This window comes from Sceloporus occidentalis, unplaced genomic scaffold (genome assembly GCF_023333645.1).
Source record: "Sceloporus occidentalis isolate IW3139 unplaced genomic scaffold, rSceOcc1.0.p SCAF_5, whole genome shotgun sequence".
In the NCBI taxonomy this organism is placed as follows: Eukaryota; Metazoa; Chordata; class Lepidosauria; order Squamata; family Phrynosomatidae; genus Sceloporus; species Sceloporus occidentalis.
The window spans coordinates 48,161,118-48,398,483 of NW_028316985.1; the positions used below are offsets into that span (position 1 = coordinate 48,161,118).

Sequence of the window (237,366 nt, forward strand, 5' to 3'; positions counted from 1 at the left end):
TCCAAAGATGCTTTAGTACTGTGCTGTAGGCCAAGGTCAAACACCAAATGGTCTTTCTCTCAGATCCAGGAAGCTTTGGACAGCACACTATTAAATAAATAGGTTCTGAAAAGGTTAAAATTCCAGAAACTCCCATCATATCTGTTGGGACAAAATGTTAAGAACAGAGTATTAGCAAATCATTACACGCATGGCCTTTTGGGAAAACCTCCCGGCCCATCTGATGCCAGGTCTTCCAGCATCTCCCATTTATTAACTGGTGGAATGCTGTATTTCATTCACCGCACAGAGCTTACTAAAAGGTTTCCCTTTACAGCACTGACATAATAACAAATGCATTTTCCTCTGCAGACTTCCTGTTTTATAGAGAATAAGGAATTTTTCTTGTACCCCACACTGACATCAAGCAATATATAGCAGATGTACTACTTTTACAGGTTTATTCTTTTTGCAGGTTTTACAATCATATTTCATCAACCAATACAATAAAACATAATTTGGCTATTTGTTTAAGAGGGCTTCTGGAACTTGGCGCATGGTGGCTGTATTTAATCCTCAAACATGCTTATGCTTAAATGTTATTGTTAAATAGCATATTAGGTATTTGCTTAAGCAGGCTCCACTGTACATCTTGATCACTCGCAAGTCTTCACACAGCAGCTTATTGTTGGGTCCTTTAAGTATGGGAAATAAAAATTGGGAGACAGAGGCATCTGGGTTGCCTGACATTGAAAAAGAAAGAGATTCTGTTACATTACATGGCCCAGGAGATATTAGCAGTATGTTCTTTGGCTTTCATTCGTAGAACCGCAATGCTGGAAGACCTCCGTTCAAATTCTGGTTTGGTTTCAAATGCGTGTCCATTGGTCGTTCCAGAAAGTAGAGAGTCAGTGAAAAAATTATTCAGTGGAACATGGCTGAATTGGCTCTGATGGTTTGAAAAGCCTGAGTACCCAGAATCTGTCCGAGGCGAATGGGAATAAGGGGTCATACAAGAAGAACTGTCACGTGGAAGCATGCACGAAGTCACCACAGAACTGCTACCTGCATTTCCTGCCCATAAGTTATTCTGGATCTGGAACACAGAAAACAAAGAGAGTTAAATTCACACTTAGTAAAATGTCCCACTGTGGTCTTAAGCAGAGCAGTGGAGGACAGAGGGTCTTGGAGATGTCTCATCCAGAGGGTCGCCATAAGTTGAGATTGACTCGAAAGCAGTTAACAACAACAAATGCTTCCATTTGCATTTGTGTTTGCCATTCATAGACATGCCTTCTATGCTTCCAAGAAATTGATATCACTACTGTGTGAAGGGCAAGCTTTATGTAAGCAAAAAACCTCAGTGTCTGCCTCATTAAGAACATCATGTTCTATCATCACAAAATGTTGAGACTCAAAACTGGGCAGTTTTCCAGTGAAAGCGTTGGGCAGTTTTCAGCATGTCAGCAGTAACACAGCTTCAGTTAGTGAGAGTCTGAATTCATGTAAGTTGGATTGCCATCTCTTTCATAATGAACCCTTTTTACTTAAAGGGGGGCTGAACTGGGTCCCTTACTACTACTACTGCTAATAATAATAATAATAACAACAATAATTTTTATTTCTATCTTCTCGCCTCTCCCAATGGATCGAAGCGGGATCACAGCAAGGTTAAAATTACAATTACAGTACTGCAGCATTAGTTACTGCACCATTAAAACCACAGTTAAAAAATAAAAACATAAAAGCATAAAAGCATAAAAATCTAAAAACATTAACATCAATCAATCACAGGGTCAGCTGGTCTTGTTCCATACTAGTGATCTTGATAGGAGGTCAGGAAGATAAGCGTGGTGGAAGAGCTCTGCCTTTACCACCTTCTTAAAGATTTCTAAGGATGTAACAAGGCAGGTCTCCTCTGGGAGTCCATTCCAAAGTCTAGGGGCAGCTATGCTGAATGCCTTTAGGGAAGTAGAAACATGTTTGGATGCTGGTATCTCCAAGAAGTTCTTCCCACTTGTTCTAAGAGTGTGGGGCAGATTGTATAGGGAGATGCGTTCCCGTAAGTAACCTGGACCCAAGCCATGTAGGGCTTTAAAGGTAATGACCAACACCTTGTATTGTGCCCGGAAGCTAATTGGGAGCCCATGTAGATCTTTCAAAATAGGTGTTATATGGTCAAGTCTCGAAGAACTAGTGACCAACCTGGCTGCCGCATTTTGCACTAATTGAAGCTTCCAAACTTGATACAAGGGTAGTCCCATGTAGAGCTCATTGCAGAAGTCGAGATGAGAGATTACCAGAGCATGCACTACAGCTTCAAGTTCCTTTCAGTCGAGGTAGGGTCGCAGTTGGCATATCAACCGAAGTTGGTAACAAACACTTCTGACCATCGCATCCACTTGAGATGACAAACGTAGAGACGGATCCAGAAGTACTCCCAAACTGCGAACTTCATCCTTCAGGGGAAGTGTGACCCCATCAAGGAGAGGTGGACAAATTTCCCTCTCCAGACCTAGATACCAATAACCCAGGCTGGATCCAATAACTCAAATTGTGGGGATTATTGCATGGCCTCCGGTGCATGATATACCTCTTCCAAATTTGGCTCAAATTCAGAAGTTAGGCTGATTTTATCACATGGCCTTTGCTGTCAAAACAGCTTCCCATTGCCTCCAGGACTGGATTTGGGCCCCGTAAGTCACTTTGACAGCCATTTTTTCCAAATTGGAAGCTTCCGAATTGGAAAAAAATGGCATCAAAGCAATTTATGGGGCCCAGATTCAGTCCTGAAGGCAACAGGAAGCTGTTTTGACAGAAAAGGCCATATGATAAAATCAGCCTAACTTCCGAATTTGAGCCAAATTTGGAGGAGGTAAATCGGGCAGTGGAGGAGGTGCGATCATCTCCTGTATTTTTCATTACTCCTCCATTTCTAAATGTATGGTGAGTTAGGAGTTCACACATCACTCACTATGCAGGAAAGAGGAGTCTCACTTTTGAACCTCCTTTTGTTTCCAGTAGTGATTGAACAGATAGATTCACAAGCATGTAGGTAAGTCCCTCTTCACTATAATTTGTCCCACCATCTGGGATTCAGAAATATATGGGGTGAGATTTTAGATGAGCTACCTGGTTAGTACATAGCTATGCTAGTCTGGAATACCAGTATGCAAACATATCTTGTAGCACCTTTGAGACACACTGTCCAAAACACACTGTAGAAATAATCCTGTTTTGTTTGAGACCACTTTAACTGCCCTGGCTCAATGCTAGGGAATTCTGGGTGCTGTAGTTTTGTGAGACATTTAGCCTTTTGTGTCCAAGAGCTCTGGTGGCACAATAAACTACAATTCCCAAGATTTCTTAGCATTCAGCCAGGGAAGTTAAAGCTTGTCTCAAACGTGATTATTTCTACAGTGTGTTATGGAATTGAGTGAATTAAGTTGTAGTTTAGGAGATTCTTTCACTACACTTTTAAAGTGTTGCTATACCACTTTAATTGCTCTGGCTACTTCTTGTTGCATTCTGGAGTTTATAGTTGAGACCTAAAACCAATCTGGCTGAATATTCTAATTGCCTCTCTGTAAAGTGCAAATCCCAGAATGCAACATAAGGCAGCCAGAGCAGTTAAAGTGGAATAGCAATGCTTTAAGAGTGTAGTGCGATAATTTCCTAGATTTACTTACCTGAGGAAGCAAACCTAAATCTATGAAAGCTTACACTACAGTGTTTTTCACAGAGTTAGGCCCTATACAGACTGGCAGAAAGAGCCGGCCTGTGGGTGGAGTCAGGGCACAGCATCCTCATGCTGGATGCCCTAACTCCACTCCCATGGTGCCATTTTGATGCGCGCCAGTCCAGACGGTGCGCACCATCATGATGCACTTCCTTGGAGCATGCAAAAAGGAGCCACCTCTCAAAGGTGCTATGAGATCCTTTTGCATATTGATAGACCTAAGCACATAACTACTTAGTTAAGTATACTTAACTAAGTAGGATCTCCTTGGCTAGTCTCCCCACCACATCCTGCTTTACCAGGCAGCAGAAAGCAATGGAGGTGTGTTCTTATCTTCTCTTATCTCCTGTCAACTAAGACACAGAAAAATTAACATCCCCACCCCCTTCCTACCAGCAATCTCTGGTGCAACAATTAGAAGCAAGGTTCCTGCTGCAATTCCTCCTCACACCAGACAGCACAGAGGGGAGGATAAAAACATTCTGTTCATTGCTGTATCCCAGTGAAGAACAGACTTCTGTAACTTGCAGCATTGTGGAACTTTTATGACCTCTACATCTTGTCACAATCATGAATAGGTAGGGATCATAAGTAAGAATCTGTTATGGATGCATAATTCTATGTTATATATTTGTTACTGCAAATGTGAATTCCAGTCATGGCTTGCATTCATGAAAATACTATTTACTAAAGGTAAAGGTAGTCCCTTGACATGAACGTCTAGTTGTGACCGACTGTAGGGGATGGTGCTTAGAATCTCCGTTTCTAAGCCGAAGAGCCAGGGTTTCTGAGGACTACTCTAGTGGTCATGTGGCCAGCATGACTGCACCGAACACTGTTACCTTCCCACTGGGAAGTGGTATCTATCTACTTGCATTTGCATGCTTTCAAACTGCTAGGCAGAAGCTGGGACTAGTGACAGGAGCTCACCCCATCATCACTATTTATTAGTGACCAACAATACTAGACATCCACCATTAATTTATCTTTTTTGTTCTTGATATTATTGACAGGTCATCTGAGCTAGAGACCATCAGTACATCTTGTGGTAATGAGTTCCACAAGTTTCTTATGCATGCTGTGAAGAAATACCTCCTTCTGTCTGTCCTGAACCTGCTGCCAGTCAACTTCTTTGGGTAACTCCATGTTCTATAATTATGAAAGAAAGAAAAAGTTCTGTCTGTACTCTTCTCTCTATTTGTCATTTTGTAAACCAGTATCACAGGATCAAGTTAGTTGGGTGTTGTAGAATAAAACGCTTCTATTTCCAGCCCTGTACCTTTCACCACACAGCTTTATTTACTGAGCCCAAGTTGCCTGTTAGACAAACTGCTTCTGGTAAAGATGAAAACTCTTAAATTTAGATGATTGATTGATTGATTGATTGATTGATTGATTGATTGATTGATCGATCAACACAGCTGCCAAGAATCTTGAATCTATTTAGGTTGTTGTTATAAGCACAGCTATAATGAGTGCCTACACTTGCAGGTTTATTACAAAACCACTGTCCTTTAATGTATCCTGTTTTTAACATGCAAAGCCACACTTACATTGTGATAGCCTTGTATGTCCCCCCCTGACTTCAAACAAGAGCTTGAAATTGCTTGGTCAGATGGCCTTCCTCACCTAAATGAACTAGTTCTGCAGTTTGTCAAGCACTTTATGGAACACCAGTCACTTTGATGGCTACATCTTCTGGGAATTCTCAGCTCATCATCTCCACCACACCCTACCTCTCTGACAGCTCCACACATCCATCATGTCTCACACCTGGCCATGTGTCAGTGTTATTGCTACAAGACATGCAAATCTTTGTAAATTTCATTGTTCTGTGTAAGAACAAATAATTTTACCATTTTTCTCCTCACTATGAGAAGGTCATTAAAAACTGCACAGTTTTTAAACACTGTTCACAGTTCAGAACTTATTCTATGACAAAAAAAGTGCATGCTTCCTGTGCATAAAACATTTTCAGCATAAAATGCTTTTTTCTATGCAGGAGATTTGTTATTTGTGCAAAGAAAAATGTACATATTAAACAAAGAATAAGTTAGGATAAAATTTGGATGCTTATCCATCCATCATTCTCCTCATCAGGGTTTCCTTCCTGACACTCAAGGAATCGTTTTAACCAGTTTAATATTTTTGAATATTCTTCCCAATTCTGTTCCCTGCTTTGCTGTTACTGTGTTCCTTCAAAAAAAAGTGAACTTTTGTGAGGATTAAAAGGTGTTTGTGAGGAACATGGATATTTCCTTATTCACACAGGAGTTTCTTGGCAAGAAAAGAGGGTTTGCCATTACCTTCCTCCAAGACTGAGAGAGTATGACCTTTCTATGGTTGCCCAGTGGGTTTACATGGCAAAGCAGAGATTTGAACCCTATAGTCCTTGTCTAAGAATCCCTGTCCAACACTCAAAACACTACACCACATTGGCACTCTATTTACCACTGCTCATTCCATTTAGATCCAACATTTTCTTCAAAGATCTAAAGGAAATATCCATGTTCCCCACAAACAAATCTTCACAAACCAGGGTGAGAAAATGAAACTGTCTCATCCCTTTCTGTCACCTGATTCTGTCTTTTCCCCATTTGATCTTCACATGAACTCACACATGCTCTGCTTTGTTGTTCCATGGCAATAGAATATAGTAAGCAGTAAGGAGAGCTGGTTGCTAGCAGTTTCAAATACAGTGGAGCCTTGCCTTACGTAGGGATCCATTCCGGACCCACCCACCCCCCACGTAAGGCAAATACTGCGTAAGCTCATTCAATAGAATGGGGCCTGTGCTTATGGTGGTGTGGCACATGCGTGCCACGGGCACATGCACCATTCAATGAATATCAGTGTGGCTTCCACGTAAAGTGGAAGCTGCGTATGGGGAGCCCGTGCACTGTAAAGAGTTTCTTTTAATAACCTTTTTTTCACTAATTAAGGTACAGCAACATTACATTACTAAGATAATTTTACTCTTTTTGCAGTTATCTATAACATTTTCCTTACTTTTACGTGGCTGTTTCTCCTCTTCCCCCACCCTCCTGGGCCTGCAGCTGTCTCTGGGGAAGTCCTGCTCTTGGACTTCCTGCCCCCAGAAGGCAGCTGTACCAACCCCCAGAAGTCCCGTTACTCCCTGGAAGTCCTCCCCCCCCCCCCCCGGCACTGAGTAACACTCGGTGCAGGAACACCTTTGAATTTGGGTACTCGGTTTCCAAAAGGGCCTGCAGCTGTTTCTGGGGATGTCCTGCCCCAGGAAGTCCTACCCCAGAAGGCAGAAGTCCCGATCCGGAAGTCCAATTCCCCTGGAAATCCTGCTCCCTGGCATCAGGCAACACCCAGTGTGGAAACACCTTTGAATTTGAGCACTCAGGGCCTGCAGCTGTCTCTGAGGAAGTTCCACCCCCAGAAGTCCCACCCCAGAAGCAGAAATCCCACCCCCAGAAGTCCCATTCCCCTGGAAGTCCCACCCCCTGGCACCAGGTAATACCTGGTGCAGGAATACCTTTGAGTTTGGGTACTTGGTCTCTTAAACGTTTGCCATCACTGTTGTATGCCCTGAAGTAATTAACAATTTATGGCAACCCTAGGGCAAACCTATCAAAGGTTTTTCTTGGTAAGAATTATTCAGACAAGATTTGCCACTGTCTTCCATTGAGACTGAGAGAGTAAGCCTTGCCCAGGGCCACCCAGTGTGCTTCCGTAACCAAGTGGTGATTAAGACCCTGGTTTCCCAGAGTCCTAGTCCAGCTATCAACCCACTATATCATGCTGGCTCTTTGCAACTTTTTTAAGAAGATCTCCATACCTGGCTCAAATATGGCTCAAATGTCCCTGAAATGTCCTTAAAAGGTGGAGGAAGCTCATGTGTCTGGAAGCCAGGCACACTTCCTACATCATCAGGGAAACATCACTCCCTCTAGCGTCCCTGAATCATCTCAAGGGGAGAGGATTTCCTATGATCACAAACTTTGTGTTCAGGGACACTAAGGAGGGAGCGACGTTTTCCTGACAATTGAGGAACCACACTTGGCTTCCAGACACACATGCTTCCTCCACCTTTTAAGGATGTTTCAGGGACATTTGAGCCACATTTGAGCCAGGTATGGAAATCTTCAATAACAGAGCTAAACAAAATGTTGATACCTGGGACAGCGCAGCAGATACCATTACACCCGTACACAGAGACAGGCACACGGATTACAATCCCTAGAGCCCAAATCTGGTCATGGCCAGTAACACCTAACATAATGAATTATAAGCATGTCACCACATTTACTGCAAATAAAATAAGTAATATTAAATTCAATCACTATTTGCTATTTTTTGAATATGTGTACTTCCAAAGTGATAATCTCACATACATAATTCCTTTTTGTGAGATTATAGACAAATGAAGTGTGACTCATTTTTCCACCATGTTTCCTGTAGTACATGAAAAAAAATTAAATATGAAATGAAATTTCATGAGATCGGGGTCCACAGTAATCTCTTGAATTTGTCTGATTTGGCTTTTTCATAGTGTCAGTAAGATAAAATTTTAGGCATCTCAATTTAAAAAAAAAAGGCTGAAAAAATTGGTAAATTCTACTTTTGAGTCAAATGTTCACCAGGTTGATTTTTGCCTTTAAAAGACTGCTTTTTGAGGATCTAGGGGTGGGGAGAGAGATGAACAATTATCTTCTTTTCTTTTCTTTTCTTTTTTCTTTTCTTTTTTGCCTTTTTTGTCTTGTTCCAAGTTGTTTTTGTCATTCTTTTCTGAGTGTGCATGAAGTGAGGAACTGAGCCTCAAATTTTCCTTAGCTCCAAGTGAGGTATATGTGCAACTGCAAACTTATGTTCTGGTCCAAGTAGGTCACGGCATAGATATGCCATCTGTAGAACTCCAAGAACCAGCATGAAGGGACAGTTTATGCCTTCATTTTGGTCTTGGACCAAATAGCAAATCTGAACAAATGTCAACTAATGGTCTCTGAAAGCCAACAGAGCAAACCAACAAAGATTAATTTCACTTGTGGCAGGACAAACAGTGCTATGCCCTAAACTCTTTGCAAATTTTGCTTCCAAGTCAACGTAATCTAAGGAAAGCCAAATTCTGTCATGCTCAGGCCCTTTCACAGTACATGTTGATAGCACTGTGGCTCCACTTTAAGTGTCATGGCTGTATTTTGTAGAATCCTTGGATTTGCAGTTTCGAAAGGGGAAGAATTCTGAACCAGAGAACCCTAGTGCTTCACAAAATTACAAACCCCATGATTCCATTGTATGCAGCCATGGCAGTTAAAGTGAAATCACAGCACTATATTTGTATAGTATAGAATTATTCCTGGTCTCCACTTCAGTAGTTAAAGGGAACTGAATGGACAAAGGTGGGTAAGAACCCAGGATGGCACTCTGTGTTCCACATGTTTTATTTCTATCTCCCCTTTTCTCCAAAGAGCTCAGTTTGACATATATTTGGCTATACTCTTCATTCCTACTTTATCCTTACAGTATGAGGCTAAGAGTGGCCCAGTGGAGCCATGAACCTGGATGTCCTATGTCAGTCCAGCAATCTAACTCGTATACTACACAGACTGTTACTAAAGCTGATCAGTCAAATAGCATAATGGCTTCTGCACATACACAACTGTTTGTGTATTGGGTCCGAAGACAAGTCAGGAAACATGGCATGGTGAGTAGGAATGGAAAGAATATTCAAAAATATTTGCAAAATGAACCCCAATAAAACCCATGGTTTTTTGTTGTTATTTTTTTCATGTGTTGAGAAGCCCTGATGAGAAGAATCCTAGACTGATAAGAATCTTCACAGTTTGGACTTATTCTGAACAAACACATGTGGTTATTTTGATCAGAAAGCATTTTCTGCACAGGAGGGTTTTTGTTGTTGTTGTTGTTGTTGCAACCTTTCTAGTAGAGTGGGATCCAGATGGCTTCCAGAAAGAGTCAGTTTTCAAAACTGAACAATAATTTTTTAAATCAATTAAAATTATCACATAAAACAATGCAAATTTATTTTAAAATATACAAAAGTTTTAAAACAAAAGTTTTTAAAAACATCCCAATAAAAAGTGAGGTGGCCAAGCAAGACAGAAGGCATGGCAGATCTGGGATCAGGCTCTCACAGCTGCATAAGCCAGACAATTTAACTGAGGGCCAAGTGATGTGGGGTAAAGGAGGCAGGTGCTTAACCTTTCTCTCCCATGCTTTCTTTTTTTTCCCAAAGCTGCTATTAGCACCTTGTTAGGAGGTGGAAACCGATGCAAGATCTACACTCTGCTTTGCCTTATTGAGCTAATAGAATTTGGGGGAAGATGTGAGAGGAAAGCCATTTTTGTGTTCAAATTAGCCACCAAGTAGATGCTGCAAAGAAAAAATGTTTGAAGAAAGCCATTTTTGTGTTCATATTAGCCACTTCTGGTAGATGCTGCAAAGAAAAAAAACATATTGGCAGATCTCCCCAATGATGAAATTCCCCGGGTTGTGTCTAGTTTGGCCCTAAGTGCAACAACCTCACTGGTTTCACATCCATTCAGTATATTTCTTATCTCTCATTCCATATGGTTGTTCCTGACACAGTCCACATCCTATCACCACTCCAGCCTAGATAGATTAAATAAGAAAGATGAGAAATTCCATGGAATTTTGCCTACATTTCTCAGTTTATGATTCAGATGTCATCATACATAGAGCTGACCCATTGAAATTAATGAGACTTGAGTTAGTTGTGATTAACTTAAACATCACACATTTCAATGAGTCTGATCTAAGTGTGACTGGATGATAAATATGATTAGAGATGGGAAATATGTGGGATCCCTTCTCATTTTGTTGGTCTGCAGCTTCCAGCACCCCTAGTCAGCATAACCAATGGTGAGTAATGCTGGGAGTTGCAGTCTAATAGGATGTGGAGGGCCACATGATTCCTCCCTTTGGTCTAGATCCAATTGTCTGTAAAGAAAGTACACTGACATTTATGTAGTTTTATTGTTTTTTCTTCATCGTCATCATTGTCATTATCACCACCACAACAACACTACCACTGAAATCTAAACTTAATTTACTGCTTTATATCTGGCCATGTTGGATCCTGAAAATTACTTCAGGCCAAATGCTTCATGCTTCATGGATCTAACAGTATATCTTCATCATCTCTCCTATTTAATAATCAGCCAGCAAGCAACTTAAATTAATTATCCCTTCATGGTCATTCCTCCATCTCTTTTCTTATTGCAATGGAGCTATTCTAGAGTGACAGCCAAGTCATGATAGTATTCTTGATATCTAGCATAGGACAGGTTGTTCTGAAATCATCATAGACTCTCATGGAAACAACTTACTGTCACACTGTGTGCAGGCATGCACAGTTGTGTCAGTGTAGCTGCAGGTTGTTGGCCTATGTGCCTTAAGGATGCCCACAGACAGGGCTAACCCAAGACGCATTTCTGCCTGAACAACATGATGCCCTCATCTGTTCCATGTACAGAAGTGAGCTGAACTGGCAGTTGAATCTATCTTCCACACTAACAATGAGATAAGATTCTTCACCATACCTGAATGCAACAAACTAGTTTAAGAGGCATAAAACAGACAGTGTAGCACATTCAGTTCTATCTTCCAAGAGAGGAAAATGACCAGGGAGCTCAGGGTGATCAGCTGAGGAGATGCTGCAACCATTACATCCCCCAGCATTTGCTATCTGAAGCTGTCACTTCACTTTGCCTAACGTTTGGTCCTGGTAGATCAAACATGTCCAGACAAAGTCCATTTTACAAGCCTTGCATGCCTCTGCACACACACCTCTATAGCTAAAATGATACCAGGTACATATATTACTGTTTTTTGGCTGAACATTTTTATTCAGCAGCTCAAAATTTTCTCTCCTTTATATACTGTATATGAACAAATAAACAAAAACAGGTAATCAGTTTTTATCTGGAGTTATTTGTAACATTTGCTGGCAATCAACTGCATAATGAGGTGGTTCTATCAAAGACCAGAGGTCTCAAGAACATTTATACAATTTTTTCCTTCTATTACCATCATCAGGTTTCACTCAATGTCGTCCATGTAGGTTGCCTCTTCTAAACAATGGACAATATATTGTTAATCAGCCCTTTACTAAACAAGTCAGTGTGTGTGTGTGTGTGTGTGTGTGTGTGTATATATTAACCCAAAGTATGCAAAGTTTATGTGTATTCTAGACAGTGGAAACCCTATGGTAATACAGTAAATCCCAACTCTTTTTAAAAAATTATTTATATTTTTCCGCATCTCCCAGGTGGATCGAGGCAGGATTACAACCTAGTATAAGTATACAATTACAGATTTCGACAATAAAATATAAAAACATATAACAATTAAACAGTTTAACAATTTAAAACATATTATCCAAAGCGACAGTGGGAGTTTGGTATACCGAGCCTAATCAAAAAGATGGATCCATGTATCTCATACAGAGTCAGGTGGGTATGCTCGTTGGAAGGGATCCATCTTAACTGCCCTCTTGAAAGTCTCCAAGGAGGTAATAAGACGGATCTCTTCTGAGAGATTGTTCCATAATCTGGGGGCGGCTACAGTGAAGGTTCTTAGGGAAGTTGAAGCTAATCTGGTTGTTTTTAATTCCAACAAATTCTTCACTGATATTCTGAGATTGTGGGGCGGATTATGTAGGGAGAGGCATTCTGGTAAGTAACTCAGGCCAAGCCATGTAGGGCTTTAAAGGTAATAACCAACACCTTGTATTGTGCCCGGAAGCAAATCGGCAGCCAGTGAAGATCCTTTAAGATTGGTGTTATATGGTCAAACCTTGAAGAACTGGTGACCAATCTGGCTGCCATATTTTGAACTAATTGAAGCTTCTGAACTTGGTACAAGGGTAGCCCCATTTGGAGTGCATTACAGAAATCAACTCTTCATTTCTGAGCTGATATTCTACCTCAGGATTTGGTCAAGGCAAATAGTCCAACTATCAAGAGGTATTAGAAGCATATGAGGGATAAGTAAAAAGTGAATTAGTAGGTCCAAATGGCAAGTAACATGGGGCAGGTGTGAATTTTTAAAGAGCATGTAATTCCTGTCACAATGCATGCTTGAAATGCAGACAGACAAATGTTTCTGAGGTTTTATTCTAAAATTATCCTTCCAATTTGTCCTGAAACTCTAGAATTTAACCACAAATTTGAATTGTCTAAATTGTTTTGGTTTGTGCCAACTAAAAGAACGAGTGTGCATGTAGGAAAATCTCATTTGTTCTATAAGTCTACTCTAGGATTTAGAGTTAAGGCCAATGTCATACAAAGAAAATCAGTCTAAACTTTATAACCCATAAAGCTCAGAAGCAGTGTACAAAACTTACATTGTGGGGGGGGGGGGGGAATCTAAAACATAAAATTGGTAATGAAAAGACACAATGTCCAGCAGAACAAGCACTGCTTGGCTCACAAACCAAATTGAACAGTTAAGATATTTTGTGTTTCACAATTCTCCCTAAAGGCTATCTTCTCTGTTACTTCAAATAACAACCGTCTTTTTAAGTGGATGAATGTTTGCTACAGGACCGCTACTTAACAAAATGTATACTGTAAATGTCTCTGAAAGAGAAAAAGAAAGGAAAACACTAAATATAAAAGCTATCTTGGAATTTAAAATAAATGTAGCCCTATTTTACAATAAGTAGAAACCATCAGTGCCACTTCTGGAATATGGGAGGAAAGGGAGACAGTATCTGAATGTAAAGAAAATATTTTTACCTGTTTAAATCTTCTGTGATCTGTGCAGTGTATAAAAGGCAATTCAGGGAGATTCTGAATAAGCCTATACATATATCCCATCTCTGGTTTCTGTTAACATCACAGACATCTTGAGTTCTGCTCTTGTGGTTACCACAAAAATCACCAAAGAACCCTTCAATATATTGCCTTACTATAGTGTATGTGTGTATAAAGGCTGTGATTGGTTGAAATGGTTCATTAATCAAGTATAATTTTAGTTGATTAATAGGCTGAGGTAACTTAATCTACAAGGGCAATTTTTTTATCCATGCAGCATTTGATGCCCAGATACATATTTTGGACACTACTATTCTAGGTGAAAGGGAATGAAACAGAAAAAAAGATTAAAGACAGCCTGTTCTGATATGGTTGCTTTGCTTCTTAAATATATTATCACTTCCTTTCTTGAAAAAGAAAAATCATGGGGCAGCATGAATTACTTGGGTAACATGCACTTTTATTTAAATAATTTGTACATTTACTCAGCGAAAAGTTAGATTATTAGTAAACCCAAAAGTTCCCATTTGGGTTTGTAAAATAGGGGGATATTTTAAAATATTAAACAGCACAATGAGGGGAGGGCCGTGACCAATTTAAAAGATAAATTGCTGCTCCTGAAGGTTTCCAGGAGAGAAAAATTGCCCCCAAAAAGGGACAGCCCAGACATGTTTGGAAGTCTGATAGCTAAAAGTATACCTATTAATTTACCATTCTAATAAAACAGCAATGGTTAGAGTTTCTTGATACATTCCTCTTGTTGTTTTTTTTTTCCTGTGGGTTTCACTGGATAATTTTAAAGATTAACCATTTATTTGGCCAGGCTGGATTGGTGAAAAATCTTGCCACATCCCTGTAGCCAGAAGCAGAACAATTACAACAATGCTGAGATCCAGTGGGGCCCTCCAGATGTCACAGTGTTGCTGTAATAATTTTTTTGTCTGGCTACAGGGACACAAAGAAGAAAGTGCAAAGGCAGGCTTAATGCTGAACATAAAGGGGAAAAAAATAATGACTACAGATGAACTACATAAATTCAACCTAGACAATGAGGAAATTTAAACAGTTATCAAATTCAAAATAAAGTGACTTACCCCTGCTGGGATACAGTCACATTACAGCTTGCAATTGGAAATTATTTCATTCAAAAGCTTTCCATCTTTGAAAAGCAATGGGCTAAGGGCAGTTGGGACCTGGGATGCAGTTGCCCGGTAGCAGAGGCAGTGTTTTTGAATGCAATAATTCACGATTACAACTGTATCCTGGCAGGAGTGCTTTGAATGTGACAATCTCCAAAGAATTCCCATACCTTAGATCAAACCTTGATCAGATTGCAGATTGTGGTCAAGAAATCAGAAGAAGACTAGGTATGGGAAGGGCAGCTATGTTAGAGCTACACAAGATCCTGAAGAGTAAAGATAGACACCTGAACATTAAAGTTAGAATCATCCAATCCATTGTATTCCCCATCACCATGCACTGATATGAGAGTTGACCAGTGAAGAAACTGGATAGGAAGAAAATCAACTCATTTGAGATGTGGTGCTGGAGAACAGTGCTGAGAATACATAGCATGGACAGCCAAAAAGACAAATAAATGGGTCCTTGAACAAATCATGCCTGAACTCTCCATGGAAGCCAAGATGATAAAATTGAAGCTCTTGTGCATTGGTCATAAAAAGGAAAAAGTCACTAGAAAAGACAATAATGCTAGGGAAGGAAGTAGAAAGGAAGGAAGAATACATGCCAGATGGATAAACTCTGTCAGAGAGGTCATGGACCTAAATTTACAAGACCTAAGCAGAGCAGTGGAAGATGGGGGGGGGGGGGGTCTTGGAAATATCTCATCTACAGAGTTGCCATGAGTTGGGCTTGACTCAAGAGCAGTTAATAATAACAACACAAGGACATAGCCAGATAATCTTCTGATCCTGCCCACCTCCCCCCCCCCCCAAAGTAGTTTTCAGAGGCTGTAAGATAAGTTGGAAGGCTTGGGCACTGCAAGAAAAGGAATACCAATCTCCACAACACCCAAAAAAGAACCTACGCATATGAGAAACCTACAAAGGATTTTGCCACTAAGAAAATGCCAGAACTCCCTTCCACCCTTCCTTCTTTCATACACAGGAACATCTCTTCCATATACTTGACTCACAATGCTAGAAAAATTGACAAACCAAGCAGAAAATTCCATACTGGAGAGGGAAGAACTATGCTGTGTATCTCTAAATGCTAGTGATCCATATGTGATACAAGACAGAGCTCCTGTACCTTTAAGGGCACATCCAGACTGATTTAAATGGCCAGAAAGTCCTAGTTTTTCTTCCTTCTCTTTCTGATTTTATTCTGAAAATCCATACACCTTTTGTTTATCTCACAATATTTTCTGTTTGCTTCCTGTACAATCAGAGACTTGTATACCAGCTCCCCAGGTCAGTTTATTTTTAGCTAATATAAAATATCAAAGAATAGGGACAAAATTTGGGACGTTTCAGTCAGTCTGGATGTGCCCTAAAGGTTGTACTGAAAGAGGAATTATACCTGAAATTTCCTCTCCGATATAACTATTAACAGAAGCCATGTTGTGGCTTTCACCTGGCCAATTTACTAAAACCCATCCACTTCCCCCTTTACTTTTACAGGAATTTTAAAGGAGGAGAACTATGAAAGATCTTTTCCCCTGAGACCTTTTTCTACCAGTATACCCTTTTTATTTTATTTTATTTTTTTAAATCAATATAAAAGTAATTTCTCAGTAACAACTAATGCAATACTTTGCTAAATAATGAGTCACTAAAACAGGGAGTGCAAAATAATAAAGAACAACAACAACAACAACAATAAAAAACAAGCTTTAGAAAGTAAGGTTCCAACATTCTATTGCCATAGGTAAAGATGCTTATCACCGATTGCTGTCTTTTTCAGCCAAAATAGTCCCACAGTCCCCTGACCCAGAAATGTATGATGTGGACCTATATAGGGGTGCCTTAGATTTTTTGAGAGAAGGAACTCCCATGAAATTAGGGCTGTCATGAAATTTCAGATCTCACAGGAACTCCCAAACCCATGCAATGAGAACAGACCAGCTATTACAAGATAATGATTTTACTCTGCTGCTCATCATCAACACTGACAAGGAGGACGAGGAGTGGTGCCATGCCAGCTGCAGTCCCTGCAAACAGACCCTTGACATTTGGGATGTAAGGCCAGATTGCTATATACTAAACACTTGGAGAGGTCAGTCTGCTAAAAGCTGGTGCTCACTTTCAAAAATGGGATTTGAGGTGTCCCATATCACCCTGATATGAATGATACTTTAGGATCCCCGATATATGACTTCCCATGGACAACAAGACACTTGTGAACCTTATGCTGTATATAGTTGTAGGTCTGAGCATTGGACTAGAATTCCGGGAGACCTGTTTAGCCATTGAAATGCACTGAGTGATTCACACTCTCTCTGCCTCAAAGGATAGCAATGGCAAATTCCCGCTGAACAAATCTTGCCAAGAAAATCCCTTTATAAGTTTGACTTAAGGTAATCCTATGTCAGAAACAACTGGAAGAAACACAGCAATAACAACAGCTATGTCAAAAACAGCAAAACTGTTTTTAAGTTACACTCGTGTTCAGATTTTCCCCAGACTGGTTTCCTCAAGACTACAACTTCCATCATTCTCAGTCATACAACTATTCTTTTGACTGACATCAGAACCAACCCAAGTGTATTAGAAGTGCCAGACTAATCATTCTCACTGCCTGTGTGCCTTTCTCAGTCAAGGATTATGCTACATAAGTAGTCCAAGAGGGAAACATTATAAATAGTGCAATCTAACAAAGACTACAGAGCCATGGTCTATGAAACAGAATTAATGGCTCTAAGAAGAACTGGGAGCCTCCTTGGTTATTTGTCAGCTTCATGCAGAACAAAAACATATTTTAGTCAAATGCCATGTGGTGCATAATATATACCATATGGAGTATTTAATTTGAGCATGTAACTCTGATTATTGCTAATGGAAGTTCCCCCCACATGTGCTATGGTCATAAAGGACTCTAGTGAGAAATTAAGATGAGTGGTTTAACAAAGATCATGTGTATATTTGTATATGTCTTTGCACCTTTAGCTTACAAAATTGAATCAGGCACTCTCAAGGTTTCCCACTGTTGGAAAAAGCTGCGACAGGTTCCCTCACAAGTACATTGCCTACTTTGCTGTGCTTGCTAATCCTGATGATGCAAAGCTAGTGGTTCTCTTTTGTTCAAAAATAGAATGTCACACTCTTGCTATGTTCTTTTTCACTTGCTTTCATGCTTCTGTTCAGCCATTTGGAAAGGAGATGAGATGTAAGGAAAGCTGCCCAACTTCTGACTCCCTGAAGTGACTCATTATCCAGTCTTTATCCTGTCTTTTAGGCAGGGTGAAGCACCTTTTCAAAATGACAGAGTACAGGGTGGCAAATCATGAACACACACACCTCACTGAGAAGACCACCACCTTGTTGTTTGCCACAATTGGAAACAGCCAGATGGTATCTCCAACATGGATCATTGGTAAGCACTGGAGAACCATACCAGTTACTTTGAGATGTGGCAATGATGCAGCAGAGAAATGATCAATGCACAGCTGTTCCAGATCCTACCAAGCCCCAAATATCTTGTTCTGGGGGATCCACTCCACCCACAATATCTCATTCAGACTCATACCATGTGTTTTTGGATGAAATGGAGATGGAAGGAAATATGGCTGGAGCAGAGGCAGGGGAGCAGAAGGAAGTAATGTTTTCCTTCTTGACATGGTGGGTGGGACACCTTACACTCATCCTTGAATACACATTAAGGGTTTTTTAAAGTAGTAATTGTGTATCCAAACAGACACCCAGTCCTGGCTTTTGGACACAGTGGAGAGAAATGAACACATACAATTTAATCTGTGGACCTCATGATTCCCAGTCCTATTTTAATGACCTCTTGAAGTTACTGCAAACCAGAAATAATCCCCAAATATATATCTTTTGCTGTTCTGCTTTTTCAGGATGAGTGGGGGAATGGTATTTTTTTAAACAAAACCACATGCTACAGAATAATTTTTCCCATTAAAAGGGTTTTCAGTTTTAAAAAATGAGAGTATTGGCAGGGGTTGAAGCCCCAAAGCCCACACAGGACTCCCAGGATTGCATGAAGACTGTGGGCCTTGCAATTGCCAGTCTTGGTTTTAGCACTGCAGCCTAGAAATTTGCTAAATATTGGTGCAGTTGAAGAATTCAAAAGCAATACAGCACCATCAGAAACTCAATACTCAGCTCCAAAGGCACTTTGGTCAGAACAGACCTACACCAACTTCTGGTGTATTCTGCCGGACCTCTGTGTTGGACCTGAGCTCAACCTTATAAACTGAGAAGCCCTAAACATTCAATATATAATGTGTGCAGGTCCAATTCATGTGGACACCTAATGAGTAGACACTAGAATGGTTGAGACCAAGGGGGATTGACTCATTCCTCCATTGTACACTTAGTATACTACCTTCCCCCAAGCTGGAGTTCTCCAAATGCTTTGGACCACAATCCCCATTAGAAAAAACCAGCATGGCCAGTGGCTCTGCCTGATAGGAACTGTACTCCAAAACATTTGGAAGAGCAAGGCTGGAGGGATGCACTCAGAGATACCAACAGATTATCTGACATTTTCAGGCGGCAGATGCCTGTGATTACACAGTTAATCAAACAGCAGCAATCAATCATGGGCAATTAATCAATCCCATACAGTTAATCAATCATGGGCAACTTTGTCACCCTTTTTTAACTGGAATCCTCCAGTCTACCATGTTTTACTTGGAAGCACACATCATTTATTTATTACTTCCAGAAATTTAACTATCCCAGATAATACATATTAGTTTTTCAACAGCAGAATAATGGCAAACCGAAGCTCTGCTTCAGCATTAGGGTAGCTAGCTTTCCCTTAATTTTATGGTGTGTGAGAGGAACCTAAATCTCCCAGAAGTATCTGCCAAATTGTGCAAACAGGAAAATGGTGAATCTGCCAGAAAGAAAGTTAGCGCCTGCCATTTTACTAGGAAGCCAACTTTGTGATACTGGAAAGAGTTGAAAGAACTTCCCTCAAACTCTCTTTTCAGTTTTCACATAGCATTCCAACAGCTAATTATTTATCTTTGTAAACACTTCAGCTGCTCTGATTACAATGCATTCTGACATTTGTGAATGGCAAAATACTTTAAAAAAAACAACCTCCAAAATGTGTTTCAGGAGAAATAAAATTATACAATTAATGGCTGTGTGCAGAATGGACTAGAAAGAAAACAGATGGTTGGCTCTAATTACTGTTTTTATAGAATTCTTATTCAAGCAGGGGACAGATTGCCATAAAAGAACTCTCAAAATACTGCCATATCATGCTACACAAGGTTAGCTTTCTTCTAATCATTAACAAATGCACAGAATCCAAAGATAAAAACTAGAATAGTCTGACCAAAAAAAAAAGCAAGACATTTACTTGCTTGTTGGCAACTCACAAGGGTGTTCAGTCATTCAGAAATTATGTGTTAAATGCCTCATATGTATTCTAATTATAATCTATATCTAGAAACTAGGAAGCAATCATTCCTGTTCCAAAACTTCTGACAGAAGGAGAAGATCCCATAGATAGAAGTTTTACCACTATGCTGCTCCCCCATTCATTCCAGTCTGATTCTCTGCCTCAGATGAACATGGATTAAAAAATTTTCTAGCGCTGATATCATGACTGTACTGACTTTATACTCTTTATGCCTCTTCAGGTGTAATGAAAATATACTGAATAAACACACGAGGAAGGATAAGCTTTCTGTCTCTGCTTCATGTGGTCCTGGTTCTGTCACCCACCAAAAATGGAGAGCAACTTACCAAAGTGGATATCCAGCATCTGTTTGAAAACCCCCAAAGAATGAGACACCAACACTCTCCAAGGGAGTGTATTCCACTGTTGGGCAGCTCTTACTGTCAAAAAGTTCTTCCTCATGTTGAGGTGAAATCTCTTTTCCTGAAGTTTGAATTAATTCCTCTATGTCCTGTTCTCTGGAGCAGCAGAAAACAAGCTTGCTCCATCCTCAATATGACACCCCTTCAAATATTTAAACAACGTCATCATATCAACTCTTAATCTTCTCTTTCCCAGCTAAACATACCCAGCTCCCTAAGTCTCTCCTCATAAGGCATGGTTTCAAGATCTTCAGCATTTTGGTCACTCTCCTCTAGACACTCCAGTTTGTCAACATTTTTTTTGTATTCTGATGACCAGAACTGGACACAGTTTTCCAGGTGAGGACTGAGCAAAGCAGAATAGAGTGGTATTATTACTTCTCTCGATCTAGACACTATACTTCTATTGATTTAATTTAGTTTAATTCAGCATAAGCTTTTGTTAAGCTTGATTCTTCAGATACATCTGATGAAAGTTTATACTGAAATAAATTAACTAGTCTTAACTCTTTCCCACCCTATCACTTTTTTCTCTCTCTTTTTTAGACTTTCCACAGAAATGTCCTCCTTCAACCACAGCTCCTAGTATCCTCTGTCAAGAGGGTGGGCATACTGTAGGGCCATAAAGATTTATTTGCAGTTCCTGTTGTCTAAGTACATCATCATGAGCATCATTTTAATGCTCTTTTTCAGGGGCAGAGGACAACATTCCACAGCTCCACAAAGGAGTTGTCAAGCAGTTATATGCAGCTATATATAGACTGAAATAGTGACTTTTCACCACCACCACCACCCAAAAAAATATGGGAGAGGACCAAGACATGAGGGACCATCAGTAAAGATCCTAAAAGTTATACTGAACCCACCCCCAGTTGCATCCTACCTGCAGGCTACACAATTCTCACTTGTGATTCTCAAGCTATCTGATTTGGGGGTTACAATTTTCCCCCTCCTCCAAATGTCAAGGACCAGTATCATATTTGTGCCATAGGCTACAAAGGTGGTTAGTTTTTTCTCTTTCCAGTAAACTTACCAGGGACCAGCAGCCAGTGGCTTGTAGACCAGGAGCATTCCATGGACCACCACTCTGAGTAGCCAAACTCTAAGCAGAACTCTTTATAAACATACCCTGCATGCACAGATGAGCAATAGAGCTGTGATGGAGGGAGAAAGAATCTGCATCTGCACTGCACTGCACTGCAGAAATAATGCAGTTTGGTACTGCTTTAATTGCATGGGTCAATGGAATGGAATCCTGTGTTTTGTAATTTACTGTAATAGAGGAGGTTAAATATCTCATTAAACTACAGATCCCAAAAATTAATAGCATTAAACCATGGCAGTTAAAGTGGTGTCCATCTGCATTATTTCTGCAGTGCAGATGCAGCCTGAGCTAGCATGTTCATCCCCCACATGTGTTTCTTCAACACATTTTCATAACTCCTCAGCTGAACTATTCTGAATTTGATAACTCTGCTGAAAAGCAGACAAAATGCCTCTGTGGCTTTAGTAATGGATGAAATTACAATTAAAAAATGATGTCATGGTTTCAGAAGCATGAACACAGGCAGCCCATACTGCATTTGGGCATTTTGTATGCAGGGTAAGAACCGTTTCACTATATGACATACCTGTGGATAGCTGTCGGTCCTTGGTAGAACAGATATATCATAGGTAGCAGCAAAGTGACTTTTTGCTTGTTGGATTTGCCCATATCGTTCTCTCTTTCTCCACTTTGCTCTTCGGTTTTGGAACCAGACCTATATCAGAGAAGTCAACAGTTAGAATATCCAGGGGACTCATTTCTCTCAGATTTTTCACATTTTCCTAAATTGACAAAGGATCCCTCTTTGAAATGTGCCACAATAGGACAGATAGCTAACCAAATTTGCCGAAAAGCTTAATCATAGCTACAGAATTCCTTCCTCTGGTTATCCCACAAACCCCAAATTTGAGGATTTTTAAAAAAAGATCTTTCCACCTTCAAAGGGGTTGGTGAGAACCAAGCAGAGTTAAATTTTAAGCATAATTTAGAGCAAGAGTGGGGATTACTGCCATCATTCCTCACTATTGGTTATGCCGACTGCTCATTGACTGCTGGGAGCTGCAGTCCAACAAGATCTAAAGCAGTGGTTCTCAACATTTGGGTCCTCCAGATAGTTTGGACTTCAGCTTCCAGAATTCTTGACCATTAGCCAATCTAACTGGGGCTTCTGGGAGCTGAAGTCCAAAATACCAGGAGGATGAAAGACTGAGAACCTCAGAGGTAGAGAGCTATGTGATTCCCATCCCTGCTTTAGACTTGAACTGTTATAATTAAATAGTAATAGAGCTGAATGTTTAGTGATATTTTAATCCATGATGAACACTCCTGAGCCTCTGCCTCTATAAATTCAACAAGAAACAGGTAATCAAGATTGTAAATGATCCCTAGCTTCATGGCTGGTTCACACATTGACCAAATGAAAACAATGATTGCAGCATTGTTGTTGCAGAGTGCTCCAAACAGGCATGTTAGTGCTGACAATGATACATTAAAGAGTTAGCCAATTCAAGGAGTGACCACAGCAAAAGGAACAGAACTACAGGAATGCTATAAGACAGAGCCAAAGCCCATCCACATATGCTAGATCTGTACAGCTGGTCAGTATTACATCGAAGAATGTCTACTTGTCATGCAGACAAGGAGAATGTCACTGTTTCTGCTTTTCTTCATTTCTTTTGAAATCCAAACTTTAAAAGTAAATAAATCCCAGCCCCTGTATTCTTAATCCTAAATATGTGAAGGTACATTAGCAGAAACCAACACAGCCAATTTCCATTGATCAGGTAAGAGTCAAACTGATTGGAAGCAGATCTGCTGAACATCTCCACATATTCAACGAGACATCAATGTCTGCCAAAGAAACTTCAATTTGCCAGTTTTCAGGAAGGTAATTTGAATCCAGTTACTCTTAAAAAAGAAATACACATTTAACAGCTGTTGGTTTAATAGAAAGATGTGTGTGTGTGTGTGTGTGTGTGTGTGTGTGTGTGTGTGTGTCATAGCTTTCAACATTTCACGGATGACAACTGGGATGCATGTGGCCAAGCAATATCTAAATGTACTTAAGATGGCAAAAGTTATTACTGAGGAGGAACAAACCAGCTGGAGATGCTGTAGCAGTTTGTATTTGCCTGAGTCTACAGGGAAAGGCAAGTTTTCATTCCTCTAGTTCTTTCTCCCAGATGAGTTAATTGAGTATAAACTATGTTTGCACTTTAAACTCAGTTTATCCCAACAGAAATAAGCATGGAGAAGGAGGAGAGAGAAGCTGGGACATTTTAAAAGCAGCTGAAAAAGTGGGACAACAGAACATTAATTGGTACTGCCCCTGCCAAATCAGAAGGTATGCCATATCTTTCTTTATGTATATTGCATTAATTCATATATCCAGTAACTCTACTTATTAGTCTGTCTGCTCTTATTTTGGTTTCTCAACATAAGCCAATGTAGTACAATAAGAGCACCTAGAAAACATATGATTAAACATCAGATATGAAGGAAATGCACTGGATAGCTAGCATCCCATGTGTGTGTGTGATGTGTATCTTCCAGGCATTTCTGACTTATGGTAACCCTAAAGCTAAAAGGTTTTCTTGGCAAGGTTTGTTCAGGGGGTTGCCATTGTCGTCTTCTGAGGCTGAGAGAGTGTGACATGCCCAAGGCCACCTAGTGGGCTTTCATGGCCAAATGGGAATCTGCCTTTACCTTGTAGAACACTGTAAGAGGAAGAGGTACAGAAAGAGAAAGAAGGGGCAGAAAGGGGTGGATAGAGGGAGAGAGCCCTTCTCATTCCCCAATGGAATGGGACAGTATTCTCTACTGGACTCAAAGGCAGCAGGCTAGTTTACAGTATGCAGAAAGTGTTATGTGGCACATACAGTCCTGTCCTCCAACAGAATGATCAAGAGCTCAGGAGATAGAGTAGGGGAGTGCTACTGTTGCCCCACAGCATCTGCCACTATGGTGGTTGCCTCACTCTGTCTAATAGAAGGGTTGGTCCTGCACAGCAGAACTCCTAAAAGCAAAGGTGCATTTATTGCACTACATCATGAACATGGGGTTAGTAAGAGAGCCCTGGTTATTTCAGTGGGCCTTATAGGGGAATTCTGATGTTAGGTTATTGGGTGTGGGGGAAGCAACAGATGTCCACCAGATGTGCTTAGTGGATTGCATCCTTCTACGTATTACTTATGTGTTTGTTTATTAAATTTATCTTCTTCTGGGATAGGAAGCAGCTTCCAATATATTTTTAAAACCACCACCTATAACAATACATATTAAAATACAAATCGAATGGGTTGCAGTATTAAAACACAACTTTCAAATGGTTTCAAACTTCTCACTGAAAACAAATACAATTAAAATATTAATAAGACCATCCCATCATTGAAAACCTCTGCCTGTTTCAATGTCAGAGAGAATTACCAAGAGCCTGAAAGCATATAATGGTCTTTGTATACCAGGAGAAGGAAAAGAGAAAGAGTCCAGCCTACCTTTCCCTGGAAGGGAGCTGTTGAACTTCCTTCCAGATGAAGTTAGGCTGGACTGTTTTCCTACTAGTGGTATACAAAGACCATTTTATGCTTTCAGGCTTTTGGTAATTCTCTGACAGTCTCAGAGGAGCCACCAAGAAGGTCTTTGCTCATGGTTGGAAGGCCTGGAGTTGGGGAGAAGAGCCTCTCCAATAGGTCTCAAATTCCAAATAGGTATGTATGCTGGAATATGTTTTTTCAGATGGTCTGTATGTACCCCAAGTGGTATCTCGGCATCTTGTAACTTTTTATTTTTAATTCCAGTGTTTTTAGATATTGTTTGACTACAACACCCATCATCATCAAACAATGTAGTCCACTTCAAAACATGGATTTTTAAATTAAAGACTGCCTTGTTTAATTCCCATAACATGGTCTCTGTGGACAGAGTAGGAGCAAAAGAGATGGGGGATTGCATGGTTGAGGCTAAATAAAGTACATACACTAGGCAGGATTTTCCTCTCTTCAGTCTCATTTGTGATAATCTCTGTGCAGATTTTTTTAAAAAAAATCATTTGTATGTCACCTTTCTCCCAGAGTGATGGCTTGCATATCCTTGCATTTCATGGGTTACATGGAGAAGGGTGTCAACTGCATTTGATTTATAAGATACCCTAATCCTAAACAGTAGAAATCTTTAAAAGTCAAAACCACCATTTTGAACTAGAACTGAATTAAACCATTTAGTAATGGACATAGTATAAGTACAGGAGACACCTCCACTTTACACCATACTGGGAGACAAAACAGAGCTGCTATGAAACTAGAGAGAGCTTACATACATACTTTGGACAATCCAAATTCCAAAGAGATTTGTTTTGTTTTTAACTTCCAGGAGGGGTTTTAAAAATAGCCCAGTGAGGACTGAGGATACTTAGCAGTTGTAGAAGTAAAGAAACTATTGGAAAAAAATAAAATATGTACTGGGATGAAATATCCTACTTGTATGGAATGGCTGGTGGAGATATGATCTAGCACACCATTTTGTTACAGAGCCCACTTATATGGTGTAGTACGTAGAGCCTAATTAATAATTAATTAGCCAATATATCATTGAATCAATCCAAGTGACTTCAAAGGGTGGGTCTATACTGACCAAAATATTCCAGACTACTACAGAGTATTCTGGACCCAAAGGTGCTCAACTTTCCCTGCTACCTGCACATTCTGGAGCAACAATGGTTGGCTGTGCTGCCCACCACTGCCAGTATGAATTGGTCCTTCTGAGGCCAGAAATGAGGTATCCAGCATCATGTGCTAGTGGTAGAAGTCAACACAGTGGGGTGCTATGTAAACAGCATCACTGTAGAGTGCTCTGGACTTTCTGGGACAAAGGGTAGGATTGTTTATTCCAGGTTAAGACAGGGATGGCCCAGATTCACTACAAGGCTGCCCTTCACAACTATAGACAATTCACAGTCACGTCAGGCCATTATTATTATTATTATTATTATTATTATTATTATTTTCTAAAGTGCTGTAAATGTACACAGTGCTGTACATACAAATGAACAAATCAATAAAAATAAAAATAAAACCTGCCAATGGCATACAATCTACAAAATACGTAAAAAACAATCGGTAATAATATAAAATAGAATTGGTTAAAATAAGGAAGCAACAATTAAAAACATCAACATAAACTATCCAATCAAAAATCAGATAGATAATCACATAGTGCCTGGGAACACCTTTGGCTCTGCATTGACTGGACAAGGTGACAAGTGGGAGGAGGGAAATCACTCCATATGGCCCATGTAGACATGTCCAAAGGCAACCCTCTGCAGAATATGTTACAGCAGTCTAGAGTAATCATCTCACACTCCTGATCTTATAATATGACCTTTTTCACTTCAGTGGAAAGGAAGTTCCACACAGAGAGGACATACATGGGTCTGGACCCTACACTGCACTGAATGAGGCAGCAGTTGGTGTCAGTGAAGCCTGAGATCTTGCAGTCATATCACTACAATGTGACAGATGTGTTTGGGAATGGGTACTCAGCCAAAGCAATCACCACATTGTTCTGTAAACTGTTTTTCAGGAGTTTATTCAGGATGGTTATATATTGTCACCTACTTCAGTTGCTCAAGCTAGTCTTTCACTTAATTATCTTATGAATATGTGGCTCCTGATTTTTTAAAAAATAATAAATAAATAAATAAATAAATAAATAAATAAATAAATAAATAGGTTAGTTCAAGTCATTTTGGGGTACATATTGGGAGAAAGGTGGGATATAAATCAAATAAGTTATATTCATAGTGTACATACAGATATGTATAAAACAAATGTCAAACTATACCACAATGACGACTAACGACTAGAGATTAGTTCTAACTGCCACATCATTAAAAATGAATTTATACAGCATTAAATCCAATGCAAAAATAATGTTCTCCACAAGCTGAGATTTAAAGGCTAACAAATGAGGAAATAGCTAAAGTCTCTAAAGCTTTTCAAATCTAATATCAGAGCAGGAACTTAATAAAAAAAAAAGTGTCTGAAACCGATTTGGGTGTTAATCATTTGTGGAGGTTATTACTTTCATCCTTTCTTACTCAACCACATGCGTATTCTAAAATTGCCTGAAGCAGTGGGGATAGACTTTAATTTCCAAAGAACTGCTGCACATTTAGTATGACAGTTTTGAAAAATGTGCCCTAAACTATCAAAGCACTGTCACATAGTTGTCCAGCATATTTTTAAACACTTGCCCCTCCCTAATCATGCCTAGATCCCACTGAAGTCAATGAGACTTAACCAAACCATAATGGATTGCAATACTGCACTCTTCATTGGCAAATTCATATTATCTGTTGTGCCAAAAGCTAAAAGAAACCATTTTCCCCTCCTGCAGTCTCCACAGGAGGTGCAGAGAACACAGTTATGGGAATTTAGTAATGAGGTCCTTTCATTGAAAAAGGTCCTTGACAACCTCCATAAGCTGGGTGCCAATTACTCCACTGACATGAGGCAGGAAAAGAGAACAACTCCGATAAATTAGGTTCAGGCCAGTTCTCTCTCGGCATGTATGAAGGACGAAAAATTGGATCTTGATGAAATGTGGGGAAGGATGTGTGGGGCGTATCCAGCCAATCACTGCACTAAACTAAGTCAAACAAATTGCTTGAATTTAAAAGAACTGATGAGGAAGAAAACCCACTTTTTTTTTAATACTGACACTTCACCCCTTCCCTTAAAAAAATGATGTTTACATCAATTTACTTAAAACCAACTCTTGGCAAAGATAAAGTAACCATTTGCCTATACAAAAAGAGGGAGGTAGAGGCAACAATCTGTGGCTTGTTATCCTTGCCTAGCCAGATGCCGGTCTCTAATGATGTCAGGCCTTTGAAAATTGCTTAATATAGTGATGGAATCCTGTTGCCACTCAGCAGAAGAATGAGCCCCATTTTTTTCATGCCTTGGCTTTTCTCAGTGAACTGATCAGAAATTTTAAAATCCAAGACATTTTGTTCAACGAGCGCGGAAATCGCTGTGTACATAAAATGCATAAAATAAACATGCTCAAGGGAGAGAGGGAAAATGAAACCAGCAATTTGGTTCCAAGGAGCGCACATAACATACACAAACTGAATGCTTCTCCCCCCCCCCCACCTTATTGTGCCTCCCACAAATTGGATAGGATTGATTATGCCACCTTTACCTATCCTGAGCCATAATGCCACTCCAAGTAGTATAGAAGAGGCCCCAAAGCAACATCAATCTGGAAGATCCAGTGGCAGCAGCCTCTATTATGGTTGGGCTTTGTTCTTCTTTGCAGGCAGTGCAAAATGGAGTTTGCATGGGTGGATGGATCATTAATATCAGTATCAAAGAACAAATGCAAAGACAAAAAAAAAACCCTAACCATGAAAATTTGAAATTCATACTCAGTGAACTAGATGACATATTTATAAGTAACACCTTGTTCAGAGCTTACTTTTTGGGGGGGAGGGGGGGATGGTGGTTCCCAGAATAGCCCAGTCAGTGTGAGACCCACAGTCCAAAAATTAACTTTTCTGAGCTCTGGTTTTAATGTTTAGACTGTTGCTTTTCCAAGAGATAATCTAAGTATTAAAAAGTTAACAGATATTCTACATTTGATAAACTGGATTTAGCTTTCTTAGAGTAGTCAAACTTGATTTTTATTTTTATTTTTTTTGCTATGTACAAATCAGTGCAAGAAAGATCCTATCATGTAAATTTAAATTTAGAGAAGAGTCATTACTGATGCCTGAGTTCAATGCCTGGTGTCCGGATATCTGTTTCCAGTTACAGTTTTATTTTTTAAAAGACCATTGCTTTACTGGACTTCAAAAACCTACCTGTCAGTAATGAAGGGGCATTTAATTGTAATTTATGATTTGCAAATGAAAATCATCACCATTATAATCTGTGACATTTCTCATTGTACTTTATCACTTTTAACTTCTCTGATTCAGAAAACTATTTCAGCTCAGCAACCTGGATCCACACACACACACACACACACACACAAAACATGGCATTTGTCCAGTTTAGTCCCAGAAAGCTTCACTGTGTTATACATGTACATTTAGAAGTAAACCCACTAAGTTCAATAAGATTTACTTACAGGTAAGTAGATATAAGAGGGCAGCCTCAGATTTGGTTAAAGCTTGGAAAAGTTTGGATGGCAACTCCCAGTATCTCCCAATGTCTGCTAACTCTGATGCTGATGCTTAAGATGGAAACTTGGAAATGAATCATGTATATATTTATTTAAGTTTCACTGCAATTTGGTTTGTAAGGAAAACCATTTTAGCCTTGGCATATAAAGTCTAGTCCATTTGTTTATTCATTTCAAAAACAGTGTTCCATGGAGTCTCTTCTCTTTCACTAATGCATCCCACACTTGTTGCAAAGGTTTATTGTGCATAGGTATTAAAGAAAACTTCTGCCTTGAATAGCTATTTAATACACTAGCAATGCCCATTGGTGGCTTTCATGTCATTAGGGCACTAAATCCTCTCTGGGCTTTAATCTGAACTTTAAAGGAAATATGAAAGGTGTTGAATACCTGGTCTTCAAAATGGGTTCAGTATGCTGAACAGCTCCTTTAACATTTGGACTACAACCCAGCTTCCATTGTGTGATAGTATCGAAACTGTATTCTGTTTTTTGTTGTAGATGTGTCCCGTTTAAGTAATACCATCAAGACATTTGAAATTTTCAAGTGGCATAAACATAAGCATGCCTCCTTTGATTTCAGTGGCACTTCTTTCCAAGAAAAAGTGCTGAGGACAGTTGGCAGCCCAGGGCCTGTTAAACGCAATATGCCACATTTTACCATTTGTATACACTGTGCAGTTGCAAACCTAGGAAGGTATACTTGGCAGGCCTCAGACTGCCAATGTATGATTCATGGTCCCTCAGCAAAAGCTTGTCCCATCTACTGCTCATAATTTACACATCTGTATATTTAAAATTTCATGGAACAGTACACTTTTTTAAAAGGATATGGTGTAAAATAGCTCGAAATGGTCACTGATGCTTGCAGTCAAAGAAGTGCAAATATATGGAACCCAATTGTTTACATGGCTTTGTTCACTAGCCGTTTAGGATCAATAATTACCCAAAACAAAATGCAAATTTACTCCTTTATATCACTGGGGAGGACTTTCCAAATATGGTTAATCTACAGTGCCCACCACTCCTGACCATTGTCCTTGAAGCCAGACAGTGATAGGTGTCCACTGAGTCCTAAGCCATGGTTTTGATGCTGTTCTACAGAGAATTTTTGCTTGCCAGTTCTTAATCATAACCACATTCTTTCACATCCTTGATATCTGCATCAGTCTTGTCATTTCAAGAATCCATGTTCTGAATATATTACATAGCAACCCAATTAGCAACTCCTTTTAAAAAAAATTATTCCATTCTGCTCTTTGTCCCTCATGAACAATATTCATATTAGAAATGCAAATAAAAGCCATGTTTGCTGACAAATGTAAAACACAGAGGCTGTGAAACAGAAATAGTCCCGATTCATATTTGGTTAGTCCAACAATCCTTACCTCAGAATCCATGAAGTGATCTTAAACGTCCTTCGCCAAGCCACTTTTCCTCATGTAGGGATAATAAATTTATCAGACCTACCGTAAGAACCTAGGAAAACCCATGCAATACCAGACCTACTGAGTTTAACATTATTTTCCTACAGTGGCCAATCAGAAGCCTACCAGCAGGACATGAACATGACTGTCCTTTCCAGATTGCTGTTCCCAACAAATGACATACACAAGCAAACCCTATCAGAGATGACACATAGCTATCCTGACTAGCAGCACTGGCAGCCCTCTCTTCCATGAAGTTGTCTAATCTCCTTTTAAAGCCTTCATTGACAGCCTTCACTAGCTAAGAGTATAGTACTTCCTTTTGTCCATCCTGAATCAGCTATCTCACACCATCCAGCTTCAGTGGATCATCCTCTGTTCTAGTTTTATGAGAAATCATTTATACTTTACAGGACTACAGTGAAAATCACTGAACCCCTAGATGTGAAATCTTTGAAAATGATCACAATGTCTGCTCAGTACTAGAAGACCTGACACGCCTTGACTGCTGGCCCACTAGCATAGCTACCAAAATAAATAATATGAGAGCTGGCCAAGTTGCAAGCATAAACATGACATTGACCTCTCTCTTCTTGGACAGATAATTCATGGATACTTCTGCAGCACCCCTCTGCTCATGAGTTTTCTAGAAAACAAGTAACTTTGTTTGGCAATGAAACCGAGTCTCCTACCTGAACCCTGGCTTCTGTGAGTTCTGTTCTCAGAGCCAGCTGCTCCCTTACATAAACATCAGGGTAATGGGTTTTCTGGAACACTTTCTCCAATTCTTCCAGCTGCAAACTGGTAAAAGTGGTCCTGTGTCTCCTCTTCTTGCTGCTGGAAACATTGCTGTCGCATTTATCTCCAAGTTCATCCAGCTCTCCTTTCTCCTGCATCCCTTTCACAGGAGATAGGCGAAGGCTGCTGCAGTTGTCCAAGGGCCTGCCCAGCTCCGTGTGAAGTGCCTGACCTTCGACTTTCGTAATCCCGTAAGTCACTGTGCAGCACAGGAAAAAAAGATTGGTTTGGTTTGTTACAGCTTACATTTGGAAACAAAGTGTGTGTGTGTGTGTGTGTCTGTGCATGTGTGCGCATGTGTATGCATTCACAGAGCTTAGAAAAATTACTTTTATGGACCACAACTCCCAGAATGCCCTGTCAAAATACTATTGTTGTTGCTGATGATGATGTTGCCAGAAGGAGAAGAAGAAGAAGGAAAAGGAAAATTGCATATCATTGGAGCTTTGTTGTTGCAATATCCCTTCAAGTCATTCCAGACTTACAGCAATCCTAAGGTGAGCTTGAGAGCAGCGGCATCACTAGGGTTAGTGTCACCCCCATTGACTTCCTCTCATACCACACCATACAGAATCCTTAGTAATGTTTTTTTATACTAATGTTATTCATAAATCACTGAGTAATCCAATTTTATCACTGAAGGTAACGGTTGTGATACAACTAGCAAATAGTTGTGACATTAACAACTAGCAAAATTAAAATTATACCGCTAAATTACAATATTACATGCACAACCTAAATGCATTTACTTGCACATAGTTTCATGTGGTTAAATTTGGTAAGATGTGATGTTTTTAAAGAAAATTTTAAAAGAGATTTTTTTTTTTAAATCACTAGGTGACCATGGACAAGTCACCTTCTCTCAGCCTCAAAGGATGGAAATGGCAACTGTTCCCTGAAGAGACTTGCCAACAGAACCCCCTGAATGGTTTGCCCTAGGGTTGTCATAAGTCAAAAATAACTTGAAGGCACACAGCAGCAGCAGCAACAAACAACAACAACAAAAGTGAACCTATCATGATGTTTTCATGGCAAGAATAGCTCAGAGGGGGCTGCCTTTGCCTCTCTCTGAAGCTCAGAAAGAATGACTTGCCCAAGGTCCCCTTATAGATTCCCATGGCCAATCAGGCATTCTGACTCTGGTTTCCTGAACTGTAGTCCAAACCACTAACATACAATTAAATCAGTAAATTACTTAAATTTTTAAACAAGAAAGACAATCAACAAAGACAAGAAAGGACTGTGGCCTAAGAAATGTTATTTGCATATATTTTACAGATTCACTTTTACTTGAAAGGAAATCTGGCTTGAACATAAATCTAATTATGATCCCTGTTATACATTTTGTTTCTGCAAGCCAAATGGAGAACAGTATTGACAATCAGGTCAAAATAATATTGTAAAATATATAGTGCAATGCTATACCTCTATATTCAGAAGAAATTCCAACATATTCAAATAGCTAGTCCCCAGAAAGTCTATTTAGCATTGCAGACTCAATGCAATCCCACTTAAGTTTACCCAGAAACAAGTGCAAATGTGTTTTCTTCCAGGTAAAAGTAATTACCTGGAAACTATTAAAAAGTAATTCCTAGTGAGTTCAGTGAGGCACATTTCCAAGTGTGTGTGTTTAGTATTGGAGATGTATTCCTTTCAGCTACAACTCTATTCACATTTCTGGGTTTTTATGATGGGGGGAGGGTTGGGATATACAGTACTATTCCTTTTTAATCATGATTGTAATTTTAACTGTTTGATGTTTTAATACCTGTTGTAATCCGCCTTGATTCCCCATTGGGAAAAGGCAGAATAGAAATTATTATTATTATTATTATTATTATTATTATTATTATCCCACCCTTCTCCCAAGACTGGGACTCAAGGCAGCTTACAACATTAAAAAAAACCACTATACAGTTAAAAACATACAAAAACAATATGTTAAAATAGGATTAAATTACTACAATAATTAAAACAAATTCAATGCCAAAATATCAAATACTTTAAAAAGATAAAAAAGTTTAAAACACATTTAAACAAAATTGTACCCCAGGCCATTCTTTAAAAGCATTCTGTTTTGAAGCCTGTCTGAAGAGGAAGGTTTTCATCTGTCGGTGGAAGACCATCAAAGAAAAGGCCTTTCTGGTCTCCCTGGGAAGAGAGTTCCAGAGTCTAGGGGCAGCCACCGAGAAGGCCTTCTCTCATGTCCCCACCAACTGTGTTTGTGATGGTGTTGGGATAGAAAGAAGGGCTTCTCCAGAGGATCTCAGAGCCCGGGCTGGCTCATATAGGGAGATACAATCTGCCAAATAGCCTGGACCTAAGCCATATAGGGCTTTATAGGTCATCACCAGCATTTTGAATTGACCTGGAAACAAACTGGCAGCCAGTGGCGCTGTTTCAACAGGGGTGTTTTGTGCTCTCTATAACCCACTCCTGTTAGTAGCCTGGTTGCAGCTCTTTGCACCAGGGAGCAGGCGTCATTGGGCACACTACTGGCCTAAATTCAGTTGTTAATTTCAAGCAGAGTAAGCCTATGAATTACTAGGAACTTGGTAAATCAGTATTTATGTGAGGTCAATCTACTTAGTGGGTCTATGCTTGCCAGTAGCTGAGATCAGCTGAAGTACATGCTATTGAAATGGAGCATTAAGACTGCAGTACCATAAACACTTTCCTAGGAGTGAGTTTCATCTAATTAAATGGTAAATGATCTGAATGGACATGCATATCACTGTGCTGTTCGAAACTCCAAATTATTCCAAATTACTTCATTTTGATATTCTTAAGGTACCCCAATTAAAATAATTAGACAGAAGCATGTTACAAAGTTACATTTAAAAGCATATAATTGTCTTAAATTAAAAAGAATACCATGAAAGAACAGCAAAATGGACCAAAACCCTCCCCCCCCCCAAAAAAAAAGTATTGGTTTTGTAAAGTGGCTTCCTTTCCAGTTGGATTTCTTGTTATTCTAAACTACAGAAGTTTGCTTCAAAATGTCAGACAATCAGATTATTTTCTATATTTGGTTACAAAGAATAATTTGTCCTTGAGAAAATATATGGTATCCAAGATAAGGATTAAAGCGTGTTCATCCTTTGACAGGGCCGTAGCTGGGGATAGGTGAGCAAAATAAGGGCATTGCCCCTCCATATAAAATTTCATCCCTCAAGTGAAATTTTCTTTCAGTCCTCAAAATTCTAAAGTTGCAATAGGTTAAAACCTCAGTTGTGCATTTACCCACCTTGGGTGCCTTTTTGGGAGAAAGGCGGGGCATAGAAATAAAATAAAATAAAATGACAAATAAACAAATAATAAAATGAAAATATAATCTAGGTATCAAAAAAAAAACTAGCCTAAGGGATGCAAACGCAACAAATATAAGTCTGAGATGTGAACAATTTTCAGGATCTCATTCTCTGCAATGCTAGAAATTTGGGGAAATTTTCGTGGGTGGACAGAATTCATTTGAAAGGTTCTGTCCTTTCAGCTTCTTGCTTTTCTTAAAACATTTCACATCTCTGGGAAGACCTGCGCAACACCTTACAAGCCTGGAAAGCCTCTTCACCTTCAGGTCTTTTTCTCCTTTTGGACAGATGTGGGCAGGGAGAGATCCCAGCCTTCCAGGGGTTGTAAAACTTTACAAAGGATGGCACCCAAGCTGCCCTTTCCAGCTTGTTTTAACAACTCTCTATCAATCCCGGTAATTTCATCACACTGCTCTCTTCATTTGGTATAATTTTAACCAGACCCAGACTGCAGGCCAGAGGAGCACACACTTTTCTGGAGGCAAATGCCTTACTGAAAGGCATTGAGGTTGGCTTCCAAATAGGCTTTGCAAGCCCACTGCTACTGGAAAGCAAGTCCTATTGACTTCAGTAAATATCTTTTGGTTGGGGGCTGTAAATTAGGATAGGAGTTGGTTAACTTTTCTCAGCAGGATGGTTAAAGAAAACAGATGGGAGGTGCATAATGTAAGCCAGCTAATTGGCAAGTTTTAAGCTCCGGAGAACAATGTTATTTTCATTTAACTGGGGGTTTACTGTTACTAAACAACCTCTAGTGTCCTATAGTATTTTCCTACCTAAAGTGAATAGAATACCAAGCATAGAAACCTTACAACAAACCATTACACTTACTGTACATAATGTTGGATATATTACATTCTGGGATGTAGCAATAAAGCATTGCCCCCTGAAATAAAAGTTCTATTCCCTAAATTACTTTATTCCCTTCAAATCTCTAACACTGCAGTGACTTAAAACTTCACTTGCGTATTCAGAAATGTAGTTTCTCCTACAAGGGGCAGATGAAGTTCCCAAATTAATGTAAACTAAGCAAATATCCAAATTCTAGGTACGAACTATTTTTTAATGTTTCACTCTTTGTGATGCTAGAAATTTAGGGGGTGAAGGAAAAATTCATCTGATAGGGCGGGTTTCTTTATGGAGGAAGGATACCCCAATTTTGCATATTTGGTAGATACCTATTAGATTCCTAGCTCTTCTTTCACTTTTTCTGGACTTGAATCTTCCTGGAGATTTGTTCACTTCCAATCTACTCCCTTGGAAAAGGAATACCTTTTGGGTCCATGAAAAACTTTACCACCAAGCTATAAGTAAGACTACTTTTTGAGTGATTCTACTGTTTAAGAATCAGATAGCTGAACTGTGCGATGCCATAACTGATCTACTCAAAATAAAAACCAATTAAATCTAATGAGACTTATTTCCCATCGAATCTACATGACATTTCTGCCTAAGGCTGCCATCTTAAGAAGGCTTATGTTGAAGATAAAACCCACTGAACATACTGAGACTCATTTCTGATGCTTAGAATTGGAGTACATGAGCATCACACATAATTTACGCATTACCGTTTCTGAAGGATTATTATTCTAGACCTTTTCTTAAGAGTCTTTGAAAAATTTAGAATCAATGTAGTCATAAACCTTTGAGGGGAAACACACACATTTCTAAGACATTTCTGCTTATGCATGAAATAAGAGGAAGTCCATTTAGTATATATGCTGAAATTGTAGGCAAAAATTGAACTACAGAATTTGATTTTTAAAATTAGATTTTAAATTAAAATTTACTATCGTTGTAAACAACCAGCAGCTGTTGAATCCAGAGTTAAATATGGACAAGAATCCATTTATGCTAAGAGATCTGATTCTAAATAAATAAATAAAAATCTCTAGCATTGAAACAGTTGGAAGTAAAAAATAGAAATCCAACTTTCAAAGACATAAGCATCAAAAGATTCCAGGGTTGTTGTTGTTGTTGTTTTGGGGGGGGCATTTTAGTAGATTTTTAGGTCCACTTTTTTGGAGAGGAGAAAAAAAATCTGCATGCTTTAGTATTCGCTGAACAACAATCCGAAAGATCTGCAACCTCGTTAAACTAAACGACGTCGCCATAAACATTTCACATTTCATTGCTTTGTCGGCTTTAAAAGGTAGCCCAGCCTAAAGGGTTTGCGGTGGAAGGAGATGGAGAATATACCCTGCTGTTTTTACATGGATGTTTTGCTAGGTTAAAAAAAGGGTTTGTCAAAGGATTTGAAAGAGAGATGGTTTTTTGAAAGAGAGTTTTGTTGCTGGTCTATATTTTAGGTCATTTGTACCTGTCACAGATTCTAGGTACAACCAGAACAGACCTTTTCCAGCCCAATTTCAATCTTGGCTCGACTGGAGGTAAACTGGGCTGGGAATGAATGGTTTTATTTGGAGATCGTTTTATTTGGAGATAGATAGGTCAGGAAGGTGCAAGGACACAAATATTGTTCAAAGAGAAAAAGAATAAGCGGCCATAAATAGAAATAGCACCTATTATATAATATGCTCTGGTGCCCCACCAAACTGCCATTCCCAGAATCCCATAGCATTGAGCCGTGGCAGTTAAAGCGGTCTCAAACCGGATTATTTCTCCAGTGCGGATGCCGCCAAAGTCCATGCAACCTAGTAAGACGTTATTTCCTATTTCCGAATAAACGCGCGAGATTGCGCTAAAGTGGATGTTTCCTCCTGGAATTATAATTTTAATGTAAGAGAGTAGAAAGAGACTTGCATCTTGCAAGTCCATAAAAAAGAGAATAACTTTAACAACGTGAAAAACTGGCAGGGTTTTTAAAAAGCCATTGGCTCTTATCGCTGGGCATAGGATTGTGCATTTTCTAGTGTATTTCACATCTGGGTTAAGAGAGGATGTCTTCCATCACGATGGAAGTAGGCTCAGGTCTAGGAAAGCTCATGCTACCAGTTTCTTTCTTTCCAGTCTCAAAGGTCCCTTTGCAAACTTGATTTTCTCAGACTAACACAGTCTTTGATTTCTGCTTCTGGTTAGTGTATAAAGTTAAGCCTAAAAGTGGGCAATTCCAGATATGATTGTAGCCCTTCTCTTGTTTTTTAGTTTATCTCAAGGTAAAGGAAACAACAATGGAAAAATACGACTAGACAGTTTGGAATCAGATTGTATTTAAAGCGATTGACATTATACTGAGATGCATCGGTTTCGCTGGGCTCTGTGCTTTTGACAGGAAGATGGTTTTCTAGGATGCTTAAGCAAAAAGAATCCGAAAAACAGAATCAGATAAACAGCTCAGTAAATAAAGCGTAATAATAATAATAATAACAACAACAACGATCGATCAGGAAAAAGAAATTGCCTTAAGGATTGGCTAACGAGTCCGGCTTCCGACTCCTTCAGAAATAATATTAAAGGTATAAAATGCCCATTGCGTGGAAGAATAGACCTTCTGGGCACATAAATTTGCTCTTTCCTATACATTTTAGTTGATCCTAATTGAAGGTATCACTGTTGTTCCTGAGCTTATTTTTAATGGACTAAAAGGATGAAGCGATCGTTTCCTCTTGTTTCTTTCAGTTCCGTAAATAGCATCGCCTGTTCTCCTGCCCTTTAAAAACATCACACACGCGTTTTATTTCTCCAGGAATGTTATATATTTTATATTCAACCAACTCAGTCTCATATGATACAGACATCCTTTTGGTCCATTAAAAAATAAACTCAGAAACAACTGTAAATAAATAAATAAATAATAAACAGGAATGCCTCCGATTAGGGCCAACTAAAATGTATAGGACAGAGCAAACATCCTCGGGGGATACCAAAAGATACATAGTATTGGTATAATATTGAATTTAGCTACCATTCAAAGCAATGGGACAGATTCAGGATGATTTAAAAAATCCTATTTGGACTTTGAAGGGACTCTTTGGATTTTTAAAGGAGGGGGATTCATCCAGCCCTGGATCTAAGCCATGATGCACTCTCTCCAGTGGATTTTTCGACGTCTTTGTTATTATTATTATTATTATTACTGGACAGATGAACTCAGAAGATGACATTGTTACCTAGCTATAGGTGGGAATGCAGGCTCCCCTACACGTGTCAGCTAGTCTCTTGTGAATGATCTCTGCTTCGTGTCCTGTTGCCTCCCCTCCCTTAAGCATTCCTAAAATAGTTTCCCCAGACTCTTGGCTATAAATCCCCCCAATGAGTCCCTCTCCCTATAAATCCTTGTATTCTCTTTCCTTCAGGAGTTGACTTTCTCGCTCTTCTGGGCTTTCTTTCTTCGGCCGCCTTTCAGGTCCGAGATACTCCGCTGTGAGACCGCTTGAACTGCCCTGGCTGGAGGCGAGGGACTCTCGTTTTGTCAGCCATTTAGCCTCCTCTGTCAGAGGGAGCTCTGGTGCCACAACAAACTACACTTCCCAAGATTCCCTAGCACTGAGCCAGGGCATTTAAAGCGGTCTCAAACTGGATTCTTTCTGCAGTGTGTTTTGGACCTTTCTCCCCTTTGAAAAGGCCAGAGCTTGGAGCAAAACAACTCCTGGACTGCATCCGAACTGCGGGAAGAAGGCGCTGGAACAGAGCCGCGGCGGTTCAAGCAGGGAATTCAACCCGGATTCTTTCCGTGAGTGCGGATGCAGTCTGCGAGAGAGATCTTGCAGCACCTTTGAGACTCACGGAAAGAAATCAATGGGCAGCGTGAGCTTTCCTAAGTTTCAGTCTGCTTCCTCAGATGCTTTTGGTGTTGTTGTTGTTGTTGTTGTTGTTGTTAATTATTATCTAGAGAGAGCTTGTAGCACTTTTGAGACTCACCGACAGAAAGAAACAAGCAGCATGAGCTTCTTTAGCCTTCAGTCTCTTTCCTCAGATGCATTTGGTGGAATGGAAACCAGGCACAGACATATCTATATCTATATCGTGGAGGACGGGCCCCGAGCAAGAAAGAAGGGAAACCCTCCCATGGAAATACCAAGGCTGGCTTGGAGCGCTGGGCTCTGGGTTCGAATCCCTGCTTAGAGTGACACTCTCTCAGCCTGCAAGCCATCTTGCAGAGAAAATACCCCCGGAATAGGGGTTTGTTTTTTTTTGGGGGGGGGGATGGGAAACAAGTGAAGGCACACAACAAGTAAACAAACAAAAGAAGGCCTCTCAAGGCATGCCTCTTTTGGGAAGGGCCTGGGGCCGGGACTCACCGGCGCCCTCTCTGCCCGGGGAGGCCCTCTCGAGCCGGGGGTGAGGCGGGTATCCCCCGGGCCCCACGCATTTGCCGCCTGCTTTGCCTCCTCCATAGAAGGCCTCTCCGCCTCCGCCTCCGCCTCCGCCGCCGTCCAGGGCCTCCATGACGTGCTCCAAAGGGCCCCCGGAGCCCAGGTAGAAGTCCCCCGCTTTGCCCGCCGTCCCCGTCGGGGGGCTCTTCAAGGCGAACTTGTCCCCGAGGAACTCCATCCTCCTCCGGCGGCTGCGGCGGATCAGGAGCCCCGACGGCGGAAAGGGAGCGAGGAGGCCCTCTTTATAGCGGGTGGGCCTCCCTTTGGCTCCTCCCAGGAGCCCCCCTTCTCCGATCCCCCTCCCTTGCCTTCCCAGCCCCAGAGAAAGGCAGCCTCCCCCGGCTCCCTCCGACAAGGACCCCGAAGGACGGCCCCGGCTGCCTCCCTGCCCTCCTCCTCCTCCTCCTCCTTCCCCCCAGAGACAGTCGGGGGGGGGGGGCTTGTTTGGAGGGAGGCTTTGGGCTGGAAAGGGACTTTTTCCCCCTCCCCCTCCCCCAAGCTGCCCCCCAGTCCTGAAATCTGGCCCCTTCCAAGCCCACGCCGTTTGTGGATGGCAGGTGTGGTCTGGTTTGTTTTTCACGCAGCCCGAGTGGCTGGAGCGAAGTGGAAGACGTTTCCTTCCGAGGAAGTGGCTGGAGAGAAAGGGAAGGCTGCCTGAGGAAAGGATGCCCAGAAAGAGCCTGCTGCCACGAGCTGGACTTGGAAGGAAAGAAGTGGCATGGATGGGGTGGCCCAACTTGTCGGGGGGCATGCTTTCCCTCTCACCCAGAAGGCTTCCCTTGCGTCCTCTGCCATCCGAGGTGTCTTCTTCGGAAGGCTAAGGAACTCCTGGAAAGACCCTTTTTAAAATCGGGTAAGTCTGGAAGAGCCTGGCTCGGCCATGGAAACCCACCCACCCTCTCAGAGGATGCCAGGGCAAACCCTCTCTTGAACAAACCTCGCCCCAGGATAGGTTTCCCTGAGGGCCGCCGTCAGTCAGAAATGACTTCAAGGCACACAACAACAACAACAACAACAACAAGAACATCTGGCTGAGAGATCTTGTAGCAGCTTTCAGACTCACTGAAAGAAAGAAGCTGGAAGCATGAACTTTCCTAGGCTTCAGTCTCCTTCCTCAGATGCTTTTGGTATTAATATTATTATTGTTGTTGTTATTATTATTATTATTATTATATAGAGAGATCTTGTAGCAGCTTTCAGACTTACTGAAAGAAAGAAATTGGCAGCATGAGCTTTCCTAGACTTCGGTCTCCTTCCTCAGATGCAAAGTCTGGCTGAGGAATCCTCGGGTTTTGCTTCCGAGAAAAGGTGCTTAGGCTGCGATCCCTCAACCTGTTTTCCCATCAGTCGGATCCCATTGAGCTTCCTTCTGAAGAGACTGCTGCAAAGTCTCGAACCGTTTCTTTCAGGTCGCGATGTGTCAAAGTAAACAAGAATTTATTTACTTATTTATTGTATTAAAGTTTGCCTGGGGTCGTTGGGAGACCAAAGAGGAGCGGGGCCCTTAAAGGCTTTATTGCTAACCTGGCAACGTTTTCTTCTTCAGTAACCTCTCACAGATGTGACTAAAGCGCCTCTGTCTATCACAGGGTTTTCTGGGGCTGAGAGTGTGTCACTCAGTGGGTTTCCATGGCCAGAGTTCCATGCGGTTAAAAGCGGTCTCAAAGTGGATCATTTCTGCAGTGTGTTTTGGACCTACTGGGTTGGATTTCTACTTTGGCCATGAAACTTTCTGGATGACCTTGGGCGAGTCACACTCTCTCAGCCTCAGGGGAAGGCCATGGCAAGCCTCCTCGGGACAAATCGTGCCAAGGAAAGCCCAGGATAGGATCTGCTTTATAGGGCCGCCCTAAGTCGGAAACAACTTGAAGTCACACAGCAACAACATGTAAGAAAACCCGACCTCTTGGCTGTCTTCACCCGCATCCCAAATGCCCCCAAACTGGGCATTGCCTTGGTACCGTATGGACATTTAACTATAAATTCTTTCTAAGAATTAGGGATCCCTTAAAACGTCTTCTCTGCTATTAAAGCTGTGGGTTTTGTTTGTTTTTTCCAGAAGGGGATCGTTGGAGACCTTTCGCCCCTTCCATCCAGTCTTGGTTGGGATGAGAGGTCGGTTGGAGAGATTCCGTTGTCAGTAATCCTTCCCCGCCATCTGGTCAAGACTGAGGAAAGAGAGTCATCTCTCCTGGCCTCCTTCATCGCCTCTATCCAACCATCTTGTGGTTTCTCCTCTCTTTCTCCTCCCTTCCTTTCCTGGCATCGTTGTCTTTTCTAAGGACCCATGCTTTCTCAGGATGAAGCCAAAGGACCACAGACAAACTCGGTTTGATCATCCTGGTTCCAGAGAGGGCTCAGGCTTGACTGTTCAAGGACCCATTTCCTTGGCCTTTTTGACTGCCCCTGGCATCCCCAGCCCTCTTCTCCAGAGCAGCACCGCAGCTCCATGGAGCTGGTCTCCTTTCTGTCGGCTTTCTTCCCTCTCCAGCCATTTTAGCATCCCTCCCTGGCGATGGGAAAGACGACGGCTTGGACCAGGCTCCTTTGGGGCTGGCTGGCTTCGGAGGCAGAGAACGCCTGCCTCCTCCCTCCTGGTCTCTTGCTGGCTGCCCTTTCGGAGGGGAAAGAATGCGCGGGAGAGACGCGGGGCAACAGCTGCCGTGCGGATGCCTCCAGGGGACAGCGAGGAAATACGGGGCCCAGGCCCAGATATAGATGTGTGTGTGTGTGTATGCACAGCCCTCTATATCTAGCTAGCTAGCTAGCTAGCTAGCTATATCCTATATATGTATATGTGTGTGTATGTATAGTATGTATATAAGTATGTGTGTGTATCTGTATATGTATGTATGTATAGTATATATGTGCCTGTGTGTCTATATATATATATAATTATAGTATTATGTGTATATGTGTGTGTGTGTGTGTGTATCTATAATATGGATATGTGTATATGTGTGTGTGATTATAGTATGGATATGTGTATGTATGCATGCATATATAATTTTAGTATGATATATTTGTGTGTGGATGTGTGTGTGTGTGTGTAATTATAGTATGGATATGTATGTGGATGTGTACATATATATGCATGTATATATGTATATCTATAATTATAGTATGCATATATATGTGTGTGTCTGTGTATGCATATATATATATATGTGTGTGTGTATATATGTGTGTGTATATGTGTGTAAGTGCATATATATATATAGAGAGAGAGAGAGAGAGAGCATGGATATATATGTGTATGCATATATGATTATAATACGGATATATATGTGGGTGTGTACATATATGTGTATGTATATATTATATGTATATATAATTATCGTATGGATATATGTGTGTATATATATGTGTGTATGTGTGTGTGTGTGTGTGTGTGTGTGTGTATATATAGTATGGATATGTGTGTGTATGCACATATTATATATAATATGGATATATATGTGTGTGTGCATATATATAGAGAGAGTATAGATATATATGTATGTCTGTGTATGTATGCATATATCATTATAGTGTAGATATATATGTGTGTGTGTGTGTGTGTGTGTGTGTGTGTGTTGCCTCCAACGCCCTTCTTCCTGGTTCTACTCAGAAGTAAGTGCCATAGCGGTCAAAAGGGGACCCTCGCCTTGGCTGCAGTCCTTTGTCCTCCAGAGGGTCCAGCTCCTGAATGGGAGGCCTCCAGAGTGGTCCAATGTCTTGTAAATCCGGGATCCTAGCTTCGCATCCTTCTGCCTCTCGGTCTTTTCCTCCTGCCTTCCGCCAGTCCGAGCCTTAGCCTCTTTCCTCCCAGATCAGACTCCGGTGCAGAGAGGAAGGCAGCGAGCCTCCTATTGCAAGCGTTGGCAACCCGTGTGACCCACCATTTCCAAAGTTGCCAGCTTCCTAGGACTTTCCTTTAGGAGTTGACCTCAGAAATGGATGGAGTCTTGGACAAAAGAAAAGGGGTTCTTGTTGTGATGGTTCCTTGGAGTGAGATATATCCCTAAGCTACAAGGTGAGACTCAATACACGTTTGGCAGAAATCTCTATTGGGAGAAATCCTACATTCTATGCACTTTTCAATGAAGTTGAGTGCTGTTTTTAGAAAGGAAAGATCAATAAAAGTTAAAGAGGAGAGATATTGGACTGCAGCTCCCCTAATCCCTTACCATTGACTAGGACTGATGGGAGTTACAGTTCAAAGCCTTCTGGAGGGGTCGATCCAGGGCTCAAGGTTGTGGGATTCTTGGAATGGTAGTCTGTTGTGGCAGCAGCCCCTTTAAGGGTGGTATGTTTTAGTGCCAGCCGAGAGTCTGGATAAATAGGTTGGGAATCCGCGAAAGCCTCTGCTAACAGAAATCTGTGTGACCCGCCTTGGGTCCCTTTCTGGGAGAAAGGCGGCATAGAAATTAAATTGTTATTATTATTATTATTATTATTATTATTATTATTATTAGAGATTTAAGGGGCTGCTATATTATTGTTGTTGTTAGAGATATAGGGGATGCTATATTATTATCATTATTGTTATTGTTGTTAGAGATTTAGAGGGATGCTATAGTATTATTATTGTTATTGTTAGAGATTTAGGGGATGCTATATTATTATCACTGTTGTGACTGTTAGAGATTTAGGGGGATGCTATTTTATTATCATTATTGTTGTTGTTAGAGATTTAGGGGGGTGCTAAATTATTATCATAATTGTTATTGTTAGAGATTTAGGGGTTGCTATAGTATTGTTATTGTTAGAGATTTAGGGGGTGCTATATTATTACAATTGTTTTTGTTAGATTTAGGGGTCCGATATAATATTACAATTGTTGTTTGAGATTTAGGGGGATGATACATTAGTATCATGATTGTTGTTATTGTTGTTGTTAGATTTAGAGGTCTGCTATAATATTGCAATTGTTATTGTTGTTGTTGTTGTTGTCTGAGATTTAGGGGGCTACTAGATTCCTTCTCCCCACCACAGCCTTTCTTTTTTCCTTTTGACGCTGCTGCGACAGACTAACAGGGCTACCTCTTCGAAAACTTGGAGGAAAAGGTGGAGGAAACCTCTTGTAAGAAAGGGAAAGGAGTGGGAAGGCCAGACCCCCATACAAGTGACCCAGGAATTGGGACTGAGGGGGGAAAGGCCCCCAGAGTGGCATGGAGGGGGGGGGAACTGAACTGCGGTTGGACCAGCTTTCCAAACCTTTTCCCACCTTGGGGTGCATCCGCATTGCAGAAATATCCCGGTTTGACACCACTTCAAACTGCCATGGTTCAGTGCTGTGGAATCCTGGGGATCGTAGTTCGTCGTGGCACCCAATTTTCCTTCATCATCCCAATTTCTGGTACTGCAGAGAGCGGGCCACTGAAAATCCTCCAAACCTAGCCCTCTTCCATTTGCTCCGCTCAGGGCCCCACAACAAACTCCAACTCCCAGAATTCCACAGCCTTCAGCCAGGGCAGTTAAAGCGGTGCCAAACCGGGTTATTTCTCCAGTGTGGGTGCAGCCTGACATCCTTGCCCCCCTCCCCGTCCTTTCCCCGATGAAGAAGCCAGTGCTTGGTGGCTTTTGGGTGTTATTGTACTTTCCTAGAGCCAGCAGCGTGGATCCCATTTATGGGAGAAAGGCGGGATCTAACTCCTTGAAATCATCATCATCATCATCATCATCATCATCATCATCACCACCACCATCTATTCATAGAGAGCTGAACAGTTTGCACAGCGCTTTACATCGTAGGAAATGAAATGCAATGAACCAAGTGACTATGATTCTATAGTGTGGTTTGAGCTACGTGTCTCTGGAGATCGGGATTAGAGTCCTGGTTCGGCCAGGAAACCCATCGGGTGACTTTGGTCGAGTCACACTCTCTCAGCCTCGGGGGAAAGCAAAGGCCAAACCTCCTCCGAACAGATCCTGCCAAGAAAAGCAGCCCAGGACAGCGTTGCCACAAACTGGCAACGACACACACACACACACACACACCCCTCAATGCTCAGGTTTGCAGCTATTCCAATGCTAGAAATTTTCCCCCAGCAACTCCAGCGCTAGAAACTTTTCAGTTACTCCTATCCTACAAAGTTTCGAGCTACTCCAATGCTAGACAGTATGTAACTACGCCAGTCCTCGAAAGTGTTCAGCTACTCCAATGTTAGAAATTTTTGAGCTACTCCAGTGCTACTTTGCAACTACGCCAGTCCTCCAAGTTTTCAGCTACTCCGTTGCTAGCAAGTTTTCAGGTACTCCGGTGCTAGAAAGTGTCCAGCCAGTCCAATGCTAGCAATGCTATAGAAATTCGGAAAGTGGAGGAAAATTACACTGGGAAGCAAAAGTCTCACTAGTCTGTGTTGGTGTGTAGAGGGGGGCTTTCCTCCATCTGTCCCACTGCTGACCCCTTCCTGCCTCCGAATTGCTTTGGCCATGGGGATCCAAACCCCTTCCCTCGCATCTCTTCCAGGTTTGTGAGGTCCTCAAAGTCCAAAGGAGAAAGATCTGGTCAAGAAGCCCTGCTTTCCCTACCTGAAGCCTTCCATGCAGAGACCCAAGCGAGAAGACTCTCCGACGGCTTTGCTTTCGTTTCTGGAAGGGAACCTTGGAAGGGGAAGGAAGGATCGGCTCTGGAAAAGCAGGGCCCTGCCTCCCTTCCTCCAAGAGCTGAAGGCTTTAGCAGCCAGGGAGGCGCAGATGTGTGGCTGTGTTGCCAGAGAAGGAGCTCCTTTCCCACCGGCTGCCGGAGAGTGTTGCTGCGATTGCAAAGACGGGTCTCAGCCCGGGGGGGAGATGGAGGGGGACCGAGGGTGGAGGAGAGCGATGGGAGAGATTAGGGCTGAAAAGGAACCCTGGCTCTCTCTTTGCCATCTCCTAGGTTGCGTCCGCACCGTCGAAATAATGCGGTTTGGGCCCGCTTTAGCTGCCAGGGCTCAATGTTGTGGAATTCTGGGAATGGTCGTTATGTCAGGCTGCTAAGGCTGATGGGAATTGCAAACCAGCAGCATCTGGAGAGGGCCACAGGATTGCAGATATTCTCACAGAAACCAGCCTAGCAGTAAGTCTCATTGCATTCAATTGGACTTCCTTCTGATCGCATGCTTCCGGCGTGGCTTACCTGTGAAGCAGGGGAGCCCCAAGAAAGAAAAGGAGAACCGGGTCCCGGATTTAATCTCTCTCTCTGTCCAAAGGAGCTGAGTTGGAAAGGGACTGGCCTCGGGAAGGAAGGAAAGAGCACCGCTTGGGGAGGTTGGACTACAACTCCCAGCGTCCCCCTCCTCCTCTTCCAGAGTGCGGGATTCTGGGATCAGTACCATTCCCAGGTCCTAGGAAGAAGGGATGATGCCCATTAAAAAGGTAAAAATCCTATATTTGGGCCTCTTTGGCCAAATTGAGATTTCTTCCCAGGATGGGGTTGGGAATTTGTCCTCTAAAGGCTTCTCTTCTGGAACCACAAATGCATGTAGTTGTTGTTGTTGGTGATAATGATGATGGTGATTTTGCACGATCCGCGTTCTCACTTGCGACCTAAATAAAAAGTCCTGCAACACCTGTATGTATTTTTTTCCTTCTTTTCTTTCAGATAGTATCCAAAAGCTGCTTTGAGTCCCTATACTGGGAGGAAGGCGGGATATAAATAAACATCATCATAATAATAAATCCAATAACACCCAAATGATACCTTTATTGGACCAACCACAAGGCACAATAACATGTTGCAAGCTTTTGAAGTCGCACTGGCTTCTTCATCAGGGAAACGGCAGAAAGAAATTGAAGATGTTAGTCGTAGGCCTGCATTATCTGTTTCTGGTCTTAGTTCAGATGGTATAATAATACAGTAATAATAATAATAATAATAATAATAATAAGAAGAAGAAGAAGAAGAAGAAGAAGAATTGTAGTATTATTCTACGGGGGTCTAAAGACATCAGATCTCATCTAATCTTGGTTTTTAAAAAAGAGTACATCTGCACTGTAGAAATAATGCAGCTTGACGCCAATTCAACTGCCGTGCCTCCATCCCACGGAATCCTGGGATCTGTAGTTTTGTACAGGATTTGGCAGAGAAGGCTAAAGCCCTTGTGAAACTACAGGTCCCAGGATTCCTTAGGCTGGAGCTACAGAGCTTAAAATGGTGTCAAGGTGTATTATTCCTACAACCCTAAGTAGGGTCAGCCCTAGTTAGGACTTGGATGGGAGATCACTGAGGAATCCCAAGGGCTGTAGGCGATATTTCAGAAGAAGGAACTGGCAAAACTACTTTCCTTGCGTAAGACAACCCCATGAGATTCATAAGGGTCGCCGTAAGTCAACTGGCGACTTGGAGGCGCATACAAACGGAAGTTTAATTTTTTAAAATTAATTTTAATTATTCTGCTCTCTCCAGGGCTTTCTCTCCTTAAACGGCGCCAGGTTTAGACAAATTTGGTTGTTTCCAAGCACTTGGCGAAATCTCCATTGGGCGGTTTTTAAAAGCATCAAGATGAGGAAAGTGATCAGTTCTATAATTTGGGGAGAGTTGTGTCCTTCTCTTATTATTATATATATATATATATATATATATATATATATATATATAAAGAGAGAGAGAGGGAGGGAGGGAGGGAGGGGGAGAGAGAGAGAGAGAGAGAGAGAGAGAGAGAGAGAGAGCCTTTGGGAGGGGACCCAAACCGGATTATATCTGAAAAGCCCTGTGAGATAGATAGATAGATAGATAGATAGATAGATAGATAGATAGATATGTCCCATTGATTCAGTGTATCTACTCTGGTTGGCCTAGCACCTGGATTTAAAACAAACACCATTTTTAACTCTTGTATATTTTTGGCAAGAGAAACCTACAGCTCTTTTCTAGGAAAAGGGCTCCAATAAACAGACCAATAAATATGATAACTATTCCCAAAAGTTTATTTTGTTTTACTAGAGCAAGATCAGAGTGACGCGACGCTATTTGGGGATCAGCCCCCTTTCCAAGGTGACCCGATGTCCTCACCGCAAAGGAGGACGAGAAATGTAGGACATTCATGAAAATGGAGGACGTTTCCAAAGGGAAGCTAGAAACACTCCCATAAATATCAACCCGTGTTTCTTAGTCCTGCGCCAAATGGAGGGCACTGTGGAATGCCTCCTGGACAGGAAGCTGAGATGGAGGAGGGCATGTCCTGGAGAAGGAGGACGCCTGGTCACTCTGCCCAATAAGACTCCACCTCCTCGATTGCCTGCCTCTTTCCTTTCTCTTTCTCTCTCTCCTCTTCCATGGAATATTAAATTCCAACTTAATATTTCTTAATTTACACACTTTGAGAGAGTTGGGTGGGAAATTCCTTCAGGGTTTGCAGATGCCCCACCGCCTTTCCTGGTCCTTTGCATGGACTTTTCTCTCCCTGTTGTTGTTGTTGTTGTTGTTGTTGTTGTTGTTTTTGTTGTTACTGTGTGTCTTCAAGTCATTTCTGACTTAAGGCCGTCTTATCATGGGCTTTTCTTGACAAGATTTGTTCAGAGGAGGATGTCTGAGAGGCTGAGAGAGTGTGACTTCCCCCAAAGTCACTCAGTGGGTTTCATGACCAACCCTGCCTTTGACCCACTAGCTAAGGACTGAGGAGAACCAGGGCATGCATATATATATATATATATATATATATATATATATATGGGCTGTTTTAAACATGTTTGTTTTTCGACGGAGGCGGGCGAAAAAAGATGCTGAGCAAAACAGATCCCATTTGTTATCGACCTGGAGGGAATGGTCTAAAATCCAAGGCAAAGTGTCAGCAGAGCCTGATGTTTTGTGTGCGGGGAGCTGTCTCCAAATCCAGGTGGTTTCTGAGGTCCAAAACCGCAGAAATAATCCAGTTTGGGACCGTTTTAAACTGCCCTGCCTCAATGCGAGGAAATTTTCGGAACTGTCCTTTTGTGAGACATTTAGCCTTGTCTGTCAGAGAGTGCTCTGGTGCCAAAATAAACTACAATTCCTGGCATTCCCTAACACTGAGCAGTTAAAGCGGTCTCAAACTGGATTATTTCTGCAGTGTGTTTTGGACCTCTACCCTTCAAAATGCCTTCTTCAAATCCCGATGGATTTATTTTCATTTTCATTTTCATTTTTTCAAAGAAACCCTCTTTGAATGTTAAACGAGGGAGGTGGGCATAAAGGAATGAAGGCGCATCCTTGAGACATAAGGGCGATTATTATTATTATTATTATTATTATTATTATTATTATTATTATTATTATTATTATTATGTGTATGTATGGGATCTCCTGCGGTGAATGTGTAAAAGCCGCAAGAAGAGAAGGAAACATCGGAGATTATACAGACAAGAGAATTTTAAGGAAACAGACCGATAAAGATTTTCATAGGAGCTGGGTGCCATTGAACTCAATGGGATGCAGCTCTGAGGAAAGGTGTTGCATTATGAGAAAGGGACCCTTCCTAAGACTCTCAGGTTTAGGATATTACATTTTATAGTCGGCATTAAATATGCCTATATTTTGGGAAAGCGGTGAAAACAGGTAGCAAGTCCAAGTCGGATCCATCTCCTTTATAGCCAGCTGTCCGATTGCGACAATATTCGCCTCCTAAACTACTCCGGGGGGAAAATAAGATGTTTGACACTTGGGTGGAGAAGGCGAAAAGGAGATGGATCACACACAAACACACACACTCGTCCAGAAAGCAGTCGAGCCCATCTATAAGAAGACTTTTTTTTTAAAGCAAATTCCTGGGACGATCTGCTCCTAAATAGTTTTATTTGAGAGCTTGCTTCCAAGTCCTTGAATTTGGCATCCCTTCACATTTTTTTAGTGTTTCAGAGTGACACCCGAAAAAAGCCGAAGTGGAAATGAAGGGGAAAGGAGTGCCAGCGAAAATAATTCCTTGGAAGGCGCCTTAGTTGTGCGGTTGGCTTTGCTTTAAAAATTATTATCTGGGATCCCACTCACAGAGCTAAATCCTAAATTAAATAAAATTAAAATAAAACACACACACACACAATATAACACCGGTTCCAAAGTCAGGGTTTTATTTTGCATTAATCTGTAAGGATCGGTATCCTTCGGAAATTAAAAAAAACCACCGACTTGCGCCGCGCCCGCACCACAGAAATAATCCGGTTTGACACCAGTTTAATTGCTCTGACTCAATGCTATGGGATTCTGGGAATTGTAGTTTGTTGTGGCCCCAGAGCGGAGCTGAAAAGAGGGGCCCCTTCCACTCTCCTTCTATTTCCTACTTAAGGTTAAGGGAGCTCTGGGGCCACAACGAACTACAATTCCATACCATTGAGCCAGGGCAGTTAAAGCGGTTTTAAACTGGATTGTTTCTGCAGTGTGGCTGTAGCCTCTGAAAAGAAAGGCTCTGGAAATCCACCTGGGGGCTCCTTCAGTTGTGTAGAAACAACTTGTGTAGTTGTGATGAAAAAAAGGAAGGCTATGGAAATTTACCTGGGGGCCAGTTGTGCAAAGTGGTATCAACCTGGATTATTTCTGCAGTGTGGATGCAGCCTAAGAAACTGATATGATGATGATGATTATGATGATGATGATGATGATGATGATGGTTTATAGTTCGCTATAGCTGGCCTACCTATATCTCTTAGAAAACGAATGGGCAGACATATATATATATATCTGAGCTTCTGGTAAACAAAGAGGAGATGTTAGTAAAGTAAAAATAACATTAATTTCATTGTTAGAGAGAATTCATCTAGGATCTAGGAAGGTAAGCAATCAGCGGAGAAAACTATACTATGGCAGAGGGATCCCTATAGCTTGACCCGTATAGATGCAAATAATAAGAAGAAACATCCTTAGAGAGACAGCCATATTGGAAGGAAGATCAAGGCAGGAAGGAGGAGGAGGAGGAGGAGGAGACCCAGAGCAAAGATTGTGAAAGTCTTAACCTGCAGCAGAGAAAGGGAGGAGATAGGAAGCGACCTCTTCACAGCCCCACTGACCAAGTGACCATTGAGATAATAAATTCAGCTATGAGGAAAGCACCCCTAACTCCCAGTTCTATAGACACAAACATCGATGCTCTGCTCCAACAAACACCTCCTTGAATCAGCCCCACAGGTCCATCTACTCAGGACTATTTATTCAGAATGAGCCCAACCAGTTTATATGGGACTTACTTCCAGGAAAGGGTGCCTCTGACTGGAGCTCTCAGTCCACATTCTGCTCCCAAGAACAGCCTTCTCCACCAGATTCCCCCATAAAGTCATGGGCAAAAAGGCATGATGAACTGTCCTCCCCATTCCTCCATTCCTAAGTTTCTAGGATCTGATCTACAAGACACTGAGATTCAATGGGACATGTTTGTGTGTATGTGCTTCCAAGTTACCTGTTGACTTAGAATGACCCCCATGAATTTCCATCCCATGAGTTTTGTAGGGCCTTCATAGGCAAGGAATCCTCAGAGGCGATTTGCTATTGCAATTATCTGAAATATAGCCTATATTGTCTAGTATTTCTCCTCTTCCTCTTCCTCCTCTTCCTCCTCCTTCTGTATTAATCGCATGCATGTGTGACTATCTTTCCAACAAATACATCAAACTGTACATTGCCTCCTACTGAGCATGACCACAATGCTAAACTTTCATTATTTACTAATGAGATATGCCAACTAATACTATACAGGTTGTTTGTTGCATAGAATACACGTTTCAATGAAAATATATAGGGTCTTTTTCTAATATATACCTCTGATACCTATTCTATTTCTTCTTAGTTCTTTTATCTTATGTGCCTTGTCACATCTTTGTGTTCTCAGGCTTATCCTTCCTTTTCTCCCCACCTCCCAGTCTTTTATCCTTCTCTTACCTTCCCTATCCCTCTTCTCATCCATCCTTTAACCTTCTACTCTACATCTCCTTCTCCCTCCCCCACCTCTTAGTATCTAGTATTCCTTGATGGAATCCCATCCGTGTATTAACCAGACCTGACCGTGCTTAACTTCTTGGATCAGAAAAGATCTGGTTCCTTCAAGGCATTTAGGCTGTTTGCTTAGCCACCTTTTAAAAAAGGCATTGCTGAAGTGAAATCTTGGGATAGGCCAAGGATTTGTTGTTGTCATCTTCAGGTCAGAGCAACAAATCTACTCCATATTCAGTGGCACTTACCTTCTGCCAAGTGAGCACAAAATGGCAGCAGAAATTTTATCCAGTAAGTAAATTGACAGAGAAGTACTGTAAATTGATTTTAGTCAATGAGGCCTACTCCCAGGTAAACCTTACGCTGCGGCAGGGAGGCATTTCCAAGTTCCTTCTCTCCAGTCCATATGCTCTCCATAGGACAAGCTTTATCTTTATGGAAGTTCCCCAACATTGTTCAAATGGGTTTCCAGATGTTGCTGGACTGCACCTCCCAGCACTCTTCAACATTGACTTTGGTAGCTAGGATTGTTGGTGGGCTTCACTAACCTGGTCTAAATCCAAATGGTCCTCCTTACTGGAATAGACCCCCTGAATAAATGGTTGAATGGTTGCATAGGTAAAATTCCATTGATTCTAGATGGGACTAACAGTAGAAACCCAGAGCGATATCTCCAAAGATTTAGGGCATGTTGCATAGCCCAAATTATGCAATACGTAGCCTGACTGAGTCCCCTGGACTGGAATTCAAACCTCTTGCATATTGCATCATATATGGCCCCAAACACACTGCATTAATAATCCAATTTGAGACTGCTTTAACTGCCCTGGCTCAGGGTTAGGGAATCCTGGGAATTGTAGTTTATTGTGGCACCAGAGCTCTCTGACAGAGGAGGCTAAATGTCTAACAAAAACGACAGTTCCCAGAATTCTCTAGCATCGAGATAGGGCAGTTAAAGCGGTCTCAAACTGGATTATTTCTGTGGTGTGTTTTGGAAGGTAGATGTTTTCCCCACCATGGATTTACAAGGGACAGCAGAGGTAATCTTTTCATTAGAATCACTGTTTTTACGGCACTTTGTTTTAACCTGCGCTGTGAGGGAAAGGTCGGATAAAAATAAAATCGATCAAATCGATCAATAAATTTTAATTTTTTATTTTTTAAAAATTGATCCGTAAAGTTAAAAACGATCAATCAAGAATTATCCTATACTCTATCTCCCCGTGTCCCATCCCTTCTCCAAGGAGGAAAAATCCAGCTCATACTCAGGACTGGGGTGTAGCTGCGGGAGCATTTTAGTTCGTGTAGTTGTCGCAGTAGTAGTAGTAGTAGTAGTAGTAGTGTGTCTTCAGGTCCTTTCCGACTAATGTCGGCCCTTGTTGTTGTTGTGTGAGCCTTCAAGTCTTTTCCGACCTCTGGTAACCCTATGGCTAGGTTTTCTTGGCAAGTTTCTTCAGAGCAGCCATCCACTGAGGCTGAGAGAGTGTGACTTCTTCAAAGTCACTCCATGGGTTTCAATGACCGAACCAGGATTTTCTTGGCAAACTTTATTCCGAAGAAGGGATTTTTTTTGCCTTTGCTTGGCCGGCTGGGTAATTTTGGGAGTTGTAGTCCCCAAAAAGAAACTTCCCCAAGTTCTCTTTTTTTTGTTAGGGCTCAAGGCGAGCTTCTCAGCAATAGGGCCAGACTTGTGTTAAAGACTTGTGTTAAAAAACACAAAATCGGAGCGGCTCCTGACATCCCGAAGTGGCTTATTCCGAAGCGATTCCTTTTTCCACGGAAAAAATAAAATAAATAAATGTAAAAAGTCCTCTTTATTTATTATTTATTTATTTTAATTTATTTTTTATCCCGCCTTTCTCCCAAAGTGGGACCCAAGGCGGCTAACGATAGATTTAAAACACAACAATTAAAAATGTGCAATTAAAACTCCAAAGGGAGTTTCTTCCAAAACCTTCTGCAGTCTCTTATGTAGAAGAGAGAGGCCCGTTTTCCTTAGAGTTTCTCTCCCTACTTTTCCTTGCTGTGCTATTTTCCTTCCATCCTTCCCCAGAAAAAAGAAGGAAAGAAAAAAAAGGGCACAAAAGAGAGACGAAAGAGATTTCAAAGGCTTTTGCGGTTTCTTTTTCTGTAAGGATCTGAGAGGTCGCTTTGACCAAACAACCTGGGGAAAAGAAGGAAAGAGAGATTTGAAACAATATTTTGTCTTCTTATAGGAAACCTCTGCATCTTCTCTTGATACAACCGTCAAGAAAGAACAGAGGGAAATGCCTTTAGAGCAAAGGCTCCAAGGAAGAGAGGTTGCTTTTTTGCAGGGAGGACTACAATACCCAGCTCGCTGGCGGTGAATGATGAGAATTGTCGTCCCAAAACCTAAGGGGTGCCCAAGGTTTGCTTCCAAGGAATAGCAAAGAAAGACCCATTCCTCCTCTCCAGATTTGTGCCCTCCAAGAGATTCTCACACCGTTAAATACTATAGCTCCATTATTCCACTTTTACTGCCATCCTGGGATTTGCCCTTTAGGGAAAGGGACTTAGAATCCTCAGCCAAGAGAGTCCTGAGGGCTCGCTAAACTACAAATCCCAGAATTCCACAGCCACATAGTAGTTAAAGTAGAATAAGAGCATTTTAACTGTGCAGTGTGATATTGGCTGAAAAGCCATTCTGGCAGCCTTTTTAGTTTTGGGCTTCAGACTCCATGATCTAAAACACCCTGCTAAAAAAATCATCCAGTTGGAGACTGCTTGAACTGCCCTGGATCATTGCTAGAGGACCCTGGGAGTTGTAGTTTGTTGTGGCACCCAAAGACAGAGAAGGCTAGATGCCTGACAAAACTACTGTTGCCAGACTCCCCTCGCATTGAGCCAGGGCAGTTCAAGCGGTCTCATGTCTGCAGTGTGTTAGGCCAGGCTGGTCCCTTGACAAAAACCTTGGCACAAGACACCCCGAAAAGAGAGAAGACAGGCTCCCCAGTTGACCCTGGGGTAGCCGAGGGTAAAACCCAAAGTTTGGGGAGTGCCACCACAAACTACACTTCCCGGGATTCCAGAGCATTGAGCTAGGGCGGTTCAAGCGGAGCCAAACCGGATTAGTTCTCCAGTGTGGATGCAGCCCAAGTGAAGGCCGTTACATCGGGATTTCCAAACTAGTCACTTCATTATCATCGTGATTATTCACTTGATTTGTTGTTGCTGTGTTGTGTGTCTTCAAGCCGTTTCCGAATTATGGGGACCCTATTCCAGGGTTTTCAGAGGAGGTTTGCCATTGCCTTTTCCCCCTGAGGCTGAGAGAGTGTGACTTGCCCAAAGCCACCCAGTTACATGGCTTCCATGGCCACTTTATTTACGGTCGCCTTCTCTCCCCCCCCCCCCCCAATTTTTTTTTAATCAAGGCGGCTTACAATCTAAAACAAGTGCAATCTACCTAAGGGCATACAAAGATCAACATTAAAAAAATAGAAGTCAGCTGTTCACAATATGAAACCAGTTTAAAACCTACACTAAAAAAAGGATTAAGAGCAGTTTAAACAGAATTCAGCGAAAAATAGTACAACTTTTTCTTAAAATCCCATTTCTTTAGCTCTTAAAAGCTTATCAGAATAAAGTCTTTGCTTCCTCAGTCCTAAGGAAGGAGATATATGGGCCTTCCAGGGATGGGAATTCCAGTTTTTAGGGGCAGGGACAATCCACACTGCATTAATAATCCAGTTTGAGACAGCTTTAACTGCCCTGGCTCAATGCTAGGGAATCATGAGTATTATAGTTAATTGTGGCCCTGGAGCTCTCTCTGACAGAGAAGGCTAAATCTCTCAGAAAACTACAGCTCCCAGAATTCCCTAGCACTGAGCCAGGGCAGTTAAAGTGGTATCAAACTGGATTATTTTGGAGCACTAAGAGAAGATAGGAGTGTTTTTTAGCTTTTTTCTTTATTCCTCTTTATTCAAGAGAAGATGGACTTTTGAGGCAGTCAAGAGGCTTCTTCCAAATATTTCAACAGGCCTCCTGCCCTTGGCTTCCGACCTCAAACTCCTGGGAAAACAAGATTTCCACTTAAAGCCTGGTGTCTTTAAGTCTTTAGATCCTTACTCCCGACTATCTTCTTTCTCATATATCAGGCAATGCTACCCCACTTACTGGCTACTACTGTTTCTTCCTGGAAAGCTTCTGAGAACCTCCAGTTGGTGGACCACCACTTTGAGTAGCAAAGGGTTTCCCCTCTTACTTGAGAGAAAGGACCATCAGATTCAATAGGACTTTATGTAAAGATTGCCTTTTTATGCCATTTCTGAACAAGGAGGTTTTTGGGTCAAGGCAAATGAATGTGACCCACCCTGGAAATCTCTTATGGCTAGATCCTGAACCCTTTGAGATCAATGGTGGGACTTCTCACTCCATACATGTGGGTCAGATCTGTCTTCACGAGTGTGTGCAACTAGCAGTCCCACCAATATTTGTATTTTGATCCAATACAGAGAGAGGTAGGATACAAATAATAATAATAATAATTATTGTTATTATTTATGAATAGAAGCGGGCACACATTGACACACACGTAGACGCTGGTCTTTTGAATAAAATCAGTTGCTGCCAACGTTGAAATTTGTTGTTGTATACCTTCAAGTCATTTGGACATAGGGCAACCCTAAGGCATAACAACAGCCGGTGTTAACTGGGTTCTTGATGGTGAAAAGGTCAGCTAATTATTATTATTATTATTATTATTATTATTATTATTATTATTATTATTATTATGTCATCTGCTTCTATTCATTTCTTTCATTGTGGTTGGCCTTCCAGTAGCTTCATAGTATCTTATGCTGGTTGCCTAGGGGAGAAAAAATAACGAGGTCTACAGCCTATATTTCTTCTGCTGTTCAGTAACCCCTGCATCTGGCGTGGTCCTTGTTGACCTGTGTGATGATCAGTTCTGTTTGGGATTTGTTTTGGTTTCTGCCTCCTATTTATTGGGCACATTTAGCCTGGCAAAAATGTAGCAAAAATTCTGCCTGACTTGGGAAGTAGCAATACCATCAACACAACCTCTTGCCTCACAGGAGTGCAGGATCTCACTGCCACAGAAAGGTGGTGCCAATGGAGGTCATTGGCTGATGTTATGATGAGAGGCTGATGATATCTCATGGATTCCTAGGTTCTTGGATAGAATCCAAACCACTGATGGTCAGAGTGTGTGTTGTAGTGGTTATGGTGTTGGACTGAGACTCAAGAGATATCTTGGTCATGTTCCCTACTCAGCCACAAAGCTCACTAGGCGACTTCAAGCTCACTGACACCTTGGGTGCTGTTTGGTTGGGCCAATAAAGGTGTCCCTGTTTTATGGATTTGGGATGATATTGTAGGTAGCCTCAACTAAAGTAGACCCATTGAACTGGTGGGATTTGCCCAAGCATTTGCTTTCCATTTGGTCTGTTTTCTGCCTGTTCCAAGGTAGCAGGCCATCCTTCATTCAGAAGTGTAGTTGTGAGATGAAATAGAAGACAGGGCTCCTTTTTATTGAAATTACTATGTGAAAAGGGATGAAGAAGCAACACCTACTAAATTTTCTCTCTTTCTCTCTCTCTCACACTCACACACACACACATATTTGTCCCTCCATAGTTGCTAGGGTTAGGGGCACAAGACCCCTGTGAATATGGAAAAACCACAAATAACAAAAACACCATATTTTAACCTGAGAGAACACCACTCTCGTAACCTCTAGGTCCTCCAGTGCAACTTTGTGCTCAGCGCCCGACAGACACTGACCATAGAACTCCACTGGAGGAGCTACAAATACCTAGTAGAATATTCTCTCTAGGGATCTTTAGGTCTTTCAGTGCAACTTTTAGTTAAAGTTCATCACAGAGTCGCACTGGAGGACCTAGATATTACTAGAGAGAACATATTAATCAAATTAGTGAATAATCAAATCCACAAATATCAAAGCTGCAAATACGGAGGAGGGTGTGTGTGTGTGCGCGCGTGTGTGTGTGTTGGCAACCATTAAAGGAAGAATAGCCTTGCCAGATAAAGCGGTATGTACCCGCTGTAAATAAGACCCATAGGGGACTTCTACATGTAATTTTAAAGAATCTGCACTTAATCTGCTTACAGCAGGTGGATATCGCTTTAGCTGTCAGGGCTCCATGAGTGGCTTAGGAGACCAGGAAAATAAAATGAGCTTGTCAGCTGGGCAGAAGACTTAGAAAGTGCCAAGAGTCACATCAGAAAATGAAGATACCTCCCACCCAATAAGAAGACCATTGACTGTTTTATTTGCAAGTGGCTGCCCAACCATTGGGTTGGTGAAAGTTGTCACACAATGGCCCCAGATTTTTATTAGAATTCAAAGATATAGCTGTGTTAGTCTTTAGAAGAAGTTGGCAGCATGAGCTCATGCTGCCAACTTCTTTCTTTCAGTTAGTCTCAAAGGTGCTGTGAGATCTCTATACCCAGACTTTTATGTATTTAACATATGGATCCAAAATTGTATATAACTTTCCTGAAGCCTGGTGCTGACTTGAGATGAGAAAAAGGCAGTGGATCCTCATCCAAAAAGAGCAACTTCTGAGTTGTTGTATATTTGCTGATCTTGTGTTTTAAGCCCCAGGGATGGGGAAGGGTACTGGAGGGATTTTCTGCCTCAGGTGTTAATACCCTGGTCAGCTTGGAGTACTATGATTTGGATCCCTGAGAGCACCCTTGGGTGCCCTGCTCCAGGTGATGAAGTGTCTTGGGGCACCTATGGATCTTGCCCTTCCTTTACAATGCTGAGGGGGGGGGGGCTTACCTCCGCCATACAAAGGAGGCAATTGCTCACTTTTCCATCTCCTTCCTGCAACAGTCAGGCAACCTACAGCAGCTGGTCAGTATGATGTTTCAGCCCCCAGGGGAATTTCCCCTCTCCCCAAAACAGTGTTGTTGTTTTTAGGAGAGGTCCAAATGCATGGGTTAAGATTCTTCCAACTTCATGCTCAACTTGCAGAGGGTGCAGTTTGGACTAGAGCAGCAGTGCATCTATAGACAGATGCTGCTGCTACATTGCAGAAATAAACTGCAGTTTAACACCACTTTAACTTTCCCTGGCTCCATGCAATGGAATTGTGAGATTTGTAGTTTGGCGAAGCACCAGATCTCTGACAGGAAAGGCTAAATAGCTCACAAAACTACAGATCGAGGAATTCCATCACACTGAGCCATGGCAGTTAAAAGGGTGACAAACTACATTACTTCTGCAGTGTGGTAGTAACCTACGATACAGGCGATAATTACCTTTTCTTCTTCTTGATGAATCATTTCCTTATTACTCAATTAACTGCATCAAGATTGATGCCTCTTCCCCAATAGCTTAGTGCAGTATTTGCTCTTCATGCACATGGATCCAGATTTGCTCCCTGGCTTCACCAGTCTGAAAGGCAGGAGAACACCTGCCAGCCAGTGGGGACAATGCTGAGCTAAAATGGTCTTACTTGGTAAAGCAGCTTTTCTGTCCAAATGGTTATGATTGAAGGGCCATCTTTTCTCTTGTCAGTCTCCACCTCAGTAGTACCTTTTGAACACCAACAGCCTGGTAACACACATCTGTAAATCTCAACTTCTCCTCATATTCCAGGGGAGTTTTTGTTCTCATGGATTAAAAATTGATCTGCAGCATTAATCAGTGAAGGATTCAGCATGCGGATCTTCTGATATGGCCTAACAAAGCTCATAGTTCTACCTAGTATAGATATATTGGAACAGGTTGCTTATACTTTTAAGATATTTAACAGAGAAGAAGCCTGGTTTGGCATCCTTGGTGCAACCTGCTTAAAGCCTTTGACACCGTGGGGCCATTCACACTGCACCATTATAGTGCTATTATTCCACTTTAACTGCCATGGATCCATCCTATAGGAATCCTGGGGTTTCTAATTTGAAGAGGTACTGGAGTGCCCTGGCAGAGAATTCTAAATGCTTCTCCCTAATCTGTAAATCCCTGGATCTCATAGGATGCAGCCATGGCAGTTAAGGCGGAATCATAGCACTATAATGGTGCAGTGTGAAAGGGAAGGGGTTGATTTTGAGATTCCACTGTTCACTTCCAATTTCTTTGTGGGGGAAGGATGACATGCAAATGACTATATCCTTCATTAAAATCCACCATCTTGGAAAGTTACTTTCTAGAAGAATGTCTGAAAGCACATGCTGAAGCCACCCTTAAATTGGGACTCAAAGTATCATCTGACCAAAATACCCCAAATAATGGAAGACTGGATTCACCATGAGATCTGCAAGCAAATGGTCACCTGGATCTAAGGCCCATGACATCCCACTGATTTCAGGGGGCTGGAGAGAAACCAGAGAGATTCTCATCAGCTAACGAATCCCAAGGCTTCCAACACTTTACTTTCTGTATTATTAGGCAGTGCCTTCTGCCTCACAGTACCAACAGTAGAGCTGATGTACTAAATGTAATCTTGCAAGCAAGGTGTCAGTTCGATGACAAGGGTGGGAAGAGCCTTTTGTGTCCCGTGGGCATTAAATGATTTGTGGATTTTTGTGTTTTACATATAGGTTGCTGAAATCAATGTCGTCTTTCCTATGCTGTGATTTTCAGGACCCACTTCTTCATCATTATAGCAAACCACTGGTATGCACCAGTCAACTTGGTTGAGCGATTGCATGAGAGTAACAGGCAACTTCCTTGGAACCTCATTTCTTTACTCCCCAATTTAAATGATAGTTTAATGGTGTTCTGTCATCAGCCTAACTGCTTAAGGACCAAATACATAAATAAATGTTTAAAGTCAAGATTATTGATGAGTCATCTCATTTACCAATAGCAAAAGCATTACAAAACAGGATAAATGGGTGACAACTTATTTTCCTAAATACATATAGCAAGGATGGCAGCCATGGCATTTTCTTATTAATTCCTGCACATGCAATCTGGGTTGTTTAAAAAAAATGGCAGTGAAACAGCATGATTCAGTTGTTTACTTTAGGTCAGTTCTGCAAAGTCCTTCCTAATAGGACATTACCATTAGTTTATTAGGAGTTATTTACTTTTTATAATGCTTCCTTATAATTTTCAGTTACAAGCTACCAAATAAGGATTATCTCCTTTTGGAGACAAGGTCTAGTGAAGGTGGAGGGGTGTGTGTGAAGTAACTATTTCTCCACTTTCATCAGCAAACCTACTTTCTGGTTTGGTTCTCATTTCTGTAATACACAGTTTCAATATGCATTAAGGATTTTGCTTATGAAGACTAGAAACTTAAATAGGGGCTGAAATTCTTGATTCTTAACCATGATATTCAACATACATTCCTATTGTAGCCACTGACAAGAAAGAGACATTTACATATGGATACAGAAGTGATTCAAACTGTGATTCCTGACTCCTCACCCCCTTTACAATTTTAATTAAATATCTGGTTTGGACTGCACTCAATTAAATCTGGAGATCAATGCCATTCCATATATATATAATGCACAGGCACTACATTAACTAATCAGATTTAAAACATGTATACTGAGTCACACTTAACATTCAAAAGCCAGCTTCCATAGTTGACAAATACCTTTACTTTCAAGCAAAACCCCAGGCATAGATAGATAAGACTCAGTTTTAAAATAAAAATGATTAAGCTTCTAGCTTAAATTTAACAGAGAGATTTGATAGCCAACCTCTCCTTCATGCACCCACCATTTCTACTATTTCTTCTTGCTCGATTATGCTGAATATAGAAGCCTATGAATTTTTTTAATCCAAGGAGTTCAAGGCAGCAAAGGCAGTTCTTACTTTTATCCTCACATGAACCTTGTGAAACAGATTGGACTAGATAGCTCAGTGTCATCCAGCAAGATTAGTGGCTGAGTGGAAATCTAAACCTAGCCTTTACAATTAAAGTCTAACATAGTAACTCCAGGTTAAGTATCCCTTATCTGGAATTGCAAAATGTTCCAAGTACTGTATTTGTGAGGCTGGAGGGAGACACGAGAATTTATGAAATGGCAGATGTGGATTCGTGCCAATTGCTATGATTGGATTCTTGTCATTGCACAGACCTTGTCTCTCTCCAGCATCAGTTTGTGCAAATACAAGTATTCCAAAGTAGGAAAAATACTGGTGCCAAGCCCTTCAGATAAGGGATACTCAATCTGTACTATATTACATTGGAAGTTGGAAGTTTCTTGGAGCAGAACTGGTGCTCATCCAGCAGATACTGTACATAGTTCATATATCAGAATGTATCCTAGAAAGTCTAGTTCTGGAACTTATCAAAACAGGAGTACTTGACTATCAACTCAGGTCTTTTCCAAGAATGATTATCAATTGAAATTATTTCTAGGGGAACATGGAAAGATATTGATGTTCAGCTTCTTAAATTTAAGGATTATCTAAATAGATGTCAAAGCTGAGACCATCTGTTTAACTGCATTTTCATTTTTAAAAAATGAATCATGGCATGAGACATTAAAATGCCAATTACAATACAACATCTGCATCTCTATGCATCGTGATTAGATAACAGGACAATGATGTAGTTTTCTATACATCACAAATTCAGTCATAAAATTCCTCAGTATCTGTACTGTTATGACCTTCTCTACAGTTTGCTTGGAGGAAGGAAAACATTTTCAATCTATATTAATATGACATTAATGAATGTAGACAACATGATGGGTACTTTACTCTGTTAGGAAATGTATAACATGCTCCAAGCACAACCACAACATATAAATAGATAAAAACTTTATTTACCAACGTTTTTGGGTTCTCTTAGGTTTTACATCTCAAGTTCAATAGTAGGTTGAGATTACAGTGGTTTATTATTTTAAACCAAATAACTGTTTCCCCAGATCCCATCAGCAATTTGTACCATGCTTAACAAAACACTACTTCAAAGATGGTGGCATGTATGCACTGATGTATTTCAAATAACCATTAATGCCAGTGGCACAGATGTGGTAAGCCTAACACGCGGCAGCAAATAGTAGGTTCTTATTGACACAGAGAAGCAACAGGTGAGAACAAAATTACTCCATAATGTTTAACATTCATCCTTTAATTCTGAAAAAGAGGGGAGCAGACTGTAAGGAGACTGTAACAGGATTACAAAGTGATAAACATAATTTACCATTATGAAACACATCTTAATATCACATTACAGAATTTGATGTGCTATGGACATGCACTCATTGAAGCCCATCTGGCTATGCAACTAATTCAGTAGAATTCCAAGCATTTTTATACAAAACCTATTTACATCATCAATACATTTGGAGAAAGATGAGCATTCCACATTGTATTTTTTAAACAGATATACATTCCAATCTATGCTAACCAAAATATCCAGGAGAATTTAATTTTGATCCTTCCCCCTCTTGTGATCAGGATTTGTACTGAGCAGTAACTGAGTTTAGTGAAAGTATCTTAGGTCAGCTATGGATTAGGCCGTCTCAACCACAGACCAGTATGAAATTAAAAATGATTATTGTATGTACACATCCAGATTTGTTCTTTTGGTTAATAATCACAGACGTACTATTGAATCTTAAATCATATTGCACAAATAAATTACAGGTACAAATAATGTTATTACTCTGACATTTATAAAACTTCTTTGCCAAGAAATGAAAAGGCAGGAAAAAAAATAGGCAGAGTAAAATACATCATATATAACTGCTTAGGAACTTTGCATTTGTGGTATGCAAAAATGAGGGCAACTCACAGGCCTCCTGAAAAGAAACAGATCTCCATATTTTTTTAAATGCTGAAAGTCCAACTACTATTTCAAAGGTTTTCCTTTCTTTTTGCCACTTCCCCATCCACCGCTGAGCTGAACCGGATGATCTCGAAATGATATCCGCTCCTTATGTGAGGGTCCCAAAAGTGATCTCTCAGGTGCAGGTGCATCCTTTTCTACACAAGCAGAAATTAATACCAATTTCAAAATCAAAGTGCCATTCCTCAAGACTAGTCAATTGATTTTGCATTTAACAGGAATGCAGTAGCATCTCAGCATGGTCTACTTTCATTACTTAAATCTTCATTGATAAGGTTTTAGAAGAATATCAAAAATACATGGAAGCCATTAACTGATTAAGATGCTTTCATCTCTGTGATAATTTATGGAAATCTCTCTCTCATACACATTCTTTTGTCTAAATGCAAAGAATGTTGACTTAAAAAGTCATTGGCTGGAAAATCATATTGAACACATTTTTTTGAAAGAAGAAATCTCAAGGCTGATAAAAATTGCATGATGAGAATTGAAAGCTCTTTGACTACTCTTATTTACCAGAATATCTCCAATTAAAATATACACTTTTAACACATCATTAAGGATTTCCATAAATTGCACCTATTATTTGTTAACATTTACATGCTATTATCCAAGGAGAAAAGAGAAAAGGAATTTCAATGGAACCTAATTCCAAGAAAGAGTGCTCAGCATCAGTGATTGTGAGAAAGCTGGGAAAAGTATGTGTCTGTACATATGGGCATGGACACATATACAACACACTTAAGTTATCACTGTTTCCTGATGTATCCAATTATTTCTTTGCAATCTGCAGAACAATACATTTCATGCATGTACATTTAAAATAATTTTAAACAAATGACACAGAAAGACCTTTTCATTGGTTCTGACATCTTTTAACCACATGAAGAAAATCACAGATGAGTTATAGATCCAACTGGTTACTATTTTAACTGCTCAGTCCAACATGCGCTAGTCAGACATCCACCCAGTGAAATGCCTCTCTTTAGCTGCCATTTAATTCAATGAATAAGAAATAGGAAAAGTAAACCTAGATACAGAAATCTGTAATTTTATTCAAATGTTCAGTCTTCAAAGGTAACTATAAATATTTAGTTGTCAACAGTAGTTTATAGAAGTACCTGAGTACTGCAGACCTCTATGTATGCCTTAAAAACCTGATCCACACAAAACAGCCACTGTATGAAAGCCACTGAAAATTCCCTAGTCTGTAAGCCATTCTACACAAACAGCTTGCTTATATGGGGAATGCTGCCAAGGAGAACAATTTAAAATAGTCTCTTTTTGAAAACTGCTTTCTCCATCTAGGTTTTTTAAGTACTGGAGTACTGCATGTAAACAGTTAACAGACCATTTTGCACACAACTTGCCATAATGCATCTAGCAATTCAAATGCAAACATTCCATCATACATCCACCAAGTTAAATTCAATGCTGCCTGAATGGAACTATACAGATTTCCCCACCCTTCCTTTCATTAGCCAGACAACCATTACTGTAAAATCTGGGGTGAATGATTTGTGCCTGTTGGCTGCTCCTTATTCATAGCCTTCAAAGCCAGAAGGATCCTATCCATTTTCTCCTGCAGCCTAGCTGGTCCATAGGAGAAGGCAGTTCCTTGGCTTTCAGAATCACTGGGAGATGGGAGAGGTGAAATCCTTTCCCATTCTCAGTGACCCTGCTCCCAAGATAACTGTTTTCCTGAAGCTACTAGGAACGCATGTAGGTCTCCAGTCAGCATCTGATGTAATTAAAAACTGAAATGTTGTGCATCTCTCCTCTAAATGCCCCTGAGCTAGGAAGAAGGTTCTCTCTGATAGTCTTTATCAGAAAAACAGCATCTGCTTGTTACACATTCACTGAAAGAGGGAGCACTAAAAATACCTGAGCATTTGCTTGGAAATAGATGGCACCTCTGAGACTTTGCAGGAGCCAGCATGGCAGAGTGGTTTGAACAGTGGATTCTTGACTCCAGAGGCCAGAGTTTGAATCCCTGCTCGGCCATGGAAACCCACTGGGTGACCTTGGACAAATCACACACTCTCAGCCTCAGGTTCACCTTAGATTTGTCATAAATCAGAAACAACTTGAATGTGCACAACTACAACATGGACTTTGCAACAAAATGTTGCAGTGTATTCCCTATCCTTTAAATGTTATGATCCCAGTCGGATTTCAGCCAGCCTGGGAAAACAGCCTGATAGCAATGTTTGGGGTCTGCATAGGACTATACCTGTTTTTAAATTTTTTAGAAACAGTATTTGAATATGTTTTAAAATAACACACACACACACACTCACACACACACGCCATATGCCCTTCCTCTCTTTTCCATGGAATTCCTATTCCATGTTATATAAAGTTAATGATTTCAGGATCAAGGCTAGTAGCTAGCGCTTTGTTTTTTAATCTTGAGGCATGTGTTCCATCCAACTGTAATACGCATCTCTCAATTATAATACCATAAGCTCTCAGCAGGCTTAATTTCTTCGCCCCTGCTTCCTACCCTACCAGAACCCATCAAAATCCCATGGGTCAACTGCCCTCAACCTCAGACTTGATTGCTAGGTTTACACTGTCCATCCAATGTCTGGCTCCTTTATACCTTTCCTCCCCAACTTACATGGGCATGAGAGCTATACACAGAAAACACTGCAGAAATGCAGAGTATTAATGTGGCTGGGACTGACCACCTACCCAAAATTAATAGCATAGATAGATGTTTTCTCTCTCTCTCTCTCTCTATCATTTTTATTTATTTCATTTCTATGCTGCCTTTCTCCCAGAAAGGGACTCAAGGTGGCTCACAGATAAAATGGTTTAAAAAGTTTTACAATAAAAAATTAAAAACAATTAAAATCAACTAGCTAAAAATGGTTGACATAAAAACATACAAAAGGTTTTTTACAACATCTAAAGCACCCCCAAAAGCTTTATTTAGTTGTCTGCCTGAACACATGAGGAGAAAAAAAAAATGTACAGAGGCAAGCTTGTGCCTGGAAACGCAATCCCAGTATGCCCACATGGAACATGCAATGGTCTGAAGAGCAACTCACATGGGTATTTTCAGGGCGGATGTTTTGTACATACCTCTGCCTCACTATTCACTTTTGGTCCTGGCAGCTTTAGGCAAACACTTAGATAGGGTTCCTATCTTTCATGTTTAATGTGAACCAGGCGATTCTATGTGTGCTACACAAAAAATAAATTACTTTACATCAGTGGAGGGGGACATTTAGTCAATTGAGCACCACATTCCCTCAGGATTTGGTGTTGTATGATTGTAGGCTTCATACAAGAGATAGGGAGAGGCAAAGCTGAGGAAAAGCAGAAGTGAGCAGGATATTCCTCCCTGCCACTTCAGTTTCTTTCTCTCCTTCCCCTCCTCCTTCTCCACCACTTCATCTATCCATTATTTCTCTTACTCTCACTCACACATTCATCCACACTCCCCCCAATTACACTCAAGCACAGATATCACCTATCCCCCATGCTGTCTTCTGTCTTTCTCTCACTCCTAATTTGTCAGTCCATCCACTTTTGTATCATTTTATCATTCCCTTATTAGTGCTCATCCATCGATTTTCTCCAACTGGGCACCATATCCTTTCATACATTTCTGTGCACATTTATTTTTTTCTAGCAGACAGACATGACCAGGAAGGAAGGATTGGGGGGGGGGGGGATAAAGAACGACAGAGAGATGTGGCTACATCAAGCAAAACAAGGGGGAAAAAGGAGACATTCAGGTGCATGGATTAGCTTAGAGGCCTGGCCATAGAATGCAGTAGTTAGCAAGACTCAAGCTTCTGCATGTACCTGCCTGCCTCAAACTAGTTTTTGTTGTCCAAGTCAATAGTGGTTTCTCTCGTTCTCTCTCTGCACTTCACAGTCACCAGCCTACCTGCTCGGGAAAGAGAATTCTAGTATCTTGTTTGTTCTGGCAGAGGAGAGATAGCAAGAGAGACAGGGGAGGAGCTGGGCTGGATGAAATGACGTGTGTGTGTACGTGTGGGTGTGCATATCTTAAAGTTGCCTGTTGATTTATGGTGATCCCATGAATTTCATAGGGTTTTTCGTAGGCAAGGAATACTCAGAGATAGTTTTGCCAGTTCCTCAGTGTGATATATGATTCAGAAGTCAGTATTTCCCATGTATGCTCTAGAACGTTGTTTTCTCTATGCAATCTTCATTCTTTGGGCTGTGGATTCACTAAGGGCTGCAAAATGCATAGGGGTTTTCTTAATTTTAAAACCTGCATATATATTCTGCATACCTAGGGAGTCCTCCAAATATATCAAAACAAGTATCTTCTTTTGAGCAGTACCATTTTAGTGTATGTGTGTGTGTGCATGTGTGGGTGGAAGAGTAAAACGTTTCCCCCCTACATGCTATGGTCCCAAATTAAAATGAGATTACCACTGTGAACATGTAATTAACTCAATGGTCAATTTATGGCCTTCCAGTGGTGGATATGCTGGTTAGGACTGATGGGAGTTGTGGTCCTGCAACATCTTGATGGCCACACCTTCCTCAACCCTGAGATAAACTATATTTATGTCTGTAAAGTATATAAGCTATTTCCCTAACTTTGCTGTTTTTGTTGTTGCTTTCCTTCAAGTCATTTCCAACTTATGGTGACCCTAAGGTGAATCCATCATGGGGTTTACTTGGCAAGTTTCTTCAGAGGGAGTTTGCCTCTGCAATCCTCTGAGTCTGAGTCACTCTGATTTGCCCAAGGTCACCCAGTGGGTTTATACAACTGAGCTGGGATTTGAACCCTGGTCTCCAGAGTCGCAGTCCAACACTCAAGCCATTTAGAGACATCTAATTTCTAAACTCATTACATGAAGTTGTGATTAAGATTACAACCATAATCTCAAGGAAAGAAACAAATCCATGTGCCCATCTGAGGATTTGTATTGCTACCTTTTGGGCAAACTCAGCATTAATGGGAAAATATTCAGATTACTTTAGATTACTGAATGTTTTTTTTAGTTAGGTAGCACAAAGTTATGCTGTTTGGTTAATCGGAAATAATTCTGTACTTACAGTGAACTCCTTTCATTGAAATCATAAGAACCAGATAACAAACTCCATCTAAGAGCAACACTGTTGCTAATTCAGTTATGTCTTTGGTGAGGTTTCTAATTAAGCCAAGTGAGAAAACAACATTATTGAGTTTGTCTGTTTCCTTAACTAAAGGAATAGCTTTAAGGCTGGAAAACGTTGTTAAAGAAAAAAGAAACAACAAAAAAAAGGAAGGAGGAACAGCTTAGGGTTGTTGAAGCTGCTGTTTTTGTGTGGAAGATTCAATCCTTCTTTTGTGTTTAGGCTAAAAAAAGAGCTCCAGGCTATTGTTTCTGTATGACATCCTTGATCCAATATTTATCATTACAGGTTGCTGCTATTCTAAATGTTGTAAGGGCATGAATTGTTTCTTTGTCTCTCTTTATGAAGTCCATTTTCCTTTCTTTCTTGCTTCCTACTCACTATTTCTGCCTCTGGAAATATTTAGAGTTGTTTTGATTTATCAAAAAGTATTATTCTAAAGTGGCTTGGCAGATCTGCTTTGGAAGATTCAATGAAACATGCAACAAGATAACCACTTAAACCTGAGCCACATATTGCAACCCATCTCAAGCATCTCGTTAGGAAAATGTAACTGAAAGGAATGGGAGATGAGAAAGAGCACCACTGTGCTCCCAAATCTCACTCTTTCTAATATGGTTTGCAGAGAAGAAAATCCAGTTGGGTTACATCCAGGGCTTTGTTTAGGACTGAAAGAGAATCTGAGCAGAAAACAGGATATGGAGTTACTTTTCAAAATGCAACCTTTCTTTGGTTAAAACAGTATCAAAACATTTATTTCTGTTTACTAGCACTATGAATATAGTGTGTGTGTTTGTGTGTGTTTGTGTGTGTGTATGCCAGGAACTCATGAGCTAGCCTTTTAACTTCACAAGCTTTACTTGCAACAAAGAAGCTTCTGTTATTAAAATTTACATCAAGAGCTTGTAGCTCCAAAGCTCTAGAAAGAACTGTGCTAGTCAAGCATATATAGTATTGCCTTTTCATACCTCAACAATGTTATTTAGGTTGTTGGAAATTCTCATTGTGTTATACTTTTAGAAGTTTCTACTTGATGATAAAGAGAATGGATCGGTAGTTAGTACTTCCTGGAATCTTTACCTTATTCTTACTGCCAGTTAGAAGAGTCTGTTAGGCACCCCAAATGTAAAATGGTTGCCAGTAGAAAAATGACTTCTAATAATCCTTGTCCTTTCTCTGATGTACTATTGGAATAGGAAATGGAAAGACTCTGGGAAGAATCAACCCGGGAGGCCCATGGAAGCTCAATGAAAAGTACAGGAATTTTGCCAGGACAGAGCCCTATTTTTGAATATCCCCTATCCATTTTAGAAGGTTCACAGCACCAAAGTTCTGGGCCAAAATCTGCCTACAATCTTCACATCCCTATGTTTTGCTGAAAATTGTTCATGCAAGACCTCCAGCTGCAATGAATTTGTTAGGAGGAGACAAAGGCAAGCAGAAGAGAGCAGAGTTCTCCCTTTCTTCTTTTTACCAATGGGCTAACATTCCTTTGCAAAGTTGCTAAAGCCCCATGTCTTATACGGCTTTACCAAGCACCATTCTTTTCAGACTCATGTTTTGTCATATTAGCCACAAATTATACAAAGAAACCATTTTTCTTTATATATTAAATCAGTAACACCATGATGAAAAGAAAACCTCTTAATAAAAACAATGATGAAATAAGAGAAATAGAGAACTGCTTCTTCCAAGTTAGGGCCCAAACAGACAGGCCAAAATAAAGCTGTTTTGGGTCACTTTGGAGGTATGCTGTTTAAATGATGCATGTGTCCTAAGAGGCTGGAAGCTGCGCCAAAGCCACGCTCCAGTCCTAAAGACTGGAGCACAGCTTTGATGCAGCTTCTGGTCTCTTAAGATGCATGTGTCATTTAAACAGCATACCTCCAAAGTGACCTGAAGCAGCTTCATTTTGGCCTGTCTGTTTGGGCCCTTAGTCTCATTCTGCCTCATTCTGTGTGCAGACAATTCACTTCTGCCATAATTTCTAGAACAGAAGCAGAATGTACTCTGCCATTCTAGAAATAGTAAATCTGGATAGTAAATATGGCCCCTCATGGTGAGCCTCTCTGGCAGTGATTTGAGGGGATCAGTGACCCCACTAACTTCTCACTGCAACTGAGGTTTCTGGGCCTCTTATGGAGGATCTAGTGAAGTATCAGGATAACCTTGTAGAATCTTCATAGTTCAGTAGCAATGTTCCTTGATTGATATATCAAAGGCCTGAACCATAGAAGGTAGGTGGCTTCATGTTCTCATGCTGCTCTAGGTCTGCGCTATATGCTACTTCCTGAGCTCATGTACAATATTCTATTTCTGTTTCTAGAAATCCTTCCAAACAGACCAAGCTTCTAGATTTCATTTGGCCTGGAATTCTTCCAGATCTTAGCAATTTCTAACACTCTGGCAATCTGCATGAATGTTGAGTCACACTGGAATTAGAAGGATTAACTTCCAGCTTGTGTGCTTAATACTGGAGTATAAAATTGTACTGGAATATAATACTAGGATATTAAACTGTGTGAAGCCTACTGAAAAAGGCTTTTGCAAGTCATTCAACTAACTGTAGGTTGCTTTTCTTTCCAGTTATACAAAATGTTATAAATATTCTTTCAGGTGCTTGCATACACAAAACAATTACTGAATTCACCATCTGCTGAAACGACTTCTTAAAACTGGAAATGAATGCTCATTTTTCCAAGCAGTAAATTCTTTGCTTTTAAATCTGTTTTCTTTGTTAATCATTTGTTCTGGTCTCTCGCTGCCTTTTGACTAAATCTCCTGTTCCTTAACAGATGTCAAAGTTGACATATATTCTGTTTTTATAAGTAATGCCACATAGGAAATACCTGGAAATTTTTTAACAAAGAGAGAGATCAAGAGGTGGGGTGGGGGAGAGAAGACTTTGCAAATCAGTTAGTTGGACATGCAAGCAGTTTGCTAAGGCGTCATAGACTTTTCATGAGCATATAAAGCACTGCATGACTTAATTTATAATTTATATCAAAGCTCTTAGCATAGTGTATTACCCAATAGCACAGACAGGGGGAAAAGCAATGTTATAAACAAAGAGTAACCAGAATAAATCCCTCTCAGCAAAATTGTTTATATCCATTTGAAATTTTATGAAATAAAATGAGTTGACTATTTTTGGACTGAAGTAATTGTTACAGCTATTTCCCCCAAATATCATTTATTTACTCCCTACTGAAATTCTTTATCCTGTATGTTGTATGTACAAGTTTTAATAATTTAAACATATATATATAGTGTGATACATCTGAAATAAACTGAGTTTACTAGGCTTGGGATGAAGTAGCTGTTAAAGCTATTTTATCCCCAAATATTGTTTCTTCATTCCTTACTGAAATTCTTTATTCTAAAAGTTCTATGTAAAGTTTTAACAATTTAAACAAAATATAATAATAATTGTAAGCTGCCCTGAGAGCCATTAGGGCTGAAGGGCGGGGTATAAATAACATAAATAAATAACTAAAATAAATAAATAATGGATATAGTGATAAAGTTATTGAAAGTTTTGCCAAAGTTTCCTCAAAGCAAAGCTATGATCAACATCTGAAAATGTATTAATGCACATATACAAAATTCGGAGCAGATACTTTTCACTAGTGAGGCAGGAGGTGAAAGAGTATTTTGGTTAGAGGGAATCAACTACTTAATATTCTCTATTTACCATTAAAATAAGAAAATAAATAAATAAAAGAATTGGAACTCAAGGGATTTCTATGTATATATTCTAATTTAATGGGTATATATGGATGATATTTGCAATCAGAGTAATTTAGCACTGCAATTATTTCATATTTGAAATTATTAAAAGTATTTATAGGAAACTATTAAAATCATCATAGCAACTGTTGATATGGGGGGAAAGTGTTCTGGAAAATGACTTTTTTATGCTAAAATATCCTAGGTAGGTTTACTCAGAAATAAGTCTGTTTAATGGAGTTTTTCCAGGCAGTATGCACATGACTACAGTCTCAATCATCTCGAGCCTTTGCCAATAGCCTGGATCCAGAAAAGGAAAGGAAAGGACAGGAAAAGAGAAATTTGACATTGCTTTTTTGCACAACTCCCAATAGTACATAGCAAAACTCTTTTGAAATGGAGTTTAATTAAAGGAGTAAAATTTGGTCCAAAGTAAAAGTTAACAGAGTTGACTGGTGGCACTAAGCTCTTTGGTGCATGGAAAATAGCTATTTGGAACACAGACGATAAACCAATTGCTAAAATTATAACAGAACAGAAAAACTCCTACTAAAATTAGGCAGAAAAAATAGAAATGAACATAGTAATATAAACAATATATTTAGCTGTAATTATTATTCAAACTATTATTAAGTAACACCTTTTCTCCTCCTAGTTGTTATTAATTCTGTAATTCCTTTTTCTAGTAAACTATTTCTTTTCAGCTTTGTTCTTCCCAAACATTTTCCCCCTTAAAAGGAAACCTTCTGAATAAAGGTTCCTTGGTTTTTATATTCAACATACACCTTGATTTTAAACGTTTGTGTTGCTATATTTTTCCACCAATAACATTTCTATGGTCTAAATCTACCAGGAGTCTCAATTAGAATAGGTCTACTGAATCAACTGTTGAATGGTGAGTCAAGAGTTACATATATCCATGTGATTTAATGAGTGTACTCTGGTTGGGATTTGAAACAGGATTCAGTCCTATGAAAGCAGAACTTACAACATTCTTTGCCATCACTTAGGTATTGCCACAGCAGGTCTTAGTATTAGAACATAAACATATGGATTAACCACGTATAACTATTTGTTCACAATTAGATTCAATCACCCCAACCCCCAAGAAGTTCAGGTCATTATTGATTAATATTTATGGGCTAATCAAGCAAATTCAGAAAGTTCTCACTTTGAAGTCTTAGTACCTAGGCTACTAACAAACAAACAAAAACCCTGATCCCTTTCTGTTAATTTCAGTGAAAGCTATCAGTGAGCAAGCAGTTTTAGCAGTGGAGCCTAAAAACTGGACAAATACTTCTCTTTAAAATATGAAATCTCTCAGGATTCAGTATGGCTACAGCAATGAATAATTAAATTAGCTGTTTTAATTAAACAAAATGTGGATAGCTTCACTTTTGCACCTGACAGAGTGTATAATACAAAAATGCCCTCCTCTGAACACACACAGATATGTGAATGCAGAAAGAGAATGAGTGAGCAAGAGACAGACAAACAGATACACAGACAGACAGACAGACGGACGGAGGGACATAGATACACATTTTATGTCTTTTCCCATCATATGTGTGTGTGCATGTGGGCATGTGTGCACATGCATTCACACACACAGTTTTATAAATCTCTACACACAATTCATATGAAGGGAAAATAACCTCTCAAGTAAGAGAAGAACTTAAGTAGAAGCTTAGCCATTAATGTCCTAGTAAGAATGTACTGTGATATTGAAACCAATCAGGTGATTTGAGATTTATCTAACTGATTATTAAAAGGAAAGCACAACTTACTTGAAGATCCTGCAGAGTGTCTGTGTGGCTGATTATTTTTTTCTCTGTTCTGAGTAAAAGTACTTGTGCTGGTCACGGAAACAAGCTCTAAATCTGTGTCTTCTCTCTTTACAGGACTTGTCTGGAAGCAGTGAGAGAGAATGTACACAATCAAGAAACAAAATATGACATTTTCTGAATGCGGCTCACATTACTCTCAAACAAACAAGCCGGCTCTGTCAAACAATCTTCTTCAGAATGATCCCACAATCCTTTATTGCTGCCCAGTCTGAACAAATGCACTATGTCAAAGCATTTTTGTAAATAGGAGTCGATCTTAAAATTGTGGTTTGTGATCAGAATCAGTGCAGCAATAAAAGACAACATTTTAGTACAGTAATTTTGAAGAAAATAAATCTTGCAGACAACTGATGAAACCTTAAACAGCTTAAGATCATTTACTGAGCAGTCTATAATTTAAAGTCAGAGATGGATGCCAGAAATGCTATATTTGATTATTTCTTGCCCTATTTGTCCTTAACCCAGAGCAAGTATCAATTCTATCCAACAATCATCCACTAAGTAATTTTATCTTTGCTACCTAACCAACTCTCCTTATAGTCTGCATAAGATAATTATATTAAAATACAACATTGATGAATTTCAAAGAACATAATACAGAAAAATTTCTTTCATGTATGAATTTATATTTAAAAGAGAGAACCAATAAATATTGAAACTAATTCATTGGCTTCATAAAATGCACATATCTAAGGAAAAATCTTAACATATTCTCTTACTCTGAATATATTGCAAATGCTCATATCTTAAATGTACACAATTTACGTTTAAGTAAGAAAAAGTAAGATTATTACTTATGTTCAAATTTATTTGCAGGAAATGATCACAGGCTTTGAGACTGGCATGCACCCTTCCAGTTTGCTTTTGCTGAGGTTGAAAGTGTTGTTTGTGAATGCAATGCTCATTACATGTAACAATTATACATTAAATAATAATTTGAATGTGTACTATTATTTACAGTTTTGTTATCTATCTTAATATTTTGAGTGCAATCAGTTGGTGCAATGGAAAGAAAGTTAAACACATTTAGATCACACTGCTGGAAACCAGACCTGGACACAAGTTAAATAGATATTTCTCAATTATTTAATCAGACTTCAGATCACTATTGTGTCTAATGTGACAGTTGTGACCATTAAGGCAACCATTAGATGTTGTTCTATTGTTAACTTATCCAATTCATCTTCTATAGAGGCTTTCTTTTTTTGTGGAAAGGGATCTTGCTGTTGGCTTGATTATGGAGTGTGCTCTGTGTGGGCTTCTCACATATTCAAAAGTTTCAATCAAAGAAGAAAAGTTACATTTAAAAAGTAATTTGTTTTTCTTACTCATTACAGTGCTTGAAGAGTAAACTGTTTCTGTTACAATGCCAGGAAACGTAATTTATGTTGCTTACTTCAATATTTTGCACTATTTTTCTTGACAAGAAAACTCTTAGGATGGATAATAGCATAGAATCTGAACAATCCCTGTCAGTATGCCTCTAAAAATGCCCTCAAATAGTTAAATTTTGAAAATAACTAGAAAGTATTACTTCTTACATAAATAAAACAACTTTCCTTCTATTTGTTTCATGACTTCATGAAGTCTTCATTCCCCAGAAATAAATAGTAACAAGCAATTATGTAATTTCTAACATTACTTCAAAGCTTTTGCCTTAAAAATCATATAGCAAGTTGCTGTCCATCTCTTAGAAAAGGTGTACATTTGGAAACATGTTTTGTAGGAAAGGGCTCTGTTTGCCAACCAGCGTCTGAAACCAAATGGAAGGACTTGTTCTTACTTCTAAAGGCTTTCACAAAATAGAAGCCATACATTTCAGAGATCACTTTTAGCTATGAACCCTCATTTGTTTTGTCCTGATGCTACCAAATATACTTCTAGTTCATGTACAACGTTGATCTGGTCTTGTGACCACTTGGAGAGGGTATAAAAACCTACTTCTTCCACACATTCTATGGCTGCTGAGAGGTCATTTGAACAGATTCTATTATTCTGATTTTTTTTTAAAAATTGCAGTTTATACTGTAGTTTCATTCTGTTGGAAGCCATCTGGACCAGTGCTACTTGAAGTCTCTGGACCAGTGCTGATTTCCAAGCCATCAGTTGCAGGTATGCTGTGAATTTCTAGGAAAGACACCCTCCCCCCCCCCCCCCCCCGTGTATCAATCATGATACACAAAAAAATTGCTGATCCCCCACATCAAATACCCTGAGAAGCACTGATCTGAAGTTTTGAAGAAATCAGGCCTAAATTTCTAAAATACAATATATATATGGTGGACATGCTTGGCTGTGTGAAATAGGCCCTTAAGAAATGCCTTGGAGCAATTTTGTAGGTGTGCACAAGAAAATCATTTGGATTTCTAGTCATTCTATAGCACTCTAGCCATGGATCTCTATTGGTCTGTTATCTTCTTTTTCAGTGTGGGCTATAGCAATAACAATTGGTACATCTGAGTACAGCCAGATTGCTTATTCATTACAGCAATAATTTCGCAAACAAACATCAGTGTGGTCAGGTGAGTACATACACCTATTTGTGTCTTAAATACCATTTAATGATTTCTGGGCAGTTATTAAAACATTCATAATGGCAGATACTAGAGAAAGGGCCTTTCTATTAGTGGCTCATAAGTTGTAAAACATCCCATGTGATGTACGATTGGCCCTATAATTTTAGCTTTTAAAAGAGCTAAGAAGACTTGTCTGTTTCAAAGTACTTTTAATGGAGATAATTTGTTGACTGGATTTTAAAACTTTTTTTGTGTTGGCATGAACTCAGGGTGCAGTGGATTGGGTTTTGAAATATCTAACAGTTTAAAATTGTGTTTTAAATCATATTGCTGAAATTGTAATGTTATAATTTTAAATGGTTGTTAAGCCACCTTTGGAGTACCTGCTCTGAAGGAAAACCTAGATTTTATTTAGGACATGCATGCACACTCACTTGCATGCATGCACATGAATGTGCACATACATACATACATACATACATACAAACAGAGAGACAGCTGGGTTCAGCATCTATCCTACCAAACGTAGAGTGTATGGTACGTAGAGTGTATGGTAACAATGCTGCCATTTTCTACACTGAGATAGCTTCTGTGAGTGAAAGATCCTAATACTCTTGAAGCTCCTGCACACCATAAAAAAACATCAAAAATCTGCTCCAGGGATCTGGAAAAGTCTTTGGGACATGTTTTCAAGCCCAGAAGAAGGCCACAAAGCTGAAAATCCCAATGCTACTTCTGGTATTATGTTGGATTTAGGCCTATGAGTTTAAATGGATGAATTTAGAAATCTAGTGCTTAACATTCACATTATGGAACACGGACAATTCAGGTCCAAGGAAGCAAAGTCAAGTTTTAAAGGGCAAATGCTTGTATTGCAGTACGTATCATTCTATTTTCTTTCCCACTCAGAAAGCCTATTGCTGGCAGATTTGGTAAAATATGTAAATTCTTTGAAATCTGCTGATCAATCAGGGAGGGGTACCTTATTAATGAATTAGAATGTTTTAATCGATCAATTCCTCTGGTATTGCATGTTGAAGCATTATGTTATTTATTAACTGAATTTTAGAGGATTTATACAGTATACTGCTGTTTAGGCATCAAAATATACCAGAGACATAAAATTAAAATGTTAATACAGAAGAACAATGATGACAGCAACATCAACAATCAATCAATACCAATCAATCAGTCAATTAACCATCAATTTTTAAATGGCCCAAAAGTAATTATTTTATATATTCTCTTGGTTTCCTTTAAATAAACATTTTGGCACAAGGAAAATAAAATATTTTTGTCTGATAATCAGCAAAGTGATAATACCAATAACCTTTATATAGTGATATCTCCTTTTAGCTTAATTTTTCTCTAAAGCTATAACATTATATGGAATGAAAGGAGTTTCCCTAGCTAGCATAAACAGTAGTGTTTTGAATATATCTGAGGGACAAAAGGATGGAGGGGACTTTTAAAGTATCAAACGGCACTTCAGACAAGTCTGTTCTGGATCCTAAAAGGATACTGTTAATCACTTAAGCATATGTATTTATTAGACTGACTAACAAAATATAATTAATGTTGTTCCAGCTTCCAGCTTCTTCAGCTGCTCTGAATATACAAGACTGGAGAAAGTAACACTGCAGGGAGAAAAATATTTTAGAATGCTAATATTTTGGAACTGCCAGAAGTTTTACATCTGCAATTTCTCCCCTACCAAAACCATAACACATTGTGAATGAATAATGTATCCTCTCTCTTTATTAAACCGAATGACATGCAGTGAGATCCAGATGGCAACCTTAAAGTCATATTTTGTTGTTCCACTGCAGTTCTGCTGACCACTTGATAGGACATGGAAATAGGCAAGAAGGCATCTATAAACAGGACAAAGGAATTGACTGTCCAGGGAACTGACTATCCAAGAACCTAGTGGGAAGTGTAGAGCACCTCTTTAAATCTCTCTCCCTCCCTCCCTCCCTCCCTCTCTTTCTCAACTTTTGTGTGTACAGCCACTGCATAAAATCTAGAATTATAAAGGAAGTGATTTGTTTGTTCTCTATAGCCTTATGTCTCCACTTATAACAACTGGGATAAGCATTACTCCCCGCCCCCGATCCTTGCCTTGCATTCATCATCTTAGATTTGCCACCTCTTGGGTTTTTGCAATGATTGCTTTTCCATTTTGGGGGTCCATATGGTTCATACTAAAACAAGGGGACAAATACTACTACGAAAGAAAAAGACCTCAAACAAAAAAGATGCACAGAGTAGCAGTTCTCAATATGGGATTTGGGTTGGATGCCAGTGCTTTTTTGTTCTCTTTTTGGGAAGCTGCCGCATGAAATATTTCTGAAGGTTTTTTCTTTTTGCTATGATAGATGAGCACAAGAAAACTTCTCTGATTCATTAAGTTTTTTTTAAAACACACACAGACACACACTAGAAACAACCATTGTCCTGCTGTCTTTTTGTTTTGGATCTGTACATTTCTCCCATTAGCCATATAACTAACATGGCTATTAATGGAAACAGGAGTGTTCATACACACCAAGCTGAAGTAAGAAGTTACACAAGTAGAGGAATAAGAGCCAGTGTGTTGTAGTGGTTTGAACTACTGGCTCTGGAATTCAGGGTTCAATTTCCTGCTATGGAAACCCACTGGGTAACCTTGGTTAAGTCCCACTCTCTCAGCCCCAGAAAATCTCATGACAGGTTCACTTTAGGGTTGCCATATATCAGAAATGACTTGAAGGCATACAACTACAAGCAGAATAAGCCACAATTTAGGACAATACATTCCAGTAGCCTGTGTCTTATGAATGTACAGAGATTTGTTTTTATGCAGTTGTAAAGATATGGAATTTAAAAACCCACACAACTATCCCATATGGGGTTCAAAACTATGTATAGTAAGATCAGACATTCATCATACTTTGTTCAGTGAAGCATATTCCTGCTTAACATTTAAAGAATTGTAGTGTTAATAATTCATTCAGGATTTTTAAAAAAAAAGTTGTGAGAAAAACATCTTACCACGAACTGAACTCTCCCTCCTTTGAGAACTTCTGGGTCTATCTTAGGCAAGAAGTGCTTGCTATATTGATTAGAAAACAGCAAATATGTCAACATAATAAAGGGCACCAGAAAGGATTAAAGATGGAATCTAAATAATTACTTCGGCCCCATACAGACAGGCCAAAATAAAGCTGCTTCGGGTCACTTTGGAGGTACACTGTTAAAATGATGTATGCCTCCCAAGAGTCCGAAAACCATGCCAAAACCACACTCCAGTCCTTAGGCCTAAAGCATGGCTTTGGTGCAGCTTCCGGAACCTTAGGATGCATGTATCATTTAAACAGCATACCTCCAAAGTGACCTGAAGCAGCTTTATTTTGGCCTGTCTATATGGGGCCTTCAATTACTCCAAAGGCTTGAGCTTTCTAGTTGAGATGTTGGCTGTATCTTCAAGCAGCAGACCTAAACCACATCATACAGACATATGGCTTGCCCAAGTTTTTTCCCTGTTTTCCAAGAGAGGTGTTGCTATGCATGGTGAAAGGGTGGGGAAAAGCTGCTGTTTAAGAAACCAAAGCTTGTCCGGGCAGATATATATACTCTTGGACCCTGGCCTAAGACTACAAGCTCAAATGTATTTAATGGTTGTTAAGTTTAGCTGAAATCAGTGGGACTAACTTCCTGATAAACGTGTCTCCTACTACCTGGAAACTACTGGTTATCAAATGTTTAGCTAAATATCATTAAGATTTCTGGCTCTCATTTACAGTGGGTTTAAGGAACATTATTTTTAACAATTTGGTCAGAACAGATAAGGTAATCAGTTACTGCCAAGACGTTTAAGATAAAATTCTCAAAATGCAAATTCTTTAATAACTAAAAATTTATCAAATTTGCCAGTTTATTGAAAGAGTATAAATTACACACATCATTATCTGATCTTGCTCAAACAGTTGACTATAGAGCAATAAACTTGGTTTTTGTTAGATAAGTCTATCAGCTGTTTGACCACCAGCGTTCATACTTTTTTCTTTCTGATGTTTTGCCATCAAGTTCAGGATAAGTAGAATCGGGCATATTATCTGAATGATCTTAACACATGCTGTTACAGTTATTAATGTTCCATACCCATCTAGAAAATTAACTCAATAAGATTTATGAACAATTAAATTACATATGTTCTTCCTTTTGAAAAACTAGTATTTTGTTTTTAAATGAAATCCTATGCATGCTTACTTAGAGGTCCCAGACCAAATGGGATTTAATTTCAGATAGGATTATAGCCCAGATTTAAAAAACACACAAACCATAAAAACAACAAGAAACAAAAAACAAGAAAAAAACCACACTGATGACAGAATTACAGATAAACTCCCACAGCAATACTCAATTTATTATTTTAATATTTTAATTAAATGTCTGATGCAGAGAAGTATGTATCATTTAAAGCATCAAAATGTTCACATGCATGCTATAAAGTCTAAAAGGGGTACCAAAAATAATTCTACTTTGAAAGGTTAATTTGCAAAAATTTACATTGTAGTGATTTTTAAAAATTATTATTTTGTATAAAGGCTCTTTGCTAAAATACAATAAACTGGGATGGATATATTTTAATTAAGTATCATTTAATTCTTTAATAGTATATTGCCTAAGTATTTATATTTTTTCTACCTTTTCAATGACCACAGCCTTGATGATCATAGCCTTAATATACAATAGAACTGTATCTTATTTTAATGAGAGTCATACAAAGAGTTGAGGACTTCAGACTTATAAATATTTACTTGGAAGCAATGATCTTACTTCAAATAAATGTCTTTAGGGAAGTAGCCTTTGTTACTGCGTCCTACTTGAAATGGTTACTGCAAGCAGATGTTCACAATAAATATATGTGTAGGTAAACTATAATTAGATAACTTTAAAAGTGAGGAACATTACTTTGTAATTACTTCAAAAGAAATGCTTCTGCTTTAGAAACCTCCTAATTATAACAAAAACATTTTACATATCTATCTTGTTATCACTGTCCATTAATACATCAATAAAAAGTAGAAATAGACCTGTATAGATTCAATGCAATCTCACATGAATAGGGCACAGACGAGTCATAACACTGGTAACCAGAGGGAATGCTAGATTGCCATACTGTGTGCGCAGCAAGTTGTATAGTTGTACTGTATGGTATTATACTAAAATGTATTGCTTTCTGGGGTGTGTGCATGTATGTGCCTTCAAGTCATCTGTTGACTTATGGTGACCCCATGAATTTCATAGGGTTTCCTAAGGCACCTCCTCAGAGATGGTTTTGCCAATTCCTTCCTCTGAAATAAAGCTTTTAACACCTGGTATTCATTGATGGTCCCACATCCAAGTACTAACTACAGCTGATCCTACTTAGCTTCCAAGATAAGATAGGATCTGGTGACTTCTGGATATTTCATTTGTGTATATTATTAATTGCTTCAAATATTAAGTACCAGCTTTTCTGTTGTTCCATCGGTCATGGCAATGGTTGTGGGGCTTGGACCATGCTAAATGTACCTTTGAAGCTTAGCTAGTTGATGTCCATTAAAAAACCCCATCCAACAGTAAGCTGTCATGAAACCTTCTTCACAACATGGGACTGGATCTTCATGCCTTTTTAGCAGAGTTCCATTCAAGGGACACACCATCTGGCAGAAAGATTTGTGTGTGATTTTAAAAATTATTATCCTGCACTCTCTTATTCTGCTTCTGTTCCAGAGGGATGGAGAACACTGGTGAGCAACACAGGAGATGATGATGAGGAAAACAAAAGAACTTGACAAAAAAACTGCTTCTTATTTTCCTTCTCCTCCAGAATGAGTTCCATCTAGCTAAAAGACCAAACTGTGACGATAAGGAGCCCTTATATTCAAAGATGGACAATTTAGGATACAACCACTGGATTGGTAGTGGGGAAAATTGCCCCCAATCCCTTTTTGGTCTGCTGGGAAAACAAAACTACCACATTTGCAGTGTTTTTGATGGTTGATAGTTATTTCTGAATGCAAAATAAACTCAAGCCCGAATTCCCAATTTTTTAAAAAAAGTTTATTTTGCATTCAAAAATAACTATCAACCATCAAAAACACAGCAAATGTGGTAGTTTTGTTTTCCCAGCAGGCCAAAAAATAAATGAAAAAAAAATGAAACTGGAAATGACACTACTGTACATCACTTCTGGTTTCTGTTTGGAATGCTCACCCCTACAATAACCTCATATTAATTCCTTAAGGAAATCATTTCTTTTGCTTGTTAAAATATATCTGTACATTTATCTAATGAGAATGCCACCAGCTAAAAAAGGGAAACAAAAAACTGAAGTGAACGATTACCTGAAATTTCACTGATTTTTTTTTAAAATAAAAGCTTTGTAACACTTGATCCCACTCCTCTCTCTCCTTTTTAAAAAAAATGTATGATAGATGTTATCTTTTTCTGCTTGTGTTCTTTCCCTAACTCATTCCTAGTTCAAATCTGCTATACCTTAGTTTTTCAAGGTATTATTAATTCTATCTGGTTAGCTATTGAATAACAATAACCTGAATGTACTGTCTAAGTTAAGAAATATGGGGGGGGGGGTTGTGCATTTCTCATAAATAAAGCCATTTGGATTTCTGACAGGAAACAATGTTCATGGATATTATGAAGAGATATTGCATGCTGGCATGTCATAGCAATTCACTAGGGTTTGTGGCAGAATAAGATGTCAAATTTATTAAATTAATTCTCAACTGGAGTATGTTTGAAACTTGGCAATGTGGCCCTTGGCAAAAAAGGCATATTTGTTTTAAGATGGGTTTCATGTTACATGATGTATTACAGCAATCCAAAAATTTAATTTAAAGACAATGATCTCACCATGTTTCATTTCTAGGGCTAGCTCCTTCATAATCCCAAACCTGTGTATGAAGCCATTGATGTGTACGTTCTTTGTTTCTATCCATCTTCTCTGATGACATATCTGTGCGAGAAGATTCTTCTTTACCTGTGGATGAGATACATTTTTTGGATTCCAGCCTTTTTGCAAAAACTATAAGAAACACACACACAAAACACAGTATCAATTTCCAATGCAATTAATGTGATCACAATTAATGTATCCTCTAAACCTGGTTCAGTGGGACTTAGTACTTAGGAAATGTGCATAGGATTAGGTTGATAAATGATAAAGACAAAAGAGGATGTGCTTGAGCTTGTAATTTCCTTCTTACTTCCCTTCACCATATTTTGTACCATACTATGTAGTTGTGAAATGGGCCTCCATACATGTTTCAAAAGATACATCTGATTGCAGATGGGGTGGAATTTTTTTTTTTTTTGGGGGGGGGGGACAGATTCAGTTTTCTGTTTCATCTGAGAAAGACACAGCTAAGTGAATAAACAAGTGTTTCCAAACACTAAATAGGGTTCTATAATAGCCTTTTTTAAAAAAAATTACAGAGGCACAAGCTTTCTACCAAATCAGTTTTAAGGACAGATCATCTCCAAAAAGTAGCACTGAATAATCAGGGATTAACCTGGTGTTCTCTCCTTCATGCAAGGGCAGGTTCCAGGTTTTAGCAGTAAGGTTTATGTTGGCAGTTTTAATTGTTCTCAAAGCATAGTCAGAATTTCCAGCTGGCTTTTGGTCTTTCATCCAACACCTATCTTGCTATATTTCTACCTGCTGCTTCCTCTTCTGTTCTTACTGGGCCTTAATCTATTTAGTTTCTCCCATTGTGTGCATTATGATTATACCACTCTAACTTTTGGCCAGACTCGACTGGTGCATTTCTGTTCTCACCCCACTAACTCTGCCAGAATTAGTGACTCCTCCATTCTCTATCCCAGAGAAATGGAAAACAGCACGTTGATGTTGTTTTGGCACCACAGAGGGCTGAAACAGGAGGGGAAGAAAAATATCAAATCCATTGCTACTGGATACCAAAGAACTCTAGTGAATCTTGGCCTTTACTGTGTTCCTGGATCGTGGCCAATTCAGGCAGGCTTTGCAGTCAGAGAGAGTTGGGATACAGGAGGCAGATAATGAGTAACTGCTATGACAGTCATTTAAAAACAGCTGCAATTGCAGTTTTATTCAGTTATGGTGAAAAAAAATAAGGGGGAGGAAGGTGGTGAGGACTTAGGATCTCTGAAATCAAATCCTAGCCAAACTCAGTACATGTACACAACAGGATGAATCTGCAATACAGAAGGACTAGAAGAAACAGATCATCACATGTGAACATGTGTGAACCAAATACATCACCAGACAGAAGTGAGGTAATCTCCTGTACAGACATTGCTTCAGAAATGCAGGAGACACTCAAAATGTTACTTTACCAACTCACACCAGCTGGTAAGAGTCAAATGAGAATGAAGAAATTCACATTGGAATATGTGATATTATATGCTAAATATGTGTACATAAGGGACAAGTCTTTTATTTTTTTGCCCCCCGGGTCCAGAAGAGCTTGAATACTCTAGCTGATTTTGTTATGTGTAAAAACACTTAGTGTAAGGTGTTGGAATGGACTTCCAAATTCATTCCTGATTTTTTATACTGTGATCTTGGATTACTGTTTATAATCAAGCACTATCTCCAGCACCTGCTTCCTAAAATCTACGTATTATCCTATAATCTATGTATTATCTATGGAAGCACTTAATCTTTGGAGCCAATTCTGTGGCATGGGAAAATACCCTTTCCTACAATGTTCATTCTCAACAGCAACAACCAATAAACCTTTTTGTACTCCCAGTTTCATTGTCTTCTCTTGCCATCTGTACCAGCACATGTTTGTAACAAAAGTTGCTTCTTTTCTATCAAGCAGCTCTGGGAACACTGCTAGTTATTCTGTTAACAGAACAAGAAAGTACACGGACAACTAAGGATGCAGTCCCATGCATACTTACTTGGGATGAAGTCTTTCTGAACTTAGTGAGACTTACTTTTGGGCAAACATGCACAGGAGCAAGTAAATAATTAAAATGAAAGGAATGAAGAAACTTAAATATTACTCAAACAGATGTGCTAATTGTGTTCCACCAAGTGGTAGGAACTTTCAATGACATTTTGACTTGGATTCCTTTGGATGAATGAGCCCCTGGAGAGTTATGGTGTCTTTGTGAGAACTTGTTCTATGTTCAAGTTATAAGTACTGTAGATTAAAATGGAACAATTGTAGGAAACAGCAAATTTGTTAATGTACAGATCATTGAGGGCAGGGGGAGGTGGTAGCTTGCGGATGAATACAGTCTTCAGATGAGTTCAGAAAACTTACAGTACTTTCTATTTCTACTTCTATTCTAACCTGCGATTTTTATACTTACACCTTATCTACTCACCATGCCCACATTATCTGGAATAGTTCCTATTCCTCAGCAGTATGATGGTTTCCTTGCTGAACTACAGAGATATTCTCAACTATATCTTAACCATTATCTCCTACCATCTGACCATACTGAGCAATTCAGCCTAATTAAAAAATAATCAGCTCTACTAAAACATTTTTTACAAAATATTATTTAACAATATAGTCTTTCTTCATGTTACACAGTTGTGAATAAATGCATCTAAATAACCAAACATCTTCTGATATACTTAATTTATTATAGTATTTTAAGATCTGTCCAAATTGAATAATATCACATCTAGCCCTTGAACTAAACCACAGTGACTTTGTTTTATATCTAAAAACTAAATATCAACACCAGCCTTCTTCTGGAAAACACAATATAGCAACAGGAATTGAGTATCTGGATAGAAATATAATTAATTGGTACACTAAATTGATAATACTTTAACCACAGTCTTATGCAAGTCTACTAGAAGTTTCCATGGTGTTAAGTGGAATTTATGATTGCTTTATTTAAGACTGAAGGATAAAGCTACTTCTAATGCCAAAACTGTATCAAACAGATCGCAGTACAGTCTTTTAAAGATATTTTTTTAAAAAATGAAACAAGAAAAATACAAAGATTGTTATGTGTATTCAAGTCATTTCCAATATATGGTGACCACATCATGGGATTTTCTGCATAAGATTTGTTCAGAGTGGGTTTGCGATTGCTTTCTTTGAAGGCTGAGAGTGTGACTTGCCCAAGGTCACCATGGCTGAGAGGGATTTGACTCATAGGCACTGTGCAGACCGTCAGTTTGGGCTGGCTTGTGGGCACGGTTGCGGTGTAGCATCTATACGATGCATGCCCCTGCTCCACCCCCAGGGTGGTGTTATACTGCGTGCTGCACTGCACAACGTCACAATGCTCCTTCGGCGCTGCGTCCACATGATTTATAATCTAAGAACAGACATGAAGGTGAGCATAAATATTATGGAAAGAGATTATGTCCTCACCAAAGTTCAGTAACATTCGATGGGGGCTGCTAAAATACTCTCTTTCCACATGTAGCAAAATTTAGAGTTAAGACATTAATGATTTTAAAAGTTTTCTGGTGGTCACTTGTCATACTGTATGTCACACAAGTATGACCATATTATTGCCATGTTATGTTCATCTGGAGACTGAATTGAATAACAAAAATTATCATACTGGAACATTAGATGTGTCCTGTTTTAAATTAATTTAAAATAGAATAATAAATTACTATATTCCCATAAACAAAAAATTCTGCCAGCAAATCTGAATTATTCATGCATGATGTCGGCCTGCATACCTCATAGATTTTTTTCCTCAATCAGTATGAGAAGTAACCACCAAAAAACTTTAAAAATAATTCTAATCATAAAAAGAACCATTATGCTTGGCAGCATGAAGCAAAAGTCCTGGCTGTACATATGGACTGAAGCCTTTGGGAATAAACCACTAGGTAACATTTGCAGAAGTAGCCATTCTGTTACTAATTTAGGCAGAATCAGTTTCATTTTTTCTTTTTACAGCATATTGGTGGTGGTGGTTGTTTTTGTGTGCCTTAAACATGTTCCCAACCTATGGCAACCCTTTCATGAAGTTATCTTGGCAAGATTTGTTCAGATGAGATTTGCCTTTGCCTTCCTCTGAGGCTGAGAGAGTGTGACATGCCTAAGGTCACCCAGTGAGTTTTCATGGCTGAGCAGGGATTCTTCAGAGCTGTAATACAGTGTACACCACACTGTCCCTCAGCATATAGGCAGGCCACTGGTATTTTTTGATGTTGTAATCAACACAGTTAAACGTGAACCAATGGGAGTAACTATCTTCTGGTTAACTGGTTAACAACATGATCAAATAATCTCAATGAGAGGCAGATGGCAGCTGAGTAAAAATTGAAATGCACGAAAAGCACATAAATTCCAAGATTTATGCCATTGTGTGAATTTTCCAATTTATAAATAATTTGCCTCCCACATAAAACACCAGTGCTACTGCTGCCAGAGTAAGATAAGGAAAGTAGTGATTCAGTTTGTTTCCTGGATGAATGTCAAAGCTTCGTAACACACTGCCAGCATTCAGTTCTAATGTTTATTTAATATGGGGGGGGGGGGGGGGAGAATCCTGGCTTAATGTTGCAGTTCAAAAAATGGAAGTCAGGTGTCACAGTGGTATCAAGGTTTGTAAGCAATGCACAGAAATAAGAGACTTTTCACTTCTATGAGTAAATGTCTTATACTTTGATCATAATGATTTGTACCAGACCTCAGTCTCTGCAAACAATATTTAGATTTAGAAGAACATTTAGATTTTACAAAAAAGGGAATAGGAAAATCAAAGGTACCCAATCTATTTCTTCTGTTGTACCTTTATTTTCTAAACCATTTTTTCAATGCCAAAATTACAAATCAGGACAAAGAGAAAGAAGTTACCGATATACCTGAAAACCATCTATTTTTTATAAGAAGCGCTACTTATATCAGACTAGAATATGTTAGCACATGACTAAAGCAATAATTATTATTGCAAATACCAATCACTTGATGCAATACGTTTGCAACAAGTGCAAGCTTCTGCACTTTTAGGCATCATGTATATGAACAGACTAGAACAAAGCTATTTCTCACAGAGGTCTTCTAGGGAGAGATCTTTAAAAAAAAAAGTTTCAGAAATCATGGATCTCAGGACAGCTGCTTCTTTTCATGTGATGGTATATTTTCTTGTTGCTTTGGCATTAGGCAAAGCACAACAGTACTACTAAGAGATATTCTTAAGACTGATGAAGAATTTGGACTATTAGTGATAAACTGCACCATGAATTAAGAGCCCCATGACTGAGCATCCACACTGTTATCACTGGTGACTTATTTAGAACATAATTTTAGCTATGGTGTAGGACCAGTGGAAGGGGATCAATAGAAGCACTAGGACATATGTGGTGTGTGTCCACATATAAACAGAAGCATAGAAAACCAATACAGAAGACAATTGGGCAAAAAAGAAGCACTTTCTGATTCAAAGCTTAATGAGTGGATGCCAAAAAATATAATCTCATTTATTGTTCTGGCAGTCTGGTCAGCTGCCGCGTACTCCAGCTTTTAAATGGATGATTAACAAGGAAATCTGCCTGGCACCAGAGGGGAAGAAAAGTTGTAAAGAAGTTTGTACTCAATGTCATTTGAGCTACATAGAAGAGTCAGGTCTTTAAGAGGTTTGCAATCTATACAGTTTTGAAAGAGAAGAAATTTAAAAAATGCCATCAAGAGAGTACATAATAAATATAAGCCTAATGGGAATGTTAGCTTGTACGTTTCATAACTGTATGACATTTTTCTATTGAAAGAGCACACTGAAGTCACAGAGCACCATGACAGCTCAAGTAAATTTTAGTGTATCTAGCTTAAACTACTGGGAAAGCCTGACAAAAATCTAAGAAAGCAGACCTGGCTAACAGTCAGGAGTCATGCTTATTATATAGAAGTCCCAGGGGTAGCTTTCAATCAGAGGTCACAATCGAGGCAACAGAAGCAGTGTCACAATATCAGAGAAAGGGCCAATTCAGACCTGCTCCCTGACAGTCAGTAAGGTCAGGGCATGTGGCAAATCATTGTATTACAAGGGAATATTCCCTGTACACTTTTAGAGCGGTCATCTGAACAAACAAAGCTAGGTCATCAGTAGGTTAAATCAGAAACCTTTGCTGACAGTATACACTATATTCTCTGTAATTTTTAAAATAAATTTCTTACCTACAGGATGCATTCTTATAAGCAATCTTTGTTTTCACTTAGCACAACTTGTTGATTTAGAATAATCTTGTGATATATGAATTCATTTACTTCACTAGGAAACACTCCCCCCCTATAATGGACAGCTTATCACTCTGCACCATAGGAATTTAATTAATAAACAGAGAGCTTCATTTTTGCAATTAGGTGGAATGAACAATTAAGTAGCGAATGTCATCTTTCTTCTGTAATGGGTACAATGAACAGTTGGCCTCATCAGGCATGAACAACTGAGAACCAGAAGCTCAGCTTTGTACAGAGATCTAGGTTCTGCGATTTGGGTACCGCCACAGTACTTGCAAAAAATGTTGGGAAAACAAAACAAAACCATGCACCCTGCCTTCAGCACTTATACAAATATAACAGACAATCTATATTTGGTCAGATCCATGCATCCCATAATAGGTGGGTGATATTCTTAGATGCTGATAATAGTTAACACAAGGTTTTTGGGGGTGAGGGGCAGGTGCATCCAACAGAGATCTTTTTGACTTCTCCCACCTCTGAACATTTGGCTGACAGTGTCAAAACTGAATTTACATGTTATGTTCTTTCATAAAGTACATATAAATACTTGAGGCCAAAATTTGCTCAGCTACAGAATGAGCATTATCTTTTGCCATGATTAACTAGAAATGTTTTCAGAATTCACAGGCTAGTAGTTTCAAATGTGGGAACCCTAACTGGAAACCATTTTTAACATAACACATACCTTAACCTTTATTAGAAAAATGTCAAGGAGGTTAGAGAGCTATACAGTCCCATTACTAAACGTCTTAATAATTTCAGCCATACCTACCTTTTCCCATATGTATTTCTAAATCTAGTGTACTTACCTTCTATTTGTGAAGATTATGTGGAAAATGTAAAAGCTGTATGTCTTTGTTCCTTCATTTAAGAACACATTTTCAATATCAATTCAATTTTCAAATCTGTTCAGAATGTTTTGTTTAAAGTAATAGTTCACATCATCAAAACAAGGCACAATATATAGCTGATCCACAACTTTATTAGTGATGAAAAGAGGTGCCGGTCGGGACATAAATATATATTCAATATTAGATACCTCGTCACAATGACACATATTTTTTAATACTGTGCATCTCTGATCGCATTAGAACAATTAAACCTACAGAACACTTGAGTTATCATCTGAAGTACAAAAAATAAAATAAAATTACAGAACAGTATTCATGAAAAGTTCAAGTTAATTACCTAATTATCAACAAATGTCGTTGTAAACCACTTCCATGTAGGAATCCACCCAGCTAACTATTTCAGTTGGTAAGATAAGCATTTAAAAGGCAATTAGAATCTTTCTAAGACGTATGTATATTTCAGGATATTTTTCATGTGGATCAAAAGCACAATTACCCCACCTTTGCAAATAGATATATAAAAATAATCAAAATTAGATTCTCACACACAAGACAGAAGGTAAAACATGAAATCCTGTACTCAGGGCTATACTTAACATAATGCACACAGGACTGGGTCCTGACACATATTTTCGAACTTACTGTCATGACTGAGACCTCTTCAGGCATTCTAAGATGGAGTACTTTAACATGAAAGAAGTTGGGGGGGGGGGGGGAACTAGCCCTACTCCCTGTCATCACCTCTATAACATATAGGGGGCAACTTTCTAAAGAAGGTGGTATCTTCTATTCAAGATAGATCACCATACACTGTGGAAAGGAAAGCCTCTATAGGCAGAAAAGATTCTGATCATTAAAAGCAGAGATGAAAGTGATGCTAAAGGAGGGTAGGTTGGTATGTTTTCCACCTTGGTGATCAGTCTAATCCAGTTCACAGAGTTGAAGAGTACTTTGTCCATCTGATGATCTGATATAATATGTGTTCATAGAGTAGACTCAACCTCTTTACCCTTGCTGAAGATTCCTTTCCTGCCCATGCTTAGTCACTATCAAGATATAGCAGTCCTGGCAAACGTCAATGCAAATTGAAATGCCCATTCTACACATTCGTACTTCATGCAAAGCTGATTAAAACTAGCACACATGAAAAGAGTAGCTTTAGCTTGTAACTACTTTTTAGCTTGCTACTTTCCTGGTGACAAAATAGTTAATTTGCACTGTAGGGTAACTCATCTCTGTTAACTGATCTGGAAGTTTTTTTATGACATTATGGAAGATATATCTTTTTCTAATATACAGGGCCAAACTAGGTGTGATAACATTCAAATGATTAGCAACTGTGTGAATGGCTTCTAACAAATAAATGGCAGATGTGCTTCCATTTAAATGCAGATGTGCTGCATTTAACCGTTTCTTCCCACTTTGTCCCCGATCCAGATTGTGCTCACTATTAGAACTGGAAGAAAAACTTCCACTGGCATGAATGGAAACTTTTCTTCAGTGCACAAAACACGTGATTCCAAGCTGGATTGAGACCACAGCAGGGCAAAGGGCTAAAGCCACCTCCCTCCCTCCCTAGACCAGGGTCATGATCTAGACTGGAGGAGGGGGAGAGCTGGCATTCCTGCTATTTACTTTTAAAAAGCTATTTACACAGTTGCTAATTGCATGAATTACATCTTGTCTATCCTGACCCTTACTTTTTAGGTGGAATTTCCACAATTGCCCTGCATGTGTAAAAACGTTTACTAGAAATATATAAACAAGCATTTTACTTGGCTCATAATGACTATGTAGCCAGTAGAAATTGAGACAGTTAGGGAACCAAGGAAAAATAAAATGTGGCTTTGTGGCATTTCTATTGGTCTCCAGGAACAGTAATTAAGTTATATACTTACTACCCTGTCCCTCCTTATCTATCCCTCTAACTTCTTCTCTTGGCCAAACCTATTTGAATTTAAGTTGTTACTAAAATTATCTGCCGTTTGCACCCTAGGTCACAACCTTATTTGAGGGCAGGAAATAGTCAGCAGGTCACTGACTGGTCAGATAAAAAGAATTTGAAATGCTTCAGCATTCAGGGCTTCATTTCTCCAAATGACTGCCTGATGCAGTATAATATATGCTAAGATTCCTCTTTATCTTTCATCTGTACTTTGTGTGTGGGATGTATACGTCTGTAATGTATAGATATAGATACATGTGTGTATATTTTACAGAGCTTCAAATCATGAGGACTGCAGGGAGGGGGAGAAGAATAGTCAAAATACTGACAATTAAATATTTTGTATTTCTTGATTTATGTTGTCTGACAAAAGTCTTTAAGTTACTCTCTGTAAGCATCTGGGGAAAATATCATTCTTGCAGATGAAGAAAAAATTGCTTACTGAAAAGTAAAAGACATTGCTCATTTTTTAAAAAATCCAAGCTTCAATTTAAGTTGTAGAATGGCTGCTATCTTAAGTATAATGGTAAAAATACATAGAAAGAGGTTCATATCTAACTGGACCAAAACATAGAACTCAACATTTCATGGACTGTCAATGCTAATGGAAATCAACAACTTGTCCCCACTCAGTTTTTTCTTTTTTTTAAAAAAAAACCCTTCTTGATGCAAGAAAATAATTACTTTTTCTCCTTTTTGCTAGGAAGATGAGTAGAGGTGAAAGCTATTCATAGGGTCTATCCAAGCAAGGCATCCTTGGGACTATGCATAGTAGTGAAGGGACTATTAGAAGAGTTGCAGGAAGGAAGTAGGGCAGAGCTATATGGATGCACCTCACTCTTTATAGGAGTCTGCTGTAGTTGTTGCAAATGTTTTTGTCCCTGGCAGGGTGACTATAGTAGAAGAAAATATCATGCTCCCTGTGACAGATACTCTTGGGTGTGAAATCTAAGTTTTCTTTAAAAACAAATAGAAATGTTGCATATTTTAATTCAGTAGTGGGTGGTAAAAAAGTTTAGAAGCAATTGCCAACAAAGGTAGGCAATCTTTTAATTTAAAACAGTCATTTATGAGAACTTATCACACAAATTATTTATTACCACCAATGCCAGCTAATCAAGTATAAGACTTACATTCTGTTCCTATCTACATGTATGTAATTGTAAACTGGTCACATTGAATGCAATGGGTATCAGTTCCTTCATTAGTACACACCAGATTACAACCTTCATCTTAATGTGAATAAGGAAGGGATAGTTAATATCCCTAGTAATATGCTAACATAATGAAGCTAAACTTAAGGTAAACTTAAGTAGTTTTCTAAATCTTGCCACCCGTCTGGTACAATAAGTGGGGCCAGTTTTCTTTGCTTGTCTCATATATCTAAAAACAATTCCCACATTCTGAATTAAAGGATATGAGAATGTTTTTTAAATAAAAAGTCTGAAAATGCAACGCAAGAAGAGACGTGCAAGCAATACTTTTAGCTTTCCTGATACAATCTGTAGGGTGAAATTCTACACTTGTTTAAGTAGGAGTAAGACCTAATGAGGTGGTATTCACATATCTTTACTTTTGTATGCAAAATATGTGAACACATAGTTTCAAAGATATATGTATTTTTCTGCCATTAAGGTGCAACATATGAAAAATCAATACACATTAAATATAGTCCGGTGCTGAATTTAAAAGCCCAATGTCATAATATTAAAAACTAATTAATTCATCTTCCAGTTAGCATCATATTTCTGCACAGCAGAGTGAATGGAAAAAAAATGACTTTTGTTCAGAACAGAAAGATGCAAGAAGCAGAAAGGAGAGCTAAGAAACGGGGTGTATAACAAAATATTAGTATTAGCCTTCATTAGAAAGCTAATTTAAATAATTTTACTGTAATAGCAATATAGTATTATATTATCAGCTCTAATGTTTCATAAAAACCTTTCCCAAGTTGGCTTTCAACCTGGTGCCAAAGCTACATTACAAATTTATTTTCTATCAACCTTTTTACCTTTCCAATGTCTCTACGTTTGGTTAGTCTGGGCAGATAAGAAAATCAGGCACTGTTTTATTTAAAACTTTTATTTTAAACAAAGAGAAAATGGACATTTTCAACTATGTAACTGAACCTCCAAAGTGTGTACCATAAGGACCCTGTCATTTTACAACTTTTCAGAGCACTGCTATTGTGAACTGGGTTTGCACTCTGCCAGCAAAGCAGCTCTGACCCATGGAGAGCACTCCTTCAGATCAACACTGCCTCAGGCTTTGCTGAGTTCTCCAAGTAGTCTTACATTTCAGGCATCAAGTTGAATTTCTTCTGGAGATGATTAACCCAAACACATGACAGATTTTTTCCAAGATATCTAACTCCTTATGTTTATTTTATCCTGGCTCTTTTTGGATGTACTGGACACAAGTAACCTACTCATTTTACATGTTAAAGGACTGGTAGAGAGCCATTAATTCCTTAAAATGAGAAAATATTTCAATGTGCAGAGCTTCTCTGTGTGAGCTCACACTAGATAATAAGAAACAAAGCTACAGGATTGTGATACAGGACCAAAAGATTCCTTTCTGTCTTGAAAGTTTTTTTCTTTTCTTTTTTTGTTTTAAAAACCATTTCATTACATTTTGAAACAGATCCTAGGCTTTATAGAAATGCATGGTACTGTCACATTGATAAATGCATCATTATGTGGTCCAGTTACATGTCGCTTGGTCTAATGGCTTGGTGTTAAGAAAGAATGCATTTCTTGCATTTTTCAGTAGCTAATTTTGGTTTATAGGTTTAGTGAACCCTCTCTAAGTAAAACTTGTTTTTTCAATATACATGGGCAAGCTGTTTTCAGAGGAAACTATAAATTTGATGGTATTATAGCTTAGGAAGTCCAGTTATTAAAGTTCAGTTATGAGTAGTCATAATATATTTGCCTTTCCCATATAAATAGTCTAATATGAATAATACTCTATTTCAAAACACATGAAAATATGTTAGTGGGACCATCTCAAATATTCTCCAAAAACTTTGACTACTTTGGTCCAACAAAAATATAACAAAAATAGAACAATAATACAACTAGTAAAACTTTCTGTCATTACACTGTGTAGAATCAACCATGACATTATTTCATTGTTAGTAAAATAATAATAATAATTAACATCTTTTGTATCTATTTGCAACCCAAAATGGAACCAAAATAAACTTTAGGGGTGCCAATGTCCATCGATTAAGATGTTAATCATATTTATTTGAATGTTTAATTTGCATGTTCTAATTCAATGGAACAAACTTAAAAATGGGACTACTTAAGTTCCTAATATGAACTTAATATGTTATTACAGAAAAAGAATACAGACAGTGGCTCTAAATACAAAAATAATTCAACTGATTTCTATATGATTTTCAAAAATGAAAGGATGAATCTCCCTAATGAGATATGAGAAGACAGGTCATACTCTTTCAGTGATCACAGAAAAGCAGTATGAGCATGCTCAAGTGTATTTCCACTATTACAGTTAGTTTACAGGTTGCACAGAACTAAAAAGCCCCAGAAAGCCTTGATCCACATATAGATTTTCTGGTAAATACAGAAAACATAGAACTTTGGGTCAGGAGATGAAGACCCAAGCAGGGTAACAAGTACACAGACCATCAGTCACAGCAAGAATGGTTTACCACATTTTGTAGAGAGTGAAATAATATAGATTACCATCTAACAGATATTGTGGTTTTAGAGGATATAAGAACACACTATAGTTAGTCTAAAATTATCTAACTCTATCACAAGTAATGATGATCTAGCTCAATTGTAATTAAGTAAAAACGAGGAACCATATTTTAACAACATGAAATTTTGTAAATTCCTTCCCTTGACATAAAGGTCTAAAAATAAGAGACCAGACTCTTGCAAACTTTAATAGTCTACATTTAAAAAATGGCACCATATAAGCACTAATAAATTGAACATGCAGATATTCCTGCTCTGTTTACCATACAAGAGTAAAATCTGGTGATTTCTGATAATCACAAGGATGATATTAACTCCTAGGGCTTTATCACACGGGGAAAATTGCATTTTGCATGGGATAATCAGCTGTTTAAACTCCAATTGTGCCCTATTTCCCTCATATGACAAAGTCCCTAGTCCTGGAGAAAGCCCTTTGATGTCCTGTCAAAAATCACAGGACTAGATCTTAATCTCAGATCAAATATTCTATTTCAAGTTTTGGATACCCATTAAACCTAAGATCAGTGGGAAGCTGATGAACTAGTTCCATATTTTTATATTTTGGCAAATTCTTGTCATTATCAGTATGCACTGTGGATGATGCTTTGATCTAAGGAAATAAATTCTTGCCTACCAGCAAAGGAAGATCTGGTTACATAAGAGTGGCCCTTGTTTAGTAATATAGTGATAATATTGACATTTTTAAATCCTCAGTATGAACCTAAACAGTATGAGTATGAATTCTGAGTATGAAATGAATCACAGGAAAGCCAGCAAGCAAAATATTACACAGCAAAACCTGAAAGCAGTAAAGATCAAAATATCTGTCTAATTGATATGACACTGAAGAAATAATCATCTTAAATCAGAATACATGATTTTTCACCATATTTAATAATCCCACAGTCCTGTAAATAGGTAAAGGTTGACAGATACTGCTAAATGGTAGTAGCATTACAACAGGGCAAGCATGGTGTAGTGGTTTGAGCATTGGACTACGACTATGATTCTGTTTGGCCATGGAAGCCCACTGGGCAAGTCACACATCTCAGCTCCAGAAAAATCCTGTGAGAGGGTTGCCCTAAATTGGAAACAACTTGTACACAACAACAACAACAAGTAGCACTACATTCAAGGGCATACATGAGTCACAGGCTCCTTTCCTACTTAAAGTTGCCAAAAGAAGATATTCAAAACATATTTTAAACTATCTACAAATTCACCACTATGTCTGAATGTATGGACCTCTTTACTAAAGTAGAGTTAGCAAGCAAGTCAATAAATGATGTTGTTTTTGCTTGTTTGAACTAAGCATAGTTAACCAGAGCTTCCTTGAGTTTGGAAATAATGGAACTCAGCTTAAAAGCCAAAATACAAGCCAGAGCAATGGAGGATGAGAAGTGTGAGAACCTAAGGCTTGTGCAGCTAATACTAAATCATAATTTAGTGGGGTGGGGTGGGATTCTGCAAAGGCTTGTTGAGAGACGTAATGTCCCAAAATTTGTTCTGTGGCTTAAATGGGTTTAAATTAGAAACACATGATGTCACTTTATTTACTACACTGCCCTGCATTTTTGCCATTTAAATTTTAAATGTGTGTGAGGGCACATCAGATACCCACTTGGTGTAGGGAGACCAGCCTGTGTTGTGGTAAAGTGCAACATGCAGTTCTGTACCAGGTATATATACAAACTGAACAATCTACATCTCTGCAATATAAACAGACCATGTGGACCCTGCGCTGAAAATATATGGAAATAAAATACCAGATGGGCAGCAAAAGTAAAAGGGCGAACTGTGACATTTCATCATACAAAATCACTGTGCTCCCTATATTGTGTGAATGTCTGGCAAAAGCATGGTATTTCTATAATTAATATGATCTGCACAACATTTTCCACTATACCCCATATGGCAGTTTCACTAGCATATACACTGAAACAGCTTCGGCAGAATCAATGTCAGCTCAAGACTGTGGAATATGACTTGACATCTCTTTCTTTAGCTGTTACTGAGCCATAGGTACACTCTTTCAAGTTCAGCCTGTGCTCTTAGAAAAGTCTGCTGAGATTATATGAAAAGGTCTTTGCTGAGATCTTCAGAGATTTTTTTAAAAAAATATGATGGTTTTAATGTATTGTTTCATCTCCTCCTCCTCCATCAGTCTAACATATGTAAAAAGCTGCACTACATGGCATATACACTGGCATCAATTTTCCATTATGTATACAGTGGAAACACATAAGTAAGAGTTAAACAATTGTATCTCATATAGCATTATATACTGAAAATTTTTTTTTTGGGGGGGGACTTATCTCATGTTGTTGGGATACCAACTGACCTAAATGACTATCAAAAAAATGCAAAATGTTTCCCCTTAAACTGTGACTCTTCATATTAAGGTATTCTTAATCAGGGGAGTCTGGAGCATTTGAGAGCCACAAAAATAGCTGGGTGGGAGCGCAGGTGGCTCCAGGATTGCACTTTGTCTAGTCCAATCTAAAACAGTAGAGTTTCAGTCTCACCAGCCTTGAAAGAGTTCTACTTTTTATTAATTAAGATGTTTTAAATATTTATATTGTTTGTTTAGTATGAAGTTCCCAAGCAACATTTGTAACATTAAAAAAAAGTTAAGACAACATAATATAGAAATGAATTTAAAAATCACAGTGAGTTATTTTGCAACTTAATGGCTTCAAGCCGCCCCTGTGAAAGCTGGGTTGGGACTGTGGCAATCTCATGCTGTCGCCCCAATATGGCTTTTTGCCAACCCACAAAGAAGCATCATATCGTGGCTCTTTTTTGAGCTGGCAAAAAACTGGCTTTTCTGCATCACTATGGCTTTATAGCACTCCTGCAGCACTGCCAGAGTGCTGTGAAACTGGCTCACATCTCAGCGGGTGAGTGGCATGACGCCAGCTTCTGGGAGGCTTCAGACTATGCCACATCAAAACACTGCACTCTGAAACTGTCCAGAAGCCAGAGTAAAGGGGCGGTCTGTTTCACCCCTTAATTATACTTCGAGAAGAGCCACTGAAATCAATGGGGCTTAATTTAGGCATTATTTCAGTGAGTCTACTCTAAATATCAATTAGTTTGAATCCACCCCAGGAAAAAACAAAGCAGTAACACATTTTAACCATCCCCAAATAGATCTGTGTTTTAGAATTCATCAATCTATCACCTGGCACCAAAGGAGATTAAGGATGATACCAGGCAATCCTCTTCAGGGAAAAATTCTACAATCATAATGCCACAAACTGACAATGTTCAAAAAAAGTATAAATTTCAAATATCTAACCTTGATTTTCCATTTTTTATAAGGGACACCATTTTGCTATGTCATTATATTTAATGGGACTTGAGCATACACAGATTTTGTTTTAACGGGGGATCTTGGAACCAAACCCCAGCATATAACAAGGGTCCACTGTACAGTGCTGAGAGATGTAAAAAATGATGAAGATAATAGGTCAAAGATCTGATGGGCCTTAGCTAGGAAGAGAACTTTTCTGAGTTTAGTCTTTTATTTGTTGTTGTTAACTGCCCTTGAGTCAACCACAACTCATGGTGACCCTGAGGATGAGACCTATGCAATATCCCTGTCCTCCACTGCTCTGCAAACTCAGGCCTGTGGCCTTTCTGATTAAGTCTAGCCATCTGGTGTGTTGTTTCCCTCTCTTTCTGCTGCCATCTACCTTTTCTAGCATTATTGTCTTTTCTAATGATTCATGCTTTCTCACAATGTGGCCATTGAAATACAATGGGATTCCCCAAATAGGTAAATGGGGATAAACAAGCAACTGTTAAAGGAGAGGCATTAAGGAAGTCAAAATCACCAACACAGGATGAACACAGTAATTCAACAAGATGATAAGATGTTGTTTTTGTTGACAAAGCAATATAGGTCAGTGTTAACCATACACTTAAAAAATAATAATTTGTCACTGTAGAAACTTTAAGCCGAGTTGACTATGATGTATCAGTCCATTGTCAGACCTTGTGGAATTTAAAATTGGTTGTCATTACACATGCCATATATTATTCCTGTATAGCTGCATTTTTCTTCCAATTTCAATTGCTTAAACTTAGTGAGAAAAAGACTACTAATTCCCTTTTTTTAAAATGACAAAACTGGGATCTGATTCCACAACTGCCTTCTTCCTGGTATAGGGACTTAAGGCAGAAAATGATTACTATGCTATGTTGAAGTATCTCATCAATAATTTTAGAAGTTTAGATATCTCTGCAAAATTAAATAGGAGATATTTTGTAGCAAACAAAATTAAGTGGAATTGTATGAAAAATTAGGAGTATATAATTGATTCTACATGAGTGTGGTATAGTAGTTTGTATGATGGACTAGTACTCGGAAACCAGCATTCAAACCTCCACTTGGCCACTGAAACACCTTGTTCAAATGACATTTTCTAAGATGAGCCCCCCTGATGAAATCTTGCAAGAAATCTGCATGATAGGTTTTCCTTAGGATTGCTATTAAGTTTGGAAATGATTTGAAGGGACACACCAATAACAGCAGCAATGTGACTAGCATAAACAATTGTCTTCAGTAAAAAGCAAAAAACAAAATTAATAACAAAAACCCTATCCTATATTGCATGCACTCTGAACAATTTTTAAAGGGCTGAATGAGCTATTTTATATAGAACACAACTTTTCAACTGTACCTAGAAAAATAGTGGATGTCATATAACAAAAATGAAAAATATTTTCTGTCCTCCTTTTCTTTTAAAATTAAAAAAATGTTTTCTAAACAATTATGAGAATCAAGTCTGATCCTCAAAAAGCATGTAAAGACAATGCATTTAACTTATACCATGCTTGCTTAATATGAACAGCTGTTTAAGATGGACTAAACCACATAAAATTGTGCCAAAAATGAGTGAAAAAATGTTCACCAGAAAAAAAGATATTAAAATGTTTTATCACATAGAATATTATGTTCATATTGCAGCATTAACTTCTATTGCTAATTTTATAAATTCACAATTCTTAATTTGCTTATGAACCATGTGGAATTTATTCTCCTGCATTTCTTTGCTTGTCCTACTATTACAGAAAAATAGGTATGAAAATATACCACCATATTGTGCTTTTTGAAGATTCTCTGATAAGATGTGTGTAATATTTTATGGCCACAGTTAAGACCCTTTACATTTACCTGCTTAAATTAAAGAATACTTAGACAAACATATGCCACTATATAGATATAAAGTCATTTTATTTTATTCTGTTAAGTAACAAACATGAACATACACAAACCCTGAACCCATACACAAACAAGGATAATAATACAAACATGTGGAAAATTATCATGATTATTTATCATTAAGTCTGAGAAGACTATATTTTTTTGTGGGTTTTTTTTTTGGGGGGGGGATATGTGGCCCTGTTCTAGAAGAGTTTATTCCTGATGTTTCGCCAGCATCTGTGGCTGGCATCATTGATGCCAGCCACAGATGCTGGCGAAACATCAGGAATAAACTCTTCTAGAACATAGCCACATAGCCAGAAAAACCCACAAAAAACTGTGGATGCCAGCCATGAAAGCCTTCGACTTCACATCTGAGAAGACTTTTAGGCAATAATGTTTCTATTATTACATTGAAAACTTATTTGACCTGAAAGGAAATAGTGCAGCATTTATGGAAGGCAAATATATACAAACCATATTTAAACTCTATCGAGATTAATCGGCTTGGCAGCCTATCTTTGTTCTCTTATTGTACTTTGGTTTATCATCCTGCAAATTTTGAACTACTGAAAATCAAAAGAGGGCTAGAACTTGATGTCAGTTCAGAGTAGTTATTCTGAGACATTTTAAATTTCAGTTTAACATTAATTTTCAAAGGTCTTTTCACAGTACAATACATGCACAATTTTATTTCTTCCATCTACATTATTATGTAAGTTACTAGAAGCAGACTATTTGAACCCTGAAAATCCTGAAATACAAACAGTATGTAAGATGAAAATACCTTTAACCAAACTAGTTAGTCACGTATGATTATCAATATAGCATTATAAAGTCTTGCATATATGGCTGCCAGATATCATTTTGCACATACTGTATCTTTTATACCTTTTCTAGCTTGTGCCAGAATTAATTTTAACATGGATAATTCTTTATCAGTCAAAATGTCAAAAAGCAGTCAAGAAACTTCAATGTCTTATTCCTTTTTTTTAACTACCTCAATACAGTCCAGTTTAACAAAAACTAAAAAAAAAAACCCTTCTAATTGTTTCTCTTCATAGGGCATCCCCTTTCAAAACTAGCAACCCTTTTAACAGATAACATATGTGTGCTTTCTTGCTATTGATGTTAAATTCCACCCTCACAATTCCCAACTTTCAAGAAGTAAGAGAAATATATCTTGAATTAAGATATAACTTTGGTAGGTTTTCAGAGACACTGGAGTATAAAAGTTCCACCTGAGTGCTGAGAGTGAGCAAGCAGAGAAGAGAGAGAGAGAGAGAGAGAATGAGAATGAGAATGAATATGAATATGAATGAATCTATCACTAGCATATTTGGATCATCTGGATTAAAGTTTTTGTGTCACTATTAACCCAAAGCAAAGTAGTTTAAGGAAACTGATCCACACATCAGAGATCTGCAGAGTTTTGGAAGATCAGAACAAAAAGATAAACATAAAATAAAACTCCTGTGCATACCTTCAAAGTAACCAGTTTTTGTAGTCTGTGCCTTCTTTGGTGGTTTCACAGGGGGATGTTTATTTTCATTGTTTTTGAACAACGCCAGGCGCACAGCTGGGTCTAGACGACAAGAACAAGTTAAAATCAAAAGGTCAGATCTTGCTCATTCATTCCCTAAAAGAAGCATTCGCCTTTTAGCCATTTATTAAAAGAAACAGAATATCTTCTGTAGGTTTTACATTAGGAAGGAAAAATATACTGTTTCCAACATGAAAGAGTTAAAAGGGTTTTTTTTTATTTAAAAAAAGCACTTTGATTTATGTGCTGTATTTCAAACAATTATTCCGTAGTTCAATTATTCTATGAACTAGTTAGCAGCATAAAGCAAAATGCCCATTACAATCTGTATATTTGATTTAACATTTGAGTCTTTTACTTGGCAACTGCATTTCTTATGGAGAAAAGAAGAGGCAGACTATAAATACTGTAACTGAACCAACAGATAAGGAATATAGAGGATGTTGAAAAAAGGTATATTTCAAAACTGAACATTGAAGGTATTAAAGCTTGCTTTTGCCCTAACATGCTGGAATTAAAGCTAATGAAGAATTCTAAGGGATTAAATCCTTTTAAAATAATATATGCTGTACAAAGCAGATTATTTGCTCAGTCAAGCAAAGCACAAAAACAAGCAGGGCATCGTTCTACATTGGGTTTTTTCCCCCTATATAAAAGGATGACAACCAATATCCCCTTGGAAAAAGAACACCTCCATTTCACGAAGTACCTGGGCTGTGAGACATACTGAATGTATGTCAGTGCTATAAGCTCCTTGTGCTATCTATAAAGAAAGGTGATCAGTGATACCAAACAAATCAGCATGAACTATATGTCTGAAAACGGGACATCCTCAAATGGCAGCACTGTACATATAGTTGACTTAGGGGCTTCACATATGGGTGAAAAGGCATGTGTTCCCCCTGGCCTGGCATCGTCCTGTCCAGACAATGCAGGCCAATACTGCTGGGCCAAGATCATGCAGACTGGACACAGATCTGGCCCAATCACAGCCCCAAATGCCCTTAATCTGGCCTTAAAAGACTGGCTGTTTGCAGCTGAGTTTCTCTGAAACTCTGCCTGTGACATCAGAAGGAGATATTTGGCCATGTGGATGTAGCCAAGCACCCTGTTTCCTCCCTTACGGGCTGCAGTTGGACCTCCAAAGAGGATGTGATGGCAGTGGCAGAAAAGGGGCAAGTGATGGTGATGGCAGTGACTCCATCGTGTGGCAGCAGGCATTTGAACACCTATCCGTTTTCTCACTGGCCAAGGGACTGACCTGGCTATAAACCACGGGTAGGATACCAGGGCGTTGGCTATGATATCCTGCCTATCTGTTTAGGCCCTTAGCTTACTGTTATACAGCAAATCACTGGTATGTCTTCATGTAAGCTTATTAAGGCCCCTTTGCACATAAAAAACCAGTGGCACAAAAAAGGTTTCCTCATGGCTCAGTCCCACATATTTGTAAGTAAATATACAGGCGGTGCCAACTGTACCAGGTCTTTCTTACTTCATTAGTCCTCCCTGCCAACAACCCTGTAATTTAGATTAATTGAAATCAGTATAAATACCATAAATAAATAAAATAAAGTAGATTGACCTATGATATATCTACATCTCTCTTGCTGTTGCTTAGTTCTTAGTTTCATACTGTCCCGATAAGTGTGTTAAAGGTAAAATCATTTTGCTCCTGCATAGCATTAGGGTTATAAAGCCCCAGCCTTAGTCAGTAGTTGAACTCATCCCATATCTCTTCCAACAGTGAAGGGAAGCTGGGAGAGAAAGGATCTATCAGCTTTTCATTGGCATTTGGGTGTCTCTGACTTTGTTACCTAAGCAGCAGCTGTAATACTAGCCACATGATGTTTTTAGCTGAAAAGGTTGGCAGAGGAAGGGTGGGAGTCTTTGCTGTTGGCATTTGCCTTCAATTAATAGGGGACTACCTATCAACTGCAGTTTTTTGAGATTACATACATGTTTTATTTTATTTTGTGCTGGAAATAGAAAGATAACCAACCATATTTTACATAGACTATAATATTGAACAAGTTATTTATGCTACTGAGATCTATAGAACAGTTTTTTTGGGGGGAGGGGTTAAGTGTTGAAGATTGCCAAGTAAAGTTCGTCAAATGCTCTGGGGCAGAGTGGACTATGAATCCTTAAAAAGAAATCACAGTAATGCTGTATCAATAACATTCATGAACATATTATTCAATAAAATAATGTCAATCATTAGTGAATAATTTGTCTGTCTATTCATTGCAGAAGTGTCTGATGTGCATTCTATACTTGTTAAGAAACATCAAAACTTGGTAACCCAAATAATCAGGAAAGGTTATAAAGTTTGGGCTTTTTCACTTTTTAAAAAGAGTTACGGGTAACATAACAGAGTTGTATAAAATTACCATGATGTGGAAAAAGCAATGGAAGATTCAGTATAGATCAAAAGAACACAGTTAAGCTTTGGAATTTGCCACTACAAGATGTGACGATGGCCAACAACTTAGATGGCTTTACAGTTATGGAGGATAATACCACCAATAGCTCAGTTGATGGGCTGATAGAATAGTCTGTGTGTGCTGGTCTTTCTGGGATGTTGACAGTGCTGCTCTACCAGCTGAGAGAATATAAGTGGGAAACAAAATGTCTGTGCTGTACTTTTGCCTTAGTTTCCACAAGATAGCAAATGTAGGAAAGAGTTTAGGATTGCTTTACTGTAGTCCTTGGGATTTAGAAATAAAAATCAAATCATGTCTACTAAAAATGAGAAAGTAAACTGAAGCATACATTTCCTATCTGCCAATTGTAGGTGTTTAAAACCAAAGAGACATGTTATGGACAGCTGTTTAATTAGAGTTTGGCATTCTTTATACTTGAAAATATTTTGACATTTTGCCAGTTCTCTTTGGCTGCAAAACGTTCTAGTATCATGCTCACACTTTTTTTATTATCTCCTATTAGGGCAAAGTACTTGGTGTGGACACAGCAGATGAATAAATCACAGCACAGATTTGGTATGGTTAAACTGTGGCCACAACTGCTTGAACAAACATTCATGACTGTAATGGATTAAAGCAGAACAGCCCTCTGAGCCATTACCTGACAGCACTGGTCTAGCAAGTACTCAGACACTGGTTGTCTACAGCACGTACATGTCTGCAGCACATATGGAAAGCTAACCTGAACCCTTCTTTTTGATGAAGGCAACAGGATTTGGGCACTTGCCAAAATCTAATTTCCTCTCATGCAAACTTTCAGACCCTGTCAAAAACCAACTTGATAAAACCATGCAGCCATACAAATAATCTGGGTCACCCTTTTCCCACTTTGAGATCAGGCTTACAGTCAGTTTACTTGTATGGTCTGAACAATATTCTACTGTACCATGAAGGAACGTCTGCTTTGAAATGAAGAAGTTTTCCATGACATACTATCCAAAGAAAAAGCTTATAGATGCCAAGCAAGCAATGAGAAATTATTCAAAAGTAATATGGTTGGATTCAGTCCAAATTCTAGCCTGATCTTTAAAATGGCTAGAACCTCCTAGTCTCTTCACACCCAACATTCTAGCTCTTTCTCAGCTTGTACCATGGATGGGTAACACCACTTCTGTTACCCTTGAGCCCACCCTCAAATAGAGGAACAACATTAATTTTATGCCTTCAAGTACCCAATAGCAGCCCAAGCCTGCCAAATGTGGCAGAATAGCCAATAGCAGCTCTCAGAGACTTGGGGATTCTATTGGCCATTTCTGGAGAGAAATATGGGTAGAGAAAAGAGGATGGGAATATAGCGATTCTTGAGAGAGAATCCGAGAGAGCTGGGTGTCAAAACCACCCTGTAGGCAGAAGCTTCTATGGTCAGTGGAAATTATGAATGGCTTCAGAAACCCTCACCATTCTGTTCTTAAGCATGTAAGCAGAGCTTGGGTAGATCACATCAAAGGTGATCTATCACCATGACCAAACATATGCTTCTAGAAAGCCACTAAGCAAGACGTGAGCATAACAGACATTTCCTGCTGTTGTTTCTCTTCTCTCTAATTGTGCTATCCTGAGAGTTGCCACTACACTTATAGTACACGTTGTCAAAAACATCAGCCAAGGTCTTAGTTGCCTGTGGCTCTGAACATTAGCAGATAATTATGAAAGGGAGGCACAGGGGAAGTCAATATGATGTTTGGTACAGAGCAACAGAGTGGTTCCATTTCTTCACCATTCCCATTACTTTAATTATGCTCCATCCATCGTGATCACGATTCCCACCCTTTTGGTATATGGACTATTTGTTATATGACAAGTTATACAAAAATACAGCAGTTACATTAAAATCAACATAACTATCATAAGTGGCAACATTAAAACTAATACAAAAATAGAAACCAGATTTTCGGCAACTTCCTCCAAACTCCTATGCAAAGTAAAATAGGCAGTTATTCACTATCTAAAAGGGAAGTCAGGTAAAGCCCTCTAGATGTGACTATCGACTAGGTCCTTTTTCTGTAACTGTGCACTGTACCACAGAGAAGAAAAATGTAACATACCGTATCTACTCGACTATAAGTCGACCTCATCTATAAGTCAAGGACAGATTTTGGGGCCCAAATTATGGATTTTGATATGACTCATGGATAAGTCAAAGGTAAAATTTAGGGGCATGCAACAAAGGACCTAAAGGATGAAGTAAAAGGAAAACAATGATTTACAAAAGAATATACAAAATTCAAGGCATAACAATTGGTGCTCACCCTAATGGCTGGCTGGATGAGAGAGTGGGGGGCGGTCAGTGCTTCCAGGACAGATTGTACTCTTGCCCCTTACCAGGGGATGGTTCCTTTTTTTCATAAGTGTTAAAGTACAGCACTTACATTGACCCGTGGATGTTGACTCTGTTTTTTGAGGTCAATTTTTTTGACTAAAAAAGACTTATACATGAGTATATAGAGTAGATTTCAAAGATGAATTGATTGAATAGATGTATTCATATTGTGGATTTTATTTTAGTCTCCTTTTTCTGAATGCTAAATTAGAGAAGGGACATATATACATCTTAAAAACAGAGAAATCTAAAAATAGCCTCCATAGCCAGAAAATAGCACTAATTCACACAAGAGACATTTAATATGCAGGATTATGTTTAACATAAGAAACTGCATACATTGTGTGTATACCACCAAAATTACTGTGACCTGTGTCTAGCTTTCTGTGTATGCATTCCTTAGAATATAGAATCATAGAATTGGAAGAGAAAGGGCCATCCAGTCCAACCCCCTGCCATGCAGGAAATCTAAATCAAAGCATCCCCGACAGATGGTCATCCAGCCTCTGTTTAAAGACCCCTAAGGAAGGAGACTCCACTACACTCCATGTTCCACGATCAAATAGCCCTTACTGTCAGGAAGTTCCTCCTAATGTTGAGGTGGAATCTCTTTTCCTGTAGCTTGCATCCATTGCTCTGAGTCCTAGTCTCTGGAGCAGGAGAAAACAAGCTTGCTCCCTCCTCAATATGACATCCCTTCAAGTATTTAAATAGGGCTATCATATCACCCCTTAACATTCTCTTCTTTAGGCTAAACATCCCCAGCTCCCTAAGTCATTCCTCATAGGACATGGTTTCCAGACCCTTCACCATTTTGGTCACCCTTCTTTGGACCCACTCCAGTTTCTCAACATCCTTTTTAAATTGTGGTGCCTGGAACTAGACACAGTATTCCAGGTGGGGCCTGACCAGAGCAGAATAGAGTGGCACTCTTACTTCTCTTGATCTAGACACTATACTTCTATTGATGCAGCTTAAAATCACATTGGCCTTGTTAGCTGCTGCATCACACTGTTGACTCATGTTCAATTTTTGGTCTATTTCGACTCCTAGATCCTTTTCACATGTAGTCTCGTTCAGCCAGGTGTCACCCATCCTATATTTCTTCATTTCATTTTTCTGCCCTAGGTGCAGTACCTTACATTTCTTCATGTTGAAATTCATTTTGTTAGCTTTGGCCCAGCTTTCTAATCTATTAAGGTCATTCTGAATTTTGATTCTGTCCTCAGGGGTATTAGCTACTCCTCCTAATTTGGTGTTATCTGCAAATTTGATAAGTATACCTCCAATTCTGTCATCCAAGACATTGATAAAGATGTTGAACAGCACTGGGCCCAGGACAGAACCCTGTGGGACCCCACTGGTCACTTCTCTCCAGGATGAAAAGGAGTAATTGTTGAGCATCCTTTGGGTTCGGCCGGTCAACCAATTACAAATCCATGTAACAGTTATGTTACATTCCTTGAGGACTAGCTACCAAGTAGGAAGTCCTGGGATATGAACATGTAAACTAGATCCATTTGTGCTCTTAACAGTTGATAGCAAACATACAGAATTTATGTCGTTTCCTATACACAAATGATAATCTGTGCTGGGAAATGCTTTTGTGTAATGTGGCTCAGCTACAGGGATCTAGTCCTGAGAAATTTATTGGTGCTAAAATCTAAGGAAAATTAATGGGGCTGGATTTCAGTACATACTATGTATAGGTCAACCTCACATATATGTTGAGGGCAGGTTTTGGGACCAAAATGATTGATTTTGATATGACCTATGGATAAATTGAGGACAAAACATAGGGGCATGTAACAAAGGATATAAAGAACAAAGCAAATTAAAACAATGCCAAAGAATTTACACATTCTGGCAGGCACAGCTGTTTATGCTCACTCTAAAGACTGGATGGATGAGGAGGATAGTATGGTAGATGACGGCTGTGCAACGTATGGGGGAAATGACCAGGCTTGAGCAGGACTAAGAAAATGCACACATGCCAAAAAGAATGTAAAGGCAAAGCAAAGAAAATGGCAATTACGTTATCAGTGATTATAGCGTTTAACCTCAGTGTGATAATTTTGCCTGCTTTTAACCCAGAAAAGCTAACAAATAAACACAAATATCTTACTTAAATTGTTCAAAGCCTGATTTCTCATTGCTGGGATAACATTATTGGAATCCTCTTCTCTGAACAGAGTGACAAAGGACAGTCTGAGTCCTTTCTGGCAGAACCTAAAAGAAGCACTTACTCCCTCTACTTTCTTAGAGATCCATTGAGGGGAAGTGCCAAAGAGCTGCTGCCACCATTTTCCTACCCAGGCAGTAAAAAAGGGCAGATGTGGCACTGTGAAGGAGAGAACAGACAGTGTTGGTGCTTCTTTTATGTTCTTCTGGAATGGACTAAGCTAGTAGTCCCCAAACTATTTTGGGCTACCACCCCTTTTCCTCTTTGGTGACAACCCGAGCATCCTTCCATATCTCTTGATATTATGCCTTTTTTTCTACTACAAATGCAAAACAACCAGTCTTGGTTGCTGCTCCCTTTGCCACCTGGTTACTCTGGGAGCAGCAACTGAGCAACTGGCTGTGGTCATGCTGGCCCTGTAACAAAGGCCAATGTGGGTAAGAGGCCCCTCTGCTGCTGTTCAGCCATCTGCTCAGTTGCTGCTCCCAAGGTGACCAAATGCAAAGGGAGACACTTCTTCTCAATGAGGAAAGACTCTCCATCCTTTGTTGGGATGGAGAGGGGTGCAGCCAGTACATAGGGGGTTTACAGAAGCCACATGCTCTGAACTTGAGACTGGCATGGATGAGGAAAGGGAGAGATTTTAGTTACAGGAGCCAGTCCAAGGTAAAGGACTTTCCCTAAGAATTGGCCCCAGATATTCCTCGCCCTCCTTCCCCAGAGCTGTACCTTCCCCACACAGCTTCATATCCCCCCCCATTGTTTCTTCAGCTATCTATTCTCAGCCTGTCTGATGAAAGAAAGCAGGAGCAACAGCGCAGCTCGAGCCTACCAGCCAAGTCCTGGCAAAGCTCACAAAGTTGAATCAGGGTCCCAAATTTGAAAGCTCCTTTTTGCCACTACTTCTTCCTCACTACTATGTACTCTTAACTTCTTGCTCCAGTCTGTCAGTCTGTCCCAAAATAACAATAACAATTGCTCATAACAACAGAAGCAATGCCCTGAAACCAGGCCTCATGAGAATTTCCCAGCCATCACTACTAGTGAAAGACATAACTAGGAGATTAAGCTTGCATGGGGAGGTGAAGAGTAGGAGACACCACAACACAAGTGATCAGCAAGGCTGTGATATTAAGAGACCCTGAAAAGATGTTTCATACAACCCTCATCTTCATCATGGCCCTTAAGGCTGCTGATTTCCCTTGTCTTTCTTGTGGACCAATCCTTTGACTGAAGACCCCCCCTGCCATCCCCTTTACCTGCTGCCATCCCCTTTCCTCTCAATGCCCCCTTGGATCTATCCATTGGCCTCTGGGAGGGTGAGACACACATTTTGGGAATCATTTGACTATGCTCTTGCCTTTCACCACTCTATACAGAGGAGGAGATGGTTCCTTTTTTTTGATAAGAGGTAAGGTACGGTACTTACATTGATCCATGGATAAGTTGACCCAATGTTTTTGGGTCAATTTTTAAACTAAATGTCTCAACTTATATACAAGTATATATGGTTGTTACCAATTCAAATCTATTTGATTTTAATGGGAAAAGCCTAAATGAACATATCAAAAAGTAATAAGTAACCTGTAGCATTCCAGATGTTGGACTATGGCTTCCATTGTCCTATACCAGTGGCCATGCTAGATAAGCCTGATGGGAGTTGGAGTCCCACAGTATCTTCAGGGCCAATGGGTTCCAATTCCCGGACTAAAAATAATGATGAGGATGAGAAAGTTTGATTTTTAAGCCAACCCCCCCACCCCCCCCCCCCCAAAAAAAACAAAACAAAACCCTATAATAATTCCAATAATTTATTTATGGGTGTGTTTAAGATGTACTATATTTTAGTCACTTTCAGTAGCCAGGAATTTGGGGAGCATGCATGTGTCTCCACCAGTATTGCAAAGTTTTTTTTAAATAAAAAAATCAGTAATGTATAAAATAGTACTCTTAAATGTTCAAAGCATTTTATCCCACATTGTCCCAGTAATCTATCCAAACACCCCCTCATGACCAATATTGTTATTATCATAAGATGGTTGAGATTCCCAGTTTCTTGAAATTAGGGCTGAATTGAAATTTGAACCAGTGACTTGCAGCTCACAGCAGACATTCTTAACTATAAGAATTCTCTGATTATATACTGATTGTATTCTCATCCCGTTATGAAATTAGCACAGAAGAGAAATGTGAAAACACAGAAGAAAAGGTAGACCCAATCTTTTTAAAATTAGAGCATCCAGAAGTCCTTTACAGAAACAAAAACAGAATAGCTGACTTTGATATATTTTAAGAAATAATTGTCTAGTATTGGATTAATCACTAGTAACATAAAACAGTCCACATATGGATAAAAGATGATAAACTCCAATGAGTCCCATTAATTGCAAATGATATATGGGCCACCAACTTGTACACATGTGAAAGATTCAGCTGGATGCCAGATATATCCTCCTCTCAAAACAGTGTGATAGAACAGGGTGGGAGGCCATGAGAATCACTGAACTTGTATGCACTACTTTGGGGTACCCTCTATTTTCTTTTTGTTTGTCACATTGACAAGATTTTAAATTGCATTTTTAAAAGGCACACATGATTTAGCAACAAAAAATATGTGATGCATTTTAAATCTCACATCACTCCTCCCACAAAACCTTAACCCAATTAAACCTCTCCTCTTGAACTAATTACTGTATATAGAAGACATAATGCATTAATAGTAAAGTACAAAAAGGGTCAAAAAGTGCACTATTGTCCTTCCAGTACTTAAGTTTCAAATAATATGCAAAATATCAAACTGGTGGCAGGTTGAATCCAGACTTAATTAATCTTAGAGTACACACATTAAAATCAGGGGCAGTTGATTCCAAGGTATATGTGATAAGCATGAATACATCTGGCTCTAACTCATTGTAAATACCTGAGATTAGAAGTTTATGTTATGGGCACATTAACCTTTTCCAATTTAAAAATGGTAACAACCAGAAATAATGCTCTTATATATCTTCATTTTACACTAAAACTATAATGCCTAGATTAGAACAAATAGTCAATATATTTCTTCAGATTCCTTCATATAAATTAGGCTGCATCTGCACTGCAGAAATAATCTGGTTTCACCCCACTTTAAGCTGCCATGGCTATGGAATTCTGGGAATTGTAGTTTGGTGGGACACTAGAGCTTTGCTTTGCTCTGGTGCCACAGCCAAGTACAATTCCCAGAATTCCATAGCATGGTGCCATGGCAATTAAAGTGGGGTCAAACCAGATTATTTCTGGCTGCAGCCTCCTTCTACATTATTAGTGAAACACCCTTTCCTAAATCTATAGAAAACATATGGCTTGTACATATGAAGGTCTTAGGCATCTTTTTGGTTGAAAGGCAGTGCATAAATAAGGGAACATGATTCTCTGGCACAGAACTATTCTATTCATCTCTTCTAGTAACACCGGTCTGCAGAAATATCAGATTTGTAATATATTTTAAATATCTAAGCATATGTAGTGATAAACCTTGATGACTTCTCCATGGCCATGAAACAACAAAACATCAATATTTATTTTATTTATCTTACATGGCATTTCTTAAATCAGGACAGCATATACATACCATTAACAAAATAGCTGTTTCTATGACAAAGATATATTCTGAGCAGATTTTGTTTTCCAGCAAGCAATTTTTGCTAGCATGCCAACATATTAAACACTACACTTCCTAAGAGGTATTCTAAGAAAAGCCTATGACTGGACTAAAAGGATATTTTATTTGCACTGTCTGCACTTTGGAAAGCCTGCCTTTATAAAAATAATTAATTATTAAATAAATAAATACATTTTAAAAATTAAGAAAAATGTTTTAGGAAAATACATTTGCTTTGCATTGAAATTATGCAATCAAAAAGTTAATCCAACAGTACACAGCCACTGGCCACCTAATTAAAATAGTAACAACTGACTGCAGTGATGTATGTGGGGCTCCCTGTGTCACTGTATATAGAGATCTCTCAGAGCAACTTTGTGGACTGTGGAAGCTTTGTGATTTTTCCTTTTTTAGCTCTGTCTACATTTCTAATAGCAGCATAATCACAGATCCCATAATTTCATTTATTTATTTCACATATAGCCCACTTTTTTTCAGGACTGACTGAGAACAATTTAAAAGGCACAAAGAGGGAGGAGAAAAGAATTGCAGACCTCAAATTAAAAGAATTAAAATCCCCTTCCTCAACAACCTGTAAGTTGTCAAAATGTGCCTGCTGGTGAAAGAAGGACAACATGGAGCCCTGGTGGCGCAGTGGTTAAATGCCTGTACTCCAGCCATTCACTCAAAACCACAAGGTTGTGAGTTCAAGACCAGCAAAAGGGCCCAAGCTCGACTCAGGCTTGCATCCTTCCGAGGTCGCTAAAATGAGTACCCAGACTGTTGGGGGCAAATTAGCTTATTTGCTAATTAGCTTACTTGCTGTTCACCGCTATGATCTTTGGAATAGCGGTATATAAATAAAACAAATTATTATTAAATTAACATGTAGCCAGAATGATTAATATTGATCAACTAATGATGTGTCAATTATTTTATGAGGACTAAAGGAGAGGAGGCTTTATTTTTTTGGAGAAAAAAAAACAAGTGTCAAGATACTGTGTCAGTTTTTGAGATCTAATTTATAGCACATAATTTAACAGTACTATTTGCTCACCAATTTTTTTAGTATTAGTTTTCTTTGCTTTCATTTTATGAGCTCTTCTCAGCATTAGCTGTGCAGTAGAAATATCTTTAAAACCCCTAAAAAAAGAAGAGGTCTAAGTTAGTGAGTATGTGTTAAAAAGCAACTTATGCCCACAGAACCTTTTTGTACACCTAAAGTCTTTTATTCACATATGTAAAAGCTGTTGATTTCTCTTGCAGTTATACCATTATGTCACACTGGAAATTGCTCTGGTGGGTGTTTTGTTTTTGGAGGTGACTTAGTTTCCTTGCAAACGAAAGGACAAGTGAAAAGACGAGGCTTGAAAACCTCAGATGCCCATGAAGAACCCACGTGTAACTATTTGGAATGTATATACATGTTTGGCTACAACACTATAGATGAAGTACTGTATATATAGTGAACCCTTCCCATCTGTGGGGTTTTCAGTTCCATGTTCACCACAAATGAAAAAAGCCATAGATGGTCATGCCTGATATTATTCAATGGTGGCAACATGGATGTGACAGCTTGTCCGCATTCACAAACTGCCCTTGAATAATATGGGAAATGTTGATCTGTAGGTGGACAAATCTGCAGATCATCAGCTCACTGATGCTGAGGGTTCACTCTATGCAGATGCTATGTCATAGGCCACAATCCTTGATAATGTTCAATTGATATTTTCAAACTGAAATTAAGAAAGGTGTACTGTATTTCAAAAATATGCATACAGATCAATGAATCTCGAATGACTTATTACTACTGTAGCAACTGTCCTTTTGCCTTCACTATGAAGTTATGTTTAGTTATGTTGTTGCAGTCTCAGAAAACATACCATAATGCTTTCTCTAACACACTGCAAGGATATCACACAGTATTACAGGGAACAGCACAAACATAGGCTAAGATGTCAACAATCAATACTATTATGTAAACTTTCAACTCTGGACAAATAAAATCATCATTAAAAATGTAACCATGAAAAGCCAAACATACCATTCTTCTGAAATTTTTTCTTCTTTTTCTGTTCTTAACGATGACTTTTCAGGTGGTTTCATGTCGCAGAGCTGTGACAGTATTCTCTTCTCTGACCTGAGGAGAACACAGAAAAGAAGTTGAAAGCTAGCCTAGTAACAGAAGTATCTGCAGCCCATGACTTCTAAATCTCAGAAATAAAATCTATTTTAATGCTCCAGGAAGACTTTATCTTGGAGAATAATAAAAGTCAGACATATACATGAAATGTTTACACTTCAATTACTCAAAGCACATTTCAGGATTTTTCTACAAATGAATATAAAACTGTAAGAATCCCTTCTTCTCTTATCTGTCTTAGATATCTGCATTTTAAGGCCTACTTAATTTTTTTTAAAAAAACATTAGAGCTTGAGTATTTAGTACTTTTATGGGCTTTTAAAAAATAATGAGTAAACATTGGCTCATTGAAGAGCTACCATTCTGCTTTTGATTTGTACCACTTTAGTTACGATCACATGCACTTAAAACTTAATGAATCACATGAATTAAAAATAGCAAAGCAACAAGAAGTTCTAATTACTCTTCCTATGCGTTTTCTGGTTCTTGTCAGTGTGCAGTTAGTGTCAGACAGAAACATTCAAAGCAGTTCATTTGACTTACCTGTTACTAATCTGGTTGTTTTCCAACAAGAATGATTCTGGTCTTTCCCTAACCTGCCAGGTTTTATGTGAAGGCCACTCTAAATGATGTGACTTGTCTTCACATCTTGCAGTTTCATTATACTTGTAAACAGAGGAAGAAAAATGTTTAATCAAATAGTTCTCTTCTGCTAGAACATGAGCACAAGTAAAAGCCAACTTGCAAGTTACTTTCATTTATTTGAAATATGTATAAACTATTTATCTTAGGTTCAGGGCAGTCTATGGGTGACTTAATAAATACTTTAACAGAATTTTTAAAAACCCACAGCAAAATGCAATAGAAAATATTTAACCACCTTTCACAATTTGACCAGCACAATTCATAAAATGCTCACTCAGTCAAAACAGGAATCCCAATCCAGTTTCAGGGGCAACCAAAGAACTGAAACAATGCAGCTCTGGAGAAAGCCTTGCCACAATCACTGTAAAGCAGGGGCCTTCAGATGTTGTTGGACCGCAACTCCCCAAATTTCTCACCACTGGCTATGTTGGCTTTGACAGATGGAAGTGGCAGTCCAACATCTAGTAGGCCTGAATTTCTAGCAACCAAACTTTCTCCTGCACTGATGGGATACAAAACTGGAACAGATTTGAGGAATATAACCAGTAAAGTGATTAATTCAGGGAAGCTTGGTCTTAATGAGACTGGAATCTCAAGTATGACAGGCTTTAAAGATTAAACCAAAATCTTTTATTGGACCTGGAAAAACATTGGTGGCTATCACGGATGATATATCATATATGGAGGCAGTTAATTGCATTTTTTTCACTAGTTAAAAATTCCAGATTGTGTTCAAGGCAATCCCATGTTACAAGCTATTGCCATGGCAAACTTCCTTCATGACAAGCTACTTTCTTCCTCCTCTCACAACAATTTGTGTAGTTTGATATGTAGACCTTGGCAATCACAAAGCAAGCTTTTTTTGGTTAAGGGATGATTCTTTCAAGAATACCTAGCACTGGTGAAGAACTTCTGCAGTTGAGCTGGTAGAACTATGTGACAAGCAACACTTGAAATTTATGGTGGGAGACAGTGGAAGACAGCAAACAAAAGCAATATGCAATTAGAGAAATCTGATGACACAAGACAGCTGTAAGTACACACTGGAAAGAACCCTGTGAGGTTAAAGATTGTTTCAGGTAACATGTTTTGAAGAGGGAAAAAAACTGCCCTGTGTTATATTATAAGAAGCCTACATAGAAACGTCAAAGAAACATGAAGCTATCTGTGCAGTTTTCCCCACAGACATATTCCATTTTACTGGATCGCAGCAAGAATCATTTTACAATAATCTGGAATGCACTTAACCAACTCCATGTACGTAAAATGTGAACAGGTGATGATCTGGAGCAGTACAAAATTCAAAGTAAAGCTACAGTTGCAAAATCACAGGCTGGGCACCCCAATCTTAACACATATACTTGAAATCGATGAATTCATGTTGAAGGAAAACTGCTTAAGATAAGAGTGTAAGGCTTGCATTTAATTACTCCCATGAGAGAGAGAAAAAAAATAACGTACATTAAGCACTACAGTCCTCAGTTTATGACCATTCCCTATTTTACTGCTAGCACAAATATTGTTAAGGAACACATTACGTAACATAAAGAAAGCCAAAACTTCAAAGTTTATCAAATAGCTAACAGACAGTACAGTTCAATGATCTTTAGTTGTTCTGAAAATTCTCAGCTGTTGCCATATAATGCAGGCTTCAATATTTTTAATGCACTGTGTCAACTAGCAATTTTTAATCCACTGCCAAATGTGCAGCTGAGGTACATCTTTTTTCTTTTTTCGCTACTGTGAAGTAAAGTGTTGAAAGAAAGCCAAAATAAGGGGGTGGGGTGGGGTTGAATGAAGTTAATGAAACAAAAGCTACATGAAAAATTACATCTGGGGATGAAGAGGAAGTCCGAGGCTTCTAAAAGTAATTATGTTTTTTCAGTCAATAAATTGCTATATTAATCACACCAAGTATAGCAAGATCCTTAAAGAATGAACAAAGGCCAAAGATGAAGAAAGTTTCTTTGACATGTTACCTTTGGCAAGGGCAAATGGTTTGAGGATAGTGGTGTTTGTGAAAGGAAGTGGGTGGAATCCAAAGCTGGCCATTCTTTCTCTATGACAGCCTGAAATAAAAAAAGAAGAAGAAAGAAATGAAGTCAATAGTGCAGGAATAATATCAATTTCATTTTGCTAACTTTTGTAAGGTATGACATTTACATGCTGTTTTCAGCATTTCAGGACCACATGTTAAAAATGTGACTTGCAGCAATGACACTTTCAAGGAAAATATAAAGAAAACTTTGAAGTAATTGATATACTTTAATTCCCTCTAATTTACAGTAACTCCAGTAGGAGGAATCTGGATTCTAAATTACTTTTAACTGCTCTTTAGTCACTGAGATAAAGCAAGGACTGAATCCAGAGATTCAACAACTGATGAGCATGTGTAATTTCACTCTGGATTATATATTTATTTAGTGGTTTATCAAAATGTAGAACAACAGAGCTAGGAGCCAAATTCAAAGCATAGTTGTAAAGGGCTGTGATTTCACAAGCATCAGTACTACTGTAAAATAGAGAGAATCCTTTTCTTACATAGTAACAAAAGCAAAAGGTCCATCTGATTGTGTTAAACTGCATAGAGAGGAGGCTTATCATTAAATGACTGAGAGAATGTCCCAGGATGACTTTGCTCCAACTTCCTTTTCCTTGGATGTTGCTTCATTCATATCTCTTCATCAATCTTTTGTTGTTTCATAGTCCTATTTCTGAGCATGCTGCTGTCTTCACACCACTTTTTTTTTTTTTTGGGGGGGGGTACTAACAGATCCAGCCCATCTCCCTTTCCTTTATATTTCCCTCCCTCCCTCCTTGAGCTCTCTATTTTCTCCTTTCTCCGCTGTCTAGCCTCTATCCACTGTTTCTTCTACCCATTCATCACATGGCCTCTGTATTTTCCCTTTTTCTTTTTCACATGAAGTCCATCCTGTTGCCCACTATAAAGGTAAATTATCAGAAAGGATGGGTGAATGTTAGCCTCAGCTTTTCAGCAATTCAAAATCACCCTGTTCAGATCTAGAGATCATTTTATATTGTGTGATCACATTTCTCCTTTTGAAATTAGGTTTTCCTTCTCCTTCAGTCTTGACCCCATGCCCTTAAGATCTCCTCGGGAAGGCCTCCACCTTGCCAATGAAGATGGGTTGTTGGGAGGGGGGAAGATGTGGGTCTACAGTAAGATTAGAAAGGTAACATTGGCTGACAAACCCAGCTAGATACAATTCCTATTTCCCTTTCTGTCAATTATTCTGTATTAGTTTCTGAAACTCAATCTATAGGGTTGTCTACAAAAGTGGAAATAAAGACCCATTACAGCAGCTTTCATATTTCACATTTGTTCCCCTTCTTCCACCTTCTCTTTTGTCTCCTCTTGTTTGTACTGTCAAGATATTTCCTTTCCTCGCAAGTCTCTTTTACTTATCAGATAAACCAACTCCACCAACTGTTCGACATCACCTTGGACCAAATTGGGAAAGGAAGGCAATGGGAGGCTAAGGTACTACATAATCATGCTGAAGACATAGCTGAATTGAGTCGTGTCATCCAAGCAATACCTCCTGTTTCTTTTTCTGAAAGTCCTTTTAGAACCTAGGTGAGAGAATCCCAGTGCTATTAGTCAAACAACTTTGTGGAGTATTCCCCCATCTTTTTCTTCTAAACTGATGCTTTTGTAAGGGGAAAAAAGTCATCAGTACAACAAAGGAGAGTTATATGTGCAACATACTGCTTTCTTTATCCCACTATACAATTAAATGAATGAGAGATCGAAGTCCCTTTCCAGAAAGAACAAACAGAAATGGCATGTAAGAAGAAATATGTTTTTGTCTTCAGTTTGACTATCCTGTGCCTTAGTTGTTAGGGATTTGATTTCATCATAGAATCATAGAATAATAGAGTTGGAAGAGACTGTAAGGGCCATCCAGTCCAACCCTCTGCTATGCAGGAAATCTAAATCAAAGCGTCCACGACAGATGACCATCCAGCTTCTGTTTAAAAATCTCTAAGGAAGGAGACTCCACTACACGCAGAGGGAGTTTGTTCCACTGTCAAATAGCCCTTACTGTCAGGAAGTTCCTCCTAATGTTGAGGTGGAATCTCTTTTCCTGCAGCTTGCATCCATTGCTTGGGGTCCTAGTCTCTGGAGCAGGAGAAAACAAACTTGTTCCCTCCTCAATATGACATCCCTTCAAGTATTTAAACAAGGCTATCATATCTAGGAGTCCAAGTAGACCACAAGTTGAACATGAGTGAACAGTGTGATGTGGCAGCTAAAAAGGCCAATGCAATTTTAGGCTGCATCAATAAAAGTATAGTGTCTAGATCAAGAGAAGTAATAGTGCCACTGTATTCTGCTTTGGTCAGGCCCCACCTGGAATATTGTGTCCAGTTCTGGGCGCCACAATTCAGAAAGGACATTGAGAAACTGGAGCGTGTCCAAAGGAGGGCGACAAAAATGGTGAAAGGTCTGGAAACTATGCCCTATGAGGAACGACTTAGGGAGCTGGGGATGTTTAGCCTGGAGAAAAGAAGGCTAAGAGGTGATATGATAGCCCTGTTTAAATATTTGAAAGGATGTCATGTTGAAGAGGGAGCAATCTTGTTTTCTGCTGCTCCAGAGAACAGGACCTGGAACAATGGATGCAAGCTACAGGAAAAGAGATTCCACCTCAATATTAGGAGGAACTTCCTGACAGTGAGGGCTGTTGGACAGTGTAATGCACTCCCTCGGAGGGTGATAGAGTCTCCTTCCTTGGAGGTCTTTAAACAGAGGCTGGATGGCCATCTGTCAGGGATGCTTTGATTTGGATTTCCTGCATGGCAGGGGGTTGGACTGGATGGCCCTAGTTGTCTCTTCCAACTCTACGATTCTATGATTCTATGATATCACCTCTTAACCTACTCTTCTCCAGGCTAAACATACCCAGCTCCCTAAGTCGTTCCTCATAGGACATGGTTTCCAGACCCTTCACCATTTTGGTCACCCTCCTATGGACATGCTCCAGTTTCTCAATGTCCTTTTTTAATTGTGGTGCCCAGAACTGGACACAATATTCCAGGTGGGGCCTGACCAGAGCAGAATAGAGTGGCACTATTACTTTCCTTGATCTAGACACTATACTCTTATTGATGCAGCCTAAAATTGCATTGGCCTTTTTAGCTGCTGCATCGCACTGTTGACTCATGTTCAATTTGTGGTCTACTTGGACTCCCAGATCCCTTTCACATGTAGTCTTGTTCAGCCAGGTGTCCCCCATCTTATATCTGTTCATTTTATTTTTCCGCCCTAAATGCAGTACCTTACATTTCTCCGTGTTGAATTTCATTTTGTTAGCTTTGGCCTAGCTTTCTAGTCTATTCAGGTAATTTTAAATAAAAATTGACACTTTTTGTTTTTGCTGTCAGACTACTATGATTACTCCTTTCGAAATCTAAATCTAAAAACACATGAAAGAAAAAAGAGGAAAAGAGAAGGAAAAGAAACAGTATAGAAGGTTTGGAGCAGCTTTGTTCCTTAAATATTTCACAGAACATCTATTATTTTTTCATCCTACTTTTACCAGAGGGTTTTCTCAAGTACATGCATAAGAAATATCACACTGCTGACCTATTTTCTCTCTCTTTTTTGTAGTCACACATATGGAATGTGTAGATTTAGAATGAGATGGCATCTAAAATGCCATATCAGGGTTACTTTCACCATTAAACCTAAGTTATTTTTTTAAAAAGAGGTCTCCTTCACTTTTTGTACTTGCTGCAGGAATGGCCAGTGCACCCACATAACATGTGTATGCTCCATAAATTGTAGTGCTCTAAGCTAGCCCCTGTTTTAGTAAAATGTTGGTGTTTCATTTTAACTCCTTTTTTTACCCATATTTAAAATTCCTCAATGTGGCTACAACATCTTTCTCCCATTTGTGTAATATTGCTAGGTTGTATTTATTTCTTTGAGATGGTAATTCTAGCTTTTGGTTACCATAAGTAAGGACTATGGAAATTCTATATTGTTTGCATTAAGAACAATTTGTGTTGGTGATTTTCATTATTTACCCTTTAATGAAAAGTAGGACAAGGTTGTATTTCACCTGTTTTGAAAGAGATTTGTTTTGAAAGGGTGGATGCAGCTCAAACATTAAAGTGTTATTTAAAACTTCTTTTTACTTTAATAAAGGTTACAACATTTTGGGACAGTGCCCTTATCCACTCTAATTACTCTGAACTTTCATTTTTGGAAGTAGAATTTATTATTTAGCTTTCTTCTCAGATATTTGCAATTATGAACTATCACAATGGTTGCTTATGGAAAGTACACCACTGATTTTTACACTATGCTGTTGCCTATATTTTTCCATTAGCAAACATTTTCAGCAATTTGTCCACCTCAAAGAAAGTCTCCCTGGGTTAATCACATACATACAGAGATACTTATACACTGGCATCCTCTTAACATGGATGACTTTTCCATTTGGTACATCTGAAAACTAAGTCTGAGAGTTTCCAAAAGTCAAGCACAGGCAGTACAAGTGCCAGGTTCAGTGCTCTGTCTAGCAAGCAGAAACTCACAGATTCTAAACCGGAAAGAAAATATTGTTCATATTACAGTATCTTGGCTAAAGATACTAGATATAAGGATGTGTGAGTCCAAACCCTACTCCCTGATGAAATTCAGTCTAAGACCACTTCAGATAATATGTATGTTCTTTTGAAGACTGGTAGAATTCTTGTGAATACTTTGCGATAAATACATTAAATAAAACAGTAAGATACTTGTACTGCCCTGCTGCACTTCATTTTCTTCACACTGAAAGATGTTTTTAGTCTGGTTCATAAAATCTCCTGATTGCCTCCTTACCACATTATTTTTGACCTCATGTTACCCATTTCTTTCTTTCATTTAGTCAGAGGTGCTACAAGATCTCTTTGCATACTATTTTTGATGTAGGTATACTCCTGGACTCAGTTTTGAACTTAGAAGCCCAGGTTTTTGTTGTAACCAGGAGTGCTTTTGCATATTTAAAGCATGTGTGCAAACTTTGTCCATTTCTTGAGACACCATCCTGTCTTGCTATTGCCTTTCTTTTTTAAAGTCTTGGAACGTGCTGTTGACATATGCTGTCTTGAGTTTCTCTCTAATAATCCCATTATGAACCCTTTTCAATCTGGATTTTGCCCTCTGCACTCTATGGAGACAGCTCTCACAAAAATTACAAAGATCTGTGTCAAGTCAAGTCAAAAGGCTTATACTCAGTTCTCATTCTGCTTGATATCTCTGCATATTTTGACACAGTCGACATGGTCTTTTGTTAGATTTGCTTCAGAACCTAGGATTTATTGGTTCAGACCATATCTTTCAAATTGGTCATTTGCTGTGGTAGCCAGAGGTCAGGTATCTTCTCCTTTTCCTCTGTCAGTTGGGGTTCCACAGGACTCTATTTTGGGCCCGTTGTTATTTTCATTATACACCTTATCTCTTGGTAATCTTATCAGTTCCTATGGTTTTCAATATTATCTGTATGCCGATGATACGCAGTTATATTTTTCTACTCCAGAACTTTCTTCAGATATTTAATATGTTACAACATGTCTCGCACCTATCTCATCATGGATGTTTCATCGGAGTCTAAAACATAACATGGCTATGACAGAAGTACTCATCTTTCCTCTAAAACCTACTTTACAATAAATTTTCTATCATGGTCAATAATGTTCCCATTCATCCTGTAAAGGAAGCACATAGCTTGGGCGTTATTTTTTATTCTTCTTTGTCCTTCGTTCCTCAGATTCAGACTGTAGCAAGGTCATGCTGATTTTTTCTTTATAATATTGCTAAAATTAGACCCTTTCTATCAGCTTCTTCTGCTAAGACTTTAGTTAAAAGCTCTAGTTATCTCCTGCCTTGACTATTGCAATTTTCTTTTGATGGGGCTCCCACTGTTCCACTTTAATCCCCTCATTGCTTTGATCATGTCACCCCACTTCTAGCATCTCTTCACTGGCTACCCATTCCTTTTAGCATTCGGTACAAGCTTCTTCTCTTAATGTTTAAAGCTTTACACAAACAAGCTCCCCTTTTGTGTCAGTCCTTATTTAACCTCACCGTCCTGTGAGATTTGGAGTCCAGGAGCTCAAAACTTCTTATCCTGCCAAAGGTTTCTTCTTCCTTGGTTCAGCTTTGTCCTTTTTCACTTGCTGCACCATACTCCTGGAATTGCCTCCTTGAACATCTGCGGACTATCTCTTCTCTTGCTAGTTTTAAATCCTAATTAAAAACTTTCTTGTTCTTTAGAGCATTTGGAACTGTACTTAATATTGTTTTATAATTTTGTATTTGATTATATGTTTTTACAGTTTGTATTTTAACTGCATAACTTGCTTAATTTTGTATAGTTTATATTTTATTATTTTTAGATTGTACGCCATGGGTAGGCTATATGCTGTTTTGATGATGCCTGTAAAGTGCCATGGAAATTTATAGCGCTATATAAATAAACATTGATAATAATAATAATAATAATAACAACAACAACACCAGATCTGGCCAACATGGCACATGCCTTAATTACATCTGTTTTGGACTACTATAACTCGTGCTACATGGGGTTGCCTGAAGAGTGTTTAGAAACTTCAGTTAATAAAAAGAGCTAAAGCTAGAGTGTTAACTGGGGCAGGTTGCAGGGATCATACAATTCCTTTGTTACACTATCTCCACTGGCTGTGTGACTCATGTTATACTGACTCATCACTGGCAGTTTGTTTTTGGGTACAATCCAAAGTGTTGGTTATGACTTATAAAGCTCTATATGGATCATGTTTAGGCCATATTTCACTGCATGAACCTGCCCAGTCCCTGACATCATCAGAAGATACTCTTCACTCAGCCTTACCACTGTCACTAGCATGGTTGGTGGGGATGGACTCTTGATATGGAGATGGAATTTAAATTTCCTGGACTTTGTTAAACAGAAGGAAGAGGAGCCAGCCTGCAAAAGTTACCTTCATCATACTATCTTAACTAAGGACAGAAACAACAAAATACAGGCCTCTTACTAATATCTCCAATTTTTTCTCCTGTTTGGTTTGTAACATCTTGCCTGATGAAGAAACCAGTGGAGCTTCACAAGCTTGCAACCAGTATATTGTGCATTTTGGTTGGCCAATAAAGGTGGATTTTTGTCTGAATTTGCAAAACGGACAACACAACTACCCCTGCATATTTTCAAATATATACGGTATATTGATTTATTTAGCAAATGCATCAGTGATCTATTCAACTAAGCACTTATCTAACCACTATTCATCAATTCTACATGTTGACTCATCATGTATTAATTGATTCGATAAGTTTGCCTTATTTTGGACTAGCCAATTGTGTTGAGGCCAATATTTTCCTACAATTCCTACCTGCATGCCCATACCAAATAGGCCTTGTTTCTCCTTCCACATTGCTGTCCAAACAAGAATCTCACAAAGATTTGATGTTATGTTCAAAGACATAGCTTTGTTTATCTGTATCAGCATAGAAAAGAATTTTATAGTATCCTTGAGATTAACTAGGAGAAAGATGTTTGTAGTATAAGCTTTTGTAGACAACGTCTATTTCTGTATCTGAAGAAATAGACTGTTTGTATGAAAGCTTATGCTAGATATTTCTTTCTCCCAGTTGGTTTCAAAAATGCTACAATACAAGATTCCTTTGTATGCTGATGCTATACTGTTTGGAGGAAACAATGAACACTTGCACTGTTATCTTTGTACCATCCCAACATCTAGAAGCACTGTTTTTCACTAATGTGAGATCTGTATTTATACATTTCCCTGACAAAACTGGTTACATTTAAGTAACAGAAAAAGTGATAGAATGCACCCTTGCCTGGCCCCTTTGCCAAGTGTGAATCATTCCTTTTTCTCCATATTCTGTTCTGACCAGAACTTCTTGTCCTAAGTACAAATGTCTCACCAGGACTGTCAAATGTAGTGGCACTCCCTTGTCTTTATCTTTTTGTGATCTATGCACTACAAGGCTTTCCTGTAGTCAATAAAGCACATGCTTATTTTCTTCTGGAATTCCTTAGTGTACTCAATTATTCATCATATTATCACAGTGTGGCCACTACTGCCTTTCCTATGAGGATTGGCTTAGGGAGCTGGGTATGTTTAGCCTGGAGAAGAGAAGGTTTACAGGTGATATGATAGCCTTGTTTAAATATTTAAAGGGATGTTATACTGAAGATGGAGCAAACATGTCTTCTGCTGCTCCAGAGAACAGATCTTTCGAGCAATTAATTCAAACTAGAGGAAAAGAGATTCCACCTCAACATTAGGAAGAAATTCCTGACAGTAAGAGCTGTTTGACAATGGAACACATTCCCTCAGAGTGTGGTGGAGTCTCCTTCTTTGGATGTTTTTAAACAGAGGCTGAATGATCATCTGTTCATTGTGTATTTCTGCATGGCAAGGAGTTGGACTTGATGGCCCTTGAGGACTCTTCCAATTCTTTGAATCTATGATCTCTCTCTCCATGTTTGATCAGAGTCTGTGCTGCAGAATTTTGAGCATAGTTTTGTTTCTGAGAGAATTTAATACTATAGTCCTATAGTTGTTGCAGTCATTAGTGTCTCCTTTTTCTATGTATAGAATGTACATTATTTCCTGTCTGTTGGATACCATTTTGTTTTCAATATTCTTTGGCATATATTAGTTGAAACTAGAGTTTATTCTGTTTATTCAGTTTTTCCCCACAAAAAAAGTTTCTATGATCTTTGATCTAAGGCATCAAAGCTCATTATCATGTGGTTAAGTTAACTGCAAAGTTTTTTGTCATTCCATTACTACCCTGATCTTGATGATATTAAAAAAAATGTACAGTAAGGACATACCAACACCATGATTCAATATTACAACAATGTTATAGAATAAAACCATGGAATACCACCTCTCATGCTGTTGTACTATTGCCTAAAGGGGTGTTTTGATGAATGGAAAGGCCCCAAGAGATATGAACATAACCAGTGATCTTGCAACAAAACAGGCAGAGAACACTCCCAGGTCTCGCAAATAAAATTAGTAGAATAGGTGTATAAGGACAGATTTAAATTTCAGTGGCCAACATAGAAAGAACTATGGCAGAAATCAAATTGCTAGCCCAGCTAGATTATGCAAACTGAATCAACAAGAATTTAAAAAGCCAGTATTATTAATGATATAAGTTCTAATAATTCAATGCAGCTACTGTAGACAGGACCAAAAACTGGATTTAGGTTCAAGTGCCCTAATACATCCAAGATCTTTCTTTTATCCTGTAGCATGATAAGGAAGGTATTTTACTTAAAAAAAGGTTACTATCTTTTTAAAAATCTAATGGAATAAGGAACCTTAATGGAACACTTAAACTTGAACTTTTGATATGAACACAACTGTAATTTTGGTTGCATAAATACTCTATTTATATTAATATCTCTATTGGTATTAATATACTAACTGTATTGCTTTAACAAGCAATTCTCCTAAGAGTTTTCTTCCTTTTTAAAAAATTTAAAGATGGTTCATTTATCTTTTGCCAATTATATATAAAAAAGTTTAAAGCAATCTTACTCTGTTTTATCTAACTTTCTCAGATTACTATTGCTGTAACCACATTTTTCAATATTCAGTTACTTTTTCATTTTATGCTCTTAAGTATAATTCATTAATTTTATCATTCTTCTTTGTGAAAATCTCAGACTACTACTCCGTCATAGTAAAATATATTCTTTACTAAAAGCAAATTAAATGATAAGGAATAGTATCACACTGAATAGTAACTACAATGGAGTATATTAGAGCTACCCAGCAAGAGAAATACATTTCCCCCCAAATATTGTAGTCCTGCAATATATTTTTTTTAAACATACTGAATGTATAGACATAAAATGGAATAATTAACATTATGCAAATTTAGCCATTGCCAAAATAGCAGGTTTCTGAATGTACTTATTTATGGATATGACTAAGATAACATTGCACTGCTTAAAGTTCCACAAAAGGATTAAAAATGTTAGCATGAAAAAAAAATGAAGCTTGAATGAAATACATGAAATACTGCTTTTTCTACTTGAAATTTGTTTTAACACCTGTACTAATTAAAGAACTTACTATTATAAATTAATATGCAGTACCCCACTTACTTCATCAAACATGAAGTCATTCATATTTACTTCTTTATACTCATCCTCAGTTTCATCTGGTTTAACTGCTGCCAGAGCAATGGCCAGTTTCTTTCGCAAATGGAAACCTCTCCAGAGTGCCTAAACAAAAATGTAAAGCATGTTATATGAGGCCATAGATCAAATCCAAATCCAGATTCTCTATGTTATCCCATTAGAAAGATAAAACAGTGTAGGCCTGGTTGGTTTTTTTTTTTCCTGTAATAGCTCAATGATCTGTTTTTTGAACTTTATGTGACATTTAAAAGTACAAGACAAATTAAATATCAGCACATGTCTGCAAATCAGAATACTCTGGAGGTTTGGCTCAAGTAAGCAGAATGGAATCCTAAAACTCCCTCAACTACAAACCAAGGTCAACTAATTAATTATTTGACAATTCCTTCAGGACCTACTATAAGCTTAGGAGAAGAAGATATAAGAAAAAGAATTAAGTGTTAACCTCCACATGACTAGGAACAAAAATAAAAACACACTAAAATGAAAAATTTCACTGATAACACCTGACAACACATGCAGATATATTATCAATTAACTTATGCTAATCATTTTCACCTTTACTATCAAAAAATAAACTAAATTTTTAAAAGACAGAATTTATTTTATGGGAGAGGGTGCCAGTAACCCTCTCAATATCCTCCAAAACTTTAAATTCTATTGGAGCAAAAAAGGCATCGGAACTAAATAAATGTATTTAAAAAAAACTAATGAAATGTGACAATGTTTGGATTTGCAATAAAGATTACATAAATGTTGACTGATTTTATATAAGGATGCCTATTGCTAGGAGACTTTATAAACTGAGTAACAGAGTAAGCTTCTTTTTCTCCAACACTCCATTTTTTAATATTGTGCAGGTTTATTGATCTTTAATAAAACAGTTAATAATCAACCTAAGGATTTGCTTTCTGGTACAAATGGTTATTTTTTTACACAATATTTGTTTGTCTATTATATTATTATATTATATTATATTATATTATATTATATTATGGCCTGTTACAAACCGGCAGTTTAGTGCGTGACGAGCACGCACTAGGGTTACAAAAGGGCGGTGCTTCCACACTGCCCTAACCCTAGTGCGTGCCCGTCATGCACTAAACGGCGGCGGCCCTTCCATATGGCCGCCGCCGTGAGGACATCACGGCCGCGCCGCCTCTAGATGGGGCGGTGCGGACGTGATGTCCTCAATCCGTGGTAGGGCGCCTAGGGCGCCCTTTCCGCAGACCAGGAAGGAGCTCCGTTTCGGAGCTCCTTCCTGGTCTGCGGCGCCGCTTTGCTTCACTGGGCGCAGCCTTCAGACGGCTGCGCCCAGCGAAGCAAGGGAGAAAGGGGCCAAGCGGCCCCTTTCTCCCCCTCCCCGCCACCGCGGGGTGTCCTTGGGGCTTGAAGCCCCAAGGACACCCCTTTTCAGGCTGCGGGGAAGTGGCGTTTTGCTGCTTCCCCGCAGCCTGAAAAGCGACGGATCGGGGCCTCAGCGGCTGCCGGTGTAGCCGCTGAAGCCCCGATACTCCGGGGAAAGGGGCGGGTCCAGACCGCCCCAAATGGGCAGTCTATAACCCGCCCATATTAACAATAGAATGATAAAAGTGAGACTCTGTGCTACCTGTTGGTAACATGAGTTCCATAAGTTTGGGGATGATACATTTAAGCTGGAGCATTCTGAAACTCAGACAGCCAGCATGGTGTAGTGGTCTAAGAGTTGAACTAGGACTCTGGATACCAGGGTTCATATCCCCATTTGGCCATGGAATCTCACTAGGTGACCTTGGACAAACCACACTCTCTCAGCCTCAGAGGAAGGAGATACCAAATTTCTTCTGAAGAAATCTTGCTAAGGAAACCTTGTGATTGGTTCACCTTTGGGTTGCTATAAGTTGGAAAAAACTTGAAGGGACACAACAACAAATTCTCAAAGTGAATCATAACTTTCTCAATGAGAAAATGTTTTTTCCTTCCCTCTTGTCTTGCTCTTGTAATGAACTTGAATAATAATAACCCATTTTCTGCCCATTCTCAAAAAGGATCTGAAATTATTAGAATTCAATTATTCTATTCCAGTCATTTAATGGGTTTTGATCCTATGGATCTCTTTACCAAAATAAGATGAGGGCTTATTGTATTTTACCCCTGCAATCCATCTGGATGATCTTCCATACTCATCTGGAGAGTCACCCCCCCCCCCATAGAATATATTTCCAGGATGCACAGGGGGCTATGAGAGCTAGTGTAGTGTAGTGGTTTGAGTGTTGGACTTTGACTCTAGATACAAGGATTCAAATCCCCACTCAGCCATACAAACCCACTGGGTCACACTCAGAGGATAGCAATGGGAAATCTCCTTTAAAGAAACTTGCCAAGATGTTTGCCCGGGATAGGGCTGCTTTAGGGTCACCACATAGTTGGAAATGGCTTGAAGGCACAAAGCACAAACAACAGGGGACTATAGTGAGGTAGAGAATATGCAAACATTACCACCATTTCTTTCATCAGTGGAGGCACTGGCCAGATCAACAGTCAGTTTGTAAGTTGAATATTACTATTTGTTTCCACGCAAAGACTTTAAAAATTAATGTAGAAAACATTTTAGTTTACTTAGGAAGTTGGCAAGGCAAAGACAGGATGGTATTTCAGTTAGTTCATAAGGTACTAATTCACAAAACTAGAATCCTATTTAAATCCTGCTGAAGTTCAATGGAACTACATCAGTGGAAGTTGCCCGTTTTAATCATATACAGCCTGTAAACAGATACGGGTTTCCTAAGGGCCACAATACACATAACTGGATTTCCAATTACTAGTTTCCAGCAAGAAACATTATTCAGTTAGGGACTAATAGTCTCTAACTGAAGTGCAGTTGGCCCTCCATATCCATGAATTCTGAACTCACAGAATCAACCATGAATGGTTTGAAAATATTTTAAAATAATTTCAAAAAGCAAACCTTGATTTTGCCATTTAATGTAATGGAACCCATTTTACTATCCACCGGGGGTCCCAGAATCAAACCCTAGCAGATACCGCTATATTTGTAACCTGGATACATAATTAGTGTCTGTTAAAAGACAGGATGTCTTATGTTTCCATTTGGTAACTCGGGCACCACCACCAAACAAACTATACTATGTGTGGTAGTCCTATGGCCACACCTTTCTGAGGAACAAAAGTCCAGCTTTTCCAAATGTTCTTAAAAACTGAGTGGACCAGCAGTAGTTCAGGCAGTACCAAGCCATTTAGGGCTTCATACACCAGTCCTTGGGCCCAGTTATTCAAAGATAGTCAATTAACCAATTAAGTCTTTAAGGGGCCACAAGACTCTTCCTTATTTTTTTTCTGTGTTTGCACATGAGTGATGCTTGGTCTTTGGGTCTGGTTGGTTCCCATGAAGGCTTAACAGGAGGCTTTCCAAAGGGACTATGACACTGCTGGTCCACTTTTTGAGCCACTGGTGGGTTGCAGGAGATAACCCTACAAGAAACAAGGTGTATGGGCACATTACAAATGAAATTTAATTTTTCAGTTTCAAGAAGCAATCAATGTTTCCTAGGAAACAGCTGTGAATCTGTCTGTTATACCTGTTTCTGTCAAGTCAATCCAGTAACCTTACAATTTCCTCAGGTTATCTAGGGTAATCTAAGGAAACAGTGACTATGAGGGCAAGCATAATCAAGTCATGCATACTGACCATTAGTTGTGAGAAGGCATGCATGAGTATAGTTTGTACACTGACCTGGAGTATAGTAGCAGCTTTATGTTTGTCCATGAAATGAAGATGTTCTTGGTTGCAGCCTAAAGTCTTTTTTCTGACACAGTAGCTCCTCCAAAAAGACTGGATAACAGTTGCTGAGACATGTAGCCTTGTATAGAAACTGATTTCTTTACGAGTTCTATAGCCTCGCCAGTATGATTGGATAACTGTGGCTGCCAAGCTATATGTATATATAAGAAAAATAACATTCTTCACTTGCTGTAATATTTTTACATACTATAAACAATAGAATAGCATAAATCTAATGTTAGTCCTGCCTAGGGGAGAATTATTGAAATCACTGATACAATTATACTTGTAACTATTTTATTCCAATAAGCATTACGATTATATTTAACCTCACATATAGTACATATAGTATACAGATGTGACTCACTAGAAAGGAATAATGCTTGGTAAAGTAAGAAGGCTGTAGGAAAAGAGGAAGACCACATTCCAGATAGATATACTCAATCACTTGGCAGGAACGTAGCCAAGGGGGAGGGGGTTCTTGGGGTCCGCCCCCCCTTCCATTAGAAAAATGAATGGTGTGTGCTGCTGTGCCACCGCACCCAAGCCCCATTATAATGGTGGCACTTAGTCTGGACCCCCCCCTCCCCAAAATCCTGGCTACGTCCCTGCACCTGGAGGTCTCCTATTCATGGGGTTGCCATAAACTGAAGTCAACTTGATGGCAGTTAGCAAACAACTTAGTAAACAAACCCTCTCCATAGAAAGAGATACTTGTTAAAAAAGAATGGAGTTTCACGTTCAAACATGTATAATCACAAGTATACACATATACATATATATGTGCTGAACTACTTATACAGTATTTAGGGAAGGGCAAGGGTATGAGGAATAAATGAAAAATATTTTCTTACATGTGGAGGTTAAGGTTTTCCAAGACTATTTCATTTGACATTGTTATACTATTTGAGCAAGTGAGACCTGAACTACTATTTTTTCTCCTGTGGATGTATTACATTCAAAACAGTGTCAAGCAAGAAGGTAAAAAGAACAATCTCTATTTGTCTGGAAACATCACTTTCTCAAGCAGCACTAACTCCTATACTTTTGTATAAGAAAACATGTGGAGTATATGAATATAGTTTGACCACAAAGCTCACCATAATGGTACAAGGCATTACCAGAAACATAACAAAGAAGGCAGTCATAAAGACAAGCAAAGCCCTTTAGGCTGTGGAGTAAGAGAATGACTAACAGCAGCACACTACAGTACTCTTATTATGTTATACTATTCAGATCTGCTCAGAAAAACTCCTTTTTCTAAAAACTGATGGGATTTGTGGTATCAGCACAGGTTTACCATATACAGCTTTCCCTTATTTATTATATACGATAATCTAAGATTTATTATATTTTTGTTAAAAATGCTTTGTATCAAATACACTAAATGCAAAATATTGTGTGTGTATGGTATTTTGTACTTTTGTATTTTTCCCCACTCCAATGGTGACAGAGTAGTAAAATTTCTCAAAACTACTTAAGCACAAATATCATGCCATGGTTGCATCGACTAGAAAGCAATGGGCATCTCTAACTTTTATGAACTTGTGACACCAAGCTCATCTGGACTTATCCCTTGTAATGCAGAACAGGGCCAAATGGAAAAATTCAACACAGAATTGCTTTTCTCAGCAGAAACCGAAGGGGGCAGTTCCCTCCCTCTTTCCACATCAAAACCAGTTCTGAGTGTTGTAAAGATGTTTGGAGTTAATTTCCCCAAGAGAGAAAGGGACTCTACTATAGTGGCAGGCAAGCATTATGGTGATGGATGCTGGCTGTTAAACAATAGTCTTTTGCTCAGAAATACTTAAAACTGTCATGTTTGCTTTAAACCTTTGTGTTTGGCAGATCCTATAATATAGTTTGTCATCTGTCTCTAGCATCCAGCCACAGGGTTACCAATGCATACCCTTGCAACCTAAGGTGTGGTAATGCACTGCTCATCATGTGGTAGAGGCAGAAAGCAGAGACTCTCTAGTGTTAGTCACAAAATCTGAAGTTGAAAAGCAGCCACAACTTTAATTTTATGTTTTATATTTTTACAGTATATATTTTATGTTATATTTTAATTTTCTTGAAAATGTTGCCAGTCCTGACAGCAATATGCAATTTAACTAGCATTCGACAACTATAAAACTAATGTTGTGAAAGAACTGGAAAGAGGTTGCTTTCATGGAAATTATAAAAAAAATATGGAATAGCATACATGGAATAGCATACATGGAATAGCACAAACATATAGTTAATCATAATTCCTATTCAAAGTTTCAAAGTTTAGACTTCTGATTTATAGACAGACAGATACTATGTATATCTGTTTGCTACTATATGACACAGAAAACTACATTTAAAAGCTATGGAGATGCTTTGGTTTATCTACGCATTTTTCTGAGATAAAGGTGAAACAACTTGCTATCATATCTCAGGTATACTGTGTGTCTATGTATAACTAGCTCTACAGTGTCTGGAAGTCCTTACAACAGCACTTGGTTGATGAGCCATCCATATAACTATCATACTCAAAGTTGGCCTTTGAAACACCATTGTGTAATGTCAATTACACAGGATACAGGATAAATAGCTGTTTCCACAGAGGAGTGAGAATGCAGAAAGGCTGACCTATTTTAAGTTCATTGTGTGTAAATCACAAAGTTGAGCTTGAAACAGGTATATGTGACATCACTTGTGCCCTGACTGCATTAAGACTCCACAGTGTTTCATAATATACTGTATATATTCATCTATAAGTCTAAAAAATTATGCCCAAAAATTGACCCCAAAATCCCAGGTTGACTTATTTACATGCCACTATGGAAACGTGACAGCAGCTCTTTCAGATTTCCCCATGCCATGCAGTGAGGAGTTTAGCAAGAAAGAGCCAAGCAGAAACAGTCCTGGGTGATTGACTGATCTTGCTGTTTATTTAAGAGTCCCCCTCCCGCCTGTGCATCTGGCTGAAATGAAAGCTGAAAAGATGAAGAAAAGCCTCAGTGGGAATAGCTCTTGCCATAAGCACACATACACACACTGAAAGAGCCTCCAAGTTTTACTCTCGACCTAATCACGGGTCATGACAAAATCCATAATTTTGGCCCCAAAGCCTGACCTTGACTTAGAGGTTGACTTATAGTTGAGTATATACTCTGGAGCTTACTTTTGTGAGTTGCCAAAATGCTGAGGATAATTTTCTTGATTACTTGCTGTGATTTGCTTGTTGAATTTGTTTTTCTTCGGACTGATTAATGCACTCTTATCTTTGTTTTTCCCACTGTGGTTAAGGAAGTATTGAGCATTTTTATTCTTTTGCTGGTATCCTTGATTCTTTCTCATCTCAGGCAGAGTTATGAAGGAGTTAATAGATACAGCTTGAGTGTGTCCAGACGTAATCCATCTTTCAAGAGTGTCCAACGAATCCAGCTTATTTTCTTTTACACCATTGATAAAATTATTTTTTTCTATGATGTCAACAGCTTCTCGGTTCAAGTGACCTGTCTGTTCTTCTCTTTCCACTGCTTTAGTTGTGTTTAGAACTCCATACTCATGTGCAAATCGGTGTTCACTACTAAGCTTCATCAGCTTCTCAGAATACCAACACTGGAGTTGTACAGCATCTGCAGAGAATCCTTCTCTATGGGATAATTGAGGAGGGGAGGACAATCAGTCTTAAAATAATGAGTCAAATTTTAAAAAATAATATAAGAAAAGAAATGTGTTCAGATAATAAATTTGTTAATATAACAAATATATAAAATAAGTTTCTGTTATACATCCTGTGTATATATTGCACACATATGCACACACAAACATTGTTGCATCATAAGCTACAGCGATAGGCCCATCTGCAAACTCACCTCTGTTTCTAGCTCATGGTGACTTTTAGCCATGTTGCCACAAGATGAGGCAGCAATGTGAAAGATTAGAAGTATACAAAAGAGCTGTACTGGAGCAGGCTTTGATACTTGATTACACAAAAAGCTGCAGTTACAATTCAAGATAAACTGGTCACACACCAACTAAATCATTTTTCTAACAGGATCATGTGACACATTTTTCTTTTAGTCAGAGATTACCGTTATAACCAGAAACACTAAACCTAAACCTGATAAACTTCACTGATTTGAGTTTTCTAAAGGAAATATACCGAACACTCTCTCTAATACAAATCACAGTATTGATTCTATAATACTGGTAGATAAAAGTTAATGTACTTGGATTTTCACTACGTATAAGGACTATTTTACCAAAATGATTGGAACACTGTCTCTTTCTTTCTTTAAAAAAAAATCATGTCTAAATTTGGTTGTTTGGGGATTATCTTTTGTTCTTTGCACCCTTGGCTGGCCTTAACGACACAGTCTTACCATCTCTGTTTGCACCTCCACCATACATCTACTTCTTATTACATTGTGTCCTTATTTAATTTAGTATTTTTCAATTTAGAAAGAATCTTTGATGTGAACTAGATTGTTTTAAATTAAGTATTGTAATGGAGTAATGTGAACAATTTTAAATTTATGGTAAATACAGTTGTCCCTTCCCTTCCGCAGGGGATCCGGTTTGGACCCCCTTGTGTAAGGGGAAAAATGCCGATGCTCAAGCCCCATTTAAATGAATGGGGCTCGTGTCTGTGGCAGTGTGGCGGCGGCGCGCAAAGCGCACACCACAGGAGCGCGCGCCATTGTTTTCTTCCAGCAGGCGTCTCCCTTCCTTCTGGCATGGCTTCCAGCGTATGCTGGAATCTGCGTAAAACGTGCCCACGTATAATGCGGGTGCACTGTACTATTTGCTATATTGTGTTTTTTGACTTCCAACATGTCACATGAATAGTCTTCTGAAGTAATGTTACACAGATGATAACATTTTAGAATAGCTTTTTTAAAAGTTAATATTATACCAAGAAAGGTAAAGACTGTGACAAATAAATATTATAGAAGTATTTGTAATTCTATATAAATTGATATGTGTCACAGTAGCATTGTTGCGTCACTCTTGTTTGGAAAAGGCCTTTAAACACCATAAAGAGTTTTAATGTTTATACTTCTTCAGTTATATTTCCTTTTATAAGCTTTTATGTCATTTTCATCTGTTTAAACTATGACTGTTTAAAAGGGTTTCAACATCCATTAGTGTCTTCTATTTCCAGGCATCTGTACAAGACCCTGTTGAAAGCGAAAACATTGAAACGGAAGTGCATTTTAGCGTAGCTACTTACAACTAAGTGTCAAAAGATTAACTGACAGACATTTAGTAGAACCGAGTAATTAATTTTTTAAAAGCACATAATTCTTAAACATAAGTAGACACAGTGAATTTGAAAGCAAAAACAACAGACAATTTCACTGAGCAGCTCCGGTGTATGAAACATGGATTAGAAAGCCTAGCAATGATTACCTCTGGCAGCTTACATTTGAGGTCATACCTACAGGGCCTCATAATTTAGCGAGATGTCAAACAGACTAGAGGTTGACTTAGTTTTGCACTGTTCTTTAGGGATGTTAAAATTAAGATTGCAATCCTATGAGACCAAATCCCACTTTATCTTGTGAGGGCTTATTCTGAGTAAATATAAAGAGAACCATTTTGTATGCCATTTCATTTGCAGACTACATGTAGAGGTTTGTGTATGACATTTAGAGAATATTCAGTGGTAGAGTTCATGCTTTGCATGTAAGATAGGAATGTGAAACACTGTTCCCTAAGACCACTGAAGCGCCAATGACTGTAAATGATACTAACTTGAATAATTTTCTGTCAAGACAGTTTTCTATATTCTTCTATGTTCATCCTAATTGAGGATTAAACCCAATGTTATGCTAGTGTTGCAGCACCAATGCCATTGAACATCCTTCTTTTTCCTTCCACCCTGTGGCCACTGAAGCTACCCGTAAACTGTCTCTGTAAACTAGAATGACTCTCTGCCATATGAAGCAGTGTTTTGGGGATGCAGACAGAGAACCAGTCTGAAGGGGAGCGTTCATGTCAGATTCTGCTCTTGTGCCTGTGGCATCCTATGCTGGACTTTGCCTTAATTGTGTAGCAGAGGGCAGCTCTTAGTCTTCCTTCTTTTCTTTTTAAACTGACTATATATACTCAACTATATATATAAGTCAAAGACAGGTTTTGGGGTCAAAATTATGGATTTTGCCATGACCTAATTGAGGCTTTTTGCTTCAGCATTTCAGCCTTCGTTTCAGCATTCACTTCCCAGACAGCAGCAGTAGGGCAGGAGAAGAATTCTGAGCCAGTACAGATGGCCCTTTAAGATGCCCTCGTCATGTCCTAGGGTTGCCTCGGGGTGGCACTTCCAGATGCCCCTCAACCCTAACACGTGATGAGGGCGTCAAAATGGCGGCGTCCGGTACACATGGGTGCCGTCATTGTAACACAAGTGCCGTGCGGTGCTTGCGTAACGAGCATGCCAGTGGCACACTTGTTACGCTGCAGCTGCGGAGTAAGAAAAACCCACTTTGCATGGGTTCTTTTTACTCTGCAGGGAAGCCGCACGGTTTGGCGGCTGCAGCCTCCCTGCGGAGAGAAAACAGGCCCCGGTGGGGCACCATTTTTAGGTGCTATGTACCGTGCCTCTGTTTGTTTAACAGCAATCAGTCACCCAGGGCTCTTTCTGCTTGGCTCAAGAGAAAAAAACTGCTGTCCCCATGGCAAGGGGGAATCTGAAAGAGCTGCTATCATATTACCATACAGACCTGTAAATACGTCAACATGGAATCTGGGAGACAATTTTGGGGGATAAATTTTTTGACTTATACATGAGTATATATGTTATATTGAAAGTAACAAAATTTTACAAAATGCAACAGAACAAAAAGCATTTAAAACCTCACAGCATTCCTTACCAAAATATGTAATACTGTTGGTTTTCTTTATTGTGAATAATGTGAAACTAGATACATATTTACTCAGAAGCAAGTCCTACTGGGGCTTTTCTCCACAAAAATGGATATAGGATTGCAGCACCAATTTTTCATAGTTAGCTTCATTGATATCTTTTCAGAAGCAATTTAGATACATAGGGCCTGTACAGACCAGCCCGAAAGGTCGGCGTGTGGGCAGTCATGGCATTGTGTCCGTATGCTTGATGCCGTTACCCATGGTGCCATTTTGGCGTGCACCCATTTACATGGTGCACACCATGAGTATGCCACTGTGAGGCAGCACCCAAACAGTGCAGCGCGGATGAGGCATCATAACGCCACACTGCGGCACTTATGACGCTCCAGAGAGATGCTTGGGACAGCTTCTTTTTGCTCCCTCCAGGGAGCGGATTGGTGCTGCTGAGTGTGGTTGCTGAAGCACCGATCCAGGGCAAAAAGGGGCGGCTGCATGCCGCTCATCTGTATAGCCCCATAATAAAAACAAAATACAAATAAAATTAGCTTGGTCAAATATCTGTAGCAATTACAAAAATGCACATTTCTCCCCATTTGTGAGATTAAAATACTCTACATTTTCACAATGAAATTTAGTTGAATAAATGTTTGCATTCCCTTAAAAAACAGATACAAGTAAAATAGTTTATCTAGCAGTGGTTAGTGACATTAAACACATTTGGGATCACAAGAACACCTCTGTCCTAGAACTGCACAGCTATTTTCAAATTACCTGACTGCCATTTGAGACAACACCTTCCTTTCTAAAATACTGATTCTTCCCTTTACAAGAAAGATGGACAGGTTTGGTGGATCCATCTTTCACTGCTGTAAATTTGTGTGAATTTTCTTTAGAAAACAGTTATGTGCATATTCAGTCTCCACTTGCAAAATGGCAGTTTTAAATCCTGGATGTTGCTGTAAGTTGCTTTTTCCTTAGTGGTGTAGTGATGGTGGTGGCAGTGGTGGGGCAAATGAAGGCACACCTAAATCATAATTCTGCCCCCTTCAGGAATATACCTTCTGTTAAAGTTCTAGTAATGATCCAATTGTTTTGCCCCCATTTTACTTTACCCCACCCCATTAAAAAATTCTAGCTACACTCTGAGTGTCCTCCTTCTACCTCCTATGATGCCAATAAGAAATAGATTCTATTCATTTTGAATTGGGAAAAAAAGCATGCTTTCCTACTGAAACAAGATCCAAATGCATTTTACACCTTGTTGTACATGACAATTCTTGCTTTCACAGGCTTCTGGACCTGGCATAACCTTCCACAGGCATAAAAATGTTTTATTTTTATATTGCTGCTAGGTTGTTGCACTACTGAAATTCAGCACCATACCACTGAAACTGAAGGTAGGTGCTCAGAGTGTGTGTGCATACAAAAACTGTGTGTTATTCACCTCTTCTTTATAATAATACAGTGGGCCCTTGGTATATGCGGGGGATCTGTTCCGGACCCCCCTCCCGCATATGCCAAAATCCACATATGCTCAAGTCTCATTTGTCCCTCTCCTCCCCTCCCCCTTCCCGCTTACCTGCTCCGTCACCGCGCTGCCACCTCCCGCATCCTCGTCACCTCCGCGGTTTAAGGGCCGGGGGCAGCTTGGAGGCCCAGAGGCCTCCAGGCTGCCCCCGGCCCTTCTTCCGCAGCGGCGGGGAGGAGGATGGGGCCAAGGCCCAGAGGCCTCCAGGCTGCAGCGGGCCCTTTTTCTGTGGCGGCGGCGAGGAAAACGGGGCCTAGCTTCATCCTCCCCCTCTACTGCCGTGGTTCAAGGGCCGGGGGCAGCTTGGAGGTCAAGAGGCCTCCAGGCTGCCTCCGGCCCTTGAACTGCGTCGGCAGAGGAGGAGGCGGCAGCATGGCGACGGAGCAGGTAAGAAGGGAGGGAGGGAGGGAGGGAGGGAGGGAAAGAGGAGGGGAGGAGAGGGACTTTTGTCCGCGTGCACGCACGCCGCCATTGGGGATAATTTCCCCGGATTTGCCATGCGCGTATGATCAGATCCGCGCATGGCAAATCCATGTATAAGGAGGGCCGACTGTACTTTAGAATAAAAAGGGAGCACTATTATAAAAAATGGCGAAATAATTTAAGCAATAGTTTAGATAAATACTGTAGTACTTATTTTATGTTTTATAACACAGTGCATCTGCATCATACGTGGGTGCACCATATGCAGCTTTCAGCTTATTCTGAAAGCTGTGCACCAGAAGGGGCAATAGCTTCAATAGGGCTCAAGCATATACGGTATTTCAATGGGGCTCGAGAATACGTGGTATTTTCCTTACGCAGTTGGGGTCTGGAATGGATCCCCCATGTAAGGGAAGGGCGCACTGTACATACCTTTGCAGATATTACTGATATATGTGTTTGTGGGAACAGATGGAAGGGGATTTAATAATGCAGTTTCACACTGCTTTAATCGCCATGCTCAATGTTATGGAATTCTGAGATTTATAGTTTTGTTAGATATTTAGCCTTCTCTGTCAAAGAGGTCTGGCACCACAACAAACTACAAATCCTAGGATTCCATAGGATGGAACCATGGCAGTTAGTGCAGTGACAAACAGCATTATTTCTGCAATGCAGATGAGGCCTTCGCATTGCTTAGCCAAAATCCCATCTGCATTTGATGATTCCCACCTCTCTTGAGCTGACTGGGGACATGTGGGAAGGCTGCAAGGGTGATGGGGAAGTCAACTGCACCAGAATATTTATTTCTGCTGATGCATATGAAAGGATTCATGCTATAAACACTTCACACTTACTGAGGACCACTTATTTAAATACATGAAAACCATTGATAAGAAGCATTTTCATATACACACATCCCTGCAAGACTGGACAATATCCTTGCAGTGTAAAGTAATTACAAGGATCACAGTGTTTCTTCAAAACCAACAATTATTACAGTATTTTCCTTTTAGAAATGTGTGATGCATAATATAAATTAATCTTCTATAATAATGATTCATAATACTGGTGTATGTTGAGTGAAAAAGTAAAAAAGACAGTAGATGGGGAAAAAAGAAAATTTGGACAGAGAAAACAAATTATGTTACATATATGTTTTTTATTCCTTCAGTGCAGAAAGAAAAGATTGAATTCATGAAATGTTGACAAAGAACAGCATCCATTGGTAAATTTTGAGATTCCATAAGGCTTTTGAAAGTGTCACAAGGCATGAATTAACGAAATCAAAGGGGGGAAAAATAATGTGGCTAGTTAAAGACTTTTTCATTTATGATCATCACACTATGTTGGAGTAGTATGTAGTCTCAGAACACAGAGAAGAAATCACATATAATAAATAGGAAAAATGAATTCTTGGAAACATATTAAAGATACTTACATTAACCTAGTGGTGGCCTTTTTGTTAACTATCTCAATTTCTTGAATTTGAGCCTGACAAAATGCTGCAAAGCTTCCTAGCTGTGTTCTTTGTTTAGTTCTTTCATCTGGGATTTCTGCATCAGGACTTACATTTTCATCATTAAGTATTTTCAAATGAGGGAGAAATCTGAGCAAGGAACACCTTTTTAAAAAGATAAAAGACGTTATATTTCTGTGAATATATATATATATATATATATATATATATAGAGAGAGAGAGAGAGAGAGAGAGAGAGAAAGAGAGAGAGAGGAGTTTGGAGATCCTTGTTGATCTGGGAAGAAACAATACATATATTACTTTTCCAAGCATATGCTTCTCAGAAGGCTGAAACCCACCAGATTTGACCCACATGTGTAAAGGTATTCCTCCCTTTCATGGCTATGCAAAATAAAGGAATTCCATGTGTTCACAAAGATTGCTTTTCTGCTGCCAGGCCAGCAAGGATATCCTATACATCACTACTCTTCTGAATTACAGTCTACCTATTTTTGTTTTTTCTTATATTTGTTAGAAATATATCATATTATTAAGAAAGATAAATTATCTTTCAGTTGTATTCAACTATTTAAAAATGTGCAAGACAAAAGTGAGCTTTATTTGATTACTGGATCCTTTGAAACAACCGGGGAAACTGAACAGGGGACTGAAGAAGAAGGAAGTATCATGAATATTGTCACAGAGTTATGCTGGAATTCTAATGTAATTCCACTGATGAGAAAAAGCCCTGGATCTAATTTTTAAAAATATATTAAAATTATTTGTCTGTAGGAAGCAGTTCTCTTTTCACACTGGGTCCCATGTACTATATGACTCCTTAAATATAAATAGAAGTTGTAGGTCTTCAAGCCAATTTCCATGGCAAATTAAAATTTCATTAGATTTAAGCACAATTTGGCCACAGATAAGTACTTTCAAGTTGCATTGATTTAAATGAAAAGACACACTGAACTCTTCCCAATGGAAAACAATGGACTTAAGTACACTTGATTTTGGCTGGATAGTCTTTGCTTCAGTAAGTATCAACAAAACTCTAGTTACATAATTATAATAGGTGGGAACAATTAAACATAGCTGTACTACCGCATTACAAGTACAAAAATGTGAAATGGAGGTACTAACTGAATAGTCCTGAAACAGCAGTGTAGAGTTCTTACAGACAATGCTGAACAATGATATAATGAAAAGGTGCCATATCAAGTTGATTAATGTTGGAAAGTATGGTTTTTTAGAGCCATGGGATCTTAACACTAGTTTTTCCAGCTGGGTTTCTCCTGGTGACGGCTGAGTCAATATTTCATTTAGTGAAAACTTCCTGGTGAACATTCTGTCACTTAAGAGGTTCTATTAATCATTACTGCAATGAAACACATTCCCCCTAGGAGTGCTCAAACTGATCCAAGGGTTTAATTTCTAAAAAGTGATTTCTTAGTACTTCAGCTTCTTCAGTGTTATCACTGGCTGGACATGAAAGTAGGAAACCGATTAAGAAATTTTACAACTAATTCCTTTGTATCAAGGGGTTATACAAAGTTCATTGAAACATATTGCCTGAAGTTATAGTCAATGCTGAATTCAACAAATCAACAAATCTAAACTTTATAATATTAAACATGAAAGCTCAATTGGTCAAACAGCACTTTGGTGGCTTAAGAATGACAAGGATGAGAATGGGAATTAGGGTTACAATATAATGCAATTTGCATTCATGTGAGAAAGTATTCTACAGCCCTGTATAGACTGGCCTTTAAGCACATCCTGGTGACGTGCTAGGGTTGCCTCGGGGCGCCTCTTACAGACACCCCTTAACCCTAGCACGTCATCAGGATGCCTCAGCAGCACGCTCAGCTATGACATCGCAGCTGTGCTGCGTCCAAATGGCACGGCACAGCTATGATGTCATCATGCTGCTGCCAGCACTTTCTGGCATTTCAGGTACGCTGTAAAAAGGAACCGCTTCTGCATGCTCCTTTCTTGCTGCGCAGCAGCATAGCACAATTTGGTTGCTGCAGCGCTGCTGTGGAGCAAGGAGAGGCACCTCCCCGGCGCCTCTTTTTGGCGCTCTGTACCGCGCCTACATCACTGTGCCAGTCACCTGAAAAACCTGTTGGAATCAACTGTTCACATAAACTAACCAAGATCAGTACAGAAGAAAGCAACTACTGGGGCAAACCAGCAATGGAAGTTTTAAATCCCACAACAGAAATGTGCATTTCCCACATAGGTCAGAAACAGATAGGCCAAAAGGTGTGGTTGGTGGCTTTGGGGGTGTGGCATGCAGATGACACATGCCCCCAATGCAGCCAGAAGCCACTCTGAGGCCACCTATGATGGCCCAAGGCTGCCAGCAAAAGGAGTGGGAAACATCCACTCCTTGCCAGTGGCCCGTTTGGGACCATGCTAATGGCCTGCTTTTATAGTGGGCTGTGCAGTTGCCACAGTCCCCAGCTGATTGTGGGCTAGTTGTGGCCAGAGGCTGCTCCAAGCTGCCAGTCTGCTTCAACCCTGAGATTGCCTTCATGCCTCATACTACTTCAGATTACACCAACTTTCAGCATAAAATAAAGATTAAAAATCAAAGGAAGAAAAGGCATTGCTATTACCAAAAAATATAAAAAACCCAACAATAGTGTTGTTGTTGTTGATTTATACAGCGCTGTAAGTTTTGATACAAACTTTTGATAGTGTTTTGATAGAAAAAAGGCAAATAGAATAAATGGGAGGCCACTTAGTTGAGGAGACATGCTAACAGAAAATAAAGTGAAGGCTACACGACCTAATGACTATGCTGTTTCTGTAATTTGAAAGATAATGTGAATAGCCACCAATACAAAGAAAGAGAGTAAAAGTATGAACCACATATTAGGAGATAATAGTGTGGTATATTAAAACAAAGATATGACATCAGACTGAATAAGTTCAGTTTTAGTCAGATAATAAATAAAGGAAAATACTTGTGTGGCTGTAGAAGTCATAACTCATTGAGAAATCATGTTACATCATGTTAGATGTATCAAATAGTGATCTAGTATTTTTGGTTGTTTTCCAAGTTGCACTGGCCAGTCTGAAGTTAACATTCCAAAGGGGTCTTCCTTGAGGAATAAATGGGGATCTGCCACAATTCATCAAGACACTGGGGTAGATGTTTTAGTGTCTGTCACCATGTTTTACTAACAACCCACATGTAGTGGCCAGTTTCAAGTTAAAATTCCAAACAAAGGTGTTTCTAGAAGCTGTAATTAAACAGGAAATATTTTGTTTAAATGCTAGAAAACAGGAGGTCTCTCCCTCTGCCCTCCCTGCTTCTCTAAAACAACAGTTCCCAAGACTCCTGAACCAGGGCAAAAGGCATGGAAATAGGAAAATATTAAGGTCCTACTACTAGATTTCTTACAGGTTTTTTTAAAGGTTAAGAAAATAGGAGATGACTCTAGAAGTACTGCTGATAAGACTCTTGAGGTTAAAAGTGTGTGGTTGAGGAAGGAGTGGGAAAGCAGGATGCTGCATGGACCCCTTTGGGGGAATTAGTTATGGCAGCATGGGGTACTTTTCAGGTAGTTTGTCCTAAAAATCCTCAAAAACCTAACTGACTTACATGAGAACTAATAAAAAATGGTGGATTCATAGACTACAACAGAAGAGGTAAAAAATTATGTCAACATCACAGAGAGAAGTGAAAGTATAATCGATCAACTCCTCCACTAAAGAAAATAAATGAAAATAAATAATGTTTTTAAACTAGGGGAAAGTAGATACAGGTTAAACAAACACACACACTCTAACTATGAAGATAGTTCAACAATCAAACAAGCAGCTTAGAAAAATTGTGAAATCTTAGAAAGTTGCTACACAGTAAACTTGCAGAATGATGCTTGCTTACATATAAAGGACAATCCAATACATATCCTGAAAGTACCTGACTAAGTGAAAGGGGAAGTGTGAGCTTTACAGTGAAGCAGCGGATAAAACTATTCAAAAAGTGGGGAGAGGGGAGGTATCAACAACTTCCAGATGATGTAAAGACAAAAAGATTAGGGGAAAAAATACAAACAGCTAAGCCATTCTTTGGTAAATGTGAAGTCATAGGGAGGACTTACAGGAGTCAGGACTGAATTTGCCAAAGACAGACGGCTGAAAAGCAGAAATAAAACATGAACAACGTTTTAACAAAAACATGATGAGACATTTACTTTCAAGAAGAAGAACATCCAAATCTATAACAAATGAAGGGGAGACTTACAAATGAAGTGGGAAGGTACTCATAAAATGAAATATATTAGTGTAAGATGAAGATACCGAAGAAGAAGAGGGGAAAAACTTTTGGAAGAAGTTATTACAGTCTGACTATGTATGAACACATACATGTCAATGACAGAAAGCCAGGAAATATTTTTCAAAGAGAGCAAGCATACTTATTTCCACAATCCACTAACCCCTTGACCTTCTCCCATGTATGAAACAGCAACTAGTGAGAAAAATGAACACCTTCCTTTTATAGGGACATTTTACTTGTGTGTCAACATTTTGCAAATCTGTCAATAATGTCATACTACATTAATGGTCAGAATCATCCAGAAATATTTTTTACTGGTATTGTATCAGCTTTGAACAATAACTCTGGCCTGTTTTATGCAAACACTGAATACCTTTCATAAATATAAATAGACACTTGTTTCCCAAAAAGCCAAAAATATTGGGAAAGTTCAAAACTGAACAACACATATTATAGCAACGTGGAATGTAAGAAGCATGAATCGAAATCTAAACACAGTAAAATAAGAATTGGAATGTATAAACATTAAAAATATAGAATGAGTGAACTAAAGTGGACAGGAATGGGACATTTTTGAGATGAAAATCTAAAAAGAAACCAGGTGGCATTAAGAGCAAGGAGATACATAGCAAAAACGGTCAAAGGATATAATGCAAAGTCTGACTGAATGATGTAAGTAAGATTTCAGGAAAAACTCATCAGTATAATCATAATCCAAGTTTATGCTCCATCTACAGAAACATAATAAGAAGAAATCAAAAGATTCTATGTTGGAGTCTATGAGTAAATTGATCAAACACTGAGATGGGGTATGTTGACAATCATATGCAATTGAAATGCAAAGCTAGGAAACAGAACGGAATCAGAATGTAGGAAAACTTGCCCTAGGATGTAGAAATGAAACAGAAGAGAAATTGAAAAATACTAGCATCCTTTATCAATATCTTTGGGAGATTGGAATCACTTTGTTACTTCAGAAACATAAAATGTATTTTATACATAATATGAACTTTATCATGTTTGATGTTTAAAACTACGGTTCAGTTAGATAATAGTTACAAAATGAACTTCCTTTTTAATATCTTTACTTTTTCTTACAAATGGAGCTACTAGGTTTAAACTGTGAGGGGCCTTCTTCAGTTTTGCTAAACCATTAGCAAAAGAAAGAAGAAACCATTAACATTATTAGTAAAACAGGGAAAGTTTTCTTGCTCCTCTGATTTTCCACAGTGTTAAGCATACACAACATATTCATGTCCAGAAAAAGAGCTGAGAAAAATGATATTAAGATGAGGAATTGCGATTACCAAAAACAACTTTCTATTACAGTTTTTAGGAATAATTTTGAGGTAGTAAATATATGAACACCTTGTTTTGTAAAAAAAAATCATTCATTCACCAAGAAAGAAAATATTCTATAATCCATTTTTTTCAATTTTCAATTTTTCTAAGAGAAAAGGGCTTTGGAAAATAACAGTGTTTCTCCAGTTTTTTTTCTAATTTTTCACAGGCCCTCACATAAAAAAACATAAAGAATCCACCTGACTTCTTTTCAGTGAATATCACTGTTGTAACCAAGCACAGAATTGCAGAAACAAGTGGGAAAGGAGGGAGGACCTTCCTTGCACTGCACCCCCTGTGTACTCAAAACTGTCTCTTCAGGACTGAAAAGTGTTTTGAATTTGACTTTTTAGTGGTACAGAGGGCTGTGATGTAAGTAAACAAAATTCAAGAGGTTCTGCCAACAGAGTTTTACATTTAGAGTACAGTCTTCTGAGAAAAGATTTACTACAAGAGAATATTGTGGTTTCACCCTCAAATTCCCCTCTCAAATTCCCTTTTTTAGAGCCATAACCACTTGGATAGATTATTGAAAGAGAAGAGAGAAAAGGATGAGGATAGTGAAATAGTTCTGTTAAGCAATTTCCAATATTATTCGTTTCAGTTAAAAATATAGCTGCCCATCCTGTCACTGTGGGTTTAGGAAGATGAACTTGATCTCAGCCACACAGTATCATATAACTCAGCCAAAGTGATCAAGTCTCTTTTTCTTTATCTGCTTACCTCCAGTTCTCTTCTTGAAGAAGTGGGTTTCCAAGTATGGATAATTCTCTTAAACTATCGCAACCATTAAGCCAATGAAAAATGCTCTTAAGATCTACATTTTTAGGGAAAAGATAAAATAAATGGAAACACTTATATTATTTCAACTATGATCACAAAAGAATGCATTCAAGTAGTTGTCACATTAGTAAAAATTAACTAAGTCAAAATTTCTCTCTTTACCCATATTTTAAAGTGTATCTAAGGGACTATGAACTGAACACACAAACATCAATTCATTCCAACCTCTCCTAATCATTTCAGCATTATGTTTCCCAAATGTTGGATGGTGCTAAATACTAATTTTGATAACATTTATACACACATTATATCATACCATGCAACTTTTCCCTCTCTTTTCTTTTGATCTGCCTGAATTCCACTTTTGCATGAATGGTAAAGGATAAGCCATTTTTCTTTAACAGATACTAACAGATGTCTTTTTTCTTGACTGAGGAAAACTGCCATTCATCAAGCCCTAACATTTCATGGCTTACTACACGAAGCCCTGGTACTGCACTAATAGACAACATCAAATATATAACTACAGTTAGCATTATTATGGCACAAAACAATTTTGGGGCGTATTGACTTATTAACAGACTGTAATATTTAGAACAATTTGCTTTAGAAAGACACAAAGGAGTAAATGTTATTAAATATGCAATGGTGTCCCAAGATGAACTATTAGTTATGACAAACTACACAATATTAACTGCCCTTCACCCATGATTAAAGGATTAGGAAAAGCAGTGGTGTAGCTACTAGGCTTGGTAAAATGAAAGCATTACTCCCAAATTTTTCCCAGGATGTTGAAAAGTTGGAATGTGTCCAAATGGAGGGCGACTAAATGGTGAAGGGTCTAGAAACCATGCCCTATGAGGAGCAACTTAGGGAGCTGGGTATATTTAGCCAGGAGAAGAGAAGGTTAAGAGGTATATGATAGCCCTATTTAAACATTTGAATGGATGTCATACTGAGGATACAGCAAGTTTGTTTTCTGTTGCATGCTTACGCCTCACCCCCATGCCACCCACAAGGTGGCTTTTAGTGATGGTCTGTACTGGACCTTAATTAAAAATAGGATTTACTGTTCAAACCAACTTCAAATGTGGTGTCATATCCAGTTTAACAATGAACTTGGATTAAAATAGACTAACATTGATGTAAAACCCAACCTTGATTAAGGCTAGTAAGGACTTACAAGAACAACAACAAAAACCCTAAATGTTTAAAACCTTCCTTTTGTATACGTGTTAATAATATTTGTTTAACAAAATTGCATTTTACATATATTTACATTTTGCAACACAGCTTTAAAAACTCATGAGAATTCAAAAATACTACCACTCCCATTTGCCTTTTAAACTTACCTAACAAGCAGTTGTTGCTGATATCTAGCTTTTCCAAAGACACACATGAAAAAAGAGGGGCAACCTCAGTCAAGCTAGAAGAAAAACAACCAATATTTTATGTGTCAAAAAAATCTTATTACTGAAAGCACAAGCATAAAAGAAGCCACTTGTCATTTGATAGCAAACAGACTGTCTGTTAGCTATCCAAGGTGCTAGAAGAAAGCTGTGATTGTTTTTATTTTATTAAGCAGGTGTTTACGGCTCTTTGTGTGATACTGTAAGAATAATGAGGCAAACATTATTACAAGAAGTTTGGCCTCTTCATTATTCCTTCCAGTCTCTGTGTTACTCTTGGGGTAGGAAGAACAATGCCAACAATTTCCTACCCATTTAGCGGGCTAGAGCCCTCTTATCTGGGTTGCAGGAACAAACAAGACAAACTATGATTATGTGGAACCTAGCTGCATTCTATGCTGCTTTCATTTGCCCCATGACCCTGATTTCTTAAAAAGATGTATGCCCTTCTGACAAAAAGAAGAACATTTAGCTCTCTTTTAACCTAGTGACATTGTGAGTCTCCTCAAGACATACTGAATTGCCATCAGAAAAGTTTAGCAGAGGGTTCCCCTGCCTTTTCCTGCCTTGCTCTTTCAGTGGTTGCAAATTACAGAAATATCCCATTAATTTGACAACAGTTCCACTCTTTTATTAGTTCTTCTTGCTTATGAGGCTCGCTTGAGACCACACACTTATGTATGTATATAGTATGTTAATCTAGTTTTTGCACATATAAAATCTGAGTTCTACTTTTCAACCAGTTTCACTTTCTGATAGTCCTCTGGTCCCTACCTAGTCAGATAAGCAGGGGATTCCTGTATTAGTAAACAAAAAACAAAACAAAACCCCCAAAACAGAATCCTACCCAGAGAACTATGAAACTGTAGATATGTGAGTCCTTGTGCCATCCTGTTTTTTTTAAAACTATATTTAACTCAAGTAGCACCAGAAGGGGTCAGAAAGAGATTTCTACATTACATATGCTTAAACACATAACAACATAGCCCTTTGGTCTTTCTGTTTTCAAAATGTCAATTATATTCAAATATTCAGTTTGTCAGCTGCTACTGTATGAGTGAATGGCTTTCTTGATTTTACTATTATCTTCCAGGAAGATCCTTGTTTGTTCTTATGAAGCAGAGCTCTAGGAAGTAGTTTTATGAACAAGTAAAGTTCATTTTATGAACTAAAATTCATTTAAAGATAATGCATGATTAGCTAATGAAACTATAATTTCAGATATAGGAAGCCTGGAAGCTGCCTAATAGCAACTCAGACTTGTATTCATCTACCCAACTCTAACTGGTCATGCCTTTCCTAATACCTCATTGTTTTAAATGAAAAATGCCAGGGACTGTACCTGGGATGCTGCACATACAGTGCATCTATTATCTTGATTTTCCAGGAATTACATCAACCTGAGTGCTGGTTTCCTTTTGAGCACTTCATTTTTTACACTTTAGAATGTTTAATTAAATGATCAGAAACATAGCTGTGTTAGTCTGGAATATCAGTATGCAAAGGAATCTTTAAGTAGGCATGGGGCAGAGTCGGAGTGTAGCGTCCTCATGATGCATGCCCAACTCCACACCCCCAGGGCACCCTGACACAGTGTGCGACGCCACATGGTGCACGGTGTCATGGTGCCATACAGCTGTGGCAACACAGCTATGGCACCCTTGAAAGGCCGGACTCAGGCCATGGTGTGAGGTTGCCGCGGCCTCAATCTGTCTAGGAAAGGGGCGGCGTCGCATCGCCCCTTATGGGCTGTATATACAGTACAGCCCCTAACAGTGCAAAAAGGTTGTGTCAGAAGCTTTCATAGACTTTGTCTAAATCATAACTTGGTTACATCTGAGGAAGTAGACCAAGTTTATGAAAGTTTATGCTACATATTTGTTAAATATGGTCATATGTAACTGTGAACCTCTTTAAGTACATACAGTAAATAGATCTTTGGCATATGAGGGAAGCAGCACCAAATTGTTCAGTTCATAGCTTCACAAATGTTCTATATTTCCTTACAAACAAATGAAGAAGCAAAGTCATTGTTATCCTGCACCCTTCTAGAGATGGCAAGATACAAATGTAGAGGTGGAGGATGATAATGTTTTTTAAATGGCAGCAATCTGCCTATGACTGGCCTACAATGATCAGATTACGCTCTATTCCCACATGTATATTCAGGGTTCAGGATTTCAGGCCTGTAGCTTTGCAATTTTAGGAAGAAGTGTTAGCAGCAATGGTTTCCAACAAATTGTTAAACATGTTCAAGAAGACACACGTAGCAGCAAATAAATATTACCAAATACTCCCATTATGAAAAGTTGGAATTTCTACCATCCTATATTACAGGTGTTAGTTTATTTAGAAAACTTTGGTACTAGATATGTTGGACTATGATTTTAGGAAATGTTTTGGACGAAAAAAAATGTTTTGACAACTGCACTGTTAATTTTTGAAATCTCTAAAACAATGAGTATGGTCTGCAAAGTAAAACCATGGGCACAAACAACAGAAAAGTAACTTTTGTCAAACAGTTTCCCACTCTATAATTCATCATATGTTGCTGGTTACTTTTGCATTTGGGGTACTGTATTCCAGACAATGGGATGCCTTACTTAGTTTTCAGATCTAAAATTCTCTCTATACTCTACTGCTGAAAATCACATTTGAGTCTGTCATTCTATATCTTCCTTTTCACTGGCGGTCTTTGTCTTTTTTTTTATTCGTTTTTCTTTTTTTCAGAAAATTCAAACCAGAAAGACAAAGGACATTACAGAAAACTTAATACCACTTGACCTTGTCCCACTAGCCCTGGGCATTAAAAGGATATAAATTACAAAGACGACACAAAAAGCAAAAGACATTTTTTCCAAGTTCCAATAGCTTCCCTTTTCTGGTATCATTTAAAGGCAAAAGAGTCAGAAAAGCACAATAGAGACAGTCCTCAATAAGTATATTAAGAAAATAAAATGGAAACAAACTAGAAGTGAAAGGTATGCAGAACAGGAAAACAACAGTCCAGCCAGTACACTACAATAAAGACACTAAATATACATTGTAGGACAAATCCAACATTACCTAGCATAGACACAATGAAATCAAGTGGACTTAAGTTAGGTGTGTTTCAGGGGCAAAACATATGGCAGAAATAATCCACTTTGAGACTGCTTTAAGGGCCCAGTCTTAATGGTAGGGAATTCTGGGAACTATAGTTTTGTGAGACATTTAGCCTTCTCTATCAGAGAACTGTGGTGCCACAATAAATTACAATTCCCAGGATTCACTAACACTGAGTCAGGGCAGTTAAAGTGGTCTCAAACCGGATTATTTAAGCAGTTTGTTTTGGATGTCACTCAATCATTTTAATAGGTTGGATTAATAGATTTAGTCCTTTTCCCCTCAAATAGTTATTGCTTTTCTGTTTGATACAGAAATGGATGCTAACAGGGTTTTTTTTTCACCTGCAGACCAGCAAAAAAACAAAAACAAAAACAAAAAACCCTAATATTATACTGTTCATTATTCACAATGATGAAATAATCAACTTTCAAATTAAAGACATATATAAGAGTAATAGCTTATAAAAAGTAAAAAAGTAATAAGTTGTTAAATTATAGAAAATGATAAATATCTCATGATGATTCTTCATATAACACAAAATGCCCCCTATGGCCATGATTCAGACAAAATAAATGTTTTTAGAATCTATATTGCAAGCATCGACTGAAGACTACAAACCTATAGTCATTTATTATAAAAATCTCACATTCCAGTCAGTAGGACTTGAAAGGCAAATATTTTTATAGCCTTAATTTAGAGCCGGAACAAACCAGCGACTTGGGGGTACAACATTTATATGCCGCATGGCCACAAGACCTCTTGAAGCCAGCCGGCTGTCCACATGGCAGCTGGTTGCAAGATGCTCCTGAGCCAGAGTATACACTGCATGCCACCACAGCGCCTTAAAAGCCAGCTTCCAGCCACGGCTTGGGCGGAAAGCCGGCTTTTAGCCACTCCTTTTTCGGGAGGTTTGAAGGCAGCTTGGAGCTGTGGCATGTAGTTGCTGCTGCCCCAATCTGCCTTCAGAAGGGGCAGCTCCAAGCTGTCCCTTCCGGGGAGTCAGTTCTACCCCTTAGTTAACCTATTCAGGTGAGTAAATGCAAAAGGCATTTTCAAGTCTCCTGACCCTGCACATATTACACATGACCACTTTTTTCCAAATAAGAAATAACATTCTGATCACTTGGAAGAGGAGAAGATTGTTGGATGCCCCCTGAAACAGCATCTGAATACAACCCCTCCCCAGAGATGTTTTCTATTTTTTTATATATAAAAAGTCATTTTAGCCAAGTTTTTTTTAACTTGTATCCTTTGGGGTCCAGTGGGGCCTGAGAACTTCCATCTTTATAAAGGCAATGTAGCAGCTATGTATATTACCTAAGCACAGATGAGCAACTGCTCAAGGCTTGTCATGATTCAAGCAATGGAGCCATTGGTGACAAGAGGCAAAACTACAGTTGTGCTCATTTAGAGAGAAAGAAACAAAGAGAAAATGTGATACAGATCCCAGGAAATCTTGCCAACTAATACACCAAGCCCAGGGAATTTAGAGGCAAGGAGCTAAGCAAGCCTCTTTGGACAGCACTAGCAATGAAACAAGCAAGATGTTGAACCAGGAATTACACCCTTCATATTTACTGTCTTTACAGTATTACAATCCAGGAACAATTCTGATGACTTCCATTTTTGTGTCTCGGGGTTTTTGCCAAATAGGTAGTCAAACCATACAGACAAACATTTTACCTCCTGTAAGTCACTTTCTCTTGGTCCTTGAGGTATTACTTTGTGAGAGGGCTGGAGTCTCAAAAATTCTGAATCTAGGACATGAGGGATTCTAGTTCTGAATACAATGAGACATATTTGTCCCCTGTGGCAGTTTCTGGTGTTAAAAAATAAGAAATAATCTTTTGCCTACAGATGCCCTACTCTTCCCTCTTCAAAGCCTTCATCTTGCAGTATCACAGATTCTAATGAAGCATTGCATTGACCCTTCAGTTGTTTCAAGAGACAACTGTCCCTACCCTTCATGTTTCTAATTCCTCTCCCTTCCACTAAACAGGGTTAGACCAAAAAAAAAAATTACAAAACCCAAGTGACTCGCAAGAAAGAAGAGGGGAAGGAAACTGAAAATATGCAAGCTGAAGGGAATGTGAAATTCTAGATAATGACATTTTAAAAATACTGATGATGAAAATTCCTAAAAAAGAAAAAAGACTGCATATTATAAATATATGATACATACAGAAATCTGAAAAATGTATCTGGATAGAAATATTATATATTTGGATAATTTCTATCCAAACAGATACATTTACAGAGAGGCCCCTCCTGAAAAGCCGGCTCCCCGGCCTCCTGAGGGACACTGCCACACCCCCACGCCACCAGGTGGAACTTTTTCCCCCCCTTGCTATTTGTATGGGGGTGTTTTCATGTATTCTTAATTGTTTTATAGCATATGATGTTTGTACAAGGGGGTTTTAATTTGTGATCTATGATGTTTTAACTGTTGTATTATTGTTGTTCACCGCTATGATCCTTGGAATAGCGGTATATAAATAAACCATATTATTATTATTATTATTATTTAGAAATGAACCCCATTTCTAATCATGGTTTCATTCATTCCTCCTTTTTTTCTCATTCCTCCTTTTTTTAACAATAGCAGTGAGCCAGAAGGACAAGTTGTTGAGATTTCTGCATTTAACACACATTCATGTCTGAATTGCTTAGAAAAACAGAAGGTGCCCATCCGTAGTTTGCAACTAAAATCTTTACAAGTCATTCATGTTTACCTTTAAAATTAATTGGTTCTATTACAAACTAAAGATGAAGACCTGTTAGCATTTATCACTTGCGAACTAGGTTTTCCTACTTGAACATTTACTCTTAAGGAATATATCGATTCACAATCCTAACATTCATAGGGGCTTCCTGCAAATCAACAAAAGGGAAATGACACTCAGTGCACACTCTCATGAAGAAATCACACAAGTGCATCAATGTGAGGATAAAAGCAAAGGAACAACTTTTCTTTCAACAGCTTACTTCATTACATGCAATCCTTCTGTATAGAACAACCAATTACTTATGCCACAGCAAAGGCATATGGAGTTGCTTAGAACATGGCCATATTGGTAAAGAAACTATAAATACCAACTACTGAAGTACTACATTTTTACTGCTTTAATCATCTATTCTGCTGATACTGTCAGCCACTCTAGCTATATTTACAGTCACACCTATCCATTTGGTCCTCATCCTCACTTCTGCTCAAATGATTTATGTTAAAGATGCTGACACATAGAGCAGAGGTGCAGGAAACTTTTGCTACTAGAAATGTCAGCCAGATATCCACTGAGCTATTACAACAGTGTTTCCTTCCACACAACAGGAAGAATTTCACCAGCTGTTGAATGCAATACAGAGTCATGGGAGCAGGGAAAGAAACACAGCAGGGACAAACCTATAGGAACAGACTCCCACCAGTGGAAGAGCAAATGCTCTGTATGTAGAAGTTTCCAGGCTCAGTTCCTTGTACTTGCCATTTAAAACAGTTTGGAAAAGATATCTGCAAGAGAGCTATTTCCAGACAGAGTAGACCAGACTCTGTTAGATGAATCAATGGTATGATTTAATTAAGCACTATGTTGTGAAGTTGAAAAAAATCAGGAGAAAGTAGATAGAACAGATAAGAAAATCTCAAGAAAGGGAGGGGGAAAAGAAATTTGAGATAAAATGAATACTATTAACCTGAAGCCATCATTTTTGATAAATTTTCAGTGACACAGACTGAAGTCAAACATACAAGATTGATTATGCTGACTCACATTGCTGGGAATTGCAGTTCAACAATATCTGCAAGTCTGTATGATTCTCATCTTGGATTAAGATCATAATTTTTTTTCACTACTGTTAATCCCCCCACCCTACACAAATATTAAAATGTTTAGTTTTACCTGTTTTGTGAGACAGAGAGAATCTGTAGCAAAGGCAACCAATACAATGGAACTTTTTCCAGTGATGAAATACTATTGTCTTCCAAGTGTAATTCTCTTAGCAAAACATGATTTTCCAGGCTGGGAAACTAAGTATAAATTAATATCATATTAACACTATAGTACAGTAGACAGAAGGACAGAGTAAAATTATTAAGGTTTTAATCCCACATACAGTTATTAAGGAATTATTCCTGTTGAACTAAAAAGAAACTACTTATGTGAAAACATCTTTAGACTGTGCTGTGATGTTAATAGATGTTTCATTATAGTATAATCCTGTTTACTGTATATCCTCATGTATAAGTCTAGAAATTTTAGTCAAAAAATTGACCCAAAAAAATCTGAGCTGATTTATCCACAGATCAATGTAATTAGTGTACTTTAACTCTTTTTATAAGAGGAATTATCCCCTGGTGAAAGACAAGAGTATAATCTGTTTTAGAAGAACTGATCCCCCCACTCCCTATTTTCTTATCCATTCAGCCTTTAGTATAAGCACAAACAATTATGCCTGCTGGAATTTTGAAAGTTCTTTGGCATTGTTTTCCTTTGCTTCATCCTTTAGATCCTTTTTTATATGCCCCTAAGTTTTACCCTCGATTTATCCATTGGTTGTATTAAAATCCATAGTTCTTGGCCCCAAACACAAAGGCCTGTTACAGACAGCCAAAATAAAGCTGCTTCAAGTCACAGTGGAGGTATGGTGTTTCAATGATGCATGCGTCCTAAGAGTCCAAAAGTCACACCAAAGCCACGCTCCAGTCCTTAGGGATGGAGTGTGGCTTTGGTGCGACTTCTGGACTCTTAGGACGCATGCATCATTGAAACACCATACCTCCACTGTGACTCGATGCAGCTTTATTTTGGCTGTCTGTAACAGGCCAAAGTTGACTTATAGTTGAGTGTATACGGTACACCCCATTCCAAAAAGTAATAGACAAATTGCTTTGGTGCAATAAAAACAAAATATAGTTTTAAGACTTGTTAATGATAAACACAGTGACTGTGGAATAACCTTTTGTAGACTAAAATCCACTTCATCATATTCACAATGTTAACCACAATTGACAATTATGGATATAAATACAAGTACAAATACTTGTAGAGAAGGAAAAGGGGAGGGAAGAAATCAAAAAGAGGTACTATCTGTGATTTTTTTAAATGAAAAAATTGGAACAGATACTGTGTGGTTATCTGGTAACACCCTGTCCACCTGCTCTAGTTTCTAAGGGTTGCATGAAGTAGAGAAATGCTGGTCTATCAAAGACTGGATTAAAATTTTGTCTGATTACAGAACAAAAAGTGTCATTATGCTAAGTGGCTTCATGTCACATTGACTTTCGTATGTATTTACCAATTTTACTAAAACATTCAAATGTATTTGTAAGATGAGCACAGTGACCATTCTCATCAGCACTATACTGGTCATATGTATGCTTATATTTTATACTTACTGAAGGTTCTTGCCATCCACTTGCTGGTTACATTATTACTAAACCAAAATAATATATATATGGCATATATTCCCCCCCCCCCCCCAATTCTTCTTCATTAACAGAGCACCTGTAATTGGTCATGGTCAGTGCAGAACTGGGAGTGACATATTCCTTCAGTAATAACATTCCATTTGAAGCAGATGAGTGGTAAAACTACATACTTATCTTCCAAGGAGAACAAACAAACCCCACGTACTAATGTGAAAGGGAGACAACCTGTATCCCAAAGGTCATCTAAGGAGAGACATTTTCTCTTGCCACTTAAGCAAAAAGGCACTGTCTTAAACAAGCCTGAGCAACTCTGGTGAGGGCTCTCTATGGTCTCACAGGCCACACCTGTTTGGATGAAAACTGGTTGAAATCAATCCCAGACGTTATTGGAAGTCTATTTCTAATTTTGCATTTCCCCTAGTCAGTTTTGATGAGGTGGGTGTATTTTTGGTGATTTCATTTTTCCAAATATTTGGGCATTTGGGAGCATTTTTGACTGGGGAAAAACATTTGAAAGGAGATCTGGGGGCTTTGTATAGCCACAAAAAGGCTTGGGACAACATGTACCTTGAAGACCCCCCCCTTTTTTTTACCCAAATATAAAATTATGTGTTCTATGGTATATACATACATCTTCCCAAAACAAAGAAACAAAGAAACTCTGATAACCTGATTTTACTCATATGTAAATTTACTCAATCAATCAAAGCTCATTTGAGTGATCAAATTTCACTTATTAGGCAACATGCTAAAGATCACCTATATAAAATTAAGGCCTTTACCTCACTGAGATTGTTCCCCTGTAGCTTCAGAATCTGAAGAAGACCACAATCTTCAATACCTTCAACTTGAGTAAGATGATTAAAGGAACAGTCTATATATACTAGAGTAGGAGCATCAGAAAGTCCTTTTATGCTGATCAGTTGATTGTGATTAATAACCAGTCGCTGGAGTTTTTTTAATGACTCCAGTCCTCCTAAAAATTAAAGGGTAATATTTTATTTAAAAAATATTAGAAAAGATTAGGTCTGATGTATCTATTCAGGAATACAATAGACATATATTTATACCTTCCCCCCTTTAAAGGTATCCCTGTTCTGTGTCTCTTTCACACCACACAGTTATAGCAGTTAGATACCATTTTAATTGCCATGGCTCCATCTTACAAAATCATGGGATTTGTAATTCTGTGCAGTATTTAGAATCCTCTGCCACAGAGGTCTAGTGCCCCATGAAATTACAAATTCCATATGATACAGCTATGGCAGTTAAACTGGTATGAGAGTGCTATAACTGTGTATGCTGAAAAAGATGACAGTGTATCGTTTTTAAAAAAATGAAATGAAATGAAATGAAATTTTATTTATATACCGCCGTTCCTATGATCACGGCGGTTTACAACAGGTAAAATACAATACAATACAATTTACAATACAATTTACAAGCAGCATAAAAAGCATGTACTACAATACAGCAATAAATCCATCCTATACAATCAAATAATAAAGCAATCTAAAAATACATTAGATAGTATACAGCAGCGAGAAAAAGACAGGACGTGTCCCAATCAATCCCTAATGAGAAAAAATAACTAAGCCCCTCTCTATCTCCCTCCCTCTAAAGAGACCCCAACAACAGGCACTCCGCCCTGATGGTATAAGCGGCGGACAGAGTCCCCTAGGCCGCCCCTGCCCAGATGGAGAAGGGCAACGGCAGCGTCCTCTTTGGGGGGAGCCGGCGGGCCGGCTTTTGTAGGGGCCGCTCCCACCGGCCCCGCCCCCTGGAGAAACGCGGCGGCGGCGGCGGGCAAAGTCCTCTGGGCCGCCCCTGCCCAGATGGAAAAGGGCGACGGCAGTGTCCTCTTCGGGGGGAGCTGGCGGGCCGGCTTTTGTAGGGGCCGCTCCCACCGGCCCCGCCCCCTGGAGAAACGCCGCGGCGGGCAAAGTCCTCTGGGCCGCCCCTGCCCAGATGGAAAAGGGCGACGGCAGCGTCCTCTTCGGGGGGAGCCGGCGGGCCGGCTTTTGTAGGGGCCGCTCCCACCGGCCCCGCCCCCTGGAGAAATGCCACGGCCGCGGCGGGCAAAGTCCTCTGGGCCGCCCCTGCCCAGATGGAGAAGGGCAACGGCAGCGTCCTCTTCGGGGGGAGCCGGCGGGCCGGCTTTTGTAGGGGCCGCTCCCACCGGCCCCGCCCCCTGGAGAAACGCCGCGGCTTAGCTTATTTTTGTATAATTATACATTATTTTTGTATAATTACAAAATATCAGAAAGCATCAGTTGTTGTAGTAGTAGTAGTTGTTGTTGTTGTTGTGTGTCTTCAAGTTGTTTCTGACTTAGAGCAACCCTAAGGTGAATCTATCACGGGGTTTTCTTGTTGAGGGGAGTTTGCCTTTGCCTTCCTGAGGCTGAATGTTATCAATGGGTTTCCATGGCTGAATAGGGATTTGAACTCTAATTTCCAGAGCTTTTGGCCAGTGCTAAAACCACTACAGAATGCTGCCCAAAGCAGCTACTGTACAGCTACCTTATTTAAAACAAACATTATCAACCTCCTAGTTCTTTTGAAACCAATTCACAAATAATAGCTCCACATCAACACATTCTGTATTTCACTTTTTCTTCTTTAAAAATGTAATCTATCACTCATATTCATACTCTTCTTTCTGAAAGCTCCCATATTGAATACATAATAATACATTAATGATAAAATATTAATATGTTAATAAACATAAATATATTAACAATACATTAACAATAAAATATATTATTTTATGAACACCTGACAGATTTTTTAAAAACACCTATGTTGAAGCTAGATTATGATAAATGACTAGTAAAATAAACAGTCTTTCTTTGGTGCTAGAATAACTAGATGCCAGATGAGCCATTATGGGAAGAGAGTTTGAAAGACTGGGCTCCAACAACCCAAACAGCTTAAATATGTTCTACACGTTTGGTGAGCATGCTTGAAGAATGAAGATCTTAACATCTAGTTCCCACTGCATGCCTGATAACAGCAAAAGCAGCTGTTGTAGTTATTGTTATTACCTGCCCTCCTGTCAACTTCAACTCATTGCAGTTCTGTGGATGAGACATATCCAAGCCTCCCTATCCTCAATGCTCTGCTTAGGTCTTGTAGATTTAGGCCTATGACTGCCCTCAGTGAGTCTAGTCATCTTCCTCTCTTTGTACTGCCTTCCACCTTTCTAGCATTATTATCTTTTCTGATGATTCATGCCTTTTCAGGATGTGGCCAAAGTATGACATCCTCAATTTAATCATCCTGGTTTGCAGGGTGAGTTCAAGCTTGATCTGTTCAGGGACCTATTTGTTTGTCTTTTTGGCTGTCTACAGTATCCTCAGCACTCTTCTGCAGTTTGTTGTTGTTGTTAACTGCCCTCAACCCATGGCAACTGTGTGGATGAGACATCTCCAACACTCCCTGTCCTCCACTGCTCTCCTTAATTTCTGCAAATTCATACCTGTGACCTCATCTCAAATGAGCTCGTGTTCTTTCTGTCTGCTTTCTTCACTGTCCAGCTCTTACATCTGTACATGGTGACAGGGAATACAATGGCTTCAACGATTCTAACTTTAGTGCTCAGTTGTATATCTTTACACTTTAGGATCTTGTCAAGTTCTTTCATAGTTGCCCTTCCAATTCCTAGTCTTCTTCTTATTTCTTAACGACAATCACCATTCTGATAAATGTTTGACCCAGGGTATGGGAATTCTTGTAACTATTTCAATTTCCTCATTGTTTAGGTATAAAGCTAGATTATGATAAATGACTAGTAAAATACAGTCTTTCTTTGGTGCTAGAATGACTAGATGCCAGATGTGCCATTATGGGACGAGAGTCCAAAGACTTAAATATCTGCTGCACTACATTTGGTGAGCATGTCTGAAGAATGAAGATCTTAACATCCAGCTTCCACTGCATGCCTAATCCCAGTTGAAGCGGCTGTGCTTCTTTAGTAATTCAGTGTTGATATTGTGAAAGGGAAATGGTGTGTTGCAAAGTGTTAGCTGAATTTTGTCTGCATAAGCTGTCAAGGCAGGTGCATCCGAAGCACATCAGGAATGGATGGTAAATCTTTGTTATGTTCTTGCATGCAGATGCACCCTCACTCAAAATGAGATACTTTCTGCTTTATTTTCAGCTACTCATTTTTGTAGCATTATCAGCTTGCCTTGTCTAGCGAAATATGAATTACTGATAAGCATGCTATCAATGAAAAGAGGTATCTTACAGTTTGGATGTCACTGTATATTATACATGCACTATATGAGAGCACTTTCAGAATAAATCCTAAAAATTACAGTATCTCAAACAATGCTTCTATGCTATCCTGAACTGAACAAACAGTTACCCTGTAGCAGGTTGTATAGTGTAAAAAAGTAGCAATACAATGTCTCTATAAATAATCATTACAGAGTGCTGGTGGAAATTCTTCTTCTTCTGACTATAGTATCATTTACAGAAATACAAGAAACTACTACAAACTACTGGTTAATATGTCCATTACTTATGTAACTAATTGAATATCCACTGTAAAATACAGTGTTCCTCTCCCCCCCCCCCCCATTATTGTGTGTGTTTTCACTCCTCTGCTGCAGAACAAAAACAACAACAATTTATAACCAATATGCATCTTTGCAAGTTGCTTTTTTCCCCCTGATGAGCAATGACTGCTGGGGGAAAGGAAGAATGAAGAAAAGCCAATACTCTAACCTTTCTATTACTTCAGGTATTTCATTGACTGCAAAATCTACAGTGAACACATCCTGCACACTCTAGTGTAAATTCTGCAACATACAACTCTACTGCAATAGGAAATGATCTGTTCTTTGAATTGATATTTTTTTTGAACTGTGTTTGTGATCTGAAGAAGAAATTTGCATATGCAGGAAAGAACTATCTATATAATGGAGATTTGCTTTTGCAATTGAATCCCTAACCTCAAAGGGACAAAATGTATTTAAAATGTATATGCAAATGTCTTCTACACTAGAAAGTGCAATGGAAGCTTTTGGCCTATACTTCAATCTAAACTAAACTGAAACCATGATTAGAATCTCAGTATATAATACCCACAAGCCAGACATGTGGTAAGACATAGGCCCACATGTGGAAAGCTTTTCCTAATATTAATTTAGCAAACAGCTAACCTGCCTTCTAACCTAAATACGTTTCATACCAAAGAGGTCAATTCCACTGAACTCATGGGCTTACTCACAGATATGCAGAGGATTGCACTATAAAAGCTAGAGGTTCTGTGTTCTAAACTATGAGTGTGTGTGTGTGTGTGTGTGTGTATACAAATTTCTCATTTCTTACAAACTAAGAACTAAAATACCAATTTAAATATGTGGTCTAGTACAACAAATTAGGTCATGAGTCCTCAACAACTGAGAAATAATTTCAAATACACTTCTAACTTTATGCATAATATTGCAAATTGCTTGTTTGGATTTTGCTTAAAGTGAAATTACACTCAAAAGCTAGCCAGCACCATCTAGTGGACTCATGAATTGCAATGTATGGCTGGACTCTATTTTGGAGAACTTTGAGCATAATTTTGTTTGCATTTGAGATTAATGCTATTGGCCTATAGTTGCTGCAATCTTTTGTGTCTCCTTTTCTGTGAATGGGGTGTAATAGAAACTTGTTACATCCATGGAAAACTCTGGGTGCATACAATGATAGAGCTGGAAGAGGCCTCAAGGGCCATCAAGTCCAGCCTCCTGTCATGCAGGAAAGCACAAGCAAAGCACCTCAAACAGATGGCCATCCACCCTCTGTTTAAAAAGAGAAAGAGAATCCACCATGCTCTGAGGCAGCAAATTCCACTATCAAATAGCTTCTACCCCTCTCTGAACAAGACACCTGTTTGCCCTGAAAATATAGACTACTCCGCCCTGCTTTGTCTTCTAGTATATTTAATTTTATTTATTGCAGTTTATTTGATTGTAATTTTCTAATTTTATGTATCATTTTATAATTGGGTTGGGGGGTAGGGTAGGGTAACTTGTTTTAACGGTAATTGATATTTTATTGTATTATATTGTATGGTTTTCAGGATGTTGTAACCCACCTTGATTCCTTGTGAAAAGGCAGGCTATAAATAAATCATATTATTATTATTATTATTATTATTATTATTTACTGTCAGAAAGTTCTTCCTAATGTTTAGGTGGAATCCATTGCTCTGGGTCCTATTCTATAGAGCTGCAAAAAACAAACTTGCTCATCTTCAGTATGACATCCTTTCAAATGTTTAAACAGGGATATCATGCACAGGGTCGCCATGGGTTGAGATCCACTCGAGGGCGATTAACAACGACAAATCATATCACCTCTTAACCTCCTCTTCTTCAGGCTAAACATAATCAGCCCCCTAAACCTTTCTTCCTAGGGCATAGTGTCCAAACCTTTCACTGTTTTAGTCCAGCTTTTCAACATCCTTGAAATCTGAACAAAGCAGAACAGAGTGGTGCTTTTATTTTCCTTGACACTATACTTCTCTTGATGCAACCTAGAATCACATTGGCTTTTAAAGCTGCTGCATCATGCTGTTGACTCATGTTCAACATGTGGTCTACTAGGACTCTTAGATCCCTTTACATATACTGTTGTCAAGCCAGTGTTCCCATCCTATATCTCTGCATTTTTCTGATTAAGTATAGTACCTTACATTTCTCCCCAATGAAATTCATTTTGTTAGTTTTGGCCCAGCTTTCTAATCTATTAAGATTATATTGAATTTTCATCCTGTCTTCTGGGGTATTAGCTACCCCTCGTAATTTGGTACCATCTGCAGATTTCATAAGCATGCCCTCTATTCCATCATCCTAGTCACTGATAAATATGTTGAATAGCACTGGGCCCAGGATAGAACTCTCCATGGATCACTTTTCTCTAGGATGAAAAGGAGCCATTAGTAAGCACCCTCTGGATTTGGTTGGTCAACCACTTACAAATCCCCCTAACAGTAGCACTGTCTATCCCACATTTTCCTAGCATTTTTGCAAGAATATCATAGGGGACCTTGTTGAAGGCCTTACTGAAACCAAGAAATACTACATGCACAGCATTCCCTTCATCTACCAAGTTGGGAATTTTATATAAAAAAGAGATTAGATTAGTCTGTTGTGACTTATTCTCTGAAAAACTCATGTTGTCTTTTAGTGATTATGGCATTCTTTTGAAAATATTTACAGACTGTCTATTTACTAGGGGTATCCCCAATAACAAGTGGATCTGGAATAGCATGTATCAGCTTCCACATTCTCCTGCAAGGGGTTCAGATCCAGCACAGATGACTTCTCCCATTGTTTTCAAAGGAGAGGCATTCCAATTACCAAAAGATAAAGAAAAGAACCGAAGCATAGAGACAAAAAAAACAAGGCAAAGGCTTCTCTGCCACTTCTTCCATACAAGCTGATTGACCTTTGGAAGTGATGCATGGTCTCCATGTTACTCCCCTCTCCAAGTCCTATTGAGGATTCCTCTGTTCCTTCTGAAAGAATACAGTCACGAGTTGTTAATAAGTATGCCTAAATCCTCTCATAATGAGTTGGCAGCAGTCATAGTACAGGAACTGAATTTTCCATATTCTACTTTCTACATTCAGTTTTGCATTATGTAAAAAAAAGAAAGAAACAATAAGAGTTAACGAGTCAATAAAATATTACAAAGCCTCATTTTATAGGAGCAACTACAAAGCAATTTTACACTGAATGTAATATGTGTCAGTGCAAAGAGGAGGGTGCTTCACTCGACTGCAACTGTCAAATCTCCCTATGGAAACTGTACAGGATTTAGAGATGGAAGAGGAGGGAGCAAAACTTTACAAACACAGGTCTATATTTGTGTAATTCCATAAGGGTTTTTTTTTAAAGCCTCTATCAATATGTTATTGTGTATGCTATGTAACCTACTAACCAGACCTCCCCAAAGCAGCTGACAAGGACAGAAAATGAGGCTCCAAGTGGTTTTTTTGAACATCTACTTTCTCATTCAAACCCATCTCACTTACGTGTAACATACAGTACTTTCATTGTATATACAGACAGGATAGGAGACTTTTACCCCATTGGCTCTGGAGTCCTCATAGCCAAGACTCATCAATTCATATTATGTCACTTTCACATTAATCTTTCAGATACTCCACCTAAGGAAATCCATCTGAAACAAGTAATCCCTTACAGTATTACTGGCACTGAAGACAGATTGAACGCAGATCCCAGCATTTCTGCTACCAATCAGTCCACCTTGTTGGTTTACTTTGGATTACTGATATTTGAAATTTAATGAACACCAACATTCACTATTCACTATAAATAAGCTTGTGCCTAAACTATGTCACTTTTACATGGATAATTTCACAGTCCAAAACTTAGTCAGTGGGATTGCCTGCATGGTCTTTATTCAGACTGAAAAGCCCTATTTCTTAAGTTCTGATTTACTTGACAATAATCAAATGGCTTCTTTTGCTTTTTCAATTTTGTAATTCAGGTGGCACAGAAACATTTCTCTTTATTCAACAGAAGTGTTCATTCAGTTATCTTGATACCATTTTGGATAAATGGAGAGCAATTGAGACTTTTTTGAATCCAAAAAGTGACATTGCAATATGCTCCGCAGTGTAGACCCCAATTTGTTTATTATATGGGGACCTCTAAAATGTTTAGTTTCTTGGTTGCATTCTATATTACCATTTCACAACATTTCCCTCAATCTGGTAAGTTACATAGAGCCTTTTTTAAATTCTTTAGATGAATTTATGTTTTCTAAAAACTATTTAAAGCCAGTATGCTGTAGTGGTTTTACTGTTAGACCAGGATACTGGAAACCAGGGATCAAATCCCTGCTTGACCAGGAAAATCCACTAGGTGGATTCTGGAAAGTCACATTCTCTTGATTCAGAGAAAGGTACAGTACTGGCAAAACCCACTCTTAACAATCTTGCCAAGAAAACCCTGTGATAAGTTTGCTTTAGGGTCATCATAAATTATAAACAACTTGAAAGTACACAACAGCAGCAGCAGCAGCAGCAGCAGTAGCAGCAACAACTATTTTTCTAATTATATATATGTACATCATTTGCAACTATATAAATGAAAAACACATTATTTTACAAAGCAGTCATGTACATTCAACCCTTTTCCTGAATTCTATTTTTTGACTGAGGAGATACATCTAGTGTGGTCAGCAGCATATAGGAGGAAAACAGGTACCTTTCAATTGTATCCCCTAATCACTGCGGACTTTCTTACATTCCCTTGGAGTAAGTAAACCAGTAAGACTGACTGTGTGTGTACAAAATCTCTTGCTTGCAGGGTACCTATTGACTCTTCACTGTAAAGGGAAACCATTTACTTGTACTGGCATAAATCTGGTAGCCACAGAAGTATCTACCTCTAATCTCCAGTGGTTGACTGATAGCATGGGGAAATGACAACTGCCAGGGTTGCAAGCCAGCCAGCCAGTAAGTCTCTTTGTGAATGAGAAGAATGGGAAGGCACAGAATGACACAATGAAGAGTGGCAGCCAAAGGAAAATGCAGAGGATAAAGAGAGGGACATGCCTAATCATCTAATGAAGTGACACTTAGATGTTCATCCATTTCTGGATTACTTGGTTCATCCTAGATCATGAATGGACAAACTGCAGTCCACCAGATGAAGTTGGATTATCAACTCCCATGGGCCCAATCAGCACAGTTAGTGATGAAGAATGCTGAGAGCTATAATCCAACATCTGAAGGACTGCTTGATTCACAAGGAAGAAATAGTAGTAGTAAACAAAGTTGGTTTCAAAAAAAGTAGTAAGTAAAGCACTCCCAGAAAGCTTTAGGGAACACAGATCCCTCCCTCCCAATCCTGAAATGGGTCAGGGGACGGAACAAAGGCCTCTTAGTAAGGCTTCCAGGGCTTTTTGAAGCACAGGTTTATTACAATTGTTGCACTTCTCACTCTGTTCCTGAGGAGCAATGGAATAATCTCAGTCCCAGATAAAGCCAAGTAGGAAAGTTCCACCTAGAAGTGTCAATTTTCCTGATTTTTTAAAGTGGGAGTAGGAACAATCCTGGCACCTTTTCTGAAATTTTAAAATGATTTTTTTGGTGGGGTGGGGCAGAAATTTTCAGAAAGACTGAAAAAAATGTGCTATTAGTATCCTTTACAGATACAGATTGTCACATCTGGGATATATATCATGATACAATTATGCCAATATAAGCATAATATGAGACAATTACACTTCTTTGTTCGATATAATATTATCATGTTTTGTATATGGAAATTTTTATTCCCCCCTCCCTTTTGTTACAAATGAAGCTGCAAGGTCTTGAACTGTAAAAATCTCTTTGGTTTTGCTACTCTATTAGGAGGCAAAAACAACTATACAAAAAGAACAAACAATCAAAAGCAGTAAAATAGAAAATTATTTTGTCTCTTTTAGGGTTCCATAGACATAAAGCATTCATTCCCACAAAATGAATCAAGAAAATAATATCAAGACCAGGAATTGCAATGATCAGATACTGTACATTGTCCTACATAAAAGTCTTTCTGTTACATAGATTTGGAAATAATTTTAGGAGAGCAACTGATCTTAAAAGCCTTTTTGTAAATGGTTTATCCATTATTCTAAAATAAAATATTCCAAAACCCAATTGTTTTCATTTTTTGGAATTTGAAATAGTCACTGTAAGTGCCTTACCAATTCGAGTTACTTTATTGTAGGAAAGTTCAAGATCCAAGAGATTACTGCAGCCATATAAACCATGAAGTGATGATATATTATTTTTATTCAGAATTAGAATGCATAGATTTTCTAAATTCTCACAACTGATCAACTGAATATTGTTCTCCTGCAATAAATAAATACGAATAAGCAAAAATAGAAAAAGAGAGACAGGCCTTATTTTTCTATATTTGGAACAATTAAAAATACTATAAATGTCTAGTCAGAACTGGGCTGCTGCCACACAACAGAATTAAGGTTGTTTGACATCGCTTTAACTGCCATGGCTTAATGCTATGGAAATCTGGGATTTGTAGTTTGTTGTGGCACCTGGCTCTCTGACAGTGAAGGCTAAATGTCTCACAGTATTACAAATCTCGGAATTCCATTGCACTGAGCTGTGGTAGGTAAAGTGGAGACAAACTGGATTATTTCTGCAGTGCAGATGCAGCCTTAGTATTTCATTATGGGTAATTTGGTTTAGCATGGCAGCTCAAGCTTCTGATATTCTCATTTAAAGGGGAACAAACATCTGCTAGTATCAAGCGTATGGAAAATATTATGGAGAATGGGGAAGGGAACTGTATAGCTCACATACCTGGCTGTGTCAAAAGGCAAATGTAGACCAGGGTGCAGTCCAATATGGACCTTGGGAATGCTACTGATTCCCCCAGGTGCCTGGCACCCCTTGAATTTTTTTCCATCTGAACTTTTAAAAAAAATTGCCCAGACACCCACACCACCACTTTAATATGCGTTTAAAAGGCTGCTTTGAGATGGGCCTAATTGTTAACAGTTAGGAGCCGAATGCATTATTTTTGTGAAGCAGTGTAACAATCTGTTATACTGTCATTTTTAAAAAGTGTAACAAATAATATTTATTTATAACATAATCATTTGAGAAGCTATTTCAAGGGATGACAAGGGACCGTTTTTGTTATTTTCAAAGTAAATGTTCATGAAAAATGAAAAATGCTTACAATAAGTGTAACATGTAATAGATTACTTTCTTTAAAAAAAGAAACAACGGATACAATGCTGTCTATACACACACACACCCTCTAAAAGAAACTTACAAGATCAAATTCATTTGTAGAGAGACAGCAGCATTAGCTTATTCTCAAATGAATGCTATGTCTGAGGCCAGAGCTTTCCATTACACAACATGTTTAGAGTTCTAAAAGTTATGTTTGTCTGGTAATAACAGGCAAACATAAAAAGGTTCTTAATTTCACCTCACACAGGTATTTCCTCATTCTCAGCCTTTGCAAATGTTGTTTCCCCTGCTCCAACTGAGTTGGAAGACTGGCTGAAAGCAGCAAAACTGGCTGAGGGGAAAGCCTGATGGAGTAAAAAAATCAGCCTGGACTGAGGGCTGTGAAGTAAAAACTGTAGTTGGGCAGAATTGGTAAGCACCTCAACAACCACCAAATGCCCCTTTCCTTAACACAGTATAATTAATATAATTTGACAACATTTGAGAACACATATTTATCAAGGCAGGAGTGGAGACAGTGTAGCCCCTGAAGTGTCCCTAACCTCATTTTAAAAAAAATGTGCCAACACCAAGGACAAGTGCAGTGAATTGACAATCCTGTCCCAAGAACCCTCCAACTACTCCCTATCTCTCCCAAACCTAAAAAAATAAAAATTAAAAAAATCACTGTAGCCACCCAAATGACAGCTGAAAATAAAGTGGTATTGTTACTAGTGTCCTTAAACATTATAGTGCAGCTCTGGGCAATCACTAACCCAAGATAATTTGTAGTTCCAGTTCTGGAAAACTGATTTGCATGGGAAGCTAGCAAGGAGTGAAGGATCATATGGACAGAGTTCTATTCTTTGCCAGCAAACTTTGTATTTTAAAGCCGAGCTGAGCCCAGCTTTTGTTCCTGAGAACTTTTTCTGACTTAACCTTGGTTCCAAGGAGTAGGAAACAAATGGTTTTGCAAAACTATTCCCCACTGCCCAATTTATATGGTCTTAGCATCATAGTCAATGTTGCTACTGCAGGGTATAGTTTTTACTGTTTCCTAGCTGGCATAGGGCCAGATGACCTGGTCAAGCTGGCTTCATGCTAGGTGGGGGTGTGGTATTTAGACACACCATGCCTCCAGGCTGGACAAAACTGCACTGGCAATTACACACTGGCTAGCTTCTATCCAGCTTGAGGGTGTGGCATTTAGTTGCCACTTGCCCCGGAACCAGAGAAAAACTGGCTCTAGAGGTAAAGGGGAAGCTCCAATTCAGCCCAAAAGGGGTGGCTCCAAGCCACCCTTTTTTGGCCGTCTGTTTCTGCCCTAAGTTGCTACACATTAACATCATAGGTTGGGTCCAAATCAAACAGCAGGAAGAATTTAGTGACCAGAGGCAGGTCAATTATGAATGAATTCTTTTCTTCTTGTATACACCAAGACATTCAGTTAGAGTTTGACATTAGAAGATACAAATGTGCGTTATGAAAGTAAGTTTGAAGAACATTGTTGGTATTGTTTTAAACAGAATTAGCACAACAATTACACATAACACTGCTCTTGATGAGAAAATGGGGTGGGAAATCCCATAAGCAATTTCCAACTTCTACAGCTTGTGTCACTATTATTTCAGAACTGAACTATCGTATCCCTTAGAATCATAGAATCATAGAATCGTAGAGTTGGAAGAGACCACCAGGGCCATCCAGTCCAACCCCCTGCCATGCAGGAAATCCAAATCAAAGCATCCCTGACAGATGGCCATCCAGCCTCTGTTTAAAGACCTCCAAGGAAGGAGACTCTATCACCTTCCGAGGAAGTGCATTCCACTGTCGAACAGCCTTTACTGTCAGGAAGTTCCTCCTAATGTTGAGGTAGAATCTCTTTTCCTGTAGCTTGCATCCATTGTTCCGTGTCCTGTTCTCTGGAGCAGCAGAAAACAAGCTTGCTCCCTCCTCAATATGACATCCTTTCAAATATTTAAACAGGGCTATCATATCACCTCTTAACCTTCTTTTCTCCAGGCTAAACATCCCCAGCTCCCTAAGTCGTTCCTCATAGGGCATGGTTTCCAGACCCTTCACCATTTTTGTCGCCCTCCTTTGGACACGCTCCAGTTTCTCAATGTCCTTTCTGAATTGTGGCGCCCAGAACTGGACACAATATTCTAGGTGGGGCCTGACCAAAGCAGAATACAGTGGCACTATTACTTCTCTTGATCTAGACACTATACTTCTATTGATGCAGCCTAAAATAGCATTGGCCTTTTTAGCTGCCGCATCACACTGTTCACTCATGTTCAACTTGTGGTCTACTTGGACTCCTAGATCCCTTTCACACGTAGTTTCATTCAGCCAGGTGTCACCCATCCTATATCTGTGCATTTTATTTTTCCGCCCCAGAAGTCATAGAACAAACAAAATTTCAAACTGCACAGCCAGAATTATCATAGCTTTTTATGTTATACGAAAACATGCATTTAAAAACATAAAATCAAGAAAAGTGTGGCACTGCGTGTGTGGTACTGCACATAAAATCCACATAAGCATACCTATGTCAGGCTTCTAGCTATAAACTCTGTATTTGGAATAGTATATGTTATCTTTTAAAACAGTTTCTACTTCAGCACAAATAAATTATGCGGTACCTCTACATCTATATACTTTAGATCTTTGCAATTGCTGAGTCCTTCCAAAGCAAGCAATCCACAGCGTCGAAGACTCAAGAATTGAAGCTTTGAACACTGTGATAAAGTAGAGAGGCTGCAGCCAGGCAAATCTTGAAAGGTAACTGTGGTGACCTATATATATTTAATAAGATATCTCAATAAGATTTTTATAAAATACTTTGATCTCAGATATATTATAGTTATAATTAATAGTAAACACATTCTAATTTCATTTTAAAAATCCATTAAAAATACCCTGGCTCCTAACACAGAAAATCACAAAGTAGTCTATAGAAAGCCACAAAATGTATGAAGCTGCTTTATAGTAAGACAATCACTCCAGCTAGCTAAATAGTGTCTACAGTGGTCTTTAACCTTTTCAGTTCTGATGCCCAAGTTTATGCCAAAATATGCCTTAGGGCAGGGGTAGGCAACCTTTTTGAGCCGGGGGCCGGGTTGCTGTCCCTCAGGCAACTGGGGGACCGAAGCCGGGGGATGGAGCTGTTGGAGGGCCCCAGCCACCGCAACGGGCCTCTCAGAGGCCCGCTGCTGCCACCGGAGCCCTGTAGCAGGGGCCCGGTGACCACAACGGGCCTCCTAGAGGCTGCAGCCAATGGCGGCGAAGTCTCGCGCGACCTTTCCTGTGGTCGCGCGAGACTTCGCCTCTAGGCGGCTGCCATTTTGTTTTTCAAAATGGCAACGAAGTCTCGCGCAACCATAGGAAAGGTTGCACGAGACTTCGCCGCCATTTTGAAAAACAAAATGGCGGCGGCAGGAGTGGCAAAAAGCCGCAATCGGCGGCGGCAGGAGTGGGCAGGGGCCAGCCGAAAGGCCTCTGTGGGCCGCATCTGGCCCACGGGCCGGAGGTTGCCAACCCCTGCCTTAGGGGAATGAACTGTTGATTTTTACCTCATATGTTACACCAGCCAATATTGGATTGGATTGGACCTGAGCTGCTAAGGGATGGACAAAATACCAAATGTAGCCAAAGTCAAAAATGGTGTGCTTAACTGCAATACATCTGCAAATACATCTATTTGTTTAACTGCAATACATCTGCAAATGAACCACTCAGTAGAACTAAAGAATCAAGTTCCTACAAAATTTATATATATTCTCCAGAATATTATGTAGTTCTAGCTATGTATGAACAAAGCCTTGTTAATGGCAATAAAGAACACTGGTGAAGCTTTTTTATAACATTCAGTAAAACATTTAACTCTTTTTGCCTTGAGGTTTGTGGCTTATTTCTTTCCTTCTCCAAATGGAGAAATGTTAAGATGGTGCCCTAACATAGCATTCACAGATATGGACAATAATCTCAAGGCAACACTTCATCACAATTTTGAAATTTTACTCTTTACTTGCCTGTTGTAGAGCATCCCAAGGGCCAGCCTGGATTATCAGTGCAGCACTCAGTGGAGGCATCAGGCCAGCTGAACATTTCCGTGGTTTGCTTCTTTCAACCAGCTTCTTGTTCTGATGTTCCCTATAAATTCTAGACCATGATTTACATGTTTTCATCCATGCTAATCTCTTTTCTTCAATCGAATCAGAAAGTGTAAGTGGTTGCTCCAAAAAACTGTCCAAATTCTCACCTTTAGTCCAATGATCAGTGACTTCCACATGAACATCTTTTACAATGTGCTCTGTTTTAATATTTTCAGAGGCATAAGATCTGTCTACCTGTACAGTGTCTCCAGAATCTAGATACATATCCATAGAACTGTTATGTATACTGCTTCCTTGATTAATTACTGTAATAGTTTTAAAACTGGGATCATTCATTTTACTGTTTTGCTGCAATTCAAAAACTGTTGAACAGTGGTCTTTTACTTTGTTTTCTAATAATTTCTCATTATTTATCTCAAAATCTTTCTTTCTGGATTTCAGTTTTCCCTCTTCACTGCTTTTATCAGCAAGCTGTAATTTCTCTTTACTCTGTTGTTTATCCACCATTAATTCTTCTTTTTCATCTTTGCCTTCCTCTTGTTCTTTTTCATTTTTAATTTCTTCTTCAATATTTGCTTTTCCTAAAGCATTATCTGTATTTTGAGGAGCCACTTCCATTTGTTTTTTGGGATTTCCCCCCTCCTTTTGTACTTTCTTTGTTATTTCTACATTTTTATCTATACAATCAACCTCTTTTTCCCCCTTTTCAGTTATAGTTTCTTCTTCTTGTGCATTTTCTGCTTTGTGTTGCTTCTTGAACAGTTGTGCTTCTTTATCTATATTTTCAGGTTCCATTTCTTTTTTGACCACAAATTTTAGTTTGCATTTTTCTTCTCTTTTCAGTTCTTCCAACATTAGTTGTTCTCTCTGAAGCCTTATAATCTCTTTCTTCCTTTCATATATCTCATGACGCTTTATCTTTTCTGCATTTTCCTTGCTCTCTTTTTCTACTCGTGTCTTTCTTTCCTTCTCCTCTTGTTCTTTCTTCTCTAAAGCCCTCCTCTTCCATCTTTCCTGCTTTTCTTTCAGTTCCTTTTCCATTGCTTCTTGTAATTCTCTTTTCCTTTTTAGTTCTGCTCTCCATTCTTTCAAGACAGGAGCATGTTTTTTGTATACCATGAATGCTCTGAATGCAGACTGGATTTTTACAGCTGCTGTATTTTGCTGTTCTGCCAATACTTGTCTTTCTATTGCTTGCTGTTCTTCGAAGACCCTTTTTTCTTCTTCTATTTGTATGTGTAAGTTGTTAATGAATTCCTAAACTCAAATAAAAAATGAACTATTGTAAGAAATATAAGATGTTTAACTTTAAGATACACGATACAATTTGACATTAATAGTTGCACATTAACCTATTCCAAGATAAGCAGAGAAAGAGGTAGTGAAGGCAAGGAGAAACAACTCCCTGGCAAACCTACTTATATGTAAACACCCAATTTTTTGACTTCAGAAAGCCAAGTGAATTGGTCAAGGTTTTATGAAATACAAACACATAAACAGATTTCCCCTCTGTTTATTGATCAATATATTTTGAATTATATTGTTATTCTACCATTTTTGTTTGTTTTTCTGGTTGCTGCTGTAATATTCTTCTAGAAATAAAATTTAAAAAAAAGGAAAAAGTGAATATCGGAGGAGAAAACACACACAACACTTTACTACTAGACGAAAAGAACAATGACCTGTAATAATTACTAAAGTAAGTCAAAGAAGAAAGTGCTAAGGCAGGCTTAATGATTAATATTAAGAAAAAAGTAATAGTGACCATGGAAAACCTAGATGAATTATTGCTAGATAATGATAAAATAGAAATGGTCAAAGAATTCCTATACCCGGGATCAAACACTAATCAGAGTCAAGAAGTCAGAAGATCAGGACTGGAAAGGGCAGCTATGAAAGAACTAGACAAGATCTTAAAGTGCAAAGACATAACACTGAATACTAAATTTAAGAGCATCGAAGCCATTGTATTCCCCATCACCATATATGGATGTGAGAGCTGGACAGTAAAGAAAGCAAACAGAAACAAAATGAAATCATTTGGGATGTGGTGCTAAAGAAGAGTGCTGAGGACAGCCATGGATAGACAAAAAGATAAACAAATGGGTCCAAGAACAGGTAAAGCCCAAAGTCTTTCTGGAAGCCAGGATAACTAAACTGAGGTTGTCATACTTTAGACACACCATGAAAAAGAAAGATTTAGTAGGAAAGGCAATGATGCTATATGACAAGTGGAAGGCAGCAGAAAGAGAAGGAGACAACAAGCCAGGACCTGAGCAGGATAAAGGATAGGAGGTCTTGGAGATGTCTCATCTGGAGGTCCGACATGAGTTGAAAATGACTCAAGGGCAGCTAACAACAACAACAAGAAGAAGAAGTCATATTAATTTTACATAGATGTTCCCTCTTCCCCTCAAATTGTCTAATGTAGTCTATGAACTTTATTGCAGTATAGCTTCTCATCATTTCCATACTAGGTGAACTGGTTCAGCCAAACTATTATTTGTCAGCAAGCCAAAACTGAAAGCCTTGGCCTGGAAAAGGTTTCAAATTCTGATCAGTTAGCAACCCATGGTTCGCGCAAATCTCAGATTCCTTTGTTCTGATCTAACTGAAAACTACCACATCTGGAAAACAGAAAGTAAAGGAGAGAACTGGAGGCTGTGATGGGAGAAAGGGGCTTTATAAGCTCAGGGCCCAATCTCAATATCCAAACCATGGTTTGAATATAACACGTGAATGGAATTATCATGAAGAATGCAGCATAACTTTTCTACACGTGAAAGACAATGTGTTAAAAAACATCACATTAAAACCTACATATCTGTTAGCATTTATGTATATATATATATTACCGTGTGCTGTCTTAGCTGTTCTTTCCAAGCTTCCTCCTCTTTCAGCAGTTCTGCTTCCATCATAGTCTTTTGTTGCTGTACAAAACACAGACCTTCACTGTTGTCTCTTTAATGTTCTTTAATAATATCAGGACAAAAAATTTTCTAATAGCTTGATTCTCAGTTATTTCAATGGGAGAGTTAAGCTCATCTTTTAAAATATGCCATCTCCCTTTCTCCCAAAAATCAATTTGCTGGATTATGTTCAGTGCATAGAACAAAATGTATCTTCATTTTCCCCCAAGGCTGTTTTGGAAGATTCAAATAGCGTTTCATTTCATTTTATAATATAAAATTTGCTTCCCTGGTATAAACTGAAAAACAATCAAAATCACTGAGTAGGAGGGTTATCACTCATTTCAGTGAAGGGATTCCATTCTTGAACTCAGAAGGAAAAACAATGTGGACAGAATCAAGTCACTAAATGAATTAAAGAAGTTTTACAGGAAGAGCAAGTCTGTGTGGGATCAGAGCTTTAGGGCCCCAAACAGAAAGCAAACTAACCATAGGGCACATGCCTTTCTAGGGGTCAGATTATGATATAAGAATCACTATTCTCTTGAGATTTTGTTCAAACAAGTTCAAGGCATACAATATATTGATACTCTCTCTGGAGCAATTGCAGTTTATAGAATGTCTAGCTCTTCGCCCTTAAGATCATATCATTTTAGCATGTTCAGAGGATGAGTAAGTATGTCTCAGAGAGAAGGAACATGTGTAAGTGCAACAAAGTTTTTAAAAATTGAGAGAAAATGAAGTGTTTACAAAGCTTTGAGTGTCCCTCAGTAGAATCATTTTGGTACTTTAGTTGTTAGTATATCAGTTATTAAAATAAAAAATTACCAGTATAAAAATATTTGTGAATAAATATAATTATTTGTGTAATTGTTATTTTTAAATGCCTTCAAGTCATTTCCCACTTATGGTGACTGACTAAGGCAAACCTTATGCAGGGTTTTCTTGGCAAGATTTGTTCCATGGAGGTATGCTTTTGCTTTCCTCTGAGGCTGAGAAAATGTGATTTGCCCAAGGTTTCCATGGCTAAGAGGGGATTTAAACCCTAGTCTCCTGAGTTGTAGTCTAATACTCAAACCACTACACTACTGGGTCTCTTTAAGTAGTACCAAAGATAAATAGGGTACCTTTTGTACTCTAAAAAGGTAGATACAATATAACTGCTTTGCAGTATCAAAATTTAAATACAAGATATACTCTTTAGCAGTAGCCTGGTTTCTCCACACTCCAGCTTTATAGCACCAGGAGTTAGGGGATACTTTTCCCTGACTTGGTAGCTGGCAGATGTTATACTACTATGTGGTATAGAGAGAAATTAGAGTCTGCAGGGGAAATCCAAAACAAAAACAATTTTTAATTAAAAAAATTCATTGAGGAACCTTTCAAAACAGCTCACTGAATGTAGAGACAGAAAATGGATAAGAAGACGAACTGAATAGAGTATCCTCCATAGGAGTAATGTATATCACAATATTTAGTCGCATTAATTACTTATTGTGCCATAATGGACATAATTTGTCACACAAAGATTAAAAAATTATCCTTATTAACACTAAAATATTACCGCATGATACATTTCTAACTTCATTCGTTCATCCTCTAGCTCTTCCTGGCGCAGTTGTCTTCTTTTCTCCTCTTCCTCATTTTCTGTTTCTTCTATAACTCTCTTAGCTTTCAGCTGCTTTATTTTTTCACTTTCAAGTTCCTTTTGCTGTTCAACCCAAATCTCAAATTCTTGCTTGCATTTTTCTTCAACTTCTTGGAAAGTAAAGCTCATGACAGTGTCACTATCATCTAGAAGAATGAACACATATAAAGTCATCAGCAGGGGAAAAGACTGCACTAAAACAGGTTGTTTCACCTCCAAAACCAGCAAGAGTATAGTTCATTTAAAACACAGTGTAGCATACCACAAATGTGTGTGTGTGTGTGTGTTGTCTGTTGTCAACTGCCTTCACGTCAACTTTCACATATGGCAACCCTATGAATTAAAGACTTCCAAGTTACTCTCTCCTCAACCACCCTGCTCAGCTCTTGCAGATTCATGGCCATGGCTTCTCTGATTGAATCTATCCATTTGGAATACAGTCTTCCTCTTTTCCTACTGCACTCCATTTTGCCAAGCATTACAGTCTCTTCTAGTGAGTCCTTTCTTCTCATAATATGGCCAAAATACAACAATCTGTCATCTTTGTTTCTGGAAGAGTTTAAGCCTAATCGGCTCTTTGGGCCTGATCTGTTCTAGGACTCATCTACTTGACTTTTTAGCAATCCACAGCATTCTCAGACCTCTTCTCCAGCACCACATCTCAAATGAGTTGATTTTTTTTCCTATCAGCTTTCCTCACTGTCCAGCTTTCACAACCATACATAGAAATGGACAATTCTAACATGAGTACGTTACACTTTAGGATCTTGTCTAGTTCCTTCATAACTGCCCTCCAACTCCAAATCTTCTTCTGATTTCTTGACTGCAACCTCCTCTCAGGGCCCAAGAAAGCAAAATGATAGGGCCAAGTATGCAAAATTTTGAACTATTTCAATCTCTTCATTGTCTACCTTAACATTATGTATATTGGTTGTTTTCATAATTTTTGTTTTCTTAATGTCTATTGATGTATTGTATATACTCATGTATAAGTCTAGAAATTTAGGTCAAAAAATTGACTCAAAAAACCTGAGTCAACTTATCCATGGGTCAATGTAGGTACTGTACTTTAAGTCTCATTTTAAAAAGGAACCATCCCCTGGTGAAAGGCAAGAGTGTGGTCTGCCCTGGAATCATTGAATCCCCACTATTTTCTCATCCATCCAGCCTTTAGTATGAGCACAAACAATTATGCCTGCTTGAATTTTGTAAGTTCTTTGCATTGTTTTCCTTTGCTTCATCCTTTGTTAGATGCCCCTGAGTTTTATCCTCAACTTATCCATGTGTCATATCAAAATCCATAATTTGGGTCCCAAAACCTGCCCTCGACTTATACATGAGGTCAACTTATAGTCGAATATATACGGGTACATATACAAATAGACATAATTGAAGTTCTAGACTGAAAAACAGTGACATGGACTCAAGCCTCACATGTCAGGCACATAGTGGTTGGGTGTAAATTGTTGCTGTGAAGATTTCACCATAATACAGTGGAGCCTTGCCTTACGCGGGGATCCGTTCCGGACACACACACACACCCCCGCATAAGGCAAATACCGCGTAAACTCAAGCCCCATTCAATAACAACAATTTTTATTGATTAGTCACCTGACCGTATCAATAGAAGACAAAGTACAAAATACATAATACAAAATCTAAATGTTAGAATGTCCAAATAGATACAAGGATAAAAAACTGATCAAGCCTAAAAACTCCTATAAAATTAACTAAAAAGTTAAAACAAATACAAGTAAACGTAAAATAAAAACAAATTATGTAAAACAAACTACAGTCTACAACAATCTAAAACAGAGTGGAGAGGAGGGAAGGGATCATTGGAAATGTTTAAATGAACTCATCACCGTGACATGAAACCCTGTTTTGCATGATAGATTGATCTTTCATTTGAGCAGCTTTTACAATAAATTTTGCTACACAGCACACTAGATGTAAATTCTCACCGGAAAGGAAATAGGACAATTTGACAGTAGGATCTCAATAGGTCAATCTAACCAAAAATGGTTGTAAAAGGTGGGCTCTCTCGTTATCATAAAAGCATCAGTCAAACAGGATGTGTGTAATGGGGCCTCATGCTCGCGGCAGTGCAGTGCGCACATGCCATTCAATGAATAGCAGCGTGGCTTTCTCATAAACCAGAAGCTGCATGTGGTTCGCCCGCGTATGGAGCGGGCATGCTGTAATAATATCCTTCTTGGGATAAATACATAGGAATTTTTAATCAATCTGCTGTGCTTTTGTAGGCATCAGTCAAGAAATATCAAAGCACACCATGCTAGAGATCCTTATAGGATTATGTCTGTTTCATTTTGTTTCTGTTACAATATGCATAGATTACAGTGTACTCCACAGCTCTTTCTGCAAATGCCGAATAATATGTGCTCCCATTCTCTCTAGTCTTAGCTCCCAAAGTCTGTATCTATTTGTTGTTGTTTGTTTGTTATTAACTGCCTTTGAATTGACCTCATCTCATGGAGATGAGACATCTCCAAGCCCCTCTGTCCTCTACTGCTCAGTTTATGTCCTGCAAAGTCAAGCCTGTGACCTCTCTGGTTGTCATCTGGCATGTGGTCCTCCTTTCTTTCTACTATCTTCTACTTTTCCTAGCATTATTGTCTTTTCTAATGAGTCATGTCTTCTCATGATGAGGCCAAAGTATGGCAGTCTCAATTTGATCATCCTGGCTTTCAGGGAAATTTCAGGATTGACCTGTTAAAGCACTCACCTGTTTGTCTTTTTGGCTGTCCACAGTATCCTTACCACTCTTCTCCAGCACCTCCATGAATACAAAGGTCCAACTGTATATGTATTCTGAATGTTTCGTGTTTTCTATTAAACAATTCTTATATAGACACCCACATTTTCCAGTATTTGCAAAAGTACTCATTTGATTTAACACTAATTAGGACTACAGAGCTCACTTCTGAGTGGAACAAAGGCTGCATGTTTGTTTACCTGTCAAAGAGCATCCATCAGCAATTTCATTGGAAGGAACATCTCCACTGTTGTTGGGCTCAATGGCATTGGCAAGAGTCTCATTCATTTGTTGCTCTTCATCATCTATTTGAGATAAAATCTGAACAAATATTTTCATGATAATGTATCTGAGCTTGGAAGTATTATGGTTGGATTACAACAACTTGTGCATAGAAGCAGTTTTGTTCTATGCGAGCCATGGCTCATGAGTAGGATTTATGATACCAAACATACAGTTAATGAACAGATGTTACTTCCTATGGAAACAAAACCTTGAGACAGCTGTATTAGGCACAATCCAACTTTCTGTGCACGGAATCATTTTTGAAAAGTAGCAGTTTTACTATTCAAAGAGGAAAGCTCAGTTTGTTTTCTCTCCTCCCATTCCTAACTTCTCATCAGCAGCAGTGATACCACTAATTTTTAAACAGATTTTTGTCTGCAATCACAGCAGCTGGCCTGAGGAAAGAAAATATGCATGCAAGACAGCATTTATGATTCCTCATCCACAGCTTCATGATCCCACATACAAATTGCCACTAACTGGATAGGGGCCAAAGCCAACAAATGTTTGTATTTTTATGACAACTTGTGTTTTAAGATAGAGAGAGATTACAACTATAATATTAAAAGACAGTTAGGGCAACCACCAAGTTTTATAAACTATTCGTTATGTCATTAAATGTATAGTGGGACCACCATTTGTGGGCTTGCCATCTGCGAATTTGAACATCCACGGATAGTAATCCCCATTTTCGCCAATGTTGATGCATAATGTAGCTGTGCACAGGTCATGTTGCCATTAGGAACAATGGGACTTTAGGTCCCACTTTTTTTCATATCTGCAGATCCCCCATGGATACGAAGGCCCAACTGTATATGTATTCTGAATGTCTCGTGTTTTTTATTAAACAATTCTTATATAGCATTCCAAAAAATAAATAACAAGATCCTTATACTTTTTTTCTACTTAATTAATACTTAATTTTGTTTGTGTCATAATGCCATTTAAGGACAGTGGGCTTTGGTATCTATACTAGGGTTTGGTTCCAGGACCCTCCCCTCCAGATACCAAAATATGTGGATGTTCAAATCCCATTATATGCAATGGAGTAGTATAATAGTGTCCCTTACATAAAATGGGAAAATCACGGTTTGCTTTTCGGTTTTATTTATTTATTCTGGAAAATTTTCAAGCCATGGACGGTTGAATCCACAGATGCAGAACCCGTGGATACAGGGGGCTGACTCTACATATATGAAACTGCTCTGTTTCTAAAAAGGAATATCACTGAAAACAGTCTCCTAAGAAACACATTTGTTTCCAAACATGTACCAATGAAATAGTGAAGGGGAGACAAGAACAAAGAAGTGATGTATAAATATAAAGCACAAACTCTTTTAACCAGCTGAATATAATTATACAGTCGCCCCTTGGAACCCACGAGGGATCCGTTCCGGACCCATCCCCCATGAGTTTCAAATCTCATGCATATTCAAGCCCCATAGGTTTGAATGGGGCACATGCATGCGGGACACGTGCCGTGGGCACGTGCCCCATTAAGGTTAATGGCAGTCACCCCTTCACGGATTTTCAAGTGGAGGGGTAGCTGTAGTTTCATTTCTCAATGAACATGTACAAATTTGGATAGAATTCTGACAAAATATTTTGATTTCTCAAGAAAACACATCAATACAAGTTTAAAAACATTATAATCTAAGGATTATGGGAATTTAAAGCACCACTTCAGTAATTCAAAGATTTAGATGCTTGCTTTATGCTCTGTTGCAAGAAACAGCCACATTTTTTTTTAACTTTCTGAAATGCAACTGAACTGAACAGCAATTCTACCAACACGCTAAATGAATTGCCTCTACAAAATGATTGGCTTTATTGAACTTCTCTCAATACCTCCAGCTATGCACTATAAAAATTGGTCATGATCGCCATTCGACAAGTATCTATCAAAACAAACATATGCAGCTTTTAAAATTTACTCTTTTCTTGAATTCTTCTGGATCTTCATTATATTCAGAAGCCAACTCAGCCAAGCATTCTGAAGCATTTTTAGGAATAACTCTGTAGATATCACCTGAAAAAAGAGGGAAAAAATCATACTCCAGAAAAAGTTATTGCACTATGCTTCAAAGCACTATTTCAGTAATATATTCACCAGTGATTTATAAGTAAGGCCTTGTAAATCTACATCTTATCAGTGACTGTAATTCTGAAAGACTAATATTGTACATAGAGCCCAAATGTGACCTCCAGTTAGAGGCTTGCTTCTTTCTCTCAAATGAATGTTAAATGTCCAGTAAAAGGATGAGATCATAGTCAAGCTCCTACATTATTGCTTGCATAAAATAAAGTTACACATATATTAATACATTATGGTCTTCGGATGTTTTTTTTAAAATTAGGAAGGGGCAATAATATCAAAGAATTCGTTCTTTGGTGCACGAATCGCGTCCACGGAGTCGTGCCCAGCAGGGTAGTGAGGGAGCTAACTCAGCTCCCTCCTGCCCCGAACCAGATCCTTGAACCTTCTAAGGCCTGCTGTGACCAATTTAACAACTTCTTCGCGGATAAAACCTCTCGGATAAGCGAAGGTCTTGAAGCCAGCATTAGAGCAGAACCTAGAGTAGAGGCACCCAGAGCTTCCGTGGACTCGGTTGTACTGGATCAGTTTGAGTCTGTGAGTACCGAGGATGTGGACAGGATCCTTAGAAGTGTTAGGAAGACAACCTGCTCTCTCGATCCCTGTCCCTCGTGGCTAGCGGCTCAGGGGGGACCGGTAGTAACCGCACTGTTACACCGGATTATTAATACATCCTTGAGGGAAGGGCAATTTCCAACCAGCTTGAAATTGGCCGTGGTAAAACCTTTGCTAAAAAAGCCCTCCCTCGACCCCCTGATGCATAATAATTATCGGCCCGTTTCGCTATTGCCATTTTTGGGGAAGGTGATCGAGAGGGCGGTTGCAATCCAGCTTCAATCGATCTTGGATGAAACGGATTATCTTGACCCATTTCAAACCGGCTTTCGGGCGGGCTACGGGGTTGAGACTGCCATGGTCGCCTTGGTCGATGATCTCCGTCTGGGCATGGACAGGGGTAGCGTGTCCCTGTTAGTGCTCTTAGACATCTCAGCAGCTTTCGATACCATAGACCATGGTATCCTTCTGGAGCGCCTGGCAGAGGTGGGAATAGGGGGCACTGCACTTCAGTGGTTCCGGTCCTACCTCTCTGGGAGGTTCCAGATGGTGCAGCTGGGAGACGTGTGCTCCGATAAGAGGGCCCTAACATCTGGTGTCCCTCAAGGAGCCATTCTGTCTCCCATGCTTTTCAACATTTACATGAAACCGCTGGGAGAGATCATCCGGAGACACGGGGCGCGGGGTTATCAGTACGCTGATGACACCCAAATAGTCTTCTCTATGTCTCCGACTGATGCAGTGACCAGGGATGGCACCTCTCCTCTCGTAGCCTGTCTGGAGTCGGTAATGGGTTGGATGAGGGAAAACAGACTCAGCCTGAATCCGGAGAAAACGGAAGTACTCGTGATAGGTTCTCCCGGTCCAGGGATGGCGGTAATTCCACCTGTCCTGAACGGGATCACGCTCCCTGTGAAGGACTCGGTACGCAGTCTCGGAGTGCTCCTTGACTCGTCGCTCCACCTTTCATCTCAGGTGGATGCGACGGTCAGGAACACCTGCCATCAGCTTCGGCTGATACGCCAGCTGCGTCCCTACCTGGGCCGGAGGGACCTTGAAACTGTAGTACATGCTCTGGTAACCTCTCGTTTGGACTTCTGCAACGCGCTCTTGTACCATACCCGGAAGCTGCAATTAGTGCAGAATATGGCAGCCTGACTGGCCACTGGTACATCCAGGGCCAGTCACATAACACCAGTGCTAAAAGATCTTCACTGGCTGCCTATCCGCTTCCGGGCGCAATACAAGGTGTTGGTTATCACCTATAAAGCCCTAAATGGCTTGGGCCCAGGGTATCTAGAGGACCGCCTCTCTTCATACAATCCGCCCCGCACACTCAGATCATCTGGGCAGCAATTGTTAAGAGTTCCAGAGGCTAGATTAGTTTCCACCTCTAGGAGGGCCTTTACCACTTTGGCCCCCAACCTCTGGAACTCGCTGCCCACTGAGCTCCGCACGGCCGCCTCCCTAGCCCAATTTAAGAAGGGGTTGAAGACATTTTTATTTGAGCAAGCCTACCCCTGACTCTTCCCCTGAACACTTTCCCAGCCTCTCCCCCCCTCGTCAGCATTGCATGCTGGCATGTGCTGTTTTATTGTATTGGTTTTATTGTGATTTTATTGTATTGTACTGTTTTCTGATGTGCACCGCCCTGATCTCTGGAAGGGCGGTATATAAATAAACTTCTTCTTCTTCTTCTTCTTCTTCTTCTTCTTATTATTATTATTATTATTATCTGCTATCACCCCTTCAGTGCTTCCTTTGCGTATGCATTTAGCTGTACTCTTCAGAGCACCTGAAGGGGAAATGGATTTTCTCAGCAATAATGTACTGCAATAAACTATGCCTTTTATAATGCAAAGTATTTTGGGGTGTCTTGGTCTTGTGTGGGAAAAACTTATTCATTTTACAAAAGACCGGCTTCTGACAGAGATGATTTTTTTTTTTAAAATGCAGGTATATAGTGGTTTTGGATTCTACAGTAGTTTAACTACCATCGTGACTGTCATTATGAGGACCTACACTTCAATGTTTACTATTGTATAACTGACTGTAGGTGAGAAATCTTAGACAAAATAACAAAAGATCCATTGCTGAACAGTGACTATTACTGGCCTCCTATTTTTACAGTCCCAATTGCTTTCCTTTTAATATTAAATACAATTTCCAAAATGGTGGTAATTGCCACTTGCCAAGAATACCAGATACTGATTCCCAGAATTTTTTGGGGATAAGTGGAAAGTTCCAAAAGGGGAAAACTATTTTGACTTCGAATATCTTCTTCTTACAAATGCAAAGAGATAGGCAGGGTGAACTAAAGGTAGCTGATGCTGGCCAGCCTTGGCAGTTTTCTCCAACCAAGCTGGAATAAAGGTCAGCTACAAACTTTTCCTTGACAGCAATAATTTAGTCATAGTATCCTAAATTCCCCAAAGGCACTGTTTAAAAATGCAAATGCTATCCGAAGCACCCACACACACACTATAGGAACATGGAATGTAAGACATGAGCCAGAAAAAACTAGACATAGTAAATAAAGTAAAAGGACATATGAAAAATGGACAGGAATGGGTTCTACTCGGGAAATGAAATGACACAAGGAAATGGTGTGGCCTTCATACTTAGGAGAGATGTGGCAAAAGCACTCCATGGTTATAATGCAAAATCAAACCGAATAATCTTAATAAGGCTTAATGGAAAACCTATAAATATCACCGTAATACAAGTATATACACCAACCACAGAGACAAAAGAAGAAGAAATCGAAAGATTCTATGAAGGACTACAGCAGGGGTAGGCAACCTGCGGCCCGTGGTCTGGATGCGGCCCGGCGAGGCCTTGGGACCGGCCCCAGCCCGGTCCTGCCGCCGATTGCCTCCGGGGCCTTTGGGGGGCAATTGTCTATAGAAGCCTCAGAAACATGCATTTATATTAACATTTTTTTAAAAAATCAGCAATTTTCTTCGCATGTCCTCCATTTTTTTAAAAAAAGTGTCTTCCATTTGAAAATTTTGTCCTACATTTGTCCTGGTTTATTTATATATTTAAGTTTTTTAAAAAATTATTTAATTATTTATTTTTTGGCTTCGGCCCCCCAGTTGTCTGAGGGACAGCAACCCGGCCCCCGGCTCAAAAAGGTTGCCTACCCCTGGACTACAAGAAGAAACTTACAACACACCAACACAGGACATCAAGCTGATAACAGGAGATTTGAATGCCAAAGTAGGAAGAAATGAAGGATCAAAAACAGTAGGCAGTTTCGGACTAGGCAAAAAGAATGAGGCAGATGAACATCTGATAGCTTTTTGTGAGGACAATAACCTATTTATTGCAAACATCTTCTTCATACAACCAAAAAGAAGGCTACACACATGGACATTACCCAGATGGCAAACAAAAAAACCAAATAGCAGAGACAGCTTTTGACTACTGGTCTTACTTCAGCCATTTTAACGACTGATGGAATTACAGTCTCTTATAAAGAGCTGTTGGACATGCTTTCCGCTCATGCAACGAAGTCTAACATAGCTTCTTTAATCAGCCAATAAGGATAAAACCCACAGAGAACTGATCTCACATTATCAAGGATTTTGTCCCTTTCTCCCAACCTTTATGTAGGACATGCCAGGTCAGCCTGCTAATTCAGAACAGATTGTGATTTTTTTATACACGGATTCAAGCATCTACGGTTTGAAAATGGTCAAAAAAGTATAAATTTCAAATATGAAACCTTCATTTTCCATTTTTTATAAGGGACACCATTTTGTTATGTTGTTATATTTAATGGGACGAGCATCCATGGATTTTGTTATCCATGGGGGATCTTGGAACCAAACACCAGCATCTAACAAGCGTCCACTGTAATACCTGTCCTCATGATTTCTCCCTCAACCTTTATCCTCTTAATGTTTGCATGAACCTTCCCCACTTTACAGGGCATTAATCAACATCTCTCCAATACTATAAAATAATCTCTCTCTCTCTCTCATATATATAGTGTGTGTGTGTGTGTGTGTGTGTGTGAGTGAGAGAGAGAGAGAGAGAGAGAGAGAGAGAGAGAGAGAGAGAGCAATACAGCTACAGCTACAGCGAGAGAGGAGAATTCTAGAATCTTCTAATGTAGGAGTGGGCACCTCCAGGCCATTGAAGCCTCTTCTGGAAAACCTGTAAACAGGAAAGTCAGTTTAAAAAAACCCCTGAAAGTACATTCTTGAAACAATGTGCAGAGGAGTACACCTTGCTTCCAAGGAGAATTTGCTTTCTGCCATTATTATCCCATTTTTAAAAACTGACAGGCAATGTCACAAAAATACTTCTGGAGACCCATGTGGCCCACCAACAAGGGGCCCCGAACAGACGGGCTGAAAAAGCCTGTTTCCGTGAGGCTTGGGGGCATGGCCATTAGCCACTAAGAAGTTGTGTGGAAGCTTCTTCCAGACAGCCCAAACCTGGCCCAAAAAGGATTGGTCTTTTCTGATCCTATTTTGGCTGGCAGAGGAGGGTGGTCTTTGGACCACGGTGTGTGCTTGCCGCAGTCCTGCAGCATTGTGGGAAAGGACAGATTCAAACCACCCCTTCATGCCTGTGTGTTTCGGCCCAAGGTGAGTCAAATTTCCATTCTAACCACAAGCAATTACAACATAAAAATGATATAACATTTACATAAATGCATTTAGCTTTAATTAAGTAAGAATGCTAACACAGGTGAGTCTTACCTGTAGAGAGGTTATATACTGACAACCAAATATCAAAGATACTTTACTAAATGACTACTTACTTAACATTTCTTCGTTTTCCAAATCTTGCAACATGAGGCTTTCTGCATTTTGACTTCTGCTTCGCACAAAATTTAGATAATGGACAACTGATTCTGGCAATTCATCTGAAATCTGAATATATATTTAAAATAAAATTCTACATTCTCACATTTCTGCATTAATTATTTAAAATTAGATTTATCATCAGCTAAGTTACAGACACAGAGCCCATACAGACAGGCCAAAATAAAATACCATACTTTCTGGAGTATAAGACAACTTTTGAACCCTTTTAAATCTTGTCAAAAGTTGGGGGTTGTCTTATACGCCACGTAAGCCCAACTTCCTCAGGCCAGAAGAGAGCCCTGTGGCCCGGCGCGTGCACCTGGCCTCCTCCTGCCCTCCAGCCCTTTGGAGGCCTGCTGGAGCTGGCACGTGCCTGGCCTGCTCCTTCTTTCAAGGCCTTCGAGGAGGCCGGAAGGCAGCCCCGCAGCCCGGCACGTGCCTGCCCTGAGCCTGCCTTCCAGCCCTTTGGAGGCCCGCTGGAGCTGGCGCGCGCTCAGCCCGCTCCTTCCTTCCCAGGCCTTCGAGGAAGCCCAGGCCTCCACAGAGGCCGGAAGAGAGCAGCGCAACCTGGCATGTGCACCTGGCCTGCTCCGTGGCCTGGCGCGATTGCTACCGGCCTCCTCCCACCTTCCAGGGGTAGTCTTGTACGGTGAGTATATAGCAGTCTATATTTTTATTTGAAAAGTTGGGGGTCATCTTATATGCCCCATTGCCTTATATACTGGAAAATATGGCACTTTGGATCACTTTGGAGGTATGCTGTTTAAATGATGAATGCATCCTAAGAGGCCAGAAGCTGCACCAAAGCCACACTCCAGTCCTAAGGACTGGAGCACAGCTTTGGAACAGTTTCTGGCCTCTTAAGATGTGTGTGTCATTTAAACAGCATACCTCCAAAGTGACTTGAAGCAGCTTTATTTTGGCCTGAACTGATGGGACACACCTACTGTAACTTTAAATTCAAATTTGTGTTTAAAAAAACAACAACTTCATTTGTATTTCCCGCCTCTCCCAATGGACTGAGGCGGGATTGCAACCATAATACAGTAATACATCTAAAATGTTTACAATAAAACAATAACACCATTTAAAAATACAATTCAGGCAATAAAATCATCATCTAAAATACACAGTTACAACCAGAAGTGGGAGTTTTTATTTGTTCTTTATAAAAGATCAGGTGGGTAGGCCTGCCAGAAGAGATCCGTCTTCAATGCCTTCTTAAAGGCATCTAAGGTGGTGATGAGACGGATCTCTTCCGGCAATTTGTTCCATAACTTAGGGGCTATGGCTGTGTACGCTCTGTGGGAAGTTGTTATTAACCTGGTCTTAGTATGTTCTAATAAATTCTTCCCAGTTGTTCTGAGAGCGTGGGGTGGATTGTGTAGGGAGACGCGTTCCCTCAAGTAACTTGGGCCCGAGCCATGTAGGGCTTTAAAGGTAATGACCAACACTTTGTATTGCGCCTGGAAGCTGATTGGCAGCCAAAGTTAGTAGTAAGGGCCCAGCGACTGTGCAACAGCTGTGCAAAAGGTACATTCCATATTGTGGATCATTACAAAAGAGATTAAAAAAAAGAATTCCATAGCTGGAGAGGAAAAGATTGAGAATAAACAAACTAATAAAAAAGAAGGCATTATCAAAATATTTATTTATTTATTAACATCCAGAAAGGAGAGAATGGAGTTAATGTTTCCATGGTATTTCTTTAAGGCTCCACTCTTTTTATTTTTCTTGCAAGAGAAATAGTGTAACATATCACCTAGGTTGCAAACTAGTTGATTAAAGTGACACTGTGCTCTTATGACCAAGAGAAATTGAGCAACTAAAGGGTTTTTTCCCCCAACAAGATCAATTTTCCTGCCTGAGATAAAGGAGAAGATTGTACCATTTCCCCATCCCATATAAAGAAATAAACAAGTCCAGGGCTTGAATCTTATTTCAGTACTGACACCAGTACTAGACTGTCCCTCTGTCTGAGGGTAGCAGGTCCCATGACAACACAACTGGATCTAACAACACTCTACTGCCTCTTTCTGTCTTTCAACACCAAGTGTCTGAGATGGTTCCTTCATTCTGGTTGCATCTACCCTACAGAATTAATGCAGTTTGGCACTACTTTAACTGCGATGGCTCAGAGCTATGCAATTCTAGGGTTTGTAGTTTTGTGAGACATTTAACCTTCCCTGTCTGGTGTCGCAACAAAGTACTAATCTCAGGATTCCATCAGATGGAGCCATGACAGTAGTTAATGCTGTGTCAAACTTCTTTAATTCTGCGGTGTGGCAATTGAACTTGTCTAATGGTAAGGCCAACCCTGTTTCCAGCTATGTTTATGGGAAGGGCACCACCTGCTGAAATTCTGGTTGTTATACCTGTAACAGACACATGAAATCTGTCAGCAACAAAAGGCTCTTCATCAACCAATAGTATAGATCGCTACATAGGCAAAACAAAAACAACAATTTTGCTTCTTGTTAAATCATGTTGCTTTTTACCATACAATACTTAAGAAAGCCCCTTCCCACCAGTATTCATTATAGCTTGCTATGTTACATGCTTGCAGTTCCATGTCTTCACAATCATTTCCTTGGGAAGTAACAAAATCAATTATATTAAATTACTTCTTTAATATTGCTACATTTGTGAAATGATTAAGATAAATTTATAAGGGGATCTGCACAAAAGAACTAGAGCTATATTTTCATACAACTAAATCTATATGAATTACTTACATTTTACAGAAGTTCCCCATGGGCCTGGGATAATAGGAAAGAGGTCATTCGTCAAGTATCACCTGTGACTTTCACTGTAAATTTTCTATGCTATATGCATATCCATTTGCATCAGTCAGCCTGATAAAGATATCAGTGTATATAACACTGCACATACCTTTGTCAGACAAAAAGACAATCTTTCCCTCCTAGTCCTGTGAAATACTTACCGCTTCACTATCATTTGAATCTTCTTCCAGTGACACATCAGTGTCAGGATCATCTGTGTCTGAAGAAGAGAAGCTGATTTTGCTTAACTCAAGTTCTATTTCTTCTTCAATTTTTGCATCATCATAATCCTCTTCCATTGCCTTCATTGAAACAGGGGAAAGGCAAAGGAGGCATGCATTACTGGACTCTGAGCATATACTGTAAGCAATATGTTATTAAGACTGCACTAAAATTTAAAGTCATGCCATTTCTTAAACGATGTAGAAAATAAACAAGTGACAATACAGGCAGCGAAGGAGTTGGCGGGGTACTATAATATTTGAGTGAACCACTACCTACCTGGTCAAATGCTAGCAATGCCTTGAATGGTATCACAGCTCATTAGTTCATTGCATTGTCTCCAAAGAGTATAAAGAGCTACTAGTCCACCAATGTCCGCCTGCCGTAGTTATGTTTCATCTGTTGATCTACGGAGTGTTATAAATAACATGTTGAAAGACATGTTGCACCAACAGAAAAGGAGAAATGATGTACAGTGGACCCTTGTTATACCCTGGGGTTTGGTTCCAAGATCCCCTGTGGATAACAAATGTGTGGATGCTCAAGTCCCATTAAATATAATGACATAGCAAAATGGTGTCCCTTATTAAAAAAATGGAAAATCAAGGTTTGATATTTGAAACTTATACTTTTTTTGAACATTTTCAAACCGTGGATGCTACAATCCGTGTATAAAAAAATCCGTGTATAAGAAGGGCTGACTGTAGTTTGGAATTTGGGGGAGATTTCAAGAAACAGAGAGACAAATTACAGGTAAAAGTCAGCTCACAATCAGCCATAATAAAGGGGTCCTTAGTGCAGGCCTACTTATCATTAATGAGTTACATGTTGTTTATTGAGGGAGTACTAATAACCACAGGCAGCGCATTTGCAGAGTAATATGAGAAAAGTTAGAAGGCAGTAAAAAAAGGGGGGGAACACAAAAACCTCAATCAAGGAAGCAGGATGGTTGATGATGGGGTGACTTTTGGGGTGCATCTGCACTGTACAAACAATGCAGTTTGACCTCATTTTAACTGCCACGTCTCCTTCCTACACAGTCCTGGGATTTATGGTTTTGTGAAACCCCAAGCACTCTAACCATAAAACTACAAATCCCACGATTCCCTGGGCTATTTCTTTGAATAGTAAAATAGCATCCCTTATATAAAAACGGCAAAATCAAGGTTTGCGTATCTTAAAAAATATTTTCAAGGCGTGACTGCTGGAAACGACGAATAAAAAATCCGCGACCGTTACGTATCTCTTCCCAGGGTTGTGTTCAATCAGAATAAGATGTTATCTTATAAATGGTGTTCCTGAATGCTAGCTACCAAGAAAACAACGCTTGGCACAGAAACCATTATCATTATCATCATTATTATTATTACATATTATTATTATTATTATCATTATTATCATTAGATAACGTTGATTCTCACTCATATACATATTACAGTATGGTACATTGGTTCATGTCACTTGGGAAAATAAGAAGGCCTGCCGTTGTTTAAAATAAAATTAAATTAAAATTATATATATATATGTATATATATGTATATATATATATATATATATCAAAAAATAAATTTAAAAATAGAAATAAATAAACTAAAGGGAAGTGAGAATTTGAGTTGAACCAATCTTGCTTGCTCTAATATTGAGTTTTCTTGGCAATTCTGCAGAGAAAGGCTATCCAATCCAATAATCCCATCCTCTGAGGCTGAGAGAGTGTGACTGTGACTAGCCCAAGGTCAGCCAATGGGTTTCCATGGCGAAACCAGGACTCGAGCCCTAGATCTCCAGAGCCAGAGTCCAACCTTCAAACCGCTACGCCACAGTGACCACCCTCCCCTTGCTTCCTTTACCCTGCCCTTAGCTCTCCCTAAAGTTCAACGACACAAGGGACTACAATTCCCGGGATGCATCGCGGCCATGAAAACCCGAGGACACTTCCAGCGCCGCCCTGGTGCGCGCTGGGAGTTGTAGTTCTGCGCCCCGCCCCTCCGTTTTCGCCATTAAACAAAAGAGATTCTGCCGCCTCAACCCAATCTACGGAGGTCAGATTTATATCCCTGCGAAGAAAACGCTTTGAATCCGCCCCCGTCCCTGCTAAACCCTAACCTGGTGCAGCGTCCGAGTCTCCGCCGCAGAGAGCTTCAGTGTTGCCGGAAGTGTAACCATAGTAACCATGAATGAACCGCCGCAAGAGGCTCCTACGGAAGCTGTTATGGTCCAAAATAATTCACTTTGAATTTGTGTAAACAAAAGGGAGGGAGTATATAAAATTTGCTCAGCCAGTGTGGCCTAACGATTTGAGCATTGGCCTGTTAATTAATCCCGACGGATACAGGGTTCAAATCCGGCTTCAGCCATATAAATCCAGTGTGTGACTTTAGGCACGTCACACTCTCTCAGCCTCAGAAAATGGCTGTTCTCCTTTTTGCAAATCTAAACCCAAAACATAAGATTCTTGCCTCCTTCCCAATTGTTCACTTTTTTAAAAAAATTAATATTTATTACATTCATCCATCCACATTCATTCCACAAATTACACATTTTACATTCAATATTACAATTAACTTTCTTTTTATATTGCTTTCTTTTTTTAATTAAATTAAAGCTATCTTCCAAAAACAATATTTTTGTGTGTTGTACAGAACCTCTTACTATTATTATTATTATTACAATGCCATGTTTTGTATATATCAATCTGCTTTTCTCTCTCTCTCTCTCTCTCTCTCTCTATATATATATATATATATTTAAAATATCAATATGAAAATAAAACTCTAAACCTAAACCTAAAACTCCTCTAAATTCCCCATTTCTTATTATTTTAAACTTTCTTTCCCCCCCTTTGATTTCCCTCTTCTTAATTTTTTTGTAACAGTATCTTCTTTTTTGCCATTGTTATTGTTTTGTTGTTATTACTGTTTTTGTTGTTGCTATTTAATGTTATCCTTTTTATTAGTTTTATTAGCTTATTAGTTCATTTAACTTTCCTCTATTACTTCTGTTGCCCTTTCCTCCATTTGTCCATATCTTTTTTGTTTAATATTGAACTATCCATTTCTTTAAATGACACATTCTGTAGCATCAGTCAAATATGAACCTCTGTCCTTATTACTTTCAGTGTTAACTCTTTAGGCTTGGGATGGACTTTGGATTTCTCTTGACCAAAATGTGTTCTTGTTGTTGGCATAAATATGTGCACCTCTCCATATATTTTCTGTTCAAGTGCTGGGAATGTATACGTATCCCTGAACACAAAACATTAAGATGCTGGTTCCCCGCATGGTGGCAGCATTGCCTTACAGTGGCTCCTTCACAAAGGCCATGTGAGTTGAAGTACCAATCTTGTTGTCATTTTATGATGCTGAGATGCTCTTCATCCTACAAACATGCTTTCCAAAACCGATTAAAGAAAGTGGACTGCTTTCACAATTTGCACTGTACCCTAATCAGATTTCATTGGTCGGTCTCGTAGTTTTCTTCTAATACTCTCTTAGACGGCAGTTTTACTTAGTCATCAGTGTTTTTCAGCTTTTTAAAAATGCCTGCTTTGCCATAGCAATGTACTATAGCTTCCAATAACCTCCCATTAGCTGATTTCAAGTAATTTATTTCTCTTATTAGCTGCCTGTTGTTGTCACAGTGGTTGCCACACAGTAGAGTCTGGAAATGTTGTTGTTTCGGAGTGCACCTGCCAGGATCTGTCTTGTCTGGGGGATTCTGGGAGTTGTAGTCCAAATAGTAACTTTGCTAAGGTCCTAAATAATAAGAATAAGAATTTATATCCACCTTTCTCCCGGTAGACTGGGGCTCAAGGCTCTTATTTGCTCAAACTTCTAAGAAATATATCAGGTCCCTGGAGTTCACTAGTCCTGGTAAGAATGCACACTCTCGATTTATTTTTCTTCCTCCCAGAATTCATATTCGGGTAAATAAATCTTCATCAGTGGCAATTTAAATAGATTGCAGGAACCTCCTGCAGTGATCAACATTTCAAAAATGCCTGTTTTTCAAAACCAGAGGTGGACTTCTGGTCACTTCTGGTTTTGTTTCTTAGCATTTTGGTTCCTCCTCCATAGTAAATCCCAAGAGGACTTGCGGCAGATTTTGGACTCCAGGCCAGCCTCAGTTGCCCACCTGTGACACAGGTGAAAATATATTTTCTCATAGATTAGCAGCCCTGGGCAAAATTCAATCAGATATCCTATATATCAGACCAGGAAATCCTTGCATAGATCAATATACAATAAGCAATGTTATTTTTTTTTCTTTTACAAAATCACGTAACCAGTGCTTTATGTTCACTAAAGATATAAACAGGCTGGCACATATATATATATACACACACACACACACACACACACACACAGGCACACATACATACATACATATACATTTTTAGAGAAGTCACATATTTAGAAGGTATAAATAGAAATCCATGTTCTTTTAGTATTCACACAAAGCATTCCTTGATAACTTCTGTTTCTCATATGCTGCTTTCAGTTCCATCCAGTTCCATGTTTTTACTGGGCTCCTGGGATACTTAAGAAGTATTAAAAGAATCTGATGTTTAATAGTTGTGGTAAGTAGAATTTATGAGTATCCTTAGCATAGACCCTAAGAACGTCTCATAATAATCAGTTCAAAGTGTATTTTAACTCTTATTAAAATCCCATGGATAAAAAGCGCCGCTAGAATGCCTCTTTATTCACATGACAATCACAAAAACCTCCAAAGAAGATTCCACCACTTTTTTCTGTAGCTTGAATCCATTGCTCCATGTCCTAGTTTTTGTTGCAGCAGATAACAAGCTTGCTCCATCCTCAAAATTACATCTCTTCATATATTTAAACATTGCTATCATGCAGCCAAAACTAGACCAGGTGCTGACTTAGGGACAGACCATGAACTATGTATATCAGAGATTAGAGTAAAGGCGAAGAGCACAAAATTAGTCATCGTACTGAAATATGATCTGACAAACATCTCAACAGACTTTCTAGTCAATATGAGAAACAGATTTGCTTTATCAAGCATAATCAACAAGGAACCAGAAGAACTATGGTCAGAAGCCAGAGATATAATCAAGGAAGGTTGCAGAAAGACTGTGGCCAAAAAGAAAGAGAAGAAGCATTGGATAACAAAAGAAACACTTCAATCAGTAACAGAACGATGAGAAGAAAAGGAAAAGGGAGATAGGAACAGAATGAAAATCATGAATGCAACTGTTCAATGACTAGTGCACAATGATGAAGAGTATTACTGTAACAATCAATGTAGAGAAATAGAAGACAACAACGAATAGGGAAGAACAAGGGACTTCTTCCACACAATCCTTGAACACAAAGGGAAATTCATACCAAGGATGGGGTGCTCTACAATCAGAAAAAGAACATACTACATGAACAAGACAAAACAAACAAACAAACAAACAAAAGATGGAAGCAATGCACAGAAGAGCTATATAAAAGATATGAAAAAATGAAAGACACGTGGAATAAAAAATTATACAAAGATGAATCTCAAATTTTAGAAAGCAAGGTGGAAACTGAATTCAGAAAAACTGGGAAGAATACATTATCGAGAACAAACGGTATTGCAATTGAACTGCTACAGTCCACATAGACAGAAGCTCTAGTGTTAATTACTGTATATGTGATGGTAATTCGACCTCATGTATTTTAGATTTTGATATGACCCATGAATAAGTCAAGGATAAAACTTTGGGACATGTAACAAAGGATCTAAAAGATGAAGGAAAGGAAAACAATGCCAAAGAACATACAAAATTCCAGCAGGCATAATTGTGTTTAACCTAAACGTTGGCTGGATGAAAGAACACAAGAGAACACAGTCCGCCCTCCATAGAAAGGAAAAGGAAGAGCTGTGGGAGGGACAACAGGAGGGGAGAAGAGGAGAAGGAGGCAGAGAAGAGGAGGAAGAAAAGATCCCTCCCACCTGCTGCGGTGAGAGCGGCAAGGCTGGCTTTGGGGGAGCCATTGTGTGTTTGGGTATGCCACCATTGAGTACTATGGGCCTTGAGCATCCACGGATTTTGGTATCTGCAGGGGGATTCAGAATAGATCTATTGTTTCTCCAGGGGATGGTATCTTTTTAAAAAAACAAGAGTTAAAATACAGTACTTACATTTACCCGTGGATAAGATGACTCCGGTTTTGGGGGGCAATTCTTTGACTAAAATTTGTAGACTTTTACAGAAATATATACAGAAAAATATATCAATAAATACAGGAACCAAAACAGTGGCCAACAGATTGGAAATGATCTGTACATTTCAATCCATAAACAAGGAAATACAAAAGATTGTAGCAACTATAGGACCATAGCATTCATTTCCCATGCAAGAAAATGCTCAAAATTCTGCAATATAGATTCTGACTGTTAAGGTACCAAAACAGGAGAAACAAACAAACTAGGTCCATGATCCAAGATGGCCTTTATTTGCATGCGAAAGAACACAGGGGAATCATTCACCAAGCTGTGCCCCTGACCAAAACAGGGAGCAAAGCTTTTATAGCATTTTGACATTCCAACAAACAGAGGATAACTTTCGTTTCTATAACCAGACTTTCCTTATCAGTCTACTATGAGGCTTCTTTGTTCTCCCGGGGAGTCAAGGACCTTGGGCATCTCTGACTCCCTTTTGCATCCCATCCTCCCCTGTGAAGGCCTCCTTCCAAACTATGCATTGATATCAAAGCTGGCTTATCATTATTCTTATTATGTGCTGAGGCTGAGAGAAGGAAAATGGGGAGAGGAGAGAAAGGAGGAGAGGGGGGTGAACTCAGCCAAAGGAAGAGCTGTGAGAGAGAGAGGGGGGGGGGTATCAAACCCTCACATGACTAATAGAAACTGACTAATTTAAAGGGAAAGCCTGAATATTATTCTTGTTGAATTCAGCAATAGGTTGCACTGAATACCCCAACCAAAATCTGAAGACTTAACACAAGGGAGAGCAGGAAAACTGCTAAGAGCTTCTTGGACAAGGGGGCGCATAATCGTTTTGTTCTGGGGAAATATTATTTGTGAATTGAGCTAGACTTTCATGGGATTTATACTCCTGATGAGGGGACTTTATTGGAACTGATGTTTAGAGAAATGAAACACATTTTCGGGTGAACAACCAAGGCGGGATACAAACGGGCAGGGGAAGACATCTTGGAGGTGTATTCTGCTGAATACGGAGCCTCCAGACCGCCTGCCCCGGGGGCGTGACTCAGGAGATGGGGCTTCCACATGGGGGGCAGTGAAGACGCCTCACCTGGGGCCGTTTCTGACCCGCAGTTTCCAAACCGCCACCTCGGAGGACGCTGCAAAGAGAGAGGCAGCTTCCTCACGGGCGGCCAAAAACGGGGCTTTTTTTTTTCCTTTGCCGGCTGGCGGATGCGCAGCTGCGCAGCTGCAGCGCTAAGCAGCGGCGGCAGAAAGCCTATGGGCAGATTTAAAGTGCCCAAGCCCCTTTAAAACTTTTTCCCCCGCTCTGCCCAAGAACAATGGTGGTCTCCTGCCAGCTGGTGATCAGCTGGTGTTGGCATCCTTGTCCACTTGCACTTTGCCAGTGTCACCAGCATCATGGATGCCTCCTCTCCTTTGGTCCCCGCGCTCCTGCTGAATCTGCAATGCACAGCCACAGCTGTCGCCGCTGCCACCGCTGTCCCCCTGCCATCCCCAATCACCTCCCTTGTACATACGTAAATATTTACAATTTTAGCGGTTTTTATTGTTAGGTGAAAATGGCACAGGAATGTGTGTAGGAGCTCACTTTAAAGTCCAAACTTTCCAAGCAGCGCATGCATACATGTTGCTCTAGGGCAGGGGTAGGCAACCTTTTTGAGCCAGGGGCCGGGTTGCTGTCCCTCAGACAACTGGAGGGCCGAAGTAAAAAAATAAATAATTAAATAATTTTTAAAAATTTAAATAAATAAATAAACTGGGACAAATGTAGGACAAATTGTCAAATGGTGGACACTTTTTTAAAAAAAGTGGAGGACACGCAAAAACATTTGCTGATTTTTAAACAAATGTTAATATAAATGCATGTTTCTGAGGCGTCTATAGACAATTGTCCCCCTTGCCCCTGCGCGCGAGAGGCCAAAGGCCTCGGCAGCAATCGGCGGCAGGACCAGGCTGGGGCCGGTCCCAAGGCATCGCTGGGCCGCATCCGGCCCGCGGGCCGCAGGTTGCCTACCCCTGCTCTAGGGTTAGGGTTAGGGTTAGGGTTAGGGTTAGGGTTACGAGTCTTAAAATGCGCTGCAGCTGTGCTGCAGCTTCCACACCTGCATGGCAGCTGACACTGCAATTAAAGCCTGACTGCAAACTGCGCATGTTCCAGGACCCCAACTCATTATGTGACGCAGCAGACACGGAGCTTTTAAATGGCAACTTAAATTAGCGGCGTAGCAATTCTGATGTACCGGTGCAGCAGCTTACAGACGGAGCTGCGCAGCTGCGCATCAAACGGAAAAGAAGCGGAGAAAAGCAGCACCTTTTTAATGCCGCTTCTTCCCGCTAGGGGCGTGCGGGGGGCGTGTTCATGGCGGCATTCAGGTAAGGCCCATCTGAAGGCTCTACCTTCATGATGTCATGAATACACCCCTTTTTGCCCGTCTGTATCCCGCCCAAGTCAGTGAGGGAACTGGAACAAAGACAGTTTGTAGCAAATGAAGTGATGTACACATTGTAACAACAAGATCTGAGAACTAACTGTAAAAAGATACTAACTTAAGTTCGGTTTGTAAATAAATGTTATACTTCTTGTTCACAAAGGAGTGGCTTGAAGTAATTTATAAGTAAGAACATCAAAAGCACTCTCCCAAAAATATTGAAACATTTAATAGAAAAGGATACCCATCTCCGGGTCACTTATTAACTGAGAGCTGAAACCGTGACTTCCCATCAGTTATTTCATTTATAGGATTTATTCAATGGGCTCATTTGTTGCACTGTTATGCTATCAACTTACCAGAATTCGCTGAGTGGTGTACTGTCTGTTAACAGTTAAATATATACATCAGTAATCATATAAATAAAACTGTGTCATAAGAGCAGAATGTAATTTGGTGACTTTAAACACCACTTTGGCTCTCATCTCAGGAAAAAGGCAGGGTATAAATCCAATGAACAAGCAAACAAGCCAGAGTAAAGACAGTAACACTACAACAGCCACCTGTTGTGTAGACCTGCTGCAGGCAAAAAGCTGGGGGGAGAATTCCCCATGTCTGAAAGCCAACTTTAACATAAAAAAAGAGGTAGTGGTGGAGTGTATGGCTAGCGTTTCAGTAACTAGAAAATCAAGAAGACATGCATGAAATTAGATTTGAAAAATTAAATCATCATAGGCAAATTCAACAAGACTTTTTTAAAAAAACAACACACACACACAAAGCAGTTCTGTTAATCAAATTGATCATGATGGCATTTTTGGAAGAAAAAAAAACCTGTTTCCCCATAAGATTGTGCTGTAATGCCAAAATGGATTAATTCTATACCTGTACTGTATGAGGTGGGTTGGTGTTGGTCACACAAGCGCATGGAGGGACAGGTGTATTTCCTGGGAGCTGTGGGTAATGAAGGGAGCAACATATCAATACTGAAGCTGTGTGTCAGAACCATTCATGGTTCTGTCATGATAATGTAATGATATGATGGCACACTGACATAACGTGATAATACTGTTATACCCTGGTGAAATATTGGGAGGATGGACATGGGGAATAACGAAAGGCAGTGTATATTAATCAAGTGGGTGCTCTGGGTCTGAGAACAAACACATGGGGCAACTGGAAACAGGGTGAAAGTTTATGGTTTTATGTGAAAGGTTGACACAAATGGTTGGAATGACATTGTAAGCCACATACAATATTTTATTTCGGAGGGGATTGTTAAGGAAAATGCAAGAAATCCAAAAGAATTGCTCAAAGACCATTTCAATTTGTACATGCTGATGTAGCCCAAGCAAATTGTTTGTCATTAGGAGGAAGCAAATATTTCCTAGTAATTGTGGATAGATATTCAAGATATGCTTTTGTAAGAATATTGAAAAATAAGTCTGATGCTGGGCAAAGTTTGAAAGCGTGGGTAAGAATGGTAGAAAGACAATTTGATAGCAGAGTTGGGACTATTGTTACAGATAGAGGTGGCGAATTTTTAAATAACCAACTGTATAATTGGTTTCAGAAGGTGGGGATAAGGCATGAAACCACCAACCCTGCTTGTCCAAGTGAGGATGGTTTAGCTGAAAGGAAAATCCAAGACATTAAAAGGATTTCTGCTTGCTTGATGGCAGATGCGGGAGTAGGAAACAGCTTTTGGGGTGAAGCTACTCTGACTGCTATACACATAAGTAATAGGTTGTATCATTCAGAGATTGAAGACATTCCCTACAGGATGTTGTATGGGAGAGTGCCAAATTTTAAATACCTAAGAGTTTTTGGACAATATGCACATGTTTACATACCTGCTTGTTTTAGGAGAAAAGGAGAACCCAAGAGTAAAAGGCTTATGTTTTTAGGATACTCAGGGAATAGCTACAAATTTCATTTAGGAGGAAGAGAAGTACAGTACTCCAGGTCTGCAAATTTTGAAAGACATGCTGGCTGGGACAAGCTGCATGCCAACAAAGAAGTGTTCTTGAGGTTAGGTAGCTCAAGTGAGCAAGAAGCCCAGACTGAACCAACTTCAGGAAACGGAGGGGTTTCAGTCAAGCCAGAAGCCTCTACTAGCAGTAGTGGTAGTACCTCAGATGGGGAGACACAAACAAGACCAGTAACCACTAGAATGACAGAAGACAAGAGATTTAGCCGAAAGACAACAACTTCTAGTGCAGACAGTGATGAGGAGAGAGGCAGATCGACAGAATTCATACCCAGGCGTAGTCACAGAGTTAGAAAGTCACTAGATAGATTTGTTGTGACACAGGCAAGAGCTTGTTCAGTAGTAGAAGAGCCTGAGAGTTTTGAAGAGTTGGAAACCTTTTCTAGGGAAGAACAAGAAAGATGGTGTGAAGCAATGGATAGTGAGTTTAGTTGCCTAGTGAACAAAAATGTTTTTGAAATTGTTGATAGACCCAGAGGTAAGAAAGTTATTGGTTGTAAATGGGTGTATAAGAGAAAGGAAATGCCTGATGGAAGCATTAAGTACAAAGCAAGATTGGTAGCTAAGGGTTTTGCACAACAGCAGTATGAGAATTTTGATAAGACTTATTCTCCAACAGCAAAGCCAGAAAGTTTGAGAATGGTGTTAGCTGTAGCAGCAAGAAGGAATTTAGTTGTTGAACATTTTGATTTCGAAACAGCTTATTTAAATGCAAATTTGGATGAAGAAATTTTTATGGAACAGCGACAAGGTTTTGAAGAGAATGGAAGTCAGAAAGTTTATAGGTTGAAGAAGGCATTGTATGGTTTAAAACAGAGTGCCAGAGCTTGGAATTTGTGCATTAATGACGAGTTGGTTAAGTTAGGATACAAAAGAAGCGTAGCAGATGCTTGTGTTTATACAAAAGGAGACATAGTGTTGGTGATTTATGTGGATGACTTGTGCGTAGCAGCAAAGTCAAAACAGGACATTGAGTCAGTGAAAAGACAATTGTCTGAAAAGTTTGTTTTAAAAGATTTAGGTTTGTTGAAGTCTTATTTAGGCATTAATGTTGAATGGACACAAGAAGGTCATTGTTTACTAAGACAGAGAAAGAAGATTGAGAACTTGATAGAAAAGTGTGGACTACAGAATACTAAAATAGTTAGAGCTCCTATGACAACTGGTTTCGTTTCTGAACCAACAACCAGAGATTTTGAGGACAAGACATTTTTCAGGAGCATAATAGGATCTTTACAGTTTATTTCTTGCCACACTAGACCAGACATTTCGTATGCCATGAACGTTTTATCTAGAAGACTTTGTGATCCTAAAGTTGAGGATTGGACAGCTGTAAAACACTTGTTAAGATATTTGAAAGGGACTATAGACAAAAAGTTAATCATCAGAAGCAGTCATGCAGATTTAGATTGCTATGTAGACAGTTCGTTTGCGTCAGAATTAGGAGACAAGAAATCAGTTACAGGAATGATAATCAAGTATAGTGAAAGTCCAATAGTGTGGAGAAGCAGAAAACAAACAAACGTAGCGTTGAGCACAACTGAGGCAGAATTTGCAGCTTTGAACGAAATTGTGAACGAGGTACAATGGCTTGAACAATTGTTAAATGACTTAAACGAAAATTTCAGAGTACCTGTAGAAATTCAGGAAGATTCACAATCATGCATAGCGATGGCTGAAACAGAAAGTTTGAAGAACAGAACCAAATATGTGGGTGTAAGATACCAAAATGTGAGAGACATGGTTCAAAAAGGAGAAATAGAATTGAGGTACATAGAAACACAAAATAACATAGCAGATTTGTTTACTAAAGCACTGACAGTGGAAAAACATGAAAGGTTGACACAAATGGTTGGAATGACATTGTAAGCCACATACAATATTTTATTTCGGAGGGGATTGTTAAGGAAAATGCAACATGGGATATACAGTGAAAGAAATAAAACATGTATGTGAGAGTCAGGGTGACTCAGCAAAAGCAATTAGGAGCCACACAGGTGTATAAGGTAATGTAATTAACAAGTCCTAAATGCCAAGGACAGAAATGTAAAGTGGATAATTGAACACACCTGAGAATTGTTAAGTGGTCAAGGCTGAGATGATGAAATCATTAATTGTGGGTTGAACTAAGAGAGCCAATGAGAGTGGATGTACACGCCCACTGGGTGGAAACAGACAACAGTGGGTGGTATTTTGCAATGACTATAATAATGGCTATGAATCCCAATGTATTTTGTGGGTAGTAGTTGAGGAGTTGTATTGGATAGTTTTGGAGCTGTATATAGTAGAATAAAGTAGATCTTTTATATAAGACTACTGAGTTGTCTGGTGTCTTGAGTGAAGATACAAGAGCCAGCTGGATCCTGAACAAGTGGGAAGACTTCTGTGGAAGCAAGAGTGAGAAGGCTTGGAGAGTTTGTCAGGGTCTTCAGCCTATTCTCTGTAACTCTGCTGCTTTAGAGCAAAGCTTTAACCACTGGCCAAAACTGGTCAGCGCCGGTGCGTAACAAGGTGGTGAGTTCGAGCCAGAGGTGAAGAGCTACAACTCCCATCATCCCTGACATTATGACTGTGCCTTTCCTGCCAGAGGATCTGCTTCTAAAGGAGGGGCAGTTCCCTCCCTTCTGTAATAGCAACTGAACAATAAATACAGGAGGGGAAAGGGGGACTTGAATGGTTGCTTTGATCAGGATCAAAGGCTGGGGACCACAGCCAGGTGGGGTGGGTGCATGATATGAACTTTTACACTATGATTTTTGGAATGGATTTTTAGTTCTGACAAAAACCTTGGATGGGTAACTTCTGTCTCAATACCTGAAATAAAACTCTTGTTTTCTACCACATTAAGATTTTTTTTTTTTTTTTTTGGTTACTGGGAATTGATTTCACCAACCCTGACACTGTGTTTGTATCTTGATGGCTGACCCCACCACCACAAGCAAAATCCATGATATCATTCCCTATGAGAGCAGCAGGCAAGGCTCATCTTTGAGAGTGCAGGGCACGTATCTTGGAAGGAATCAGCAAATGCATTAAGCATGAACCCTGTGCTCTGGGACTGAGTCTTGCCTGCTGCTCCTAAGAAAAGCTTTAGAAGGATCCTGCCCTTTCAAGCCCATGGCCTAATGTATGCATTTGCTATTCCCTTTGGCTCCCCATTCCATAACACCTCTGGATAAATGTGCTATGTTATTAAACCAAGGCCAGCAAGTCAGTCACTAAAAACATGAAAGTCATGAGTTGAGTCAGTACATTATTTATTGAGGAGTCAAGTCAGTGGTGAGTAATTAGAGTCCGAGCCAATCAAATCAAGTCTACATCACCATATTTTTCAGTACATGGGTCTGCTTGCCCTTGCCCTTATTTCACAAGTCATATTACTTATGCTGCTGTTTATGGGGGGTCAAAGGGAATCAGATATGTATTTATTCTTTACTTAAAAAAACCTCAAAAGTGCAGTGCCAATTTATCCCCATGTTTCTTGCTCTGGCACATCACATTTCATGATATGTGCATGCCACCTGGGGGCAGTGTTCCTTCTGCATCTTGGGATAATAATGTGTGAAAGGAATGGACATGAAAGTGTTTATCTTTGGCTTGATTTTATTCATATTTTGTGAATGTCCATGGAGGATTGAGACTTAGACAGATGCATGCAACAGATAGAACTAACTCTTCAGGAACATACATATTTATAGCATACACAAATTGAATGGTGAGGGAGGAAAATGTTGTCATCTGTTTTGTTTTGTTTTTCCAAGAGGCATTTTACTAGCCTGGAAGATGCAACTTTTCACCATGCAGGTCACATGCATCTTGTTGTTCTTACTTTGTAACAGTTCCTTTGATAACTGCAAAGCTTTATTTCCTTTGTCATTTTTTGGATTCTACTTCTTGGTAATTCCTGTGGCTGCAGCTGTTTAGCTGATAGGCAGGAAGTCAAACTTCACCCTTCACAGCGTTCCCTTGGGGGAAGTAAATTAGTGGTTAAAAGAGAGAGGTAGAACAATAAATGTTGCTAAGAAGGGGAAGGGAAAGATCGTACTGAAACGTGAAACCTCTAGAGCCCCTCTTCTAAAACAATTAAATTTTGTTTTCCTAGAAATCTAAAAGATGTGTAAACGACACCAGCAGTACAGCTTTTCTTTTTGGGGAATAGAGAGATTATCTGTGGGCAATTCTTTGTCTAGTTAAGTCATGGCTGCTTAACATAGGGGTTTGTCTCCAGTCTCTGACTAGCCAGTCATGACCACTAGCATCACTACACAGGATTAACCTCTTTCGCCAAATCTGTGGAGATGATCACTGTGGGATTTGTATTTGCACTGGAGTGTCTAAAGAAGTAGTCAACAGACCTACTGCTGCAGGGAAAGTGAATCCACTCTGCATTCTATTGTTGCACCTCGTACATTTGCTCTGATTTGAACAGGACCTCTGCTGGTCCAGCACTAGCAAAACTGTTCAACTCAGAGTAATTGTGGGAGAAATAGTGGCAATCCCCAGAGTGCATTCAGTGCCACCCTAGTGACTGATTTGGGTATCTAGTCAAACATAACACCCTTTCTTTTTGAGGGAGAATGAGCTCTGATTCCTTGTCATCATGAAGAGACCGTCTATGCAAATGTTCACACTTTAATAAGCCAGTTCTAAAAATGAGAAGATAGACATCCTGTAGAAAAGGAAAGGGATGAGTCAAAGGGAGCGGCAGAATTTGGTTCCCAGATGAGGCTGCACTGAAAAATATGTTTGAAGGTGAAAGGATAGATACATTTGCTGTTTTCTCACCACTTCTAAACCAGAAGATAAGACATTCAAAAGATTATTCTGGGAATGTTACATGTGTAACTCTTGTGAATGCAACTCTGTACTTTTCAACAGCACATGAAGACCTAAAGGAGCAACTGCTGAAGCTTGAAGAAAACTTTAATGCATACACGTTTGTGATGCCTTAAACTGATAGAAATATTCTACTATTTAACATTCACAAATTAGAAAGGATACCTTCCACGGTTTTATCACTGTTGCAGAGGAAACAAATATTTCGGTGCAACTCTTGCCCAGTATTTGCATATTTCAAAGTGTTCTTGGAAATTATTCTGCACAGAAATTACTTTCCATCTAGTTGATTTCAGCTTTTGGTGACCTTTGAATAAGAGACCTCCAAGAGCTCCAGTCACCAACAGTCTTGCTTCAGGTCTTGCAAACTCAGGACCGTGGCTCTCTTGACTGAATCAATCCATCTGTAATGTTATCTTCCTTCTGCTTTCCAATTTACCCATCAATATCCTCTTTTCCAATAAAGTCATGATGTGTCCAAAGATAGCCTCATTTTTAGTCATTTTAGTTTCTAGTGAGAATTCAAGCTTGATTTTCTGTAGGAACCATTTATTGGCCTGTGGAGTAGTTTATGGTCTTCATGAGGGCCAGTGTGATAGCACTGGACTATGGCCCCATTCACTAACACTTTTGTTCTGGGTTGATGCGAGCAGAGTCGTTCATCTAATACCAAATCTGTTCCAAATAGAAGTTCACACTATCTTTACCCTGATCGAATGTCTCCGGTGCAATTTAACTCAGTTGATGTTCACACTGACAAAAGTAATGATTTAAGATGGAGCCTCCTTATTGATCACATTCAGTCATTCTCGGGGGGGGGGGGGTTGTTCTGTCCATCAAGTGATGCTCATATACATAGATCTACTTCCTTTGTCATTGATGGTGATGCTACAATAAAATATAAACACATGCCTCCCAGAAGACTACCCATTATCAAGGTTTGGCCATGACTGAACATATGGGGATGTGGAATTTCCCAACAAAAGGGAAAGGAAACAGCAGAGTGAAATTAAAACTGTGTAGGGTGGGGAAAATGTGAACCATAGATCAACGATAGCACAAACATTCACATACTATTTTAAAAGGATTAAAAATCCTACCACTGGCCCTGGCAAAGTCCAAGCATCTGGTTATGGAAGCATTGTAAAAGCAGGGATTGTCATAAAAGTAGCAGGAAAACAGCTGAGGGCTAGTTTAAAGGTTACAGTGCAAACACTAATAATAATAATAATAATAATAATAATAATAATAATAATTTGTTTTATTTATATACCGCTATTCCAAAGATCATAGCGGTGAACAGCAAGTAAGCTAATTAGCAAGTAAGCTAATTAGCAAGTAAGCTAATTTGCCCCCAACAGTCTGGGTACTCATTTTAGCGACCTCGGAAGGATGCAAGCCTGAGTCGAGCTTGGGCCCTTTTGCTGGTCTTGAACTCGCAACCTTGTGGTTTTGAGTGAATGGCTGCAGTACAGGCATTTCCCCACTGCGCCACCAGGGCTCCACTAGGGGAAAATAACCTCCTGAATCCATGGTAGTGTGAACGTTCATATATTACATCAGGAAAAAACTATTTTAAAAAAGATTTTTAAAATCCTCTGCCAGCTCCAGCAATGTCCATTTTGTGGGATAATCAGGAAAAGTAGCAGGAAAACAGCAGAGGGGTTACATAAAAGTTCCCAGGAGCTGTTCAACAGTGCAACACACTCCCTCGGAGAGTGGTGAAATCTCCTTTTTTGGAGGTCTTTGAGTAAAGGTTGGATGGCCATCTGTCAAGGGTGCTTTGATTGTGAGCTCCTGCATGGCAGGGGGTTGGACTGGGTGGCCCTTGTGGTCTCTTCCAACTCTATGCTTCTATGAAAACAAAGAAAAGCCAAGGAACACACCATGGCTCAAGAAGATCTAGTTGCTCAAGACATCCCAGCAACAACAAGAATTCTCTTATATTCTTTGCCCGCATGGATGGGTGGAGTCCATCTAGAGCCTGAATGTAATTCAGGGAGAAGTTTACACCTGCAGTACAGAGGCTTACTACACACTATCCACAGATCCTAGTGACTCTCCCCCAATGTGGTTTTTTTATTTTCTTCATTTCTGATTCATTTATTTCCTTCCTGGCTCACCTCTGACAGTGGCATATGGTTCACCTTTAATACTCTTTAGGTCAGTGTGAAAAGCTCCTGAAACCTATATCTATGGTGGGGGCTTCTGAGTACAATATATTGGCAACAGACTTGCATGGAATAACTGACCTCCAAACCATCAATATTTGTCAGAGAAGTAAAACAAAGCAGAAAACATTTTTAGGTACAAGCTGAGATTTAGCAGCATTGGAGTACAGTAGCCTAGTAAACAGTTGATTTAGCAGCCAAGGAAGCAGTAGTTGTAGTATCCAACCCATAGATATTGAAGAAATCTGTGTGCCACAGCTCAAGAGATGACACCGATTGACAGCTCTTGATTCCCCCCCCCCCCCTTTAGCAAGTGCATCTGTTTGTTTTTTCAGAGAGTGGGGTAAGGATTTATAGAAGTCTGCATGTCTTACAGCAAATTGTATATTCTGCTTATATCCATAATATATTACAGTATATATTGTGTGGAACTCATATGTGGTTGGTTTCTGTTGTTTCATATTTATGAGTGCATGTTTGAAGGTTGCATACTTTTTAGCTACTGTGATTTGGTTTATTATGCAGTTTACTAATTACCACTTCAGTTCTTTGCCTTCAAATATGCACAGTTCTACTAACTGTAACATGTCAAAAACCTAGTATTCCCTTTCCTTCAGTGTCATCTAGTATTCCTATATAAAAGAAGGGGGGCATCCATCAAAAAAGATAATTAAAATGAATCATGTTTGCATAAAGTGAAACATGAGAGACATGGAGGATGAGAGAATCAGCAGGGATTCAAAATAATACAGAACAGTCAAAATTGGTTTTAACTAAGAAGTTTTTTTTAAAAAGCATCACAAAACTCTCCCTTTTGGTTTATTGACATTTATGTAACATTCACCCAGTATGAATTTTCTAATCCAATACTAAAGAGAATGTTTATTTATTTATGATTGATTGTCATCTATAATGCTTCATTTTTAAGGCCATGGCTCTGATAAATAGCTTTGGACATTAGTCTCAGCTGACATCAGCTCACTGCAAGAGCCTGAAAGCCAGTAGGGCTGCTGAAATAGCAGGTAAACTGGCCCCAAAGTGTCCAAACTAATTGTGTAGATAAGCAAAGAAACTGTGCTGATGAGGCAGGCTGTCTCAAAGCGATTAGCCATTTCCCTTGTTTGCAACTAGATGGCAAAGACCACCATTTCTTCAGACAAGGATCAGTTCTCCTTGCTTCAGAATATAATGACAAAATCTGCATACTTGGAATGTATTTGCACATTCTTCTTGCCCCAAATCCATCTGTTTAGCTTTTAAAGTTTTAAATAAATTGCTTTTTACTTTCTTCTTGTTTTACATTTCAATGGTGTGTACCAGCTGTATGGTCATACTTTTTTAAGTTAAATAATAGCACAGAGATCACTTGGTCCAATTTCCTTCATTTGAAAAATGTCTTCTTTAGCTAAAGGGCTCTGTATAATAGCCTTTACTCACTAGTTCATGTGACTGGAAATTATAATCAGTGAACAACCACATTAAAGCATGCCAAGTGAGCACAGAACAAATGAGTATTTTCTAGTGATAAACACCATCAGAAGCACAAAGAATGGCTATAAATCTTAAGAGTCTAGCAGAGTGTCAGGACTGGATTCCTTGGCCTAATCTGTTTACTAGTCCTAACTAGAGTAAGACCATAGAACCACTGGGATTTACAGGAATATTAATTTAGCATTTATCAGTTGATTCAATAGATCTTCTGCTCTAATTGGGATTAGCATCTGGATTTAGGCTCTTTATTGCCATGAGGGAATATCATAGTTATGAAATTTGGTATCCCTATGTGATTTTTCCACTTGGGCAGTGCTGACTGTGTTAACCTACTTGTAGATAAAAGACTTGAAGAAGTCTTATCAAACAACACTGTAGTACACAAACGAGCAAATTTCAGGGTTGAGCTGGAAGTTATTACCATTCTTCAGTGGCAACAACTTCATGCTACTGGTAATGCTTTTTTCCTGATAGAGTTGATTTCTTCACAAATATGCAAGATGGTTTGTACTGCTATGCCACATACAGTTATATTTTCCCATTGTTAATTGCATTAAAAGGAAGAAATATTACATTTCTAGGGTGAGGAAAATTGTGGGATGAGGTCTATGAAATGTACAGGTAGGGCACTCTTCACAAAAGTTTCCAATAACCATCAACAAATGATTAATAAAGTGCGACAGCTATTACAGAGCCAACAGTCATGTTGGTATTTTTATGTCATCACAATGTTGCCATATATTCATGTACTCAGCAACCTCTGATGATTACTGGTGAGTTAGAGGTTGTGGAACTCCTTCCCAATGGAAGTCAGATTGACTCCTTCCTTCCTGAGCTTTCAGCCGGTAGCCAAGGCCATACTGTTTTGTATGATTATGGGACAGAAACAGATTTGGTCATCTTGGTGGATGACCTATGTAGGGAACTGGGCAGAGGGAGTGTGTCCCTGTTGGTCTGCTGGACCTCTTAGCAGTTTTGATATCATCAGTCATGGTATCCTCCTGAGTCACCTCCCTGGGACGGGGTTTGGATGTACTGTTCTATAGTGGCTTTCTTGGAGGGGTGCCCTCAGAGGGTGGTGCTGGGAGATTACTGTTCGACTCATTGGCCATTGGCCTGTGGGTTCCCTGAGAGTTCATTGTTGTTGTCTATATTATTTCACATATGCATGAAACTGATGGGAGAGGTTGTCTGGTGTTTTGGAGTAAAGTCTCACTAATATGTTGATGATATTCAGCTCTTTCACTCCTTTCTGCCTAAGTCCAAGGAAGTTGTTCCTGTCCTAAACTGGTGCCTGGCAACTGTGGTGGGCTGGATGAAAGTAAACAAACTGAAGTCTTATCCAGATAAGAAAATGGTGCTCTGGTCAATCAAAAGACAGATCTGGGAATAGGGATTCTGCTTGTGTTGGATGGGTTTACACTTCCCCTGAAAACACAGGTTTGCAGTTTGGGGGTACTCCTGGCTTCAGCTCTGAGCTTGGAGGTCCAGGTTTCAGTAATGACCCAGAGTGCTTTTGCACAGTTAAAGCTAGTGCGCCAACTGCACATGTTCCTGTTCTGGTCACAGTTGTACATGCCTTGGTTATATCCCATTTGGATTACTGTAATGCATTCTATGTGAGGCTGCCTTTGAAAAGTGTTCAGAAACCTCAGTTGGTCCAAAGAGCTGCAGCAAGATTGTTACCTGAAGCTGGCTGTAGGGAGTACACAACTCTCATGTTGCTTTTTTGGCTGCTGGGCTATTTCTGGACACAATTCAAAGTGCTGGTTTTGACATAGAAAGACCTACATGGCTTGAGTCCAAGCTATTTCAAGGATCATATCTCCCTTTACAAGTCCATGAGAGCACCAGTATAATCAGAAGAGGCCCTTCTCAACCTTGTTTGGTAGGAACAAAGGAGAGGGCCTTCTCAGTGGCTGCTCCCAGGGTCTGAAACTTTCTCCCCAGAAAAACCAAGATGGCATCACCCTGCTCTCCTTTTAGCAGTAGGTAAAAGTATTCCTCTGCCCTCAGGCTTTTTTAAATGACAATAGCTAGGTTTTTAAATGCTATGTAATTCAGATGTTAAGGTTTGCATAGAGTTTTTAACAAATTTAAAATTTTAATGTGTAATGTTTTTCTTTTGTTAAAATTGTTTAATTGTTTTTAAACTTTGTATCTAGATTTTAATGCCTTTGTATCATTTTTAATTTCTACTATTATAAATTTATTGTTAGCCACCTTGAGTTCCTATATCGGGAGAAAGGTGGGATACAGATAAATAAAATAAATAAGAATAAGAATAAATATGGTCTTTGGTTCCTATAATCATGGTTGACATCTGGGATTCCTTTAATTGTTAAGTTGCTTGGTCTGTTTTTAAAGACTGATTTTTACATGTTTTATCTGTGTTTATTTGCTGTACATTGCCTTGAGAGTCATGATGAGCTGAGAGGTGATCAACAACTACTTAAATAGATAAATATTTTCAACAGGAGGTTTATATTTTGAGAAATAGTTATCAAATACTTATAAAATAATAGAGAGACCATATATTTATTTATGAACTGCTATCCCACAAAACTACAAATCCCAGAATTCCATAGCATTGAGCCATGGCAGTTAAAGCAGTATCAAACTGCATTAATTCTACAGTGCAGGTTAGATCTAAATGAGGTTGTGAAAATGCAGTAGAGGAAGATGCAAAATGTTTAAAGGCAGAAATAATATCCATTTGTACAATATATACAAAAATAACAACAAAACAATCACATGAAGACAGTGAGTGGATTTTGGGAATTGAAGATTATGACAAGGCTTCATTAACAACTCATCTGCCCTGGCGTAACCCAACAAGCATGTGAAAACAAGATCCAGTTGTAACTGGGAAAGCTGGTCACTGTGTTCATGTCATCTCAGAATCACATTCAAAGTGATGAACCAGCATTACGCCAAGAAGGAGTTCATTTCCAATGCAGACATGACTCCATAGTCTAGCCCAATGCTTTGATCACAAATGTTATGGAATTGATCTCTCATGACAATAAGATGATTAGAAAAGTCTGTGTAGTAAGTTGATATTGGAAGGATAAAACCTGTAGGCTTGATTTCCCACCACTCATTTTGGCTCAGAATAAATACATGTTTATATCTCCATTTTCCTTTAATGTTGCTGGAATTTCACATTTTGAAAGGCAAGCTTACAAAGGGATCAAAGCTTTTGCTCTGGGGGAGCTGGCAGAGAAAAATTATCTGATACCAGCATCTCTAAGGCACATGGGGAGACAATGTTTCACTTATAGATTACATAATTGGAAAGCTGAAGTGGACTTCAAGAAAAATGCAAGACACTCTTCTTGTTAGCTGTGTGTATCTTTAACAAAAGGGAGCATGAATGAATTTCTTTGCTGGGTGTAAACATTACTCTCTCTCTCTCTCTCTCTCTCACACACACACACACACACACACACACACACACACACACTTCTACACCTCTCTGTCGGTATTTATCTTCTGCTTTTCCATTCGTATGATCCCTATTCCATTAACACTATCATTTCTGCAGAACAGCAGGAGTAATTTCCCCCTTATTGTTTCTTTAACACTATCTCTGATCCAACAGTGGTAGCCTGATAACCATACAAGCACAATTGTGTTTTTTTCCTCACTTGGAGGTAAAGGCTCCACTCTAATTCTTATTTACTATCACGAAATAACTAGACCAAACTGAAGTGTATTCATTTTTACTTTATCTCACTCCAGCAAAGCAAGACAATCCTCCACGTTGGCCGAATCATTGATTTTGAGAGCAAAGCAAGATCAGGGATGATTAGGCTTTGGCCAAGATGACAGTAGGAAATATCAGGAATCACCAAGGAGAGCCAGGAAATTATCTTGGAGAATGTTGCTGCCAGTCAGTGTTGATAATACTGGCCTATACGCCTCAATAGCTTGGCTTGATGAAGGGTAGCTTCCTATATTTTGAAGTAACCTGAATTGAAAATAGATTTTTAAAATAAAAGGAAGAGTTGAGATATTAGTTGCTTCTTGGAAGCAGGTAAACCTGTTTATTTATTTCCCTTTTAAAGTGCCATGTACAGAATCTATATTATTTATTGAAATATTTACATTCCATCCCATATAACTGTATTTCAAGGCAGTAATTTAAGCAGTTTAAAATGATTTACAATTTCAAACAACAGAATTTAAATAGATTAAAAGTATACTCAATAATGAAAGGGGTTAAAACATTCATGAGTGTTTTTCAATAAATTTGCTAGGCTCCAAAGGTTTTTGATAAAAAGCTGTGTTTTTTGTTTGTTTGTTTGTTTGTTTGGTGCCAGACTGAGAGTGGTACCAATTAGGTCTCCAAGGGGGGCATTCCACAACCAAGATGCCACAGCTCCAATTGGTGGAGCAGTGTTTTCTCCAATTGGTGGAGCAGAAACGAGACTCCCTGAGAAGACCTCAGACCTCAGGCAGACAAATATGGGGATGTGCTACTTCAAGAATCAAGAATCACCCTCTCTCAGCCTTACACAAAGCTAATGTCAAATCTCCCCTGAATAAGTAATGCCAAGAAAAATCTAGAATAAGGTGTCCATAAACTGATGTGAACTTTAAGGTGAACAACAACGAAACTGGGAGTCCACTTATCAGTTTATGGGCATATGAATCACCAGTTCTCAGACTCTCCATCTTATTGTTATGCACCTTCAGTTTACTCAGTCTGAATCCAGCCCATTACAGCATCCAGGCTCTGGTCCAACTCCTGCACAACCTCAACTGACTCCAATGACAAGGAAAAATAAAGGAGGGTGCCATCAGCATACTGATGGCTCCCCAACTACAAACTTCAGTGACCTCATCCAGGAACTTCATGGCATTTAATATCATGACAGATATTAAATGGCATGGTGAATAAGAGGGGGCTCTTTGGCACCCCACAGTTTAATAGCCATACAGCTGAACAGAACTCCATAATGTTACTTACTGAAATGTGTCATGTAGATAAGCATAGAGATGCTGTAACATGTTGCCTTCTTCTCCCATCCCACACAGCCAATTCAGTATGATAGCTTGACTGATGGTATCAAAAGAAACTGAGAGATTCAGGAAGATTAACAACGTAGCATTCTGTGTATCTGTCCCCTGGAGTAGACAACTGTCTAGAGTGACAAAGGCCATTTTGGTTACATGTTCTGGTTTGAAACCAAATTGAAATGGGTACCAATAAACTGTTTTCTCCTAGAATGCCTGAAACTGTCCAGCCACCATACAATTGCATACCCCCGTGTCTGGGGAGGTCCTCTTCATTGCAGGGCACATTACAAACTCCTTAATGAAAGCAAACACTTCCCACTAGCAGTGCAAGGCACCCTAGACTCACCCAATCAATCCCACTTTAGTAGATCGTATCAACCAAAGATGACTGAGGGGCAAGCTTGCATGTGGTGGAATTGACTGATCCGAGTATCTAGCCAACATCATCAGGCTGCAACAAATGAAAGTGAACCCCAAAATCCTGACCAGATTTTGCATTGAATACTTTCCCAGACTCTGTAATACCCATGGTGTCATGTTTTCAGTGGGTATGAGAATCCTGCTGTTTGCAGTGCCTGACAACTTTTTTTTGCAGGTGGCCTAATGTTCTATTCTGGGTATGCCTGGGCCTGATCTCAACAGGATCCTTACCACTTGGAAGCACTCTATGGAGCAGCAAGTTGAGGATATTTATTATGCCACCTATGAACATGGTATTTTACAACAAGCAGGTAGGAAACCATTCTGTACCCTCAAGGTCTTAAAATAGGATAAATGGAGGAAAGGAGAAAAGAAAACTGGTTAAGTGGGGCAGGAATATTTGATTACTTCAATTTCATACACTTTGAATTAATTACAATAAAAAAGGGAGTGCAGGGGATTGTCCAAGACTTCATCTATGGAAATATTTTAAGCACATATTTAAATTGGTGTTTAAATTTATGATAAATTGATATCTGGTAAAATTTTCTATAATTTTCCCTTCCCATTTCTCCTGACATTAGAGGCCTGCTTTTCTCAGACAGTTAATAACTGATGTCTACTCTTTAACAATACAACACTAAAGACATCCTGAGAGAAAATACCTTGGTAATGTACACAGAGATGCTATCCAAACTTGGGTCTTTCTAAACTGGATTTACTATTGAGGCTCTAATCTTCATGTAGATCTGCTGGCTGAAGCTGTCTGGCTTTTGTCTGGATATATGCTGTTTCAACAAAAGATCCACACACAAACTCCTTTCTCTATGGTGGAAGGCAGAAGCAATGGCTAGTGCTAATTGGAGTGGACATCACATGCTGATGGTTGGATTTTAAGCAGTTACACTTGAATTACATTTGAGCAGGGGTATAACCACAATAGTGAGATGTGAACAGTCACACTTAACTGTCTAAACAGCAAACTGTTATAAGTTTATATCACTTACCCTCATAGAATCATAAAATAGAATCACAGGGCCTGAACAGACATGCCAAAATAAAGCTGCTTCAGGTCACTTTGGAGGGATGCTGTTTAAATGATGCATGCGTCCTAAGAGGCTGGAAGCTGCGCTAAAGCCACACTCCAGTCCTAAGGCGCAGCTTCTGGTGGCACAAAAATAATCTATTTTTTTCCGGGTTCTTTTACTCCAGAGTGACGATGTTCAGTTTGGAGGCTGTGCCATCCCTCCGGAGTAAAAACAGGTGTCTGCAGACCGCCGTTTCTTGGTGGTCTGTATTCCCCTGTAGAGAACAACATTAGTAAAAATAACATCTGATAGACAAATGCACTAAAATGAAAGCTGAATCTTTGTTTTAAGAGTCATGGAATCTCCTCTCCTGGACACTCTTGCAGCATCCAGACTGCAGGAATAATCCAGTTTGACACTGCTTTAACTGCTGTAGCTCAGTGTTATGGAGTTCGGGAAACAATAGTTTTGTGAGACATATAGCCTTCTCTGTCAGAAAGCTCTGTTGTCATAACAAACTACAGTTTCCAGAATTCTGTAACTCTGAGTCATGGTAGTAAAAGTGGTGTCAAATTGGGTTATTTCTGCAGTACAGATGCAGCCTTTGAAGAGAACTAGGTGGTGACCCAATCAACTAATAAAGGACAGCTAAGATTACTGTGTTCTGAAATAGGTGTAGACTTGGATGGGAGAGCACTGGGATGGACAGCCATATGTTAAAAGCAACTGAAATGTAAATCTTAGAAATTTTGCAGGTCCCAAGTAATCCTTGACATGTGCATCTATGACAAAAAGAGAATTACTTGCAGATGAAGTTATATAACAAGGCTTACTTTCTTACTCTGTAAGCTATGGGCTAAGCTAATGTGGTTCATTAAATTTTTACCTGGCAAGTGATCATCAGTGAGGAATATGATTTTGTTAATCCTGAACACTTTGTTAGTCCATTTTTAAAAAATATATAATTGGCAGAGTTGGGATCCAAAGGCACATGGTTGTATGAAGCTTTATGACCCAATTAAGAGTTATTAAAATTTAAATCCACAAAAGGTCCAACCACTGCTTTCTAAGAACATGCCTGGTTTGCCAACTACTTTGAATTTTTAGTAGGATTATTTTTGATATCATTTCAGTTTTGAAAACTAGATGAGCCTTACAAAATTGTCTCTATTATGTGAATTGCATTTACTAAATTACCTTTCTCTATTAACTAATTTGACAATCTAACTGATTTATTATGCTGCCATTATTTTTTAAAAAAACAACAACAAATGACTGAAGGTGATCTAAAGTTTATGGTAGAAGACTATGCAGGTCATTATAGCCTGCAAATGGATTGCACTGGCCCAACTATTAGACCCATGTTTAGCTCCTTTAGATATTCAGTAGTATTTTCAAAGCATTGCTCCAATATCACTCAACATCAAAAAGTCAATGCATTTTAACTGTTGATTAGGAATAAATAATCACATGCACATTCCCTATTAAAAAATTTCCCAAGAGAGCAAAAATCTCCAGAATGTATGTTTTTAACTGGTCAGAATATACTTAGAAAAAAACAAACACATCTCTTAGGCTAAGCCTTTACACCCTTCATACCCAGTCATTTGTATGAGATCCATCTATACATCTCTTTGGGTGACTATGAATGTTGCAAACATTCATCTATGGAACTAGTTGTACGTTTTTGTCCAATGTGGGCTGGATATTGCCAGCTTCTGCCTTAGGCTATTCAGCTCTGACTGTCTCATAAGGACATGCTTGCTATACTATGGTATGCAATCAGTGAGTGTCTTTTTTCCCTCAGTGATCATTTTCCATAATTAGGTATCATTTTTGTTGTTGCTGCTGGTATTTTGTAGACTCTCTTCCCCACAATGAAATAAAATTAAATGGGGGAAAAGAGAAAGAGAGCAAGAGACAATCATCAGGTTTATAAAGTTCTATCTGTGTTAAAATTAGTATCTGATGTTAACTATGTGATCATGAGTACATCTGTAAATCATAACTTGCAGCTACGTTCTTGTTGAGAGCCATAGGATTTGGAGAAAACCAAGATGTCTAGTTTGTTTTGGAAAATAGAGCTATGTCTGGATGGCATTCCAGGAGTCTCCACAGACTGTCTTGCAAGAGAGAATGCTTGAATGAGGAGGTCTCAGAAATCTCCCCATGCAAGCCAATAGATGGTCCAGCCACTGCCTAGCTGAACTGACAAGATATGCAGGTGGCTATCCCCAACATAATTCCAACCAAGATGCCCCAATAAATGTGTTAAGTTCAAAAGGTCAAGTTTTCAATTTCCACATGTCTAACAGCCAGATTATCTCTTCTAATCCCAAAACTGGCATGAAGCCCAGGTACTCTAAAACTCTCATCCTTTTTGGTACCTGGGTGAATATCTCAGTGCCTAAGTGTCAGGTGTAACTTCCTTGTAAAGTTCTGTTTGTATTAAAACTGGTATCTGATATTAAGTATGTGATGATGAGTATGTCTTTAAATCATAACCTACAGCATGAAGTAAAGATTTTTTAAAAAGAACAAAATGATGCCTAGCATGATGAGAGTGAATTTTTCCCAGGCACATACATTGCTTCCATGCAAGATATATGGGTGGCAAGGACTTTAGTTTTAGTTCAGTTTAGCTCAGTTTTAAAATTAGTTTAGACTAGGGGTCAGTAACATGTTATCTGTAAGCTCTATGTGGAAGATTTTGAGCTCCAGTTTTGCAACCACTTATTTAACTTGTACAAAAAAGAGCATGCATGTCTTTTGGACTTCTTCGCTTACAACGTTGAAAAGGCCTAAGACATTTCTTTTAAATATAAACAACTCTTGCAGTATTCCTATGTTTTTAGATAACCCAAATAATCAGGTTTTAAATCTGCATTCTGTCTTCTAATATTCTATGTTTTAAAAGGATACTTTGTGAGTAATCCATTTTAATGTGATTTTTTTCTTCCAAAGGGCAAAAACTCACTCTGAAATTTAGGTAGACGCTTTCTTTGGCAATTAGTGATTGTTATCATTCCAGGGATTATTTTCCATTTTTGCTACAGTAGCACTGCTAATTGAAATCTGTGGGATTCCTTGCAAACTGAAGTGTCACTTGCTGGGAGTTAAGACAACATATTTTGGCTCCACAGGAAAAGTAACATGTAGTGTTCTCCAGCACTTTATTGTTAAAGCTTCAAGCTTGTGCCTTTTTGTGGCTTAGATTTTACAAGAGGAAGAGCATGACATACCCTCCTCAGATTTTTGAAGTCAAGTAGAGACCGTTTCCACTAAAGAAAACCAAATTATTTGAAACTATGTGAGACACCCTTTTCAAACATTTTGAAGGACCCTAAAGAAGTAATATGTTTTGTGAAGACATTTGATTATGAGATAAGATTTTTTATTTGGCACTGCTATAGGGTTGCCATAACCCAGCTGCAACCGGGTTTTTCCCGGTTTTGGCGGCACCTGCCTGCTCCTGGCACGGGTGCAATCCAAAAACTGGGTAAAGCCCGGTTGCAGCGGGGTTGTGGAGCAACCCGGGGGGCCTCGCTGCCCTCCTCCTCCTCCACCGCGCATGGCTGCGTGGAGGAAGAGGAAGGCAGCGAGGCCTGGGGCAGAGGAGGCTGCAGGGAGGTGGCGCCTCCTGCGCACAGCCGCGCCAACCTCCCCGCCTCCCTGCAGCCTCCTTCATCCTTCCTGGCCTCCGCGGAGGTCAGGAAGGAGGCGAGGCCCCGGCGATCACCGGCAGCCTCGCGCCTTCCTCTTCGGCCTCTGCGGAGGCCAGGGAAGGAAGGGAGGCCCCGGCGATCGCCCGCAGCCTGGCCCTTCCTCTGCGGCCTCTGCGGAGGCTGGGGAAGGAAGGGAGGCCCCGGCGATCGCCCGCGGCCTGGCCCTTCCTCCACGGCCTTCGATCGCGGCGAGGCCCGGGGCCCAGGCAGGGAGGGAAAGCCTCCTTAAGTGGAGACTTTCCCTCGCCCCTTGGCCTCCACTCCCCTCCGGGGGGAAATGTAGGACAAAATTTTCAAATGTAGGACACATTTTCTGTGTCCTACATTTGAAATTTTTGTCCTACATTTTTTCCCGTTTTGGAGGTCCGGAGTTATGGCAACCCTACACTGCTGGCAAATGACAAGATATCAACATATAGGAAGCACAGCCTGTGGTAGATGCAGATGCCAACCACTGTATGTCCCCGTGGTAACTCTAACATGAGCAACATGACTATGGAATCTCATAATGATATCCACAGCATCAGGAATTCATGCACACATTCATTTTACATTGAAAAAGTGCCTGAATTTGCCAGCAATGCCCTATTGTATTCTGCCTAGGATAAACTGGCCAATCTCTTATGTGAAAGATAAATAGATCCAGGACACTCTGTCAATGATCTTAAGGCAGCCATTCATGAACAAAGGAGGTCTGAAGACTGGTCACAATATGAAATCACTGAACAAGAACTCAATAGTTTATAATCTTTCTCTTGGAACTACTTCAATGGTCAACCTGAAGTGACTGTTTCCCATTTCAAGGTGAGGCCCCCTTCAGTCCACAGTAAGTCCTAGTTCTTTTTGCAACAGCTTACCCTCCACATTTATTGTATAAAGTAGTTAGAAAGCAGTCACAGCATGACTTTTAAAATTGTACCTGGGCTGGAAACATAATTTACAAGCTAGAATTTACTGCATCATGGTATCTCTTTTAAACCTATATTTTCTAAGCCCCCCTCCCTTCTGGTGCCCAGAAGCCTTTGGCAGGGATATGTTATTAAACATAATAATAATTTTATAGGTATAATTATTATAATCTTTATCCAAACTTGCAGTTTGCCCACACAAAGAAAAAATACTTTTGGACTGAATTTTTTTGGCCAGAAGGTTGGATTCCTATGTTATGAGAAGCCCAAACAGATTTGATTTTTTGTTAGGGCATGCTGAGCTAACAGTAGGCCTTTTCATTGGAGATTATTGTTTCTCAACAATGCAAGTCAACTATTGGGACTTTTAATAATAACTTGGTCCCACATTAGAAGTTTAGTAATGTAGAAGCTGCCTTATTCTGACTTTGGTATTGGAAATTCTGACTGGTAGTGGCTCTCCAAGGTTTTAGGAATGATTCTTTCCTAGCCCTTTTTGGAGATCCCTGGTATTTTCTGTTAGCCTCTCATTCAAGTATTAACAAGACTTGATCAAATATAATTTCATGTTTTCAAGATAGAATTGTGGTAGAAATTTTCAGTTATCTTCATTTACTCTGATTCTGTACCTAGCTATGTGATTCAAAAAGTGATTAAAAAGAATAGTACAAAACAGAATAATAACATCTTTACTTGCACCATTCTTTCTGATTCACCCGGTATTATCCTATCACTAAAAGCACAGAAAACTGTCATATATAATTCATTATATAAATCATATATTTTCACACACCTGGGAATTTAGTATAATTATATCAGTTTCAAAATCTACCAAGTTTTGAACTGTCAATGATGTGGATTCTGTCCAAGAATCTGGGGATCACTGAAGTGCTGTTGAATAAAGTACCATGTTCCAAGCGGTGTCACTTTTTGTAATTGTGTTGTGGTGGTGGTGATTCTCCTTCTACTTCCTTTTCCCTGCTTCCTCCCACCTCAAATTGTGACTTACATTCTGTGTGTTTTCTCTTTGTATATGTACACACATACAGCCAGACTGAAACAGGTATGGATCCACATTCCTATATCTTTGTCATTTGTCAGCTAATCTATATTCTGCCTGTGATCCCTTTAACATCTTCTGGTTGCCTAGGCATCCTACATGTGATGGTGGTAAAAACTAACAAGCAGAGTTAACATCAACACTTGATTTTGTCACCTTAAATATTATAATCTCAGGATATTTATATGGGAGAATGAGCATGCCCTCTGATAATCTTGTAGGATATTTATTATAGGGAATAACAGATATAGAAACATATATACTCCCCCTACAGAAAACACAGACATGTTAATGTGTGGTCACATTGCTTTAATCACATTACATTACACTGCACATAAGGCATCATGCATTCATAACAACCCAGTGTATGGCACATATGATGTCACACTTTTATAAGAATCTTTATCTCTGCATCTCACTAGCAGGTGTCTCTACAGTCAATATATAGAAATATATTATCATATTGAATAATATAGGTCTTCCATTTATCCATTAAGAAATTTTATTCTTCTGTTGAGAAACTATGCATCTCTAAACAAGCATCTGTGAACACAAAGGCTTCCAAGCATTAATATAGTTGAGCATTACTACATCCAGTAGCCTCTGTTATATAGCTATAAACATTCATAATGGACATATTACAATCACAATGGGATTTTTTTCTATTTAGCATATCCTAGTTGTTTCTCTTACCAGCAGTGTATATCAGTATGTCTGGGTAATTTATTAGTTTGGAACAGTGCAGCTGTTAAACAACCTTCTGCATACGGTGAATACTGGAAAAGCAGTCTGATTTCTCTCTCTTCTCAGGTTATTTTACACACTGCTTAGCCTATTATCTGTCCTATCTGGTCCAATGAGATAAGAGATCTTTGGTGAACCCCATTTATGTCACCACTCAGTCTCCTCCCCTGAAGGTGACATAACATTGTTTTCCCTCCAATCAGCTTCTGGAAGATAACATAAATACATTGGGTAGTGCTAGATCTTGGCTTTTGGCTGTCTTCAGTCAGCTGATGCTACAAATTTATTATTGGTCAAGTCTGTTAATATCTTTGTTTACAACTGGAGAGGCATTTGGCCTGGTGCTAGGCTATTGCAAGGTTCTCAGTAACAGACACACATTCTCTAATATACTGTATAAACCAGTGATTATGTTTTCAGGGTTTAAATTTAGCAACTTTTAACCCAAATCAGTGTTCAACCTGTATCAAGACCACCATCATCCAGGAATCCTCCCAGTCTTCATATCAATGTCATATGCTCCCGCCAGCAAGTGATATAGGAACCAAGTGGTTGGATTGTAAGAGCTGTCAATGAGCTAATTCAGTTCAGGTCAGTCAAAGGGTATTTATTCAGCAGGATGAAGGGAGAAGCAATAGAGTGGTTGTATGCTTTCACTCACTACTTCATTTAATTAATTTACAGTCTTTCGCTCCATTTCTAAAGGACATGGGCTCATTAAATAGAATAGTTGATAGACTAGACAAGACTAGGATATCATCAAATCATAAAGTTGGAAGATACTAAAATGGTAAAATAGTCCAGTCCCCTGCCATGCAGAAAGACTCCAACAGATGGCCATCCAGCCTCTGTATAAAAATCTACAATGAAGGAGACTCCACCACCCTCCAAGGCCATGCATTCCACTATCAAACAGCTCTTACCACCAAGATGTTTGGTGATGTCTCTTTTCCTGAAGTTTGAATCCATTGTTCTGGGTCCTTGTCTATAGAGCAATAGAAAGCAAGCTTGCTCCTTCTTCAATATGGCTATCATGGCACCTCTTGACCTTCTCTTCTCCAAGCTAAGCAGCTCCCTAAGCCTCTCCTCATAGGGCATGGCTTCCATACATTCACAATTTTGGTCACCCTACTCTGGACACACTGCATCTTGTCAATATTCCTCTTTAACTGCAGTGTCCAGAACTGAACACAATATTCCAGATGAGGTCTGACCAAAACAGAATAGAGTGGTACTCTTACTTTCCTTGATCTAGACACTATACTTTTATTGATGCAGCCTAGAACAACAGTGACTTCTTCTTCTTCTTCTTCTTTTGCTGCTGCTGCTGCATCATACTACTGATTCCTGTTCAGTTTGTGGTTTACTAAGTAGATTATCACACACTAGTATCTAAGACTTAGATTCCAATTTGGTCTGCTTAATAAGGGCCCTGCTTTGCAATGGGTGTCTCTTAAATTTCTCTCAATCAGCCTGATTCAGAATAGAAATCAGTTGAATTTGAAATATGTGTGTGATTTTTGTAAGTTAATTGACTGTAACATTTTTGGAAATATAATATACAAATATTTTAAGTTAGACAGTAAAAAATATCAAGTTTTCATCAAGTGGATTTAGGTATGGGTCAAACTAATCAAGCTGTTTCAGCCTATAGAGAGTTGTAAATTTGACCAGAGCAGTAGCAGTGCTGTGTCTGAGCATAATCTTTTCTTGCAGATGTTTTTCCCTATTACAATTTCCTCTCATCTGCCAATTCATCACAGCAGAAGAAATACTCTGTATCTCAGAAGCACCACCTTCAAACAATTTAGAATCAAAGCATATTAATTATTTCAGATGATCTCTCAGTTTGCAAGGCCACCTTCATGTGGATTTCCCCTTCCTTTGAATTATGCAGCTTGATTCATTCTTGCAATGTATTGTCATCCATATTTCCCAAATGTTACAAAGCCCGAGTACACACTACTGGGACCTGTCCTTTTATTTCCTTAAGACATTATCTGGAGCACAATCTATATTGATGGTGTAATCAATCCACTACCTCATCAACCAGCCATTGACTTTGCATCGTCTATTGTCTTTTGTCTCTTATCCTATCCCATCTTCCCCCATGGAGTTCATGAGTGTGCTTTGTGATACGGTATATTGAAACGCTGCCTCTCCTTTACTAGAATTCAATGATTCCTTGGGTCTTTCCTATTACTAAAATGGAATGTCATGCCATGTCCTCTTCATTTAGTGAACAGATTTCATGACACTACTTTATCTTCTAACATGTACAAAAATATGCTATGTAGCCATGCATTGACAGAAGGTGGCTGCCTAGTCTGTTATTTACATTTTTTTCTCCTTAGCTGCATAATTTCTAAATGCACAGGTTCACCTTTTATTGAGGGGGTGTCTTTTCTGTCTATGTCAGAATAGCAACAACAACAGCCCCCCTCCCATGTTACACTGGTAGTACAAGCACCTTATTTTTGTCTTTCCCACCCAGAATTAGGGTACAGAATTATCTGTGCAATGTGCTGGGAAATTCCAAGGACTCAGAGCAATATTCCTGTCTACTTCATTTTGCTTAAAGCTTTTTATTCTTGATCGCCAGGCTGCTATACCACCTAAGACCCATCACATGCCTTTCTGTTGCTAGGGGTAACCAAGAAAAGGCTGAGAACTGGCTGCTCTGAATCACATGGCATCCTGAAAAATATAATGCAATCAGACAGCTTGTCTTCAGATAGTTTAAGCCTTGTTGTGATCACATGATCACATCGCTTGAGCAATAAATGACTGCCAGCCAGTTAGAAATGAAGTGATTTACTCACTATCACTAAAACAGAAAGGACTGATGTTGCACTATAGCTGTGCCTGAATGCCCTTCTCTGTTCAACGGAATGGACATAAAGAAATGATTTGTTTCCAGAGTATCTAATCATAATAGAGTCTGTGTAGGTTTTGTTCTTTCATAAATTTCTTTTATATACAGGATACGTAAAAATGATCCAGTCCACTTATACCAAGGCTAGAATTTCAATAACTTAGCAAAGTTATAATCGCTACCCTGTTAACCCACCTTTTTCAGACAGTGAGTGGAAGTGAGACTATGAGTTTGATTCCAGTTCCAGATGGATCTGAGCCCATATTGTGTGCTCCCCCCTCTCTTTCTCTATGTGTGTCTATGTCTCTGTGTCTGTCTGTATATGTCAGAGTTTGCTGAAAAGAGGCTTAGGGCTAATATAGCAGGGCCATTGCAGGTCAGGCTTGACAAGCATTGGCAGAAATACAAGACCCAGTTGGCCTCACATGAACCTGTGGAATTCCAATCGAAGTAATGGGAACTGAAGATGTGCATTTAATTAATCTTTAGGAACACAGAAATGGCCATACTTGAGTATGTCCTTGGTTCTCCTAACCCAAAATGCAGTAGTTTGAAAAGTGCAAAAATCGAGAACTGGTTACGAACATACAGCAGATCCTGCCACGGGAGTTGGCAAAACTGACTTATAACTATAGGGAAGCATGGGAGTGAAAAATCCCAAACAGATATGCATTCAAAACTCTGGGTCAATAGGAAGCTACAGAGATGACATTGTGATATTTTGACCAATAAATTGAAATACTGGGATTCCAAACCTTGCCTTGGTTATTATTATTATTATTATTATTATTATTATTAACCTTTATTTATGAAGCGCTGTAAATTTACACAGCGCTGTACATGCAATCTTTTTAGTTAGACGGTTCCCTGCCCTCAGGCTTACAATCTAAAAAGACATGACACAGAAGGAGAAGGGAGTGGTGACGGGAAAGGGTAAGAGGTCCAGCAGTTCCTCTCAACCTCCGAGGCCTGGACCAAGGCAGATGGACAGGAGGGAGGGCTTGGCTTCAAAATGGAAGGTTAATCATTATCCAGGGAAAATACATACTCACAAGTAGGATAATACATATACAGTACATAGCAATACAGGAAATGGATCGATAAACAGTCAACAAGAGAACATCAGATAGTAAGCGACAATTATGCGATTATGAGTTTCAATATGCTGAAGGCTAAACAGAGTCTGCTTCAAGGCAAAATCTGCTTTCTGATTAGGTGGGGCCCATTCACACTACACAATTATAGCAATTATTTCACTTTAACTGCCATAATTCCATTTTATGGGTTCCTGGGTTTGTGGTTTGGTGAGGCAATAGAGCTTTTTGGCTGAGAAATCTAAATGTATCTCCCAAAATTGCCAGTCCTAGGATTTCATAGGATGGGATCATGGCAATTACAGTGGGAAAATAGTGCTATAATTCTGTAGTGTGAATGGGTATTGGTGTTCCTTGTGAACATTGCATGGTGGAAAGGAAACTCGAGTGCATGTAGGTGCTTGTGTGCTAACAATATTAAACAAACATGCTCAATATCTATTCTAGAAGAAAGTATGCATTTTACTAGTTACCACAAAATTAACTTACTTTTGAATTCGTATCCTACTCTTCTGTATTAACATTTGTAAAGTGATGGAGTGGAGAAGGTTAACACACTATCACTCACTAATAAGCACACACAAAAATAATGCACACACAATAGTAAAAATGGCAGAGGATTTTTTTAAAAAAAATCAAGACACAAGCAGAAAAAGAATTGAAAGAATTTTGTTTGCAAATCGTAAGCTTGGGAAAGTGAAATACATAATATTCTGCTTGTAAAAGATATCAGAGGGCATGCCATGGAAACCTCCCTGAGAAAGACATTTTTAATATGTGGAGAACCAATCTAAAAAGGTTCTTTTATCTCCAGTTACCATCAAGTTCTGTCAGAGTGTTGGGAATCATGCAGCCTCCAAACGTTGTTGGATTGCAACTCCCAGCATTGAGAGTTCATTATTGTCTATGCTAGCTTAAGCTGATGGTATTTGTTTCTCAACAACATATGAAGGACTATGTGATTTAAACCCCTGAAAAGGTGGACTCTGAGAAGGCATTTCTGCATTGGTTTATATATTTGTATCACAATTGTAAAGGAAACTCTTACCTTACCTTAAATAAATAAATACAATAATTTTAAACAAAAACAAACATTTTTTTGTGGGGGTTTCGGGCTATGTGGCCATGTTCTAGAAGAGTTGATTCCTGAACTCTTCTAGAACATGGCCACATAGCCCAAAAAACCCACAAAAAAACTATGGATGCTGGTCATGAAAGCCTTCAACTTCACATTAAAAACAAACATTCTGTAAATGACAACCAAAAACAAAACAAAACAAAACCCTATAAAAGCAATCTGGCAGTAATTAGGAAAATCTAATTAGAAAAAAAAATCCTTTACTTTTTTTAAACAACAACAACCACAAAACCTTGGGATCCTAGCACAGCACCTTAATTGAAAGATAATTGAAATGCAGTATAAATATTTTCAACATAAATTTAAAAGATAAAAAGGAAAAGCAGATATATATATATTCCCTGTATTCTTTGTTCAGAACCACCTCTGAAAAAACAATGGCCTAAATCCAATTCCTAGTTTCAGCTAGAACAGATTCATTGAGCCAGTCAACTCCTCTGACAGAATAAGTCTAATCTAGTTGGGCCAGCTATAGGTAAGTCTTTGCTTCCAGATCCTGTGAACACTGGGAGTCCTGGGATTTGCAGTATGACATCTGAAGGGCTACAACATTCTAACCCTACCCCTGCATAAACCCTGTTGGCACAACCCCCTCATTTTCAGATCCCACTATAACTAATGAGCTTATTGCTTGGCTATTAAAACCGGCGTACCTCTATCTGGTTTAAAGCTTAATTTGAGTGTCATCCTGATCTTATTAGAAGGTTTTTGCCATCAAATTTGCACAACCTGGGTCCATCCCAACTTCCAGGAGCACTCTGCCAGCCATTTTCTTAAGTCAGAAAAGTCCTGGATCCAAAAAGAGCCATGTGGAGCACTCCTAAATCATGAGGTCATCCTAAATCAACAGGTGACTTGAAGGTTGATACATACACATGTGCACATATAAACCCTGCAGTGGTTCCCTCACCCTAGCCACCACTGAGAGCTGATATATCAGCTGAATCTGGGAAAAGTTTCAGTGGTTCTCAGGTGACAGATCTTGATCTATGAACACCTCCAGATTATGAACCTGTAGCAATTTTTATTTGTTGCATCTATACCCCACCTTCTTCTAAGGAATTCAAGGTGCTACATATAACACTTCTTTCTATTCTACGCCTCATAACAAGCCTGTGAGGAAGGTTAATCTGAGAGATAGCAACTGGCCAGTGGCCAATGAACGTCATGGCTACACGGGGCTAAATAAGTCAGCTTCAGATTAGCTGGATCTTCCTCAAAGGATGTATTGCACACACTGCCCCATAGAAAATTACCTTGAAGTGAGTCAAGCCCTTTTACAGTTGCATACATTCTTTTGTTTTATGGTTAAAAACTACTCAGATATGTAGATAGGTTGCTCAGTGAGCCTGAAGTAGCAATTATACTGTTTTTAGTGTGAATAAATTAAAGAGGCAGCTTTGTTTAAGAGTGGCCCCAAGCATTTAACTGTGACTGTGGCACAGTCAAGTCTGCACTTCTAAAAATTTCACCTCACCAGGCATCAGAGCATCTATAAAAATGGCTGATGAAGGCTGACATAATTATGGCACACACTCACTCAGGAGCCTGAGCTTATGAGCTCACAAGGCCATGAAATGTGTCCAAGGTCTACTTGGCAAGTTTGCCACAGCCAAGGGCAGGACTTTAGATCAAAGGAAAGATGCTGGGCTTTTAGTCTTTGGATCAAAGGTTCATGAAATGTGAGTGTACTGGCAGTTCATACTCAGATTAATTCTTCATTTTTGTCATGCTCCTTATGCCTATTGATGGTGGTGGTGGTGAAGATGATGATGATGATAATGAGGATGGGGGTTGGAGGAATAGCTAGGATAACAGAAATGTACCACAGATGTGGAGTGATGAGAAGTCAACCAAAATGCTGTCATATTACCAAAATCCATCCTGATAGTTGTATGCCAGCATGTTTTCCAGATTATGAGCTGCAATTGCTACTTGATGCAGCTCCGATCTGGCCTTTCTGTAGTGCAAAAAGGAGCCACAAAAAGCAGCCCCTTTTTGCACCATGGAAAGGGCACCATAGCTGCTTGCAGCATGGCTTTTCGGAACTCCTTTGGCGCTGCGTCATTTGGATGCAGAGCCAGAGGAGCGCTGTGATGCCACCCACCACATGGTGGGGAGTACAGCGTCTCACTGGCATGGGTGCAGAGTGGGAGCATGCATTGTGCGGACACCACACCCCCACTCTGCCCCAATGCCACCCTTTATTGTCAGACTGTCAAGGCTGTTAGAGGGTTGCATCAGCTAATTGGACAACAATAGCAAACAAGATTAAAATAGAAAATAATAAAGGGGCCTTCATTAGGTAAAATTTATTGGTAAGTTGTACAATGATTGGGTGAATTCAACTGCAAAAATATGCAACATATTACCATATTTTCCATCAAATCTAAGAAAGCACTAGCTATCCTATTGTTAATACAGAATTATTTACATCAGTAAACTCATAAAAAGCTTTTGTTGCAAGGATAGGTAAGTTTGGAGTGGGGGAAGTCTATTCCCTCCGCTCCCATGCACAATCACTCTTGGCATGACTAGAAGTGATATTGCATCACTTCTGGTTCTGAGAATTGCCCTCAGTTCAGCTGAATTTTGCATTGTGGGCAGTTAGGATTGTGAAAGGTGGTGCTAGGTAAGGAGACCTTAACTGCTACATTTTTGTGCCAGTTTGGTTTTGCTGTTGTTGTTATTGGCCTTTAGGCTGAATTTTTTTTTTAGAACATTTCAAAAATTTTGGGGACTTCAGAACTACAAAACATAGTCTTGGGGATTGACCCATTATTATAGAGAACAAAACTTGACTACACTTCAAAGACTACACAGCTATTATGGAGTACGAAGTGTGGACTTTTTTTGCACTGGACAATGCTATCCTACTGGAATACATAAATGGGAAAAATAATCCAGTAAATAAACAAAATGGTTTAATTTAGCAATAAAGTTTAGATTGGTGGATGGACTACAGCCTACTCTAACCTGATGCCTTTCATAAGTGTTGGACTACAACCACCCCATTTCCCAGATGAGGTGACCCCGTGGATTCAACTGGTTTTTACTGGTGCAAGTAAAAGGGCAGAGGAAGCCATCTGGGCAGGATCACAAAATTGACTGGAGGGGGATAGGCAGTGGCTTCATGTTGGGTAGTAAAATGGTTCATTTTTTAAAAAAAATGTTGTGTGCCTTTTTGATTACAGCTTTGTACAGTTGTAAAAATTTACCTGGCAAGTAATCTTGTATTATAAGAAAAAGGAAATCCAACTGTGTTCTAGATTCCTAAGCTCAAGGCAAAATTTAATTAAAGTTCAAATGAACATGTAAGAAGTTGAAAATATGCAGCATAATAAAGAAAGTACATAAAGAAAATAGTGTTTTTCATTTCCCCCCTCATTAGTCCCTTCCTGGTTTCTCATTATATGATGTTCCTTCCTCCTATTGTAGGTGAAAATGCTCTCAGCAAGTCCCAATATGCTCCAGATCAATAACATATAACATACAAAGTGATACTTAATTCATGTGCTTATGTCTTGATGCTCTTCTTTGCCTGTGACAATAATGTGAACTGATAAGAAAGTTAATTCAAAGGATACACCCATGTGTCTAAGAATGTATGTGCATCACAGTGTACTGTAGATATGCTTACTATAGCCCTCTAAGGAATTCTTAGACTACACAGATCTGAATTAAATCTGACTGGTTTGGAGAGTTTTGCTGGTTTCTAGTTTTGTAAAGCCCTTTTTGATCACTGGTATGGAGAAATGACAGGTATGCTTGAAATTACTTGCGCCTGAGCCTTCTCTTCTAGAATAAAGCTCCCTGATTTTTAGTGGAATTCTGATAATGAAACTATGCTGGCCTGAGCAATGTTGGTAGAAAACTCAAAATAGGTCTAGCCAACACAGGCTAGAATAAATGATGTATTCAAGTCTTTTACTCCAAGTCTCAAGCAAAGTCTCAAGTCTCTACCTTCAAGCCTTAAGTTGAGTCTCAGATCCTTGCAAGATTCAAGACAAGTCTCAAGTAGAGTCTCAAGTCTGGGATCCAGCTTTTAACAGGAAAAAGAAGAAGAAGAAGAAGAAGAGGCAGGGCACATTTCTCAAAGTGGAATAGCAAGTGGGGCTTCAGGTCTGTTTGACAGCCTGTCCCCCACTGCACATCAGTGGAGCCTTCTAAAGGTTTTCAAAAGCTTTAGAAGGATAATTCTGCCTCAAACCCATTGCCTAACACATTTGCTGTTCCCCTCTGAGAAACACAGCACACACTCCGGGGTTTGATCTTGGCTGTTGCTCAAAGGGAATAATGACAGGAAGTTGGTTAAGAATATACAAGTTGTTAGTTGAGCTGAGTCAGTGCATCATTTATTGCTGAGTCGAGGACTCCAAGTTGAGTCACTGAAGCAACTTGAGTCCGACATGGGTCTGAGTCAATCAATTTGAGTCTACATCACTGGCAGTAGTAACTGTATGGTAAAAGGTGGTGAAGAATTTCTTATTCTCTGCCATAATTGTCATCTGCACAAAGTAATCCAACAGAGATTTTTGGGGTGATGAAAAGCCTGTTAAATATGATAGTCTGTTTTGATTAATCTTTATGACACTTTCCAAATAAAGTTGGCACATATCCAGCTAATGTAACTTAGGTCTGTGCTTGTCAAGTTATAATGGATAATTTTCATTGTGAACAGCTTGAGGCTGGGGATAGGATCTTTGGAGATGTAAGGCCTAACAGTTCTTGACACTTGGTCACCTTGGTGTATAAAAGCAATTGTAGGGACACTGACCAGGTGAGTAAGGGTGGTGTTTCTTTGCAACAGGATATGATTGAATTATATTTAAAAGAAGTAATGTTAAGAACTGTCATATTATATTATATTAATTATATTATATTATATTATATTATATTATATTATATTATATTATATTATATATACTTTCCTGAACCCAATCATACTGGATAATTTCTGTTCATCCTTCAATATTCCATTGTTGAGTAAAGTGCTATTGTGTATGTTAGCATTTTAGCTCCAAGGGTTTATGGAGGAGGAAGATTATATAGAATCATTTCCAGGTTTCATTCCTGATTATTGGATACTGACTATGGTGGTCACCTTGGTGGATTACCTATTGATGCTGCTGTCATCATCATCATGTATACTATCTCTTTCCTCACAAAACTGGAATCAAGGCAGCTGAATGATACCAGGAGATTGACTGTATTGGTATATATTATATATACCATATATATATATATATATATATATATATGTATATATATATATATATATATATATATATATATAATAATAATAATAATAATAGGTTTTATTTATATACCGCCCAATCACTGGGAATCCGAGCGGTTTACAATAGAGGGGATAACAGACAGTTCCCTGCCCACAGGCTTACAATCTAATAGACACGACACAAAAGGAGAAGGGAATGGTGAGGGAGGGAGGGAAT

The 237,366-nt window shown here is 39.1% G+C and overlaps 2 protein-coding genes across 4 annotated transcripts; both read right to left on the reverse strand.

The window, feature by feature from the left end:
- Positions 1-754: 754 nt before the first annotated feature.
- ALX1 (ALX homeobox 1) lies at positions 755-40,689 on the reverse strand. Of its 2 annotated transcripts, none has more exons than XM_089526805.1 (4): positions 40,437-40,689; positions 31,819-32,123; positions 22,100-22,228; positions 755-1,075 (listed from the first exon to the last, which is right to left on the reverse strand). In XM_089526805.1, the coding sequence occupies exons 1-4, from the start codon at positions 40,687-40,689 to the stop codon at positions 755-757; spliced, it is 1,008 nt and encodes a 335-aa protein (XP_089382931.1). The 2 variants fall into 2 exon arrangements, with proteins under 2 accessions (XP_089382931.1, XP_089382930.1); XM_089526804.1 differs by having other exon boundaries at positions 31,819-32,165.
- A 23,710-nt stretch (positions 40,690-64,399) lies between these two features.
- On the reverse strand, positions 64,400-196,952 carry LRRIQ1 (leucine rich repeats and IQ motif containing 1). 2 transcript variants are annotated; one of them, XM_089524009.1, is made up of 28 exons: positions 196,891-196,952; positions 195,067-195,194; positions 194,727-194,867; positions 191,737-191,848; positions 186,244-186,338; positions 184,225-184,345; positions 181,165-181,394; positions 179,547-179,621; positions 176,608-177,948; positions 175,219-175,371; positions 171,574-171,724; positions 161,631-161,824; positions 159,320-159,447; positions 152,259-152,332; positions 150,847-150,940; positions 144,471-144,653; positions 137,384-137,857; positions 134,182-134,380; positions 130,413-130,532; positions 120,225-120,314; positions 118,144-118,265; positions 117,502-117,597; positions 116,515-116,600; positions 104,770-104,871; positions 85,240-85,366; positions 81,373-81,433; positions 75,764-75,884; positions 64,400-65,272 (listed from the first exon to the last, which is right to left on the reverse strand). In XM_089524009.1, the coding sequence occupies exons 3-28, from the start codon at positions 194,862-194,864 to the stop codon at positions 65,139-65,141; spliced, it is 4,821 nt and encodes a 1,606-aa protein (XP_089380135.1). In that variant the 5' UTR covers positions 194,865-194,867; positions 195,067-195,194; positions 196,891-196,952; the 3' UTR covers positions 64,400-65,138. The 2 variants fall into 2 exon arrangements, with proteins under 2 accessions (XP_089380135.1, XP_089380136.1); XM_089524010.1 differs by lacking the exon at positions 195,067-195,194 and having other exon boundaries at positions 196,891-196,939.
- Positions 196,953-237,366: the final 40,414 nt, after the last annotated feature.

Coding starts and splice junctions, on each gene's coding strand:
- ALX1 (XM_089526804.1), bottom strand. CDS start 40,689: ATGGAGTTCCTCGGGGACAAGTTCGCCTTGAAGAGCCCCCCGACGGGG. Junction 32,166..40,436: donor CCCGGGCAGAGAGGGCGCCG/GTGAGTCCCGGC, acceptor TCCAAATGTAAG/CTGTAACAAACCAAACCAAT. Junction 1,076..22,099: donor GGACCGACAGCTATCCACAG/GTATGTCATATA, acceptor TCTGTGTTCCAG/ATCCAGAATAACTTATGGGC.
- LRRIQ1 (XM_089524009.1), bottom strand. CDS start 194,864: ATGGAAGAGGATTATGATGATGCAAAAATTGAAGAAGAAATAGAACTT. Junction 184,346..186,243: donor CAGAAGAATTCAAGAAAAGA/GTAAATTTTAAA, acceptor ATATTTGTTCAG/ATTTTATCTCAAATAGATGA. Junction 65,273..75,763: donor ACACTCTGCAGGATCTTCAA/GTAAGTTGTGCT, acceptor CTGCTTGTGTAG/AAAAGGATGCACCTGCACCT.